The 258,060-nt window shown below is 42.7% G+C and overlaps 4 protein-coding genes and 1 non-coding gene across 15 annotated transcripts; 4 read left to right on the top strand and 1 right to left on the bottom strand.

The window, feature by feature from the left end:
* The first annotated feature begins 7,028 nt into the window (after nt 1-7,028).
* LOC141148283 (up-regulator of cell proliferation-like) lies at nt 7,029-27,119 on the top strand. Its single transcript, XM_073635572.1, has 3 exons — nt 7,029-7,230; nt 18,153-18,210; nt 22,116-27,119. Exons 2-3 carry the CDS (start codon nt 18,195-18,197, stop codon nt 26,807-26,809), a joined length of 4,710 nt encoding a protein of 1,569 aa, XP_073491673.1. The 5' UTR covers nt 7,029-7,230; nt 18,153-18,194; the 3' UTR covers nt 26,810-27,119.
* Nucleotides 27,120-53,050: 25,931 nt separating this feature from the next.
* LOC141148280 (interferon-induced very large GTPase 1-like) lies at nt 53,051-256,999 on the top strand. Of its 11 annotated transcripts, none has more exons than XM_073635562.1 (20): nt 53,051-53,272; nt 76,132-76,228; nt 87,949-88,083; nt 95,943-96,050; nt 97,139-97,258; nt 105,280-105,393; nt 106,546-106,674; nt 106,758-106,919; nt 113,949-114,029; nt 222,329-222,448; nt 222,634-222,714; nt 222,829-223,002; nt 223,924-224,085; nt 224,387-224,476; nt 228,445-228,573; nt 228,657-228,818; nt 231,192-231,353; nt 233,986-234,102; nt 246,094-246,189; nt 249,213-256,999. In XM_073635562.1, the coding sequence occupies exons 2-20, from the start codon at nt 76,153-76,155 to the stop codon at nt 253,703-253,705; spliced, it is 6,711 nt and encodes a 2,236-aa protein (XP_073491663.1). In that variant the 5' UTR covers nt 53,051-53,272; nt 76,132-76,152; the 3' UTR covers nt 253,706-256,999. The 11 variants fall into 11 exon arrangements, with proteins under 11 accessions (XP_073491663.1, XP_073491660.1, XP_073491659.1 ...); XM_073635559.1 differs by having other exon boundaries at nt 87,943-88,083; XM_073635558.1 differs by lacking the exon at nt 53,051-53,272 and adding an exon at nt 64,804-64,971.
* LOC141148282 (uncharacterized) lies at nt 144,234-146,762 on the bottom strand. Its single transcript, XM_073635571.1, has 2 exons — nt 146,205-146,762; nt 144,234-145,922 (listed from the first exon to the last, which is right to left on the bottom strand). The coding sequence occupies exons 1-2, from the start codon at nt 146,664-146,666 to the stop codon at nt 145,287-145,289; spliced, it is 1,098 nt and encodes a 365-aa protein (XP_073491672.1). The 5' UTR covers nt 146,667-146,762; the 3' UTR covers nt 144,234-145,286.
* LOC141148281 (interferon-induced very large GTPase 1-like) lies at nt 152,822-159,922 on the top strand. Its single transcript, XM_073635570.1, has 2 exons — nt 152,822-159,094; nt 159,128-159,922. Exon 1 carries the CDS (start codon nt 153,209-153,211, stop codon nt 154,469-154,471), a length of 1,263 nt encoding a protein of 420 aa, XP_073491671.1. The 5' UTR covers nt 152,822-153,208; the 3' UTR covers nt 154,472-159,094; nt 159,128-159,922.
* Nucleotides 226,032-226,195, top strand: LOC141101834 (U1 spliceosomal RNA). The gene has a single exon (XR_012235031.1). It is a non-coding gene; the product is annotated as a U1 spliceosomal RNA (small nuclear RNA).
* Nucleotides 257,000-258,060: the final 1,061 nt, after the last annotated feature.

Genomic DNA, 258,060 nt, shown 5'->3' with positions numbered 1-258,060 from the left:
AAATGTCCACCAAGAATTTCTTTGGGTTGTTTTTTATTTGAAAAAGGTGTCACATATTGTCTGGCATATTGATAGCCCCCCTACCCGCAAAGAACTCCAGGTATCGTAACCGGACATCACGGACATTCAGGGAGGGCAAGCCAGGACGGCCGCTTTCAAGTGCCGTCATTGTGGATGTATTTGGGATTCCGGCCTCAGGCCCAACTGAGCCAGCATAGTTGGCTGAATGTTTTTGTAGAAAATTATGGAGAACACAGCAGGAAAGTATTATATGGTTCAGTTTATACTCCGCCATATGGATGGGTGTCATAAATAATCGGAACCGGCTGGCCAGGATTCCAAATGTGTTCTCCACCACTCTTCGGGCTCTGGCCAGCCGGTAATTAAAAACCCTCTGTTCCGGGGTGAGGGTCCTCATCGGGAATGGCCGCATCAGGTGGTCCCCCAGCGCAAATGCTTCATCAGCAACTAACACAAATGGGAGACCTTCAACATTGTCCTCTGGAGGTGGCAAGTCCAAGCTGCCATTCTAGAGATGCCTGTAGAACTCCGTCTGGGCGATCACTCCACCATCGGACATCCGGCCATTCTTCCCCACGTCCACATACAAGAAGTCGTAATTAGCCGACACCACCGCCAACATCACTATACTATTGAACCCCTTATAGTTGAAATAGTATGACCCCGAGTTGGGTGGTGGGACGATGTGGACGTGTTTCCCATCAATTGCCCCTCCGCAGTTCGGAAAGTCCCACCGCTGGGCAAAGTGGGAGGCCACAGTCTGCCATTCCTGTGGCGTGGAAGGAAACTGTTGAGGAAAAAACAATAAACATTACTATTTTTTCACAGAAACCTGGCAAGCAGATTAGACACAAACATTATGGGGCAACCTCCAGATAGCATTTATTAAGGGGAATTTAACAACAACAAAGTATAAGGTACACCTATCATATTCCCCCTCCCCCCCTCATGGGCCATTTCTAACATTATGGGGGGGGGAACTCTTGGACAGGTAACCCTCTTCACTTCATTGAGAGATGAATGCCTAAATACAGGGTATTACTTGGAACAGCCCCTCCTTAGTTACACTATTGGCAGACCACTGGACAGGTAAGACGTGTCATAATACAAAGATATAAATACACATTGTACACATTTGAGGACATTTGGACATTCTGCTATTACCTATCAAGATAATAATAGGATACAAAAACTTTAAACAGTACCATTGGAAAGTATACAGGCAGGCCCTTGCACTACATGCTTTGGGGAATTCATCCATAAATCTGACCAGTAAAGAGATGGGTATAGTGTGTGTGGGTTTGTCAAAGTCAGCAGATAGATGATTGAGGATAGAGAATTGGGATCGGCTGACTTAGCAGTTGGGGGAGGGAGGGTTACTAAAAATTTGGGGACACCACAAAAAAAAGCCTCTGCCACTCTGCCTGAATTTAAATCAAAAATAACATTTCCAAACATTTTAGGGGGTGTTTGGGGTAAAGCACTACTATGGAGATGATAAAATACATTGTTAAGTGACTACATGAGGTGAATATAGGGCAGGAGACACCATGCTGGAGAGGTTATTGAAGGGCATATATGTATGAAGGACCTAAAATAATAATTACCGAAAAATCCAGCATGCATGAGAACAAAGGGGACATTCACAGCATAATACAATCATGGTAATTAGGGAATGAGGGAAGAAATACAATATATTATCAAACATTAAATACAATAAAATGTGATATAAAAGGATAAAAATCTTACCTTCATATACTCCTTCTGCAGGACCTGTATGATGGCAGAACAGGTCTCTGGGATGATGATACCCAGAGCCTGGGGGGAGATGCCTGTCGAGAACTTCAAGTCCTGCAGACTTCTCCCTGTGGCCAAATACCGCAAGGTAGCGACCAACCTCTGCTCCGGAGTGATGGCTTGCCTCATGCAGGTATCCTGCCTGCTGATATAGGGGGTCAGCGAAGCCAACAGACGGTGAAACACGGGGTCCGTCATCCTGAGAAAGTTCCTGAAATCATCAGGATTATTCTCACGGATCTCACGGAGCAAAGGCATATGACAGAACTGGTCACGCTGAAGCAACCAATTCTTGGTCCATGAACTCCTCCCCACCCTGTTCATGGACTGGACTTGTGTCAAGGTCAGGACCCCAACACCAAGCCCCCGCACAGCACGAACTCTACGAGGAGTACGCATACGAAACATGGCTAGAAAACGGTTGGCTGCTCAGAACGAAGTAACAGAACGCACTGAAGAACAGCAAGGCCTGTGAAGAGCGACCTGAAAAACAGTAACGAACGAACAAGAATACAATGACTACCTAAAGTCACGCGGAACTTGCTGCACGCACTGAAGAGCAGATACAAACCCACAAGCACAAACTGAACGTCAGAAAACGATCTGAAAGCCACGAGTCTGAAAAAGCGGGAATCGTCTCTCACCAAACTTTTACTAACATGAGATTAGCAAAAGGAGCCCAAAGGGTGCCGCGCTTGGTTCTGAACCGGCCTTTTCTAATCTCATCGTACGTGGTGTACGTCACCGCGTTGTTGGCGATCGGAAATTCCGACAACTTTGTGCGACCGTGTGTAGGCAAAACAAGTTTGAGCCAACATCCGTCGGAAAAAATCCTAGGATTTTGTTGTCGGAATGTCCGAACAAAGTCCGACCGTGTGTACGGGGCATTAGTCTGCCTGTAAAGTGGCACATCTGTAGCATGTATAGAACATGCTGTAGCAACAATGACATTTATAAAGAAAAATTAAAAAAAAAGAATCAAATTGCATTTAAAATGACTTGTGCTTGCAATTTCCAGCAACTGGCTATTGAAAAAAAATGTAAAAAAAAATGGCACAGGGTCCCCCTCAAGTCCATATCAGACCTAAAGGGACCCTTGTCGAGCAAGCACCCTCCTCATTTTTTTCCCACAAAGAGCTTTCTTTTGGTGGTATTTGATATCCTCTGTGGTTTTAATTTTTTGCGCTATGAACAAAAAAAGATCATCAATTCTGAAATAAAACAATATATTTTACTTTTTGCTAGATATTAAAAAAAAAATGTAAAAAACGAATTTCTTCCTCAGTTTAGGCCGATATGTATTCTTCTACATATTTTTGGTAAAAAAAATCGTAATTAGCGTATATAGATTGGTTTGCGCAAAAGTTATAGCATCTACAAAATAGGGAATCAATTTATCGCATTTTTATTATTATTATGTTTTTTACTAGTAATGGCGGTGATTTGCTTTTTTTTTCGGGACTGCGACATTGGGACTGACAGATTGGACACTTTTGACACTTTTTTGGGACCATTTACTTTTTTGAGGCCATTGACATTTATACAGCGATCAGTGCTATAAAAATGCACTGATTACTGTATAAATGACATTGGCAGGGAAGGGGTTAACACTAGGGGGCGATCAAGCGGTTAAATGTGTTCCCTGGGAAGTGTTTCTAACTGTGAGGGGAGGAGACTGACTGGAGGAGGAGAGAGATCACTGTTCCTGATCACTAGGAACTGACGATCTCTCTGTACTTCCCTGACAGACATCGCGGCCACCGGCCACGCGCATCGGCTTCGCCGCTGCTGCAGCTGTTAAAGAGACCACCGTACAGCTACGGCGATTTGTGGGAACTAGCCGACTTGCCACCGTATTATGACGGCGGCTGGTCGGCAAGTGGTTAAAGACTTTTTTACATGCCTTTCATTGTGTACTATTGTGATTGTGTACTCTTGTGTACTATTGTGTACTATTGTGATGAGCTTTGTGATTGGTCACAGTCATCACATAGTACAGGCAAGGCCAATCACAGTCCATCTTTACCATGTGATTAGCTGTGACCAGTCACAGATAATCACAATCGTAAACACTAAATAAGTAGTTTTCTTTCAGTAAAAATGGTCACTTATAACTGTAAAATGCACAGTTATAAGCAATCATAGTGTGAAAAAAAATAAAAAATAAAATCTGATCAGCTCCCCAGAGTAGTATAGTGTTACCATGGTAACACTGTATTGCTATTGTAACTGTAGGTACAAAAAAATGATTAAAAAAATGTAATAGAAAATATTTAAAATTCTTTTAAAAAATCATTATTATTATTTTTTTTTTTTTTTACATATTGTCACCAGTCAGTGATCACCGCTCTGTACTGCACTGGTAACCTGGTAACAGTATGTAAAAAATTCCAAAAAAGTTTTTTTTTAATTTCTTCATTGTCCAAAAAATTGTGGCAAAAAAATGACGTCAAAAAACTCGCCTTGCCTTTTACTGAATACCTTGGACTGTCTACTTTCCAAAAAGGGGTCATTTGGGGGGTATTTGTACTGCTCTGGCATTTTCAGGGCCTCAAGAAATGAGATTGGCTGTCAGTACATCAGAATTGATCAATTTGCAGATACATACAGTATATATCCCATAGTTTGTGGACTCTAACTTTCCTACAGACTAAATAATATACACTGGTTTTGGTTATTTTCACCAAAGAAATGTATCATAATACATTCTGGCCTAATTTTATGGAAAAAGATTATTTGCTAAATTTTATAACAGAAACAAAGAAAATTGCAGTTTTTTTGGAAAATTTATGTGTGTTCTAACTGTGGGGGGATAAGACTGACTGGGGGAGGTGACTGATCGTTGTTCCTATATACACTAGGAACACACAATCTGTCTCCTCTCCCCTGACAGAACATGGATTTGTGTGTTTACACACACAGATCCCTGTTCTTGCTCTGTCAGGAGCGATCGCAGGTGCCCGGCAGACATCGCAGCTGACAGGCACGCGCATTGACTCCTTAGTGATGCGGTGGGAGCGCGCACGGGAGTCACACTGTGCTGTGTGAATGGTCCCACAGCCTGCTGGGACCTGTGATGTCATGTGTCCCAAAAGGCTGTGGGCAGGGTGGGGGGGGCTGAACTTCTGATGGAATTGCCAAGGCAATCCCACCAGAAGTGGGAGCAGGTACCTATCAAACATATGCACCTGCTCCCCCCAAAAAAAGAAAAGTGCCATAAGAAAAATAGAAGGGGAGGAGGACATAAAGCAGAACTTATGCTTTAGGGTGAAGGTCTGCTTTAACCATATGTTGGAAGCACCCCCTTCACATTACAGGATATCCTCATTACAACAGAGGGTCCCCCCATCATCTCAAAGTCCTCCTTCACATCAGAGGTCTCCTCATCACAACATTGGACCCCCATCATGCCAGAGTCCTCCTTCACATCAGAATTCTCCTTATCACAACAGAGGTTCCCCCATCATGTCAGAGTCCCCACCTTCACATCAGAGGCCCCCCATAATGTCAGAGTCCCCACCTTCACATCAGAGGTCCCCTCATCATGTCAGCTATCCCCTTGATGTCAGAGGCCCCCATCACATCAGGACTGTGAAGTAAGGGAAATTCCAATGTAAGGGAGCTCTGATGGGAATACTTGATGTAAAGGGGGACTGTGATGTTAGAGGGACTTTAATGTAAGGGTGGACTTTGATGGGGACTCTGAAGTAAGAGAACTTTGATGGGGGCCCTGGTGTAAGGACAGATTCTGATGGAGACTCTAATGTAGGGGGGGGACTTTGATGTATGGATTGACTTTGATGGAGACTCCGATGGAGGCTCTCATGTAAAGGGGGACTCTTACGTAAGGGAGACTTATATGTAAGAGGGCGCTGATAGAGACCCTGATGTAAGGAGGGTCTCTAATGGGCTCCAGTTTATCTGGAATTTCTTAGCTTTGTTTTACTGCCTTTTTTCTTCTGTTGTTCTAAGTTGTATCATGCTGATTACAAAAATAAAAGAAAGAAACAAAATTCATTTAGATTTTTAGGTCTGTGAATATTTGTAAATATATGATGTGATCCTCATTTTGAAAAGTTTGGAGACCCCAGAGCTAGACCCCCAAACATAGGAACACTGCTTAAAGTGGTAGTAAGCTCTGCTTTGTCACTTTTACCTACAGGTAATCTAATGATATAGGCTGGAAAAACATGCAAGTATCTCCTAAATGGTGCACATTAGACATTTCGACAAATTCATTCATTTGGAAATATCCGAATTAATGAAAACATGTTTAGCGAACTTTTCGTAAAATCGAATATTCGAAAATTCCTAAATTCAAAAATATTCCCAAATACGAAAAAATTGGTAAATCCTTAAATTTGAAAAAAAATAGTAAATTCGTAAATTCGAAGTTCTAAACTTCGTAAATTCGGAAATTTTAAATTCGAAAATTTGGAAACCCGAAAATTAGAAAATCTGAAATATTAACGAATTAATAATAACTTAACTATTAAATTATAGGTATTGGAATTTCCTTTCAAATTTGGCTATCAGTGGCAGCTATCAGTGCCCATCAGGGCCGGCTATTAGTGCAGCCTCACCAGTGCCGCCTCATCAGTGGCGATCAGTGCAGCCTCATCAAACAGTGAAGGAGAAAAATTTAGATTTTTTATAACAAACTATGACATTTTTTTTTTTTTAATTTATGTGCTATTTTTTGTTTCTTTAGCAAAAAAATAAAAACCTCAGTGGTGATTAAATACCACCAAAAGAAAGCTCAATTTGTGTGAAAAAAAATGATAAAAATTTCATATGGGTACAGTGTTGTATGACCGCGCAATTGTCATTCAAAGTGTGACAGCGCTGAAAGCTATAAATTGGCCTGGGCAAGAAGAGGGTATAATGGTCCAGTAAGCAAGTGGTTAAATTACCTTGAACTATTGGACGTTTGTTTGGCGCTCTCATTGGATTGTATGTGTGTGGATTCTCTGGGTCCTTTCCCTTTTTCCAGAGTTGGGGGGTCCCAATTTTGTGCTGCCAAACCAGAGCCAGTGTGGCCAGTGACAATTTCAGTGACCCTTAGAAAATCCGAATCTAGGGTCCTGTTTGTTCTTGTGTTTAGAAATGAAATAAGGACAGCTTAGAAAGAAAACAAGTAAAATTCCCCACTGGGCTTACAGCCAAAACACGTCTGCAGCTAAACTGTGCTGATACCAGAAGTTATTGTTTCTTGACACACAGTTTTACTTTCACTTTGAGCACAGCACGCTCGCCAAAAGCTAAAACAACGACCCCTCGCTCAATCTCTTTCGCTCACTCCATAACTTTTGACTCTCCGTTGGAAGTACCAGCTGCACACCTTGATCTTCTTGAGGCAAAAGTCTTGAAATCAGCTCTAAGAGCCACCACAAAGGAACCCCCTTATACAAGGTTAGTGTAACACTTAAAACAAAGGCATCGGGGCCGTAGATACGTTTTTTTCCTGGAGGGGGAGGTTCAGGCTTGGATACCCAGTGAAGAGTAGTTGAGCAGTGCGCCTGCTGTGCTGTGCAAAAATTGTGGGTGTGGCAAAATTGCGCTAGCAGTGGGAGGAGCTAAAAAACTGAACCTACTCACTGTGTATACGGTAACATATTGCCGCAGTCCTTATACCCAGAAAATATGCTTTACCTGACCAAAGCTCCTGGAAGCTGGAAATCACTGGAATAGGCACTGCTACTCTCATGTTCTCCACTTGCTCCCGAGTCCTGTACTGAGCGGTTGGTCTGCTGCATTCTGAACACAGAGGTCGGCCGCTCAGCACGGGCACTATTCAGAAAATCAAAAGCATTCTCTGATTGGATGAGGTGGGGAGGCAAGACGTCAACGCAGCATTGGTGTCAGCGGCCCATACATAGTACCCCTACCCATTCACCAAAAAAGTGTAAAAGTGAATAAAGACAGTACAAAAGGTTTTGACAAGTCTTTTATTAAAAATAAAAAAACAATGTCCCCCATCGTCAATCATGACACTGCTGCCACCACCGGACCCAAGAAAAGGAAAAAGTTCAGCTCGTGAAAAATGCTCCTGCGTTTTGCTTGCTCTGCTGTTTGACATTTCCTAAATTGCTAAAGAGCAAGGCCACCCGGGGGCATCACCTGGTGGCACTGTCCCCTTGTGACGTCATCAACCGGGGCATGCTGGTCCACCGATGTCACAGGGGGCGGTGCCACCAGGTGACATCACCGGGTGGTCCCGCTCTTTTGCTATTTAAGAAATGTCACACAGGAAGACCGTGGGAGCATTCGTCACGAGCGGAGCCTTTGTTTTTCGGGTTCGGTGGTGCTGTGGGCATCGTGATTGATGATGGATCTACATTAGGGGGCATTGTATATCGAAGGGCCTGGAATGGATTGGGGGGGTACGCCGTTTTTTTGCAGATTTTTTTTTTTTATGGCCAGTTATGCTTGTTTTTACATTCAGCTGTTAGTGGGGAAGCCCGCTGACAGCTAATGACTCATCGGTTGTTAAGGAGGCAGCGGCTGGCTTCCTTGCCCACTCCTTAGCAACCAGCTATACACAGTGTGTTAAAGAGAAGAAAAAAAATGCAAAACATATCATGCAAAACGTATGTATAAACGCATAAAAATTGCAACACCTGCGTTTTTGGTGCGGGTCCATTGAAGGCTATTACACAGAAAATGCAATCTGCTGTGGGGAAAAAAAAGTCCCTGACCCTTTCCAAAAATGCACCGACTAAAAAATGCATAGTTGTGAATGTGTACCAAAGGAAACCAAGTTAAATGGACTAGTGAGTTTCTTCAAACTGCCGAACGCACTAAAAAATTCCTACATTAGGAGTCCTCCATGAGAAATCATGGAGCACTGTGCAGCTTACCTGACAGCCCTTCCCCCTTTGACACCCAGATAAGAGGAAAGAGGCGGTGCACGCAGTTTACCACAGCCAGCTATGGGTGACATATGTCAAAGTTGCAAAACTGGTTTCAGGCACTGAGATTTGTAATACCTTCCATCATAAAAGGGTTTATTGTCAGGAACCACGGCATGGAGGATTACTCCACTTGCACCTGAAAATGAATGATTAACTATAGCCATGGCCAAACGTTTTTAGAATAACAGAAATATTCATTTTCAAGTCTGCTGCTTCAGTGTTTTTAGATCTTTTTGTCAGATGTTACTATGATATACTGAAGTATAACTACAAGCATATCATAGGTGGCAAAGGCTTTTATTGAAAATTACATAAAGTTTATGCAAAGTCAATATCTGCAGTGTTGACCCTTCTTTTTCAAGACCTCTGCAATTCGCCCTAGCATGCTGTCAATAAACTTCTGGACCACATCCTAACTTATGGCAGACCATATTTGCATAATAAATGCTTGGAGTTTGTCAGAATTTGTGGGGGTTTTTTGTTCACCCGCCTCTTGAGGATTGACCCCAAGTTCCCAAGGTCTGCGGAGTTTCCTGGCCATGGACCCAAAATTTTGATGTTTTGTTCCCCAAGCTACTTAGTTATCACTTTTGCCCTATGACAAGGTGCTCCATCCTGCTGGAAAAGGCATTGTTCCTCACCAAACTGTTCTTGGATGGTTGGGAGAAGTTGCTCTTGGAGGATGATTTTGTACCATTCTTTATTCATGGCTGTGTTCTTAGGCAAAATTGTGAGTGAGCCCACACCCTTGGCTGAGAAGCACTCCTACATATGAATGGTCTCAGGATGCTTTACTGTTGGCATGACACAGGACTGATGGTAGCACTCGCCTTTTCTTCTCCGGATAAGGTTTTTTCCGGGTGCCCCAAACAATTGGAAAGGGGATTCATCAGAGAAAATGACTTTACCCCAGTTCTCAGCAGTCCAATCCCTGTACCTTTTGCAGAATATCAGTCTGCCCCTGATGTTTTCCCTGGAGAGAAGTGGCTTCTTTTCTGCTCTTCTTGACACCAGGCCATCCTCCAAAAGTCTCCTCCTCACTGTGCGAGCCGATGTCCTCACACCTGCCTGCTACCCTTCAAGAGCAAGCTCTGCACGGGTGGTGCCCCCCGATCCCGCAGCTGAATCAACTGTAGGAGACGGTTCCTAAGAACTAAAAGGAAGAGAGAATGGGACTTTATATGAAGCTTGTCACTGAATTAATACCTCATTTGTATAAATCATTTGATTATTTATTAATTACAATCAAGTTGACCATATCAATGACCTTTTGTAAAAACATGATACATTATAAATAACGGTCCACTCATATAGATACAATTATTATACAGAACTAAAATACAAAAATCACAACAGCATGATTAGCAATAAAAATACATGAATCACTCATCCGTATATTATAAATAAATATATACAAAATGCATTTTGTGAGCTGAACTTGTCTTGGCATCTTGTAATGTTAACTTTTCGCATTTCATGGCTCACAGCCATTTGTCGGGAGTATGATGCAAAAAAGACACTCTAGAAATGAATCAACAACATATCTATTAATAAAGGGTACCACTTAAAAAGAGAAACATCTCTCAAGGAGGATTAAAAACTTCCTAAACAGCTCAACAGCGACACCTGACCTGTATCCAGGGGAAGGCATGGGTCAGAGATGAATTGTCTCACCCAGGGTTGAGGCGAAGAACCCTAACCAGACCAAAGACGGCAGCCAGGAAAGGGCCAGGTGACCACATCTTGAACGTGTGGATGTTGTGTGGATCCAAAGCAAACCACACTAATCTGCAAAAATATGTGAATGAAATCGTGTAAGATGGATAGATGTGTGAACGGGGGAGTGAGTGAGCCTAAGACAGTCAAGTGAAAGAAATATAACAAAGATGTGTGGGAATAATAGTGAACTAAAGTGGACTTACTAAGGGGACTACTACCAATATTAAATTGGGTAGGTGCTAAAATAAACAACACAAATAAATAAATAAACCATACCCACCATGTACGGCCTATGTGAACACCAAAGTAAGGGTGTCAAGTGTAAATGCGGCCAATGAGGTGTTTAATGTAAGATGTGCTGATGGTGGCTTGCATGTGAATTTTGTGAACATAAGTGGAATTTTGAACTAAAGTGGAGAGTAAAAATAACCAGGAGTTGAAAACAGGAGTTAAGACAGGAGTCTTCTAACCTGGAAGTAACATCTTAAACTTCCTTTAAGTAATTGTATTGTAACTGGGAAATGAGTGCTAGCAGGGTTGAAGGTTTTGCTCAGTGCACAGTGTGCCACATGTATGCAAAATTGGTGCAACAGCTCCAGGATGAATACGCTGTGACAGATGTGAGCAGGTTGCCCTTCTGGAAGCTCGCATTAGAGATCTGGAGGAGCAAGTTGCAACACTGGGCAGAAACGACAACCTTGAAAGGGGTCCTCTGCTCGCTGAGCAGGTGGTAAGTAGGGTTAATATGGAGGATGGAGGGGCAAGTCAGGATTATCAGATAGGAAGATGGGTTAATGTAGTTAGAGGGAGTGGAAGGGACTCGCAGAAAAGGAAGGCCAGTCCTGTACTTGTGCATCAAAACAAATTTGCCATGTTGGGTGAAGATGTGGAGGTGGCAAACACAGAGGTGGCATCCCTAGATGTCACTGCTACCCCTAATAGCTGGGAGAGCAGCCCATCTAGTAGAGGTGGTGAGGGGAGTGCAGGTAGGACCTAGACAGTTGGTGGTAATAAGGGATTCTATAATCAGAAGGACTGATAGAATAATTTGTCGCCAGGATCGCCTCAAACGAATGGTTTGCTGTCTCCCTGGTGTTAGGGTTCGGCATGTGGTGGACCGGGTGGATAAATTACTGGGAGGGGCTGGGCATGACCCAGCTGTCTTGGTCCACGTTTGAACCAATGACAGAATACATGGAAGGTGGAGGCTCCTTAAGAATCAATTTAAAGAACTAGGCTGCAAGTTGAAGGAAAGGACCTCCAAGGTGATAGTCTCTGAAATATTGCCTGTGCACCCAGGAAAGGCAGGGGGTGATTAGAGAATTGAATGCATGGCTAAAGACCTGGTGTAGGGAGGAGGGATTTGGGTTTCTAGAGCACTGGGCCAACTTTTCATTGGGATGCAACCTATATGCTAAAGACAGTTTGCACTTGAATGGAAGGGGGTCTGCTGTGCTGGGGGAGAGGTTTATGGGAAGGCTGGAGGAGTATTTAAACTAGGATTGAGGGGGGGAAGGGTGAACTAGAATTACATCGGGCAGACAGGTCAGTTAGGGGTCAAACATTATTGGAGGGTGGAATGGGGATAGATGGGGGGAGGGTTATGACAGGTGACAAGAAAGTCCCCTAGTTGCAAACAGCCATTGGAAACTATAGTGCCATTTGTACTACAAAAAATGATATGAAAAACACCAGAGCAAAATGTAATAATGCATTAAAGTGTTTGTTCACCAGTTCCAGAAGTCTGCCAAGCAAAATAGGTGAGTTGGAAGCTCTGGCACATGAGGTGAACTATGATGTAATCGGTATTGCTGAAACTTGGCTTCAATCCTCACATGACTGGGCTATTAATATTCCTGGCTATGCACTCTTTCGGAGAGACAGGGTAAAAAGGAAAGGTGGTGGGGTCTGTCTCTATGTGAGAGGTGATTTTAAAGCAAGTGTGAAAGAGGACCTGGTTGATGGAGAGTGTGATGAGTCTGAAGCATTATGGGTGGAACTGCATATAGATGTGCGTAGTTCAAAGTTAATCATTGGAGTTTGTTATAGATCACCCAATGTTAAAGAGGAGGTGGAGACTCAGCTCCTTGCACAGATGGAAAGGGCTGCAAGGGCTGGGACAGTGATAATAATGGGGGATTTTAACTACCCAGAACTTGATTGGCGTAATGGCACTGCTGGGACAGTTAAAGGGCAAAAATTTATAAACCCAATACCAGACAATTTTATGGTCCAGTTTATTGAGGCCCCAACTAAGAATGAAGCTCTGTTGGACCTGGTAATCTCAAACCATGCAGAGCTTATTACTAATGTTCAGATAAAGGAACACCTGGGTAGCAGTGATCATAACATGATTTCATTTGATGTTAGCTGTAAACAAGAAATACATACGGGAAAGATAAAAACACTTAACTTCAAGAGAGCAAATTATCCATTGATGAGGGCTGTTCTCCAGGATTTGGACTGGGAGGGAATATTGTCATCGATAAACACAGAACAGAAATGGGAATTCTTCAAAAAGACTGTTTGGGACCTCACTGCAAAGTATATTCCCATGGGCAATAAGTTTAAAAGGCTAAAAATAAAACCTATGTGGCTCACGGTCAAAGTTAAAAAAGCTATAAACAATAAGATAAGAGCTTTTAAAAAATATAAAAATGAAGGAACACTAGTGTCGTTTAAATGTTACAAAGAATTTAACAGAATATGTAAAAAGGAAATCAAGGATGCAAAAATTCAAAATGACAGATTGCAAAAGAGGACAAACCCCCAAAAATTCTTCAAATATATTAATAGTAAAAAGGTCAGGTCTGAGCATGTAGGCCCTTTACAAAATAATCTAGAGTGGGTGACAGGGGACAAAGAGAAAGCTAATTTATTAAATACTTTCTTCAGCTCTGTGTATACAAAGGAGCATGGGGGAGCTCATAATGGGGGTGGTATTGACACAGCCCCGAATGATCCACAATGGCTCAAAAGGGATATGGTCCAGAAATATTTAGACAGAATAAAGGTGGATAAAGCACATGGACCTGATGGCATCCACCCACGGATCCTAAAAGAATTGAGCTCTGTAATTTCAAAGCCATTGTATCTCATTTTTAGGGACTCATTAATGACGGGAATAGTGCCACTGGATTGGCAGAGGACCAATGTGGTGCCTATTTTTAAAAAGGAATCAAAGTCTTTACCAAGTAACTATAGACCTGTTAGTTTAACTTCTATAGTCAGGAAGATACTGGAGCGTTTAATAAAAGACCACATAGACGAGTTCTTGCTGGAAAAAAAGTTATAAGCAACAGACAGCATGGATTCATGAAAGACAGAAATTGTCAGACAAACCTGATTTCTTTTTATGGAGAGGTTAGTAAAACCTTGGACAGAGGGGTGGCTGTGGACGTGGTATACTTGGATTTTGCAAAAGCATTTGATACAGTTCCCCATACACGGCTCATGTGTAAGGTAAAGTCTACAGGCTTGGAAATATCAGTTTGTAAATGGATAGAAAACTGGCTAAAAGACAGAAATCAGAGAGTAGTGGTTAATGATTCTTCCTCTGAATGGTCTAAGGTTATCAGTGGAGTACCCCAAGGTTCAGTGCTGGGACCCTTACTTTTTAATATCTTTATAAATGATATTGGGCCTGGGATCAAAAGTAACATTTCTGTCTTTGCAGATGACACTAAGCTATGCAGTGGAATAACGTCCTTACAGGATGTCTCCAATTTACAAGCCGACCTCAATGCACTGTATAATTGGGCGACTATGTGGCAAATGAGGTTTAATGTTGATAAATGTAAAGTTCTGCACTTAGGGTCTAAGACTATGCATGCATCATACATACTAGGGGGGTAGAACTGGGGGAATCCGTAGTGGAGAAGGATCTGGGGGTTTTGGTGGATCATAAGCTCAATAATAGCATGCAATGCCAAGCTGCGGTTTCCAAAGCGAGCAAAGTCCTTTCTTGTATTAAGAGAGGTATGGACTCCAGAGAGAGAGATATAATTTTACTCCTGTTCAAATCATTAGTAAGACCTCATCTGGAATATGCAGTTCAGTTTTGGGCACCAGTTCTCAAAAAGGATATCGGGGAACTGGAGAAAGTGCAGAGAAGGGCAACCAAACTGATAAGATGGAAGGAGGAGCTCAGCTATGAGGAAAGATTAGAGGAACTGAATTTATTCACTCTTGAGAAGAGGAGAATAAGGGGGATATGATCAACATGTTCAAATATATAAGGGGTCCATATAGTGAACTTGGTGTTGAGTTATTCTCTTTACGGTCAACACAGAGAACATGGGGGCACTCTTTACGTCTAGAGGAAAAGAGATTTCATCTCCAAATACGGAAAGGTTTCTTCACAGTAAATGCTGTGAAAATGTGGAATAGACTCCTGCCAGATGTGGTTCTGGCCAGCTCAGTAGATTGCTTTAAGAAAGGCCTGGATACTTTCCTAAATGTACATAATATAACTGGGTACTAACATTTATAGGTAAAGTTGATCCAGGGAACATCCAATTGCCTCTCGGGGGATCAGGAAGGAATTTTTCCCCCTGCTGTAGCAAATTGGAGCATGCTCTGCTGGGGTTTTTTGCCTTCCTCTGGATCAACTGTGGGTATAGAATTGGGTATATTGGATTGTACGATATTTTTTATTTTATTTATTTATTTTTTTTATGGTTGAACTGGATGGACTCTCTTTTTTCAACCTGACTAACTATGTAACTATGAATGAACCCTCTATTACCTTTATAGTTCTGTGAGCATTGACGTGCTCAGCTGGCCAGCCCAGGCCACTCTTATCTCCGATGCGGGGCGGGTCCCCACTAGGGATGAGCTTCGAGTTCGAGTCGAACTTATGTTCGACTCGAACATTGGCTGTTCGCAAGTTCGCCGAACAGCGAACAATTTGGGGTGTTCGCGGCAAATTCTAATGCCGCGGAACACCCTTTAAAAGTCTATGGGAGAAATCAAAAGTGCTAATTTTAAAGGCTAATATGCAAGTTATTGTCATAAAAAAGTGTTTGGGGACCCAGGTCCTGCCCCAGGGGACATGGATCAATGCAAAAAAAAGTTTTAAAAACGGACGTTTTTTCAGGAGCAGTGATTTTAATAATGCTTAAAGTCAAACAATAAAAGTGTAATATCCCTTTAAATTTCTTACCTGGGGGGTGTCTATAGTATGCCTGTAAAGGGGCGCATGTTTCCTGTGTTTAGAACAGTCTGACAGCAAAATGACATTTTGAAGGAAAAAACTCATTTAAAACTACCCGCGGCTATTGCATTGCCGACAATACACATAGAAGTTCATTGATAAAAATGGCATGGGAATTCCCCAAAGGGGAACCCCGAACCAAAATTTAAAAAAAAAATGACGTGGGGTTCCCCCTAAATTCCATACCAGACCTTTCAGGTCTGGTATGGATTTTAAGGGGAACCCCGCGCCAAAAAAAAAAAAAAAAAAATGGCGTGGGGTCCCCCCAAAAATCCATACCAGACCCTTATCCGAGCACGCAACCTGGCAGGCCGCAGGAAAAGAGGGGGGGACGAGAGTGCGGCCCCCCCCTCCTGAACCGTAGCAGGCCACATGCCCTCAACATTGGGAGGGTGCTTTGGGGTAGCCCCCCAAAACACCTTGTCCCCATGTTGATGAGGACAAGGGCCTCATCCCCACAACCCTGGCCGGTGGTTGTGGGGGTCTGCGGGCGGGGGGCTTATCGGAATCTGGAAGCCCCCTTTAACAAGGGGACCCCCAGATCCCGGCCCCCCCCTGTGTGAAATGGTAAGGGGGTACAAAAGTACCCCTACCATTTCACTAAAAAACTGTCAAAAATGTTAAAAATGACAAGAGACAGTTTTTGACAATTCCTTTATTTAAATACTTCTTCTTTCTTCTATCTTCCTTCATCTTCTGGTTCTTCTGGCTCTTCTGGTTCTTCCTCCGGCGTTCTCGGCCAGCATCTCCTCGGTGGCGTCTTCTATCTTCTTCTCCTCGGGCCGCTCCGCACCCATGGCATGGGGGGGAGGCTCCCGCTCTTCTCTTCATCTTCTTCATCTTCTTCTCTTCTTCTCTTCTTTTCTTCTCTTCTTCATTTTCTTCTCCGGGCTGCTCCGCAATCCATGCTGGCATGGTGGGAGGCTCCCACTGTGTGACGGCGCTCCTCGTCTGACAGTTCTTAAATAACGGGGGGCGGGGCCACCCGGTGACCCCGCTCCCCTCTGACCCTTGCCCGGTGGTTGTGGGGGTCTGCGGGCGGGAGGGTTATCAGAATCTGGAAGCCCCTTTAACAAGGTGACCCCCAGATCCCGGCCCCCCGTGTGAATTGGTAATGGGGTACAAATGTACCCCTACCATTTCACAAAAAAAGTGTCAAAAATTTTAAAAAAGACAGAATATCAGCTTCCATCAGAGGCTTCTATTACAGATAATTTGCTTCAACATAAAAATTGAACAGCCCTTAAGAAAAATCAGGTAAAGTTTTAAAGGGTAACTTTTATTACCTGACTTTACATGTACATACACATGACCCCTGCACTCTGTTAGTTAAACAAACCTGTGTCTCATACACTTATAAAAAAAGCATTTTTATTTATATTGTTTTTTTATATGTATACACAAATGTTTTGCCTTTCATTACCATTTTAAAATGGATGTTTTTTTTTTTTTTTTACAAGGTGATAGTTCCCATATACTTTAAGTAAAATATTATTTTATCATACACTATCACCATAGCACCCAACTGTTCCTGATTTCGAGGGACTGTCCCCGATTTGGAACAATGTCCCTCTGTCCCTCTTTCCTCCTCATTTGTCCCTCATTTTGCTCTGATCTTTATAATTATATTTAAAATGCATTTTTTATCATTTAAAAAGTGTTTCCCAGTGTTAAACATTTCATTCAGTTTGTAAATTGCTGCATTTGCAAGTTTCAAAAATCAGTATAAAAGAATTGTAGTAGAAAAAAAAAGCACTTGTAGGTTTAACTAATCATTTTTTTTAATATAATTCTCCTTTTAAGGGACTGTGAAAGGGGGTGTGTCCTATGCCTACATAATTTTTCTAATAAGTGTCCCTCATTCCCATCTCAAAAAGTTGGGAGGTATGTTTGGTATATCCATTGATTTTGGGTCAATTAAAGAAGGTGAGAGCAAAAGTATGGCGGTGATATGATTGGACAGCATATAGAAGTGTTCATTTCTTTGACGAAAATATCATCAGAGGCATGTTTCCAGTGCCGGAATCCAGAAGAAAATCATTTCCAATTTTTATCAACGCCTAAAAACAAATTTTTTCATAGTACGGTAAGGCCACCAATAGTGCACCAAGATTTTACTCATATAAAATGTATAAAAATAATGGTAATGAACTTACAAGCTTCAATGTGAAAATGAGTTCAAGGTGAAGCCGTCAGTATTGTTATTAGTCCCGACTAGAGCCATTGGGATCATGGAGAGGCAGTAGATGCCAGTGATAAGGTCCAGAGAAGTTGTCAGAGAGCCGGCGCTAGAACCTCAAAAGAACTGTCAAATGGAGCTTTCAAAAGACTGAATGCTAGTAGCCAACCAGGAACCGTTTCAGAGGCAAAACCTTGCCTCCTTCATCAGCTAATAAGAGGTTGATGAATTTTTGTGTGTATATAAAGAGAGATATAGAGATATATAAAGATATATAAAAAAAAATGTTTTGCTTTTATTCTTTTAGTCTGTGGATGTGGATCATAGAAGATAACCTCACACCTTCCAGATGGCTACAACAGGAGGTATGTTTTGTTCACAAATGGAGATGAGCTTCGTGTTTGGGACTACCATTGACTGTAGGCCAATCCAGCCTGTTCAAGGATCATGGTCCACGAAAACAAATGTAACAATCTGACCAAACAAATTCTTTGTAACATTATTGCCATAGGCGTGCGCACAGGCTGTGCCAGGTGTGCCTGGGCACACCCTAATTGCCTTGTGTGCCGCATATTCCCCCCTGTTTTGACCACTGATATTTCATCCCCCCCAAAAAATGTTACACAAGCCCAAAAATTTGGGGAAAAGAAAATTAACTAAATTACACTGTCCACTGCCCTACTGACACCATGAGTACATATACACATGCATATGTATTTAAGCTTTGGGGTGCACACCCTAATGCAAGAGGCTGCGCACACCTATGATTATTGCACTGCAATGGGTCAGCTAGCATGGAAGCACCAATAATGGGGGCTTTGTTTTGTGCCATCCCCTTCACTATAAAAGGGGACACAGGGCAGCCATAGTGTCAGTGAAGTGACAGCTGCTTCAAGGAAATCTGACAAACTGCTTACTGCATTAGAATTTTAATTCTGATTGCAAGCTCTTTAGGCAATCAACCTCTTTGCTGTCTTCACTTATTATTATTATCGGGGAGTTTTTGGCCTTGGTTTTATTTTGTGGTTAAGGACAGCAGTTACTTTTAGCTGCTGTCCTGTCCATATAAATCTTTTTTCTTTCTTTTGCTGCAAGGACCTATGTCACAGAACACACATGAGGAAAGGGAGGAAAGGGAGGAGGAGGGGAGGAGGATTCTGGCAGTTTTGGAGACATTTAAGCAGAGGAAAACATACATCAAACCTTAAGAGATGGTTTTCCATCCTGTGAACCCTTGGGAGTAGTATGTGGCTGGGAGGAGGCAGTTCCAGATACTATAATCCTCAGTGACCCCAAGGAGTCTGCTTCTCATGCTTCCGCAAACTTGCGGTGCATGGGCTTCTTCATGCATTAAAGCCTGCGAAAGGACACGAGAATACGTGGCATCAAGGAGAAGGATCACTATTGGTTGGCAACCCTCCTTGACCACCGTTGCAAGGGGAAAGTCTCAGAACTCATCCCGTCCCCACAGAGGGAGCAGAAGATTAAATCTCTTGAAGACACCTTAAAGAGGAGTTTATCTAACGCTTTTCCTGACTCTCGTCCGCATTAGGTTACAGTGTCATGGAAAACGTAGTTTTGAGGCTTCTGTTGGAGGAGCGGTGAAGAAGGCGTCCCGCCTAAGTGATGCATTCCACAATTTTTTTTAGTCCTCTGCACCCAGGGCTGTCAGCTTCCACATCCCATTGGCATCGTCTGCACCATATGCTGGACGATTATCCAGGGGCGAAAACAGATCTGGAGAGCTTCCAGTTGATGATTCACTGGGTTAATGGTTCATGAGAATAGACCTCTGGGCAGAACTTGCCCAGTATGCAAATGAGCTGCTGGGCTACCCTGCTTCCAGCGTGCTTACCGAATGGGCATTCATTGCTGCTGGAGGTTTTGCTACTGATAAGAGTGTGTCTGTCCACAGACTCCGTGGACCGGGTGACATTTATCAAAATGAATTTGCCCTGGATTACCAGCAGCTATTAATCCCCTGATGCCGATATTGCTGATTAAGTGTATTTGGGAAGTGGAATCGCTGCAAGACTTACAGTCTTCCTACCATTGTGGGTGTTGATTTCATCTGGAAGAAATATTTTTGGTGTTGGTTTAATGGGCACAATTAACACCCAAAGACCAATTTTTTCACACCTGTTTGACAGGTGCGTGTCATTTAAATTTTTGACAGCAAGGCAATTCTTACGTTCATCAAGAGTACAAACGTTGATATAATCAGCGCAAAAAATATATAACGAAAATTATAAAAGTAGCTGAACACTCCAGGTAAATTTACAACACCCCAGAAGAATAAAGTGAAAATAGTGAAGCGCTAATAATAAAAGTTCATAAATAATGAGCACACAAGATTCCAAATGAAGTGAAGATGTGCTTTTAGAAGAATGAACTCTGTGACATATGGGTAACATCCACTAAAGACACTCTTAGCAGCTCACCGCAAAGGCAGGACCCCTGAATTAACAGAGAGTCACATAGGCTTTCCCATAACGGGTATACGTCCACAGGCACAGTCTCAAAGGTCCTCCTGATGTTAATCACACAATAAAGCCAGACTGGTTCACACACAGATATCCCATACAGATGGTCACAAAAACAGGCACTTCCCCTAAGTGTCAGCATACGAGCCCTCGTAACATGAAATTCACAATGAGATGGCCACGGGTGACATCACGTAACTCCTTCCCGCACAAGTTATGTCCCAGGGGCCGGGACTTCATCAGCGGGTTCATCAAGAGTACCTCTATAGCAGTGGTTCTCAACTCCTGTCCTCATGACCCACTAACAGTCCAGGTTTGCAAGATAACTGAAATACATTGCAGGTGATATCATTTGCTGCTCAGTGATTACAGTATTCTATTTTTGACAGCAAGGCCAATTCTTCCTTTCATCAAGAATGCCGCTATAGGGTTACAGTATGAAGGCGCCACCGACACCCAAAGACCAATTTTTCCGCACCTGTTACTTCTTTTCAAAGTCTGTAGAAGAGACACCAGAATTTATCCAAAAAATCTCTAAATTATGTTCCGAGTGCACTACACTGTGGCCTCGTCATACAGACTGGCTCCCCAAGCTGTTGTTTACAAAATAGAGGAAGCTTGCAGGGAAAATTTCATTTTTTGAGCTTAATGAATGTCATTATTGCTGCAGCAGCTTCTATACACAGTACAGATGTGCCACTTTACTGGCAGACTAAGGTGACTCCCCAGGCACTATATTGAAAGGAATTTTTCCATGGTATATTTATGTTTAACAAGTAAAAAGGCGCAATGCTCAGGAATCTCACTAATACTCATGTATGGTCCATACTAGTCCAAAGGGTAGGTATCAAGGAAGAGAGATTAGGTGAGTCTGTCAGGGCTGCCACCTGAGGAGACCAGAAGAAAATTCCAATAGAGCTAGGAGAGAAACAAGGAGAGGGGCACCTCTGAGAATATATCAAAAACACTTTATTGTAAAGAACAATATCCATTCACATGGAAGTAAAAGACGTTGGGTGCATTACTGGGATGAGCAGGGGGAACTACAGGTAACAGAGAGTCCTTTTTTGCTGGCAGGAAGCAGCACATCAAATCCCAGGGACATAGAGGGCAGTGAGTAGTCAGATCCTTGCAAAGTAACACCGCTGTAACTTCAGACCTCTCGTCTGGTCACCGCAAAGATGGAGGACGGCCGTGCTACGTGCACTATAGTGCGATGCGTTTCCGAGCATGCATGCTATGAGTGGTACGGTAGACGTGCTCCTTTGTCGAGCCTGAAAAAAGGAACGCAACTACCATACCACTCGTAGCACACATGCACAGAAAAGCGGCACACTATAGTGACGTCATCATCCTGTGCCACGCCGCTTGCGATCCAAGCCTCATTTTGGCTCCTACACTGCACGGCCATCCTCCATCTTTGCGGTGACCAGACGAGAGGTCTGAAGTTGCAGCGGTGTTACTCTGCAAGGATCATCCCAGTGATGCACCCAACATCTTTTACTTCCATGTGAGTGGCTATTGTTTCTTACAATAAAGTGTTTTTGATATATTCTCAGAGGCACCCCTCTCATTGTTTCTATGATCAGTTGTGATTTTAAAATGCCATGGTGAATTTGGACAAAAAATTTGCCAGGACCTCTGAATTCCGAAACCTTGAATTCAAATCCATGGTTGGGTAAATTCAGACCTTATCCTTGTCCCTAACCTCAAAGATTTTAAAATGAATTTAAATTAATATAAAGATGACCTATTGATTAGTACTTGTTATGTATTTCTTTTTACAGAGTCAGAGGCTTTTACTAATCTCCTTGGACTGTTGAATATGGAGAAGTACATCTCTAATAAGCTGACTTTGGGGGATATTCTAGAAATTTCCACAAAAAACAATAAAGGCAATAAACCCCAGAAGATAGAAGATGTACCCTGGTGTACTATGAGGAAGATCATGGCTTTGGACGGTACTGCAAGGAACACTCTTTTTGACACAGATCAGCCTGACCTGTATACTGCAGTGGAGAAAGATCCATTTGAAGATATATTTGAAGATCATCAAATTGTTACTTCGGTCCACCCCCTTGATGTCCTCTGTGTTCTCCTGCATTGTTCAGATAGTATTCTGCAACAGGAGATTGTGAGTAAAATGGCCATGTGTCAGTTTTCTGTCCCTCTGCTGCTCCCTGCTGGAGACAGGTCACATTGTACCCTCATGCTGTGGGCATTGAGAGACATTGTGAAAAAGTGGAGACCTCAGTCTCTAGCTGACAGTAAAGGGTTCAGAGAGGAAAATGTGGTGAATATTTCTATGCCACTCACTTCCTTTGTAAGACTGGGGAAAACCAAGCTGTCCAAATCAAAAACCCTAAATCAAGTTCTTAATACAGCCCAACAGCTTCACAACTTCTTCATACATGATGATATGGAAGGAGGAAACCTTCAGAGGAAAATATCTGAAGGACTTGTGGAAATGTCCTGGTATTTTCCATCCAGTAAATCTGATGTTTTTCCAGAACCGTTTGCAGTGACCAACCTACGTGGAGACCTGGAGTCCAACTGGGACCAGTTTACATTTCTGAGTGAAATCTCATCAGCTGTGTTCATATTCATGGAGACAATCAATGAGCAAGAATTCCAGCTGTTATCAAAACTCAGTCAGAGTGACACCACATTTTACTTTGTTGTTACTCCTAGTCCAGGCAAAGCTATAGAGGAAGAAACAAAAAGTAATCTTCTGCGTCTATTACCAATATTAAGAAGTGATAAGGAACATGTTATCTTAAAAAGCAAATCAGAGAATGATGCAAGTTTAATGAAAAAAATCCAACCAAAACTTCAAAATATTTTAAAGAAATTCTCCAAAAATGTAGTACTAGAAGATCTCCCTAAATTCTTTGGTAAACATAATTTCGTGGTGGATGAAGATACAAATGAATGCCAGAAGGCAAGAGACTTTGCCCATAAAATCACTCGGGAAATCCAAGATATAGCACAGTATAAAAAGCAAACAATGAAATTACAAGGAGATCTCTGGAAACAGTTGTCCAAAATAGAAAAAGAACTTTGCAGAATGAAAAATCAAGGAAAGGAGAATGCAGCAAAATATCAGGCTGATCTGCTAAATAAATGCAATAACCTGTATTTAGAGCAATATAAACATAAAATTCCAAAAGGTATACATATGTTTACAGAGGCTCTTACTGATTTCTCTCAGAAACAAAGACAACATTTTCTAAAATGGATGAAATTTAAGCTTGATGCAATTGCAAGAAACAATCTAATGGAACTTCAAAGTGCATATAAGGAGAAATGTACCAACACTGCACAAAAAAAAGAACTTCAGGATTTAGATCAGAAACTTTCAGATAGCTCTTTAGGGATAGAACACTTTCTACGTGAGCTGGGTCAGTTCTATGAAGCTGAAAGTTCTATGACAAAACAAAAACAAATTAAGAGACGCCAATTTTTTTTTTCTAAACTTCCAGGAATAGCAGCCAATCTTTTGTTGGATGGGTTTCCATTGGAGCTTATTGATGGAGATGCCTCCAACATCCCTCTGCAATGGATAACCGATATCTTGACTGAGTTAGACATCAAGACAGAAAGAAAATGCAAAATTAGAGTGATAACTGTGCTGGGAGTGCAAAGTACGGGGAAATCCACTCTTCTCAACACCATGTTCGGTCTGCAGTTCCCAGTGGCCAGTGGACGATGCACACGAGGAGCCTTCATGACTCTTCTTAATGTGAAAAAGAACTTCCAGGAAAAGCTAGGCTGTCATTTCATCCTGGTGATTGACACTGAGGGGCTGAAAGCTCCAGAGTTGGCCTCTCTGGAGGACAGCTATGAACATGACAATGAACTGGCCACACTAGTGGTTGGGCTGAGTGATATCACCATAGTCAATATGGCCATGGAAAACACAACACAAATGAAGGATATTTTACAGATCGTGGTCCATGCTTTTCTTAGAATGACAGAAATTGGGAAGAAGCCCAACTGCCAGTTTGTACACCAAAATGTCAGTGATGTATCGGCTCCCGATAAGAACATGAGAGACAGGAAGAAACTTCTAGAACAGCTGGATGAAATGACAAAGGTGGCTGCCAAAATGGAGAAAAAAAATGATATTTCATCTTTCACTGATGTGATGAAGTATGACCTAAATAAAGACAATTGGTACATTCCTGGCCTTTGGCAGGGAGACCCACCAATGGCTCCAGTAAACCATGGCTACAGCTCAAATGTATTTGAGCTAAAAATGCATTTGTTTGAATTTATGGAACATGAGAAATTTATTAACAAACCATCCAGCATCCCTGACTTTATTACTTGGATAGAAAGCTTATGGCGATCGGTAAAACATGAGAAATTCATCTTCAGTTTTAGAAACAGTCTGGTGGCCAAAGCCTACAATAAATTGTCTGTACAATATTCCTTATGGGAATGGGATTTCTGTAAAGAAATTCACAAGTGGATGATCAGCACAGAAAATTACATTAGAAATCAATCTGGAGAAATATCTCCAGGCAACACGCTTGAGCTGCAGAATATTCTTCTGGAGGAAGAAAACAAGATGACTGCATCACTGGAAAAATATTTTGAAAACTCAGAAAATGCAAATCTCATAGAACAACACAGAGAGGAATTCAAATTAAGTATAAAGAGCCTGAGAAAAGAACTTGAAAGAAACACTCTTAGCAAATGCAATGAGGCTGTATCCATCCAGAAAGGGAAAATAAAAATTAAGGACATTCAGAAGAAATCCCAGACATTGATTGAAGATAGAATAACACATCTTCTGCAAAGATATAAGGGAAAAAATGATGACGTAAGTGAACGAGAAATTCTACAAGAATTTGAGTTAATGTGGAAGAAGACGTTATCAGATTTGCAATTGAAAGAACTTAAAAGATGTAATGTGGATAAATCTATTCTTCTCCTTCTTACACATGACATGAGCAGTAAAGGACCCCATATAAATGAAGCATTAATTAAGGTTAGCGATTTACATCAACTTGCAAGGCAAGGTACAAAGTTTTGTACAGAGGAAAAAAGGTACTTTGACCTTTCCTGTAAAGCAGTTTTAAGAAACCCAATATTTGTCCAGCAAGAACATAAAAAGAAGATTAGCGATCTTGCTTCTTCAATAATTCAGACTAGTGAGGAGTATTTGAAAGAGAAGATGTCTTCCAGAGATGATTACAATGAAATGTACTCAAAGGAACTGTTACACAAGATCAATAATATACTAAATCATAAAGATGTGAAAAAGCTTAGTTTTACTACACAGTTTGAGCTGGATATCAAACTTTTCATTTTTGGAAAAGCCTCTCAGGCCTTCCAGAAGTTACACGACAGGTTTATCCATGAGAATGACCCTAAACTTTGCCTGGAAAATATAAAGTCTCAATACTGGTCTACATTTCTCAGTATTTTCCAAGAAAAAGATGAAAGTCGAAGCAGAGCAATCCAGTTTTGTGAGCTGTGTCTGAAACCAGCAATAGTAGATTATATTTTTAAACATCTTGGTCAAAGAATAGTGGATGAAATTTTAACTGAAAATATCACATTTAGCAGCCGAAGTTTTTTCCAGTGTACCGTTTTAGAGGAGCTTCTAGAAGACATGTCATTCCAAAAGTATGTTGAATTCATCAGTTCATATGAGGGCTTTATAAAGCAATGGATTTTAACTTACATCGCAAACAAATATGGCAGAGGACCAGCTTTAGAAACCTTGCAGGGACATATTCTGTCATCCATCAATAAGAAAATAAAATCAGCTCTTAAAAATGAAAGATGCCTGAAGGAAAACTCTGTGTTAAGTTATTTGAAGCAGTTCTGTGGATTGTTAAAAACAGAATTGGTGATCCCAGAGAAAGAGATGAAAATCATCGCATTTCACAATTTAGGGAATGCTAAGGAGTTCTCATCAGAAATTGAACACTTCCTTGAAGAGACACAACAACAAATCCAATTAAAACTTGGATCTTTGGATATACAGTATATTCTTTCCAGGGTGACAGTGAAGCCCCAGAATGAATTGTTCAGGAAGGTGGTTGGATGTGGCAAGCAGTGTCCTTTCTGTAAAGTCCCCTGTGAGGCCGGAGGGGGTGATCATAAGAATCATGCAGCGTCCATACACAGACCAAAAGGATTGGGACAGTACCGTTTTGTAAAAAATGAGCAATTGGTTATTGATATCTGTTCTACTGCTGTTGTATCTAACTCAACCTTTAGAAATGCAGATACTGAATGGAAAGATCATCCCTATAAAGAGTATCGTACATATTATCCAGATTGGGCCATTCAGCCTGACTCCAGCATTGAGTGCTCAGATTATTGGAAGTTTATCTTTGTACAGTTTAATGATCAATTCGCCAAAGAGTATAGAGCATTACCAGCTGAGCTGCCAGATATTTGGAAAGAAATAACCAGAGAGCAAGCACTTTACAGCTTGAAAAATGTTTTTAATGTGAATTGACCACCCTATAGTGATCTATAGTAAAGAGATCATTACAGACTTGCTTTTCTGATGACTGACATTCTCTTTACATAATGCGTACTGCACAGTAGGTTAATTCAGCATGCAAAAAGCTGTATGTATCTCTCAATGTACAGTATAATTGGAATCAATCGGAAAAATGAAGGAATCCTGGGTAAACATTGTATGACAGTTTGGATGAAAACATTTACAATAAACTTTTTAAATGAAATAAACTAAACTGTATTTAATGCAACCTCCAAAAAAACATGTCCCCTAAATAAAAGAGTTGATTTTTTTCCTTAACAAATCTATCTAAGCAGTGACTGAAATTGTTAGTTTTCAGCAAATTTTCCCCATGAAGAAATCAGTAATAAGCATGAGCAAAAGGTGTTTTAAGGGAACTACTTAATTCTAGTGATTGACACTAAGGGGCTGAAAGTTCCATTGTCAGCTTCTCTGGAGGACAGCTATGAACATGACAATGAAGTTGCCAACTAGTAGTTGGACTGAGTGGTATCACCCTAGTCAATATGTTTCAAAGTCCAAGACCCCACACGAATAAGGGGGAGCTTGGCAATCCAACATAAAAGTCTTGAGTATATACTTTTCCAGAAGCTAACTGCAAGAAAGCTATCAAAGGAATATGTACTAAAGAACAAAACAAAAGCAGAGCATATCTAAGAGTATTGACAGTTGAATAGGCAGATTGAAATCAATCAACTCACCTTGGTGCATGAAATAGAAAAAATGTATAGCTGGATAGCCACACTCCAAATATTCACCTTTATTGAAAACATTTTTAAAATCAAGGCATCAAGGGTAAGTACAGACTAACTGCATGTTTAACACCAGACACGGTGCTTAGTCATAGCTAGAGTGCAGAATATACATACAGAGATATATACAAATCCAAGTAATTAGACAAATAGAAAAAGCATGTATGTCATAAATAACAATATGGAAAGCACCTGTGAGCATCCAGAGTCCAAAGTTTAACCATTAAGCAGAGGGAGAGAATACTCCCCACCTGCTGAAGGTTCACTTATTGAAAATGCATGTAGTAAAAAACATGAACAATCTTATATTCGGGAAATAGGAGACACCGGTGCAACCTAAAAAGAAAAAAAGACATAACACATAAAAAATTTCATATGTGATAAAAAAAACTTCCATGCACCAAAACATACACGAGAGAAGAGACAGAAACATCTCTCCCCCCTGTCTCAATGCTGGTGCATGTAGCTCAAAGATATCTGATCCGCTAAAGATAATAAGGTCCTTCCTCTATAATAATTCATATCCATATAATTGTACAGTGACAAAATTTAGGTTGCTAAAATCTTCCACTTTTACTTTTCACCGCTGTAAAGCGTCAACATTGCCCCAAAAAAATCGCTGACAAGATAATCGCTATAATGAAAGACATCCAGGGGACATACATACATACATACATACAAACATGGAGCATACACACATATATCCACATGGGTACATATCCACAGACAAAATAACTAAAAAGATAATAAATAAATAATTAATGTCCGTGGAATACGATAAGTGCACATATGGAACTGATCATAAATATACATGTATAAAAATGGATATAAATATATATAAATAATTATAAATATAAATATAATTGATAATTACTATAGCAAATATTTAGTGCTACATGTGTGCAGCTCCAGAAAGATCTCAATCAAGCGACAAACATAATGAAAAATAAGGAAATACAAGGAGAATAGTAAATAAGGAGAACAACAAAAGAAGGACATAGCGGAAAAGACAAAAATAGGCCAAGCAGAACTGAGATGGAATATAATAGCACTCAATGGACAGCCATAACCTCCCATCAGGAAGCATCATGAAAATAAAAAATAAAAATAAGCATAAATAGATGAGCAAACCAAGATGGGAATATTGCAGATAAACCTCAAACAAAAAATACTGTCAACATTAACATATCAAATATAAAGCAAATAGTGTATAAGATGTAAAGGTCACTCATAGAAGTGTGAGATATCCCACTCAAAGTTGAGGGCCGGTGGGCTTCCTCGTATGGAGATGGAATATCCAATAAACCTCCTGTTTGCACAGTAGCCTAAACTTATCCCCTACTCTTTTAGACAACATAACTTTTTCAACAACCTGTATAGGCTACTGACATCCTCATCGTGGCATAAATTCCAATGCCTCGCTATATTAGTGAAATGGTTTCTAGAGATATCATAAAGATGGTCATATAACCTATCCTTTAGTCTGTGGGTCGTGCATCTCACATATTGTATGGAGCATTGTTCACAGGTGACTACATATACAGTGGGGCAAAAAAGTATTTAGTCAGACACCAATTGTGCAAGTTCTCCCACTTAAAAAGATGAGAGAGGCGTGTAATTGTCATCATAGGTATACCTCAACTATGAGAGACAAAATGTGGAAACAAATCCAGACATTGCCTGATTTTTGAAAGAATTTATTTGCAAATTTTGGTGGAAAATAAGTATTTGGTCAATATCAAAAGTTCATCTCAATACTTTGTTATATATCCTTTGTTGGCAATGACAGAGGTCAAACGTTTTCTGTAAGTCTTCACAAGGTTGTCACACACTGTTGCTGGTATGTTGGCCCATTCCTCCATGCAGATCTCCTCTAGAGCCGTGATGTTTTGGGGCTGTCGCTGGGCAACACGGACTTTCAACTCCCTCCAAAGGTTTTCTATAGGGTTGAGATCTGGAGACTGGCTAGGCCACTCCAGGACCTTGAAATGCTTCTTACGAAGCCACTCCTTCGTTGCCCGGGCGGTGTGTTTGGGATCATTGTCATGCTGAAAGACCCAGCCACATTTCACCTTCAATACCCTTGCTGATGGGAGGAGGTTTGCACTCAAAATCTCACGATACATGGCCCCATTCATCCTTTGCAGAGAAACAGCCCCAAAGCATGATGTTGCCACCCCCATGCTTCCCAGTAGGTATGGTGTTTTTTGGTTGCAACTCAGCATTCACAATGGAGTTGTGTTTCTACCAAACAGTTCTACTTCGGTTTCATCTGACCATATGACATTCTCCCAATCCTCTTCTGGATCATCCAAATGCTCTCTAGCAAACCTCAGACTGGCCCAGACATGTGCTGGCTTAAGCAGGGGGACATGTCTGGCACTGCAGGATCTGAGTCCCTGGCGGTGTAGTGTGTTACTGATGGTAGCCTTTGTTACATTGGTCCCAGCTGTCTGCAGGTCATTCACTAGGTCCCCCCGTGTGGTTCTGGGATTTTTGCTCACCGTTCTTGTGATTATTTTGACCCCACGGGGTGAGATCTTGCATGGAGCCCCAGATCAAGGGAGATTATCAGTAGTTTTGTATGTCTTCCATTTTCTAATTATTGCTCCCACAGTTGAATTCTTCACACCAAGCTGCTTGCCTATTGCAGATTCAGTCTTCCCAGCCTGGTGCAGTTCTACAATTTTGTTTCTGGTGTCCTTTGACAGCTCTTTGGTCTTCACCATAGTGGAGTTTGGAGTGTGACTGTTTGAGGTTGTGGACAGGTGTCTTTTATACTGATAACAAGTTCAAACAGGTGCAATTAATACAGGTAATGAGTGGAGGACAGAGGAGCCATTAAAGAAGAAGATACAGGTCTGTGAGAGCCAGAAATCTTGCCTGTTTGTAGGTGACCAAATACTTATTTTCCACCATAATTTGCAAATAAATTCTTTCAAAAATCAGACAATGTGATTGTCTGGATTTGTTTCCACATTTTGTCTCTCATAGTTGAGGTATACCTATGATGACAATTACAGGCCTCTCTCATCTTTTTAAGTGGGAGAACTTGCACAATTGGTGGCTGACTAAATACTTTTTTGCCCCACTGTATAACAAATCTGGTGTTACAATTAGTAAAAGAGGTTGCCTTAAAATCTCTATTTAAAGCGGGGTTCCACTCAAATTTTTAACTTAATCTTACCCCCTTCAGTTAATTGCATAGATGTTCAAATGCCGCACAAAATTTTTTTTTATCGCTGTAATTACCTTTATATTGTACTTTATTGTGGCACTTCCTGTCTCTCCTCCCATGGGAGTAGGCGTGTTTATTGCCTTTCCATGGTGCCGCACTGTCTCCTGGGAGCTTAGTGTCAGGCTTCCCAAGATTCAGTGCGGGAACAATGATCATGCTTGTGAACAAGCTGTGAATGAACAGCATTCACCACATCCAGGAAATCAATGCTTGTGGGCTTCACATGCCCACAAGCAAGATGGAAACAGCCAGCATCACATTTTTAAAGTTATTCTTCAGTACGAAAACAGACAGAGGCGGAAATATTACACCCAAACTGTGAGTATTATTTTGGGATTAGCAAAGTGTCTCAATGACCTAAAAAAAAAAAAAAAAAGATTGGTCGCCGGACTCCCACTTTAAGGATCTAGAGTGAATCATATCGCCTCGTAAAATATGGGGGCAACATGGACAACTATTGCCCCCACATTGAAACGATCCTTTAACCTCCCTGACGGTATTCCCGAGTGTGGTTCGGGGTGGATTTTCAGCACCGAAAGCGGTAACCCCGAGCCACACTCGGGATCGCATCGCAGGATCCAGGTACAGCTTACTTACCTTGTCCCCAGGATTCTGCAATGTCTTCCTGCACTGTGTGCGAGCCGTCCTCCGTTCGATCTATCACGGAGCCGAGCTCCATTCCCTGCAAGCGTTGCGACACACGGGGACGGAGAACGGCGCCAAATTCAAAAAGTAAAACACACAATACATATACAGTACACTGTAATCTTACAGATTACATTACTCTATCAATTTTTTTCACATCCCTTTTTGTCCCTAGTGGTCTGTCCAGTGCCCTGCATGCAGTTTTATATTATAAATACTGTTCTTTCTGCCTGGAAACTGGAGATTGTCCATAGCAACCAAAACCGTCCCTTTACTTCAAAAGTGGATTTAGACCAGCTAGAAAACAGCGATAATAAATTAGAATCACTTGCAGAATTGAGCGATAGTGATTTGTGGGGAAATCCGTCATTTAACACTGAAAATAATGACAGCGACAATTCTGCAACTGAGCAAATGTCAGTGTTTTTGACTTGATTACATTATTGAATAATTTTTATTATTATTATATTATTATTTGTTATAATTATTTACAGTTATTTATTATAATATAATTTATGATTTCATTTTTCAAACTCTATCATACCCGGGATGTCTACTAGACTCTTGTTTGGACAGATTTAAGTATGTTATTCCTAAGAATTACAGGCCTACAATATAAAATGCCAAATTTCCATGCAAAATAATTGTACCGCTTTCAGCATCAAAAATCTGAAATAATCATACCGCCAGGGTGGTTAAACAGCAGCCAATTTGAATGTTGAGAGATGCTTGTAAGGAGGCTGAGGGACAACGTTCCACCAATGGTGGGAGCCCTGCGAGACACTGATTTGATACCCTTAGATAAAATTTGGGCGTATATGTGATCATTGTATAGGATGGGCAAATATTTTTCTATTGTACTTCTGATTTTGTTAAACTCTAAACTATAAGGGGTGGAGAAAACTGGAATATTAGTGGATTTATTGAATCTGTGTTTCCTCCCATTTCTATTGTTAATGTTGCCGCGGAGAAGGTGACTTCTTTCAGTTTTATGGGCTATGTTGAACGCCCTATCAAGAACAGGGGCTGTGTATCCCCTTTCCATGAAACGTATCTTCATGGCAGAGGCTTCTTTTAAAAAAGTTGACTCATCACTACATACACACTTCAACCTTAAAAATTGACCCACTGGGATATGTTTAACGGTGTGCTTAAGGTGGCCCGAGTCTGCCCTCAATAGGGAGTTGCCAGCAGATGGCTTCCTATAGAGCTTGGAGGAGATGCACTCCCCTTCACCTGTCAGAACAACGTCCAGAAATTCTATCTGTTTATGGTCCACAATACCTGTGAATTTAAGATTAGGGCTATTATCATTGAGGTACCGGAGCCATTCATCTATGTTGCCCACATCCTTGGTACATATAAGCGATGTGCCATTTCTCTTTGCTGCCAAGATAAAAAGGTCCTGAAGAAACCTAGAGATGTAAAACGTGTCAACCTCTTGGACTGTACAGCAAAGCTAAATATGTATTGATAGTTGATATGGCCTACATTGCATATTAGGGGTTATTTTCTATTGATTTTAACCATATTTTTAAACATCTGTAATAAAAATATATTTTCTTATGATACGTTCTTGTGGGTGTCCCTCTATGGTACCAGTAGAGTCCAAAAATGTGTTCTTTTAAAGTAAATAAATAATATGAATGTGGTACATCTATAACACTCCACAGAAACTGCTCTTTTAAAACTCACAAATGACTTACTAACAGCAATATGCAATGTACACTATTCTGTACTCCTACTTCTGGACCTTTCGGCTGCCTTTGATACGGTTGACCACCCCCTCCTCAAAAAAAACTTTACTTCTTTGGTCTCCATGACTGTGCTCTTCTCTGGTTCTCATCCTATCTATCCCACCACACACCTTCAGGGTTACTTGCAATTCTACTTCCTCATCTCCTCTTCCTTTCTCCGTCAGGGTCCCCCAAGGTTTTTGTTCTTGGACCTCTCCTATTTTCAATCTACACCTCCTCCCTGGGTCAGCTGATAGCCTCCCATGGCTTTCAATATTATTTCTGCACTGACGACACTCAAATCTATCTCTCCACCCCTCAGCTCGCTCTATCTGTCTCCTCACACAACACTAACTTACTAACAGACATATCAGTCTGGATGTCACATCACTTCCTTAAACGTAACTTGTCCAAAACTGAGCTCATAATATTTCCTTCCCCACATGCCTCTTCTCCTGACTTCTCTGTCAAGAGCAATGGCACAACCATCCACCCATCCCAACATGCCAGGGTGCAATTCTGGACTCTGAACTCTCCTTTCAGCCCCACATCTAATCACTTACCAAATCTTGCTGCCTCAACCTCCACAACATCTCTAAAATATGTCCCTTCCTAACCTATGAAGCCACAAAGCTCCTGATTCACTCCCTGGTCATCTCTCAACTCGACTACTGCAACTCCCTCCTCATCGGATTACCTTTAAACAGGTTATCCCCCCTTCAGTCCATCATAAATGCTGCTGCCAGACTCATCCACCTTACAAACCACAGTGTCTGCTAGCCCTCTCTGCCAATCCCTCCATTGGCTTCAACTCACCCAACAAATTAAATTCAAGATACTAACAATAACTTACAAAGCATTCCACAACTCTGTCCCCAGCTACATCACTAACCTAGTCTCAAAATATCAACCAAATCGTCCACTCCGTTCCTCCCATGACCTTCCTGCTCTCTAGCTCCCTCATCACCTCCTCCCATACTCGCCTCCAGGCATTCTCCCGAGCCTCTCCCATTCTTTGGAATTCCCTACCCCAATCTGTCAAACTGTCTCCAACTCTATCCACTTTTAGGTGATACCTGAAAATGTTTCTCTTCAGAGAAGCATATCCTGCCCCCACCTAACAACTGTATTTTCATGTTCTTCGTCAGCTAATCCCTTACAGTTATTACCTTTTGTATTACTTGACCCTCCCTCCTAGATTATAAGCTCTAACGAGCAGGGTCCTTTGATCCCCCCTGTGTTGAATTGTATTGTAACTGTACTGTCTGCCCTCATGTTGTAAAGCTCTGCACAAACTGTTGCTGCTATATAAATCCTATATAATAATAATTTTAATAATAATAGCCAAGATTGCTGACTATCAATGTAATTGCTGTAATTTATGGGGTCTGCTACAATAAGTTTATAATGACTGATATATGACACACGCCCCCTTTGATTTAAATTTAACTTTTTGATTTCATATAAATACCTAAAAATAAATCCTATACAAATGTTTTCATGTGTATTTATACTAATTGCCTACAATGAAAACCTGTTTATTCTTTTTTTCCAATATTTACACAACTTTCACATTTGTCCAACTGGATTTATTTGGGGAAATGTGTAAATCTTGGGTGAAAACATTTATAACCCCTAATATGCAATGTAGGCCATATCAACTATCAAGTGAGAAGTCATACACCCAATTATTGCTGGTGACAAGATTGCGGTGCACACAAGCGGCGTCACTTCCGGGTCAGGTCAGCGGGCGGTGCTTGTGTGCACCGCAATCCGAGTGCACCTCTGCCGAGCATCGCTCCAGCCTTCTGGACATCCTGTGCACCAACAGTGTGGCCAGAGGACAACAAGATCTAGCAGCAACATACACCTGAGCGATTTCACACCAGTGACCACCCGGAAGTCAGAGCGGAAGAACCTCACCATAGCCTATCCCATGCCTGAACATACTTCTCTCCTGTGAGTGTATTCATTACTGTTTATCATTAAAACCTCTTACACCCAGCAAGGCGCCACATCTGCACATTCAGGAATGCTGTCTCCTATGGCAATCGTCTTTAACAGTTCCTGACTCAAACGTAACAGTTCCTTCAGCTTCACTACAACTGCCTCTTGTAGTTCTTCAACACTGATCTCCTGGTCTCTCGCTAGACCCTCTGATTCACTGACTCTGAATCCCTTGAGCTCCTCCAATATCTGCGGTGATATCCAGTGGCGTAGCATGGGTTGTCAGTGCCCGGGGCAAGGCAAGAAATTTGTGCCCCCTAACCTGCGGACTTTTTGCACTCCCCAAGTCCCTTCCCTTCCTACAATAGTACTGACCTACCTGATTCCTACACTGACCACTAAACTGACCTACTTGATTCCTACACTGACCACTACACTGACCCACCTGATTTCTACACTGACCACTACACTGACCCACCTGATTCCTACACTAACCACTACACTGACCTACCTGATTCCTACGCAGACCTACCTGATTCCTACACTGACCTACCTGATTCCTACACTGACCTACCTGATTCCTACACTGACCTACCTGATTCCTACACTGACCACTACACTACACACTAAACTACACACTACACTACACACTAAACTGCCCACTACACTAAACTGCCTGATTCCCATACTGACCTACCTGATTCCTACACCACTATACTACACTACACCACTACACTACACTCTACACTACACACTGTCCACTACACTACACTGTCCACTACACACTAAACTTCCCATTTTTAGGTCTCTCCAGAGATGCTGAATTGGGTTTAAGTCAGGGCTCTGGCTGGGCCATTCAAGAACAGTCACGGAGTTGTTGTGAAGCCACTCGTTCGTTATTTTAGCTGTGTGCTTAGGGTCATTGTCTTGTTGGAAGGTAAACCTTCGGCCCAGTCTGAGGACCTGAGCACTCTGGAGAAGGTTTTCATCCAGGATATCCCTGTACTTGGCCGCATTCATCTTTCCTTTGATTGCAACCACTTGTCCTGTCCCTGCAGCTGAAAAACACCCCCACAGCATGATGCTGCCACCACCATGCTTCACTATTGGGACTGTATTGGACAGGTGATGAGCAGTGCCTAGTTTTCTCCATAGATACCGTTTAGAATTAAGGCCAAAAAGTTCTATCTTGGTCTCATCAGACCAGAGAATCTTATTTCTCACCATCTTGGAGTCCTTCAGGTGTTTTTTAGCAAACTCAATGCGGGCTTTCATGTGTCTTGCACTGAGGAGAGGCTTCCGTTGGGCCACTCTGCCATAAAGCCCCGACTGGTGGAGGCCTGCATTTCTGGAGCTCAGCCACAGTGATCTTTGGGTTCTTCTTTACTTCTCCCACCAAGGCTCTTCTCCCCCGATAGCTCAGTTTGGCCAGATGGCCAGCTCTAGGAAGGGTTCTGATCATCCCAAAAGTCTTCCATTTAAGGATTATGGAGGCCACTGTGCTCTTAGGAACCTTAAGTACAGCAGAATTTTTTTGTAACCTTGGCCAGATCTGTGCCTTGCCACAATTCTGTCTCTGAGCTCTTCAGGCAGTTCTTTTGACCTCATGATTCTCATTTGCTCTGACATGCACTGTGAGCTGTAAGGTCTTATATAGACAGGTGTGTGACTTTCCTAATCAAGTCCAATCAGTATAATCAAACACAGCTGGACTCAAATGAAGATGTAGAACCATCTCAAGGATCATCAGAAGAAATGGACAGCACCTGAGTTAAATATATGAGTGTCACAGCAAAGGGTCTGAATACTTAGGACCATGTGATATTTTAGTTTTTCTTTTTTAATAAATCTGCAAAAATGTCAACAATTCTGTGTTTTTCTGTCAATATGGGGTGTTGTGTGTACATTAATGAAGAAAAAAATGAACTTAAATGATTTTAGCAAATGGCTGCAATATAACAAAGAGTGAAAAATTTAAGGGGGTCTTATCCACTGCAGTGCATAAAATATATATACAGTCTCCAACATAAATATATATCCACTGCATTCTTGTCTAGCCAAGCCTTTACTTGACCGCAGGCCATAGCTGGTGTACGTTTTCAACAACACTTTCAGGCTGGCAGGTGATTCAGTGATCTGCAGTGCATAAAGATATATATACAGTCTCCTACATATATATCCACTGCATTCTAGTCTAGCCAAGCCTATACCTGACTGCAGGCCATTCCTGGTGTAATTTTTCTAGTAAACTTCAGGCGGTGTTTTGCTAATCCAATTTTACAGCATGTCTGGAAGGCCACCAAGGATAGGCAGACGCTCACAGGCCACTAAAAGACGGCAAGCAGGCTCTGTGTCTACAACCAACAGTGCTGGTCGTGAACACGGTGCATCCTCAGCACCTGGCCGTGGGGCACGCTTGTCCTTTTTTTTGACAGCTGGCCGTGTTGAGCCACAACATGCAGAAGAGTTGGTAGAGTGGATGACAAAGCCTTCCAAATCCTCCTCATCCTCTGTCACCCAGGCTAAGAGAAGTTTGGCTGCCAATGCAGCTGCCAAAGCGGCCTATTCCATCAGCTTAATGGCATCAGTGACTCCTTTCCTAGCCCCACCATCATGTCCTGAGGAGTCCCCTGAACTGTTCGACCACAGTATCGGGTACAGTGCATGTCAGAGCAAATGAGAATCAATGAGGTCAAAGGAACTGCCTGAAGAGCTCAGAGACAGAATTGTGGCAAGGCACAGATCTGGCCAAGGTTACAAAAAAATTTCTGCTGCACTTAAGGTTCCTAAGAGCACAGTGGCCTCCATAATCCTTAAATGGAAGACATTTGGGATGACCAGAACCCTTCCTAGAGCTGGCCGTCCGGCCAAACTGAGCTATCGGGGGAGAAGAGCCTTGGTGAGAGAGGTAAAAAAGAACCCAAAGATCACTGTGGCTGAGCTCCAGAGATGCAGTCGGGAGATGGGAGAAGGTTGTAGAAATTCAACCATCACTGCAGCCCTCCACCAGTCGGGGCTTTATGGCAGAGTGGCCCGACGGAAGCCTCTCCTCAGTGCAAAACACATGAAAGCCTGCATGGAGTTTGCTAAAAAACACCTGAAGGACTCCAAGATGGTGAGAAATAAGATTCTCTGGTCTGATGAGAACTTTTTGGCCTTAATTCTAAGTGGTATGTGTGGAGAAAACCAGGCACTACTCATCACCTGTCCAATACAGTCCCAACAGTGAAGCATGGTGGTGGCAGCATCATGCTGTGGGGGTGTTTTTCAGCTGCAGGGACAAGACGACTGGTTGCAATTGACGGAAAGATGAATGCGGCCAAGAACAGGGATATCCTGGATGAAAACCTTCTCCAGAGTGCTCAGGACCTCAGACTGGGCCGAAGGTTTACCTTCCAACAAGACAATGACCCTGAGCACACAGCTAAAATAACAAAGGAGTGGCTTCACAACAACTCCATGACTGTTCTTGAATGGCCCAGCCAGAGCCCTGAATAAAACCCAATTGAGCATGTCTGGAGAGATCTAAAAATGGCTGTCAACCAACGTTTACCATCCAACCTGACAGAACTGGAGAGGATCTGCAAGGAGGAATAGCAGAGGATCCTCAAATCCAGGTGTGAAAAACTTGTTGCATCTTTCCCAAAAAGACTCATGGCTGTATTAGATCAAAAAGGTGCTTCTACTACATACTGAGCAAAGGGTCTGAATACTTAGGACCATGTGATATTTCAGTTTTTTTTTTTTTTGATAAATCTGCGAAAATGTCAACAATTCTGAGTTTTTCTGTGACTATGGGGTGCTGTGTTTACATTAATGAGGAAAAAAATGAACTTAAATTATTTTAGCAAATGGCTGCAACATAACAAAGAGTGAAAAATTTAAGGGGGTCTGATCACTTTCCGTCCCCACTGTATGTCGAGCTCCCATGCAGTCCGTTGGCAACAGTACTTAAAAGACCCACACCAAAAAACAAGGCGGACATCTCTTTGCTCCTCATCAGCTGGGATCTCCAACCCCACTATACCTAGGTACCTCAGTGGCAGGTTCCCAAACGCCAATTTTTTTCTCATAAGGCAATTCCAACTCTCTACCGGCATGTGGAAGGCAATGTCTTGGCCTCGTTGGACAGGGCGGTCAGCGGTAAGGTGCAAATTACCGCTGACTCATGGTCCAGCAGGCATGGATAGGGACGTTACCTTTCTTTCATGGCGCACTGGGTAACCCTGCTGGCAGCTGGGAAGGATGCAGGACAGGGTGCAGTAATGTTGGAGCTTGTTCCGCCACCACGCCTCCAAAATGCTGGTAGTGGTGATTCTGCCACACCTCTCTCCTCCACCCCCTCCTCACTTGGCAGCCACACTGGGGCAGAGATTCTGGCAGCTCTGCAGGGGCAGGCTCAGAGGTGGTTGAGGCCACGCCAGCTTCAGGCATGAATGGTGGTTTGCAAGAATGGCACCAACCTCCTCTCCGCCCTCCGACAGGGACACTTGACCTATGTTCCCTGTTTGGCTCACGTCCTTAATTTGGAGGTGCAGCGGTTCTTGTGCAGGTACCCAGGCTTACAGGATCTCCTGAGGCAGGCCAGGAAAGTCTGGGCATTTCCGCCGGTCATATAATGCCAGTGCTCGACTGGCTGACCTTCAAAAGAAATGCAACCTGTCCAAGAACCGCCTCATCTGTGACATGCCCACCAGGTGGAACTCAATGTTGGCAATGCTGCAGCAGCTGCACATGCAGCAGAGGTCCATCAATGAGTACCTGTGCGAGTAGGGCACCAGGATAGGGTCAGGGGAGCTTGGCTTTTTTTCGCCACGCCAGTGGCTAATGATCAAGGATGCATGCACTGTCCTGTCACCATTTGAGGAGGCCATGAGGATGGTGAGCAGTGACAGAGCATGCATCAGTGATACTGTCCCTCTTGTCTTCTTGTTGGAGCACAAGCTGCGTGGAATAATGGATAGGGCACTTGAGGCAGAACAGAGGGAGGAAGAGGAGGACTTCCTTATTTTTCAAAGCCCCTTTATCCAGACAATATTCCTGCAGGCCCGCCTATCACACAGGAAGTAGAGTATGAGGATTGTGTCAGCATGGAGGTGGAGCCTAGCACTCAGCATCAGCAGCAGTCTTCAAGCAATCTGTCACGTACCTGGTAGGTTTTGAGCCTGAAGTGCAGAGAAAGACCTCCCTTACAGCTCCCACTCCTGTTCCCCTGGAATGGAGACAGCAGGCCCAGGAGTGAGGAGTGGTATGGGTGCCTGGCAGGATCAACAGTCACCAGAAGTTCAGGAGTGGTGGCACCCTCTGGAACCTGAACCTGAAGAGGAGACTGGAATGCAGAGAGGACCCGGAACCACAGCAGGTAAGTAAGCAGGTAAGTAAGCAGGACTGAAGAGCTGAGCTGGAACCAGGAACAAGGCAGCAGGTAGTAGACTGGAACGCTGGACAGGAACAAGCAGCAGATAATAGCCTGGAGTGCTGGACTGGAACCAGGAACAAGGCAGCAGGTAGTAGACTGGAACGCTGGACTGGAACCAGGAACAAGGCAGCAAGTAGTAGCCTGGAACGCTGGACTGGAACCAGGAACAACAGCAGGTAGTAGCCTGGAACGCTGGACTGGAACCAGGAACAAGGCAGCAGGTAGTAGACTGGAACGCTGGACTGGAACCAGGAACAAGGCAGCAGGTAGTAGACTGGAACACTGGACTGGAACCAGGAACAAGGCAGCAGGTAGTAGCCTGGAACTCTGGACTGGAACCAGGAACAAGGCAGCAGGTAGTAGTCTGGAACGCTGGACTGGAACCAGGAACAAGGCAGCAGGTAGTAGACTGGAACACTCGACTGGAACCAGGAACAAGGCAGCAGGTAGTAGCCTGGAACTCTGGACTGGAACCAGGAACAAGGCAGCAGGTAGTAGTCTGGAACGCTGGACTGGATACTGGTATCAGACAGAGAGATGGTCAAACAAGCCGGAGGTCGGTATCGGTCGAGCAGCAGAGATACCAGGGGTAACACAGAGGAATGGTCAGGCAAGCCAAGAGGGTCTGGTGCAGGCGGATAGCAGGATGGTCAAACAGGAAGCCGGGTCAGATAGCAGAGTACACAGGTCAGATCAGGTAAGGCACACGGAACGCTGTAGAGCAGACAGCGGGGATTGAGTGTGACAGGCCGGTTTAAATAGCCTGCCTAGCACTAGCGGGAGTGCACGCGCGCGTGCCCGTGCGTGACAGCACCCGTGAACGCGCGCGCATGCGCAGTGGAACCGGTGGCCGTGTCCCCGTGTGTCTGGATCGCCGATTACTGGCAGGATCTTCATGACACAATCGTTTTCAGTCCCCAGAAACCCATGGACTTGTACGTGGCTGGGAGGAGGTGGCTGCGGATCATGTCGTTCTTAGTGATCCAGAAGGCTCCGGACCAAATGCCTCAGCAAACCTACGCTGCATGGCCTCCCTGATCCTGCAAAGCCTGCGAAAGGACCCTCAGATTTGTGGTATCAAGGGAGGGATCAGTACTGGCTGGCAACCCTTCTTGATCCACGTTACAAGGGTAAGGTTGCGGAACTTATCCAACCTTTGCAGAGGGAGCAGAGGATGAAACATCTTTGGGAGGCCTTGCAGAAAGGTTTGTGCAATGCGTTTCCGGAGCCTGGGAGGTTATGGTTTCCTGGTCCTCCTGGACAACATGTTGCTGAGGCTTCGGTCAGTCACAGAAGGAGCGGTGGAGAAGGTGACCGTCTGACCAATGCTTTCAGACAATTCTTCAGTCCTCAGCGCTAAGGTCTGATCGTTTCCAGCAACCATTGCCAGCGTCTGCATTACATGGTGCAGGAATATCTAGGGGCAAGATCAGACTTGGAAACCTTTCCAACAGAGCATCCACTGGGTTACTGGGTCTTGAGGATGGATCACTGGCCAGAGCATGCTCAATATGCAATTGAGCTACTGGCCTGTCCTGCATCCAGCGTTCTATCTAAACGCACATTTAGCGCTGCTGGAGGCTTTGTAATTGATTACAGAGTGCACCTGTCCACACACTCTGTTGATCAGCTCACCTTCATAAAAATGAATCAGTCTTGGATCACCAGCTACCAAGCACCTGATACTGATGTACCGATTAATTTTTTCATGAATGTGAGATCCCTTGAAGACTGCCTATGCTGATGCTGAGTGACTATTCTGTTATGCTGAGTAACTATCCTATTCCTCCTCAATGTTCACGTTGATAGCTTTTAAGAACATTTTTGGTTCTGGGCACCAGCACCAGTGCCTAAAGCTCAATTTTCTGCCCCTGTTTAACAGGGGCATGTAATTACAATTTTTGCTGTAATATTTTGTAGCAGGGCTCGTTCCTGCGCTCAACTAGAGTATCTGTGAGGGTTTGCAGTGTTGTGACACCAGCACCAGTGCCTAAAGCCCAATTTTTCTGCCCCTGTTTAACAGGGGCGTGTAATTACAATTTTTGTTGTAATATTTAGCAGCAGGGCCCGTTCCTGTGCTCAACAAGAGAATCTGTGAGGCTTTACAGTGTTGTGTCACCACCACCACCGCCACCTTAGGCCCAATTTTTCTGCCCCTGTTTAACAGGGGCGCGTAATTACAATTTTTAAATCCAATATTTCACAGCAGGGCTCGTTCCTGCGCTCAACAACAGAATCTGTGAGGGGTTACAGTGTTGTGGCACCACCACCACTGCCTAAGACCCAGTTTTTCTGCCTCTGTTTAACAGGGGCGTGTAATTACAATTTTTGATCTAATATTTCACAGCAGGGCCCGTTCCTGCGCCCACCAAGAGTAACTGTGAGGGCTTACAGTGTTGTGGCAACACCACCACACCACTACCAAAGGCCCAATTTTTCTGACCTTGGTCAACAGGGGCATGTAATTACAATTCTTCATATAATATTTCACAGCAGGACCCATTCCAGCACCCACCAAGAGTAACTGTGAGGGTGTTTTAGTACCATCAACACCTAAGGCCCAAATTTCTGCAGAGTATATAGGGCAGGCCGTATAGTATATATAGGTGGTCCCCTACTTTCAAACAACCGGCTTATAACTGACCTCCTACTTACAAACGGAGGGAGACAACAGGAAGTGAGAGGAAATCTACCCCTAGGAAGTGAATCTCTCTCCTGTAAGAGTTAATATGGGAAAAAGGTGTCTCCACTGATGCTTTATCCTCAATTCTTGTTTCCCTAAAAAACCCAAATTATCAAAATCCAATTGTCATTGGGACAGAAAGTGAGGTGAAATCTGAACAGGGGCACAGACAGCAAAACAAATGTTACAGGGGTGATGATAACCCTTCCCTATGTTATCCAAAAAGCTTAAAAATAGATTTTTTTGCTGGAGCTACACTTTTTTTTTTCACTTTAAGCATCATTAAAATCACTGCTCCCGAAAAAATGGCCGTTTTTAAAACTTTCTTTTGCATTGATACATGTCCCCTGGGGCAGGACCCAGGTCCCCAAACCCTTTTTAGGACAATAACTTGTATATTAGCCTTTAAAATTTGCACTTTTGATTTCTCACGTTCGAGTCCCATATACTTTAACGGTGTTCGGATGTTCGCGCAAACTTTCGGTCCGTTCGCATGTTCTGCTGCGAACCGAACCTGGGGGTGTTCGGCTCATCCCTATTTGGAACAACCTACCTGGCGAGTTCCTTCAAAAACTGTTTGCAAGTCTACCTAGAAGAATAGTTGGTGGTTTGAGGGAAAAGGGTGGTCACACCAAATATTGATTTGATTTGGATTTCTTCTCTCTTCATTTACTTTCCATTGAATTAATTGATAGAAATAAAATATTAACACTTCTATTTATGAGAGCATTCTTCCTTTACAGCATTTTTCCACACCTGCCTAAAACTTACACACTAAGTGCTTGCATAGTACTGTATACACAAATATATATATATATAAATAGATATATATAGATATATATCTACATATCTATATATATCTATATATATATATATACAGGAATTAGTTGACTTGCCACAAGAGAGAAGCAGAATACCATTTCACTGTACATATACTACTACTGATCTCTCAGAAATAGGTTGCTTTGTACCTGAAAAATAAACGCGGATGAGAATAGCGATGGCTCTATGGCACACTGGGCTTGATTTACTTAAAGCAACACAATAGTCCAGAGAACACTTCAGCTCCAGCAACATACCAGTACCTTGCTGGAGTTTGAGTAGTTATAATAGGGTGATGCTTGCAGCTGCAGGCACCACCCTGATACTGTTTTATTGAAGCCATTGGTCGGCTCTCTTGAAAAAACAATCCTAGCGGCTAACTAGCCACTGGATTGCTTCTATAAGCAGTGGAAGGGGGCGTCCCTCCACACGCCGCCTTCCATAGCTGTATCGGGATTTCTCGCGCTTCCACCTGCTGATCATAGAGCCCAGGAAAAACCAGATTGTTTTTGTTGGGCTCTATGATATAGTAACCCTGGAAGCAATGACGTCACATCACTTCTGGGTTACCCGGATATAAACTGAGCCATTTTTAAAAATCAAAAGCATTTGATCACACTGATCTTGCTGTGATCAATTTCTTTGAAGTGCAGAGGAGGAATGTGAGGTCTTACAGACCCCAGACCTCTCCATAAAGAGTACTTGTCACATGCCTATTGACATACCTCCCAACTTTGTGAGATAGGAACGGGGGACACCAATTAGCAAAAGTACGTAGGTATAAGACACACCCCCTGCCACACTCCTTTAAAGGAGAATTGTACAAAAAAAAAAAAGATTAGCTAAACTCCTAAGTGCTTTTTTTTACCACTACTATTCCTTTATATTGGCTTTTGAGATTTACAAATGCAGCAATTTAGAAATCGGATGAAAAGTTTTGCACTGGGAAACACTTTTTGAAAGATAAATAGTGTATTTTATATACAACTATATAGATCAGACCAAGATGAGGGACAAATGAGGGGGAAAGAGGGACAGAGGGACATTGCTCCAAATCAGGGACAGTCCTATGAAATCAGGGACAGTTGGGAGGTAACAGAAAAGAAAAAAATAGGGATAATTGTAGACACACACCCACACTCGCTCAGGTTGAACTTGATGGACTGGTGTCTTTATTCAACCTTACTAACTATGTAACTATGTAACTATGTATGCTATTGCTGTCACAAGGGATGTTTACTTTCCTTTTAACAGCAATAAAAAAAGTGATACAAATTAAAGCAACAGTTTAACCACTTAAGGACCGAGCCTCTTTCTGAAATTTGGTGTTTACAAGTTAAAAACAATTTTTTTTTCTAGAAAATTACTTAGAATCCCCAAACATTATACATTTTTTTTCTAATACCCTAGAGAATAAAATGGCAGTCGTTACAATACTTTCTGTCAAGTATTTGTGCAGCGGTCTTACAAGCGCACTTTTTTTTCGAAAAAATACACTTTTTTTAATTAAAAAAATAAGACAACAGTAAATTTAGCCCAATTTTTTTTTTATATTGTGAAAGATAATGTTACGCCGAATAAATTGATACCCAACATGTCACGCTTCAAAATTGCACCCGCTCATGGAACGGCGACAAACTTTTACCCTTAAAAATCACATGAAAAAAATTCTACAGGTTGCATGTTTTGAGTTACAGAGGAGGTCTAGGGCTAGAATTATTGCTCTCGCTCTAGCGATTGCGGTGATACCCCAGGTGTGTGGTTTGAACAGCGTTTTCATATGCGGGCGCTGCTCACGTAAGCAATCGCTTCTGCATGCGAACTCGTCGGGACGGGACGCGTTTCATTTTTTTTTTTATTTCTTTAAAAAAAAAAAATGTTGTCACTTTTATTCCTATTACAAGAAATTTTTTTTGAAAAAAAATTAAAAATAAATGTCACTTTAAGAGCTATGGGCGGAAGTGACGTTTTGACGTCGCATTCGCCCTGTAGTGATATGGAGATGGGTGGGGTTCATCTTCCCTTCACCTGTCTCCATACCCAGCCACAGGAAGGACCCGATCACCTCCGCCGCTGCCGGCGGCTCCGGAAAGTGGTGGAGGGCACGGGCGAAACTGCCACAGAGACCATCATTATCGGAAACCGGACCGCTGGCTGAAGACGAGGATACCGGGGTTATGGTAGGTAGCTGCTGCCATAACAGAGATATCCCTCTTCAAAGTGCCGATATGTATATCGTCGTGTGGCGGTCCGGAAGTGGTTAAAAATAAAATAAATAAATACGTTTAAAAAAAAATTAAATAAAAGTGCCCCCATTCCCCCGCTCTTAAGCGTAAACCCGGACACAAGCACTGGACCCGCGTGCAAGTAGCGATTGTTTCACACATGTAAGGTATCTCTGCACTAACGCTGGACCTTCTGTGTAAATCTAAAGTGGTAACCTGTAAAGACTTTTAAAGCGTCACCTATGGATAGTAAAATTTACATTGTTTGACGCAGTTGCACGGGCGCGTGCAATTAAAGCGTGACATGTTTGGTATTTATTTACTTAACGTAACATCATCTTTTTAATTTTACAAAAAAAATGGGTTATGTATTGTATTTTTTGCATTAAAATTTTTTCATTTTTCGTTTTTTTAAAATTAATGTATTTTTTCCTAAATAATTGCGTTTCAAAAACTGCTGCACAAATACTTTTTGACGTTAAAAAATCCCAATACCCATCAATTTATTTTCTAGGGCCTCTGCTTTAAAAAATATATAATATTTGGGGGTTCTAAGATATTTTCTAGCAAAAAAAATACTGATTGTTACATGTAAGCAAAAAGTGCCAGAAAAGGCCTGGTCTTCAAATGGTTATATAAACAAGAATTAGTTGACTTGCCACAAGAGGGCAGCAGAGTACCACTTCACTCTACATATTCTAACTACTATTGTATACTACTAATCAGAAAGAGATTACTTTGTGGTATTTGCTGGTCTCTCTGCAGTGTTTTTACTGTTGACTTTATTTCTGTATGTGAACCATGCTCCATGTTGATTGTTGTTTTGTGGGAGCCGGTAGGCCCCGATATTTCCTGCAAAAGAAAGGTGCAGACAACATAAAAGGTTTAATCATAAATGAGAAGACAAGGGGCAACTCACATATAGTAGAATAAAAACAGGCTCATCATGTAAAAGAAGCCGGGATGTCAGCGGATTGGAGAAGGCCGGGTGGAAGTCTTCAGGGAGAAGCCGAGAAGCAGAGATGGCGCTGGAGCGCAGCGCTTGTGGAGTGACGTCACCGGGGAAGATAATTCCTGTATTATGTAAAATCCCAATATGGATAAAAAAAAATTTAAAATAAATTTAAAAAAAGTTGGATGAGAATAGTGACGGCTCTAAGACACACTTGGGTTGATTCACTTAAAGCAACACAATAGTCCAGAGAAAAGTTGCAGGGTCACTTTAAAGGCTCTTTTTCAGGTGGCGGTACCCGCTATAAAATGTAAAAAATGTAAATTATACTTAATGAGAGACCTGAGCCTGGGATAATGCACGGAACCACCTTGGTGAAATTTGCTTCATGTCAGAAGCCCTCCCACACATCAGAGGTCCCCTCATTATATCACAGTCCCCCTTCACATCAGAGGTCCCCTCATCATGTCACAGTCCCCTTCATATCAGAGGTCACCTCATCATGTCACAGCCCCCTTCATATCAGAGGTCCCCTCATCAAGTCACAGTCCCCCTTTATATCAGAGGTCCCCCTTCACATCAGAGGTCCCCTCATCATGTCAAAGACCCCCTTCATATCAGAGGTCCCCTCATCATGTCACAGTACCCCTTTATATCAGAGGTCCCCCCATCATGTCACAGTCCTCCTTCATATCAGAGGTCCCCTCATCAAGTCACAGTCCCCCTTTATATCAGAGGTCCCCTCATCATGTCACAGTCCCCCTTTCACATCAGAGGTCCCCTCATCAAGTCAAAGACCCCCTACATATCAGAGGTCCCCTCATCATGTCACAGTCCCCCTTTATATCAGAGGTCCCCTCATCATGTCACAGTCCCCCTTCACATCAGAGGTCCCCTCATCATGTCACAGTCCCCCTTCACATCAGAGGTCCCCTCATCATGTCACAGTCCCCCTTCACATCAGAGGTCCCCTCATCATATCACAGTCCCCTTTCACATCAGAGGTCCTCTCATCATGTCACAGTCCCCCTTCACATCAGAGGTCCCCTCATCATATCACAGTCCCCTTTCACATCAGAGGTCCTCTCATCATGTCACAGTCCCCCTTCACATCAGAGGTCCTCTCATCATGTCACAGTCCCCCTTCACTTTAGAGGTCCTCTCATCATGTCACAGTCCCCCTTCACATCAGAGGTCCCCTCGTCATGTCACAGTCCCCCTTCACTTTAGAGGTCCTCTCATCATTTTACAGTCCCCCTTCACATCAGAGGTCCCCTCATCATATCACAGTCCCCTTTCACATCAGAGGTCCCCTCATCATGTCACAGTCCCCCTTCATATCAGAGGTCCCCTCATCATGTCACAGTCCCCCTTCATATCAGAGACCTCCTCATCATGTCACAGTCCCCCTTCACATCAGAGGTCCCCTCATCATGTCACAGTCCTCCTTCATATCAGAGGTCCCCTCATCATGTCACAGTCCCCCTTTATATCAGAGGTCCCCCTTCACATCAGAGGTCCCCTCATCATGTCACAGTCCCCCTTCATATCAGAGGCCTCCTCATCATATCACAGTCCCCCTTCATATCAGAGGTCCCCTCATCATGTCACAGTCCCCCTTCATATCAGAGGTCCCCTCATCATGTCACAGTCCCCCTTCACATCAGAGGTCCTCTTATCATGTCACAGTCCCCCTTCATATCAGAGGCCTCCTCATCATATCACAGTCCACCTTCATATCAGAGGTCCCCTCATCATGTCACAGTCCCCCTTCATTTCAGAGGTCGGGTCCCCTCATCATGTCACAGTCCACCTTGATATTATTATTATTATTATTATTATACAGGATTTATATAGCGGCAACAGTTTACGTAGCGCTTTACAACTTGAGGGTAGACAGTACAAATACAATACACTTTGATACAGTAGGAATCAGAGGGCCCTGCTCCTTAGAGCTTACAATCTAAGAGGGAAGGTCAAAAGATACAAGAGGTAATAACTGTGGGGGATTTGCTGATGGAGAAGATAAATGTACAGATGTTAGGTGGGGGCCAGATAGGCTTCTCTGAAGAGATGAGTTTTAAGGGATCGTCTGAAAGTGGATAAAGTAGGAGAAAATTGGACGGATTGAGGTAGAGCATTCCAGAGGATGGGGGAGGCTCTGGAGAAGTCCTGAAGGCGAGCATGGGATGAGGTGACAAGGGAGTTTGAGAGCAGGAGGTCTTGGGAGGAGCGAAGAGAACGATTAGGTTGGTATTTTGTGACTAGGTTAGAGATGTAGCTGGGGGCCAGGTTGTGGATGGCTTTGTAAGTTATAGTTAGTATCTTGAATTTAATTCGGTGATTGAGTGGCAGCCAATGGAGGGATTGGTAGAGGGGTATAGCAGATGCTGAGCGGTTTGTGAGGTGGATGAGCCTGGCAGCAGCGTTCATGATGGACTGAAGTGGGGATAGCCTATTTAGAGGTGATATCAGAGGTCCCCTCATGTCACAGTCCACCTTGAGATCAGAGGCCTCCTCATCATGTCACAGTCCCCCTTCACATCAGAGGTCCCCTCATCATGTCACAGCCCCCCTTCATATCAGAGGTCCCCTCATAATGTCACAGTCCCCCTTCACATCAGAGGTCCCCTCATCATGTCACAGTCCCCCTTTATATCAGAGGTCCCCTCATCATGTCACAGTCCCCCTTTATATCAGAGGTCCCCTCATCATGTCACAGTCCCCCTTTATATCAGAGGTCCCCTCATCATGTCACAGTCCCCCTTCACATCAGAGGTCCCCTCATCATGTCACAGTCCCCCTTTATATCAGAGGTCCCCTCATCATGTCACAGTCCCCCTTCACATCAGAGGTCCCCTCATCATGTCACAGTCCCCCTTCATATCAGAGGTCCCCTCATAATGTCACAGTCCCCCTTCACATCAGAGGTCCCCTCATCATGTCACAGTCCCCCTTCACATCAGAGGTCCCCTCATCATGTCACAGCCCCCCTTCATATCAGAGGTCCCCTCATAATGTCACAGTCCCCCTTCACATCAGAGGTCCCCTCATCATGTCACAGTCCCCCTTTATATCAGAGGTCCCCTCATCATGTCACAGTCCCCCTTTATATCAGAGGTCCCCTCATCATGTCACAGTCCCCCCATCATATTACAGTCCCCCTTCATATCAGAGGTCCCCTCATCATATTACAGTCCCCCTTCATATCAGAGGTCCCCTCATCATGTCACAGTCCCCCTTTATATCAGAGGTCCCCTCATCATGTCACAGTCCCCCTTCATATCAGAGGTCCCCTCATCATCTTACAGTTCCCCCATCATATTACAGTCCCCCTTCATATCAGAGGTCCCCTCATCATATTACAGTCCCCCTTCATATCAGAGGTCCCCTCATCATATTACAGTCCCCCCATCATATTACAGTCCCCCTTCATATCAGAGGTCCCCTCATCATGTCACAGCCCCCCTTCTCATCAGAAGTCCCCTCATCATGTCACTTACCCCATGCAGGTCGCGTCTGCGGCGGTGGCTTCCTCCTCCGTCTCTTATGTGTCCCAGGTGTCACTTCTCCTCCTGGCCACTTGGGTCTTCAGACTCCCAGCCAATGGGGTTTCAGGACTCGCTTCCTGATTGGCCGGGAGGAGAAGCAGGAAGACATTAGCGAATATCAATATCAGACAACAGGGTGGGCTCGCATTCAGGATAGGAATGTTTTGACCGCCGGCCATGGGATGATTTTGACGCGTTTTGAATTTTCCTGTGGCCACGGTAAATTACAGCCAAGTGTACATGAAGCCTTAGAAGTGATGGCTGCGTTTGTTTTCTTTTTTAGACTTTTTTCCATAAAGTGATTGTAAAGTTTTTTTTTTTTCTTTTAATATCAAACATGTTATACTTACCTGCTCTGTGTAAGGGTTTTGCACAGAGCAGCCCCGATCCTCCTCTTCTGGGGTTCCCTGGTGAAGCTCCAGGTTTCTCCTCTTCATTGGGTGCCCCCACAGAGAGGCACTTTCCATGGGGGCACCCATACAGGCGCTCTCCTGAGTCCCCCTGCTGCGTCCATTGACACAGACAGTAGGACTCGGCCCCGCCCCCCTGCTCCCCTGTCACTGTATTTGATTGACAGTAGCAGGAGCAAATAGCTCCCGCTGCTATCAATCTATCCAATGCGGACAGAGACAGCAGCTGGAGCGGGTGGGCTCGTACATGACGCTGAAATGGATTGGCTCAGGTAAGAAAAAGGGGGGGCTCTGGGGGAGTAGCTGCAGCACAGAAGGTTTTTCACTTTAAAGCATAGAATGTATTAAGGTGAAAAACCTGGAGACTTTGCAACCACTTTAATATTCATCTGGTGATCCAGCCAGTAAGTCTGTTGTTTTTTAACCAAACAAGCTGCCCTGCAGAGGTAGAAGTTAGAGGGAGGACACTGACAGGGTGGGCTTACAATCATCAGCTTTCATTTAAAACCTTTATCCCAAAAAGGAAGAAAAAACTGTTACGGTAACTGCTTATAAAGTGTGATCTGGAGTTTGGCTTCAATGTGATTGTGTGTTTCTAGTTATTCTACAATAAAAATCTGCTAGTCCATCTAGCACTCCCCCCCCCCCCCAGACTGACAATGCTGCTGTCCAAATGTGCCTCCTGTGCTCCTTCATCCAGAGTGGGGAAGCTCTAATGCAGGTGGTGTGTTACTGGCCAGATCACCAGGTGAAAACATAAGGGAAAAAAAGCCTAAAAAAAGAAAACGAATGCGGCCACCACACCTAATGATTGGTAAACTGCAATATGCTGTAATAAATGTTAGCTTTTGGGCTTAATACAGCTTTTAGAATATTGTTTATAACAATTAATGATTGTATTCCTGTCTGTAGAGGGGATGGTAACAGGGAGCCCCATTCACACATTTGTGTTGTCAATAAGCACTGTTTGTTTTTTTGATACATTTAGTTATTATTACAAGAAAAAGATACAAAAAAGAAAACATGTATAGAATAATACTGGAGGTGATTGGCTGCTGATATACAACAGAAAATAAGAAAAGAAACATAAAGAAAAATAAGAGGATATCCAGAATTGCAAAACAAAATGAACTCTGCTAGAGAATAAGACTTTACTGTGCTGCACTCTGATTGGGTTGAGGGGATTTTTGGTTCCTTTAGTCCCTTCTCACCATCACCTCAATGTTATCCTGTCCTTATTATCCAGTCTATACGTGTTTATTGTACACACCTGGGATTTTATAGAATGGATTCAATGGGGCTGATTTACTAAAACTGGGGAGTGTAAAATCTGGTGCAGCTCTGCATAGAACCCAATCAGCTTCCAGTTTTTTAGCCCCGGATCACACCGGTGCGGTTTTAAAGTCGCACTACTTCAGCGCACAGAGCGATTTCATGTGCAGCTTGCTGATATCTGTGCCACTTCCTTCAACAGATGTCAATGCAAGTCGCACTGAAATCGCACAGAAATAGTGCAGGAACCTTTTTCCAAAGTCGCAGCAATGTGAACAGTTCCATTGCCACAAATGGGGTGCGACTTGTCAATGCGACTTTGAACTGTCAAGTCGCAGGACAAGTCACACTTGGTGTGAACTGATTGTCAAAGATTAATAGAACAAGCTGAAGTTAGAAGCTGATTGGCTCCCATGCACAGCTGCACCAGATTTTACACTCTCCAGTTTCAGTAAATCTCCTCCGATGAGAATATTATACAGATGACTTCCCTTCCTGCTGTGTGATGAGAATGGAGGAAGGGGGGGAGGGGGGGAGGACAAAGTAAAAGAGAAAGAGAAATGGGAGTCTGAAGATCGGTTGTTATTTCCTTGTAGTGACACGGCAAGGAGTGTCCCCCGTCCACCCGCTCGCCCCCCTGGGGACACAGATCACCGAGCAAAGCCTAGAGTCACTAATCACTGGATACAAATAATAGTCATCAGATGAGATAGAAGAGAGGTGACAGTCCGGAGACCGGTGACAGTGACAGACGCGTCATACTGGAGGGGACACCTGTGTTCAGGTAAGAGAATGTGACACCCATACACCATCACATCACCCGGGGGTCCCCAAACTACCACCCACCGGACAGATCCGGCCCGCTACAAGATTTTATTCAGCCCTCTGATATAAGAAGGGACTCTGATAGAGAGACTAATATAAGGGGGGAGCATTGATGTAAGGGGGGCTTCAACATAAGGGGCTTTGATGTAAGGGAAACATTAATGGAGTCACTGATATAAGGGGGCTCTGATGGGGACCCTGATGTAAATCGGGACACCAAAGTAAGGGGGGCTTTGATAGGGACTCTGATATAAGGGGGCTCTGATGGGGGACCCTGATGTAAGGGGGACACCAAAGTAAGGGGGGCTTTGATAGGGAGCTCTCTCCTTATATTGTTTTTGCCTCTATTGGTTCCATTTTTTCATTTTCTGACTGACGGACTGCAGGTATCATGGCTTTCTACTGGGTTATTCAAACATGGGAACAGTGTGAACTATTTTTGCATTAGCATTATCAAGCTGTCCCATCAGGAATTTCACGGTTCAGCCTGTATTCTCAGGTATGGGGGGATTACAGGTGCTATAGGGGAGTGCTGTATATTGGGGAAGGGAGGGCTCCCCCCATTGCAGGCTCTCTCATTTATCCATGTAGGTATATATACACTGTTTACAGGGAGGGTATAGATAGCTTGGTGAGGGTCCCATGGATGTGGGTACTCCTACCATATCTATCTTTTAGGGGTGGTTGTCTATACTTTTGTACTTTGCTTTCTATAGCCAATACATTTACTCTTATGCCCCGTACACATGGTCGGATTTTCTGACGGAAAATGTGTGATAGGACCTTGTTGTCGGAAATGGGCTCCATCACACATTTTCTATCGGAATTTCCGACACACAAAGTTTGAGAGCAGGCTATAAAATTTTCCGACAACAAAATCCGTTGTCGGAATTTCCGATCGTGTGTACACAAATCCGACGCACAAAGTGCCACGCATGCTGAGAATAAATTAAGAGACGAAAGCTATTGGCCACTGCCGCGTTTATAGTCCCGATGTACGTGTTTTACGTCACCTCGTTTAGAACGATCGGATTTTCAGACAACTTTGTGTGACCGTGTGTATGCAAGACAAGTCAGAGCCAACATCCGTCGGAAAAAATCCTAGGATTTTGTTGTCGGAATGTCCGATCAATGTCCGACCGTGTGAGCAGGGCATTACTCTTCAGGGTGTGTTTTTGGTCATTTAGTTTATTATTATTATTATTTTATTTATTATTTTATATTATTATTTTTCTTTTTTTTTTTTCAGTACAGTATTTTGATTACACCCGCCGACATACATGCGGTGAGTGCTACCTATTGTGTACTCAGACGGGAATCCCATTCTCTACTTTTTTTGATCGGCATTGCAATTTTTGTTTTTTTAACCATTTTTTTTGGTTGAGTCCTGTCTTTTTCTTTACCGGAATTCGCCTGGATTATAGAATTTACACTATATATATATATATATATATATATATATATACACACGATATACTATTAGAGTGTATTTTTTCAACTTTCCCCTTCCCTTCCATTATCCTTTTGGCTGTCATTTACTATAATTGGGACATGACAAGCATTCTTCCCTACATGATGGAACATAATTAATACTCTGAGTGAAGCCTGCAGTTTGGTGGGATCCTTTTGCCTCTTCCCTAATATGTGAAGAAGGCTTTATATGTATTCCCTTCCCCAATATAGATTCTTTGCATTTGGTGTGCCGCTCTGTACCAGTTGGATTGTGATTAGGTTTTATATATTTTTTGTTTGTGTGAGTAGAGACGTACTCTCCAATATGGCTTTCCGAATTGATACTGAAACGGAACAAGAAATTAGAGCAGTATTTAGTAAGGATGAACAAAATATTCCTAAACGCCAAAATTAACTTAGACATATATTCAGGAAACATAGTAATTTGACTATCAAACATTTAAAGAGAAAATAGAATATTACAGCACTGGAAGCATGCCTAGAAGCACAAATGATACCACGTGGATTAAGGGAACGTATCATGCCTGCTGAACATCTGCACAATGATCGATTCCTAAAAATATGGATTGATGAATCTGCCAAACACGGATTGCATATGATAGAATTGATTATTCAGGAAGAGAAAATACAGTTACAAGAACTTGAAACTCAGTTACAGGATAGTATCAAGCATTTGGATGAATACCAGGATATAGAAGAATTTGAGAAATTAAAAAAGGAATTTGAGGAATTTAAAAAAGAACAAAAAATAGGAAAACAGAAAAAAGAGACACTGTTGATTTTGAAACAGGAAATATATTAGACTTAGAAAGAAAGAGAGGAAGAAGCAGATCCCGCAACAAATCACGCAAACAAAATTGTAGGAACAATAGCCAAGAGGGGGGTAAAACGGTCACTTTTTTTAGAGAAAACTTTAAAAACAAAGGAAAGTATGCCCAGGGGGACAAACATAGAAGGAAAAGACGTAGGAGAAAAAGAAATAGAACCATCATCAATACACAGCCAGAAATCATCCAAAATGGGGAACACATATTGCCCAGGAGAGCAGAACAAGATTCCGGAGAAGTCAAATCTAAATGTCATCAACCTCACAGAACATGTGCTTGATGACGCATACACACGAGCGGACTTTATGGCAGACTTTGCCCAGCGGACTTCGACGGACTTTAGGACGGACTTTCGGAATGACCAGACTTGCCTACACACAATCCACCAAAGTCAGTTGAATTCGTACGTGATGACGTACGACCGGACTAAAACAAGGAAGTTCATAGCCAGTAGCCAATAGCTGCCCTAACGTGGCTTTTTGTCCATCGAACTAGCATACAGAGGAGCGGACTTTTCGACCGGACTCGATTTCGATGGATTGATTTAAAACATGTTTCAAATCTAAGTCCGTCCAACTTTTGAGAAAACAAAGTCCGCTGGAGCCCACACACGATCGAATTGTCTGACGAAATCCAGTCCGCCGGGCAAAGTCTGCCGTAAAGTCCGCTCGTGTGTACGCGGCATGATTCTGACCTTCTGTCTGTGTTGAGCAAAGGACTGGGTTTTTCCCCATGTAATAAAGGAAATTCGTTTGAAATATACAAAGATATATGCTTATTTCTCAGACGGGTCAACTTTAAGCTCATGTTCTTTGGAAAGGAAAAACAAACAACAAAAAAAGAAAATCAAGGAAAGACTATTCTGGAAATTGGGGAATCCCAACTAGTAGATTATTTTGAGGGGAATATGTGGATAGACTCTGAGATGCTGGACCCTCCGCCAACATCAGGCTTAGCCAACAAGTCACAGATGTTCCCTAGTTTTACTAATAACAAATACCTACAGATGTTCATGGAGGCAACTACAGATGATATACGAACCATCAAATGGGAGAAGATAGAACCAATTACTGACAATCTTTCACCTAATGAAAGGAAGGCTCTTCAAGAGTTAAAAACTTTACCTAACTGTATTATAAAACCTAGTGATAAGCGTGGAAATGTAGTCTTATGGCCTGAAAGTGACTATTTGGAGGAAGTCTATCCACTTAAGGACCAGCCCCGTTTTGGAATTTAGGTGTTTACATGTTTAAAACAGGTTTTTTTGCTAGAAAATTACTCATAACCCCAAAACATTATATATTGTTTTTTTTTTCTAACACCCTAGAGAAAACAATGACAGTCATTGCAATACTTTTTTTCACAGCGTATTTGCGCAGCGGTCTTACAAGCGTGCTTTTTTTGGAAAAAATTCACTTTTTTGAATAAAAAAATAAGACAACAGTAAAGTTAGCCCAATTTTTTTTATATTGTGAAAGATAATGTTACGCCGAGTAAATTGATACCCAACATGTCACGCTTCAAAATTGCGTCCGCTCGTAGAATGGCGTCGAACCTTTACCCTCAAAAATCTCCATAGGCGACGTTTAAAAAATTCTACAGTTTGCATTTTTTACGTTACAGAGGAGGTCTAGGTCTAGAATTATTGCTCTCGCTTTAACGATCGCGGTGATACCTCACATGTGTGGTTTGACCACCGTTTTCATATGTGGGCGCTACTCACGTATGCGTTCGCTTCTGTGCACGAGCTCGTCAGGACGGGGCGTTTTAAAAAAATTTTGTTTTTATTTTTCTTATTTATTTTACATGATTTTATTTATTTTTACACTGTTTTAAAAAAAAATGGTGTCACTTTTATTCCTATTACAAGGAATGTAAACATCCCTTGTAATAGAAAAAAGCATGACAGGTCCTTTTAGATATGAGATCTGGGGTCAAAAACACCTCAGATCTCGTATTTACACTAAAATGCAATAAAAAAAAGTCATTTGAAAAATGACATTGAAAAAATTGTGCCTTTAAGAGGTATGGGCGGAAGTGACGTTTTGACGTCGCTTCCGCCCTGCAGTGTCATGGAGACGGGTGGGCTCCATCTTCACCTCACTTGTCTCCATGCACAGCTAGGCAACAGACGCAATCGCCTCCGCCGCTACCGACGGCTCCGGTAAGAGGCGGAGGGCACCGGATCGCGGCGGGAGGGGGGGCCTCTCCTGCCACTGATAAAAGTGATCTCACAGCGAATCCACCGCAGGGACCACTTTTATCTTGTAGCTGACCACTGCACGAAAACGGGGATACTGGGGTTATGGCAGCTAGCTGCTGCCATAACAACGATATCCGCCGCCAAACTTAGGACGTACATCGGTGTGAGGCGGTCGGCAAGTGGCTATAGGCAGCTGAATGACACCAGCTGCTATGAGAGATGGCCACATAATCCCTTCCCCATATTGGTTGATGAAATCAATTTTCGTCTGACCAGTGCCCAGGGAGTTGGGTTACTTGATCAGAAGGAATTTTTATTCCTGAAAATTACCCATTATAACATACCAACTTTTTATGTTACACCAAAAGTTCACAAACATCTAAAAAAAAAAAAAACCCTGGGAGACCCATTGTGTCGGGGATGGGGGGACCCCTTGAAAAAGTAGGTAAATACATGGACCAAAGAATTAAACATTTAGTAAGGGAACTACCGTCTTTTGTACAGGACTCTGCATACATACTGCGAAAATGAAACAATATGGAGATTCCTGATGACTGCATACTGGCAGGTACAGATGTGGAGTCCCTGTACTCATCGATTCCCCACTCAGTGGGGATACATGCAGTATCCCAGTGGCTGGATACTAGACACCCATTGGCAGGTCCGCATAATGAATTCCTAATAGAACTATTGGAATTGGTTCTTAATAACAATTACTTTATCTTTGATGGTAAATTCTACCGACAAAAACGGGGAGTAGCAATGGGGGTATCCTGTGCTCCGTCTTATGCATGTTTACACTTAGGCTGGTGGGAGGAAGAAGAGGTTTATCAGCACCCAGCCTTCCTGAGGCATGTTGCCCTTTGGGTACGATTCATTGATGATGTCCTGGTGGTGTGGAGGGGTACTGTGTCACAGTTTGAATCATTTATCGAGGAACTCAATAATAATACCAGAAACATCTTTGTCACTTATAAGGTCGACAAAGATCAAATTGAGTTCCTAGATCTACTGATTCGTAAAAAGAACGGTAGAATTGTGACCAGTACCTTTAGAAAACCCACCGCTGGGAACACTCACCTCCACGCCACCAGCCATCATCCCTGGCCCCTCATTAGGGGGATCCCAGTGGGTCAGTTCCTGCTGAACTTCCTGAGCTTCCTGAGGAACTGCTCCAATTTCAGGGACTTTCAAATGGAAAGTAGGGATCTAACCACTAGATTTAGAAAAAGGGGCTACCCTAATTCTATCATCAAACAAGCTAAACTAAAAGCGCAAAAGAAGCGGAGGGAAGTTATTTTGGGACTAGAAAAGGATGAGGAAGGAACAAATACAACCCCTCAAGAGAGAATAGGATTGGTGACTACATATGGCACCCATTGGAACCACTTGAAAAACTTCTTACGCAAACATTGGCATTTGCTTATGCTTGATAATAAGCTCAAACACATTCTAGGGCCTCAACCTAATTTGATAGCTAAAAGAGCACCTACAATAGGTGATGGGTTGGTTCATAGTTAATACACTCAGAAAACAATCAAAAGTCAATCTAGTCTATTGTTTATCCCACAAATGGAAGGCATGCATGCATGTGGACATTGTTATGAAAACTAACACATTTAGGGATTCTACTGGAAAACAAGAATTTAAGATAAAACCATTTGTGAACTGTTCCACAACGTATGTTATCTATCAAATTATTTGCCCCTGCGGGAAGATATACGTAGGGAAAACAATAAGAGAGTTCAGAAAAAGGCTGGGTGAACATAATTCCAGCATATCCACTAAAGACGACAAATCTCCAGTAGCAATTCATTTTAGAGACCTTCATGGAGCCAAACCAACAGGCCTTAAATGTATGATCATTTATATACTTGAGCTATCAAACAGTAGACGAGATTGGGATAAAATCTTGTTGCAAAAGGAGGCTAAATGGATTTTTTTTATTGAATTCAATGACCCCTAGGGGGTTAAATATAGATATGTCCTTGCAATACTTTCTCTAGGAATTCACTAGCCACAATTATGTTTTTTTGCCACTTTTTGTATCTTTTGCTTTTTGCGCCATTTTTACTTCTGTGTTCTGTCCACACCAGTTCCATCCGTATTTCTTCTTTCAAGGGTTAGTTGTTTAGATTGATTATGACTATCTATCTGTCCCTATTACTCATAGAGCAATGATATAGATGTAAGATCATCTTGGGTACTACCCCTCATCACTATCTGCGAATGGATTGGCACCTGTTTACAATGGAGATTGGGGAAACACATGCTTTTTGTTCCCTCTCCAAACGGATGCACGACAAGGATAGCGGATAAGTGACTGCCTAAACATTGACATTCTCTAAACTATGCATACATTCTTAGGATGTCATGTGCATACAATCAAAATGTTACTGTGGAGGGGAAAAGAAGGGGGGAAAAAACAATTGACACCTATATTGGCAATATATTGACATTCAATTGTATATGTTGACCTGTAGGTGTATGAGGAAGGCCTGTGATTGGCTGATACGCGTCTAGAAGGGAGGAGCTGATAGTCACGTACAGCCAGGCACTGTGCATGTGGACATGGTGGTGCTACTCTGGAGGTTTTTATGTTATTTTAAAGTTTTTATTTTGTAAGTGCAACTTGTCTATTTGGGGGCTTTGAATACATTTGTATACGGAGAACACTATGGTCTCTATACTTATTATTTACATGTCCTGAACTCATGAAATCTTGAGCCAAGCTGGGAGATGATCCGCTTCTTTGGATATTAATGAGCTGAGTTACCATTAAGAAAAGAGCCATCTGGATTACCCACCATTGATTGGGAAGAGGAAGTGAGAGCAAAGAGCTCGTGGGGAGATCCGCATATGAGTTTTGACTCATCTGGGAGGTGAGCGCGCATTTTTACTGGTGGTGGTGCGCACTCCTTTTGAGGACGAACGATCACTGTGGTGGAATTGTGTGGATACACTGATCACAAGAAGAGTTTTTCATGTTTTATTTCTTAATTTTTTCATTTTATGGACTATTCATTTATATGTAGGATTTATTTATTTTAGAGATTGGCACTTTATATTTATAATTTTACACATAGTGCTACATTTATTTATTTACTATCCATTTTGAAATTAGTGTGGTGCACCACTTGGAATGTTTAGCAGCTGTGCGCGTTTATTATTAGGTTATCTTATTTAAACATCACAATATTTTTTACTTGTGGCGCTGATTGTTTCATCTTATAATCTACTCTGTATTAACATGCTCTTATCTGTGGCAGGATATTTATCTTGCTATTTTCAGGACTAGCAATTTAGCAATAAACCTAGATAAGGAGACAAAAAAAAATAGGTAGTACTACGTATTATCAGGGGGGGCGGACTTTTTAGGCTGAGAAACACTGGAGAGGAAGTAACAGTATAAAAAATATAAATTTATTGAAGGTTACAAATACATAAAAGTAAGAATGAAGATTATAACATAAATGCATCTAAAAAGTCCGCCCCCCTGGTAATACGTAGTACTACCTATTTTTTTTTTGTCTTCATATATTTATGGACGTGGCCTATTTTTGCACTTTCTTCTTTGTCTAGATAAGATACCCTGCTATATTACAACTCACAGCCTGTTATATCTAAGTATCGTAATGTAAAACCCTTTTCCCCTTCTTTGACAGAGTGTAAGGATCTAAATAGACTCCTGCCTGTTATCTTATCCTTCCATCCTATACTCTAATTAGAGGATGTAACCAAGGAGTAAACAATGAATGACACATGTATCATGTGTATCCCTTTCCCTTTGAAGAATTAAAATGTGCTCACTTACACATCTTAATAAGCAACTTGTATCGATCTGAATCATCGGATCGGTGTGCAATAGATGTGTGTGATGGATAATGTCTTGTATGTCTAGCGGTCCGCACCTTCAATGGATTGAAGTGGATATAAGACTGCGAGTGATACAGGCAGAATTTGTGCACCTTACACATTGAAAAAGGTGAATACTATTTAGATATGTATATGCGCAATTACCTATTTATCCACTTAAGGACCAGCCTCGTTTTGGATTTTAGATGTTTACATGTTTAAAACAGTTTTTTTTGCTAGAAAATTACTTAGAACCCCCAAACATTATATATTGTTTTTTTCCAACACCCTAGAGAATAAAATGGCGGTCATTGAAATACTTTTTTTTGCACCGTATTTGCGCAGGGGTCTTATAAGTGCACTTTTTTGGGAAAAAATTCAATTTTTTGAATAAAAAAATAAGACAACAGTAAAGTTAGCCCAATTATTTTTTTATATTGTGAAATATAATGTTACGCCAAGTAAATTGATACCCAACATGTCACGCTTCAAAATTGCGCCCGCTCGTGGAATGGCGTCAAACTTTTACCCTTAAAAATCTCCATAGGCGACGTTTAAAATATTCTACAGGTTGCATGTTTTGAGCTACAGAGGAGGTCTAGGGCTAGAATTATTGCTCTCGCTCTACCGGTCGCGGCGATACCTCACATGTGTGGTTTAACCACCGTTTTCATATGCGGGCGCTACTTGCGTATGCATTTGCTTCTGTGCGTGCGAGCTCGTCGGGACGGGGGGGGGGGGTTTAAAAAATTTTTTTTAATTTTTATTATTTATTTTACAATATTTTATTTATTTTTACACTGTTTTAAAAAAAAAATGGTGTCACTTTTATTCCTATTACAAGGAATGTAAACATCCCTTGTAATAGAAAAAAGCATGACAGGACCTCTTAAATATGAGATGTGGGGTCAAAAAGTCCTCAGATCTCATATTTGGACTAAAATGCAAAAAAAAAAAAAAAGTCGTTTGAAAAAATGACATAAAAGAAAAATGCCTTTAAGAAAAGTGGGCGGAGCTGACGTAATGACGTCGCTTCAGCCGTCCAATGGTATAGAGACGGGTGGCGGTCACCTTAGCCTCACTCATCTCCATACCCAGGCACAGAAAGGTCCTGATCGCCTCCGCCGCTACCAACGGCTCCGGTAAGCGGCGGAGGGCGCGGGAGAGAGGCGGGAGGGGGGTTGGCATCTCTCCCGCCACCGATAACGGTGATCTCGCAGCGAACGCGCCGCAGAGACCACCATTATCGTACACAGAACCGGCTCCTGTAAAGATGGATACCTCGGTTGTGGCAGCAGCTGCTGCCGTTACCGAGATATCCATCTTCAAAGTGCCGACGTATATGTACAGGAGGCGGTCGGTAAGTGGTTATATAATAGTTTCTTGAATAGTGTGGTGCACACGTCCATGCTTTCATGCGCAGCAGGCTCTCCACTTTAATCTAAACCAACCGATGTGCCGACCTTTGTCTTCAAGTGAGCAAGACTAGGCTTAGTCGGAGCAAGATCGGCACATGTATGAGGGACCAGATATGCCATATATGTTCGTTTGACTAATTACCTCCCTGGTCAATCGAAACTACAATTAAGGGTTTACGAATGGGAGTTATACACCTGGTGAGTGTCTAGAGATGAAATAACTGTGTGCAGGAGTCCTTGTAAATGACTGTGAATATATTTACATCTGCAATGACAACTAGACTTGATGAAATCACCGAGGTATAGACAGTAATATGTACCCTGTTCCCCCCGAAAATAAGACCTAGCGTGATTGTCGGTGATGGCTGCAATATAAGCCCTACGCCCCAAAAAAGCCCTAGTTAAAGTCCTTGTAGGTCTTCTTTTCAGGGTAGGGCTTATTTTTGGGAAAACAGGGTAGGGCTTATTTGGGGGGGTAGGGCTTATATTGCAGCCATCACCGACAATCACGCTAGGTCTTATTTTCGGGGAAACAGGGTAAAGTGATTAAGTGAGAACATAAAGTAGATGTGTACATAATATTCATGCTTTAGTTCTCTACACATCACAATGTATAGATCTATGCCCACAGTATGATGAGACATTTATCTCAGGCGGAGTCCTGCCTTTTGAATTAAATTATCATCTTAGTGAGTAAGATTACCACATCCATGTCTCTATTTGGACATTGTATCTTTTTGGTTTTTTTCAGGCATTATTTATGATTTCCATTTGCTTATTTATCATTTTTGTTACTATCAGGTTTTAATGGATACATAGACATGAGTTGTTACTATGTAACTTTGATGTATGAGCGGCACACTATTTCAGAGGAATCTTTTTAAAGTGGAGGGCCACCCTGAAAAAAAAAAAAAAATTCACCAGAAATCCTAAAAAAAATTAAAAAAAAACATTTGAAAAAAAAAATGTTTAAACTTACCTAAACCCTTGTTGCTAGGCAGTCTTCCTAATCTGCCTCTTCCTCTTCCGCGGCATGTTCCGCTCCTCGGTGAGAGGCCCCGTTGTCTTCTGGGAACTGTGTGTGCTCCCAGAACACCACGGGGCCATTCACAGAGCGCCGCGCCGCTCGCGCGTGCGCAGTAGGAAACTGGCGGTGAAGCTGCAAGGCTCCACTACCTGTTTCCCTTACCTAGGATGGCGGTGCAGGGACCCGAGAGCCGAGGGACGGGTCGGCCTCGGGCGGCCGACATCGCGGGCACCCAGGACAGGTAAGTACTTATTTAAAGTCAGCAGCTACAGTGTTAGTAGCTGCTGACTTTTACATTTTTTTTCTACAGGGACGGAATCCAGCTTTAAGGTCTTTTCACGTATATCACACAGTTATTTGTTTGATGGGTGGGTAGCACCCGTTTTTAATTACACATAATTAAGTGTGGTTTGTAGCTCCCTTATTTAAACAGATGATGACTGACCAATCCCCAAGCTCTGACGAAGTTCCATGAATTAAGGGAACAAAACATGTAAGCTTTCTTATGCTGGGAGAGCACCCACCATGCACCCCCCCCAGTCTACACTCACGTGTGGAACTTGGGGTACTGAACTGTTACCTGACCACTTTAATTTGGAAAGGGGGATCAAACCCATTTACTCTCAGATGAGCCGCCATGGAGAGAACCAGCAGCAGGTGCTATGGAATGGATAATAGCTCCATTGATCAGTCAAGCATTTCAGGTGAAGATGCACCAATGCCTTGCTTCTAACATGGATGTATTGGAATATCCTTTGGATACACATACCACACAGAGATGCACTAAGATCGCTCTTTGATCAACAATTTGAATATCGCTATGCGCTGGAGGGACATCTATATGATCAACGATCAGTGAGTAACCCTGGCTGTCATCTGTATGTTTGCCTGCTATTATCACAAGGAGGACATACAGCAATCAGTTGGATATTGAAATTGTATCCTCATATAGCATTCATTCAGCCTTGAGGACATACTTGCTTGTCGCAGACTCCTCGGCACAAGGTTACATGGCACACCAACTGGTTTAGATGTTCCCATTCTTGTGGTAGTACACCTTTATATCCAGTGGCGAATCAATTATATTGGACATCTCACATACCTTCATAATTTGGAACACGGGATGAGAACATGGGACTGATCCATACTTCAGGATAAATATAAATATATATATATATATATATATATATATATATATATATATATATATATATATATATATATATATATATATATATATATATATATATATATATATATATATATATATATATATATATATATATATATATATATGTTTTTGCCTCTATTGGTTCCATTTTTTCATTTTCTCACTGACTGAAGGGCTGCAGGTACAGTAGGTGACCACGATATTGTGTCAATCTCGCCGCGATTTGACACCTGCGAGCCCTGTCGCAGGAACACAGCGCCGAGATGGCTCACTCATCGGGAAAGGAAAACTTTGTTTTCCTTTCCTGATGAGCGACAGGCAGTGTTGACAGCTGTCTGGTATGAATCCTGAGGGGGAACGCCGCGCCAAATTTTAAATGAAAAAACGGCGTGGGTTCCCCTCCAGGAGCATACCAGGCCCTTAGGTCTGGTATGGATTGTAAGGGGAACCCCCTACGCTGAAAAATCGGCATGGGGGTCCCCCCAAAATCCATACCAGACCCTCATCTGAGCACGCAGCCCGGCCAGCCAGGAAAGGGGGTGGGGACGAGCGAGCGCCCCCCCCCCCCTCCCTGAGCCGTACCAAGTCGCATGCCCTCAACATGGGGGGGTGGGTGCCTTGGGGGAGTGGGGGCGCCCTGTGGGGCCCCCCCACCCCAAAGCACCTTGTCCCCATGTTGATGAGGACAAGGGCCTCTTCCCGACAACCCTGGCCGTTGGTTGTCGGAGTCTGCGGGCGGGGGGCTTATCGGAATCCGGGAGCCCCCTTTAATAAGGGGGCCCCCAGATCCCAGCCCCCCCACCCTGTGTGAATGAGTATGGGGTACATGGTACCCCTACCCATTCACCTAGGGAAAAGTGTCAATAAAAAAAAAAAAACACAGTACACAGGATTTAAGAGTAATTTATTAGTCAGCTCCGGGGTCTTCTTCCGACTTCGGGGGGTCTCCTTCTGACTTCTCCCGGTGTTCGGCCCCTTCTCCCGGTGTTCGGCCTCTTCTTCTGGGTCCTGCTGCTATCTTCTTCCAGCTCTTTTGCCAGCGAGGGGCCCGGTCTGCTGCCGCTGTCTTGCCGTCACTGTCTCGTCGCTTCTTCTCTTCTTCTGATGTTGACACGATGCTCTCTCTGGCTGGAATGCTTTGTGCGAGCTGCGGAGCCATTTATATAGGCGGTGACCCCGCCCCCTTGTGACGTCATGGTCCCAGCATGCGCGGTCAGGTACTGTATCATGGCTATCTACTGAGTTATTCGTTGATGGGAACAGCGTGAACTATTTTTACATTAGCATTATCACTCTGTCCCGTCAGGAATTTCACAGTTCAGCCTGTATTCTCAGGTATGGGGGGATTACAGGTGCTATAGGGGAGTGCTGTATATTGGGGAAGGGAGGGCTCCCCCCATTGCAGGCTCTCTTGTTTATCCATGTAGGTATATATACACTGTTTACAGGGAGGGTATAGATAGCTTGGTGGGGTCCCATGGATGTGGGTACTCTTACCATATCTATCTTTTAGTGTTGGTTGCCTATTCTTTTGTACTTTGCTTTCTATAGCCAATACATTTTTGTGTAGTTTACTCTTCAGGGTGTGTTTTTGGTCATTTAGTTTATTATTTTTCTTTTTTTTTATTTTTGTTTTTTTCCAGCTCTGATGGGGACCCTGATGTAAAAGGGGACTCCAAACTAATGGGGGCGCTTTGATAGGGACTCTTATATAAGGCAGCTCTGATGGGGACCCTGATGTAAAGGGGGACTCCAAAGTAAGGGGGGCGCTTTGATAGGGACTCTGATATAAGGGGGCTTGGATGGGGGACCCTGAAGTAAAGGGGGGAGCTTTGATAGGGACTCTGATATAAGGGTGCTCGGATGGGGGACCCTGATGTAAAGGGGGACTCTGGTGTAAAGGACTCCAAAGTAAAGAAGGCTTTAATGGGGCGTGGGAGGCTATAAGGGGGACTCTGATGTATTGTAAGAGGGACTCTGAAGTAGGAGGGACTTAAATGAGGACTCTGATATAAGGAAGCTCTGATAGGAACCCTGATGTAAGGGGGATTCAAAAGTAAGGATGACTTTGATGGGAACTCTGATATAAGGGGGCTCTAATGGGGACCCTAGTGTAAGGGAGGGGGGATTTTGATATACAAAGGGAACTCTCATGTATGAGCTTTTTTATTAGGGACTCTAATTTAAGGAGAGCTCTAATAAGGACCCTGATGTAAAGGGGGACCCTTATATAAGGGGATGGGAACTCTGATATAAGGGGGGTCTGAGGGGTACTATAAGGTAAGGGGGACTTTGATGGGACCTCCGATATAAAGGGGGACTCTGATGTAAGGGGAGCTCTAATAGGGACCCTGATGTAAAGGGGGACCCTTATATAAGCGGATGGGAACTCTGATATAAGGGGGGTCTGAGGGGTACTATAAGGTAAGGGGGACTCTGATGGAACCTCCGATATAAAGGGGGGCTCTGATTGGGACCCTAATGTGGGGGGGGGGGGGTTGATGGGTTCCAGTTTTTTTGGAATTTCTCTGCTTTGTATATTGAAGTTTTTGTAAAATATATGATGTGACCCTCATAATGAACAGTTTGGAGACGCCTGAATTAGACCCCAGATATAGGGACATTCTTAATATGAAAGTGTTACTAAACTCACAACAGTAAAATCTGTATATGCAGCAAAACATGCTTATTATGCTCACTGTGGAAACTAGGGGGTTAATCCTATGTATTGTGTAAAGAGGCGGTTTGGTCCTGTCTTCTCTAATCCTCCCCTTCTTCCACAGTCCCCAATCTATTTCCTGACAGTACAGAGCACTGGAGTCACTCTGCACATGCTCAGTTTGGTGTGTATTGCTAGAGAGTTTTTTTTTCTTGGGAGAGTCCATGTGATTAGCACAGGGGCCAATCAGAACTGTCCAGACAGAGGATCAGGGGTCATACAGCCTCTTAGGACAGTCAGGGGAGAATGAAAACTCCTCCTAGAAGCTTTAACCAGACACTGATAGAAGTCACAAGGTTGCTATATACTGCTGATGAGAAAAGGTATTTAGCAGTTTATATTTACTAAAATAATTGCATTTCCATGTTTTGTGTACTGTGGGAGACCAGATATAGTGAATGCAGGCTCCTGGGGAGACCAGATATAGTGAATGTAGGCTCCTGGGGAGACCAGATATAGTGAATGCAGGCTCCTGGGGTTACCAGATATAGTGAATGCAGGCTCCTGGGGGGGGGGGGGGGGGGGCAGATATAGTGACTGCAGGCTCCTGGGGAGACCAAATATAGTGAATGCAGGCTCCTGAGGAGACCAGATATAGTGAATGCAAGCTCCTGAGGAGACCAGATATAGTGAATGCAGGCTCCTGGGGAGACCAGATATAGTGACTGCAGGCTCCTGGGGGAGACCAGATATAGTGACTGCAGAGTCCTGGGAGGACCAGATATAGTGACTGCAGGATCCTGGGAGGACCAGATATAGTGAATGCAGGCTCCTGAGGAGACCAGATATAGTGAATGTAGGCTCCTGAGGAGACCAGATATAGTGAATGCAGAATCCTGGGAGGACCAGATATAGTGAATGCAGGCTCCTGAGGAGACCAGATATAGTGAATGCAGGCTCCTGGGAGGACCAGATATAGTGAATGCAGGCCCCTGGGAGGACCAGATATAGTGAATGCAGGATCCTGGGAGGACCAGATATAGTGAATGCAGGCCCCTGGGAGGACCAGATATAGTGAATTCAGGCCCCTGGGAGGACCAGATATAGTGAATGCAGGCTCCTGGGGTGACCAGATATAGTGAATGCAGGCTCCTGGGAGGACCAGATATAGTGAATCCAGGCTCCTGGGGGGACCAGATATAGTGAATGCAGGCTCCTGGGGAGACCAGATATAGTGAATGTAGGCTCCTGAGGAGACCAGATATAGTGAATGCAGGCTCCTGGAGGGACCAGATATAGTGAATGTAGGCTCCTGGGGAGACCAGATATAGTGAATGCAGGCTCCTGGTTAGGTTGATATGATGTCATCAGTCTGCAGCAGGCAGGAGGAAGCATTTCCTCAGTCTCCTCTCCTCCCAGTGATCAGACTGCAACATTGTAACCTTGTAGTACATCACAAGGTGAGAGGCTGCAGCAGAGGCTGATCTGCGTCAGACAATTGGGAACACAGCCAAGAAGTGCGCAGACACCGGGATTTTACATGACTGAGTCAGAACCTCAGTTCAAGAAGTTTATGGTGACCCTGGGCCTGGGTGATGCCTAAACAAAGATGGTGCCACCCTTTCCGGAGAGGACAGCAGATGACTGCATCCTCATGGGGGTAGGGGGGGATATTGTGATCTCTGTGAGAGGTAATAAACACCGGGAAGTGTTACACTTTACTGAGCATGTATATACATACCGTATCATCTTTAGGCTGATATACCAGAGCTGGCTCATCTTTCTGGGAGGGTTTTTGTGCTTGTGTCCTATCAGACATGTCACCCTATAAAGAAGCGACTCCTGTACTGCCTGAGCTCAGGGCTGATGGAGGAGGAGAAAACTGTCAATATAAAGAAAAAAAAACCTTCCTTATCTTTAGTTTTTAATATTATTTTATATTTCTACAATGTAATCCTGACAGCACCATTGTTGTATGACAGTTTGGCCACTAGATGGCGCTGACAATCATGGGTAATGACTGTAATAGGCAAAATATTTCCAGACTTTGTGACAGCTGAGCTGGGTGAATGTTTGTGAAATTTGTCAAGTGTTTTTTTATGAATACAATCCTAAACGATCAAAAGTTTAGCAGAAATCAGTTCCAATTTAATGTACTTATCACATTTTGGGGACAAATGGTGAGGCAGACACCTTGGGCGCACTCAGAAGAATTTCATAAACTACAACCAATTTTTAGACGAGACAATTACCTACCATTAGGGATGAGATTGGGTCTGGTCTGAACTTGAGTTTAGAATAAACCTGGAAGCTGTTACTCCTACAATCAACTCCAGCCAGGACATTCCCCACCCCACAGCTAAACATACACAAAGTGGTAGGGATGGTCATGACTTTAATATGGTAATTGACTTAATATGCAACATGTCCTTATTAGGTCTATGGAAACCTGGTTGTGACAGACTCACCCAGGACAAAGGCTTTTGGAGGGGACTGAATGCTAGCCTCTTGCCTACCGATTATGGGCCCTGGCATTTGTGGGAGCTACAAGCATTTAGGAAAATATCCTGTTATGAAATGCAAAAGGACGATATTAAGGAGGCCATGATGGTCTCTGCCAGCTTGGGATAGATGTATGTGAAAAGAAAGCTGGTTAATGAGATCTTGAAAGCCCTGGGTCTTCTGTTGTCTACTAGGCTCAATGGCACATGTCCATAGTAGGTCAATGGCACATGTCCATATTAGGTCAATGACCCATGACCATAGTTGACCATGACTAAGCTCCGAGGGGCGGAGCGAAACACGTTGGGGGTGTGGCCTGGCCAGAGTCCAGGCTGAGGTTGCCACTCTTACATTTTTTCCAGGGATAATACAGATGTGCAGCTGCAGGGATTCCCTTTTGACTTGAGCTATTGCAGGAGCTGGGATGAGCTCCATCCTGTGCCAGCACTCCCAGTGGAGGATGATTCAGGATTTACATGCAGTCTTAGAGAGCCTGAGCAGCACATTTTGATGTATTGGGTCGCAGACAGTGACACATGGCCAAAGTAGGTCAGTGACACATGGCTAAAGTACATCAATGACACATGGCCAAATTAGGTCAATGACACATGGCCAAATTAGGTCAATGACACATGGCTAAATTAGGTCAATGACACATGGCCAAATTAGGTCAAAGACACATGGCCATAGTAAGTCAAAGACACATGTCCAAATTAGGTCAATGACACATGTCCAAATTAGGTCAATGACTCACGGCCATAGCAGGTCAATCACACGGCCATAGCAGATCAATCACATGGGGATATCAGGTCAATGACACATGGCCATACAAGGCCAATGACACACAGCCATAGTAGATCAATGACACACGGCCAAAGTAGGTCAATGACACGTGTCTATAGTAGGTCAATGACCCATGACCATAGTTGAGCATGACTAAGCTCCGAGGGGCGGAGCGAAACACGTTGATGGTGTGGCCTAGCCAGAGTCCAGGCTGAGGTTGCCACTCTTACATTTTTTCCAGGGATAATACAGATGTGCGGCTGCAGGGATTCCCTTTTGACTTGAGCTATTGCAGGAACTGGGACAAGGTCACAAGCTACATCCTGTGCCAGCACTCCCAGTGGAGGATGATTCAGGATTTACATGCAGTCTTAGAAAGCCTGAGCAGCACATTTTGCTGTATTGGGTCGCAGACAGTGACACATGGCCAAAGTAGGTTAGTGACACATGGTCAAATTAGGTCAATGACACATGGCCATACAAGGTCAATGACACACAGCAATAGTAGATCAATGACACACGGCCAAAGTAGGTCAATGACACATGTCTATAGTAGGTCAATGATCCATGACCATAGTTGAGCATGACTAAGCTCTGAGGGGCGGAGCGAAACGCGTTGGAGGTATGGCCTGGCTATAGTTGACCATAACTAAGCTCCGAGAGGTGGAACGAAATACGTTGGGGGTGGGGCCTGGCCATAGTAGGTCAATGACACACGACCATAGTAGGTTAATGACACACGACCATAGTAAGTCAATGACACACGACCATAGTAGGTCAGTGACACATGGCCATTATAGGTCAGTGACACATGGCCATTATAGGTCAGTGACACATGGCCATTATAGGTCAGTGACACATGGCCATAGTAGATCAATGACTCATGGCCAAATTAGGTCAATGACTCATGGCCATAGTAGGTCAGTGACACACGGCCATAGTAGGTCAGTGACACATGGCCAAATCAGGTCAAGGACACATGTCTAAATTAAGTCAATGACACACGGCCATAGTAGGCCAATGACACACGGCCATAGTAGGTCAATGACACACGGCCATAGTAGGTCAATGACACACGGCCATAGTAGGTCAATGACACACAGCCAAAGTAGGTCAATGACACGTGTCTATAGTAGGTCAATGACCACAGTTAACCATAACTAAGCTCCGAAGGGCGGACCGAAACACGTTGGGGGTCTGGCAGGAGTCCAGACTGAGATTGCCACTCTTACATCTATTTCAGGCATAATACAGATGTGCGGCTGCAGGGATTCCTGTTTGACTTGAGCTATTGCAGGAGCTGGGACGAGCTCCATCCTGTTCCAGCACTCCCAGTGGAGGATGATTCAGGATTTACATCCATTCCTAGAAAGCCTGAGCAGCACATTTAGCTGTATTGGGTCGCAGATAGTGACACATGGCCAAAGTAGGTCAGTGACACATGGCCATAGTGAGTCTGTGACACCTGTCCAAATTAGGTCAATGACTCATAGTAGGTCACAGTTGGTCAATGACACACGGCAATAGTTGGTCAATGACACACGGTCATAGTTGGTCAATGACACACGGCCATAGTTGGTCAATGACACATGCCCGTATTAGGTCAGTGACACATGGCCATATTAGGTCAGCCACCCATGACCATAGTAGGTTAGTGACACATGGCCATAAAAGGTGAGTGACACATGGCCATAGTAGGTCAATGACACATGTCTAAATTAGGTCAATGACCCATGAACATAGTAGGTCAATGACACATGGCCATAGTAGGTCAATGACACATGTCCAAATTGAGTCAGTGACCCATGACCATAGTAGGTCAATGAGACATACATATTAGGTCAATGACTCATGGCCATAGTGGGTCATAGTAGGTTAATGATGTTACAGCTTCCTTCCGTATTGGGTCTGAATCCAAATTTGGACCAAACCCATACTTCTTCCCTACCTATCAGCATGTCTTTGCAGTGTGGGAAGGAACCATAGTATCTGGAGGAAACCCGTACAAGCACAGGAAGAACATCCAGCTCCATGCAGATGGTGTTCCAGTCAGGATTTAACCGAGGACCTCGGAGCTGCAAAGCAGAAGTGCTAACCACTAAGCCACCAATAGAAATCAGTGGCAAATGTAAAGACCCACCCGGTGCTGTCACAACTCTCCCTCATGCTTCAGTAATCACATTTTTCATCTGAATTCTAAGAGAGCTATGTGCAGAAATCATCTTCACTGGTACGGCACCACGGGTCATTACAGCAAAACAGGAAACAGAAGAATATTACTGTCAGTATCAGTTGTCAGACCTGTTCTGTCAATATATACAATGCTCTGCGCTTACACACACACACACACACGCACACACACACACCTCCGTGTTCTCTCTGCAGATCTTTCTCATGGTGGAAGCTGAATTGGGACTCCCGGTCTTGGTTTGTATGCTTTCCTTGGCCTGTGCCTAAAGTAAGTTCCAGTTTTTGTTGTGTTTTTTTTTTTAACACGTGTTGTGTTAAACCCACTGGTGCCAAACTTGTGGCCCTGAGGGGGCAACATGCAGCCATTTGGCACTTATTATGTGGTCCTCTGGTGATAGTGAAAGAAAAGTACATTATTATATATTATATTAGTATATTATTATTATATATTATACGTTTTCTGTGCTTTACATCCCCTTTTTGTTTTTGGATCGTACTGAGATAAATTGCAATTGTGGCACAAGTAGTTGCAGTCTCTGACCTTCCCATATATCATGTCTGCAGTCTTTGACCATCCCCCGTATCATGTCTGTAGTCTCTGACCATCCCCTGTATCATGTCTGCAGTCTCTGACCATCTCCTGTATCATGTCTGCAGTCTCTGACCATCTCCTGTATAATGTATGCAGTTTCTGGCCATCTCCCGTGTCATGTCTGCAGTCTCTATCTATCTCCTGTAGTATGTCTGCAATCTCTGATCATCTCCTGTAGTATGTCTGCCGTCTCCGACTATCTCCTTTGGAATATCTACAGTCTCTTTGTAGTTAGGAAGTAGATAATAGCAGGCAATAAACTGACACTTCCATACTTACCTACAGTATGGCCGCAGGACACTGTTATCCCTGCCCATTATCCTCATTTTATCCACCTACCTTCCAGGTGGGCTAACCCAAATCACACCCCCACTTTGATGGTTGGTGCTGCCCAGACCCCACCTCTAAATATATTGGTACCTCCCATTATGCCTATTACTTGAGTTGGTCCCATCCAGTCCTCACCTTCAAATATACATGGACCACCCACTCACAGCCCAGATCAATGCTATTAATAAGTTACTACACACATGCAAAAACTCAAATAAGGTTGATGCTTTGATCTCAGGACATGGCCCAGGACACAGCATCAATGGGATGGAGGAAAAGATACAGGACTGTCCCAGCAAACCAGGGACATTTTACATGTATACACTTCAGCAGTCAAAGTAGTTAGTACACATAACAAGGACGGACCCAAAGGATCTATAGAACATTTATTTATATTGTATTTTAAGCTATATAGCTGAAAGTTTGAGCACACCTGGCCAACACACTTATTAGCTACTTGGACATCCCATTCTAAAACCATAGTCATTAATTTGGAGTTGACCCCACCATTGCTATTAAAATAGAGTTGCCCCTCCATAGCCAGTAATTTGGAGTTGTCCCACCATAACCATTATTATGGAATTGTCCCACCATTGCCAATAATATGGAATTGCCCCACCATTGTCATTAAAATAAAGTTGACCTCACCATGGCCAATTCATATGGAGTTGACTCACTGTGGACAATTAATATGGAGTTGACCCTCACCATGGCCATTTATATGGAGTTGACCCCACCATGACCATTTATGTGGAGTTGACCCCACCATGGCCATTTATGTGGAGTTGACCCCACCATGGCCATTTATATGGAGTTGACCCCACCATGGCCATTTATGTGGAGTTGACCCCACCATGGCCATTTATATGGAGTTGACCCCACCATGGCCATTTATATGGAGTTGACCCCACCATGGCCATTTATATGGAGTTGACCCCACCATGGCCATTTATATGGAGTTGACCCCACCATGGCCATGAATATGGAGTTGACCCCACCATGGCCATGAATATGGAGTTGACCCCACCATGGCCCTTATTATGGAGTTGACCCCACCATGGCCCTTATTATGGAGTTGACCCCACCATGGCCCTTATTATGGAGTTAACCCCACCATGGCCCTTATTATGGAGTTGACCCCACCATGGCCCTTATTATGGAGTTGACCCCACCATGGCCCTTATTTTGGAGTTGACCCCACCATGGCCCTTATTATGGAGTTGACCCCACCATGGCCCTTATTATGGAGTTGACCCCACCATGGCCCTTATTATGGAGTTGACCCCACCATGGCCCTTATTATGGAGTTGACCCCACCATGGCCCTTATTTTGGAGTTGACCCCACCATGGCCCTTATTATGGAGTTGACCCCACCATGGCCCTTATTATGGAGTTGACCCCACCATGGCCCTTATTATGGAGTTGACCCCACCATGGCCCTTATTATGGCGTTGACCCCACCATGGCCCTTATTATGGCGTTGACCCACTTTCAATGTTCTTAGAAGGCTTTCCAAAAAAATTTGGAGGGTGTCTGCAGGAATTTGGGGCTATTTGTGAGTTCAGGTACTGATGTTGGATGAGAAGACCCGGCTCACAATCTGCATTCCAATTCATCCCAGCATTGTTCAAAGGGTTTGAGCTCAAGGCTCAACAAAGACTATTTGAGTTCTTCCCTGAATGTTCTTGTACAGTAATTTATGGACCAAGTTATTACAATAATAAGAATGCGCCAATTGCTATTAATAGGCATTCACTTCCAGCATTGTCTAATATTTGTGTTTCCAGTTCCGGGGTTCCCCCAAGATCATGGAGCGGGAACGCTGGCGGTTGGTGCTCAGTCCTGTGTTCGTCGTGGGTGTCATTCTGGCCATCGCAGGACTAGGTGAGGATGCCCAATACAGTACATTATTAGCACCCATTCACATAAACCTTGTCTGTTATTGGTGGATCTGAATGGGAGAGATCACTTATATTTAACATAGGAGGTCCCAATATTGTAGTCCCTGCATCTGTTTTCTTCTTATTATTATTGTTTATTACAGGTATTTTTTATAACACTGACAATTTTCACATTTCACATTTTAACATGACAAAATCCTTGCAGCTTCAGGTTTCTGATAAAATCATAATAAGAGCATACATAGTCAACACATAGCACCACATCCCATAATTTAAAGAGAAAACTAAGGGGGAAAAAAGGGTTGAAAACAACCCAGGGACTTTTAAGGTGCTGAAATTTCAAGGTAAATAGAGTAGGGAAACATGTACAACTATATCCATAAAAGATAATAATTTTATTATTAATTACAATAAAAACAAATTTAATTATGACATGACACCAATATTAATAAAAAGACAGTATGTGTATCTCAATATTCACAACCCATAATGGGCAGGCCGTAGAAAAAAAACACTTAGTTCAATACCACTGAACATGTTTCGCTCATTTGGAGCTTCCTCAGGAGTTTTGGCATAGATTGTGGTATACTCTAAATATTAATAGAGAAAAACATGATTGAGATATAGTATTACATAGTTGCAAGATAGAATTTGACAATCTACAGTAAACATAGATATGTGTAAAAATGTATATTGACAATGAATTGTACATGAACTGAGAAAACAGTTGAAAAAACAATAATAATACATAATAAACAGAAAAATGATAATACATCAATATTTATAATCTTACCAGGCTGCCACAAAGACAAATTGTATTGGATAAAAATTGCTTGCTAAGTAGCATCAGCAATGCAGCAACATCAACTAAGTCTCCCATACCACAGGTTCCCATCTTATATGGCCACAGAAGGTTATAGAATTTGTGTATCCTTAATAAAAAGGACAAAATAGTGTGAGGGATAAATGGGAATAAGTATTTAAAAGTTTAAATTTGAAATTAAATATCAGCCAGGGCGTCTAACACTGACCGTATTGTTCATGTGGAGAATTACCTTTAATGGAATCATTGATCTTTTGCTAGAGGTAGAAACCCCTCTCTGCAAGTATGGAGGGCAGTAATAGGTCAGTAAACTGTGGGGAGGCCATGGCCAAAGCTTTAGGAATCATAAATGGTATTCCATGAAATAGATAATCAGAAGGTGCTTCTATAGAGTAAAAAAGAAAAAGAAAAACTAATTGAGACAAAATCCTTGTATGCAGTTTCTGTCAAAACCAGACATAGCTGCACATGGGACACTTACTTGTAGAGGAATCAAAGAGGCACAGCGTTTGGGAGAGATGTAACCCCTCCCTCCGGTGGAGAGCCTGTGACAGAGAGTTGCCGTGTGTAACCGCATTCTTATAGACCTTCCATCCCGGCGGCGTCTGACGTCACCGCCGGGATCTCTTTTTCAGAGATGACATGCAAACTTGTTTTGAACAAATCCCTGTGTGGAGAAGGTTCGTTGATGACATTTTTTTCATTTGGTCGGGTACTAAGGACTCATTTCTTTTATTTTTGGACCATTTAAAGATCAACTACAACCTTAAATTTACATTCAAGCTCAGTCAACATAACCTTACCTTTTTGAATGTTCAAATTGTAGTTAATAAAGATGGGAGCATAGGAACGACGCTGTATCGTAAGCCTTCTGCAGGGAATTCCCTGCTTCACGTTACCAGCTCCCACTCTACCCCTCTCATTACAAGTGTGCCCTATGGACAGTATTTGAGAATTAAACGCAATTGCAGTGCAGACTCTGATTTCGAAAGGGAGGCCAAGTTGCTGCGGTCGCGGCTACAGCAACAAATGCCTCAAGAAAGCCTACCTCAAGGCCAAACACCAAAACAGAGCCTTATACATGACTCCAAACCAAAAAGGGCCAGTCCAGGTGTTCGGCTCATCACCAGGTTCTCAAGTCAGCACCGACAGGTGCGAGAGATTATGAAAAAATATTGGTACCTCCTGATGGGAGATGAAAAAGTTGCCAAACATTTGAAATCATACCCTGAAATCACCTTCAGGCGATCTCGATCCCTTAGGGACACCCTGGTACACAAACCAAGATCTCTAATGAATCCAAAAAGGGCAGTAGACCATGCCATCGATGTCATTTTTGCTGATTTATACATGCAGCACGGGTCATTCTGCTCCCGAATGGCCGTCTCTTTAGACCCAATTTTTCAGTAACATGCCAATCAATAGGCTTTGTATACATCATGCAATGTGAATGTCAAATGTTTTATATTGGTAAAACTAAACGACCTTTTTTTTGCAGAATAAGGGACCATGTCTCTCTGATACATAAAAAAAAAAAGAATGGAAACTCCTATTAGTCGACATATTGGTCTATACCATAATTTTGACAGTAGCTATATGCACTTTTTTGCCCTTGAACATATCCGCCCGGGAGACATAGGAGGTGACTATGATAAATTGCTTCTGCAAAAAGAGGCACGCTGGATACATGAGCTATCCGCTTTAAAATACCCGGGCCTCAATGATGCATTTAGTTTTAAACCTTTTGTGAACAGTACCTAAAGTATATATTTATTTATATATATATTTTTTTCCCCATTTATTGGATACTATGTCTTCACAGGCTGCCCTTCGAATCAGGATTTATCTATCTACAATGCAGGTAATATCAACCCAACATCACTTGTCCTCCTATTCATTCATGTCCCTTTAGGCCACACAGATGCCAGGGGCACCCAGTGTGATAGGCGAATAATCAATCGCTTTTCACTTGGGAGCCCTAGAGGTGTTAGTCCCGATCGATGGCTAGGATGGGGGCAGCATTGTGTGTGTGTGTATATATATATATATATCCAATTAATGCACCCTCTTGGGATGAATACTGATTTCGGCATCTACTTTAATTTTACTATTATTCCTGTTTTCCCTTTAAACTTATGTTGGTTTATTTTGTTTAGCGTATTTCATTTGTCCTGCTCATCATCCTATTTTCAAGATGGTCCTCCAGGCTTCTGCTACCCCATAGACGTATTGGGTGTATTTTGCCGTCTTGCGCATGCGCACTGCCAATCTAAGACGCAGCCAGCGTCAAGCGTACCTGCCGCTCTCCTCATCCACTCATCCTCCATTCTCACTACACGTCCGCATCCCATCGGTGACGTCAGACGCCGCCGGGATGGAAGGTCTATAAGAATGCGGTTACACACCACAACTCTCTGTCACAGGCTCTCCACCGGAGGGAGGGGTTACATCTCTCCCAAACGCTGTGCCTCTTTGATTCCTCTACAAGTAAGTGTCCCATGTGCAGCTATGTCTGGTTTTGACAGAAACTGCATACAAGGATTTTGTCTCAATTAGTTTTTTTTTTTTACTCTATAGAAGCACCTTCTGAGTATCTATTTCATGGAATACCATTTATGATTCCTAAAGCTTTGGCCACGGCTTCCCCACAGTTTACTGACCTATTACTGCCCTCCATACTTGCAGAGAGGGGTTTCTACCTCTAGCAAAAGATCATTGATTCCATTAAAGGTAATTCTCCACATGAACAATACGGTCAGTGTTGGACGCCCTGCCTGATATTTAATTTCAAACTTAAACTTTTAAATACTTATTCCCATTTATCCCTCACACTATTTTGTCCTTTTTTATTAAGGATACACAAATTCTATAACCTTCTGTGACCCTATAAGACGGGAACCTGTGGTATGGGAGACTTAGTTGATGTTGCTGCATTGCTGATGCTACTTAGCAAGCAATTTTTATCCAATACAATTTGTCTTCAATTTGTGGCAGCCTGGTAAGATTATAAATATTGATGTATTATCATTTTTCTGTTTATTATATATTATTATTGTTTTTTCAACTGTTTTCTCAGTTCATGTATAATTCATTGTCAATATACATTTTTACACATGTCTATGTTTACTTTAGATTGTCAAATTCTATCTTGCAACTATGTAATACTATATCTCAATCGTGTTTTTCTCTATTAATATTTAGAGTATACCACAATCTATGCCAAAACACCTGAGGAAGCTCCAAATTAGCGAAACATGTTTAGTGGTATTGAACTAAGGGTTTTTTTCTACTGCCTGCCCATTATGGGTTGTGAATATTGAGATACACATACTGTCTTTTTATTAATATTGGTGTCATGTCATAATAAAATTTGTTTTTATTGTAATTAATAATAAAATTATTATCTTTTATGGATATAGTTGTACCTCTCATTGTGTCTCAGGAACTGGATGCCGATTGCTCGGGAGAGCCCGGTAAAGTAATACGGCGGGGGGGGCTTCCAATGCCTGTAAAAGTAATACGGCGGCTCTTTAGCAGCTTCAGAATCGCCAGCTGAAAAAATTACATGTGCCTTACCGAAAAATTTGATTATTTTCGTTCAATTTGTTTTTGTTTTCGTTTTTCGGATCATTCGTTCTGATCGGCATTCACTACTTTGAATTATTTGGATGCATTCGTAATTCCTTCTGTTCCATTCGTTTAGATGCGCCATTCGTTACTTCAGATAATTTGTAATTTCGGATGCGTTCGTATTCGTTATATTCTGTTCGTTTAGATGCGCCATTCGTTACTTCAGGTAATTCATCATTTTGGATGCGTTTGTATTCGTTACGTTCACTAACAGTTAATTTAGCCAAAATTGAAAAGAAATTCCAATACCTATAATTTAAAAGTTTTTAATAAGTAGTAATAATAATAATTTTAATAAAAACTATAATAATAGTCAATAATTTAATTAAAATAGAAAATACAAAAAACGAAATTATCCGAATGTAATTGATTCGTTATATTCCTGGGTTGAATGTTTTTTTCGTTCCTACGGATTTTCGTTTTTTTTTTTTTTGGTTTTTGTTCTTTCGGATTTTCGTTCTTTCAGGTTTTCGTTTTCCGTATGTTTTCGTCAAAAGAGTCCTCTATTCATTTGGATGCTTTCGAATGAACAAATATGCAGAATCTGATCCAAAAACCAATTCGTAACAAAACGAATTGCACCCGTCTATCTCGGTGATATATCACCCTTCCAATCCAGTGATGTAGGGGGTAAGTCACTGGGCGGCAAGTGGTTAAAGGAGAACTCCGCTCTCCTCTCAGTTCCTGTCTTGGAGACCGCAGGGGCACCCGACATTGTGATTTGACCCTACAATAGCTCCCCTTTAAATTCTTTATTTATAGATGCTTTATATTTTATAGGAGGAAGAAGAACAATAGGTCCTAAAACAGAGTGTGATTGTGTGCCTTTGTGTCCTAAAAGTGTGGAAGGGGGGCAGGAAGCGGAGCCTAGCGGAGCAGACATGCATTGTTAGAGCTCCACACCGCTGAGGAGAGAAGAGAAGGACAAAGCGGAGCCTGCAGGCTCAAAAGGTATCCATTTGAACCTTTTTGCCCCAGGGAACAAACTGTGAAAGTTTGGGCAGGAAATATGGTACTGGGAGGAAACCGTGGCAGAAATAAAAATCACCTCACAAAGAGCTCACAGGCACTCACTGCAGCTGAAGCAGCTCCAGTCACCTCACAAGATACAGCATCAGGGCGCTCTCACAGACAGAAAATGTCACAGCAAGACTCTCCATTTGAGTCAGATACAGAACAAATCCTCTCACAAACTTCTCCACAAGCCTCCTCAGTATCCCCAGTAATATTATTACAATTTGAAAAGATGCTTCATAAGGCTTTAAAACAAACCTCAGACCAAATAACAAAAAGCCTAACCAAAGAAATAAGAGAGCTGGGAAACCGCACCGCAGCCTTAGAAATAAAAATGGATGGAATTGAAATTACAACCCAAGAAAATATAACAGAATTGGAACAATTAAAAAAAGAGAATTTAATACTTCAAACTAAGCTCGAAGATTACGAAAATAGAGCCAGGCGGTCAAACTTGCGCATAAGGGGAATACCTGAAACTGTGACAGACCTGGAATCTACTATTACTGCTCTATTACAAGAACTAAAGCCAGATATCCCTATTGAACGTTTAGAACTGGACAGAGTACACAGAGCCCTCACAGCCAAAAAGAAAGATGGACCCCCACGTGATATAATCACAAAATTTCATTATTACAGAACGAAAGAACAAATACTAATTGCTGCAAGAGAAAAAAAGGAACTTAATTTTCAAGGACACAATTATCAAATTTTTGCTGACCTATCCCAACTTACTATTACTAAAAGACGATCCATGAAACCCCAACTAATGGAACTGCAACGCCACAACATTATGTATCAATGGGGATTCCCCTTTTCAGTCAGATTTAACTACCAAGGTACAATTTACAGAAGCAGATCAGCAGATGAACTACAACAAACCCTTTTAAAATTAAATCTGACAGAAACCACAAGCAGCAACACTCCCACACGCAGAAGAATGGCATCATCTTCACCTTCAGGCAGCACCCAGAAAATTTCAGAACAAAATGGAAATCATCATTCTCACAAAAGAGGCCGTTATGCCACATCGTCCATGGACCAAGAAGATTCAATGGACTGACTTCCTAATTCCTGATATCTCTTCATTTATTATACTAAGAGATGGTTCTCTATAAAAAACCTATATTTATAACTGAATGTAACTGCATTCTGATAGTCACACACTGTGTGGGATCATGTTACATTCCAGTTATATTTCTTATTACTTCTGATTCATATAGCCTTAGAATATATAAGTGAAATAAGGAAATTCTTGTTCAGTTATATATTATCAGGTAATAACAATAGATTTATTACTTTTTAGGACAAATATGTTCAATAATCCAGACGTAATGGAAGCTTTTTCTTTCTTTTCTTAAAACAAATATATTATTACCTAACTAGTTCCTAGAACTATGTTTTTGTTTATTCTAATCTGAAGCAATACAACCTCAATTTTATGAGTTACATATTTTATTCATATGTAACTGTTTAGATATGTTAATTGTTTACTCTAAAAGGGTTAAAATCCCAAAATAATTCAAACTATCTTCATCAATACCAAAGTTATTAACAGTACTTTTCTAACTGAATTATTTAGCCTAGGGCAAGACTAACCATATACAACCACCCTGGAATAAATAATTTCAACAAAAACTATATTCTGCACTCCAATTAATGAAACATCATTTTGATGTCTTTTGACATAGCACTTCTCTCTTGTAAGTGGAAGATCCATGTACCCCCATTAGCCCTCCTCATTCTCCCAACCATATTATGTGGGAGTGTGACGAAGGCACTTATTTCCCTGAGAGAGATATTTATTCTCTTTCACGGGTAAATTGTGATTACTTGCAAAAAATAATTTACACAATGTATCATCTAATCTCATATGTTTTTTGTTTACTCTTTACTCCAGAATTCACTGGTTTCTTTTCTATCTATTCATCTCTTCAGTCCACACAGGTTGATCTGCGCAGTCAGCTCTGCATAACAAAAAGTAAGTCAAAACTATTTGATCTATTGCCATGGCACCACTGAATATACTTTCCCTGAATGTTCAGGGAATAAATGTCCCTCAAAAAAGGACCAAAGCCTTCCGTACTTTCCATAACAAGAAGGCTCACATAGTATGCCTCCAAGAAACACACTTCACCAAAGATTCTACTCCAAAATATATTTCTCCTTTTTATCAACAAATTTACACGGCTTCTGCCTGTACCAAGCAAAGGGGAACTCTAATTGCATTTCACCGATCCACACCATTCACCTTATCATCAGAAATTAAAGACCCAGAAGGTAGATACCTGATACTCATGGGTTATATAATGGATACAGCAATCACGGTGATTTCCTACTACGCTCCTAACAAACAACCTACACCATTCCTCTCACATATATTACAAGTGATTAATACACACAAAATAGGAACAGTGATAATGTGTGGGGATTCGAACCAGGTCCTCCTCCCATTTCTAGATAAATCACCTTTTACACCATCCAAAATAACCTCTAGATTACCTTTTTCTCAACTTCTTTCCAAATACAATCTGGTAGATTCGTGGAGAGAAAGTAACCCAATGAAAAAGAAATTCACTTATTTCTCGCACCCTCATCAAACCTTCACCAGAATAGATCATATTTTTCTAACAATAGGAATGATATCAGAAATTATTGCATCAGATATAATTCCGATTCCGTGGTCTAACCATAATGCAGTATACACTACTATAGCCTCAGCCATACCAAAAGCGCATGACCCAACGTGGTACTTACCGGACATAATGCTCAAACACCCACTACATCAGATGGCCATTGAACAAGCTTTAAAGGAATACATATCAATTAATAATACAACAGACATCTCCCCAATAACACTGTGGGAAGCTCATAAGCCTGTCTTGCGTGGTACAATACAAAGACAAATGGCACTATTTAAACGGGAACGCAAAAATCTAGCAAAAAAACTAGAACTCAATTTTAATGCAGCCTACATATCATTTCAAGATAATCCATCTCAGAGTACAAAATCTCATCTGGAAAAATCTATATTGGAATACGATCTATTTCTCACTGAGTCAGTTGATAAATCCCTCAAACGCTCCAAACACAATTTCTACATGAATACAAACAAACCAGGTACATATTTGGCTGGGGCATTAAATTCAACTAACAAATCTTTCAAACTAATACGTTTGAAATTATCAAAAAATGTTTACACTTGTAATCCAGTTAAAATAGTCCATAAATTTCACTCACATCTCGCAACTTTATACAAGACAAACAATGAATTTAATCCTACAGAGGCTGAATCCTTCTTCTCAAAAATAACCTTACCTGAGTTATCTCAGAATCAAAAAAGCAGTTTGGAGGAGCCTATAACTATAGATGAAGTTGCTAACGCCATAAAAGACCTAAAACTTAACAAAAGACCAGGCCCAGACGGCTACTCGGCTTTATACTATAAAACATTCTCAGAAATACTCTCTCCCATTCTCACTGAAACTTTTAACAAACTTCTAGATGGACATTCTTTTCGGCAAGAAACACTAATGGCAATTGTTTGTATGATCCCAAAACCCCTTTCTGATGATACTTCCTGTGTGAATTATCGGCCTATCTCTCTGTTAAACCTCGATATTAAATTATTAGCAAAAATAATAGCAAAACGCCTCAATAGCATTATAGGAAAATTAATACATAGAGATCAAGTAGGCTTCATGCCAAATAGACAGGCAGGCGATAATATACGCAGGGCAGTGTTATTGGCACATATTGCTAAAAAACGGAAAATCCCTTTATGTTTTCTATCTCTCGATATTAAGAGGGCATTTGACACAGTATCCTGGCAATATATGCAATATTCATTACAAAAATGGGGTTTTGGACCCCACTTTTTAACATGGATCAAAGCATTATATAATAAACCCAAAGCCTATATAAAATATGCTGGATACAAATCTGAAGCCTTTAATATCGAAAGAGGTACCCGACAGGGTTGCCCATTATCTCCCTTATTATTTGCCCTTATACTCGAACCCATGGCCCAATACATCAGAACAAACCAAACTATAACTGGCATTGAAGTAGGAGGTATTACACACAAACTATGTATATTTGCAGACGATATATTACTTTTTCTATCATCACCACAGGTCTCTGGTCCTAACTTAATACCAGCTCTTGATGGATTTGCAGCCCTATCCGGCCTTATGATTAATCCTAAGAAATGCCTAGTGCTTAATATTTCACTCACAAACATGGAATTGATCCAGGCTAGGGCTGCACTCCCATTCACATGGGCAGAAAAATCAATCCCATATCTTGGAATTCATTTAACAGCATCTCATTCTGACTTATTCTCAACCAATTATCCTCCTGTATTAAGACAGATCACAAATCTAATAAAACAATGGTCGCAACTTCCTTTATCCTGGATAGGGAAGATTAATGCAATCAAAATGACTATTCTACCCAAATTGCTTTATCTATTCAGAGTCCTCCCTATTCCAATTCCTTCCTATTTTTTGAGAATAGTACAAAAAAGAGCAACTTCGTTTATATGGGGCTCTTCTAAACCACGTATACCTATACACACACTACATCTTCCCAAAAATAAAGGAGGCCTGGGATACCCTAATTTTACTAACTACTACAGAGCAGCACATTTGGCCAGTCTGTCCAAATACCATGCAAAACAGGAAATCCCATTATGGGTATTTATAGAGGCTTCAGAAAATGACCCTCTATTAATATCAAATTTATTATAGCTTGATCCTAAAGACCGCTTTAAAATTCATAATCTCATAACTAAACACTTCTTATCTCTCTGGGATAAACTAAAAACCAAATATCAGTTACAATCTCCACACAATCCTCTCCTTTCTTTTATCAGAAATCCGGCCTTTTATCCGGCATGGATCTACCCAAATTCTTTTAAAGCTTGGACAACATCAGGCATTCAGACACTAAATGACTTCATAGCATCTAAATCATTCCTTTCATTCCCATCGCTTAGAGAAAAATATGATCTACCAAACTCTGAGATATTTAGATATCTCCAAATCAAAAATTTCTATACACCATTCCTAAAGGGGGATACACCATTATCCCAATTATCCATTTTTGAATCAATCTGCACAAAAGATCCATTTGCTAAAGGTACAATTTCATCACTTTATAATCAATTATATGGAGTAGCAAATCTTAATAGACCCTCTTACGTTCAGAGGTGGGAGGAGGACCTGGGACGAACTTTAGAAGACACGGACTGGTCTAACATATGGCTCACATCTAAGTCATCTTCACCCAACATCTTAGCACTGGAGACAAATTATAAAGTCCTAACTCGCTGGTACTTTGTACCCGCTAGAGTGGCAAAATATTCACCTAATACCTCAGCTCTTTGTTTTCGAGGATGCCCAGAAATAGGCACATATTTACACATATGGTGGACGTGCCCAGTAATCCAAACCTTCTGGAAGGAAGTCTTCGTGATTGCATCTAAAATATTTAAAAAAATAATACAACCAGATCCATATTTAACTTTACTTAATCTAAAACCGGAATGGTTAACACTCTCTCAATTCAAACTTATGATCCAACTAATAACGGCTGCAAAACAAATAGTGGTCAAGGCATGGAAATCTCCTACATTGGTACTAGCAGAAACAATTCACAGAATGAATAATACAATGTCCCATGCTAAGATGGTAGCCATCGATCAAAATCAAATTCCAAAATTTGAAAAACTTTGGCATCCTTGGATAAAACAACAGTTCCTGTCAAATTTCAATGACTCTGTCCTGTTGCCATGGTAACAGATTAAATGACTTACAGAGACACCCATTCTAAGGCTTCAAAGAGAACTAAAAAGAATAATAAACTGACGAGCGGGACAACCTTGTGGACCATACCTCTACCTTTCTACCCTTTTTCTTCTTTCTCTTTCCTTTTCTCCACCTCACGATTAAAGCTCATTATCAGAATTTATTTGACCTATATACACTCTACTTGTAAACAATATGTATAGTAGGTATAAATCATTTAAATACCTACAAAAGTAACTAAGGAAATGATATATATCTTTAATTTAGGTTTACGTGAACCCAATGTTTAATATTTGAAATTTCATGATATTTACCTATATAAACCCTACTGTAAAACAATGAGCTTACTTTATAGATCCTTGTAAACTTACTTTATGTATCTTTATAACATTGTATACTCAATAAACTTCTTTTGACAAGGAAAAGTGTGGAAAAGACTCTGCAAACGACGAAAACCCAAGGATGAAGAATCAGCTGACATTATATTGGATGGCACGGAGTTGGCAATGATCAAAAATGTTCCCCTCAATCAACACTGGAAAGAAGGGAAAAGCCAAACAGGTGCGAGCAACAAAAATACAACACACTGTCTGCTCTACACTTGCCAATTGTTGCTAAGGGGCATATCTAAAAACAAATTTACATAACTATTCATCCTGTGAAATTGCATTTACTGTACATTCGTTCCGTGCAAATGTGGGCAAAAACAAATGTCATTGGGCTGTTTTTCTCTTTAGGTTGAATGTTTTCATTGACGCAAAATAAAGTGACCTACCGTATATACTCGAGTATAAGCCGAGGTGTCTCCTGCTGTGTTATGCAGTTTGTTCGGCCGCCGTCCATTGTAACAAAGCCCCACCTCCTCCCCGTCCGTGATGGATGGCCGCCGAACAGACTGCATAACACAGCGGGAGACACCTGCTGTTTTAGTAATCACAGGTACAGCTGCAGATGGGCACAATGAGGCTGCAGATGGGCACTATGAAGCTGCAGATGGGCACAGTGAGGCTGCAGATGGGCACTATGAAGCTGCAGATGGGCACAGTGAGGCTGCAGGTGGGCACTGATGATACAGGTGGGCACAGTGAGGCTGCAAATGGGCACAGTGAGGCTACAAATGGGCACAGTGAGGCTGCAGATGGGACACAATGAAGCTGCAGATGGGCACAGTGAGGCTGCAGATGGGCATTGATGATACAGGTGGGCACAGTGAGGCTGCAAATGGGCACAGTGAGGCTGCAGGTGGGCATTGTTTACCCAGTAGCTGCTGCATTTCCCACCCTAGGCTTATACTCGAGTCCCAGTTTTTTGTGGTAAAATTAGGCGCCTTGGCTTATATTAGGGTCGGCCTATACTTGAGTATATACAGTAATTTGTGGTTTAGACATGCTCACTATTAGGGAAACACAATAAAATCAAATAGAATCGATGTGGTGCCTATCAGTGGCCGCCCTCCCCCTCTACCCACGGCCACCACCCTATATAAAGAGATAGATTAATTCGTAGCATGAGCTCTGTCCACGGTCGCCGTGGCCACCCCCTATTCATGCGTCAGGCCCTTTTCAGGATGCCCGGTGCATGAATTACAGCGGTGGGGGTGTTTTTCTTTTTTGAAGCACCTGATTAGAGGCAGAGGCTCTGATAGGCTTCACAACAGGGTGGGCATTGCGCCAGAAGCCCACCCAGGTGTTACAACAGCAAATGAATATTCACTATTGAGACACTGATCCTCAATCTGGCCAATTAGAAGCAGGTCTGAGACCCGTTTTTCGATTGGCCAAAAAAGAGAAGAGTCCCAATTGGCCACAAGGGAGGAGGAAGGAGGAAATGGCCGTGGAGAGCAGGGGAAGGAAAAGCCGCCACCCAGGGGAAGCCGCTGATCGACCTGACCGATCAACCTACCAACTGGGGGGTACTGTTGCCACCCCCCCAAAAAAATTACCACCTGCCGCCACTGGAACCTATGTGCCAAATTTAAGTGCTGGTGCAGAGTTAACCATACATAAACTACTATATCCACGAAAACGATTCTTCAATAACATGTATCTGTGCTGTGGATAAGGTTAGTGACAAAATCCAGTCATTTTTGTGTTTTTATTAAAAGTCAGAATCTACAAAAAGTATATCTGCTGACTTCTAATTAACAGACACTCACCTGTCCCAGGATCCAGCGATGCGGCCGTCTGAATCCTCAATTCTCTCCCTCTCATCTCCCCGATGCCGGCATTACAAGCGTGGGCACCTGAGTTTGACAGCTTGCGGCTTCGCAGCTGGGTGCGCAATGCGCATGCACGAGTCGTGATGCTCCTCCTCAGTGGTTGGGCAATCTTCTGGGACCTGTGACGTGTCCCAGAAGACGGCAGGGAGGGAGGGGGAGAGGAGAACTTCCGCTCAGATCACCTAGGCTGCCCAAGCAGAAGTGGGAGCGGGTACCTGTCAAAACTAGGTGCCCACTCCCCTCCCAAAAAAATGACATGCCAAATGTCAGAAGGGGGAAGGAATGCTTAAAGCAGTTGCCGACCTCCCCATGTACATATACTGCAGGTACAGGCACGTGATCTCACGCTTCTAGGTCTGCAACACGCACGCGCGCCCCTGGCAACCCGCTCCCACTGTGATTGGACACAGCAGGAGCCAATCAGCGGGTCCGGTGGACCCACTGTCTACGAGGACCCGCTGATCGTTCCCGACAGACTTGTAAACAAGGCAGATCGCTGTTCTGTGACATGGGAAGACAAAGATCTTGTGTTTCTGCTAAGCAGAAAACAGTTCTCTGTCTTCTCACAGTACAAGCCCCTCCCCCACACAGTTAGAAAGCACTTCCTAGGCATACATTCAACCCTTTGATCGCCCCTGATGTTAGCCCATTCCCTGCCAGTGTCATTAGTACAGTGACAGTACATATTTTTTAGCACTGATCACTGTACTGGCGTCACTGGTCCCCAAAAAAGTGTCAAAAGTGTCACTTAGGCTACTTTCACACTGAGGAGCTTTACTGGCGCTATAGCGCTAAAAGTAGAGCCTACAAAGCGTCTGTAAAGCGCCTCTGCTCTCACTCCAGTGTGAAAGCCTGAGGGCTTTCACACTGGAGCGGTGCGCTTGCAGGACGCTAAAAAAAGTCCTACAAGCAGCATCTTTGAGGCGCTTCAGGAGAGGTGTATACACCGCTCCAAAGCGCCCCTGCCCATTGAAATCAATGGGCAGCGCCGACAAAGCGGGGCTGCAGCGGTGCTTTGCGGGCGCTTTTAACCCTTTTTCGGCCATTAGCAGGGGTTAAAAGCAGCCGAAAAGCGCTGCAAAAACGGCGGTAAAGCACCGCTAAAAATAGCGGCGCTTTACCGCCAACGCCCGCACCAGTGTGAAAGTGCCCTAAGTGTCTGATTTGTTCGCCGCAATGTCACAGTCCCGCTATAAGTCGCTGATCGCCACCATTACTATTTAAAAAAAAAAAAAATTCCATAAAAATATCCCATAGTTTGTAGACGCGATAACATTTGCGCAAATCAATATACACTTATTGGGATTTTTTTACCAAAAATATGTAGCAGAATACATATTGGTCTAAACTGATGAAGAAATTAGATTTTTTCACATTTTTTTTTTTTATTATTGGATATGTGTTTTATAGCAGAAAGTAAAAAATTATTGTTTTTGTTTTTTCAAAATTGTCGGTCTTTTTTGTTTTTAGCGCAAAAAATAATAACCGCAAATACCAGCAACCGCAAATACCACCAAAAGAAAGCTCTGTTTGTGGGAAAACGACCATGCACGACCACACAATTGTTAGTTAAAGTATGGCAGTGCCGTATCGCAAAAAATGGCCAGGTCATGAAGGGGGGGTAAACCTTCCGGAGCTGAAATAGTTAAAGTAAATACTATTATACAAATCTTGCAATCAAAATAAATCAAGCAGTTCTATAGGGAATTGTTCGCAGAAAGGCCAAAAGCATTCACTAAATGTAGGGACAGTCGGATGCCATTAATTCCCAATTTCCAGGGGGATGATTGGGATGATATGTGGGACTACCCATTTAGGACTCTTGTGTAGGCTATGGACTGCTACATCCAGTTTAAACTGCTCCATAGAGCTTATTATACTCCAGCAAAAATAGCCAGTATTTATGGCACTGGCTTGGTGGAGTGCTGGCGCTGTACCACCTCCCCTGCCGATTTTGATCTTCTGGCACTGTCAGCCGATATGGGAGTTTTGAATGAGGGTCACTCGTACCCTCCAAGATTTACTTTCCCTTCCAGCCCCTTTACCTATCCCGGTTTGTCTGCTAGGCCTAGTGGAGAAGGTAGCACCATACAGGGCTCAAAGGACTTTTCTCCCACTTTCACTTTTTTTATGCCCGTAATGCCGTGTGCACACGACCGGACTTTTCGACCGAACTGGTCCGACGGAACGAATCCGTCGGACAATTCGACCGTGCGTGGGCTTCATCGGACCTGCAGCGGACCTTTTCTGTCGAAAATGTGACGGGCTTTAGATTTAGAACACGTTTCAAATCTTTCCGACGGACTCGAGTCCGGTCAAAAAATCAGTTCGTCTGTATGCTAGTCCGACGGAAGAAAGCCAACGCTAGGGCAGCTATTGGCTACTGGCTATGAACTTCCTTATTCTAGTCGGGTCGTACGTCATTACGGTCGAATCTATCGGACTTTGTTGTGATCGTGTGTAGACAAGTCCGATTCGACGGAACTCCGTTGAAAGTCCGTCGGAAAGACCGTCGGACCTTTGATGCCGAAAAGTCCGGTCGTGTGTACACGGCATAACGCCATCTTGTTGTGCTGGAAGAAACCAGAGGCCCCTTCATTATCTTACTGGAAGGGCATTGTCAACAAGGTTCTGCCTCTATATAAAGCCATGTACAGGAGGAGCTTCCCCCAAAAGTTCGAAAAAAAATAAGGCAGTGTTGGCTTCAGCCACTGACACACTTGATTGAGTTTTTCCTTTGATGCCATCATAACAGCCCTGATATCTTTTTCTCTTATGTGGACTGGGGTTTCTAGTCTTGGCCAAGGGGGCCTTACTGCTTTCATGGGGTTAATGTTCTGTAGGGGGCCACTTGTCCTTTTTATCTTATTCACTTTATAGAAATGTTGCACAAATGGAAAGAGGGGAAAGGGGAGGGGTTCTCTTACCTAGCCAGTTGTGTCTGTTAGATAGGCTCACCGACCTGGTGAGATTTATCACTGGCTTGTACATTACGAAAAGCCTAATAAAAACTCTTTTGCAAAATAATTTAATCAGTAAAGTCCATAATGATGAACAAGAAACCCTCTTGTTAAAAGTGCCAGTGCTCAAAACTCATACCGAAGTGACAATTTTCTTCATAGTATAAAGTGCCTATCACCGCCAACACTACTCCGTGCAGTTTAATGTGCCCCAACTCCAATGGGTTTAAAATCGCCAAATGAAGGTGAACCCCATTAGCTTATACCAAAGGAGGTCTAATCAAGCTTTCCCACAGCTCTGCTGTGCGTGGCTGCTAGTCCTCTATTCGCACTTTTTTCTTGCTGGAACTTAGATCAAGTGGAAATTTGACTAACTGGCGAGTTAAAAAAATGGAGTTTAAAACTGGAAATTATAACAGAAGTCTTCAAACCTGTAAGTAACATCTGGTATTTCCTGTTAGTAATATTATCCCTTTCATGACTAATGCCGCATACACACGACCGGACTTTTCGGCAACAATTCGATATATATATATATATATATATATATATATATATATATATATATATATATTTTTTGTTTTTAGTAGAGAATCTAGAGAATAAAAAGGCGATTGTTGCAATATTTTATATCACACGGTATTTGTGCAGCAGTCTTTTAAACGCAAGACACTTTCATGAATTTTAAAAAAAACTAAACCGTAAATTTAGCCCAATTTTTTTGTATAATGTGAAAGATGATGTTACGCCAAGTAAATAGATACCAAACATGTCACACATGTCAACACTCGTGGAATGGCGCCAAACTACGGTACCTAAAAATCTCCATAGGCGACGCTTTAAAAAATTTTTATGGTTACCAGGTTAGAGTTACAGAAGAGATCTGGTGCTGGAATTATTGCTCTCACTCTGACGATTGCGGTGATACCTCACATGTGTGATTTGAACACCGTTTACATATGCGGGCGCGGCTTCCGTATGCGTTTTCTTTGCTGCGCGGGCTCACGGGGACGGGGGGGCGCTTTATATATATAATTTTTTTTTTTTTTTTTCTTTATTTCTTTTTTTTTTACATTGTGTTTAAAAAAAAAAATTTGGATCACTTTTATTGCTGTCACATGGGATATAAACATATATGGTACTCTTTATGGAGGGATCGGGGGTCTAAAAGACCCCAAAACCCTCCTTTGCACTTCAAGACATTTAGATTGCTGAAAACCGAGATTCTGAATACTGTAAAAACCGGCGCCATTGGCAGCCGAGTAAACCGGAAGTGACGTCGCTTCCGTATTTACATACAGGAGACAGGAACAAAGCCGTTTCTGGCTTCGTGCCAGTCTGTGTCTAGACACCTTAATTGTCGGGTCTCCCGGTGGCACAGGAGGCCCGGTAAGAGCGGCAGAAGGTGGCAGGAGGGGGATGTCCCCTCCCACTCCTCCGGGATAACAACCGAGCGGCTTTTAGCCGCATCGGTTGTTATCCCTGGAAAGCCGACCACCCGCTCTAGAAAACGGTATCGGGATGATGCCTGCAGCTGCATAACATCCCGGCATAACCCCCTAAAGCTGAGGCCGCATATATGTGTACACTCTGCGCGAAGGGGTTATTATTGTAACTGGTATAATGAGTGTTAGCAAGATTAAATGTTTTGTGTAGTGCACAATGTGTCGCATGTATACAACAATGGAGCAACAGCTCCAGCATGGATACAGATGTGAGCAGGTTGCCCTTCTGGAAGCTCACATTAGAGATCTGGAGGAGAAAATTGCAACATTGGGCAGAACTGACAACCTTGAAAGGAGTTTTCTGCTCACTGAGCAGGTGGCTATTAGGGTTGATGGGGAGGGTGGAGGGGTAAGTAAGGATTATCAGGTAAGAAGATTGGTTACTGTAGATAGAGTTGTAGGGGCTCACAGAAAAGAAAGGCCAGCCCTGGGTTTGAGTGCCCTAACAGATTTGCCAAGTTGGGTGAAGATGTGAGGGTGCCAAGCTCAGAGGTGGCAGCCCTAGATGTTACTGCTTCCCCTACCACCCAGGAGAGCAGCCCATTTAGTAGTGGTGATAAGGGTAAAGCAGGTAGGCCTAGACAGTTGGTGGTAACAGGGGATTCTATAATCAGAAGGACTGATAGAATAATTTGTCGCCAGGATCGCCTCAACCGAATGCTTTGCTGTCTCCCTGGTGCCAGGGTTTGGCATGTGGTGGACCAAAATGATAATTTACTGGGAGGCGCTGGGCATGACCCAGATGTCTTGGTCCACATTGGAACCAATGACAGAATACATGGAAGGTGGAGGCTCCTCAACAACCAATTTAAAGAACTAGGCTAGGAAGGACCTCCAAGGTGATATTCTCTGAAATATTGCCTGTGCCATGCACAACACAGGAAAGACAGGGGGACATTAAAGAACTGAATGCATGGCTAAAGTGGGTATAGGATTGTGTAGATGGAATTGTATGATATTTTTTTTTTTTTTTGGTTGAACTAGATGGATTTCTTTCTTTTTTAACCTGACTAACTGTAACTTATGCACAGCACAGATACATTTTATTAAAGGATCATTTTGTGGATATAGTAGTTTATGTATGGTTAACTATGCACCAGCACTTTAATTTGGCACATAGGTTCATTTATTTATGTTTATTAAGGCACCATATTGATTCTTTAGGATTTTGTTGGGTTTACTTAATGGTGAGCGCATCTAAACCAAAAATGTGTTAATTATTCAATGTGTACATTGAATCGAGAGGACGCAGCTACCAATAAGCAAGATTTATAGATTGTTGCACAGGTAATACCAGTTTACTACAGAATAAAGTGAATTGGGAAACTACCACATTATGGCAGGAAGATGGAGCTGATGATCTTAGTACAGAAGTATGTATACCATATGATCATCAACTCCATCTACTGACCATAATTCTGCATTCTCCTGATTCATGTTTCCTTATTCTTAAGAATGAAGAACTTCCGACCTGGAGAGAAAATGTCCCAACAACTTTTGTTTTTGCCTTCATTCATACAGGAAAAATGTACATATACAGTTTCAAAGGATAATAGTGTTCAGCCCAACCAACAGAGATAAAGTAATTCATATACTGTATATGGGTGGGTGCTGCAGAGGGTTTGGTTAGCACAGGACATCTAAAATATCATAAAGTGCAAGCCATACTTTCCATACTGGTTTATTTTTAAACTGAACAATTAAATTACTTCACTTAAATGCATCCTCATCCTGCAGAAGAAGTCTCAGAACTTGATGAAAAAAAAATCCCACTACTAAAGCAGAAGAACAACGAGAATGAAAGGAGGTCATCACCGGGGACTACTGGGGTTTATCCAAACTCAGGTATGATGGGACACAGCTTCCTGTATGGGTTGTAGAGCCAATTTAAAGTGACTTTTTAGTCATAACCTTTTTTTTTTTACTTTTTGATGAAGGGAGGAAGTGCTTAAAACAGTGGTTCTCAACTCCAGTCCTCAGGACCCACCAACAGGCCAGGTTTGCAAGATAGCTGAAATACATCACAGGTGATATCACTTGCTGCTCAGTGATTGCAGTATTCTAGTCTGCAACTCCCCAAGGTAATACTTAAAATCTGGCCTGTTGGTGGGTCCCGAGGACTGGAGTTGAGAACCACTGGCTTAAAACCTCTCATGTTTTAATTGCTGTCTGTCATGGTGGTATTTGCCTTTGTTATAGTGATGGGATATCCGAAACTCTACAGATGTCAATAGAGAAAAGAGTGAAAAACCCTTTCAATTGGGACACCTGTTGTGGGAACAGTTATCTATGGGAAATTCTTCTATCATTATGGCGAGATTTCCTCTCACTTCTTGTTATGTCTACAAAAACTGGAGGTGAAGGACCATCTCCCCAATGGGACAGCAAAATTAAAACCTGACAGTTTTAGCTATTCCCTTCTCTATGCTAGAGATATATTTAAAGTATAACTAGAGGCAAAACTTTTTTGGGGGTTTGGGATAGAGTGGAGATGGATTAGAACCCCTGTCAGTTATTATTGCTGCCTGTGTCCCCATTAAGGAGATTCATCCTCCATATTTGTTCTCTTTACCATTATCATCAAAAGTGAAAGAAAACCCCAAATATTGGGTTGTCCCCAGAAAAGTAATAGATGGGAAACATTCCAATGAGGACACTAGTTCTGGTGACCTGGGGGTCCCCAAGGAATTTCCTTAATTTGCAGGGATTTCCTCTCACTTCTTGTTTTGGCTATGGGACAGGAAGTGAAGGGAAATCTCCACAATGGGACACAGAAGGTGAAAATAAATCAGACAGGAGTTATAACCTTCCCTTGCTCTATCCAAAATGGAGGAAAAAAAGTTTTATAGTCCTATAGTTCTACTAAGTTGAACTTTCTGCACTTCCGATAACATTATGAAATCGCTCCATAATTCTTGCATCTCTTACCCCAGCGGCAACCTCTCACACTACGAGTAATAAAAAGTCATCTGTACGGAGCGATTCGGTAAATTCAGGACTGAGCGAGTGGCAGAAAAGTCTACTATCTAAACCAGTGACTCAGGAGAAGGCCAGTAAGTCCAATTTCACAAAAAATGCATAAGTGCATTTCATTAAAAGAGGCAGTCTGCATTCTGATTTTTTTTTTTCTTTTTTTTTTTCTTTTTTTTTTTTTTGTGGAAAATTGTTTTTATTAAACCTTTTTTAAATATGAGAAAAAAAAAAACAGTACAATCAATGACAGCAATATACAACCCCATGATAACTCTCACCAAGTCAATGAGCCTATTTAACATAATCAACTGACTATGTAAAAGAACAACCCAGCCACTCCCCCCTTCCCATATGTGCAACATTTCTATAAAGTGTATAAGAAAAAAAGGACAATTGGCCCACTCCTTTAGGTACATCTCAAGTACAGAGCATTGACTACATAAGACAAGAAGGCATCCTTGGCTAAGACTAATGCCCCGTACACACGGTCGGATTCTCCGACGGAAAATGTTTGATGGGAGCTTGTTGTCGGAAATTTCAACCCTGTGTAGGCTCCATCGGATATTTTCCATCGGAATTTCCGTCACACAAAATTTGAGATCTGGATCTCAAATTTTCCAAAAACAAAATCCGTTGTTGTAAATTCCGATCGTGTGTACACAATTTCCGACGCACAAAGTTCCACGCATGCTCGGAATCAAGCAGAAGAGCTGCACTGGCTATTGAACTTCATTCTTTTCGGCTCGTCGTATGTCACCGCGTTCTTGACGTTTGGAATTTCTGACAACATTTGTGTGACTGTGTGTATGCAAGACAAGTTTGAGCCGACATCCATCATAAAAAATCTGTGGTTTTTGTTGTCGGAATGTCCGATCGTGTGTACGGGGCATAAGACTCTGAGTCCACGCAAGGGGGAAACATTAGGACTATCACTGTAGTATCAAAGAAAAAACTCAATCTAGCGTGTCTGTGGATGAAAGCCAACACTGCCATTCCTTTGCAAACATTTTGGGGCAGCCCCTGCTCAAATATGTTGCTTTATATAGTGGCAAAACCTTGTTGACAATGCCCTTCCAATAAGATAATGATGATTCTGGTTTAATTCCAATTATCCTCATATATGCTGAGTTATTTAAAGTGTGGGCACCTGGCCACCACACCAATATACCGTATATATGAGCTTTTGAACAACTGATTCCAAACCTTGGGCATTAACAGCCTGTACTCTTCTGGGAAGGTTTTCGAGATTTTGGAGTGTGTTTGTGGTAATTTGTGCCTATCCGGCCCAAAGAACATTTGCCAAGTATTAATGCTGGATGAGAAGACCTGGCTTGAAATCAGAATTCTAGTTCATCCCAAAGGTGTTCAGAAGGGTGGAGGTCAGGGCTCTGTGCAGGACACTCCAGTTCCTCCACACAAGACTCGTCAGGCATGTCTTTATGGAGCTGTCTTTGTACACAGGGGTACGCTTGTGTTTGAACAGAAAACAGCCTTCCCCAGGGTAGGGCATCCCTATAACTGGCCATACATGGTTAGATTTTCATTTGAATGTTCATAGAAAAGCCATTTATCAGAGTATTCTTTCTTGCCATTGTTGAATCAACAGATTTTGTTGTAAACCCCTTAATTTTGCTGGTTTGTTCATCATCATTTTGCCAATCACCCCACTTCCGATCTCCCATACATGCACATGACACCAAACAGTCAATGTTTAAGTTTTATACCTCTTTATTCATGGAGTTAGTCTGGGGTTGTTCAATAGGTAGATATGAGATGCTCCACCAGACCCCACTTTATGAGAGTGTAATCCATAGCCGTAGCTTTTGTTACTGGACTTCCCTAGAAAGATCCTTTCCTTCTATTGCTTCCTCTTGTGCAGCACTCCCAAGTTGAACAGAAGGTCATTACTCTGAATAATTCCCTCTGCTTGACTGATAGAATTCCTTTGGAGTATTAATGCTGAGTAGGGATGAGCCGAACACCCCCCGGTTCGGTTCGCACCAGAACTTGCAAACAGACCAAAACTTCGCACGAACGTTAGAACCCCATTGAAGTCTATGGGACTCGAATATTCGAAATCAAAAGTGCTAATTTTAAAGGGTAATTTGCATAGCATTGTCCTAAAAAGGGTTTGGGGACCGGGGTCCTGACCCAGGGCACATGTATCAATGCAAAAAAAAGTTTTAAAACGTCCGTTTTTTTCGGGAGCAGTGATTTTAATAATGCTTAAAGTTAAACAATAAAAGTGTAATATTCCTTTAAATTTCATACCTGGGGGGTGTCTATAGTATGCCTGTAAAGGGGCACATGTTTCCCGTGTTTAGAACAGTTTGACAGCAAAATGACATTTCAAAAGAAAAAAAGTCATTTAAAACTACTCGCGGCTATTAATGAATTGCCGGTCCGACAATACACATAAAAGTTCATTGATAAAAACGGCATGGGAATTCCCCACAGGGGAACCCTGAACCAAAATTTAAAAAAAAACTGGCGTGGGGATCCCCCTAAATTCCATACCAGGCCCTTCAGGTCTGGTATGCATATTAAGGGGAACCCTGCACCAAAATTAAAAAAAAAAATTGGCGTGGGGTCCCCCTAAAAATCCATACCAGACCCTTATCCGAGCAAGCAACCTGGCAGGCCGCAGGAAAAGAGGGGGGGGACGAGAGAGCCCGGCACATCCCCGCGTGGGAATGCCCGGCTCTTTCCCCAGTGTTACTTGGTGGCTTTGCTGTACTCCAGTCGCCCGCCCTGGACCTCCTGGAACACTCCTCGACCTCCTTTGTTCTCTCCCGGGCCCTCGGCCCTCCTTACTCTCTCCCTGGCCCTCGGACCTCCTCCCTTGGAAGCATGTGACCCCCCCTTATATGAGAAAGAAATGGGAATTTGGGACTTTAAATGAGGTCCACGGACAACAGGGGGTAAATTAAAATGATGTTTATTGATCATGGAACCTGTATCAAACCATATTACAAACATAGACCTCATGTAAAAGAAGAACATTGTAATAAATGTCATTCAATACACCTACGCACATTTGTGTGAGCGCATGCACTAAGGCATCAAGAGTACATTAATATGTCAACTAGAGGCCACATGATAGTCACAAGCAATTGATGGATACATACAATGATAAATACATATATATACACATAGAAGCAGCATTAAGCGATGGAAGTAAAAATGTGTGAAACCATAATTGATTGAAGAAAAATGTTCTGAGTTGATAATGAAAATGTGAGCATGTATCTGCGTAACAAAATGCCCGACGCGTTTCGTGTGAACCACTCATCAGGGGCACAGTGCTCAAACATATCTATAAAATATAATAGGATGAACAAATTAATCTATATACAACCAATTGTAACCAGGTGAAGTAATTATACGACCCCTGAGTACTTACATAAAAATCAGTGCAGGGGAGATGTGGTGATGGTGGAGCCAGGGCCACATTTGCAGTCCTTACCGGGAGCTGAGGTGCCAGAAACATGCACTGGCGGGGCGCATGCACAGAGCCCCCCCACATGCACAGAACCCGGAACACTGAATCTGAATGATGAGACAATGACCTGCCGGTGCTGACTACCAAACGGGGTCTGAGAAAAAGAAACATGCATAGTCGGTATGTCATATTGTACTGGTAAGGTGAATAAAAAATATATATGTATCAGGAGGTGAGAAACTAAAATTAAAAAGGTCAAGACAGAAAAATCCAGCTCGGGATAAAAAAAGAAAAATGAAAAAATGGATCACATACAATGTCCCTAGAGTGTGACATAACCAAAAAAGGTGACAAAAACAGACCTGATTGGTCAATAAAAACAAAGAAACAAAGAGGGGAGGGGGAAGAAAAATGGTAACAGGTTGAAATGATATATGGATGGGGTGGCCTGGTAGGAGCTTACATGTTTCCCAGAGAAGTGTATACGAGTGCTGTGGTGCGGTCTGCCATCATCTGTTTGCAGCGCCCAGATTGTGTCGGGAGCGGCCATATATGTACATCCGCCCCAACCACGTGCACGCTGACTGACGCCAGCGTCACGCAGGCACGGCATGTGCAGGGAGGGGCTCTGACGTGGGCGAAGAACACCGCCCACAGAAAATGCCCACATGACCACCGCTGACCGGCCTGGATGGGAAAACCTGATGCCTGTACGTCGTGATGTCAGAATTGACATCACCCGTGCGGCAGGATGCGTGGCGCCGATGCGCTGTGTGCACCCGCCCGCCCCCCGCACACACCCACCCCCCCAGTCCTGCGATGCGCTCTGCGTGTCCCCCTTCCCCCCTCCCCCTCTCGTTCCCTCCTGTCCTATCAGGACTGGGGGGGTGGGTGTGTGCGGGGGGCGGGCGGGTGCACACAGCGCATCGGCGCCACGCATCCTGCCGCACGGGTGATGTCAATTCTGACATCACGACGTACAGGCATCAGGTTTTCCCATCCAGGCCGGTCAGCGGTGGTCATGTGGGCATTTTCTGTGGGCGGTGTTCTTCGCCCACGTCAGAGCCCCTCCCTGCACATGCCGTGCCTGCGTGACGCTGGCGTCAGTCAGCGTGCACATGGTTGGGGCGGATGTACATATATGGCCGCTCCCGACACAATCTGGGCGCTGCAAACAGATGATGGCAGACCGCACCACAGCACTCGTATACACTTCTCTGGGAAACATGTAAGCTCCTACCAGGCCACCCCATCCATATATCATTTCAACCTGTTACCATTTTTCTTCCCCCTCCCCTCTTTGTTTCTTTGTTTTTATTGACCAATCAGGTCTGCTTTTGTCACCTTTTTTGGTTATGTCACACTCTAGGGACATTGTATGTGATCCATTTTTTCATTTTTCTTTTTTTATCCCGAGCTGGATTTTTCTGTCTTGACCTTTTTAATTTTAGTTTCTCACCTCCTGATACATATATATTTTTTATTCACCTTACCAGTACAATATGACATACCGACTATGCATGTTTCTTTTTCTCAGACCCCGTTTGGTAGTCAGCACCGGCAGGTCATTGTCTCATCATTCAGATTCAGTGTTCCGGGTTCTGTGCATGTGGGGGGGCTCTGTGCATGCGCCCCGCCAGTGCATGTTTCTGGCACCTCAGCTCCCGGTAAGGACTGCAAATGTGGCCCTGGCTCCACCATCACCACATCTCCCCTGCACTGATTTTTATGTAAGTACTCAGGGGTCGTATAATTACTTCACCTGGTTACAATTGGTTGTATATAGATTAATTTGTTCATCCTATTATATTTTATAGATATGTTTGAGCACTGTGCCCCTGATGAGTGGTTCACACGAAACGCGTCGGGCATTTTGTTACGCAGATACATGCTCACATTTTCATTATCAACTCAGAACATTTTTCTTCAATCAATTATGGTTTCACACATTTTTACTTCCATCGCTTAATGCTGCTTCTATGTGTATATATATGTATTTATCATTGTATGTATCCATCAATTGCTTGTGACTATCATGTGGCCTCTAGTTGACATATTAATGTACTCTTGATGCCTTAGTGCATGCGCTCACACAAATGTGCGTAGGTGTATTGAATGACATTTATTACAATGTTCTTCTTTTACATGAGGTCTATGTTTGTAATATGGTTTGATACAGGTTCCATGATCAATAAACATCATTTTAATTTACCCCCTGTTGTCCGTGGACCTCATTTAAAGTCCCAAATTCCCATTTCTTTCTTTGAACTAGGGATGGAGGCACCTTCCCCATGTGCCTCATTCAAAGTCCCGACAATTCCAATATTCCCCCTTATATGAGAGACCTCCTCTCGACCAAACAAATTAATGATTGGTCAGGACTCTCACATGAGCTTCCTGCCACTCAAGTCTCAGTCCATCCTCACCTTCTGGAACAATTCACCATCAGGCAGAGGAGGAATCTCTGAGCCCAAGTGTAGGTGGCCACACCCCCCACTATTCAGACACTCCCATCCCTGAATCAAAACAACCAGGCCTGGTAAAAGATCACAGGCCTGGCTAAATTTACCTGTACTAAACCCTATGCTACCAAATTCTACACTATCACACCTACCCTAAGGTAATGGGCGCTACACCTACTGCTTGAAAGGAATCCCATATGTATTAAACAGGGTTCATTACAATATGTACGATTGTAAATCACATTCAGCCCAGGTTCAGCTGAACTCGCAGGATTTCACTCCCACTGGCAGTCCCGATTTCGGCCGTGATTACAGAGACATCTGTGCACAGATGTCAACGTAAATCGCGGGCCGAAATCGCAAAAAGTAGTACAGAAACTACTTTTTGAAAACGGTGCAGCGCCGCAGATGTGCCGTCACGCTGATTAGGACCGTGTCAGTGCCGGCAATTGCTGGCAAATGCTGCCGATTTGACCTGCGGTTTGACATTGCTGCATGTCAACACTCAGCAATGTGAACCAGGGCTCATGTTAGAATTTCATTCATTCTAGAAACATTTTCCATCCCTTTCCTTTGTACTTTCTTCTCACTACGGTCAAAAACAAACCTTGATTTGACCCCAATAATTACCAGAAAATCAAATATATGTTCTGAAAAGGAACATTTTCAAACAAAGTTCTACTGGTGCGTAGCCAGCTTTAGGTGGGGATGCAGCATTCCAAGTAGAATAGGACAAACAGATTATAATGTCTGTATTTGGGAACCATTATACCCAGAGATTTACTGTTCTTCTTAGTTGGTATTTTACTATCTCTAGGGTTTTTACTCTTTTTTTTTTTTCCTTTCTTGTGAGTTATGGCTTCCCAGTTACAAAAAGGGAGGGTTCCTATATAGATATACAGTGTTGCTTATGTAGATTTATCAGTGCCTTAATGCTATGTTACTCTGTAATAGATAATTCGTTACTTCACTGTATTTACCTCTTTTGGCCGTGTTGGTTAACGAGGAGTCTTTTTATGCCTGACTCATTGTAACTACTGCTTTGCAAAACATTTCAACAAAAATATTGAACGAGAATAGGAAAAACAGGTGTGTAGGCGCTACAACCTTCCCACATAACCGCCCAGCCTATGCATTTTGGACGTTAGTCCTTAGTTACGGCACTATTTTTTTTGGATGTCATCCTGAGTGTCGACCATCCCTTTCCTTATAACAAGTAGAATGCCTGTAACATGACATTAGGACTCCATGCACACTGGGCGCTTAGACCCAGTGCATGGGGCTCCGATGATTGCCACGGGCGGTAGGTACAGATTCTCCATGAGAGTCTGACAGCTGTTGCAGGTGGACAGGGTTGGACGGTGCACCCAGCTGTATGATCGCTTCGGACAGTGTGCACACGAGGACAAATATCCAGAATGCAAGAAGCCTCAACTCCAGTTATTCGCCTCCAAGCCCATACTGCCCTTAGCAGAAGTACCACAGACTGCAGTGGACCAGGCCCATCCAGATGCCACAGCTGTCAGACTCTCATAAATTTCGACAGTTGGTAGCTGGGCTGGATTATGCATCTGTGCTCAGTGGGCATGGGGTTTAACCTAAGTGTGGCATCCTAGGCGAGATAATAAACCAACTACAAGAGCAGGGGGATTTTGGGAAATCCTCACTACAAACTGAATGTTGTTACCATGGTTTCTGGAAGAAAAGACTGATTTTATTTTTGATTTTTTTTTCAGTTAATAACATTTTGTGTGGCTACAAGTAGACATTGACCATCCAAGTAAGCTTTATCCTCTGTCCAACTATGGCTTGACCAATCTTCAGCTTGTGGTCAAGATTCCAGAATCCTCACCTCTCTGTTCTTGTAAATGACTTGGTTTCTCTACCAATAGTTTAAACAAAACTTGAGGTCAACCATTATAGAATGATTTACAAAATTACAGCCCCCCCTGTGACCTTTTATAAGTATATTCAATGCAATGGCTATTGTAACTATGATTTAATCCCGGAATAAAGCTTTTGGCCAATTCTGGAGATCCTTGGTGTGCTGGTGACACACTTCTTGTGTTGATTATATTCGGTTTCCAGCCTCTGGCCATCGCAGCACCCATTTACAGCCAGTTTAACGTGTGCGTTGGGAATGTTGTGCTTTAACTTTTATTAAGTATATGTCTCAGACAAGCTCTTCATCCAACAGGCAACGCTGATGGAGCTTCTGGGCAAAGAAACCGAACGCGGAGTGACAGACATTCAGAAGGATCCTCAAGCAGATCCCGATCCTCATGGAACTGCAGACACAAGGCACACTCAGGTACCTGTCCCTGTATGTAGTATTTAGAACGGCCTTCTGCAGGAACATATGTAAAACACAATTTTTCATTTTGGATACAGCAGGGAATAGTTATTACACCTGTCAGTATTTTGGTTTTATTTTTTTTGCCATTCGTTTCCCATTCAGGAATTTTCTTTCACTTTCTGTCCTGTAGACACAACAAGAAGTGAAAGGAAATTCCTCTAAAATAGGACAAAAAAAACTATTTTAGGAGACGTCGGTGGAGCAAGCACCCCCATTGGAGGATTTCCCTTCTATTCCTATTACAGCTAAAAAATTTAGATTTTCCTTCAGAGTGATCACCAGGACAGGGAGAGTCAATCTGCCCAGCAGAGATACATATAGGAATAAAAAAACCTCACCACACAATCCCAAACTATAGCAACATTTACATTTTATTTAGATACATTAATTTTAGAAATGAGAAATTGTCCTCAAATTTTAGTAATAATTCTCAGGCTTTTATTGTTGCCTGTGTCCATTCTGAAGGGTTGTCTCCCACTATCATTTCTATGACAGGAAGTAAGGGCAGGGCTGTCCTAATAACATTACAGTACGGGCCCCCCTGGGCAAGGTAATGCACTTGCACCTCTACCAGGCTGCCCCAAATGTATGCACCTACTCTCAACAATTAAAGTATAAAAGAGAGAGAGAGAGAGAGAGAGAGAGAGAGATATTTAATTTTTTCTCGACTGGAACTTCTCTTTAAATATCTTCATATTTTTCGACTCTTTATGAAAACCTTCAATAAAAAGGTTGAAACAGAAAGAAAGTACAATCTGCAAAATTCATCTGTTTCTTACTTTTGTGTCCCAAAACCATTCTGCTAAAGATCTATTGTTTATTTTTCATGAAAATGAACAGTTGTTCCTTTTTTCTAAGCTTGTCTAAGCCATATCTGCATCTTCGCGTTCATTAAAAGAAAAGAAATGATTGAATTCATTAATTAACAAATAATGCAACAAATCAATAAATACATAGACCAACAACTGGGGATGGGGTTAATCTTAACCTATTGGGGAAAAAAACCCAACCCCCCCAACTCCCCCTCCCTTTCCACACTCTATTCTAAAACCCTCTGATACTTTTACCTTTACAGTTTTTCTATTTTTTAATTTTACCATGAATTAGATTATGAAAGGCTAATTCCAGGAAAGAAGCCCAGAGCCAGTGAACACGAATGGGATTCCATAAGCTATTCCAATGAACTGGATACCAGTATGACCTCATTACAATCGGGAGTCAACATCTCAAGTGATGGTGAGACAAATATTCCTCCAGGCTCATATTCCCATCTCTGGACTATTTTGTTACATCCAGATATAAATCTCTCTTTGTTGCAGGTAAAAGGAGATTTGAAATGCAGAATCAGACTGCGATAGCAATGCAAGTGTCTAAGGGTTTCTCAGTGGACATGCCTGAATATCCCCAACAAATCAACGCGACAAAAGATTTTGAAAAAAGACAATATTCTAGGGAGGACCCAAACAAGAGCTCACAAAGAGGTAAGGATTGATTGATGCTTAGTTAGTACGACCTGCAAATTTCATCTGTTTTTTTTTTGATTCTGCAGCCTCAACCTCCGCAACATCTCCAAGATACGCCCCTTCCTAACCAATGTCACCACAAAGCTTCTAATCCACTCCCTGGTCATCTCTCGCCTCGACTACTGCAACTTCCTCCTCATTGGCTTACCTCTAAATAAGCTACCCCCACTTCAGTCCATCATGAATGCTGCTGCCAGGCTCATCCACCTCACAAACCGCTCATCGTCTGCTACACCCCTCTGCCAATCCCTCCATTGGCTGCCACTCAGCCACCAATTTAAATTCAAGATACTAACTATTAGGGATGGGCTGTCGGTTTGAGAAGAACGTGAGTTTGACACGAACATCGGCTTGTTCACTGAATTTCGAACATTATGGGCCGTTCGCGCCAAATTTGAGTGGCGCTTCACGGCCCATAATGCACTGCGTCATCGCAGTGCATTGCTGGCTGATGATTGGCCAAGCATGCACTATGACCCGCATGCTTTGGCCAGTCACAGCGCCATCACTGAAGAGAGCCAATTATGGCTCAGGGTGTTAAGTACACGCCCCACACTATATAAGGCCGCCTGCACATCGGCCGTGTGTGTGTGTATATATATATATATATATATATATATATATATATATATATATATATATATATATATACACTGTATACAGTTTAGCTAGATCTCACTGCAGACTGTTCCTGGTGTACTGTTGCTAATATACTTCAAGCAGACAGGCGAGACAGTTAGATAGCTGCAGTGTAGTGTGTGTGTGTGTATATGTATATATATATATATATATATATATATATATATATATATATATATATATACACCTTCAGCCAGGCAGGTGACTCACTGAGTTGCAGTTCATAAAATATACATCCACTGCATTGTAGTCCAGCCAAGCCTATACCTGACTGTAGGCCATTCCTGGAGTACTGTTTTTAGTAAACTTCAGGCGTTGTTTTGCTAATCTAATTGTACAGTATGTCTGGATGGCCACCAAGGAGAGGCAGATGCTCACAGGCCACTAAAAGAGGGCAAGCAGGCTCTGTGTCTACAGCAAACAGTGCTGGTCGTGGACACAGTGCATCCTCAGCACATGGCCGTGGGGCACTCTTGTCCTTTTCGGCAGCTGGCTGTGTTGAGCCACAACATGCAGAAGAGTTGGTAGAGTGGATGACCAAGTTGTCCTCATCCTCCTCATCCTCTCTCACCCAGGCTCAGGGTATTTTGTCTGCTAATGCAGCTGCCAAAGCGACCTCTTCCATCAGCTCATTGTCATCAGTCACTCCTTCCCTAGCCCCACCATCACAGTGCAGGGTACATACTGCAGGAGGATGCGCAGCGTTTTGAAGGCTCTGATGATGGTACCCAGGTTGAGGATGAAGGCAGTAACGTGAGCCCAGAGAGAAGAGGGGCTGCCCAAGAAGGGCAAGAAACTGGCATGTTCCCCCAGCTGCAGCATACTGCCAGGTTTGCTCCAGTGGCGAGGAGGGAGGGGATGATGAGGTCACTGATTCTACGTGGGTGCCTGATAGAAGAGAAGAGGAGGAGGCACATCACCAATGAAGCAGGATGCCCTCCAGGGGCCAGCTAAAGGGCAGCCAACTGACTGCATCACATTGCAGAGCTCCGCATGTGCAGGGCGCTGCTGACTCTGAACGTTTTTCCAAAAGATCTTTGGTGTGGGGCTTTTTTGAGACGTGTGCAGCAGATCGCACTGTTGCTGTTTGCAACATATGTCTGAAGCTTATCAAGCGTGACCAAAACAGCAGCTGGTTGGGCACCACATGCTTGACCAGACATATGTCGAGCTCCCATGCAGTCTGTTGGCAAGAGTATTCAAAAGACCCACACCAAAGAACAAGGCGGACCTCTCCTTGCTCCTCATCAGCTGGGATCTCCAACCCCACTATACCTTCAGTCCTCTCAGAAACCAGCACTGACAGGAATGAAGGTGTAGAATTAGGTGTACCAAGTACTTGCAGGCAATCTGCTATCGCTACACCATCGTCCAATTGTAGCAGGCAAATTTCCCTACCCCAGTTGCAAAACCGGCGAAGGAAATTCTGTCCCAGCCATCCACATGCTCAGCGCCTGAATGCCAGTTTGGCTAAATTGCTAGCACTCCAACTGCTGCCTTTTCAGCTGGTAGACTCTGCCCCTTTTTGAGAATTTGTGGAATGTGCGGTACCTCAGTGGCAGGTTCCCAAACGCCAATTTTTTTCTCGTAAGGCAATTCCGGCTCCCTACCGACATGTGGAAGGCAATGTCTTGGCCTCGTTGGACAGGGCGGTCAGTGGTAAGGTGCATATTACCGCTGACTCATGGTCCAGAAGGCATGGACAGGGACATTACCTTTCTTTCATGGTGCACTGGGTAACCCTGCTGGCAGCTGGGAAGGATGCAGGACAGGGTGCAGTATTGTTGGAGCTTGTTCCAGCACCACGCCTCCAAAATGCTGGTAGTGGTGATTCTGCCGCACCTCTCTCCTCCACCCCCTCCTCTTCTTCTTCCTCTATGGTCTCTTCCTGTGCAGATTTGTCCTCAGAACCAGCGGTGCTCAGTAGGCGTTCTAGAGGCTACGTAAGCACTCAGGCAAAAAGATGCCATGCGGTACTTAAGTTGGTCTGCTTAGGGGACAGGAGCCATACTGGGGCAGAGATTCTGTCAGCTCTGCAGGGGCAGGCTCAGAGGTGGTTGACGCCATGCCAACTTCAGCCAGGGATGGTGGTTTGGGACAATGGCACCAACCTTCTCTCCGCCCTCCGACAGGGACACTTCACCCATGTTCCCTGTTTGGCTCACATCCTTAATTTGGTGGTGCAGTGGTTCTTGTGCAGGTACCCGGGCTTACAGGATATCTTGGGGCAGGCCAGGAAAGTCTGTGGGCATTTCCGCCAGTCATATAATGCCAGTGCTCGGCTGGCTGACCTTCAAAAGGAATGCAACCTGCCCAAGAACCACCTCATCTGTGACATGCCCACCAGGTGGAACTCAACGTTGGCCATGCTGCAGCGGCTGCACATGCAGCAGAGAGCCATCAACGAGTACCTGTGCGAGTATGGAACCAGGACAGGGTCAGGGGAGTTTGACTTTTTTTGCCACACCAGTGGCTCATGATCAAGGATGCATGCACTGTCCTGCCACCATTTGAGGAGGCCATGAGGATGGTGAGCAGTGACAGTGCATGCATCAGTGATACTGTCCCTATTGTCTACCTGTTGGAGCATACGCTGCATGGAATAATGGACAGGGCACTTGAGGCAGAACAGAGGGAGGAAGAGGAGGACTTCCTTACCTCGTACGTGGCTGGGAGGAGGTGTCTGCGGATCAGGTTGTCCTTAGTGACCCAGAGGACTCCGGATCGAATGCCTCAGCAAACCTACGCTGCATGGGGGTGCACAGTGGGTGTGCCAGGTGTGCCTGGGCACACCCTAATCACTATGTCCGGTGCCAATTCCCCCTACTGCCCTGTTTTTCCCCCTCTTGATTGGCCCGCAGTGCTGCTGGCTTCCCTTCTCTCCTCTCCCCCTGGCTGCTGCAGAGGATGTTTCAGGATGGATAGAAGGGGGAGGGGCTAATAAATATGTAATTTACCCGCCTCTTCCTTTTCTAAATGAACACAGTGAACACACTTGCTCACTGTGTCCATTCATAACTGAAGTATAGTAAACTGTGTTTACAATGCTTCAGTTTTTAAATTAACATGAATCCACTAAGCACAGAGCACTTCCAATTCATTCATTGCCCTGTGCAGCTGAGGCTGCAGAGAAAGACACGTGTGTTTGAGCTTTGGGGTGCACACCCTAATGCAATAGGCTGCGCACACCTATGCTACGCTGCATGGCCTCCATGATCCTGCAAGCCTGCGAAAGGACCTTCGGATTCGTGTGATCAAGGAGAGGGATCACTACTGGCTGGCAACCCTTCATGATCCACGTTACAATGGTAAGGTTGTGGAACTTATCCAGCCATCACAGAGGGAGCAGAGGATAAAACATCTTCGGGAGGCCTTGCAGAAAGGTTTGTGCAAAGCATTTCCAGAGCCTGGGAGAGTACAAATTCCTGGTCCTGGACGACGTGTTGCTGAGGCTTCGGTCAGTCACAGAAGGTGCGGTGGAGAAGGTGGCAGTCTGAGCGATGCGTTCAGACAATTGTTTAGTCCGCAGCCTCAAGGTATACATTCTGCAGGAATTGTACATGGTGTAGGAATACCTAGGGGAAAGATCAGACTTGGAGACCTTTCCAATTGAAAATCCACTTGGTTAATGGGTCTTGAGGATGGATCACTGGCCACAGTTTGCAATTGAGCTACTGGCCTGTCCTGCATCCAGCGTTCTTTCGGCATGCACATTCAGTGCCGCTGGAGGCTTTGTAACCGATCACAGAGTGCGCCTCTCCACCGACTCGGTTGATCAGCTCACCTTCATAAAAACGAATAACTCTTGGATCACCAGCTACCAAGCACCTGATGCTGATGTAACCAACTAATTTTTTTTATGAATGTGAGATCCCTTGAAGACTGCCTATGCTGATGCTAAGTAACTACCCTGGTATGCCGAGTGACTATCCTATTCCTCCTCAATGTTTATGTTGATAACTACTAAGAACATTTTTGGTTCTGGGCACCAGCACCAGTGCCTAAAGCCCAATTTTCTGCCCCTGTTGAACAGGGGCGCGTAATAACAATTTTTGCTGTAATATTTTGCAGCAGGGCTCGTTCCTGCGCTCAACTAGAGTATCTGTGAGGGGTTGCAGTGTTGTGGCACCAGCACCAGTGCCTAAAGCCCAATTTTCCTGCCCCTGTTTAACAGGGGCGCGTAATTACAATTTTTAAATCTAATATTTCACACCAGGGCTCGTTCCTGCGCTCAACAACAAAATCTGTGAGGGGTTGCAGTGTTGTGGAACCAGCACCAGTGCCTAAAGGCCAATTTTTCTGCTCCTGTTTAACAGGGGCATGTAGTTACAATTCTTGATATAATATTTCACAGCAGGGCCTGTTCCAGCACCCACCAAGAGTAACTGTGAGGACTTACAGTGTTGTGGCAACACCACCAACACCAAAGGCCCAATTTTTCTGACCCTGTTCAACAGGGGCATGTAATTACAATTCTTGATATATTTCACAGCAGTTCCAGCGCCCAGCAAGAGTAACTGTGAGGGCTTACAGTGTTCTGGTACCACCAACACCTAAGGCCCAATTTTCTGCAGTGTATATATGGCAGGCCCCTACTTTCAACCATCTGACTTACAAATGACTCCTACTTACAAACGGAGGGAGACAACAGGAAGTGAGATGAAATCTACCCCTAGGAAGGGAAATTCTATCCTGTAAGAGTTAATATGGGAAAAAGGTGTCTCCTCCACTGATTTATCACCAATCCTTGTTTCCCTTAAAAACCCCAAATTTTCCAAATTCAATTGTCATTGGGACAGAAAGTGAGGTGAAATCTTCTGAACAAGGGCACAGATAGCAAAACAAATGTCACAGGGGTGATAACCCTTCCCTATGTTTTCCAAAAAGCTTAAAATAGATTTTTTGGCTGGAGCTACACTTACAAAATGTACCTGTTCCAAATTACAAACAGATTCTACATAAAAACAAACCTACAGCCCCTGTCTTGTTTGCACCGCCTGTATACTGCTGTTCAGAGTATATAGGGCCTGGTGGCCCCACGCCTTTCCTTTTTTTAATTTGGGTGCGGGGTTCCCCTTAATATCCATACAAGACCCAAAGAGCCTGGTAATGGACTGGGGGGGATACCCATGTCGTTTGTCTCACTGATTTTCATCCATATTGCCGGGACCCGACATTACATTAAAGCCGCAAGCAGTTTTAAATGACTTTTATTCTTTTAAAAATGACATTTTGTGCAGGGACTGTTCTAAGCACAGGAAACACGCGCCACTTTACAGGCATACTAAAGACACCCCCCAGGTACGATATTTAAAGGAATATTTCACTTTTATTTTTTTCACTTTAAGCATTATTAAAATCACTGCTCCCGGAAAAACAGACGTTTTTTAAAACTTTCTTTTGCATTGATCCATGTTCCCTGGGGCAGGACCCGGGTTCCCAAACCCTTTTTAGGACAATAACTTGCAAATTAGCCTTTAAAATTCGCACTTTTGATTTCTCACGTTCGAGTCCCATAGACTTTAACGGTGTTCGAATGTTCGCGCAAATTTTCGGTCTGTTCGCATGTTCTGCGAACCAAACCAGGGGGTGTTCGGCCCATCCCTACTAACTATAACTTACAAAGCCATCCATAACCTGGCCCCCAGCTACATCACCAACCTAGTCTCAAAATACCAACCTAATCGTTCTCTTCGCTCCTCCCAAGACCTCCTGCTCTCAAACTCCCTTGTCACTTCATCTCATGCTCACCTTCAGGACTTCTTCAGAGCCTTTCCCATCCTATGGAATGCTCTACCCCAATCTCTCTGATTTTCTCCTACTTTATTCACTTTCAGGCGATCCCTGAAAACTCATCTCTTCAGAGAAGCCTATCTGGCCCCCACCTAACAACTGTACATTTATCTTCTCCATCAGCAAATCCCCCACAGTCTTGTATCTCTTGTCCTTCCCTCTTAGATTGTAATTGTGAGTAGGGCCCTCTGATTCCTACTGTAATAAAGTGTATTATATTTGTACTGTCTACCCTCAAGTTGTAAAGTGCTATGTAAACTGTTGGCGCTATATAAATCCTGTATAATAATAGTAAAAATAATATTATTCATCTGTCCCAAAAACCCTTTTTAATGATCTTCATTCTGCTCAAGATCTATTGTTTTCTCATCAGAAGGAACCGTTGTTCCCTTACCTAAGCTTGTCTAAGCCATATCTGCATCTTCATGTTCAATACAAAACAAATATAAATAAATAACCAAACAAATGAATAAATGCCTTCATTAATGACTAAATAATGGAACGAACAAATATATAGACCAATAACATTTTTTTTTTACATCTATGGTGCTGCAGTGGAATACAACATAAGAAAACAATCTGACCTGAGCTCCAGTAGGGCGCAATACTCTGCAGAACATCGTACCACACCTGAAGGTAAGACTGCGAATCCCCTCCAACAAACCAATGAAAAGAATTCACAATCTGTTACCTAGTCACCTGTATTTTTTCAGAGAGATAAAATAATTTAAGCATTAACATAATAATAATGCTCAAAGGTCACACGTGCTAAATTAAATCACAGTTGCTTGTTTGCAATAAGATTAATTAAAAGTTGTTCCTTTTGATACACAGAAACTGATACATTCTTGTACTAAGACTCCAAGGAACAGTCTGCTTTTATATCTGTGTTCCATAATATTAAAAGACTTTCTCCTGCTAAAAAGATCACTTAAATTTACAAAATGTTTTAATGACTCCAGTTTCAGTGGGCACCACACTAAAATAAGATACAGTAGACGTCTTTAATGATATATGTATTTATATGTATTTATATAGTGGCAACAATTTATGCAGCACTTTACATACTGTACATTCACATTAGTCCTTGCCCTCAGAGAACTTACAATCTAAGGTCCCTAACTCACACATGTATATGTACGAGGGCTAATGTACCAATCAGGAGTGTGGGAGGAAGCCCAAACACAGGCAGATCAGGTAAACTCTATGTAGGTAGCATCCTGGTCGGGGATCACCTACCAGGAATGTGGGAGGAAACCCGACCCAGTGTCCTGCTTAAGGATACAAATTATAGTGTTCACAAGACAGGAGTACTAAACACCAGCCACCAGAATGCAATCAAGTGACAATAAATTTGACATCTATTACTTTGTTTTTAATTAACAAAATAGGATTAACAATCTATAAAAGAAGCAATCACTATTGCACAGAGGTAATACACACTAAGTCTTTGATGTTTCCTTAAAATTAATTGCCCCTGTGAAAAATTCTTCTACTAACATTCCACCAAATGAGGAGTAGCATGTCTTCTGTTCCTGTTGAAGGATCTCCTTTACAATAAAAGTGTTTATTTAGATGTGCCAAATCAATTACTCAGTAATAAGTCGTTTAAAATTGAGACATCAAATGCAAGATGGAATACGAACATGCATAAGGGGAAGATAAACAGCTTATAGCTTTTTTGAACAATTTTTTTCTTTTGATGAAATGCAAACCCATAACCATAAAGATGCATTCATTTTTTCTCCTTTTAATATACATAAATTCACATGTACGTGTGTGTGTATATGTGTATATGTGTGTATATATATATATATATATATATATATATATATATATATATACAGTCAGGTCCATAAATATTGGGACATTGACACAATTCTAATCTTTTTGGCTCTATACACCACCACAATGGATTTGAAATGAAACAAACAAGATGTGCTTTAACTGCAGACTTTCAGCTTGAAGTTGAGAGTATTTACATTCAAATCAGGTGAACGGTGTAGGAATTACAACAGTTTGTATATGTGCCTCCTACTTTTTAAGGGACCAAAAGTAATGGGACAGATTAACAATCATCCATCAAACTTTCACTTTTTAATACTTGGTTGCAAATCCTTTGCAGTCAATTACAGCCTGAAGTCTGGAATGCATAGACATCACTAGACACTGGGTTTTATCCCTGGTGATGCTCTGCCAGGCCTCTACTGCAACTGTCTTCAGTTCCTGCTTGTTCTTGGTGCATTTTCCCTTCAGTTTTGTCTTCAGCAAGTGAAATGCATGCTCAATCGGATTCAGGTCAGGTGATTGACTTGGCCATTGCATAACATTCCACTGCTTTCCCTTAAAAACTCTTTGGTTGCTTTTGCAGTATGCTTCGGGTCATTGTCCATCTGCACTGTGAAGCGCCGTCCAATGAGTTCTGAAGCATTTTGCTGAATATGAGCAGATAATATTGCCCGAAAAACTTCAGAATTCATCCTGCTGCTTTTGTCAGCAGTCACATCATCAATAAATACAAGAGAACCAGTTCCATTGGCAGCCATACATGCCCACGCCATGACACTACCACCACCATGCTTCACTGATGAGGTGGTATGCTTTGGATCATGAGCAGTTCCTTTCCTTCTCCATACTCTTCTCTTCCCATCACTCTGGTACAAGTTGATCTTGGTCTCATCTGTCCATAGGATGTTGTTCCAGAACTGTGAAGGCTTTTTTAGATGTTGTTTGGCAAACTCTAATCTGGCCTTCCTGTTGTTGGGGCTCACCAATGGTCTACATCTTGTGGTGAACCCTCTGTATTCACTCCGGTGAAGTCTTCTCTTGATTGTTGACTTTGACACACATACACCTACCTCCTGGAGAGTATTCTTGATCTGGCCACCTGTTGTGAAGGGTGTTTTCTTCACCAGGGAAAGAATTCTTCGGTCATCCACCACAGTTGTTTTCCGTGGTCTTCCAGGTCTTTTGTTGTTGCTGAGCTCACCGGTGCATTCTTTCTTTTTAAGGATGTTCCAAACAGTTGATTTGGCCACACCTAATGTTTTTGCTATCTCTCTGATGGGTTTGTTTTGTTTTTTTCAGCCTAATGATGGCTTGCTTAACTGATAGTTACAGCTCTTTGGATCTAATATTGACAGCAACAGATTCTAAATGCAAATAGCACACTTGAAATGAACTCGGGACCTTTAATCTGCTCCTTGTAAATGGGATAATGAGGGAATAACACACACCTGGCCATGGAGCAGCTGAGCAACCAATTGTCCCATTACTTTTGGTCCCTTAAAAAGTGGGAGTCACATATATACAAACTGTTGTAATTCCTACACCGTTCACCTGATTTGGATGTAAATACCATCAAATTAAAGCTGAAAGTCTGCAGTTAAAGCACATCTTGTTCATTTCATTTCAAATCCATTGTGGTGATGTATAGAGCCAAAAAGATTAGAATTGTGTCGATGCCCCAATATTTATGGACCTGACTGTATATATTGTGAAAGCAGGCAGGTAAAATCACCTGGTTGCATCCAGGATGGAAAATATGTATGCCCTAGATTCAGGCTTTATGCTGACGTATACCACTAGGGGGAGTGCTGGGAGTCCTGCAGGGGAAGAGTTAATGAGCCCAGCTGAAGTAAGTGGGCTCATTAAGACCTCTATAAAAAAAAAAACAGCATGGTTAGGGAGATGCTCCACCCTGGAACCAGTTCTGTGTTTGTGTAGACTGGGGAGTGTGGTATCTGTCCTGTGTAGGCGAGTCAAACTTCTAAAACAGTCTGTGTGGCAAACTTCTAAAACAGTGAGCTAGGGACTGGGGCAGCACAAGGCTGCACCTAGTTGTTAGATAGGGAATCTATGTGTGTGATAGGTGGTCAAGCTGACCAGGATTTCTTTTCATGTTTCTTTTTGTTTTGCTGTTATATTTTTCACTGCATATAGCATAAATAAACTGCACCTTTGTTTTTTTCACCTACAACGCTGTCTGCTGTGCCTGATTTTGTGTGGTAAACCCATCCAGGGGTTCACACACACCCGCTGCCGAGCTAACCCCCTCACAGTTGGTGGAGACACCGGGGCAGTTTTTTTTTTTTTAAGGCCAGCATGGAGGAGATACTGAGACAGCTGGCTCTAGCACAGTGGTTCTCAACTCCTGTCCTCAGGACCCACCAACAGGCCAGGTTTGCAAGATAGCTGAAATACATCACAGGTGATATCACTTGATGCTCAGTGATTGCAGTATTCTAGTCTGCAACTCCCCAAGGTAATACTTAAAATCTGGCCTGTTGGTGGGTCCCGAGGACTGGAGTTGAGAACCACTGCTAGCAAATGCAAATCAGCAACAGACAAATGTGGGTTTGCAAAAGAGCCTTGCAGCTCAACAACAAGCTTACCAGCAGAGTCTGGAAACTCAGCAGAAAGCTCACCAGCAGAGTCTGGAAGCTCAGCGACAAGCCCAGCAGCAATTTGAGGCCGCTTCATAGACCTGTTACAGAAGCAAGAGCAGAGTCTCCAACAACAAATGGAGACATTAATGCAGCAACGTCCGCAGACCAGTGAGGCAAGTGGTTCTACTAATACCGCATCCTTTGGTGTCAGCCGTTTACTGACAAAAATGACTGGAGAGGATGAACCGGAGGTATTTTTGACCACATTTGAAAGGACCACTGAAAGGGAAAAGTGACCTAAGGAGCAGTGGGCTGGACTGGTGGCCCCTCTGTTAACTGGGGAATCACAGAAAGCTTATTACGACCTAGAGCCTGACCAAGCAAAAGACTATGGGGGTTATTTACGAAAGGCAAATTCACTTTGCACTACAAGTGCAAACTACAAGTGTAAAGTGCACTTGAAATTGCACTGAAAGTGCACTTGGAAGTGCAGTCGCTGTAAATCTGAGGGGTAGATCTGAAATGAGGGGAAGCTCTGCTGATTTTATTATCCAATCATGTGCAAGCTAAAATGCTTAAAATTTTCCTTGCATGTCCCCCTCGGATGTAATGCCGCGTACACACGGTCGGACTTTTCGTCTACAAAAGTCCGACAGCCTGTCCGACAGACTTCCGGCGGACTTTCGGCGGACTTGCAGCAGACTTTCTAACGAACGGACTTGCCTACACACGACCACACAAAAGTCCGACGGATTCGTACGTGATGACGTACACCGGACTAAAATAAGGAAGTTCATAGCCAGTAGCCAATAGCTGCCCTAGCATGGGTTTTTGTCCGTCGGACTAGCACACAGACGAGCGGATTTCGGGGTCCGTCGTAGTTACGACGTAAAGATTTGAAGCATGTTTCAAATCTAAAGTCCGTCGGATTTGAGGCTGAAAAAGTCTGCTGAAAGTCCGGAGAAGCCCACACACGATCGGATTACCAGCCAGCTTTAGTCCGTCGGCGTCCGTTGGACTTTTGTAGACGAAAAGTCCGACCGTGTGTACGCGGCATTACAGTTGCTGTTTGCGACAGTTGCATGCACTGCCATTCGGGGACCTGAGAAACATTTATGTAAAATGTAATAATGGTAGAAATGTTTGGATTCAGGTAGCCTGGTGACATTGATAAAAGATGAATTAGTTACTACAGAGGTCTCTGGGAATAATAAGGTGGCTGTTATTTGTGTGCATGGGGACACTCAAGAGTATCCTGTGACTACAGTGGTTTTTGAGACCCCCAAAGGTAACCTCTCTCATCAGGTGGGGTTAGTGTCTCACTTACCACATGATGCCATTGTGGGAAGGGATTTTCCAAAGTTCTGGGAACTCTGGGATTGTCCTGAGCCCCCCCCTGGTGCCCCTATAGACCAGGAAGGTGATGACCAGAATTCCTCAGAGTGGTGAGGACTCTCCAGAATTTCCCTTTTCAGTATTGGCGGGGGAAACTCGAGAAATAGGGGAGGAGCCAACATCCTCAGATGAAAACATGCCGTCTGTGGAGTTTTCAGATCTGGAGGTTCACAGGGAAAATTTTGCCACAGAACAGTGAAAAGACCCCACCTTAATAAAGGCACGGGAAAATGTGGTGAAAATAGATGGTGAGTTAGTGAACCCAGATAAGACTTGCACTTACCCGTACTTCACTGTGGAAAGGGACCTGCTGTATCGAGTGGCTCAAAGGGCAAAAGAAACCATTGAGCAACTTGTGGTGCCCAAACCTTACAGGAAGTTGGTGTTAGAATTGGCCCATGGGCACAATCTTGGAGGTCATCTGGGGACAAAGAAAACCAGAGAGAGTATTGCAGAGATTCTATTGGCCTGGGGTCATGAAGGAAACAGAAAATTATTGTTCCTCCTGCCCTGTGTGTCAGAAGTCGGCACCTATGCCACATTTCCATAAGCCGCTGGTACCTCTTCCTATCATTGAGGTCCCCTTTGAGGATCGTAATGGATTTGGTAGGCCCGATAATGAAGTCCGCTGGGGGCACCAGTACATTTTGGTCATATTGGACTATGCCACCCGTTATCCAGAAGCGATTCCTCTTCTAAATACCTCGACCAAAACCATAGCCAAAGAGCTATCTCTTGTTTTTAGCCGCATGGGTATTTGTAAGGAACTGCTTACAGACCAAGGTACACCCTTTATGTCCCGGGTTATGAAAGAACTATGCCAGTTGTTCAACGTGACCCAATTGCGTATGTCTATTTATCACCCCCAAACAGATGGGTTGGTTGAAAGATTCAACAAACCCTAAAACAAATGTTAAAGAAGGTGGTGGATAGAGATGGAAAGAATTGGGACTGTCTAATACCCAGGGCTGGACTGGGACACACATGTGGCCCTGGAATTCAACCAGACTGGCCCACTTTAATTTTGAGTGTCCCTATCAGCACCCCCTTACATCAAAGTGTCCCCATCAGCACCCCCTTACATCAAAGTGTCCCCATCAGCACCCCCTTACATCAAAGTGTCCCCATCAGCACCCCCTTCACATCAGAGTATCCTCAAGAGCACCCCCTTACATCAGAGTGTCCCCATCAGCACCCACTTACATCAGAGTGTCAGCCCCCTCTCATCCCCCTCCCATGTGTACTCACAGTTCTGAAGGCAGCCTCTCGTTCCTCTCTCCAGTCATGTGATAAGTGACAAGTGATAAGGGGAGAGAGGAAGGGAAATCTGCCGGCTGTCTATCTCCCCCTGCAGGCTGGAGGGAGCAGAAAGCCTAATCATCTCTCCAGCAAGTGTAGGCAGCTGCTCCTTGGTGACAGGAGTGAAATCACGATCACTCACTGTCAGTGAGGAGCGGCTCCAGGACTGTGCCTGACTGGCCCACTGAGCCATCGGCCCACCGGGAAACTCCCTGTAGTCCCAATGGCCAGTACATGCCTGCTAATACCCTATTTGGTGTTTGCCATTAGGGAGGTACCCCAATCCTCTACGGGTTTCTCACCCTTCGAGTTACTCTATGGGAGACACCCAAGAGGGCTGCTAGATATCGCCAAGGAAACTTTGGAAAATTAGAGTTCTCCCCATAGGAGTGTGATTGAGCATGTCGCCCTGATGCAAGATAAAATTGCACAGGTAATGCCAATCGTAAAGGATCATTTGGCTCAAGCACAGTTAGCACAGCAGAGAGTGTACAACCGTGGGGCCAAGACTCGTACTTTTTCCCCGGGTTTAGTACGGGTCTTTATTCATTATATTCATAATTGATTTACAAAGAGCTTGGTATTATGAGTTATTAACTATGATAGTTTTAAGGTGATCATTTCTATATATGTAAAAATGTATGTTTCTGAGCTCACAGATGGTCACTCACAGATGGTCACATTGTTTCGGGACCATTATGGCTAGTCTTTTGTTAGTACCAGATTAAACCAGCTTTTTTGCACCTTCCATCAAGCCTTTAAAAGGTTAGACAATAGAGAATTGCAGTGGACTTCTTCTAGGACATGAATGTGCCTAGACTTTGAACAGGCTGTCGGCTTCCAGAGCTATCTGACGATTTCAGAAGTTGAGGGGTTCCCTGGATTGAATGCTGAATTTATCCTGTATTGTATCATCTGTAATACATCTTTAATCGAAGTAAATCTCCTTTTTATTACATTCTTTGTGTGTTGTGTGTTTTAATCCTTGCATTTACTGACCACATATCTGAAAGGGTAAATATATGAATGAACCTATGAATAAATGTAACACAGGATTTAACCCCTTACTACACCGGGGGATAGGGTATTGGTGCTAGTCCCTACAGTTGAAAGGAATTTCCTGGCCAAATGGCAAGGTCCATATGAAATAATTGAAAAAGTGAGTGAGGTGAACTACAGGGTCAGACAGCCAAGAAGGCGAAAGCCGGAACAGGTATATCACATCAATCTCCTGAAAGCCTGGAGGGATAGGGAATCCCTAGTCGCAAAGACTTTGTCACCGACCCAGTCTGATTGCTTAGTTCCTGAGATTGGAATCGCAGTCACCTTATCGAAATCCCAACAACAGGAGGTTAAAGATTTTGTACATTGCAACAAAGATTTTTTTCTGAGCTGCCGGGACAAACATCTGGCGTAGAGCATGACATTATCGCCCCGCCAGGAGAAAGGGTAAAAATAAAACCTTATAGAATTCCAGAGGCCCGACGGGAGGCAATACTTGGGGAGGTTCAAAGGATGCTGGAATTGGGTGTGATAGAGGAGTCCCAGAGTGACCGGTCCAGTCCTATCGTACTAGTGCCCAAACCAGATGAGAGTAGGCGGTTTTGTAACAATTTTCGACAATTGAGTTACAAAATTTGACACCTACCCCATGCCGCGTATAGATGAGTTGATCGACCGGCTGGGAACAGCCAGATACATGACAACTCTCGATCCCACCAAAGGGTATTAGCAAATTCCCCTGGCTGAGTCGGCCAAGGAGAAAACTGCGTTTGTAACCCCAGATATATATTCCAATATAAGAGAATGCCGTTTGGGTTACAGAATGCACCGGCAACATTTCAGCGGAAAATGGACAAGATTCTGAGGCCCCACCAGAAGTATGCTGCAGATTACCTGGAAGATGTGATGACCCATAGCCAGGGCTGGACTGGGACAAAAATGTGGCCCTGGACTTCATCCTGACCGGCCCACTTTAATTTTGCAAACACGCACAAAAACAAGCGAACAAGTGAAGTGGGAGGGCTAACATAATGCAGAAATATTGCTACATCCTCATTGGCTAGAATTTTAGAAACCGGCATTGCTGCACAGCCATTGGCTGCCTTTCAGTAATGCAGCGGTGCTGAGACTGAGCCAGGTTGCGCACTATGAAGTGAGGTGATGGGCAATGCAGATGACAGGTGTGTCTCATGCCGGCTGGACATGGCCAAACCCGATGGCCACCCAAGCCCCCCTTAACTGTCTGTTAGCCGTTCTACTTTATTTCTATTATAGGCAGTACACAGTGGTGACTCTAGGAACAATATATATGAAGGGCACATAAGATACCACAGTCAAAACTAGGGGGGGGGGGGGGGGGCAATAATCATTTTTCATGGTATAACTACTTGAAGTCCAGTGACCTACCTGAAAATATAGTGTATATAGTGCAGGAATGTAGAAAAGATAAAAATTGGATAAAAATGTGGCCACACACAAGGACAAAATGGGGCTAAACTGTAACTATAACAAGCTATTCTAGATCTAAGTTAAATGAATAAGGCCTTCACCATTACAAATTGGCAGCATTGTCAAACTGCACTCCCTATAATGTGTGGACCTCATTCAGCTGCTATAAATCTCAATGTCTATACCTAAAATAATGATACATTAAATATCATGAATAAAAGTCTCCCTGAAAAGCTCCACAGAAATATCATTCTGCATCCACCAAGAATCAGTTTAGCAGCAATCCATCAATATAATGTACATATCACCCAGCACTGGGCATATACGGAGGTGCTCTCATGTCAGTGTACATGGTCTGAGGAAAAGAAAATTAGTGCATCCTAATACTTCTCTTATTAGACTTGTCAGCAGAAAGCAGATACTTTATTCCTGTTCTTATATCAATTTACTGCAACCTAACATGACAGCATAAGGGCCGGTTCACACTGCTGCAATGCCAGAGATCGGATGTGATTCACACCGCGTTGCAGTGAAAATCACATGCAATCTCTGTGCGATGCGATTTCAGCCAAAAAGATTGTATGGCTGAATTTGCATCGAACTCGCACAGGACCCTTTTTTGTCCACAGCAGAATCGGATCGCATGGGGGTGTTCACACCCCCATGCGATCCGATTCCTGTCTGAGTTTGCAGATCGCACTGCGCTTTGCAAACTAATTTGGGGGTGTCATTAACTTTAATTGACACTCCCAGCAGTTGGCATAGGGCAGTGTGCACTGCCACAAGGAAACATGCGATGCGGGAACCCGCAATGGATTCGCAGGGTTCCCGCATCGCAGCAGTGTGAACCGGCCCTAATAGATCATTGGAAAAATAAATGGTTTAAACATATAGCACGTCCATAGATACCCATGCAATGCTGTTTGTGACTTGACTAGAGTCCATTTCATATCAATGGCATAAGATACTGTGGCTCTACTATAGTGATAAAATAATGTTATCTCTCCACATTTCAAACACATCCTGAATACTGATCCTCAGGTAATGATTCTGGACACTCAGGTCAGCCACACCAGAGCAGGAAGTTGAAGCAGCAATACAGCAAAACTTGCAAACTAAGATAAAGGGAGAGAGAAGCTTCCACTGACTCTTATCTTAAATCAGAGGTACAACCCCTTCAGTCACTTTGGAGGGTAACTGCACTGTTACTAAGTTATCCCCTAAAGGTTCACAGCTTTCATTCAGAACTAGTTTTGTTTAATGTTACAGAGCTTACTACTAAAACCGATCCTCACACTTTTCACTGATCCATTACCTTGTACATTGATGTCATCTGGTGTTGCTGATGTCCCCTCCTGTCATATTTCCTGCTGCTTTCTGCTTGTTTCCCTATTGGTCAAAACTGCTGTAGACTGTAGTTCGGGAGCTAGAATGGGCATGCCTGATGTCACCTCACTGACACAGTGACAGCTGCCTGCAGATCCCGAACAGCAACAGATAGCAGGGAAAGGAGCAGTGGGGACACAGCGGGCAAAGGAAGGTCTGTTCTCCCTCTCGGGTCCCTCAGACAACACTCAGGCAGTGCAGAAAAGTCGGGCACGGGCAGCAGAAGAAGAGGATCACACCTCTCTGAGAACATGTCACCGGAGCAGAAGAGCAGGTGGGTGGAGCTAAGCACTGGGCGCGGAGGAGGAGAAAGTTAAATCCTGCTCCGCTGTGAATGCTGGGGCCGTCTCAGCCTTCTTCTGTGTCTGTGTGCCTGACGTCACTGGTTGCTACACGCTAGGCGGCAGGCGGCTAGCAACCAGTTTGGAAATCGCTTGAGAGACCCAATTTGTGCCTGTGTCAACTATGTGGTGGCCGGAGGAAGATGCGGGGCCACAGGCACCCGCTACACAAAAAAAAAGAAGGCATTTCTGTCACTGAAACTGGCCCACTGAGCCATCGGCCCACCGGGAAACTCCCGGTAGTCCCGATGGCCAGTACATACCTGCCCATAGCACAGATTGGGTCTCACATCTGCCTAAAGTGCAAGCAGTCTTAGACTATCCAGGAAGCTGGGTTTACGGGCCAATACAAAGAAGTGTACCATTGGACAGGAGGAGGCCAAATATCTGGGTACACTGAGAGGGGAGTGATAAAGTCAATAAAGTCGAGGCCATACAGAGTTGGCCACATCCCAACAGCAAGAAGCAGGTACAAGCCTTTCTGGGAATCGCTGGCTATTATCGGCAATTCATTCCCCATTATGCTTCCCAGGCTGTGCCCCTTACCAACCTGACAAAAGGGAAAGAGTCTGTCATGGTTAAATGGTCCCCAGAGGCTGAAGCAGCATTCCAGTCCTTAAAAACAGCCTTATATAGCCAGCCAGTGTTGTACTCACCAGACTTCTCTAAGGACTTTGTTGTACAAACTGATGCATCAGACTTTGGGTTAGGAGCAGTCTTGTCCCAGGTATGGAACGGGGAAGAGCACCCAGTCATTTACCTCAGCAGGAAATTGAAGTCCCATGAGGTAAATTACGCCACGATTGAGAAGCAGTGTTTAGCGGTTAAGTGGGCTCTAGATTCCCTTCGGTACTATCTGCTACGTAGGCACTTTGACCTGGTAACTGATGACGCTCCATTAAAGTGGATGGCTCAAAACAAGAAGACCAATAGAAGGCTAAATAGGTGGTTCCTGGCCCTACAGGAATTCAACTTTACAGTTAAGCATGTCCCCATTTTATCGCCCTGGCGTTAAAATGGGGAATGGGGATGCTTTGTCTCGGATACATGCGTGCCTGACTGCTTGTGTTACAACCCCAAGGTTCAAACAAGAGGGGGGGGTATGTGACAGCAGGCAGGTAAAATCACCTGGTCGCATCCAGGATGGAAAATATGTATGCCCTAGGTTCAGGCTTTATGCTGACTTATATCACTAGGGGGGAGTGCTGGGAGTCCTGCAGAGGAAGAGCTAATGAGCCCAGCTGAAGTAAGTGAGCTCATTAAGACCTCTATAAAAAAAAAACCAGCATGCTTAGGGAGATGCTCCACCCTGGAACCAGTTCTGTGTTTGTGTAGACTGGGGAGTGTGGTATCTGTCCTGTGCGGTGAGTGAACGCCTGTGTGGCAAACTTCTAAAACAGAGAGATAGGGACTGCGGCAGCACAAGGCTCCACCTAGTTGTTAGATAGGGAATCTACGTGTGTAGTAAGCGGTCAAGCTGACCAGGATTTCTTTTCATGTTTCTTTTTGTTTTGCTGTTATATTTTTCACTGCATATAGCATAAATAAACCGCACCTTTGTTTTTTTTCACCTACAACGCTGTCTGCTGTGCCTGATTTTGTGTGGTGAACCCATCCAGGGGGTCACACACACCCGCTGCCGAGCTTACCCCCTCACACTATATGTATATATGTATGTAGCGGGCACTTACTTTTGGTAGGTGACCTTTTTCCTGGTAGTTTCTATGTCAGGTAAATTTAGACAGGCTTGTGCTATTACAGCAGGCCTGTCTGTTGTTATTTTCCTTTGAGTGGCAGGTAGTTTGTATGCTAATCTCGGCCAATCATTAATTTGCATGGTAACACCCGGGACTCTCATATAAAAAGGCGTCACGTGGTTCCGGGGTTGGAGTTTGGAGTTTTCGAGTAGAGTCCTACCCTGAGGAGCGGGAGAAGCTGGCCTGGTTCCCAGAGGGGGCAGTGGAGGTTTTCCCCTCCGGGGAACCAACGGAGCTTCACCCTTGCAATAAGGGTGAAGAAGGGGTCCTCATGGAGCAACAGACGACATCTCACAGCATGTAGTTGCTGGTGTCGTTGGCCGCCCCTGCGGGGAGGGGAGCGGGCCATAAAGGGGAAAGGGAACTAAGAATCATTGCGGAAGAAGTAGCAACAAAGTAGAAGGAAACTGGGCGATTGATCGTTTATGAGTGGCACATGGACTATTGATCACGTGAGTGAAAGCCCAAGGGAAGAGTACTACCAGAGGCTGAGGGTTGTTGGTACGCAAGTCAGTGAAATGGGCAGTGAAGGCCTATGACTTTGGGTTTAGCAATGCCCCGGGATTCCAATCAGTCAAGTGGGAGGAGTTATTCAGAGTGACTTTTCTTTGGCTCAACTTGGAAGTACCATGCAGATGGGAAGTAGTGGTAAAAAGGTGGCGGTAAAGCTGCAAGCACACATATAGAGATACAGACTGTTCTTTAAAAGTCATGCAGATGAAGAAGTTATTCAGAGTGACTCTTTATCAATTATTTTCTATCAAATCTACTTCCATCTTCCCTGATTGAAGAAATCACACAAAGTGATTTCCCAACTATCCGCAATTGATTATAGTTTTCCCGTAAGAGCCATTGAAAGATGATAATGTAACAAAGAGCATCTCAAAGGAAGTCCTTCTCCCATCCCAGTTTATGTTGATGAATAAAGCAAGAGAAAAAGTATTAAGGATTGTGAGTTTTGAATCTATGGGCTGCGAGGGTTGGGTGGTAAACCTGAATTACGGATATAATATTTAATCAGCCGCTCTATCGGGGGTAAGCGATTCATTCATACATACATACATACATACATATATATATCTATATCTATATATAGATATAGATATAGATATAGATATATATATATATATATTCCTACTATATTTTTTTATTTTTTTAATACTATAATTGTATCAGGCATTTGCAGTATCTATAAGCTGCAGTGAACTTTGTAAGCAAAGAAAACCTTTATTCCTATTTCCTGGGTGAAAGCTTAAGCTTGCATGTGATCACTTTATGATGACTGATATGGTAATCACATGATCAGGGACCATTCTGATTGTTTCCCAGTCCTTAATGGGATTTGGAGCTGTCACTAACAGCTGGATTTGCAAGACAGCAGCTGTACACTGAATAAAGTGATCTCGCGCAGACTAGCAAATATTCAAATACAAAAAGTGCAGTATGCATCCAAGAAGGGGTGAGAACTTCATATATAGGTTGATGAAACTGTGCAAAAATTTGATTGCACCAAGGGACATAAAAATATTGACAAATGAAAACAAATATCCACTAAATGAGCAAAAAAGTGGAAAAAATCGCATGTGCAAAATATAATAACAAGTGAAAATGAATTGCCACTAAATAAGCAAAAAAATGGAGAAAGAGTCAATCAATGTGCAAGAAAATATATATATAAAAAACATCCGGGGGGAAAAAAAAAAAACGCCTTTCCCCACTCTATGCTAAGACCCTCTGGTACTTTTACCTTTACAGTTGTTCTATTTTTTACTTTTACGATGAATTAGGTTATGATGGTCAACCTGCAGAAAAGAAGGTCAGAATCAAAGTACATGGATTGGATTCCATAAGACATTCCAATGAACTGGATACCAGTATGTCCTCATTACAATCGGGACTCAAAAGCTCAAGTGATGGTGAGACAAATTATTCATTCATTTTTATAACATCAGCATTATAATAACAAAACGGTTAATAATTATATTTAGCAATCCAATATAAGCTTACTTGAAAAATCTCCCTTCATGTGGTGAATTCAGCCTGTCTGCTGGTCATCTCTTTCCACGACTTTATGGATTCCCTGCATGCTTTGCAGCTTCTCCCTAATTTGTAAGGACTACATATCCCATGGTACTTTGCTGCATGAAAGCAGTGACTCCTGTACTAACTCCACCTCCTGAATCTCCTCCCCTCAGCACCTATATAGTTCAGGAGGGCAGGCTCTTTAAAATGTGTGACACAGTAGGCATAGGTTATACTGTCAGAGAATTCAAGAAAGTCAATGAGGGGGAATTCTTCAAAAAGTATGTTTTCCCTTATCGTCTTTCAGGACAGCACATGAGAGAGAGGCTCCACCCACTAGGAAACAGGAAACACAAACTCCACCACATTTTAAAAGGAGGCTCCTCTCCACAGCTCGTCAGTTTTTGTGTTTCCTCCGGCAAGGGAACACCTAGTAGGGGCCAGGGTCTCTTATGGTGCTGTCCTGAGAGGCCAGGCTGCCTACCCCACCATACCTAATTTTTTCCTCCAAGAGAGCCCGATCCTCCCACACCGCGCCACAGGGTTGCTGGTAAGTGGGCTCCTTTTTTCTCTTTCTTTGCTCATGATGAGCTGAACCGTTCCTGGAGCCGCTCCTTAGGCGGCGGCAGCCGTTCGCGGGCCTTTTTTTTTAAACCGCATGTCGGCGTGACTGGCCGCCGCCATATTGGAAGAGTACAGACTCGACCGGTCGGAAGTGAGGTATCCGACGAGGGGAAGGCACTAGGAACGGGCGCATCATTTCCGATCGGAAGTGGCGCAGAGGAAGAAGGGAGGAGCGGTCCTGGTGCCTATATTCCGGTTCCGGTCGGGCGCAACGGCGTTTTTTGACTCCGGAACCGACGTTCGTAAGAGCCACCGATCGGTGCAGCACCACTATGGATTCTGTGGCAGCTGCATGTGGGACAGGCACAGGCACCAGCAAGGCCCAGGTAAGAGGCTATAGTGAATATCCTGATTACTTTGGTGCCCCTCTCACAAATGTTTTTTCCCCCTTGGTGGCTGGGGCCTGTCTGGGCACATGGGGTTAACTGTTGTTCCTCCTGTGCACCTGTGGTGAGTCCGTTAGGAGGAAGCTTTGGCTTAATGAATGCTGGTGTTTTTTTTTCTCTTTTGTCATTTTTTTCTGGCAGGCTAAGAGCTCTGAACCAGCCATTAAAAAGAGATGCCCCTCATGTAAAGCAAAGTTACTGGAGGGTTGGAAGAAGACTTTATGCCAAATTTGCATTGACTCCTTAGTCAAGGAAGAGGCTTCTTCTGCGTGCAGCGACATAATCGCATCAGTTAAGAAAGAGCTAGATGCTACTATACAGGCTTTTCGCTCTTCTCTTGTAACACCAGCATTAAGTCAGGCAACTACCTCAGACCCCTCTCAGGACTCACACTTAACCCCAACGGTAGAGGCTGAGGCTGGCCCGACTACCCAAAAGGGGCATTCCCCCTCATACGCTGGGGAAGAGGAGGAGGAGGAAGAGGAAGAGGCAGATGCACCTTCTAGATACAAACTGTCCTTGGAACAAGTAGACAGTCTGTTGAAAGCAATTTATGCAACATTGGGAATGGAGGAAGAAAAAAGAGAATTATCGCTGCACGATAGAATGTATGTAGGGCTTGGTGAAGCAACAGGTCGCACTTTCCCTGTACATTCGGTAATCTCGGAGACCATTAAGAAAGAATGGGCTGACCCAGAGAGAAAACCCTTTTTCCCAAAAGCTCACAAGAGGCGTTTCCCATTTAATGATAATCCTGAGTCACTTTGGAATAAAATCCCGAAGTTGGATGCAGCTTTTTCCCAAGTATCTAGATCAACGGATCTGGCATTCGAGGACATGGGTACTTTGAAGGATCCTATGGATAAGAAGGCGGACCAACAGCTTAAGAAAGCCTGGCAGTCCATTGTAGGGAATCTCAAGCCTGCTATGGCTATGACCTGTGTCTCCAGAAATATGGAGTTCTGGCTGAATCAGCTAAAAGCACATATTATAGCTGATTCACCCAAACAGGAGATTCTAGATTCCTTCCCAACCCTTATAGCAGCTGTAGCATATATCTCTGATGCCTCTGCAGATTCTATAAGAATGTCAGCTAGGTCAGGGGCCCTGACCATTGCAGCCAGGAGAGCGTTATGGTTGAAGACATGGCCTGGGGACGCAGCTTCCAAAAATAAGTTATGCGGAGTGCCATTTTTGGGAGATCAGCTTTTTGGTCCCGATCTAGAATCTATTTTGGATAGAACAGCTGATAAGAAGAAATCCTTTCCTGTTAAAAAGAAAAAGCAGCCAGTTAGGCGGTTTTTTCGACCTCAAAAAAATCAGGAAAAGAGTAACAGGCCCCAAGAAAAAAGAAGGAATTGGGCGGCGCAGAGAGGAAAAGGCAAAGGGAATGTCCTTTTCAATCCTCCTACGCAGGCCAATAAAACACAATGACTTGGTGGTGCCTGTGGGAGGAAGGCTTCAAAAATTCCTTCCTCTCTGGGCAAACATAACAAAAAACCCTTTTGTTTTGGATTTAATAGCCCAGGGTTACAGGATAGAGCTGTTGAACCTTCCTCCAGAGAGGTACTGCATAACAAATCTGCCAAAGGACACAACAAAAGCCCTAGCCATGAAGAACCTGTTAGGGGATCTGATAAAACAGGGTGTTGTGGTTCCGGTGCCTCCGGAGGAAGATTGCCAAGGGTTCTACTCCCATATCTTTCTGATAAAGAAACCATCAGGAAGCTTTCGGCTCATCCTCAATTTAAAACCGTTAAACAGGTCAGTCCAATACAAGCGATTCCGCATGGACTCCATCTTTTCGGTAAGAAATCTCTTAGTCAGAGGATGCTTTATGGCATCAATCGACTTAAGGGATGCGTACCTGCATGTACCTATAGCTGTTCAGTCCCAGAGATATCTGAGGCTGGCAGTGAATATGGGGAGGGAGGTTCTGCACCTTCAATTCAGGGCCCTCCCGTTTGGTCTATCTTCCGCCCCTCGGATATTTACCAAAATTATGGCGGAAGCCCTAGCTCCCCTCCGGCTACAAGGGATTGCGGTTATCCCTTACCTGGACGACCTCCTTTTCTTTGCCCCTTCCAGGGAAAGATTACAGGAGGATCTGATCAAGGCTCGCAGTCATCTGGAGACCTTAGGTTGGATTATAAACATCCAAAAATCAAATTTCAATCCAGCACAAAGAGTCCAATTTCTGGGGTATCTGATAGACTCAGTGGATCAAAAGATCTTTCTTCCAGAAGAGAAGAAAGTGAAGGTATTGCAGGCAGTATCCAGCCTTCAGACGAACCTGGAGGTATCAGTCAGAAGGATTATGTCAGTACTGGGAACCTTGACCTCAACCATGCCGGCCATTCAATGGGCCAGACTCCATTTCAGACCCCTTCAGAGTTTTCTCTTAAAGATCTGGGATCACAGTCCAGAAGCTTTAGACTCAAAGGTAAAGCTTCCCACCAGGGTAAAAAAGACCCTTTGGTGGTGGAGAAATCAGGCAGTGCTGTCAAGGGGTTTACTCTGGTCCTTCCCAACAGAGAGAAGGATGACCACAGACGCCAGCAGTTGGGGATGGGGAGCACACTTGGGTCAAGACATAGCTCAGGGAGTTTGGTCCCCAGTGGAAGCAGGAAGGTCATCAAATTGGAGGGAGTTAAAGGCAGTCGCCTTAGCCTTGGTTGCCTTCTCTCCAAGCCTTCAGGGGTCCCATGTGCAGATATTGTCAGACAACGCCACCACAGTGGCATACCTGAACAAACAAGGGGGCACAAGGAGCGGGACTCTTCTATTGCTATCTTCAGAGATCCTAGGATGGGCAGAGAGTCATCTACTTTCCCTGTCAGCAGTACATCTCAAGGGCACGCTGAATGGAGTAGCAGACTTCTTGAGCAGACAAAGGATTCAGGAGGCAGAGTGGAGTTTGAATCCAGAAATATTCACTCTAATAACCCAGAAGTGGGGATGCCCGCAGGTGGATCTATTCGCATCAAGAGAAAATGCTCAGCTCCCTCAGTTCTTCTCCCTGCACCGAGACAACGGATCGATAGGGATAGATGCCCTGGCACATCCTTGGAATTTCCAGCTGGGTTATGCCTTCCCCCCTTTTCAGATGATTCCTTTAGTATTGAGGAAGATACAGAAGGAGAAGGTGTCGGTAATCTTGATCACCCCGTACTGGCCAAAAAGGGCCTGGTTTTCCTCCATTCTACTAATGTCAGTCAAACCATTCTGGCAGCTTCCCCTCAGACAGGACTTATTACTTCAAGGTCCAGTGTATCATCCGGATATAGCAAGACTAAGTCTCACAGCTTGGTATCTGAGGAACAGCTGTTAAAAAACAAGGGTTTGTCAGAGCCTCTAGTTTCTACTTTACTGGCTAGTAGGAAGAAAGTGACTAGAGATATCTACGCGAAGGTTTGGAAAGTCTACAACTCCTGGTGTCGCTCGGCAAACCAAAATTCAGAAGACATTGTGTCGGTTCTGGAATTTCTGCAGACGGGGGTGGACAAAGGGCTGGCAATTAGCACTCTTAAAGTGCAAGTGGCTGCCCTAGGAGTATACCTGGATCAACCTATTTCCTCAGTTCCGTTGGTCAAGAGGTTCTTTAGGTCACTTACTAGATCCAGACCAGTTCCCAATAGACACTTTCCAAAATGGGACTTGACAGTGGTCTTACAAGTTCTCACAAAAGATCCTTTTGAACCATTACAGTCAATCTCGTTAAAGAATTTAACTCTAAAGACGATATTCTTAGTGGCAGTTACGACTGCGAGAAGAATTGGAGAACTTCATGCTCTTTCAGTTAAAGAGCCCTTTATGTCAATTTACCCAGACAGGATTGTGCTCAGAACAGATCCTGCGTTTTTACCAAAAGTGGCATCAGTCCATAATAGGTCGCAGGAAATCATCCTGCCAACTTTTTGTTCAGATCCTTCAGGAAGTAAGGAAGAATTATTTCATAAGTTAGATGTAAGAAGAACTTTATTACATTACTTAGAGAAAACAAGGGACTTCAGGTCTTCGGACTCTTTATTTGTTTTGTTTTCTGGCAACAGAAAAGGAAGGCAAGCTTCAAAGGGATCAATTGCCAGATGGTTAAGAATGGCCATTTCAGAAGCTTATGTCCAGTCGGGGTTGTCTCCTCCTCAGGGAGTACGAGCACATTCTACCAGAGCTCTAGCCACTACATGGGCAGAAAAAGCTGGTGCCACCCCATACCAAATTTGTAAGGCGGCTACGTGGTCAAGTTATCTTACGTTTGTCCGTCACTACAGATTGGATCTTCTGTCAGCTGATGATCAGGCATTTGGCAGAAAGGTCCTGCAGGCTGTTGTCCCTCCCTAGTTGGTAAGTCTCGATTATCCTCTCATGTGCTGTCCTGAAAGACGATAAGGGAAAATTCAAGTTAGACTTACCGGTAACTTGTTTTCCAAGAGTCTTTCAGGACAGCAAACTACCCGCCCTTCAGGTTTATATATACATATTTATACGTATATGGAAGTGTGTGTGTGTATATATATATATGCTGTGAATTAACCGTATTATGCTTATGTGTTCCAGCTTGGGCCGGAGGTACTCTACTACAACTGACGAGCTGTGGAGAGGAGCCTCCTTTTAAAATGTGGTGGAGTTTGTGTTTCCTGTTTCCTAGTGGGTGGAGCCTCTCTCTCATGTGCTGTCCTGAAAGACTCTTGGAAAACAAGTTACCGGTAAGTCTAACTTGAATTTTTTGTCACGTTCACTTACCTTCCGTGCTGCAGTGCTGGTGCCTCCTCTGATTCTTGTGACCATGGACCCTTCTGGCTTTTGCCATGACCTGGAGGTCTATTTGAACTCAAGAGTGGAATGTTGTCCCCACTCGAGTATTGAGTCTATTGAAAGTGTACCCAAGCTCCCAAAGTGCTTCCCCCACAGTCTACCCGCCGTAGTGTACCCATCACAGTCTATCTGCTACAGTCGCTACCAACTAGTTTGCTACACTTTGCTACCAGTCAGCTCTGTTGTAGTCATCTGCTCTATGGCACCTGTCTGTCAGTACCTGTTGGGTGACCTGGGGTTAGCCTGTAGCTAAGCTCAAACTCCCATGAGGGGGGTCCTTGGCAGACCAAAGTAAGGAAAGGGATGATCGGCACTCAGTATGACATCCAAAATAGTATTTCTTTATTGAGTAAATATGTACAAAGCTGTAAAACAACCTACACATTTCAGCCATTAATTCTTAGTCATGACTAAGGAAGGTTCTGGAAGGTTGACACGGATGGTAGGACCGCCACTTATATCAGTGGCCAGTAGGAAGAATGCCTCCTTACAGTGGTGGTCAGAATGCTATCCTTACAGACAGCTAAAAAGACCACTGATGTTCTGCAGCTGGCTCTACAAGTGCTGTTGGCCCCCAGAACTATGAAGGCCCCATCAGATAGGGGTTTAATATCCACCAATGAAGTGTCTAGACTTTTGGTTCTGTGAGCAGCACCGGAATAAAACTCCAGGAAATGCATTTGGAGATTTCTGTCAACCTTAATATACTCATTACAGCAAGGCTAATGACATTTTAAAATTAGCAAATCAAAAGAAAGCTGTTCTTATTAACTAATGAATATGAAGTTCATTACTTTGAAAATCATCAATAGGCAAAATTGTACCGAAGACCCAAAAGTTCTGGAAGAGGTAATACCCATCAGATCCATTTATCTACACTTATGGAATCAAAGCAGCTTTCTTACTGATTGACATAAATAAGATGAAACACTGGTGCTTTCCATCAGTTAAGGTTTATATATCTATTTAAATGGAAGCTATAGTGGTTTATGCCCAATTTTACTTTAACCTTTAATACCTTCACTTCCCAGCCCCAGTGTCCCTTTAACAGGGTCTTTATACCTGGGGCAAACAGAAAGGTCTTCCTGATCATGTAACCGCTGTGATTGGGTGTTAGTGATCACATGATCGGGGGCCAGTTCCACCAGCTTACTAGAGACCAGGAGATGTCTATGACTGCTTGGTCACTGTACTGGGGGTGCGCACGCTTTCAGTACAGAAATTTAAGTCGTCCATGGACACATACAGTATGTGTGGCATGTGGGCATTAAAGCCCACCCTCTTTACCACTGTACATATGATTTATGTGGGCAGCACCCACCGGGTTAATTTGAGACACTCATATCAATATTTTTATAAAATTCTTATTTTATAAATATTCAATATTACTTTCTTCTATGCTTCTGTCTGTGCAGTCCAAGCTGGGCAGTAAATGGCTAATAATAAAGTGATAAAACTGGCAAAGGGGGTATAGCAGCAATGTGCAGAGGTTTTAATGAGAATCCCAACTGTAATGAGAAAGCCCAGCACTAGCTCTGCACTTTCTGACTACTTCTCCAGAGTAAATATCTAGAAGTTCCCATCTCTACTAGAAGAATAAAAGAAGGTGCCTTCCTCATTTAGGTCATTCAGTTGATTCATTCATCGGTACATGTAATTTATGATCCTACTATTCAAGTCGCAGAGGTTTTATTGAGAATCCAAACTGTAATGAGAGAGCCTGGCACTAGCTCTGCACTTTCTGACTACTTCTCCAGACTAAAGATCTAGAGATTCTTATCTCAACTAGAAGAGGAGAAGAATGTACCTTCCTCATCTGGGGCATCCAGTTGATTAATTCACCTATACGTGTAAATTAAGATCCTACTATTTAAGTTGCAAAGGTTTTATTGAGAATCCCAACTGTCTAATAAGAAAGCCCGGCACTAGCTCTGCACTCTCTGACTACTTCTCCAGACTAAAGATCTAGAGGTTCCCATCTCTACTAGAAGAGGAGAAGAAGGTCATTCCTCATTTGGGTCATTCAGTTAAATCATTCATCTGAGCATGTAATTTAAGATCCTACTATTTAAGTCTATATAGTCATGTGAAATTCCTAAATAGCAGTCACCCATTTACCACCCGCAGCCTAAAAAAGGGTTCAACTTTTCATATCCACCAGGCTAAGAAGTAACTTAGGAATTCAATCTTTTTTTTTTTTTTTTGCTCCTAAACATAAAGCATAAATATAAAAACAATAAGAAAACACACTGTATTTTCTTTAACCTCTGGGCGCCGGCAGCATGCACAATATGGCCCTACTCGTTATCAGCAGATAAAGAAAGCCTCCTGATTGCTGCTTACGATCATGAGGTTTCTGATCATGTGACAGCCAATCCAGGCGGTTACGTGATCATAAACCCAGCCACACCTCCCGGCATCCTAAACCCCTTTAAGGCCTGGTAGGCACCGGCTCCAATGGGTTAAAGACGTTCCACCCCCATCCCTACCACCAAGTACTTTTTCCCTCTAACCTCTTTCACTGGTGTTATGCGCAATTCACATACTCGCCTGGCCATCAAATCCAGCATTGTTCTGCTGTGATACAACACGCCGCTGCCACACACTGGGCCCCGTGACGCCATCTTTATTGCTGACATCATTGAGAACCAACTGCCTCTTTCTGGTCCAGGCAGCTGGGCCGATGATACCGAAGGAAGGTTGACCGCACTCCAAGCATGCAGAAAAAAATTAGCTTTATTGATTAAAATCCACAAAAAAAGGACATCACTGGGATATGTGACCTGCATATCCCAGGAGGTTTTAGAGCACAGATGAGAATGGCTGCCGGGTGGCAGGGTGAACTTAAAAAAAGTAATACTTTTTTTTTTTTTTACATTCTACCACCATTGCAGTGGTGGGGGTGGGGGTGGTGGGGGAGGGAGTGTTTAGAAAGCAATGATGCCTAATGCATCTAATGTATGAAGATCCACTTTAACTTACAAATCACAAAGAGGCTGTGTCATACCATCACACTTTATCCATGATATCTTTTTAAATGTTATGCCCCGTACACACGGTCGGATTTTCTGATTGGAAAATGTCAGATCGGAGCGTGTTGTCGGAAATTCCGACCGTGTGTAGGCTCCATCACACATTTTCCATTGGATTTTTCGACACACAAAGTTTGAGAGCAGGCTATAAAATTTTCCGACAACAAAATCCGTTGTCGGAAATTCCGATCGTGTGTACACAAATCCGACGGACAAAGTGCCACGCATGCTCAGAATAAATTAAGAGACGAAAGCTATTGGCCACTGCCCCGTTTATAGTCCTGACATACGTGTTTTACGTCACCGCGTTCAGAATGATCGGATTTTCCGACAACTTTGTGTGACCGTGTGTATGCAAGACAAGTTTGAGCCAACATCCGTCGGAAAAAATCCTAGGATTTTGTTGTTAGAATGTCCGAACAAAGTCCGACCGTGTGTACGGGGCATAAGTGTTACCATTGTGCTGTGATGTAAAGGAATGAAAATTTAAACTGTAAGATAACAACATAAAAATGAACCGGTATTCTGATTTCTCTTGTAAGGTGACTATGAAGATTTAAGAAACTGCGCTACAGAAGCAGAAAATGGCCATACTACATGCCAATCAGATGAAAGAATGGCCATCGACCCATGTACAGATATATAAATATAGCACATAACAATAATAATAACAAAGATATTATTGTAATAATAATATTGGCCACTCTAAGTAAAAAAAAAAAAAAAAACTCTGGACTTTTATGTTCCATTTTATTGATATTAAAGGGTCTATTTATAAAAATTTTACTGTACGAATGTCTCAGGCATTTGCACATCCGTCACAAATAATCCCTGTAATATGTCTAATATGTTTACATCCTATGGTCGTCAGCTCCCTCTAGTGACCATAATTTCCCTGAAATACTCCAATCAGCAAAATACCATATTATGGCCACTAGATTGAGCTTACAATCATAGAAAATATCACACAAACTATGTTTGATTATGTGTGATTATTCGTGACAGCTGAGTGATTTTTTTTTTTTTTTTTTATAAATAGACCCCTAATGCCGCATACACAAGAGCGGATTTTTCGTCAGAAAAATCTTGGATGGTTTTTCCGATGGAATTCCGCTCAAGCTTGCCTTGCATACACACGGGTCACACAAAAGTTTGCTGAACTTTCGACCGTCAAGAACGCGGTGACGTACAACACTACGACGAGCTGAGAAAATGAAATTCAATGCTTCCGAGCATGCGTCAAATTGTTTCCGAGCATGCGTAGGAATTTTGCGCGTCGGAATTGCTACAGACGATCGGAATTTCCGATCGAAAAATTGAGAACATGCTCTCAATCTTTTGCTGGCTGGAATTCGGCCAGCAAAAGTCCGATGGAGCATACACACGGTCGCATTTTCCGACCAAAAGCTCTCATCGGTCTTTTGCTGGCCGAATTTACGATCGTGTGTACGCGGCATTAGTCTAGAAAAATCTATGATGAAAACCTCATGCAGTGTGCACCTAAAAACTAGAGCATTCTCTCATACAATCCCTGTAAAGTCTATCATCACACCAGAGACGGCCGCTCATGCAGGGGCGCTGCCCGCCCCTAATCTACATGCAGGGTGCCGGACACATGGTTTTCAATGTGGGTTTTTTTTTTGTTTTGTTTTTTTAAGCACATGATTAGAGCCTTAGGCTCTAATTGGCTTTAAAAAGGGTGGGCTCCGAGTCTACCCACTTGTGTGACATTAGCAAATTAATATTCGCTAATGTATCCCCGCTTCTCTTCCCAGCCAATCAGGAACGGATCCTGAGACCCGATTGGCCAGTGAATCTCAGAACCCGCTTTCCTGTTCGGCCAGGAGGAGAAGCAATGGCCTTGGCTCTTCCCTCCGCAAGCTGCCGGCCATGTGCAGCGAGACGAGGAGCAGCAGGTGGAGGCTCAGCAACAGCCTCTTCCAGGAGCCCTACTCTGGATCCAGAAGTGAATGAGGGGGCCAGGTTTGTTTGACGCCCCCCCCCAAAAAAAACAACAAATTGAGCACCAGCCACCACTGCATTACACAGGAGCATCAAAACAGTATATTTCTGTATCATCATCAATTGATACAAAGCTTCACATATACTATACATTCACATCATTCCCTATTCTCAAGGAGCTTACAGACTAAGGTCTCTAACTCACACCGATACTAGGGCCAATTTAGACAGGAGACGATTAATTAATTAACCATCATGTCTTTGCAGTGTCGGAGGAAACTGGAGTACCAGAAGGAAAGCCACGCAAGCACACGCACACTCCAGGTAGGTAGTGTTTTGGTTTGACCCAATGACCCTAGTGCTTCCAAGCTGAAGTGCTAGCCACTACGCCATTGAGCTACCTGCTTTTTATACATTATACATAACGGGTAATATTACATTAAAGAAGTGTTTTTAAAAAACTGTTGGGATAGCGGGATGTGGGCAATTGGTCACATGACTAATGGTAATATACTGGTCACATGATCCCCCCCAGAATATCTTCAGAGACAGACATTCAAACTGGACTAGCCAGTCAGCAGCCAGTGGTGCAGTTCCACTTCAAGGGTGTACTTTGAGTTTTCCAGATGTTAAGCTTTAAAGCAGAACTAAAGAATCTTTACTTATTCATGCACATACTCTAGATCAGTGGTTCTCAGCCTGCCTAGTATCTCTCTTCTCCTGGTCCTTCAGTCATCTGTAGATAACCTAACCTCCTACAGTGCCTTCCAGCTCCCATAGTGCCACCCAACCTTCCATAATGACCCACAATGCCCCAGGGCTCCCTGAGAGCCCTTAGCCTAGACAGTGCCCCCAACCTCCCAGGGCTCCCAGCTCCCTCCAGGAACTGCATCACTGCTGGGCCACCAAGTGTTCTGCTGAGTCTACCAAACCACTCTATAACCCCCATCCCTTACCACATTGGCACCCAGCAACACCCAGAGTCTTCCAGCATTTAAATACATGTTTTGCATTCCCATACTTTTATCGCGTGAGTATAGTCCTTTATTTTTTACTGTTGGGGTATGGAAGGTTTTGGAAGAAATTACTGAGCCCTGGTCTCAATAATGTTGAGAACCACTGCTTTAGAAGAGTTAAAAACAGTGCAGGCATGCAAATCTGTGTTTTTCTGCTTTACCCATATTTTATATTATCCACATGCTGTCTATTCCATTACCTCTCCTCAGTATTAGTGGACGGTGATGAAGGTGGTGCTACCATCTAAATGAAGGGCTCTGCGAGAATTAATTTCACCCTTATGCAAATGTAGGAGAGGTATAGCAATCCTATAACCTCTGAGCTATGCAACCAGTAGAGGTTCAACCAAGAGATCAAAAAGATCCCTTGGTAAAGCCTGCAGAGCAGCTGGCAAAGCTATTAGGAAAGCCACAAGAAATATGATTTTATGTGCGCAGCAGCCCCCCTCAGCCCCCCTAACACTTACCTGAGACCTGTCTCTATCCAGCGATGTTGCAGGAATGTCTCAGCTGCCCAAGACCCTTCCTCCTCATTGGCTGAGATGGCAGCGTGGGGCCATTGGCTCCCGCTGCTGTCAATCAAATTCAGTGAGCCAATGAGGAGAGAGAGGGGGTGGGGCCGGGTCATGGCTCTGTGTCTGAATGGACACAGGGCACTGTGACTCAGCTCAGGTGCCCCATAGCAAGCTGCTTGTTGTGGGGGCACTCAACAGGAGGGAGGGGTCAGGAGCACCGAAGAGGGACCTGAGAAGAGGAGGATCTGGGCTGCTCTGTGCAAAACCAACTGCACAGAGGAGGTAAGTATAACATGTTTGTTATTTTTAACTAAAAAAACACGAGACTTTACAATCACTTTAACTATCTTTATTTACATCAGATTTGTATTCTTTCGTTTCAAGACTCGATAAAGAAGATGTTTCTCAAGAAGCTCATGGCTTTAGATGTCACTGCAAGAAACATTTGTTCTCCACACAGAGACATGGACACATGCTTTGATTTTAACCAAGAGGACTCTGATGATTCCATGGATTCTGATACCTACAACTCTCTGGATGTCTTGTGTGATGTTCTTCATGACTCAGATACCTTCTTACGACAAGAGATTGTCTCCAGAATGTCCATGTGCCAGTTTGCCCTCCCTCTGCTGCTCCCTGATGATGTCGGATCATCATATACCTTCATGTTGTGGGCAATGAGAGACATTGTAAAGAAGTGGAAACCACAGTCATTAGTGGACAGTACAGGGTTTGAAGAAGGCAACTTAGTTAACATTTCAATGCCCATTTTTTCTTTCTTCAGGCTAGGAACGTGCAGCTTATCAAAGTCAAAGATTCTAAATCAAGTGTTAAGTCCTCCTCAGTTCATTCAAAATTATTTCGTCCATAGGGACATGCCTGGTGGAAATGCCCAACGCCTATGCTCAGATGGGCTTGTGGAAATGTCTTGCTATTTTCCAGCAGGACGTGGACGCTCAGATATTTTTCCAGAACCTGTAGGCTTCATTAACCTGAGAGGGGATCTTGAGAGTCACTTGAAACAGTTTGATTTATTATCAGGGGTATCATCAGCTGTGTTTGTGTTTATTGAGAGTATAAATGATAAGCAATATGATCTGTTATCAAACCTGGTAAGCCGAAACCCACAGTTCTTCTTTATTGTAAATTTAGAAGCTGAAAACAGTGATATTATTAAATTACTTCAAAGTTTCTCAACAATGCATAACATTAAGAAAGATAAATTTATTGTTAAAAGCAGAAAGTTCCACGACACACAAGTAGTCAAGACTTTACAGTCAAAGATGAAAGCACTGATAGAAAATTCCATGAAAAACCCTACTCTAGAGCAAATTGCTTATAGAGCTTCTGAATCAAACTTCTATATTGATGAGAATTTTATCGGATGTAAGAAAGCAAGGGAAGCCGCAATGACAATCACCAGTCAGATAAAGAATGTCCTGGATTATAAAAAGAATATAATGAAACTACAAGGTGATCTTTGGAAACAGCTGACTAAGATTGAGAAGGAATTGTGTAGAATGAGAAAACTGGAGGACAAAGATGTGGAAGAATATCAGTCACAGCTCCGGGAAGACCATTTCCAGCTCCGTAAGCAGCAAAGAAACCAAAAGTTGGCGTCTGGTGTGAAGCAATTTCTGGATGCCCTGAAAAGTTTTACTCCAGCAGAGCGAAAAGTATTCCTGAAGTGGCTGGAAATACAACTAGACAAACTTGGAAGACCTCAGCTTGCAAAATTAAATGCTGAATACCGAGAGCTGTTGACAGATGTAGCATCAAATGCCCATGCCTTTATGGAAATTGATCAGAAATTAGCTGATGGTTCGCTAGGTGTTGAACATTTTATACGTGAGTTGGGGCAGTTTTATGAAGTAGAACATTCTATAGGGGGAAAAAAAATGGTGAGTCTCTCAAAAATAGCTGCTAATCTATTGTTGGATGGGTTCCCACTGGAGTTGATAGATGGAGATGCCTCCAACATACCCATGCAGTGGATAACCGATGTCCTGAGGGAGCTAGAAATCATAACACAGAGAAACTGCACAGTTAGAGTAGTTACTGTCCTGGGAGTGCAAAGTACAGGGAAGTCCACCCTTCTGAACACCATGTTTGGCTTGCATTTACCTACATCTAGTGGTCGATGCACACGAGGAGCCTTCATGACACTCCTTGATGCAAAAGAGAACTTTCAAGAGAATCTGGGCTGTGACTATGTTATGGTTATTGACACTGAAGGATTAAAATCGATGGAACTAGCCACTCTTGAGGGCAGTTATGAACATGACAATGAATTGGCGACAGTAGCAGTTGGGTTGAGCGACATCACCATAGTTAACATGGCCATGGAAAATACAGAAGAGATGAAAGACATACTTCAGATCATAATCCATGCCTTTCTTTGGATGAAGGAAGTAGGGAAAAAGTCCAGCTGCCATTTTGTGCATCAGAACGTGAGCGACGTGTCCGCTTATGTGAAAAAACGCCAAGCCAGAGAAAAATTTCTCGAACAGCTGAATGAAATGACCAAAGTATCTGCAAGAATGGAGAACAAAAGTGGAGTCAACACCTTCTCTGACATCATACACTGTGACATCGAGAGTAACTCCTGGTATATTCCCGGATTGTGGCATGGCATTCCACCTATGGCTTCCGTTAACTATGGCTACAGTGAAAATGTTCAGGAGCTAAAAAAGTCTATAGAAATGTATCTAAAGTCTATGCCAGGAAAACCACAAGATATCAGACAGTTCACAGGGTGGATGAGAAGTTTGTGGGAAGCAGTGAAACATGAAAAATTTGTCTTCAGTTTCAGAAACTGCTTGGTCACTGAGGCCTACAACCAACTTTGTATCCAGTACTCAGACTGGGAATGGAGATTTCAGAAAAATAGCCATGACTGGATGATTAAGACAGAAACTCTGATCTTTAACCTATCATCTGATCAGTTAGGATCTAAAATGTGGGACAGGATAAAAAGCGAGATGAACTGTTTATTGGATGAAGAAGAACATGTCATGGCTAGATCTCTAGAAAAGTACTTTAGGGATGATTGTGACAATGCCCATCTTTTGGAGATGTTTAAAAGTGATTTTTTCCAAAGCATTAAGTATCTCAGGAAAAACCTTGAAATTGGTCTTCTTGACAAATGTGATCTGACAATCAACATCCAAAAAGAGGAATGCCAGATCCAAGCTGTACAAGAGAGATATATTGGTATCATAGAAGAAAGTGTGTCAGACATCATGGACAAAATAAGAAAGAATGAGTACTCAGTAAATGCAGAACAGTTAAAGAGAGAATTTGAGATCATATGGAGAAAAGCAACATCCACTTTACCACCGCCAACGTTAAAAAAACAGAACATCGGCCTGGCAATCATTCAACAGCTGAAACGAGACATGCAGTGTGATGACAGTAGTGTTATTCAAAAACTAACTGAACTTAAAAGTCTTATGCCGCGTACACACGGTCGGACTTTTCGTCTACAAAAGTCCAACGGACGCTGACGGACTAAAGGTGGCTGGTAATCCGATCGTGTGTGGGCTTCTCCGGACTTTCAACGGACTTTTTTAGCCTCAAATCCGACGGACTTTAGATTTGAAGCATGCTTCAAATCTTTACGTCGTAAGTACGACGGACCCCGAAGTCCGCTCGTCTGTATGCTAGTCCGACGGACAAAAAAACGACGCATGCTCATAAGCAAAAACTAAACGGAAGCACTCGGTCTAGTAAAACTAGTGTTCGTATTGTAGGTAGCACATTCATCACGCTGCAAAATCTGTGATCGTTCAATGCAGCGCATTTTATTTCTTCTTTACGAAGGCTCTAAAGAACGAAGGTGTTTTGCTGTTCATAATCAGAGTTCTCCCAAACTGATTTCTGGATTCTTTTTCTCTTTGATCTCATGAATGATATAGTATGCCTTTTTAAAACAATGTTTCCATACTAATAATACTTTTTCCCCTTTTTATTTTTTATTTTTTATTTTTTTTATTTTTTTTAGGTTTGTAAAGTTAACACAAAGAACCCATTATTATTTTTTTTTTTTTTTATAGTGTTTATTTTTTAGTTTTTAGATAAAGTTAACCCAAAGCACCGTTTTTGGTTACGTAATTTTTTGGATTTTCAAGACTTACCACTTGAACATTATTAACATTAGTAATGTATTTTTGGTGTGTTTTTTTTCAAACTCAATGAGATTGTTGTCCCTTGTTAATTTAACATTGTGTGTAAAATCAATGATTTCAAAGAAAACACATAAAGTCTTTTGCTAAACTCAAAAAATATCCATTTATTCATGGTCAAAATAAAATAAAGAGGAAGTCAACGCTGGAAAAAGTCGGTGTACCAGAAAATTGGGATCTTGAGGAGTCCATATAAGAGGGAGCACAATCTGGTCCAAGAATCCCAGAGATCAACAGCACCAGCAGATGATCTAGATGTCCCCAGACTGTGGTCCTACAACAGCCTGCGTCTTCTGTCAGACCAGACTGAACCCAGGTCATCATTTTCTTCTCTTCCCTGCAGCCTTTCCTCCACGCTGCCCTGCAGCCTTCCCTGTAGCCTTCTTTTGAGGCTGTGGCTCTGGTGTTTCAGTTGTGGCAGGAGGAGGAGGAGGAGGAGGAGGAGGAGGAGGAGGAGGAGGAGGAGGAGGAGGAGGGGGGGCTGCCTCATGTAGTTGGGTGTTTTGTGTTAGCGTGCCCTGCAGCCCCTTATGGATTGTTTCCCCAAATAGGCGCTCACAAATGAGGCGCTGCTCCCAATCCATCTGAAGAAGCCTGCTGGCTAAGTAGCAGCCATAGGATTCTTCCGCTTCGGGGGGGCTTTTTAAAAAACGGGTGGCCTCTTGCATGAGGCGCAGGGATGCGTCCTGTGTGACCATCCCCTTCCTGGCCCTTTTTTTGGGAAGGTGGAGGGGAGGCACTTGGGATTCGGTCAGGCTTCTACTGGGCCCAGCCACCTCGCTTGGCCCAGCCACCTCACTGGGAGCAGCCACCTCACTGGGAGCAGCCACCTCCTGCCTGACACTGGGCCCAGCCTCCTCCAGGATGATGGTGAATCCGGCCTCCTCCAGGCTGTCCATGGGCCTGGTCTCCTCCTGCCTTCCACTTTCCCCACATTCCTCCTGGATGGACTCATCCTGTGTATAAAAAAAGGACAATAGTTTGAGTATATTTTTTTGGCTTCATCAATGACACACAGTTTGCTTCTCATGAATAGCAAATTCAATGTGAATACTTCTCTTTAATAAAAGAGTCTAATCAGACACCATAATTATTTCAAGCAGGTGCCAAACATATTTAGCCACTACTGTCAATTGATATGTATACCCAATTTTGAGTGCCAAATTATTTTAGACAATTATAACATCCAGTTAACATCATTAATATTAGTACAGTAAATATTTGTTTAAATCATTTACCTGACTCCAGATGGTCATATCTGGTTCATCCAGGATGGAAGACCCAGCTTGCTCCTCATCAGCCTCTGCTGGGGTGGAGGGAAGGGTGGAGGGAAGGGTGGAGGGAAGGGTTGAAAGTGATGGCCTGGCTTCATTCTGGTCATCCAGAAAACGGAGTTGATTGTAGTACCACAGCCTGGGTACATAAACATCATCTGCTGATGCTCCTGATCTCCTTGATTCCTGGATCTTCTTATGCTCCCTCTTATACATGTTCCTCAAGCCCCCAATTTTCTTGAGCAATGTCTCCATTGTTGCTTCCGGGATGGTCGCCTGGACAAAGGCCAGAAGTCTCTCCAGCGTTGACTTCCTCACATGCTTAGCATAATACTGAGGGTGTTTCACCTCCCACAAATTCCTCATCTCTCGATATTTGGAAATAAAAGATGTAAGGAACTCTGGATCCTTAAATAGGGGATTCATTATATCTGGAAAAGATGAAGTCACAAGACAAAAAACACTTTTATTATAGGTTTCGGCTAACCCCTCATCATCTTCTCCCTATGTAGGCCTCATCAATCTATCAAGCCATATAGGCCGCTTGCTACAAAGTCATGACCATAAAAACCAAAAAAAAAAAATAAATAAAAAAAGAATATATCTAAAATTACCTTCGTTTTGTAACGTCCAGGTCCACTATCACCTACCACAGAACGTACGTACGACACGTGCGCAAGGCTCTTTATACACTACGCATGTGTGAAACTCCGCCTGCGTCGCCCGCCCCTGACGTTCGAAATTAACTCATGTTCTCCGCCCCCTAATTCGACGCACAGAACGTACGTACGACACGTGCGCAAGGCTCTTTATACACTACGCATGTGTGAAACTCCGCCTGCGTCGCCCGCCCCTGACGTTCGAAATTAACTCATGTTCTCCGCCCATTTTTTGTTACGGCGCGTAGTGGAGTTAAAGAATGGCGGAGACACCTGAAATGTTGACGACCTCAGGTAGTGGAGACAGCCCGGAGGCTGGAACGTCAACCAAATCTGTGAGGCCTAGATTTAAGGCCTCTAATATGAGTTTTAAAGAGATGGTGGAGATGGTGGCCATTCTTCACAAAGACGACTATGATGGGAAGTATGGGCCGTACGCACGGCCAAATTTGCGCAAGGCCAAAATAATGGCGAAGGTGGTAGAAACTTTGCAGGCATCTTTTGGGGTCCAGCGCTCCAAAGACCAACTGCGAAAAAGATGGTCTGACCTGAAACTCAGGGAGCCGGATCAATACCGACGTATCCGGAAAGTTCTTAAAAAAAGTAAGTACTTGTCGTGTTTTTATCTTGTGTTTATTACCTTGTATATTGCTCCATGTGCTTTTCCTTCCTATCTGATTTTTGTTTTCATCGTTTTAAACGATCTTTTAAGAAACCTCGTTAGTTACATATCTATAGATATATACATATACACATATACATATATATATATATATATATATATATATATATATATATATATATATACATACACACACACATATATATATATATATACATATATATATATATATACACATACATATATATATATATATATATATATATATATATATATATATACACATACATATATACATATATATATATATATATATATACACATACATATATACATATATATATATATATACACACATACATATATATATAACTATATATAAATATATATATATATATATATATATCTAACTATATATATATATAAATATATATATATATCTAACTATATATATATATATATATATATATCTAACTATATATATATATATATATATATATATATATCTAACTATATATATATATATATATATATATATATATATATATATATATATATATATATATATATATATATATATATATAAAAACGAGAGAGAGAGAGAGAGAGAGAAATATATATATATATATAGAGAGAGAGAAATATAGAGATAGGTAGATAGATAGATATAGAAATTTAAAACATTCTTTTGGAAGATTTGAAGTTATCTTAATTTTTTGGCTTTACATTTAGTTAGATAGTTTGAGATTTTGGTCCAGATATAGAGAGAGATCAAAAGATTATTAACTATATTTTGAGATATTGATATCTATCTATCCGATATGTCTTTCAAATTTTAAATATTGAGGTAAAATAGGAACTCTACACAAACCACTTCATTACAAATGTTGGAAAATTACTATGTACTAAAATATCTGTGTGCTAATTAGATTAAAATAATTTTTTGTTTCACATAGGGGAAAAATCACTCAGCCAACCCAAAGCAAAACATGATTGGGCAATCAGCCCAAGTCCCATTGAGGATGTGGAGGAAGGAGAGGTGGGCGACATGGGCACCCCACCAGGTCAGTGTCTGACACACCAGCTTACGGTAATCTATGCATGGCTGCCTTTTATTTTATGTAATTTTTCTACTCTATTTTAGGTGATCTGGTTGTGCTGGAGTCAAGCAACAGCGCCACCCCCGAGGATGTTAATGAACTTTGCGACATGGGCACCCCACCAGGTCAGTGTCTGAGACACCAGCTTTATGGTAAGGTAAACTTATGTGTGCATATTTCTAAACATATTTTTTTTTTTCATTCCACTTTAGGTCCAACTGACTATTTTACCCCAGACAGTGCCCAACGGCTAATTGCTCAAATCATGGCCTGGAATGGGGAGATCGATCAAATGCGGAATCGGCTGGATCGTATGCAGCAGGAAATGAAGGACATGATTGATGTTTTGGGTCGAATCTAAATGCCCTTTTTTAAACCCCAAAACATCAATCATGTCCTTCATTTCCTGTTTTGCTGACCCCATTCTGGGCCTTCTCTTTTTTGTTTTGGCCAGAACATAAATGGCTGTTTAAGCTAATGTAAAAAAGGAGGGCTGTTTCTTGTAAATACCTCACAAATCCACAAAAAAATAAAAATTGATTTTCAAAAAAACACAAAAAATCAAAAAAATAAAAAACTTGATTTTAAAAAACCCAAAAAAATAAAAAACTTGATTTTAAAAAAACCAAAAAAAAAAAAAACTTGATTTTAAAAAAACCAAAAAAAAAAAAACTTGATTTTAAAAAAACCAAAAAAAAAAAAAAATTGATTTTAAAAAAACCAAAAAAAAAAAAAAAAATTGATTTAAAAAAAAAAAAAAAAAATAGATTTTAAAAAACCAAAAAAAAAAACAAAATTGATTTTAAAAAACCAAAAAAAAATAAAAAACATGATTAAAAAAAAAAAATAAATAAAAAACACTTGATTTTAAAAAACCAAAAAAACAAAAATATACAAACTTTATTCAAAAAAAATAAAAACAAAAATAACTTGCTAAAAAAATAAAAACATAAACACAAAAATTGCTTTAAAAACCCAAAAAAAAAAATAAAACACAAAACAAAACTTGATTTTCCCAAAACCAAAAAAAAAGCCTGTTTGTGAAAATCAAAAAGCCAAAAATATTTTTTTGTGGATTTAGGTATAAATATTTAGATATAATTATATTTTGCTACATTATTAAGATATCATTCTATTTTTGTCAATGAACATTTTATACTAAATGCAGAACTGAATGCATAACAACCATTAATAAAAACATCTCCTTATAGGAATTAAATAAATGTGTGGTTTGTTATTTCAAGGCTCAGTATCATTTTAGTTATAATTGTAAAAAAGTTGTTTACAGTGGCAATGGAGCTTATTTAGACATTTAAAATTACAATACAGTTGGCACTACAACTGCTCGACCATAACCTAGGAGACAGCCCAAAAGAAAGGCAAGCAATAAATATAATGCAAGATTTCATCAATAATTTTTTTATTGTCAAAAATTAGATATCCTGGCCCATTGCAATGGCCCCCCTACCCATAAAATAATTAACATATTGCTGTCTAACTTGACGGGCACTTTGGGGGGCCAAGCCAGTACGGACAGTATCCAGGCCTGGAAGGTTGGCTTCTATTTGTCCGGCCTCAGGCCCAACTGTGCCTATATAATTTGGAGCATGCTTATTTAAAAAGTTGTGCAGAATGCAGCACGATAAAACAATAAAATTAAGTTTGTATTCCGCCAAATTAATGGCTGTTTGAAACAGGCGGAACCGGCTGGCCAGAATTCCAAACGCATTCTCAACCACTCTTCTAGCTCTGGCCAGCCGGTAATTAAAAACCCTCCTCTCCGGGGTGAGTGTTCTTTGGGGGAATGGCCTCATGAGGTGCTTGCTGAGAGCGAAGGCTTCATCGGCAATGAAGACAAAGGGGAGTCCTTCCACGTTATCCTCATCAGGTGGCAATCCCAGGCCACCACTCTGGAGACGCTGGCAGAACTCCGTCTGGGCAAATACTCCTCCATCCGACATCCGGCCATTCTTCCCCACGTCCACATATAAAAAATCATAGTGTGCCGACACCACCGCCATTAAAACAATACTGTGGAACCCCTTATAATTAAAATAATATGACCCCGAATGGGGTGGTGGCACAATGTGGACATGTTTCCCATCTATAGCCCCTCCACAATTGGGAAAGTCCCAACGGCTGGCAAAATGGGATGCCACAGTCTGCCATTCCTGTGGCGTTGAAGGAAACTGGGAAATCAAAAAAGAAAACCAAAATCAATTAATTTGTAAGCTAACATTGCAAGAAAATTAGACAATTAAAAACATTATTCCCCAGCATCAGTATAACATTCAATAATTTAATTCTTCTGGAATAACTAATATGGAAAGGCACACTTATCAGATTGCTCACCCCCTCTGATGGAACATTGATTACATTTTAGGGGGTTGTGAAATCCCTAAAAAAAATTACTTTGAGGACACGCAGGAATTTAGGGACTAAAAAGGCTACAAGACTGCAGTTGTCGCACTCTGCAGGTGCAGTTGCTAACCAGCTTACAGTAAATGAGGTAATGTAAAAAGGCATTCATGTTGCAAGGAGTACACAATCACATGCAAGGGCAATTAATGAAAACACTTTGAGGCTTGCATATGATTTGATGATGGAAATCAGCAGAGCTTCTGCTCATTTACTAAAGCACTGGAACAAATGCACTTGTAGAGTGCACATGCATTTTGCAAAGTGCCACATATATTTGCTTTAGACAAATCAACACCACAGAACATTCCAGCAAATTTTAACGAGGGTGGGGGTGGGGGGGTTGTGAAATCTAGATAATTGCTCATTAGCAGCCAACTATTTGGAGTGAGTTTAGGTGGGGGTGGGGGGGTTGTGAAATCTAGATAATTGCTCATTAGCAGCAAACTATTTGGAGTGAGTTTAGGTGGGGGGGGGGGGGTTGTGAAATCTAGATAATTGCTCATTAGCAGCAAACTATTTGGAGTGAGTTTAGGTGGGGGTGGGGGGGTTGTGAAATCTAGATAATTGCTCATTAGCAGCCAACTATTTGGAGTGAGTTTAGGTGGGGGTGGGGGGGTTGTGAAATCTAGATAATTGCTCATTAGCAGCAAACTATTTGGAGTGAGTTTAGGTGGGGGGGGGGTTGTGAAATCTAGATAATTGCTCATTAGCAGCCAACTATTTGGAGTGAGTTTAGGTGGGGGTGGGGGGGTTGTGAAATCTAGATAATTGCTCATTAGCAGCAAACTAAATACACTCAAACAAAATACATTCCAAATGAGTAGACTAGGTGGATATGTTCCCATCACTTCATGCTGGGAAGGTTATTGAAGGAAAATATACATGCATGACAAAAAATAACAGGAAAAAAATCCAGCATGTGTGAGGATAAAAAGGGGACATTCACACTATATTGCAATGATGGTAAGTAGTGTTTGAAGCAAGAAATACATTATATTATCAAAGATTACATAAAAGAACATGTGATGCTAATAAAAGAAAAATATCTTACCTTAATATAGTCCTTCTGCAGGACCTGTATGATGGCAGAACAGGTCTCTGGGATAATGATCCCCAGAGCCTGGGGGGAGATGCCTGTCGAGAACTTAAGGTCCTGCAGGCTTCTCCCTGTGGCCAAATACCGCAAGGTAGCGACCAGCCTCTGCTCCGGAGTGATGGCTTGCCTCATGCAGGTATCCTGCCTGCTGATATAGGGGGTCAGCAAAGCCAACAAACGGTCAAAAACGGGGTCCGTCATCCGGAGAAAGTTCCTGAAATCCTCAGGATTATTCTCACGGATCTCACGGAGCAAAGGCATGTGACAGAACTGGTCACGCTGAAGCAACCAATTCTTGGTCCATGAACTCCTCCTCGCCCTGTTCATGGACTGGTCTTGGGCTGAAGAATAAACTACAGCACCAAGCACATACAATGCACGAGCTCTACGACGAGTACGTACAGGTAACATGGCTTCAAAACGGTCGGCTGGTCAGAACGCACTAAACAGAACGCACTGAAGAACAGCAAGGCCTGTGAAGAACGACCTGAAAATCAGGAACGAGCGGCCAATAAAACAAAGATTTCTCAATGCCAACTGACCAAACGCACTGAAAAGCAGATACAAACCTCACAAGCACAGACTGAACAACAGTTAAAACGAACTGAAAAATACGAGTCTCACAAGCGCGAATCGTCTCTCACCAAACTTCTACTAACACGAGATAAACACGAGATTAGCAGAAGGAGCCCAAAGGGTGTCGTACGGGCTATTGAACTTCCGTTTTATAGTCTCGTCGGACTTGGTGTACGTCACCGCGTACTAGGCTGTCGTACTTTTGTGTGGTCGTGTGTGCGCAAGTCCGTTCGTAACAAAGTCTGCCGCAAGTCCGCCGAAGGTACGTCGGAAGTCTGTCGGACAGGCTGTCGGACTTTTGTAGACGAAAAGTCCGACCGTGTGTACGCGGCATTAATCAATATAAAGGAGAGGACTTTTCTATTAATAGAAACTATCTCCAAGTTGATTCGAGAGGAGAAAGGGATTGTGCAAAAGATCTTGCCTTGTCTGTACAGAGAAAATGTAAAGAAAAAGTAACAGAAATTGCAAATTCCAAGACTGACTTTAATGAAATGTATTCTCAGGAACTGCTGAAAATGATAAATAATAACCTGAAGCAGCATAAATTTGAAAATCTCCGGACAACCAAATTGTTTGAGCTGGACCTTAAGCTTTGGGTTTTAGGAAATGCGGTCGTGATGTTTCAGAGAATGCATGAAGAGTTTGTCCGGCGTAATGATCCACAAAGCTACCTAGAGGAGATGAAACCTCAATACTTCTACACGTTCATCAACATGTTTGAAACAAGGAATGAATGTCAAAGAAGGGCTAAACAATTCTGTATGGTGTTAACACCAGCCATCCTGGACCACATCAACAGGTGCCTTGGCAAAGAGATCGTGGATGACATTCTCCAGAAAACTGGCCCTCAGAAATTCAAGAGTCGGAAAATCTTACAACAAGAGGTGCTCAATAAATTGCTTATTGATGGCTCTTCTGAAAAATATGCAGAATACATCAACAGCTATGAAGATTTCATGAAAAGATGGATCTCACAAGACCTTACTGAGCATTATAAATGCCAAAATACTATTCATGTATTGCAAACAAGTATTTTGCAGAGTCTTTTGAGAAAAATAAAACAAGCTCTTCAGGATGAAAAAACTCTTCAAGCCAAGACTATATATGACTTCTTAGCCGAGTTTTGTAACGTTTTGAAGAAAGAACTTGTCATTTCACAGAACAGTACAAAAGTCGTCCTTTTTGAAAACAATTTGAGTACTATTCAGCAGTTTGCACATGAGATTGAATGGCACCTATCTGACTTAGAAAAACTGGTCGAGCAAGACATAAAGTCACGAAACATAGAAACGATATTTTTACATTCAACACTGAAACCTCAGGATGAATTGTTCAGGAAGGTGATTGGATGTGACAAACAGTGTCCTTTCTGTAAAGCCCCCTGTGAAGCTGGAGGATGGAATCATAAAGAACATTTCGCAACTGTCCATAGACCGAGAGGGCTATCCCAACATGTCAATGAAAATACAAAAGCTCTCGACCATTCCATATGCTCTTCCAACATCATTTCTAATAAGGCTTTTAGGAATGCAGAAGGGAAACCCCACCCTTACAAAGATTACCAAAAATATTACCCAGACTGGGCTATCCACCCTGACACAACTGCCGATAGCTCGGATTACTGGAAGTTTGTTTTTATCCAGTTCAATCATTTATTTGCCAAACTGTACAATGCCAACCCAGCCAATCTTCCAGAAGACTGGCACAAACTGACAAGGGAAAAAGCTCTCAAGAGCCTGAATAAAACCCAGTGAGCCAAGAATAGATCATTAAACGTTGTAATACAGATTAATTGCTAATTCTCCAGCCTTAGAATGTACAGGTTCTCATCCTTGCTCTGGAACAAGTAGGGGGAGTGTTTAGATTTTTTGGAAAAGCTGCTAGTTCCAGGCCAGTAGATTTCTAGGTAACAAAGTTAGGATCAAAATGAGATAAGCCTGGAACCTGCACCTGAAAAAACTAGCCAGGATATGCAGATTATTTCTGTTCTCACAAGTTCCTTTAAAGGTCTGCTACCTTCATCAAACAACGATAGTTGAATTATTAAAATTTTTTAGTACATTTGTCTCTCTTTATCTATATAAAGTAAAAAAAAAACCCAGATATGTAGGTGGTTAATATTAATAGCACAAACGCATAAAATGTTTACAGCAGGGTCAGGAGGACAAGGTTCGTTAGCACCCAAGGTGAAATGCCAAACTTTCATATTGTTCAGTCCCATTTTATATACTTCCCTTGAGCCTACCTACGTGCCACCATTATATATATATATACACACACACTCACACACACACACACACACACACACACACCGATCAGCCATAACATAATGACCACCCACCTAATATTGAGTATGGCCCCCTTTTGCTAAAACAGCCCTGACCCATTGAGGCATGGACACCAAAATAACATCCACATGAATGGCAGGACGGAAGGTTTCCCAGCAGAACATTGCCCAAAGCACCACACTGCCTCTGCCGACTTGTCTTTCTTCTTATATCGCATCCTGGTGCCATCTCTTCCCCAGGTAAGTGATGCACCCGGCCATCCACATGATGTAAAAGAACACGTGATTCGTCAGACCAGGCCACCTTCTTCCATTGCTCCGTAGTCAGTTCTGATGTTCATGTGACCATTGTAGAAGCTTTTGGCTGTGGAAACAGGTCACCATGGGCTTCACAGCCCTATACACAACAAACTGTGATGTCAGCTTTTTTTCTGCTTTCACCACATCAGAGTTACATAGTTACATAGTAGGTGAGGTTGAAAAAAGACCATCAAGTCCAACCTTTGTGTTTGCTTTTTATGTCAGTATTACATGTATATCCCTGTATGTTGTGGTCCACATCAACCTCATGGACAACATGTTCACTTGCTGCCTAATATATCCCACCAATTTTCAGGTGCCATTGTAACGAGATATTCCCTTTACTTGTCAGTGATCATAATGCTATGGCTGATCTGTGTATATTGCATTCATAAAGTATTCAGACCCCCTTTCACTTTTTTCAATTTTGATATGTTGCAGCCTGACACTACAGTTGTTTAAATTAGTTTTTTTTTCTCATAAATCCTCACCCAGTACTCCATAATAACGAAGTGAAAAAAGAATTCTAGAAATGTCTGTGAATTTATTAAAATGAAAAAACTGAAATATCACATGTACTTAAGTATTCAGATCCTTTAGTAGTTTGTTGAAGCACCTTTGGTGGCAATTACAGCCTCGGGTATTTTTGGGTATGACGTGACAAGCTTTGCACACCTGGATTGGAGTATTTTTTGCTATTCTTCTTTGCAAATCCTCCCAAGCTCAGTCCGGTTGGATGGGGGCTGTTAGTTGACATCGATTTTCAGATCTCTCCTGAGATGTTCAATAGGGTTAAAGTCTGGGCTCTGGCTGGACAACTCTAGGACATTCACAGAGTTGTCCCTAAGCCACTCTTGTGTTGTCATGGCTGTGTGCCTAGGATCGTTGTCATGTTGGAAGGTAATCGTTCTGCCCAGTCTGAGGTCCTGAGCACTGTGGAACAGGTTTTCATTGAGGATATCTTTGTACTTTGCTCCATTCAGCTTTCCCTCAACCCTGACCAGTCTCCCAGTCCCTGCTGCTAAAAAACACTGCCACAGCATGATGCTGCCAACACCATGCTTCACTGTTGGGATGGTATTGGGCAGGCTATGAGCAATGCCTTGCTTCCTCCAAACATAAGGTGTTTTTTTTTTTAGTCAGAAAAATATTTTTATTTTGTTGTTCATTGTGCCAAATACATAGCATACAGGATATTGCAGAATAAGATATAGAACAATCGTTATCACAAGCTGCTTTGTCAAACATTGTATTGTACAGTCCATATGTGATTCAGATATTCCAAATGATATACAATGATACATGAGAAAGGCACAGTAGATGGAACTAATTAAGAAGAAACCAATTCAAAACAACAGAAAACAACATCATAAAGAAAAATAAGACAATTAAATATTCTTAACAGGCTCTGCATGCCCCCAGGGCCCTGGGGACATGTCACTCCCAAACATTCTACATGACCCACCAAAGTCATCATTACTACTGAAATCAAGTGTTATGCATCTTCTCTCATCAGCTATTTAAGTTAGCGTCTTTTAATTTTTATCTCTGTAAAAGTCTGTCTTTAACCAATTGATGCGGTGCCAACCCCCGGACATCCAACCAAGCCTGCCACATTGCATAGAATTTGCGTGGTGCATCTCTGTGTTAATATGTTAACTTTTCTCTTATTAGCAGGCTATTAACCTGTTTAACACATTGCCATCTAGTGGGAACCCTGGGATTTATCCAAAATTGTGCAATTAGTTTACGGACAACATATAGCAGACGAAGGATCACCGTGTGCATTGATGGGGATAATATCTCCTCATCCAGGGCACCCAGTAGGCATACCGTAGGGTTTCGTGGTATGGTGATAGTATAAACCTGAGATATTATGTCAAGGACTTCCTTCCAATAGCGGAAGAGTTTGAGACACTTCCACAGCATGTGCATGAGGTCACCATTGTCTCTCAGACATTTTGGGAAGAGGGGTGTGTCATGTACTCCCCATTTGTGAAGTTGTGCCGGATTCCTGTATGCCCGATGTAGCAGATAAAGATGAGATAATTTCTGAGAGGTGAATACTGATGTCAGAACATTTGGGGTTAAAAGAATTTATATTCATACATTTCATATATATATGCCTTTATATTGTAGATTTTTCAAATGAACATGAGAGGAGCCATTTTGGCTCTAAAGTTGAATCAGAGTTCATAGCCCATGAATAGGCATTGTTGCAAAAGTTGCTTTATGTCTTGAGACTGTGTAAAAATACCAGTATCCCAGGTTATATATCTTTTGTCTTTGACACTTATAGATAAGGGGAGTTGGTACAAACTTACACAGTCTGCAAAACTAAATAGTATTTTCAGAATAAACCACGTAACAAAAAGGGCTTATCCACAAATGATATATTTTAAATAATAATGTTTCTTTTATACATCTTTACAATGTATCTTTATTAGGTAACATTATATAAACCTGTTTACTACATATATATTATTATAAGGTTGCAAATATGGTATCTTATTTAGGAAATCATTCATGAATAACTGTAATGCCGCGTACACACGAGCGGACTTTACGGCAGACTTTGCCCGGCGGACGGGATTTGGTCGGACAATTCGATCGTGTGTGGGCTCCAGCTGACTTTGTTTTCTCAAAAGTTGGACGGACTTAGATTTAAAACATGTTTTAAATTAATCCGTCGAAATCGAGTCCGGTCGAAAAGTCAGCTCGTCTGTATGCTAGTTCGACGGACAAAAAGCCACGCTAGGGCAGCTATTGGCTACTGGCTATTAACTTCCTTGTTTTAGTCCGGTCGTACGTCATCACGTACGAATTCGACAGACTTTGGTGGATTGTGTGTAGGCAAGTCCGTTCATTCAGAAAGTCCGTCGTAAAGTCCGTCAAAGTCCGCCGAGCAAAGTCTGCCGTAAAGTCCGCTCGTGTGTACGCGGCATTAGGCTTATCGTAAGAATCCTTCACTTTCATGGCATTTACAACCCCAGTTAATTGTGTGGGGTATATTTTCTCATACACAGATATTTTAAGAAGCGCCAGGACGGTTGGGGATATTGACACTTGATTGTCAACCATTAGACAATTAATGGTGTTTTGCTAAGCCAAGGTCAGAAGGTCATGTCAATCACATTAAAAGTAATTTCTGATCTAACACTGCCCCTAAGAGGTTGAAATTGGTAATTTATTCAAAATGGCGTTGGTCTTGGTTGTCAAGGTAACATATAAACTCCATTGTCATATGACATCATCAATTGCATAATCATGAGACACACACACACTTTTTGGGTGAGATAAAAAGGAGAGACAGATAGCAGGAAAAGAGAGCTATGGGAGGGGAGCTATGGGAAGATCTGGAGGAGCTCTGAGGATGGCTGGAAGGGTCTATCTCTAAAGTGGAAAGAAGTCTCTTTTGGGACTTTGCTTCTCAAACTGACAGAATTCTTAAATACCTGGTAAAGTATTATTCTTTCCAATGTATACCTTTTTAGGTAATTGAATTGTTTGGTTGAGCATATGTTTGACTAATCCAATCCATTGTTAGTTCTGCTTTGGAGTGAAGTGAATTCTAACTGCGGTATGAATTTGTTTTGCTTCTAAACGAAGTGAGATACATATATATTGTTATATCTCATAATACTGACTTCAAAGTTTTAGAATCGGATTGGTTATAGTATATGTTAAACCATTGATTCATTCTAAATCTAAAATATAAGCTTTGATCAAATTATCAAGCTGTGCACAATATAACAATTTTTGTTTGTGCATATAAGAGTGTAATAAGAAGGTCTGTTGGTTTTGATAAGAGTGTAATAAAAAGGTCTGTTGGTTTTGAGAAGAGATCACATCATAGTATTAAGCAGTGGCGTCGCTAGGGGGTGGCTTTTGGGGCTATAGCCCTGAATCTGGGGCCCATAGCCCCAAGTCTCTGCAGGGGTCCACAAGGGGAGGGGAGGCTCTCTGGGGACCCTGATGTAAGTGGGGGGCTCTCTGGGGACCCTGATGCAAGGGGGAGGCTTTCTAGTGACCCTGATTTAAGGGGGAGGCTCTCTGGGGACTCTAATGTAAGGGGGCTCTCTGGGAACCCTGATGTAAGTGGGGGCTCTCTGGGGATCCTGATGTAAGTGGGGGGCTCTCTGGAGATCCTGATGCAAGGGGGAGGCTCTCTGGGGACTCTGATGTAGGGGGGGCTCTCTGGGGATATATACACACACACACACACACACGCACATGTATATTACTGTATATACATGTGTATGCCCGCCCAAGCGTATGACTTTCTTTACTACGCTGCTATGGGCTCTAGAACCAGATCTTTTGTACACCTAGCAACGCCTCTGGTATTAAGGTAAACAATATTTTTTTCCACAAGTCCGTGAAGTCACAGAAGGCTATTCACAAGTTGCCAGGTTTAAAATGTACAAGTATCATTTAAGTATTGAAATGTGGTATTTTGTTATAAGAAATTTGAATGAGAGAACTGTGAATATTATCTGAACCATCATTTATCTTTGATATGTAGAACTATATCCATTTATTTGTTTTATCACGAAATATACCTGATATTTAATTTGCACTGTTTTTTTTAAATAAATAAATATATATTTTTAAGCAATATCATTTGTATCACTTGTCTTCAAAATAGCACGGATAAACGAACTTGAATTTCTTGTTGGTATTAGTAGAAAATTGTAAATCTCCCAAATCAAAGATTTGCATATTTTCATGATTACAATACTATTTTATTATTTCAGTATAAACATTCTGACACTGAGACCAGGGGGGGCGGAGGCGAGGCAAAGATTCCACGTCTCCCCATCCATGGCTCCTCCCATTTACGCCTACAAGGTAGGCTAGCGGGATCTTGGATTGCATTGAGAAGCATGTTGTAACATCTGGAGATCATACCTTTCTTTTCACCTTCCATTAGGATCCCCTGTATCAGTGAGTGGTCTGTCAATTTTTAAACAATGTTGAAAACTGGAGATAACCAGGTGCAAATTACGCCGCCCCTGACCTGTATTACCACCTCCGCGCTATGTTATTAAATGTCAAAACCCTACCAAAGCTGCCACTTAACAATAAAATGTATATAAACCGAAGTCACCAAAGGAAAATTATAGATGAAATAGTGGCGCTAATCCCCAGGTGGGGAGATGTCAGACACTCTTATCCAGCCAGTGAGCTGAATACAGAAGTGACTAGAGAAAAAGTGAAAAAACATATATTGCTAAATATCCCAAAAAGTAAAAATTAATATTAAATAAAATAAATTATTCAATAAATTCAATATGAGCTAATATAAATTATAACACTCAGTGAAAGTGATATACAAATATATAAATCCAAGAAAAAATATATCATGAAAATTGAACACAGTAAATATCTATAAAGTCCAGAAACCAATCAATCGTGAAAAATAATCGTGAAAATATTTTAAGAAAGTCCAAAAAAAGAGTGAGGGTGACTCCAAAACTGCTCAGCTGTGTTTTCAAACATCCACCACACCTCTGTGATGTGAATCCACTCCCTGCTGGGATTCAAACTCACCAGCTGTTAAGGCCTCTCACTCTCGTGTTTGGCCTGACAGAGCCTCTAACCCACCAATAGTGTAATCTCGTTTAAAAGATTTAATCACATATAAAACAACTTGTAATGAACTCACCTTTAAAATAAAGTAACAGGCAAGTCACTTCACGGCAAATGGAGAACTCCCACAGCACAGCAAGCAATAGCAACTGAAATAACAACCGGCAGGCCCCGGCGGACCCAGGAGGTGTGTGTGCTCACGTTCGTCTCACCCGTCCGCAGCACTCGTCCCTTCACTGGAGCTCCGCTCTGTCCCCCTTCACTCCCTCCTCTAGCACTCGTGTGAGATCGCCGTGTAGCTACGCCCCGACATGTTTCATCATAAAGATTTAATCATGGGGTTGGCTAACCGGCGAATCAATCAAACTATTTAACCACACCAGAATTAAAGGGGGCGGGTGCAATTCACTCAGTGTTCACACACTTCCTGTGTCTCTGTGTGTGCAATCTATAGCCCTTCCCTTCATTCTGGTTCACAGTTCTATATTGAATATATTTCAATCAATGTTTAAAAGGTATTTTACAGGTACATGCGTGGCGATCAACTTAACAATATCCCTTCCCTCTACATTAGAACGCTAACCATCATACCAAGGGGTTATTACTTCCCAGATATTTCTCACAAAGGTTGAATTGTCTTAAAATGAATCATTTCTACCCCACATTAGGAGTCAGTACAATATATCCACATTGATAATGAATATACATAGTGAAAAATATTCTTGTGAAAAATATTAAAAATAGAATAAAGAATAGGATAAAAATAAAAAATGAAAAGTGAAAATAAAAATTAAAATTACAATTAAATTAAAAAATAAATTTATTTATTATTTATTTATTTTTATTTTTTATTTATTTATTTATGTATTTATTTATTTATTTTTTATTTATTTATTATTTATGTATTATTTTTTTTATTTTTTTTGTATTTTTTATTTATTATTATTTATTTTTTATCTTATTTATTTATTTATTTATTTTATTTTTATTTTATTTATTTTTTTATTTTTTAATTGCACACACGGAGACACAGGAAGTGTGTGAACGCTGAGTGAATTGCACCCGCCCCCTCTAATTCTGGTGTGGTTAAATAGTTTGATTGATTCGCCGGTTAGCCAACCCCATGATTAAATCTTTATGATGAAATATGTCGGGGCGTAGCTACACGGCGATCTCACACGAGTGCTAGAGGAGGGAGTGAAGGGGGACAGAGCGGAGCTCCAGTGAAGGGACGGGTGAGACGAACGTGAGCACACACACCTCCTGGGTCCGCCCTGGCCTGCCTGTTGTTATTTCAGTTGCTATTGCTTGCTGTGCTGTGGGAGTTCTCTATTTGCCGTGAAGTGACTTGCCTGTTATTTTATTTTAAATGTGAGTTCATTACAAGTTGTTTTATATGTGATTAAATCTTTTAAACGAGATTACACTATTGGAGCTTCTTTTATTTTTATGTCATACTACCAACCTGAGAAAAGCGGTGTTCCTATGGAGCAGTGGAGGTGTATGCTCGCATGTTAACCCCCATGTAAGTGGGTTAGAGGCTCTGTCAGGCCAAACACGAGAGTGAGAGGCCTTAACAGCTGGTGAGTTTGAATTTCAGCAGGGAGTGGATTCACGTCACAGAGGTGTGGTGGATGTTTGAAAACACAGCTGAGCAGTTTTGGAGTCACCCTCACTCTTTTTTTGGACTTTCCTCAAATATTTTCACGATTATTTTTCACGATTGATTGGTTTCTGGACTTTATAGACATTCACTGTGTTCAATTCAAAATAAATATAAATAAATAAAAAATAAAAAATAAATGTATTACAAAAAATGTGCATGGAACCTACCATCAATAATGGGGGAAGAAAAACTAAACAAAAAAAACACACTGACCTACCTGATTCCTACACTGACCACTACACTGACCTACCTGATTCCTATACAGACCACTACACTGACCTACCTGATTCCTATACAGACCACTACACTGACCTACCTGATTCCTACACTGACCACTACACTGACCTACCTGATTCCTACACTGACCTACACTAAAATACACTACACACTACACTGCCCACTATGCTACACTGCCCACTACGCTACACTGCCCACTACGCTACACACTAAAATGCCCACTACACTACACACTAAACACTAAACTGCCCACTACACACTGTACACTACACTACACACTAAACTGCCCTCTACACTACACTGCCCACTACACTACACACTAAACACTAAACTGCCGACTACACTACACATTAATCTGCCCACTACACTACACACTAAACACTTTTTAGAACTAAATGTGTACCTCAAAATGGGATTTTAAGGGCAATGCAGAAATTGGCAGTGTTGAATTATAGTTAAAAAGAAGTTTATTGATACAAAAACGAATAGGATATACATGAACATACACATTGATCTATAGTTAAGAATAATTATAAAAACATCAGATATATGGAAACATATGATGCATCCTACTGCTAGTTACAAGTACCACCCCCGATAGGTGTGATGGCATCCTGATAGCAGATTTCCAACGCGTTTCTACTTATTGTAAGGATAAAGTCTTCCTCAGGGAGGGACTGCATCACATTCTAAAATTTTAAGTAACAGCATGAATATTGGTATATACTTAAATATTTGTTTGTTACCTATATCTACAGAAATCGCATTACAACAGAAAAGTATAATATGCAACTTACATTTGCATTTAACTGTGAAAAATCGGTTTCCCAGTGCTGGCAGGGGTCCTAACACGTGATTGTCAATGCTGCTCAAATACCCTCTACGGGATGGCCTGGTATATTGTGAAGAAACCAGTATTTGGCAGTCGTGATAATTAAACAACTGAAAAACATGAAGGTATAAGGGAAATGCTAAGAAATTGAACATCAAAAAGGTCAAAGAATGGAAATAATGGTGATTCGTAGGGGAAATAAGGTTCCCCAGGGCCATCATAGAGTAAAAGAGATCAAATACCTTAAATTGATTGTGTCAGGTGTATTGTTCCAAGTGGCAGGGAGCTCCGGTCCTGGAGTACCTCTCTGTAACAAAGCCAGTTGTGGAATGCTGCCTGTGGCCATCCCTGGCGTCCTAATATATGGGGTGTGGGCGTGGCTAAGTGATGGGCGTAGCCCTATTCTAGGTAGAGTCTCACATTCATTGATGGTGCAGTGGAGGGGGTGCGACTTCAATTGGCTGCTGTCACTGTTTAGAGGAAGCACCTTTGTACAATGTATTGAGGGGGAGCGTCCACAAGCTTCCCTGTTGTCTAGGTAGCAGACGCTTGGACCTCCTCCTTCCTTTTCTCCTCCCCGTGACGTGAAGCCTATTGCTTACACGTAGCCCATGTAGTATGGGCACGGGGTGAGGCGGGGAGAGAGGTGCGTCTGGTTGCCGGGGCAATGTGCATATGACGTTGGGGTCACATGGCCCCGACGTCAGTTCCTAAAAGAGGGAGGGGCGCCGTGTGACTCCACAGCGCTATTGAGCAGTCTTATCCATGTTAACCTGCTAAGACTCTACACCCTACCCAGTCAGAAACTATATAGGAGAGTTTTTCTAATTAAGCTTATTTACTGTAATTACTGTAATCTCTTTTGTGTAACTATTTTGTATACAGTATTATGTTAATTGCTGTTATTTCTGCAGATGCATTTTTTTCATGCGACTGTGCCATATGAATCCGCCTCTCAGTGCTGAAACAAAGGGCCAATGATACCGTTGCCATTCTGCCCACTATCCCTACCCGGCACAGGGGGGGGCCATGACGCAACATCATGGCCCGAATACCCCGAAGGCGTCAGATCTTATTTTGATGCCCCGGGATTTCCTACTGTGTCAGTGGTTATAAGCCCTAATTTTGATGTTCTGCCATTCGCTCAATGACAGTACAATCATCATAAAGAGGTTTGGGCATATTTAAGAATAAAAATCTCCCTTCACATTCTCTTATTATATATATTTCATATTTCATCAGTACTATCCCCATTTCAATCAATTCTTTGCAATTCTTTTATACAATTTTTCTTCCTTCCTTTTTCCATCTCTAATGAGGGAGTATAGACCTGCTACTTTTTGTCCTACTTGTCACTGTATATCTTGGTGACATCTATGACATCAGCATAGAACAGTACCCCATACACCGCTGTGCATAGTCTGATACTTTTTTGTCAGACAGCGGGGCTACTATGCCCCGATGCCCGGTTTAACATGGATAAGACTGCTCAATAGCGCTGTGGAGTCACACGGCGCCCCTCCCTCTTTTAGGAACTGACGTCGGGGCCATGTGACCCCAACGTCATATGCACATTGCCCCGGCAACCAGACGCACCTCTCTCCCCGCCTCACCCCGTGCCCATACTACATGGGCTACGTGTAAGCAATAGGCTTCACGTCACGGGGAGGAGAAAAGGAAGGAGGAGGTCCAAGCGTCTGCTACCTAGACAACAGGGAAGCTTGTGGACGCTCCCCCTCAATACATTGTACAAAGGTGCTTCCTCTAAACAGTGACAGCAGCCAATTGAAGTCGCACCCCCTCCACTGCACCATCAATGAATGTGAGACTCTACCTAGAATAGGGCTACGCCCATCACTTAGCCACGCCCACACCCCATATATTAGGACGCCAGGGATGGCCACAGGCAGCATTCCACAACTGGCTTTGTTACAGAGAGGTACTCCAGGACCGGAGCTCCCTGCCACTTGGAACAATACACCTGACACAATCAATTTAAGGTATTTGATCTCTTTTACTCTATGATGGCCCTGGGGAACCTTATTTCCCCTACGAATCACCATTATTTCCATTCTTTGACCTTTTTGATGTTCAATTTCTTAGCATTTCCCTTATACCTTCATGTTTTTCAGTTGTTTAATTATCACGACTGCCAAATACTGGTTTCTTCACAATATACCAGGCCATCCCGTAGAGGGTATTTGAGCAGCATTGACAATCACGTGTTAGGACCCCTGCCAGCACTGGGAAACCGATTTTTCACAGTTAAATGCAAATGTAAGTTGCATATTATACTTTTCTGTTGTAATGCGATTTCTGTAGATATAGGTAACAAACAAATATTTAAGTATATACCAATATTCATGCTGTTACTTAAAATTTTAGAATGTGATGCAGTCCCTCCCTGAGGAAGACTTTATCCTTACAATAAGTTGAAACGCGTTGGAAATCTGCTATCAGGACGCCATCACACCTATCCGGGGTGGTACTTGTAACTAGCAGTAGGATGCATCATATGTTTCCATATATCTGATGTTTTTATAATTATTCTTAACTATAGATCAATGTGTATGTTCATGTATATCCTATTAGTTTTTGTATCAATAAACTTCTTTTTAACTATAATTCAACACTGCCAATTTCTGCATTGCCCTTAAAATCCCATTTTGAGGTACACATTTAGTTCTAAAAATTACAAGGGATGCTTGCAATGACACGGCCAACCCTCTGAGTCATACATTTATGTAAACACACTAAACACTTAACTGCCCACTACACTACACACTAAACTGCCCACTACACTACACACTAAACACTAAACTGCCGACTACACTACACATTAATCTGCCCACTACACTACACACTAAACACTTAACTGCCCACTACACTACACACTAAACTACACACTAAACACTACACACTAAACACTACACTGCACCCTACACACTACACTACACCCTAAACTACACTCTAAACACTACCCACTACACACTACACTGCACACTAAACTGATTTACTGGCTGCTCCCTCTCCCCAGACCATGTCCACTGCCCTCAGCAGCCCAGCAATGCGACTCACAAGGGAGTCTCTCACTCACCTGCTTTTCTTCCATGATCTGCTCTGCCTCTACAGTCTGTCACACTGCCAGACTGCCTGCCACAATGGGGAAACGATCTGGGATCCGATCCAGACTCCGGAGGAGAGGAGGAGGGGGGAAGACAGTGGCGGCTCACAGCTAAGTAGAGGTCGGCCCCACTCACCAGCAATCGAGGACAGGCCAGCCCTGCTGCTGCACATGACCTTATTCGACCAATCATAGGGTGCCAAGGTCCATCCTGTGGTGGAATATGGTGGCCGAAGCACGGAGGCACTGGTAATCAAAATTAGGAGGATGGAGCCAGGTCACACACACTGGTGTGGGATTTCGCCCCCCCCAAATGTTGTACCTGGGGCAACGGCACCCCTTGCACCCCCATGCTACACCACTGGTGGTAGCTCCCTCAAGAGTCACCCACGATTCCCTGCTGGGTTTCTAGCTTGGCACTCCAGATACTTCTCAAGCTTCACCCCTGCTGACCGGCTCAGTCCCTGGCTTGACTCACAAGGCTGCTCTACAAGTGTCCCCTCCACTGGTTGGGTCCCTGACTTGATCACCGCCTGAAGTTTCCCAATTGTCCACCGTGGCCATTCGGGGAGAATATGGTTCTGGTTCTTGCTTCAGTTACTCCCTGTGGTCCCTGGTAAAGGTGGTTGGTCCCTTTGTGGCGACAGCTTCCCTTCTACCTCCGACCACTGACAAGTTCTCCAGCTAATAGAACCATCACTTCTAGTTGGACTGCAAGCCGCAATCCCAACCCCACCGCTGCTCTCTTACTTCTGGATAGGACCTCAGACAGCCTAGCAGCCAGATGCCCCCGGGATAGGCCCAATCTCCGGCCTATCAGCCTGGGGCACACGACACACGTCCACCCAGACAGCCATCCGGGTAGCACAGAACACAGATCACCTTACTCAAACTGAATATATAGGCTCTCCCAGCAGGCCAAGGGATTTAAGAAAACCCCTGCTCATAGGCTGAGATACCCCATATACCCATAACCTGACCTTGAGTTGTCCTTCTCATATCTAGTACCACCAACTGCCCGGCCACCTAGTGGTAGAAGAGAAAAGTACAACCAGGTCAAACTTAGGGAGAAATTAATGGATCTCTAACAAATGACCAGGGTAACTACTCCTGGCAAGTAAGTTATACTTTCTTGCTCTGTGCAATCGTTTTGCACAGAGCAGCTGTGATCCTCCTCTTCTTGGATCCCTTGCTGGCACCCTGGGGTGTAGAAAAATGGCAGCAGGTGCTCTGGCCTGATAAGTCAGAATGTGAAATATTTGGATGTAGCAGGAGGCAGTTTGTTGGGGTAAGGGCTGGAGAGCAGTACAATAATGAGTGTCTGCAGGTAACTGTGAAGCATTGTGGAGATTCCTTGCAAGTTTGGGGCTGCATTTCTGCAAATAAAGTTGGAGATTTGGTCAAAGGTGTCCTCTATGCTGAGAAATACAGGCAGATACTTCTCCATCATGCCAAACCATTGATTATTCTGCAGCAGGACAGCCACCCCAAACATACAGCCAATGTCATTAAGAACTATCTTCAGTATAAAGAAGAACAAGGAGTCCTGGAAGTGATGGCTTGGCCCCCTCAGAGCCCTGATCTCAGCATCATGTAGTCTGTCTGGAATTAGAAGAAAAGACAGAAGGATTTGAGGCAGCCGACATCCACAGAAGATCTGTAGTTAGTTCTTCAAGATGTTTGGAACAACCTACCTGCCGAGTTCCTTCAATAACTGTTTGCAAGTCTACCTAGAAGAATAGTTGGTGGTTTGAGGGCAAAGGGTGGTCACACCAAATATTGATTTGATTTGGATTTCTTCTCTCTTCATTTACTTTCCATTGAATTAATTGATAGAAATAAAATATTAACACTTCTATTTAAGAGAGCATTCTTCGTTTACAGCATTTTTCCACACCTGCCTAAAACTTACACAGTAAGTGCTTTGCATAGTACTGTATATACAAATATATATATATATTATATTATATATATTATATATATATATATATATACACTACTATTCCTTTATATTGGCTTTTGAGATTTACAAATGCAGAAATATAGAAATTGGATGAAAGGTTTAGCGCTGGGAAACACTTTTTGATAGATAAAAAGTGTATTTTATATACAACATTATAGATCAGACCAAAATGAGGGACAAATGAGGGGGAAAGAGGGACAGAGGGACATTGCTCCAAATCAGGGACAGTCCCTCAAAATTAGGGACAGTTTGGAGGTATGCTATTGCTGTCACAAGGGATGTCCTTTCCTTTTAACAGCAATAAAAAAAGTGATAAAAATTAAAGCAACAGTTTAACCATTTATAGACTAGAGCCTCTTTCTGAGATTTGGTGTTTACAAGTTAAAAACAATTTTTTTCCTAGAAAATTACTTAGAACCCCCAAACATTATATATTTTTTTTCTAACACCTTAGAGAATAAAATGGCGGTCATTGCAATACTTTATGTCACACCGTATTTGCGCAGCGGTCTTACAAGCGCACTTTTTTGGAAAAAATACACTTTTTTGAATTAAAAAATAAGACAACAGTAAAGTTAGCCCAATTTTGTTTTATATTGTGAAAGATAATGTTCCGCCGAGTAAATTGATACCCAACATGTCGCGCTTCAAAATTGCACCCGCTCGTGGAATGGCGACAAACTTTTACCCTTAAAAATCTTCATTGACGATTTAAAAAATTCTACAGGTTACATGTTTTGAGTTACAGAGGAGGTCTAGGGCTAGAATCATTGCTCTCGCTCAAGCGATTGCGGTGATACCTCACGTGTGTGGTTTGAACACTGTTTTCATATGCGGGCGCTGCTCACGTAAGCGATCGTTTCTGCACGTGAGCTTGTTATTTTTTTTTATTTTACCTTTTATTTTTCACACTGTTCTTTAAAAAAAAATGTTGTCCCTTTTATTCCTATTACAAGGAATGTAAACATCCCTTGTAATAGAAAAAAGCATGACAGGTCCTCTTAAATATGAGATCTGGGGGTCAAAAAGACTTCAAATCTCATATTTACACTAAAATGCAATAAAGAAATAAAAAAAATAAAAATTTTGTCATTTGAAAAAAAAATAAAAAATACATGGCCCTTTAAGAGCTATGGGCGGAAGCGATGTCAAAACCCCGCAGTGGTATGGAGACGGGTGGGGGTCATCTTCCCTTCACTTGTCTCCATACCCAGCCACAGGAAGGACCCGATCGCCTCCGCCGCTGCCGACGGCTCCGGTAAGTGGCGGATGGCACGGGAGAGCTGCGGGAGGGGGGCCCTCTCCCGCCGCCGATAACGACCATCTCGCGGCGAATCTGCCGCAGAGACCACCATTATCGGAAACCGGACCGCTGGCTGAAGACGAGGATACCGGGGTTATGGTAGCTAGCTGCTGCCATAACAGAGATATCCTTCTTCAAATTGCCGACGTATATCGTTGTGCGGCGGTCAGGAAGTGGTTAAAAAGAGACTAAATAAATCAGTTTAAAAATATAAAATAAAAGTGCCCCCATTCCCCCGCTCTTAAGCGTAAACCCGGACACAAGCGCTGGACCCGCGTGCAAGTAGCGATTGTTCCTCACATGTAAGGTATCTCTGCAGTAATTCTAACACCAGACCAATAAATAAACGCTTATTGCGATTTTTTTTTACCAAAAATATGAAGAAGAATACATATCAGTCTAAACTGAGGAAAAAAAATGTTTTTTATATATTTTTTGGGGATATTTACTATAGCAAAAAGTAAAAAATAATGCGTTTTTTTCAAAATTGTCGCTGTATCGCAATAAGCGTTTATTTATTGTGTAAATCTAAAGTGATAACCTGTAAAGACTTTTAAAGCGTCACCTATGGATAGTAAAATTTACATTGTTTGACGCAGTTGCACGGGCGTGTGCAATTAAAGCGTGACATGTTTGGTATTAATTTACTTAACGTAACATCAACTTTTTAATTTTACAAAAAAAATTGGGTTATGTGTTGTATTTTTTTGCATAAAATTTTTTTTTTTTTAAAGTGTATCTTTTCCTAAATAATTGCGTTTGAAAAAACTGCTGCACAAATACTTTTTGACATTAAAAAAATCCCAATACCCATCAATTTATTCTCTAGGGCCTCTGCTTTAACCAGGATTTGCCCCCTTCCTGACCAGAGCACTTTTTGCGATTCAGCACTGTGTCGCTTTAACTGACAATTGCGCGGTCGTGCGACATTGTACCCAAACAAAATTGACGTCCTTTTTTTCCCACAAATAGAGCTTTCTTTTGGTGGTATTTGATCACCTCTGTGGTTTTTATTTAAAACAAACAAAAAAATAGCGACAATTTTGAAAAAAAACGCATTATTTTTTACTTTTTGCTATAATAAATATCCCCAAAAATATATAAAAAAACATTTTTTTTTCCCTCAGTTTAGACCGATATGTATTCTTCTTCATATTTCTGGTAAAAAAAAAATCGCAATAAGCGTTTAATGATTGGTTTAAGCAAAAGTTATAGCGTCTAAAAAATAGGGGATAATTTTATGGTATTTTTATTATTATTATTTTTTTTTTACTAGTAATGGTGGCGATCAGCGATTTTTATCGTGACTGCGACAGTATGGCGCCTCCTATCCGGACCTCGCGAGATCACATACACTTACGTGATTTTGTGCAGCGACGCCAACCTGCCGCAGTTAAACTGCGGTGGCTGGTCCGCAAGCGGTTAAAAGATATATAATATTTGGGGGTTCTAAGATATTTTCTAGTAAAAAAATACTGATTGTTACATGTAGTAAGCAAAAAGTGCCAGAAAAGGCCTGGTCTTCGAATGGTTATATAAACAAAAATTAGTTGACTTGCCACAAGAGGGCAGCAGAGTACCATTATCACTCTACATATTCTAACTATTACTGTATACTACTAATCAGAGAGAGATTGTTTTCTGGAACTTGTATTTTCTGGTCGCTCTGCAGTGTTTTTACTGTTGACTTTTTCTGTATGTGAACCATGCTCCATGTTGATTGTTGTTTTGTGGGAGCCTGTTGGCCCCGATATTTCCTGCAAAAGAGAGAAGAAAAGTGCAGACAACATATAAGGTTTAATCATAAATGAAAAGACAAGGGGCAACTCACATATAGTAGAATAAAAAAAGGTTCATCATGTAAAAGAAGCCGGGATGTCAGCGGAGTGGAGAAGGCCGGGTGGAAGTCTTCAGGGAGGAGCCGAGAAGCAGAGATGGCGCTGGAGCGCAGCGCTTGTGGAGTGACGTCACCGGGGGAAGATAATTCCTGTATTATGTTAAATCCCAATATGGATAAAAAAATAAATTAAAAATAAAGTTGGATGAGAATAGTGATGGCTCTAAGACACACTGGGGTTGATTCACTTAAAGCAACACAATAGTCCAGAGAAAAGTTGCAGGGTCACTTTTCAGGTCGCGGTACCCGGTATAAAATGTAAAAAATGTAAATTATACTTAATGAGAGACCTGAGCCTGGGATAATGCACAGAAACACCTTGGAGAAATTTGCTTCATGTCAGAAGCAGGGGTGGCTGGTGAAGGTTTACGATGGGGGGGCACCAGACCACGCCCTTCCTTTTTTGACCCCTCCCACTTGGTGAAAATGAATGTGGTTTCAGCGGAATAGTGGGTGTGGCTCTAAGTTGGTGTGGTTAGCGTCTGAGATGAATGAGGGATGGAAGGAGAGAGGGATGGAGGGACAGCAGGCCCAGATCCTACACAACAATAGAAAAATGTGTATTCTAGAAAGTTTAACAATCAGCAGATAAAGATACTCCAAATGCCTGGTGTTAGCACTTCAATCATTCCGGCACCATGGTTGTTATGGTGTCAGGATGATTGTTTTTTGTTTTTTTTTCTTTCTTTTTTTTTTTCCACATCAGTGTCCACCTTTGAGAGACTTATTTCAACCTGACGTTCAAAACATGTCCATTCTCAAGTTCACATCATTGTGGTAACATTTAAACAAATAAAGAAAAAAATAATAGAACAGATCACAGCGAAAAGATAAAAAACAGAAGGGAAGTCCCTCAATTTTATTTATGCAAACTGTTTTAAAAGAATCTCGGTCTATGCCACCTTCCCCCAACTTCCCTCCCTCTCTAACTTCCCCCTAACCCCCCACCCCCTCCCCACCTGCCTCACCACTACATTTTTCTTCCTTTCTTTCCCTGGTGTTTTTTTTCTTCTTATGATTTTATACTTTCTACCAACTTCTGCTTATAGCTGTCCGATGTTTTGTATTTTACCCAATTGTTCCAGACACTAGCATATTTATCTACCGTATATACTCGAGTATAAGTCGAGTTTTTCAGCACATTTTTTTGTGCTGAAAGTGCCCCCCTGACTTATACTCGAGTCAAGCACTTTTCTGCAGCAAAAAAATTTATTTTCCGAACCGAATTTGGGGCCCCGTATCTCAGGGCCACTTAGTGCTAGGTACCCCACATTTGGTGTACAAACCCAGTAGAACTGGTAACACAACATATCCAAAGCTGGAGTTCCTAGCACCAAGTGGCCCCGAGATACGGGGCCCCAAATTCGGTTTGGAAAATGTCATTCTCTTCTGCAGAAAAGTGCTTGACATTTTCTGAACCGAATTTGGGGCCCCATATCGCAGGGCCATTTGGTGCTAGGAACCCCAAATTTGGTGTGCAAACCCAGTAGCACTGGTATCACAACATATTCAAAGCTGGAGTTCCTAGCACCAAGTGGCCCCGAGATACTGGGCCCCAAAATAGGTTCGGAAAATGTCATTCTCTTCTGCAGAAAAGTGCTTGACATTTTCTGAACCGAATTTGGGGCCCTGTATCTCAAGGGCCACTTGGTGCTAGAAACTCCAGCTTTGGATATTTTATAGTGCTAGTTCCACTGGGTTTGCACACCAAATTTGGGGTCCTAGCTTTAAGTGGCCCTGAGATATGGGGCCCCAAAGTCGGTTAACTGTGTCCATCTGCAGCAATGTCATTTCGGGACCCTTTGGGTTCAGAGACCCCAAATTTTGGCTGCAGCTTGGGGGCATCTAGGAACCCTTAACTACCAACTTTGAAGTTTGGGGGACCTATGGCTGCAAATGGGCACAGTGAGGCTGCAAATGGGCACAGTGAGGCTGCAAATGGGCATTGTTGACCCTCTTTTCCATTTACAGTAGCTGTGCATTTCTCACCCTCGTCTTATACTCGGGTCAATACGTTTTTCCCATTTTTTTGTGGTAAATTAGGGCCTCGACTTATACTCAGGATGACTTATACTCGAGTATATACGGTAATTGTCCTTGCTCTTTATACCAGAAAAAATCAATTTTGTGATAGTACTCCACTTGGTTAAACCATTCTCTTATGTCTGGGCTTTCAGTCTTTAACCATTTTTTTGGGACCAATCCCTTTGCAGCGTTAAATAATTTTGACGTTACCTTTTTCATGTATTGGTTTTTAAGGGAGTCGGTATCATGAAACAGACAAACCAGTCTATTATTTTCTAGCTTCTCTCCTGTTATCATCTTTACACATGTAATTACTTCTTGCCAAAATATATTGATTTTTGGACAGTCCCACCATATGTGTATCATTGTGGCTTTTTTTCCACAATTTCTCCAGCATAATGGTGATCTTTCCTGGGTAATTCTATGGAGCCTCTCCGGAGTCATGTACCACCTGACTAGGAACTTATAATTCATCTCGATGGTGTTGACGTCCCAAGCTTGATTATATCCTCCTGCAATCATTTTCTCCATTTGTTGCTCTTCCAAATTTATTTCTAATTCTTTTTCCCATTTTTCTATGACGGAGGGTCTTTTTTGGCCCTCCAGATCTGATAGGAACTCGTATACTTTTGAGATGTCTCCCTTGAATGGCATTGGTGTCGCACAGAGTTTTTCCAAACAACTCAATTCTTCTCCATCTCTAAACTTATACGGTGATGTAGTGACTAAGTGCTTTAATTGAGTGTATTCCCATTCACGTAATTTTCCACCGAATTTAATCTCTAATTCTTGTGCAAATTTCATTTTCCCTTTCCTAATGATATCTTTAATTTGTGGATTCTTTATTTTAAGTCTTCAGGATTTATCTTCACCCGGTGAAAAAAACTTTGTACCAGTGAGGGCGATTAGTGGTGAGTTATGTACCCACTTTTGTTTCCGGTGTAATGTGTCCCAGATTCTGAAAGCATTTTTTGTCAGTTCATGTGTGTTTAAATCTAATGTTCTATATTTATTTGATATCCAGATGTTCTTGTGCAACGTGGTTTTACTTAAGGTGTTTTCTATCTCTATCCATTTTTTTCTCTATCTTCCAGTGTCAGGATGATTGAAGCGCATTATTTCTATTATTACATTGTAATATAAAGCGAAATCATTCAACTCACCATAATGCAGAATCAGTGGGAGCCCTGAGTGTGTCACTAGCCACGTCACCTGCCACCAGATGCCATCAGGTGCCCCCAGCGGAGTCCGTCCTTACATCAGGTGCCCCCAGTGGAGTCCCTCCTTACATGCAGCATGTGTCCCATCAAATGCAGCCTGTGTCCCACCAAATGCAGCCTGCGTCACATCAAATGCAGCCTGTGTCCCATCAAATGCAGCCTGTGTCCCATCAAATGCAGCATGTGTCCCATCAAATGCGGCCTGTGTCCCACCAAATGCAGCATGTGTCCCATCAAATGCAGCCTGTGTCCCATCAAATGCAGCCTGTGTCCCACCAAATGCAGCATGTGTCCCACCAAATGCAGCATGTGTCCCACCAAATGCAGCCTGTGTCCCATCAAATGCAGCCTGTGTCCCATCAAATGCAGCCTGTGTCCCACCAAATGCAGCCTGCGTCACATCAAATGCAGCCTGTGTCCCATCAAATGCAGCCTGTGTCCCATCAAATGCAGCATGTGTCCCATCAAATGCAGCCTGTGTCCCACCAAATGCAGCATGTGTCCCATCAAATGCAGCCTGTGTCCCATCAAATGCAGCCTGAGTCCCACCAAATGCAGCCTGCGTCACATCAAATGCAGCCTGTGTCCCATCAAATGCAGCCTGTGTCCCATCAAATGCAGCATGTGTCCCATCAAATGCAGCCTGTGTCCCACCAAATGCAGCATGTGTCCCATCAAATGCAGCCTGTGTCCCATCAAATGCAGCCTGTGTCCCACCAAATGCAGCCTGTGTCCCACCAAATGCAGCATGTGTCCCATCAAATGCAGCCTGTGTCCCATCAAATGCAGCCTGTGTCCCATCAAATGCAGCCTGTGTCCCATCAAATGCAGCCTGTGTCCCACCAAATGCAGCATGTGTCCCATCAAATGCAGCCTGTGTCCCATCAAATGCAGCCTGTGTCCCACCAAATGCAGCATGTGTCCCACCAAATGCAGCATGTGTCCCACCAAATGCAGCATGTGTCCCATCAAATGCAGCCTGTGTCCCATCAAATGCAGCATGTGTCCCATCAAATGCAGCATGTGTCCCATCAAATGCAGCCTGTGTCCCACCAAATGCAGCATGTGTCCCACCAAATGCAGCATGTGTCCCATCAAATGCAGCCTGTGTCCCACCAAATGCAGCCTGTATCCCATCAAATGCAGCATGTGTCCCATCAAATGCAGCATGTGTCCCATCAAATGCAGCCTGTGTCCCACCAAATGCAGCCTGTGTCCCACCAAATGCAGCCTGTGTCCCACCAAATGCAGCATGTGTCCCACCAAATGCAGCATGTGTCCCACCAAATGCAGCCTGTGTCCCATCAAATGCAGCCTGTGTCCCACCAAATGCAGCATGTGTCCCACCAAATGCAGCATGTGTCCCATCAAATGCAGCCTGTGTCCAATCAAATGCAGCATGTGTCCCACCAAATGCAGCCTGTGTCCCACCAAATGCAGCCTGTGTCACATTAAACCCCCCCTTCTCGTACTTACCTTGCTGTGTTGTCCTCTCCACTGGTGTCTCCTTCCACAGGCAGCAGCGGCGATGGAGGAGTCCGCTCCTCATACTTACGGTTTTCTCTCTCTTGGGCGCAATGGCAGAGAGAAAACAGGAAGTGACATCAAACTCAGATGTCAATCAAACCGCCTGGCCGTAGTAATAGATACTACAAGCACCGGGCGGAAGCTACTTCAGAAAGCGTCCGCATCTGCAATCTCGTGATTGCATAGACGTGGCACTTCCCATAGTGCACTGCATCCGGTGTCCGAACATAGTGCACTTAAGGACCTTTTTTTGTATTTTTTTTTTAAAGGGCCAGTTTTACATTTTTTGTTTTAATGCATTTATTTTTTTGTGACTACCTGGAGGGGGGGGGGGTGGCACCAGTGTGCCCCCTATGGACGGGCCGCCACTGGTCAGAAGCCTTCCCTCACATCAGAGGTCCTCTCATCATCTCACAGTTCCCCTTCATATCAGAGGTCCCCTCATCATGTCACAGTCCCCCTTCATATCAGAAGTCCCCTCATTATGTCACAGTCCCCCTTCTCACCTGAAGTCCCCTCATCATGTCACAGTCCCCCTTCATATGAGAAGTCCCCTCATCATATCACAGTCCCCCTTCATATCAGAAGTCCCCTCATCATGTCACAGCCCCCCTTTTAAATTAGAAGTCCCCTCATCATGTCACAGCCCTCCTTCATATCAGAAGTCTGGAGTTTGGCTTCAATGTGATTGTGTGTTTCTGGTTATTCTACAATAAAAATCTGCTAGTCCATCTAGCAATCCCCCCCCCCAGACTGACAATGCTGCTGTCCAAATGTGCCTCCTGTGCTCCTTCATCCAGAGTGGGGAAGCTCTATTGCAGGATGTGTGTTACTGGCCAGATCACCAGGTGAAAACATAAAAGCCTAAAAAAGAAAACGAATGCGGCCACCACACCTAATGATTGGTAAGCTGCAATATGCTGTAATAATATTTAGCTTTTTGGTGTAATACCGCTTTTAGAATATTGTTTATAACAATTAATGATTGTATTCCTGTCTGTAGAGGGGATGGTAACAGGGAGCCCCATTCACACATTTGTGTTGTCAATAAGCACTGTTTGTTTTTTGATACATTTAGATACATTTGATACATTATTACAAGAAAAAGAAACAAAAAAGAAAACATGTACAGAATAATACTGGAGGTGATTGGCTGCTGATATACAACAAAATAAAAAAAAGAAACATAAAGAAAAATAAGAGGATATCCAGAATTGCAAAACAAAATGAACTCTACCAGTGCTGGGACAAGGCTATCTAGAGCCCAGGGCGGACATGGCAAATTACCCCTCCAAGAGGTATGAGCATTATGTGTCAGGAAAAATCCCCTCCCCCAAAAATGTGAGCGCTAATCTGCATGCTTAGCTCAAACCCTCTCATTTCACATATATAATCACATTCCCCCCCCACAAAAAAAAATAATCCAGTTTCTTAGCACAAATCCTCTACCCCTCAAATTTCCCCTCTGAGCACAAATCCCCCCCCCCCACACCCCTAATCCCCCCTCCCAGCACAAATCCCCCCCCACACTCCTAATCCCCCCGCAAAGCAGGAATCCCCCCCCCACACTCCTAATCCCCCCTCCCAGCACAAATCCCCCCCACACTCCTAATCCCCCCTCCCAGCACAAATTCCCTTCTTCCAATCCCCCATCCTAGCACAAATCTCCCCCACCAAATGTCTCCTCCTAGCACAAATGCCCCCCAATCACCCCTACTAGCACAAATCCCTCTCCCAAAAATTTTTCCCCATCCTAGCACAAATCCCCTCCAATCATCTCTCCTCCCTACACAAATCTCCTCAAATCACCACTCCTAGCACACCTCCCCAAATTTCCCTTCCTAGAACAATTCTTACCTCCCCCCCCCCAAAAAAAAAATCCCCTCCCAACACAAATCCCCTCCCCCCAATCTCCTTGTGGTGCCCCTGAACCTCACATGATACCACAGTGCCCGCGGCAGCCGCCCCTCTTGCCCACCCCTCGTCCCAGGCTTGAACTCTACTAGAGAATAAGACTTTACTGTGCTGCACTCTGATTGGGTTGAGGGGATTTTTGGTTCCTTTAGTCCCTTCTCACCATCACCTCAATGTTATCCTGTCTGTATTATCCAGTCTATACGTGTTTATTGTACACACCTGGGATTTTATAGAATGGATTCTTGTACAAAGGGTTTTATTGAAAATGTATATCAACAGAATAGTACAAAACAGTGATGGATACATCATGAATTAACAGGTATAAGGCTGCCGGTATCCAGCAGGTAGAAGTAATGTTCAAGGATTTAAGCCAGATCTCAGGTGGTTCAAAGCTGAGGCCAGGCGACATACTAAGGCCCCTTTCACACGGACGGATAGAATGGTGCTTTTAGCTCCGGATTTTCACATTTTCTACCGCAGCTAAAAGCACACAATGCTTTCCTATGGCCCCATTCACACACTGCGTTTAGCTGCGAATTAGATCCATGCGGTTCTGTGCGGATAGAAAAAATAGAATTGCCTGCATCCAGGAGCGATTTAGCGCAGCTATCCGCACATAACCGCAGGTATTCGCAGTGTCAGCTGCGGATAACAGCGCCGAGCTGCTCATCGGGAAAGGAAAAATGATTTTTCCTTTCCCGATGAGCGACAAGCACGGGGATCCGACTCGGATCCCCGCCCATGCCCGGCACTGTTTGGTATGAATCTTGAGGGGGAACTCCACGCCAATTTTAAATAAAAAAACGGCGTGGGTTCCCCCCAGGGTCATACCAGGGCCTTAGGTCTTGTACGGATTTTAAGAGGAACCCCTATGCTGAAAAAACAGCGTGGGGCCCCCCCAAAATCCATACCAGACCCTTATACGAGCACGCAGCCTGGTAGGTCAGGAAAGGGGGGTGGGGACGGGCGAGCAGTCCTCCCCCTCCTGAACTGTACCAGGCCTTTCCTGACCGACCGGGCTGCGTGCTCGGATAAGGGTCTGGTATGGATTTGGGGGGGACCCCACGCCATTTTTTTCGGCGTAGGGGTTCCTCTTAAAATCAATATCCAGACCGAAGGGCATGGTATGCCCCTGAGGGGGAACCCACGCAATTTTTTATTTAAAATTCGGCGTGGAGTTCCCCCTCAAGATTCATATTAAACAGAGCGAGTCGGCACCCTGTCGGGTTGCCATGGAAATGGCAAACCGCAGCTAAACGCGACCGCAGCTAATCGCACTGTGCAAATGCAGCTGATCGCAGTGCCTGGAGTCTTGAACTCCACAGGAAAAAAAAAACATGCTTTTAACTGCGGCAAAATAGCCGTCCGTGTGAAAGGTGCCTAAAGCGTGTCTTCATCTCACTTCTACTGGCCTAGCGGTATAATGTAAGCACAGAATATTATGTTTGCAAACACACATGAATAATTAAAGGATGCATAGCGAGATGTTGTTGCAATACGTAACGTTGCATGAAAAAAAAGGAACAAAAAGAACCAGAAATAAAATCAGAATAAATTGAATAACTTCAAAGAGGATAACATACCTTTGTATGTAATAATTTGTACATTATATTAAATATCCAATCTCTGTAGAATTAAGCCCGAGGGCCTGAATGAGAAGAAGGAAAGAGAAATTGAAAGTGGGAGAAGAGAGGGGGTGGGAAAGGAGGGGAGGACCCTGGGGTGGGGGGGAACGGAGGCTCGTTATAGGGAAAGGAGCGTTAGATTAAATCTTGATGGACGGTTATGGGTCACCCAGGGTTGCCATATCCTGAGGAACTTATCATGTGTGTCCAGCAATATGGCCGTAAGTTTCTCATTTACCACGATATCATTCACACTGTTTTTAACCGCTTCAAAGCTAAGGTTCGGAGTTTTCCAGGCCCTTGCTATGGTCAGTTTAGTTGCAGTGAAAATATGTGCTGCTAATTGGCGTTCAGGACGAAGCAGTTCTGCAATTGGTTTCCATAAAAGGGCCTCAAAAGGGTCCCGCTTTATAGTGGTATTAAAAAGATTGCATAGTAGTCACTCTCTGACCCATAATCTGCAAACCCTGGGACAGGTCCACCAGATATGCGCCATCATGCCCTCCTGTGAGCACCCACGAAAACAGAGGGGGGAATAAGATGGGATGAAGCTCGCTAATCTAGCCGGGGTATAATACCATCCATAGAAGACTTTGTAAGCGTTCTCCAAAAAGAGAACATTCTTAGAGCATTTGGATAGCGTAATAGTCATACTTTGCCAGTCCTCCGGGTCTAATTGTTTCCCGAGCTCGGCCTCCCATTGGAGATGGTAGGGTCTCAGTGGTGGTGTCTTGGAATTAATTATAGCGATATATATGAGGGAAATCAGACCCGAGGATTGGGGGGTGCGATCTACACAGGCTTTCAAATGGGGTCATGGTAAAGGGGGCAGAGTGGGATTAGAATGGATTCAATGGGGCTGATTTACTAAAACTGGGGAGTGTAAAATCTGGTGCAGCTCTGCATAGAACCCAATCAGCTTCCAGTTTTTTAGCCCCGGATCACACCGGTGCGGTTTTGAAGTCGCACTACTCTAGCGCACAGAGCGATTTCATGTGCAGCTTGCTGATATCTGTGCCACTTCCTTCAACAGATGTCAATGCAAGTCGCACTGAAATCGCACAGAAATACTGCAGGAACCTTTTTCCAAAGTCGCAGCAATGTGAACAGTTCCATTGCCACAAATGGGGTGCGACTTGTCAATGCGTCTTTGAACTGTCAAGTTGCAGGACAAGTCACACTTGGTGTGAACTGATTGTCAAAGATTAATAGAACAAGCTGAAGTTAGAAGCTGATTGGCTCCCATGCACAGCTGCACCAGATTTTACACTCATATTATGAGTGCAAAACATATTATACAGATGACTTCCCTTCCTGCTGTGTGATGAGAATGGAGGAAGGGGGAGGGGAGGGGGCGAGGACAAAGTAAAAGCGAAAGAGAAATGGGAGTCTGAAGAACGGTTGTTATTTCCTTGTTGTGACGGGGCAAGGAGTGTCCCCCGTCCACCCACTCACTCCCCGGGGCCACAGATCACCGAGCACAGCCTAGAGTCACTAATCACTGAGTGCTGGATACAAATAATAGTCATCAGATGAGATAGAAGAGAGGTGACAGTCCGGAGACCGGTGACAGACGCTTCATACTGGAGGGGACACCTGTGTGCAGGTAAGAGAATGTGACCGGGGGTCCGACACTCATACACCATCACATCACCCAGGGGGTCCCCAAACTACCACCCACCACACAGATCCGGCCCGCTACAAGATTTTATCCAGCCCTCTGATGTAAGAAGGGACTCTGATAGAGAGACTAATATAAAGGGGGGGGGGCGTTGATGTAAGGGGGGGGCTTCAACGTAAGGGGCTTTGACATAAGGGAAACATTAATGGGGTCACTGATATAAGGGGGCTCTGATGGGGAACCTGATGTAAAGGGGGACACCAAAGTAAGGGGGGCGCTTTGAAAGGGACTCTGATATAAGGGGGCTCTGATGGGGGACCCTGATGTAAGGGGGACATCAAAGTAAGGGGGGCTTTGATAGGGAGCTCTGATGAGGACCCTGATGTAAAAGGGGACTCCAAACTAAGGGGGGGGCGCTTTGATAGGGATTCTGATATAAGGGGTTGGGATGCACCAATACCATTTTTTTTTACAATGGGTACGCATACCAATACTTTTTTTTTTTTTTTAGTACTCGCCGATACCAATTACCGATATCTACCGCAACTGTTTTGTTTTCACTTCAGCTGTCAGCAATGGTACAAAGCATTGAAAAGTTATTTACAAACGAAATTAATTGATTTCTTTTTAATTCAGTGCTTTTTTAACGTGAAATGTGTAAATATATGTTTACATATATGTGTAAAAATATTCACTAACAAAGCAAACAAAAAAAAAGTTTTAATTGTTTATCGTTTATAAAATAGACGTGAGCAAAAGGAAAAAAAGCAGGAAAATAATAATTAAATGGAGGAGAATGGGGAGTTAACCACTTGACAACTGGGCACTTAAACCCCCTTCCTAACCAGACCAATTTTCAGCTTTTGGTGCTCTCACATTTTGAATGACAATTACTCAGTCATGCAACACTGCACCTATATAAAATTTTTGTCCTTTTTTTCACACAAATAGAGCTTTCTTTTGGTGGTATTTAACCACTTGACGACCGCTCACTGTATATGTACGTCATTTTTTTGAAGATGGATATCTCGGTAACGGCAGCAGCTGCTGCCGCAACCGAGGTATCCATCTTTACAGCGAGCGGTTCTGTACACGATAACGGTGGTCTCTGCGGCGAGTTCGCCGCGAGATCACCGTTATCGGCGGCGGGAGAGGTGCCACCCCCCCTCCCGCCGCTCTCCCGCGCCCTCCGCCGGTACCTGGGAGGCGGAGTGCGCAGAAGAGCGGCGGGAGGGGGGGTGGCACCTCTCCCGCCGCCGATAACGGTGATCTCGCGGCGAACCCGCCGCAGAGACCACCGTTATCGAGATCGGGACCTGTCACTGCTGAGGTACTGAGACGAGTGAGGCCAAGATGACCCCCACCCGTCTCTATACCATGTGACGGCCGGAGCGACGTCATTATGACGGCTCCGCCCACTTCTCTTAAAGGCACAATTTTTTTTGTGTCATTTTTTTAAACGACTTTTTTTTTTTTTTTTTTTTTTTTTTGCATTTTAGTGTAAATATGAGATCTGAGGACTTTTTGACCCCAGATCTCATATTTAAGAGGACCTGTCATGTTTTTTTTCTATTACAAGGGATGTTTACATTCCTTGTAATAGGAATAAAAGTGATCCAATTTTTTTTTTTTTAAAACAGTGAAAAAATAAATAAAATAAAGTAAAATAAATAATAAAAAAAAAAAAATTTTTTTTTAAAGCGCCCTGTCCCGACGTGCTCGCGTGCAGAAGCGAACGCATACGTGAGTAGCGCCCGCATATGAAAACAGTGGTCAAACCACACATGTGAGGTATCGCCGCGACCGGTAGAGCGAGAGCAATAATTCTAGCCCTAGACCTCCTCTGTAATGCAAAACATGCAACCTGTAGAATTTTTTAAACGTCGCCTATGGAAATTTTTAAGGGTAAAAGTTTGACGCTATTCCACGAGCGGGCGCAATTTTGAAGCGTGACATGTTGGGTATCAATTTACTTGGCGTAACATTATATTTCACAATATAAAAAAAAAAATGGGCTAACTTTACTGTTGTCTTATTTTTTTATTCAAAAAAAGTGAATTTTTTCCAAAAAAAGTGCGCTTATAAGACCGCTGCGCAAATACGGTGCAAAAAAAAGTATTGCAATGACCGCCATTTTATTCTCTAGGGTGTTAGAAAAAAAACCATATATAATGTTTGGGGGTTCTAAGTAATTTTCTAGCAAAAAAAACTGTTTTAAACATGTAAACACCTAAAATCCAAAACGAGGCTGGTCCTTAAGTGGTTAATCACCGTTGGGTTTTTTTATTTTTTGCGCTATAAAAGAAAAAAGACTGAAAATTCAGTAAAAAAATGAAATTTTCTTTGTTTCTGTTATAAAATTTAGCAAATTAGTAATTTTTCTTCGTAAATTTTGGCCACAATTTATACTGCTACATATCTTTGGTTAAAATAAGTACAACTTGGTGTATATTATTTGGTCTTTGTGAAAGTTATAGAGTCCAAAAGCTATGGTGCCAATATCTGAAAATTGATCACACCTGAAGTACTGACGGGCTATCTATATTCTTGAGACCCTAACATGCCAGAAAAGTACAAATACCCCCCAAATGACCCCTATTTGGAAAGAAGATATTCCAAGTTATTTAGAAAGATGCATGGTGAGTTTTTTGAAGTTGTCATTTTTTCCCACAAGTCTTTGCAAAAATCAAGATTTTCTTTTTTTTTCACAAAATTGTCATATTAGCAGGTTATTTCTCACACACAGCATATGCATATCACAAATTACACCCCAAAACACATTCTGCTATTACTCCCGAGTATGGTGATACCACATGTGTGAGTCTTTTACACCGCGTGGCCACATACAGAGGCCCAACATGCACGGAGCACCTTCAGGCGTTCTGGAGTGCCCAGGCCAATTCTGACATTTCTCTCCTACATGTAAAAATCATAATTTATTAGCTAGAAAATTACATAGAACCCCAAAACATTATATGTGACCATAGAGAATACAATGGCGGTCGTTGCAACTTTTTATCTCACACGGTATTTGCGCAACAATTTTTTTGAACGCTTTTTTTTGGGGGAAAAAAAACAGCTTTGTGCTTTAAAAAAAAAAAAAAAAATAGTAAAGGTAGCCCAATGTTTTTGCATAATGTGAAAGATGAAGTTACGCCGAGTAAATAGATACCCAACATGTCACCTTTCAAAATTGCACACGCTCGTGGAATGGCACCAAACTTCGCTACTTAAAAATCACCATAGGCGACGCTTTAAAATTTTTTACTGGTTACATGTTTTGAGTTACAGAGGAGGTCTAGGGCTAAAATTATTGCGCTCGCTCTAACGTTCGCACCGATACCTCACATGTGTGGTTTGAACACTGTTTTCATATGTGGGCGGGACTTACGTGTGCATTCACTTCTGCATGTGAGCCCACGGACAGGGGCGCTTTAAAAAAACATTTTTTTCTTTTTATTGTTCATTTTACTTTACTTATTTTAGTTTGACACTTTTTTCCAAAAAAAAAATGTTTTGATCACTTTTATTCCTATTACAAGGAATGTAAACATCCCTTGTAATAGGAATATGGCATGACAGGTCCTCTTTACACTGAGATATGGGGTCAATAAGAACCCACATCTCACCTCTAGGCTGGGAAGCCTAGAATAAAAAAAAACAAAAAAACAAGCCTGGCTTCGATCGTAGCGGTGAGTCGGTAGAAGCACCGGAGGGTGGCGGGAAGGGGAGCTGTCCCCTCTCGCCTCCCATAAGAATGATCAAGCATCGGAACAGCTGCTATGATCGTTCTTATGGTGTAGGGAATCGCTGGCTGAAAAAGCTGATATCTGAATGATGCCTGTAGCTGCACCCATCATTCAGATATCCCCGCACAAAGTCAAGGACGTCGTATGACGGCGGGCGGGAAGTGGTTAAAACACATTTTTTTTTTTTAACACAAAGTTGTCCATTTATACAATATTTCTAACACATAACATGTACATACCAAAAATGACTCAAAAATAGATTCTCCTACTCCTCCTGAGTACGGCGATATCACATGTGTGAGACTTCCACAGCCTGGCCACATACAGAGGCTGAGTACAGCTGAGCATGGCTTAGCATGGCTTAGCATGGCTGGGTATTGCAGAGTATGACTGGATATGGCTGGGTCTGGCAGTGTATTGCGGAGTAGTGCAGGGTATTGCAGAGTATTGCATGGTATTGCAGAGTATTGTGGGGTATTGCAGAGTATTGTAGAGTATTACATGATATTGCAGAGTATTGTGGGGTATTGTGGGGTATTGCAGAGTATTGCAGAGTATTGCATGATATTGCAGAGTATTGTGGGGTATTGCAGAGTATTGCAGAGTATTACATGATATTGCAGAGTATTGTGGGGTATTGTGGGGTATTGCAGAGTATTGCAGAGTATTACATGATATTGTAGAGTATTGTGGGGTATTGTGGGGTATTGCAGAGTATTGCAGGGTATTGAAGAGTATTGCAGGGTATTGAAGAGTATTGTGGGGTATTGTGGGGTATTGCGGGGTATTGCAGAGTATTGCAGGGTATTGCAGAGTATTTCAGGGTATTGCAGGGTATTGCGGGGTATTGCAGAGTATTGCGGGGTATTGCAAAGTATTGTGGGGTATTGCGGGGTATTGTGGGGTATTGCGGGTTATTGTGGGGTATTGCAGAGTATTGCAGGGTATTGCGGGGTATTGCAGAGTATTGTGGGGTATTGCAGGGTATTGCAGAGTATTGTGGGGTATTGCAGGGTATTGCAGAGTATTGTGGGGTATTGCAGAGTATTGTAGAGTATTGTGGGGTATTGCAGAGTATTGCAGAGTATTGCAGGGTATTTCAGAGTATTGCAGGGTATTGCAGGGTATTGCAGAGTATTGTGGGGTATTGTGGGGTATTGCAGAGTATTGCAGGGTATTGCAGAGTATTGCGGAGTAGTGCAGGGTATTGCAGAGTATTGCATGGTATTGCATGGTATTGCATGGTATTGCAGAGTATTGTGGGGTATTGCAGGGTATTGCAGAGTATTGCAGGGTATTGCAGAATATTGCAGGGTATTGCGGGGTATTGCAGGGTATTGCAGAGTATTGCAGGGTATTGCAGAGTATTGCAGGGTATTGCAAAGTATTGCAGAGTATTGCAGGGTATTGCAGAGTATTGCAGAGTATTGCGGGGTATTGTGGGGTATTGCAGGGTATTGGGGGGTATTGCGGGGTATTGCAGGCTATTGCAGGCTATTGCAGAGTATTGCAGGGTATTGCAGGGTATTGCAGAGTATTGCAGGGTATTGCGGGGTATTGCGGGGTATTGCAGGGTATTGCAGTGTATTGCGGGGTATTGCGGGGTATTGCGAGGTATTGCAGAGTATTGCAGAGTATTGCAGAGTATTGCAGGGTATTGCAGGGTATTGCGGGGTATTGCAGTGTATTGCAGTGCATTGCGGGGTATTGTGAGGTATTGCAGAGTATTGCATGGTATTGCAGAGTATTGCGGGGTATTGTGGGGTATTGCAGGGTATTGCGGGGTATTGTGGGGTATTGCAGGGTATTGCAGGGTATTGCAGAGTATTGCAGGGTATTGCAGAGTATTGCAGGGTATTGCGGGGTATTGCGGGGTATTGCAGGGTATTGCAGAGTATTGCAGAGTATTGCAGTGTATTGCGGGGTATTGCGTGGTATTGCGAGGTATTGCAGAGTATTGCAGAGTATTGCAGGTTATTGCAGAGTATTGCAGGGTATTGCAGAGTATTGCGGGGTATTGCGGGGTATTGCAGGGTATTGCAGGGTATTGCAGTGTATTGCGGGGTATTGCGGGGTATTGTGAGGTATTGCAGAGTATTGCAGGGTATTGCAGAGTATTGCATGGTATTGCAGAGTATTGCGGGGTATTGCGGGGTATTGCAGAGTATTGCGGGGTATTGCGGGGTATTGCAGAGTATTGCGGGGTATTACGGGGTATTGCGGGGTATTGCAGAGTATTGCAGGGTATTGCAGGGTATTGCAGGGTATTGCGGGGTATTGCGGGGTAATGCAGGCTCCTGAGGAGACCAGATATAGTAAATGCAGGCTCCTGAGGAGACCAGATATAGTGAATGCAGGGTCCTGAGGAGACCAGATATAGTGAATGCAGGCTCCTGGGGGACCAGATATAGTGAATGCAGGCTCCTGGGGAGAGCAGATATAGTGACTGCAGGCTCCTGGGGGACCAGATATAGTGAATGCAGGCTCCTGGGGGGACCAGATATAGTGAATGCAGGCTCCTGAGGAGACCAGATATAGTGAATGCAGGGTCCTGAGGAGACCAGATATAGTGAATGCAGGCTCCTGGGGGACCAGATATAGTGAATGCAGGCTCCTGGGGAGAGCAGATATAGTGACTGCAGGCTCCTGGGGGACCAGATATAGTGAATGCAGGCTCCTGGTTGGGCTGAGATGATGTCAGACTGCAGCAGGCAGGAGGAAGCATTTCCTCAGTCAAACCCCCCCCCCCCCAGACAATTGGGAACACAGCCAAGAAGTGCGCAGACACCGTGATTTTACATGACTGAGTCAGAACCTCAGTTCAAGAAGTTTATGGTGACCCTGGGTGATGCCTAAACAAAGATGGTGCCGTCCTTTCAGAGAGGACAGCAGATGACAACATCGTCATGGGGGTGGGGGGGGGGATATTGTGATCTCTGTGAGAGGTGATAAACACCGAGAAGTGTTACACTTTACTGAGCATGTATATACATACCGTATCATCTTTAGGCTGATATACCAGAGCTGGCTTATCTTTCTGGGAGGGTTTTTGTGATTGTGTCCTATCAGACATGTCACCCTATAAAGAAGCGACTCCTGTACTGCCTGAGCTCAGGGCTGATGGAGGAGGAGAAAACTGTCAATTAAAAAAAAACCTTCGTTATCTTTAGTTTTTAATATAATTGTATATTTCTACAATGTAATCCTGACAGCACCATTGTTGTATGACAGTTTGGCCACTAGATGGAGCTGTCAATCATGGGAAATGACTGTAATAGGCAAAATATTTCAAGACTTTGTGACAGCTGAGCTGGGTGAACGTTTGTGAATTTCGTCCAGTGAGTTTTTTTATGAATACAATCCTAAATGATCAAACGTTTGGCAGAAATCAATTCCAATTCAATGTACTTATCACATTTTGGGGACAAATGGTGAGGCAGACACCTTGGGCGCACTCAGTAGAATATCATACTACAGCCAATTTTTAGACAAGAGACAATTACCTACCATTAGGGATGAGATTGGGTCTGGTCCGAACTTGAGTTTAGAACAAACCTGGAAGCTGTTACTCCTACAATCAACTCCAGCCAGGACATTCCACACCCCACAGCCGGACATACACAAAGTGGTAGGGATGGTCGTGACTTTAATATGGTCATTGACTTAATATGCAACATGTCCTTATTAGGTCTATGGAAACCTGGTTGTGACAGACTCACCCAGGACAGAGGCTTTTGGAGGGGACTGAATGCTAGCCTCTTGCCTACCAATTATGGGCCCTGGCATTTGTGGGAGCTACAAGCATTTAGGAAAATATCCTGTTATGAAATGCAAAAGGACATTATTAAGGAGGCCATGATGGACTCTGCCAGCTTGGGATAGATGTATGTGAAAAGAAAGCTGGTTAATGAGATCTGGAAAGCCCTGGGTCTTCTGTTGTCTACTAGGCTCAATGGCACATGTCCATAGTAGGTCAATGGCACATGTCCATATTAGGTCAATGACCCATGACCATAGTTGACCATGACTAAGCTCTGAGGGGAGGAGCGAAACACATTGGGGGTGTGGCCTGGCCAGAGTCCAGGCTGAGGTTGCCACTCTTACATTATTTCCAGGGATAATACAGATGTGCGGCTGCAGGGATTCCCTTTTGACTTGAGCTTTTGCAGGAGATGGGACAAGCTCCATCCTGTGCCAGCACTCCCAGTGGAGGACGATTTAGGATTTACATCCAGTCTTAGAGAGCCTGAGCAGCACATTTAGCTGTATTGGGTCGCAGACAGTGACACATGGTCAAAGTAGGTCAGTGACACATGGCCAAATTAGGTCAATGACACATGGCCATAGTAGGTCAATGACACATGTCCAAATTAGGTCAATGACTCATGATCATAGTAGGTCAATGGCACACGGCCATAGTAGGTCAATCACACGGCCATAGTAGGTCAATCACACGGACATAGTAGGTCAATGACACATGGCCATACAAGGTCAATGACACACTGCCATAGTAGATCAGTGAAACACGGCCAAAGTAGGTCAATGACACGTGTCTATAGTAGGTCAATGACCCATGACCATAGCTGACCATAACTAAGCTCCGAAGGGTGGACTAAAGCACGTTGGGGGTGTGGCCTGGCCGGATCCAGACTGAGATTGCCACTCTTACATCTATTCCAGGGATAACACGGATGTGTGACTGCAGGGATTCCCTTTTGACTTGAGCTATTGTAGGAGCTTGGTTGAGCTCCATCCTGTGGGGGACGCTTCAGGATTTACATCCAGTCTTAGAGAGCCTGAGCAGCGGACTTAGCTGTATTGGGTCACAGATACATGACCATAGTTCATCAATGACACACGGCCATAGTAGATCAATGACCCAAGGCCATAGTAGGTCAGTGACTCATGGCCATAGTAGGTCAGTGACACACGGCCATAGTAGGTCAATGACACATGACCATAGTAGGTCAATGACCCATGGCCATAGTAGGTCAGTGACACATGGCCATAGTAGGTCAGTGACACATGGCCATAGTAGGTCAGTGACACACGGCCATAGTAGGTCAATGACACACGACCATAGTAGGTCAATGACCCATGGCCATAGTAGGTCAGTGACACATGGCCATAGTAGGTCAGTGACACACGGCCATAGTAGGTCAATGACACATGTCCAAATTAGGTCAATGACACATGTCCAAATTAGGTCAATGACACATGTCCAAATTAGGTCAATGACACATGGCCATAGTAGGTCAATGACACATGGCCATAGTAGGTCAATGACACATGGCCATAGTAGGTCAATGACACATGGCCAAATCAGGTCAATGACACACAGCCATAGTAGGTCAATGACACACGGCCATAGTAGATCAATGACACACGGTCATAGTAGGTCAATGACACACGGCCAAAGTAGGTCAATGACACGTGTCTATAGTAGGTCAATGACCTATGACCACAGTTGACCATAACTAAGCTCCGAAGGGCAGACCGCAACATGTTGGGGCTGTGGCCTGGCCGGAGTCCAGACTAAGATTTCCACTTTTACATCTATTCAAGGGATAATACAGATGTGTGGCTGCAGGGATTTCCTTTTGACTTGAGCTATTGCAGGAGCTGGGACGAGCTCCATCCTGTGCCAGCACTCCCAGTGGAGGACGATTCAGGATTTACATCCATTCTTAGAGAGCCTGAGCAGCACATTTAGCTGTATTGGGTCGCAGATAGTGACACATGGCCATAGTAGGTCAGTAACATGTGGCCATAGTAGGTCAGTGACACATGGCCATAGTAAGTCAGTGACACATGGCCACGTTAGGTCAATGACTCATGACCATAGTAGGTCAATGACACATGGCCATAGTAGGTCAATCACACAGCCATAGTAGGTCAATGACACATGGCCAAATTAGGTCAATGACACATGGCCAAATTAGGTCAATGACACATGTCCAAATTAGGTCAATGACACATGTCCAAATTAGGTCATTGACATGTGTCTATAGTAGGTTAATGACCCATGACCATATTTGAGCACGACTAAGCTCTGAGGGGCGGAGGGAAACATGTTGGGGGTAGGGCCTGGCTATAGTTGACCATAACTAAGCTCCGAGGGGCGGAGCAAAACTCGTTGGGGGTGGGGCCAGGCCATAGTAGGTCAATGACACACGGCCATAGTAGGTCAATGACACACGGCCATAGTGGGTCAATGACACACGGCCATAGTGGGTCAATGACACACGGCTATAGTAGGTCAATGACACACAGCAATAGTAGGTCAATGACCCATGGCCATAGTAGGTCAATGACCCATGGCCAAAGTAGGTCAGTGACCCATGGCAATAATAGGTCAGTGACACATGGCCATAGTAGGTCAATGACACATGTCCAAATTAGGTCAGTGACCCATGGCCATAGTAGGTCAGTGACCCATGGCCATAGTAGGTCAGTGACACATGGCCATAGTAGGTCAGTGACACATGGCCAAATTAGGTCAATGACTCATGACCATAGTAGGTCAATGACACACGGCTATAATAGGTCAATCACACGGCCATAGCAGGTCAATGACACATGGCCATAGTAGGTCAAAGTAGGTCAATGACACACAGCCATAGTAGATCAATGATACACGCCAAAGTAGGTTAATGACACGTTTCTAAAGTAGGCCAATGACCCATGACTATAGTTGAGCACGACTAAGCTCTGAGGGGCGGAGGGAAACACGTTTGGGGTAGGGCCTGGCTATAGTTGACCATAACTAAGCTTTGAGGGGCGGAGCGAATCATGTTGGGGGTGGGGCCAGGCCATAGTAGGTCAATGACACATGGCCATAGTAGGTCAATGACACACTGCCATACTAGGTCAAGGACACATGACCATAGTAGGTCAATGACACACGGCCTTAGTAGGTCAATGACCCATGGCCAAAGTAGGTCAGTGACACATGGCCATAGTAGGTCAATGACACATGGCCAAATTAGATCAATGACTCATGGCCATAGTAGGTCAATGACACACGGCCATAGTAGGTCAGTGACCCATTGCCATAGTAGATCAATGACACATGGCCAAATCAGGTCAATGACACATGTCTAAATTAGGTCAATGACTCATGGCCATAGTAGGTCAATAACACACAGCCATAGTATGTCAATGACACACGGCCAAAGTAGGTCAATGACACATGTCTATAGTAGGTCAATGACCCATGACCATAGCTGACCATAACTAAGCTCTGAAGGGTGGACTAAAACATGTTGGGGGTGTGGCCTGGCCAGAGTCCAGACTGAGATTGCAACTCTTACATCTATTCCAGGGATAACACGGATGTACGACTGCAGGGATTCCCTTTTGACTTGAGCTATTGCAGGAGCTTGGTTGAGCTCCATCCTGTGGGGGATGCTTCAGGATTTACATCCGGTCTTGGAGAGCCTGAGCAGCGGACTTAGCTGTATTGGGTCACAGATACATGACCATAGTTCATCAATGACACACGGCCATAGTAGATCAATGACACACGACCATAGTAGGTCAGTGACACATGGCCATATTAGGTCAGCCACCCATGACCATAGTAGGTTAGTGACACATGGCCATAGTGGGTGAGTGACACTTGGCCATAGTAGGTCAATGACACATGTCCAAATTAGATCAATGACCCATGACCATAGTAGATCAATGAGACGAACATATTAGGTCAATGACTCGTGGCCATAGTGGGTCATAGTAGGTCAATGATGTCTTGGGCATCCCCGGCAGGAAACGCACTGGCCACGGTTGATTCTGCAGCAGTGGAAAGGAGTTACAACTTCCTTCCATATTGGGTCTGAATCCAAATTTGGACCAAACCCATAGTTCTTCCCTACCTATCAGCATGTCTTTGCAGTGTGGGAAGGAACCATAGTATCTGGAGGAAACCCGTACAAGCACAGGAAGAACATCCAGCTCCATGCAGATAGTGTTCCAGTCAGGATTTAACCGGGGACCTTGGAGCTGCAAAGCAGAAGTGCTAACCACTAAGCCACCAATAGAGATCAGTGGCAAATGTAAAGACCCACCCGGTGCTGTCACAACTCTCCCTCATGCTTCAGTAATCACATTTTTCATCTGAATTCTAGGAGAGGTATGTGCAGGAAACATCTTCACTGGTACGGCACCACGGGTCATTACAGCAAAACAGGAAACAGAAGAATATTACTGTCTTCAGTATCAGTTGTCAGTCCTGTTCTGTCAATATATACAATGCTCTGCACTTACACACACCTCCGTGTTCTCTCCGCAGATCTTTCCCATGGTGGAAGCTGAATTGGGACTCCCGGTCTTGGTTTGTAAGCTTTCCTTGGCTTGTGCCTAAAGTAAGTTCCAGTTTTTGTTCTTTTTTTTTAACACCTGTTTCTGTTAAACCCCCTGATGCCAAACCTGTGGTCCTGGGGGGCCACATACGACCGTTTGGCACTTATTATGTGGCCCTCTGGTGATAGTGAAAGAAAAGTATTATTTGGAATGGTTTGGTTTGTTTCTTTCACATTATTATATATTATATTATTATTATATATTATACTTTTTCTGTGCTTTACATCCCCTTTCTGTTTTTGGATCGTACTGAGATAAATTACAAATGTGGCACAAGTAATTGCAGTCTCTGCCCATCCCCTATATCATGTCTGCAGTCTTTGACCATCCCCCGTATCATGTCTGTAGTCTCTGACCATCCCCTATATCATGTCTGCAGTCTCTGACTATCTCCCTTATAATGTCTGCAGTCTCTGATCATTTGCTATATCAAGTCTGCAGACTCTGGCCATCTACCGTATCATGTCTGCAGTCTCTGACCATCTCCTGTATCATGTCTGTAGTCTCTGACCATCTCCTGTGTTATGTTCAGTCTCTGGCCACCTCCTGTATCATGTCTGCAGTCCCTGGCCACCTCCTGTATCATGTCTGCAGTCTCTGACCATCTACTGTATCATGTCTGCAGTTTCTGGCCATCTCCCGTGTCATGTCTGCAGTCTCTATCTACTGTATATCCTGTAGTATGTCTGCAATCTCTGATCATTTCCTGTAGTATGTCTGCCGTCTCCGACTATCTCCTTTGGAATATCTATAGTCTCTTTGTAGTTAAGCAGTAGATTTATAGCACGCAATAAACTGACACTTCCATACTTACCTACAGTATGGCCACAGGACACTGTTATCCCTGCCCATTATCCACATTTTATCCACCTACTTTCCAGGTGGGCTAACCCAAATCACACCCCCACTTTGACGATTGGTGCTGCCCAGACCCCACCTATAAATATATTAGTACCGCCCATTATGCCTACTACTTGAGTTGGTCCCATCCAGTCCTCACTTTCAAATATACACGGATCACCCACTCACAGTCCAGATCAATGTAATTAATAAGTTACTACACACACGCAAAAACTCAAATAAGGTCGATGCTTTGATCTCAGGACATGGCCCAGGACACAGCATCAATGGGACGGGGAAAAGATGCAGGACTGTCCCAGCAAACCAGGGACATTTTACATGTATACACTTCAGCAGTCAAAGTAGTTAGTACACATAACAAGGACGGACCCAAAGGACCTATAGAACATTTATTTATATTATATTTTAAGCTATATAGCTGAAAGTTTGAGCACACCTGGCCAGCACACTTATGAGCTACTTGGACATCCCATTCTAAAACCATAGCCATTAATTTTGAGTTCACCCCACCATTGCTATTAAAATGGAGTTGCCCCTCCATGGCCAGTAATTTGGAGTTGTCCCACCTTGGCCATTGTTATGGAATTGTCCCACCATTGCCTTGCAAATAATATGGAATTGCCCCACCATTGTTATTAAAATAGAGTTGACCTCACCGTGGCCAATTCATATGGAGTTGACCCCACCATGGCCATGAATATGGAGTTGACCCCACCATGGCCATGAATATGGAGTTGACCCCACCATGGCCATGAATATGGAGTTGACCCCACCATGGCCATGAATATGGAGTTGACCCCACCATGGCCATGAATATGGAGTTGACCCCACCATGGCCATGAATATGGAGTTGACCCCACCATGGCCATGAATATGGAGTTGACCCCACCATGGCCATGAATATGGAGTTGACCCCACCATGGCCGTAAATATGGAGTTGACCCCACCATGACCATTAATATGGAGTTGACCCCACCATGACCATTAATATGGAGTTGACCCCACCATGACCATTAATATGGAGTTGACCCCACCATGACCATTAATATGGAGTTGACCCCACCATGACCATTAATTTGGAGTTGACCCCACCATGACCATTAATATGGAGTTGACCCCACCATGACCATTAATTTGGAGTTTTCTCACCATGGCCATAATATGGAGTTGACCCCACCATGACCATTAATTTGGAGTTTTCTCACCATGGCCATTAATATGGATTAATCTGGAATTGTCCCACCATGGCCATTAATATGAAGCTGACCCCACCATAGCCATTATTATGGAGCTGACACCACCATAGCCATCAATATGGAGCTGACCCCACCATGGCCATTATTATGGAGTTTCCCCACCATGCATATTCATTTGGAGTTGACCTCACCATGGCCCTTATAATGGAGTTGACTCCACCATGGTCATTAATTTGGAGCTGACCCCATCATGACCATTATTATAGAGTTGACCCACTTTCAATGTTTTTGGAAGGCTTTCCACAAAATTTTGGAGGGTGCCTGCGGGAATTTGGGCCTGTTTGTGAGGTCAGGTACTGATGTTGGATGAGGAGACCTGGCTCACAATCTGGATTCCAGTGAAATAAAAAGGGGGGGGGGTTGGGACCAAGACAGTCCCAGGACTGACATGTATTGCACATTGTAGAAAAAAGATTAATAATAAACAATGTTGTCACATTAACCACTTCCCGACCGCCGCACGACGATGTACGTCCTAAGTTTGAACGGGGATATCGTTGTTATGGCAGCAGCTAGCTGCCATAACCCCGGTATCCCCGTTTTCATGCGGCGGCCGGCTTTCAGATAAAAGTGGTCCCTGCGGCGGATTCGCCGCGAGATCACTTTTATCGGTGGCGGGAGAGGGCCCCCCCCCTCCCGCCGCGATCCGGTGCCCTCCGCCGCTTACCGGAGCCGTCGGTAGCAGCGGAGGCGATCGCGTCCTCCTCTGTGGTGTGTCTGGAGACGAGTGAGGCCAAGATGGCGCTCACTCGTCTCCATGACACTGCTGGGCGGAAGCGACGTCAAAACGTCACTTCCGTCCACGCCTCTTAAAGGCATATTTTTTTCAAATGTCATTTTTCTAAATGACTTTTTTTTTTTTTTTTTTTATTCCATTTTAGTGTAAATATGAGATCTGAGGTCTTTTTGACCAACAGATCTCATATTTAAGAGGCCCTGTCATGCTTTTTTCTATTACAAGGGATGTTTACATTCCTTGTAATAGGAATAAAAGTGACACAATTTTTTTTTTTTTTAAACAGTGTAAAAATAAATAAAATATTGTAAAATAAATAATAAAAATAAAAAAAAAAATTTTTAAAACCCCCCTGTCCCGACGAGCTCGCGCGCAGAAGCGAACGCATACGCGAGTAGCGCCCGCATATGAAAACGGTGGTCAAACCACACATGTGAGGTATCACAGCGACCGGTAGAGCGAGAGCAATAATTGTAGCCCTAGACCTCCTCTGTAGCGCAAAATATGCAACCTGTAAAATTTTTTAAACGTGGCCTATGGAGATTTTTGAGGGTAAAAGTTTGACGCCATTCCACGAGCGGGCGCAATTTTCAAGCATGACATGTTGGGTATCAATTTACTTGGCGTAACATTATCTTTCACAATATAAAAAAAAAAATTGGGATAACTTTACTGTTTTATTTTTTTATTCAAAAAAGTGAATTTTTTCCAAAAAAAGTGCGCTTATAAGACCGCTGCGCAAATACGGTGCAAAAAAAAGTATTGCAATGACCGCCATTTTATTCTCTAGGGTGTTAGAAAAGAAAAACCATGTATAATGTTTGGGGGTTCTAAGTAATTTTCTAGCAGAAAAACCTGTTTTAACCCTTTCATGACTAAGCCTATTTTTGAAATTTGGTGTTTACAAGTTAAAATCCGTATTTTTTGCTAGAAATTTACTTAGAACCCCCAAACATTATATATATTTTTTTAGAAGAGAATCTAGAGAATAAAATGGCAATTGTTGCAATATTTTTTAGCACACAGTATTTGTGCAGCGGTGTTTTAAACGCAAATTTTTGGAAAAGTGACACTTTCATGAATTTCAAAAAATCCAAACAGTAAAGTTACCCCAATTTTTTTGTATAATGTGAACGATGATGTTATGCCGAGTAAATAGATACCAAACATGTCACCCTTTATAATTGCACGCACTCGTGGAATGGCGACGAACTACGGTACCTATGAATTTCCATAGGCGACGCTTTAAAAATTTTTTACGGTTACCAGGTTTGAGCTACAGAGGAGGTCTAGGGCTAGAATTATTGCTCTCGCTCTGACGATCGCGGCGATACCTCACATGTGTGGTTTGAACACCGTTTACATATGCAGGTTGCGACTTCCGTATGCGTTTTCTTCGCTGCGCGAGCTCGCGGGGACAGGGGCACTTTAAAAATTTTTTTTTTTTTTTTATTTATTTTATTTATTTTTGTACTTTTATAAATTGTGTTTTAAATTTTTTTTTTTTTTTTTACTTTTATTGCTGTCACAAGCAATGTAAACATCCCTTGTGACAGTAATAGGTGGTGACAGGTACTCTTTATGGAGGGATGGGGGGTCTAAAAGACCCCCCATCCCTCCTTTACACTTCAAAGTATTCAGATCGCTGAAAACGGCGATTCTGAATACTGTGTACTTTTTTAAATTCGGCGCCATTGGCAGCCGAGTAAACGGGAAGTGACGTCATGACGTCGCTTCCGCGTTTTCAACAAGAAGGCTGGAACGAAGCCGCTCGCAGCTTCGTTCCAGTCCGCCCCCAGCCGCCGAAGGCAGCCGAACGGACACCAGGACTCCCGATTGCACGGGAGGCCCGGTAACAGCAGCGGGAGGCGGCGGGAGGGGGGGATGTCCCCTCCCGCTCCTACGGTATAACAACCGAGCGGCTTTTAGCCGCATCGGTTGTTATATATGGGTAGCCGATCGCCCGCTGAAAACAACGGTACCGGGATGATGCCTGCAGCTGCGGGCATCATCCCGGTATAACCCCGGAAAGCCGAGTACGCATATGTGCGTACGTTCGGCGGGAAGGGGTTAAACATGTAAACACCTAAAATCCAAAACGAGGCTGGTCCTTAAGTGGTTAAAAACAAGCATGCTGGTACACTTACCCCCATATATGCAGATCAACTCTGAGCGGTGGTCTCCCTGAAATGATAAGATAAAGACTCTGAGCCTGTGAGGATAAGAGTCCCTTATTTTTCAAAGTGGTGTCAACAGGCCCCCTGAACTGACATCATATAGCCTTGTACACAGATGCTCTGGCCCGGGCTTGATGAATGAAAGGTCAAAAAAGTCAGTAGGAGTGCACAGTAGGCAGTGAAACCTTGAATGGGATGTAGTATTAACAAGCATGTGGGGTTCTTACCCTTCCCTCGTCTGTGATCACTGAAACCTTCCTGGAGGTGTTCCTCACTAAGGATGAGCTCCGGCGTGTTTGCATGCTGCACGTGCCGAGCCCACCAGGAACTCGGCACTGCACAACACTAATCACAAGCAGTGAGACATTTCCAGATGTGCGACTGCAGAGATCGGGAAATGTCTCACTGCCTGTGATTAGCGCAGCGTATTGCCGACTTCCTGGCGGGCTCTGCACGTGCAGCTTGTGAACACGCCGGAGCTCATCCTTATTTCACACGCTGAGGTTCCGGCTGGTCAGGCAAAGGGAAGCTGCTGACATGCAGACTTGGAAACTTCCATGTGTCTAATGGTGTGGCCAGTCATTTGCATAGAAAGCAATGGATCAGTTTGTATCCGGTTCACTGCACAGATGGTGTTGGCCACTGGAGGGAGCTGTTAGGTAATTCCATAGTATCGCTCATTCCTTCAATATAAAAATAACAGGGATCATCCCGCTGCTGTCAGGGATTAAGTGGGGTGCGGGGGGGGGGGCTGCCTGTGTCTAAAGCAACGCTACATCGACGTGTTTTGTGCTTTAAACAAGCACTTCATCTGGACGTTTGTGCTTATGAAATGATCATTCTAAAGGCCCGTACACACGATCGGACTTGTTGACAACAAACATGCAAATTAGCTGTTTTAGAGCAACATCCGACCGGGTGTACGATCCATCGGACAAACTTTTTCTGTTTCCATCGGACTTTTGTTGGCTGTGCGAACGGACAAACTTTCCGGCAACAAAAGTCCGATGGAGCAAAGTCCAATCGTGTGTACACAAAAGCATCGGACTTTTGTACAAACCACACGACACGGCCGCGAGAATGTTTCCAGCGCGAACCCATCGCGCTGGTTCTCGGCGACAGGTTACTGTACATCTTATGCTGGCTGCAATAGGAAAAACAAATTTTCCTATTGCCGCGAGCTCGAGAGGGAATTCCCCTCTGGGGGCATACCAGGCCCTTCAGTCTGGTATGGATTTTAAGGGGTACCCCCTACGCCGAAAAAACGCCCCCCCCCCACCCCAAAGCACCTTGTCCCCATGTTGATGAGGACAAGGGCCTCTTCCTGACAACCCTGGCCGATGGTTGTCGGGGTCTGCGGGCGGGTGGGCTTATTGGAATCCGGGAGCCCCCTTTAATAAGGGGGCCCCCCACCCTTTGTGAATGAGTATGGGGTACATGGTACCCCTACCCATTCACCTAGGGAAAAAAAGTGTCAATAAAAAAAAACACACTACGCAGGTTTTAAAAGTAATTTATTAGGCAGCTCCAGGGGTCTTCTTCCGATTTCGGGGGTCTCTCAGTCCTCTTCTCCCTCTCTCCGGTGTCGTCTCCACGCTCTCTGGTTCTTCTCCGGTGCCTTCTTCCTTCTGCCGGGCTCCTCCGCTATCTTCTGCTCTTTTGCCGCTCTTTTGCTAGCAGAGGAGCCTGGACATCTGGATCGTCTTCTTCCCTCTTCTCTTCCAGAGATGTTGACATGACGCTCTCTCCAGCTGTAGGATAACATAGGATTATGTGACCACGCCCCCTTATGACCTCACAGTCCCAGCATGCCCCGGGACAGTGATGTCATGGGGGGCGGGGTCACCGCCTATATAAGTCATAGCAGAGCGCACAGACAGCATTACAGCCGGAGAGAGTTAAAGGGGGCTTCCAGATTCCGATAAGCCCCCCGCCCACAGACCCCCACAACCACCGGGCAAGGGTTGTGGGGATGAGGCCCTTGTCCCCATCAACATGGGGACATTGTGCTTTGGGGGGACCCCAAAGCACCCTCCCAATGTTGAGGGCATGTGGCCTGGTATGGTTCAGGGGGGGGGTGCTCTCTCGTCCCCTCCTCTTTTCCTGCCAGGGTCTGGTATGGATTTTTGGGGGGACCCCACGCCATTTTTTTTCTTTAATTTTGGCGCGGTGTTTCCCTTAAAATCCATACCAGACCTGAAGGGTATGGAATTTAGGGGGACCCCCACGCCATTTTTTTTTTTTTTTAATTTGGGTTCGGGGTTCCCCTGAGGGGAATTCCCATGCTGTTTTTATCAATGAACTTTTATGTGTATTGTCAGACTGGCAATTCATTAATAGCCGCGATTAGTTTTGAATGACTTTTTTTCCTTTGAAATGTCATTTTGCTGTCAGACTGTTCTAAACACAGGAAACATGCGCCCCTTTACAGGCATACTATAGACACCCCCCAGGTATGAAATTTAAAGGAATATTACACTTTTATTGTTTGACTTTAAGCATTATTAAAATCACTGCTCCCCAAAAAACGTCCGTTTTTTAAACTTTTTTTTGCCCTGATCCATGTCCCCTGGGGCAGGACCCGGGTCCCCAAACAATTTTTATGACAATAACTTGCATATAAGCCTTTAAAATTAGCACTTTTGATTATTCATGTTCGTGTCCCATAGACTTTAATGGTGTTCGCGTGTTTGAACAAATTTTTTGTCTGTTCGCATGTTCTGGTGCGAACCTAACAGGGGGGTGTTCGGCTCATCCCTAGTGTGGACCAATGGTAGATTCACGGCCACGTTGATGGGGGTCATTGTGCATCCATACAATGAAAGAAACACTCGGCTTTATGTGTCCTTACACACTGAAACTTGCGGTCACAGCTTGTTGCTATTAGACTGGGTTGCAGTGGCATGGTGTTTGAACTACTCTGGCAGGTGTTTACAGCCTGTTGCATTAGCTAAATGGACTATGTACATTCATGTGTGCCTTTATTTTTCTTTGGAATTCTGGAGATCTACTGATTGATTCCTGCATGGATACATTGTTATTTGACCAAATCTTACACTGGCCGGCAGGGCCAGATTAAGAGCATCATGGGCCTGGGGCTGAGGATTTCGGTGGGCCTTTTTATGGAAATTTTCAGCTTTCAGCGCGGTCACACTTTGAATGACAATTGCATGGTCATACAACACTGTACCCATATGACATTTTTGTCATTTTTAATGTCAATTAAGAGCACTAAGTGTCATTTCTGCTCACTGCTTTATCATGAATCAACATGAATCACTTCTGACAAGTTTTCCTGACACCAAGTAAAAAATGGTGACAGAAGTGATTCATGTTGACAGCAGAGGAATAAAGCAGTGGGCAGAAATGACACTTAGTACTCTTAAGTGACATATGTACACACTATAGAGGGATATGCTTTGTTCATATCTCATATCTGAGGTTTACAACCGCTTTAAGATCCCGTTAATACCTGAGCTATTTGAAGCTCCACCAAAAGTGTTTTAACACTTAACACTAGTATTGTCATTATACTGAATGGTGCCCATTCACATCTGAGTGTAGTGCCGCTTGAAGACAGCAGCTCAAAAATTAGATGAGCTTCTTCTAGATCAGAGTCAACTGTTTTTTCCCCCAGTAGACTTCAATGGGAGGGTCTGAAAGGCATGTGTTTTTATCTGGTAACTTTCAATTGCCTAAAAAGAATTTAAAAAAAAAAGCTAGAAACTAGAAACTCATGCAAAAAAGTCCAAAAACCTACCCAAAACTGGCCAAAGATGTTCACCTGAAAAATGACCACAGACCAGAGATACAATGTATCAAGAATAAAAAGACACCAACAAGGGACCACCTGCAGCAATGGCGGAACTACCAGGGACATAAGGGTTGCTCTTGTGACTAGGCCCTGGCAGTTCGCCCACTGTGGAGGGACCCCAAGATGGCAGAGTTCAGTTCACACTGCTGCAACCCAAAGTCATGTGACTTTCTTGCAACTTTTATGATTGAAAATTGCAGTCTACGGCACTCAAATCGCACCAAGATCCCATAAAATTACTGGAATTACTGTCCCCGCGCCTTGAGTCACATTGATTAAGACTGCACCCACTGAAATGAATGTGTTTTGATTTTTGTAATTTTTTTTTTTTTTTTTTTTTTTTTACACAAATAGACCTTTTTTTTGGTGGTATTTAAACGCCACTGGGGTTTTTATTTTTTGCTAAGCATGAAAAAAAGATAGACATTTAAAAAAATAATGTTCTTCTTAGTTTGTTATAATATTTTGCCATAAGTAATTTTTCTTCTTCACTGATGTCCACTGATTATGCTACACTGATAGGCGGCACTGATGAGGCAGCACTGATAGGCACTGATGGGCACCAATTAGGCAGCACTGATGGACATTGATAAGGTGGCGCTGATGAGGCTGCACTGATATGCAGAACTGATGGGCTATGATGAGCTGCACTGATAGGCAGCACTGATGGGCAATCATAGCTGGCACTGATGAGCTGCACTAATGGGCACTGATGAGCAGCACTGATGGGCTGTGATAGGCGGCACTGACAGGCAGCACTTATGGGCACTGGTAAGGTGGCACTATTATGCGGCACTGATGGGCAGTTATAGGCAGCACTGATGGGTGGCACTAACACTGATAGGTGGCACTGATGGTCAATGATAGGTGGCACTGATAGGCAGCACTGATGGTCCATGATAGGTGGCACTGATGAACTGCACTAATGGGCACTGATGGGCAGCACTGATGGGCTCTAATAGGCGGCACTGACAGGCAGCACTTATGGGCACTGATAAGTTGGCACTGATGAGGCAGCACTATTATGCGGCACTGATGGGCAGTTATAGGCAGCACTGATGGGTGGCACTAACACTGATAGGTGGCACTGATGGTCAATGATAGGTGGCACTGATGAGCTGCACTGATAGGCAGCACTGATGGTCAATGATAGGTGGCACTGATGAACTGCACTAATGGGCACTGATGGGCTCTGATAGGCGGCACTGACAGGCAGCACTTATGGGCACTGACAAGGTGGCACTGATAGGCGGTGCTGATTAGCTGCACTGTCAGGCAGCACTGATAGGTGGCACTGGCACTGATGAGCTGCACTAATGGGCACTGATAGGTGGCACTGATGAGCTGCACTGATAGGCAGCACTGATAGGAGGCTCTGATGAGCTGCACTAATAGGCAATGATAGGTGGCACTGATGAGCTGCACTGATATTGGTTGGATGGCACTGATAGGTGGCACGGGCACTGATAGGTGGCACTGACGAGATGCACTAAATGGGCACTGATGGGCTGCCTGCACAGTCATTAATGTGATGAGTTGCACTTATATAGCCGCCCCCCCCCCCCAAAAAAAACAGTAAGTTAACCACTTCACTTCAGCCAGTACACACATTACTAGTATACACCTGCACACTGCTGCACAATTTCACAAATAGAACTTATCTGCCTGAGTCTGCCATTGACTTCCCCAGCGGGCCGCCCAGCGCCCATGGCTTACTTGAACTTAGTTGTGCTGTGCAGAATGCTGAATGCAGATCCTCCTTCTCCTGGCTCGCAGTACTGCCCGCACACAGCACTCCAGTCCTTTCCCAATCAAGCCTGCGGGGACGCCGGGGAAGGCCTCTGGATGACGTCACGCCGGCCGGGACGTCAAGCTCCGCCTACAGTGTGCGGGCACGCTCAGCCTCGGCGGCGAACTGGTACCGCCCGCACTGCAACGGTGCTCTCTGCATCGCCGCAATTACATTTGAGCTGACTGACATATATGTGGGCCTATAAATAATGCAGCTGCCTGGCAATGTTAAGGTATATAGTTGCCGGGGGCCGACGGCTGGGCCATGGTGAATGTATTATCTAGAGTGTTTGGGCCTATATTATGATGGGGGCCTGGAGCTGCAGCTCCAAAAGCCCCTATGTTAATCCGGCCCTGCTGGCCGGACTTTCATTGTTAGCCACATGCTTGTTAATACTACATCCCATTCACGGATTCACTGCCTACTGTGCACTCCTACTGACTTTTTTACCTTTCATTCATCAAGCCCGGGCCAGGGCATCTGTGTACAAGGCTATATGAAGTCAGTTCAGGGGGCCTGTTTGCTAAGGTGACCAGATTTTTAAAATGAAATCTGGGGACATATTTTTTCTTTACCAGTAATGGTAGCAATCAGTGACTCCGCCGCTGCCGCTGCCCGCCTCACAGCCTGTTAGGTATTACTCTCAGGGCCCCGGCTACTACTGGGTGGGGAGCGGAGGAACATCACTCCACCAGGGAAGGCAAGGAGATAAGCAGGCAGGCGGCTGGCCGGGACTTGAGCCAAGGCAGAAGAACATGTGAGCGGGGCTAAATGGGCATGCACCCAAAACTGAAGAAATATTCCCTCCGCTCCGACCAGCACATGATCATCAGAAAGGGGCACAGATAATGGAAAAAATAAACCCCCTAAGCTAGTAAGATATTATTTTTTTTAATTCTGCACTGACTGGCTTTGAAATTGCCCCAGCCCCTGTTCAAATCCAATCCGGGGACAAAACTGGGGACAGACTTGGTCCGGGGACAGTGTCCTCAATCCAGGGACTGTCCCCAGAAACCGGGGATGTCTGGTCACCCTACTGTTGGCACCACTTTGGAAAACAAGGGACTTTTATCCTCACAGGCTCAGAGTCTTTATCTTATCATTTCAGGGAGACCACCGCTCAGAGCCGATCTGAATATATGGGGCAGGATGTACCAGCATGCTTGTTTTTAATGTAACAATGTTGTTTATTATTAATCTTTTTTTCTACAGTGTGCAATACAAGTCAGTGGTGGTGTTTTTTGTGAAGGAACTCATCTCACCCATATGGCCCTGGTGCCACATCAGTGAGATTCATACATTTTTTTAATAATCTCGTGCAATTATCAATAAAGCTGTATTTTTCATTGATCAATTCCGTTGTGACTCTCTAATTGATTGCAGTCCTGGGACTTGGTCCCAACCCCCCCTTTTTTCTTTCACTAGATTATTATTCTGCTACAAGGGAGATACCCCATCATACCGACGTATCGGCTGATCAATCACAATTATCATAATTTTTGACACTTTAATATAGGTGGATTCCAGTGGTTTTTATCTTTTTGTAATCACAATCTGCTTTCCAATTCAACCCAACATTGTTCAAAGGGTTTGAGCTCAAGGCTCGACAAAGACTTCTTGAGTTCTTCCCTGAATGTTCTTGTACAGTAATTTATGGACCAAGGTATTACAATAATAAGAATGCACCAATTGCTATTAATAGGCATTTACTAAAGTATTCCAGCATTGTCTAATATTTGTGTTTTTCCAGTTCTGGGGATCCCCCAAGATCATGGAGCGGGAACGCTGGTGGTTGGTGCTCAGTCCTTTCTTTGTCCTGAGTCTCATTCTGGCCATCGCAGGACTAGGTGAGGATGCCCAATACAGTACATTATTAGCACCCATTTACTGCACGACTGGCTGGTGGGTTAAAGGTTGACTTCACATAAACCTTGTCTGTTATTGGTGGACTTGAATGGGAGAAATCACTTATATTTAATATAGGAGGTCCCAATATTTTAGTCCCTGCATCTGTTTTCTTATTATTACTATTGTTTATTACAGGTATTTTTTATAGCACTGACAATTTTCACATTTTAACAAAATGAGAAAATCCTTACCGCTTCAGGTTTCTGATGTCACATAGTGGGAGGAGCAACATCCGTTCCTCTCATTGTGTCTCAGGAACTGGATGCCGATTGCTCGGAAGAGCCCGGTAAAAGTGACGGCGGTGGCGAGGGGGGGGCTTCCAAAACCTGTAACAGTAATACGGCGGCTCTTTAGCAGCTTCAGAATCGCCAGCTGAAAAAATTACATGTGCACTACCGAAAAATGTGTTTATTTTCATTTTCGCTCAGTTTGTATTTTTTTTTTTCGTTTTTCGGATCATTCCTTCTGATCGGCATTCATTACTTTGAATTATTCGTAACTTCTGATGCATTCGTACTTCATTCCGTTCCATTCGTTTAGATGCGCCATTCGTTACTTCGGATAATTTGAAATTTTGGATGCATCCGTATTCGTTCCATTCTGTTCGTTTAGTTGCGCAATTCATTACTTCGGATAATTCATCATTTTGGATGAATTTGTATTCATTACATTCCGTTTGTTTAGATGTGCCATTCGTTACTTTGGATAATTCGTCATTTCGGATGCATCCGTATTTGTTACATTCCATTCATTTTAGATGCGCCATTCGTTACTTCGGATAATTCATCATTTTGGATGCATTCGTATTCGTTATGTTCACTAACAGTTAATTTAGCCAAATTTGAAAAGGAATTCCAATACCTATGATTTAATAGTTTATAATAATAATAATAATAGTAATAATAATTTTAATTAAAACTATAATAATAGTTATTAATTTAATAAAAAAATAACAAAAAACTAAATTATCTGAATGTAATTGATTCATTATATTCCTGGGTTGAATCGTTTTTTCGTTCTTACGGATTTTTGTTTTTTTGGATTTTCGTTTTTTTGGATTTTCGTTCTTTCGGATTTTTCGTTCTTTTGGACTTTCGTTCTTTTGGATTTTCATTCTTTCGGGTTTTCGTTCTTTCTGAAAATTTGTTTTCGTATGCTTTCATCAAAAGAGTCTTCTGTTCATACGGATGCTTCCGAATGAACAAATATGCTGAATTTCATCCGAAAACGAATTCGTAATGAAACTAATTGCACATGTCTATCTCGGCGATGCATCACCCTTCCAATCCAGCGATGTAGGGGTAAGTCGCTGGGCGGTAAGTGGTTAAAGGAGAACTCCGCTCTCCTCTCAGTTCCTGTCTTGGAGACCGCAGGGGCACCCGACATTGTGATTTTACCCTACAATAGCTCCCCTTTAAATTCTTTATTTATAGATGATTTATATTTTATTGGATGAAAAAGAACAATAGGTCCTAAAACAGAGTGTATTTGTGTGCCTTTGTGTCTTAAAAGGGTGGAAAAGACTCCGCAAACCACGAAAACCCAAGGATGAAGAAGCAGCTGACATTATATTGGATGACACGGATTTGGCAATGACCAAAAATGTTCCCCCCAAACAACACTGGAAAGAAGGGAAAAGCCAAACAGGTGCGAGCAACAAAAATACAACACACTGTCTGCTCTACACTTGCCAGTTGTTGCTAAGGGGCATGTCTAAAAACAAATTTACATTACTATTTATCCTGTGAAATTGCATTTACTGTACATTCGTTTCGTGCAAATGTGGGCAAAAATAAATGTCATTGGGCTGTTTTTCTCTTTAGGTCGAATGTTTTCATTGACACAAAATAAAGTGAACTACCATATATACTCGAGTATAAGCCGAGTTTTTCAGCACATTTTTTAGGCTGAACCCCCCCCCCCTTGGCTTTTACTCCAGTGAGGGTGCCCATCTGCAGCTGTACCTGTGATTACTAAAACATCGTCATTTTTGTGTTTTTATTAAAAGTCAGAATCTACAAAAACTGTATCTGCTGACTTTTAATAAACAGACATTCACCTGTCCCAGGATCCAGCGGGTGCCCACTCCCCTCCCAAAAAAATAACATGCCAAATATGGCAAAGGAAGGGGGGAGGAATGCTTAAAGCGGTTGCCGACTGCCCCATGTACATATACTGCAGGTACAGGCACGTGATCCCATGCTTCTAGGTCTGCAACACACACGCGCCCCCCTGGCAACCCGCTACCACTGTGATTGGACACAGCAGGAGCCAATCGGCGGACCCGTTGTCTTACGGGGACCCGACGAACATTCCCGACAGAGGCAGAACAGCGGTCTGCCTATGTAAACAAGGCAGATAGCCGTTCTGTGACATGGGAAGACAGAGATCTTGTGTTTCTGCTAAAAAGGAACACAGTTCTGTCTTCTCACAATACAAGCACCTCCCCTACACAGTTAGAAAGCACTCCCTAGGCATACATTCAACCCTTTGATTGCCCCTGATGTTAGCCCCTTCCCTGCCAGTGTCATTAATACAGTGACACTGGAGCCCACACACGATCGAATTGTCCGTCGAAATATGGTACGCCGGACCAAGTATGCTGTAAAGTCCGATCGTGTGTACGCGGCATTAGGCTACTTTCACACTGAGGTGCTTTACAGGCGCTATAGCGCTAAAAATAGCTCCTGTAAAGCGCCTCTTCTCTCACTCCAGTGTGAAAGCCCGAGGGCTTTCACACTGGATCGGTGCGCTTGCAGGACGCTAAAAAAAGTCCTGCAAGCAGCATCTTTGAGGCGCTTTAGGAGCGGTGTATGCACCGCTCCTAAAGCACCCCTGCCCATTGAAATTAATGGGCAGCGCCAACAAAGCGGCGCTGCAGCGCTGCTTTGCGGGCGCTTTTAACCCTTTTTCGGCCATTAGCGGGGGTTAAAGGCAGCCGAAAAGCAATGCAGAAACGACGGTAAAGCGCCGCTAAAAATAGGGGCGCTTTACCATCAATGCCTGCCCCAGTGTGAAAGTGCCTGATTTGTTCGCCACAATGTCACAATCCCGCTATAAGTCGCTCATCGCCACTATTACTAGTAAAAAAAAAAAAACAGTCCATAAAAATATCCCATAGTTTGTAAATGCAATAACATTTGTGCAAACCAATCAATATACGCTTATTGGGATTTTTTTACCAAAAATATGTAACAGAATACATATTTGTCTAAATTGATGAAGAAATTAGATTTTTTTACATTTTTTTTATTGGATGTGTGTTTTATAGCAGAAAGCAAAAATCATAATTCTTTTTGTTTTTAGCACGGGGGGCGCTTTAAAAAAAAATGTTTTTTCTTATTTATTTACAAATTTATTTATTTTTTATTGCTTTTTTTTTATCCCTTGTGACAGTAATAGGTGGTGACAGGTACTCTTAATGGAGGGATCGGGGGTCTATAAGACCCCAAATCCCTCCTTTGCACTTCAAGGTATTTAGATTGCTGAAAACGGCGATTCTGAATATTGTATATTTTTTAAAAACTGGCGCCATTGGCAGCTGAGTAAACGGGAGTGACGTTGTGACGTCGCTTCCGTGTTTACATACAGGAGACTGGAACAAAGCCGTTTCTGGCTTCGTGCCAGTCTGTGTCTAGACGCCGGAAGAGGCGGATCAGGTCTCCCGGTGGCACAGGAGGCCCGGGAAGAGTGGCTAAAGGTGGCGGGAGGGTGGATGTCCCCTCCCGCTCCTCCGGGATAACAACCGAGCTGCTTTTAGCCGTATCAGTTGTTATCCCTGGAAAGCCAACCACCCGCTCTAGGAAACGGTATCGGGATGATGCCTACAGCTGCATATCATCCCGGCATAACCCCCTTAAGCCAAGGCTGCATATATGTGTACGCTCGGCGTGATGGGGTTATCATTGTAACTGGTATAATGAGTGCTAGCAAAATTAAAGGTTTTGTGTAGTGCACAATGTGTCGCATGTATACAACAATGGAGCAACAGCTCCAGGATGGATACAGATATGAGCAGCTTGCCCTTCAGGAAGCTCACATTAGAGATCTGGAGGAGAAAATTGCAACATTGGGCAGAACTGACAACCTTGAAAGGAGTCTTCTGCTCACTGAGCAGGTGGCTATTAGGGTTGATGGAGAGGGTGGAGGGGTAAGTCAGGATTATCAGGTAAGAAGATGGGTTACTGTAGTTAGAGGGAGTGGTAGGGGCCCACAGAAAAGAAAAGCCAGCCCTGGGTTTGAGTGCCCTAACAGGTTTGCCAAGTTGGGTGAAGATGTGGGGGTGGCAAGCTCAGAGGTGGCAGCCCTAGATGTTACTGCTGCCCCTACCATCCAGGAGAGCAGCCCATTTAGTAGTGGTGGTAAGGGTAGTGCAGGTAGGCCTAGACAGTTGGTGGTAACAGCGGATTCTATAATAAGGACTGATAGAATATTTTGTCATCAGGATCGCCTCAACCGAATGGTTTGCTGTCTCCCTGGTGCCAGGGTTCGGCATGTGGTGGACCAAAATGATAATTTACTGGTAGGGGCTGGGCATGACCCAGCTTTCTTGGTCCACATTGGAACCAATGACAGAATACATGGAAGGTGGAGGCTCCTCAAGAACCAATTTAAAGAACTAGGCTGCAAATTGAAGGGAAGGACCTCCAAGGTGATATTCTCTGAAATATTGCCTGTGCCATGCGCAACACAGGAAAGACAGGGGGAAATTAAAAAACTGAATGCATGGCTAAAGTGGGTATAGGATTGTGTATATGGGGTTGTATGATCCCATATGATCGTCAACTCCATCTACTGACCATAATGCTGCATTCTCCTGATTCATGCTTGCTTATTCTTAAGAATGAAGAACTTCCGACCTGGAGAGAAAATGTCCCAACAACTTTTGTTTTTGCCTTCATTCATACAGAAAAAATGTACATAAAGTTTCACAGGACAACAGTGTTCAGCCCAACCAACAGAGATACAGAAATGAATGTACTGTATATGAGTGGGTGGTGCAGAGGGTGATTTACCACCAAGCTTATTATATCTTCTGGAGATTTGAAGAGTTCCCCACTCCCGAGATCAAAGGTCCACCCATTGGCCCAACCATATGATGCCACACTTCATGTTAGATTTAATTTTAGAGTTTTTTTAGTTATAGGGTACACTGTGGGTAGATTGAGAGTCGGTGGTGGGGAACAGACCTGGTAACTCCGTTTACCTGATCTCACCATTAAAATCCAAGAATCAGCACCCTGTTGAGTCTTGGACAAATCCAAGGCTTGAAGCATTCCTGGTCATCTGTTTATATGTAGCCGATCATACAGGTCTTCTTAGATGGTATGTAGAATCATCATCAGTACCAACAACACAGAGAGTGATATCTTTCCTCATTCCTCTAAATTGCATTTTAATCTTATTCTTCTTGTAAGTGCTAACTTACTCTATGATGGTATATCCATCTTATGGGATGTTGATCCTTTCTTCTCCATCTCTTGTCCTTTAGGTTAATTTTGCTTCTGTCCAATCAGCACCATTAAATTATTGCTAAAATGTGTCACGTGTTGATCTGGACCATCTTAAAGCCTGTATCCATGAGAGTGAAAGGGGAGAAGGGGGAACCGGGTTGTATTCTTCATACCCACTGATTACCTAGAGCTAAAATATAACAATGCCTGCACCATCTGACCAACACCGACACTGTAGACCACCAAGATCGGGAGATTATACCAAGAGATTAATGGCAGTTTGGTTAGCACAGGACATCTAAAATATCATAAAGTGCAAGCCATACTTTCCATACTGGTTTATTTTTAAACTGAACAATTAAATTACTTCACTTAAATGCATCCTCATCCTGCAGAAGAAGTCTCAGAACTTGATGAAAAAAAAATCCCACTAATAAGCCAGAAGAACAACGAGAGTGAAAGGAGGTCATCACCGGGGACTGGGGTTTATCCAAACTCAGGTATGATGGGACACAGCTTCCTGTATGGGTTGTAGAGCCAATTTAATGTGACTTTTTAGTCATAACCTTTTTCTTTTTTTTTTTGATGAAGTGAGGAAGTGCTTAAAACCTCTCTCATGTTTTAATTGCTGTCTGTCATGGTGGTATTTGCCTTTGTTATAGTGATGGGATATCCGAAACTCTACAGATGTCAATAGAGAAAAGAGTGAAAAAACATTTCAATTGGGACACCTGTTGTGGGAACAGCTATCTATGGGAAATTCTTCTATCATTATGGCGAGATTTCCTCTCACTTCTTGTTATGTCTACAAAACTGGAGGTGAAGGACCATCTCCCCAATGGGACAACAAAATTAAAACCTTACAGAGTTTTAGCTATTCCCTTCTCTATGCTAGAGATATATTTAAAGTATAACTAGAGGCAAAACTTTTTTGGGGGTTTGGGATAGAGTGGAGATGGATTAACACCCTTGTCAGTTTTTATTGCTGCCTGTGTCCCCATTAGGGAGATTCATCCTCCATATTTGTTCTCTTTACCATTATCATCGAAAGTGAAAGAAAACCCCAAATATTGGGTTGTCACCAGAAAAGTAATAGATGGGAAATATTCCAATGAGGACACTAGTTCTGGTGACCTGGGGGTCCCCAAGGAATTTCCTTAATTTGCAGGGATTTCCTATCACTTCCTGTTTTGGCTATGGGACAGGAAGTGAAGGGAAATCTCCACAATGGGACACAGAAGGTGAAAATAAATCAGACAGGAGTTATAACCCTCCCTTGCTCTATCCAAAATGGGGGAAAAAAAAGTTTTATAGTCCTATAGTTCTACTAAGTTGAACTTTCTGCACTTCCGATAACATTGTGAAATCGCTCCATAATTCTTGCATCTCTTACCCCAGCGGCAACCTCTCACACTACGAGTAATAAAAAGTCATCTGTACAGAGCGATTCTGAAAATTCAGGACCGAGTGAGTGGCAGAAAAGACCACCATCTAAACCAGTGACTCAGGAGAAGGCCAGTAAGTCCAATTTTACAAAAAACACATAAAAGTTAATTCCATTAAAAGAGGCAGTCTGCATTCTGATTTTTCTTTTGGACCTTTTTTTTTTTCTTTTGTGGAAAATTGTTTTTATTAAACCTTTTTTAAAAATGAGAAAAAAAAACAAAACAAAACAAAAAAAACAGTACAATCAATGGCAGCAGTATACAACCCCATGATAAATCCCACCAAGTCAATGAGCCTATCTAACATAATCAACTAACTATGGAAAAGAACAACCCAGCCACTCCGCCCTTCCCATATGTGCAACATTTCTATAAAGTGCATAAGAAAAAAAAGACAATTGGCCCACTCCTTTAGGTACATCTCAAGTACAGAGCATTGACTACATAAGACAAGAAGGCATCCTTGCCTAAGACTAATGCCCCGTACACACGGTCGGATTTTCCGACGGAAAATGTTTGATGGGAGCTTGTTGTCGGAAATTCCGACCGTGTGTAGGCTCCATCACACATTTTCCATCGGAATTTCCGTCACACAAAATTTGAGATCTGGATCTCAAATTTTCCGACAATAAAATCCGTTGTCGTAAATTCCGATCGTGTGTACACAATTCCGATGCACAAAGTTCCACGCATGCTTGGAATCAAGCAGAAGAGCCGCACTGGCTATTGAACTTCATTTTTCTCGGCTTGTCGTACGTGTCGTACGTCACCGTGTTCTTGATGTTTGGAATTTCCGACAACATTTGTGTGTATGCAAGACAAATTTGAGCCAACATCCGTCGGAAAAAATCCATGGATTTTGTTGTCGGAATGTCTGATCGTGTGTACGAGGGATAAGACTCTGAGTCCACGCAAGGGGGAAACATTAGGACTATCACTGTAGTATCAAAGAAAAAACTCAATCTAGCATGTCTGTGGATGAAAAGCCAACACTGCCATTCCTTTGCAAACATTTTGGGGCAGCCCCTGCTCAAATATGTTGCTTTATATAGTGGCAAAACCTTGTTGACAACGCCCTTCCAATAAGATAATGATGATTCTGGTTTAATTCTAATTATCCTCATATGCTGAGTTATTTAAAGTGTGGGCACCTGGCCACCACACCAATATACCGTATACATGAGCTTTTGAACAACTGATTCCAAACCTTGAGCATTAACAGCCTGTACTCTTCTGGGAAGGTTTTCGAGATTTTGGAGTGTGTTTGTGGGAATTTGCCCACAAAGGCCCAAAGAACATTTGCCAAGTATTAATGCTGGATGAGAAGACCTGGCTTGAAATCAAAATTCTAGTTCATCCCAAAGGTGTTTAGAAGGGTAGAGGTCAGGGCTCTGTGCAGGACACTCCAGTTCCTCCACACAAGACTGGTCAAACATGTCTTCATGGTTTCAGGAAGAAAAGAGTAATTATTTTATTTTTTTACAGTTAATAACATTTTGTGTGGCTACAGGTAGACGTTGTCAATGCGATGAAGCTTTATTCTCTGTCCCACTATGGCTTGGCCAATCTTCAGCTTGTGGTCAAGATTCTAGAATCCCCATCTCTCTGTTCTTGTAAATGACTTGGTTCCTCTACCAATAGTTTAAACAAAACTTGAGGTCAACCATTATAGAATGATTTAAAAAATTACAGCCCCCCCGTGACCTTTTATAAGTACATTCAATACAATGGCAATGGCTATTGTAACTATGATTTATTCCCTGAATAAAGCTTTTGACCAATTCTGGAGATCCTCGGTGTGCTGGTGACACACTTCTTGCGTTGATTATATTCAGTTTCCAGCCTCTGGCCATCGCAGCACCCATTTACAGCCAGTTTAACGTGTGCGTTGGGAATGTTGTGCATTAACTTTTGTAAGTATATGTCTCAGACAAGCCCTTCATCCAACAGGCAACACTGATGGAGATTCTGGGCACAGAAGCCGAACACGGAGTGACAGAAATTCAGAGGGATCCTCAAGCAGATCCCGATCCTCATCAGGAAACCGCAGACACATGGAACAGTCAGGTACCTGTCCCTGTATGTAGCATTTAGAACGGCACCCCCATTGGAGGATTTCCCTTCTATTCCTGTTACATCTCCAAATTTTAGATTTTCCTTCAGAGTGATCACCAGGACAGGGAGAGCCGATCTGCCCAGCAGAGATACATATAGTAATAAAAAAACCTCACCACACAATACCAAACTATATCAACATTTACATTTTATTTAGATACATAAATTTTAGAAAATAGAAATTGTCAGTAAATGTTAGTAATAATTCTCAGGCTTTTATTGTTGCCTGTGTCCATTCTGATGGGTTGTCTCCCACTATCATTTCTATGACAGGAAGTAAGGGCAGGGCTGTCTTAATAACATTACAGTACGGGCCCCCTGGGCAAGGTAATGCACTTGGGCCCCTACCAGGCTGCCCCAAATGTATGCACCTACTCTCAACAATTAAAGTTTAAATAGTTGATCGAATTAAACATATATTTATTAGTACTTTCAATAAAATTGATTTTAAGCAACAAGAAAACATGCCATAAATCGAAGAATAAATCAATACAAAGGGCACAGTACGGGGGGGGGGGGCAGAAGGGGAAACCTATAGGGGGGATCAGAAGGGAAAGATGCTGGGGATCAGGAGGGCAAAGTACAGGTTCCGGAACACTGGCCATCCTTGGAAAGCTTAGTAAAAAGTGTAACTATACCAGCAGATCTGGGAAAGTTGGCAAGTATGATGTAATGCAAGATTATCATGGGGCCCCCATGCAGTGGTGTATTTAGGTTTTGTGCTGCCCTAGGCCTGACTAAACTCATGCACCCCCTAATTTAAATACGACCCACCCTTCCTGTCAAGGCCACACCCTTCCTATTTAAGACACGCCCTATCAGGCCTCCAATCATAGCAGAGGACGGGAAGAGAAGACATCGAGGAGATGTCCCACCGAGACAGGTTAGTGCGGGTGGGGGCACAGTGGCAGCGTTTGATATGGCACAGTGGCTGCGTTTGATGGGCACAGTGGCTGTGTTTGGCACAGTGGCTGCGTTTGATGGGCACAGTGGCTGTGTTTGGCACAGTGGCGGCGTTTGATGGGCACAGTGGCTGCGTTTGGGCACAGTGGCGGCGTTTGATGGGCACAGTGGCGGCGTTTGATGGGCACAGTAGCGGCGATTGATGGGCACAGTGGCAGCGATTTAGGGGCACAGTGGCTGCGTTTGATGGGCACAGTGGCGGCGTTTGATGGGCACAGTGGCGACATTTGATGAGCACAGTGGCAGCGATTGATGGGCACAGTGGCAGCGATTGATGGGCACAGTGGCGGCGATTGAGGGGCACAGTGGCGGCGATTGAGGGGCACAGTGGCGGCGATTGAGGGGCACAGTGGCGGCAATTGAGGGGCTCAGTGGCAGCGTTACAAAAGCTGCCTGGGTAACTGTATATACAAGTTTTTAAATCGGTCCTGACTCCTGGCTCACTGTTTCAATCCATTTACATATATCCATAATGGATATATGTAAATGGATTCACTTGCTCTCAACAATTACCTGAGTGTTTCTGCCGTCGTCCTCCTCTCTTTCGCTGCTCCTCCTCCTCCTCCTCTGGTTACAGAGAGACCCGTCCGACTCCCCGAGCTGGAGAGCATTGCAATGATGCTGTGCAGAGGTGGGTAGGCGGAGCATTAGGCTCCGGCTCCGCCTCCACCAGTATGTGCATTGTATACCAGGTATGGCCAGTGACACTGACAGTCACTCATGGTCTGTTTTATGGGGGTGGCGGTCACGCCCCCCGCTGCCGCCACCGCCAAGTACACGCTCCTTCCTGCCAGTGCTGAGTGCGGTGCACATTATATATAGCAAGGCAAGCCACGGGAGGCTGTATCTGTGCGGGACGTGGGGAGGATGGATGGGGGGGATTTTCGTGCGGGGGGGCGGCGAAAAGCCGCCGCCCCCCCCGCAAAGTGCCGCCCTAGGCCTAGGCCTTGTCGGCCTAGGCCAAGACACAGCACTGCCCCCATGCACCTGGGGCCCCTGGGCAGTGCCCAAGGTTGCTAATACATTAAGACAGCCCTGAGTAAGGGGGAATCTTCCTAACAGCAACCCCTCACCACTTCATCCAAAAGTTATACTATAGAAGCTGTGGGATTGATTTACTAAAGCTGGAGAGTGCAAAATCTGACATATTAACCAATCAGCTTTCAGGTTTTATTGTCAAAGCTTAATTGAACAAGCTGAGGTTAGAAGCCGATTGGCTATCATGCACAGCTGCACTATATATATATATATTTGTGACGGTATGCGAGGTGATATAGTGGATAGTCGCTACATTTCACCTCGCATTCGTTCTGTTGTAAACGATTGAATCGGAATCCGGCCCAGGTTTTTCCAGCCTCTGTGGCAGGTTAGGTTCCAGTCCGGATGTTCTGGTCCACTTGAGCCCACACTCAGCTGGACTTAAAATGACCAGGAAGAGAGCACAACAGGGCTCTCTGGTTTTGAGACTCAGGAAGGAACCTGAGAGGAGCCCTGGGTGTTGGACTAAAAAGGTCTGCTTTTCCGCATGTTTTGTGGGTGACGGGGACCGGCCCCGCACTGTATAGAGAGGAGACTATTTGTTTAGTTAGCGCCGGATGGCAAGGATTTAATTTACTGTTTGTTTGTGTTTATTTTGCAAACCTCCTGCCAGATTTTGAAGAAAGTGTCCGTTTGCTGACTGTCATTCAGAAAAAGGTGATCCCCACGCGCTAATTCCCCACACGTGGTGGATTCAGCGGGCAATTTCTGAAGATGGAGGAAATAATAAAGGCCCTGCCAAAGGCCAGTGCAGCCCAGCGGGAAACCAACCGCCAAGTGGCAGAGGTCGCTGCAGCACAACAGGCGACCCAGCAGTAGAGACCATACACAAGAGAAGGGGGATTTTAGGAAATCCTCACTACAAACTGAATGTTGTTACCATGGTTTCTGGAAGAAAAGACTGATTTGATTTTTGATATTTTTTTTTTTTTTTCAGTTAATAACATTTTGTGTGGCTACAAGTAGACATTGACCATCCAAGGAAGCTTTATCCTCTGTCCAACTATGGCTTGGCCAATCTTCAGCTTGTGGTTAAGATTCCAGAATCCTCACCTCTCTGTTCTTGTAAATGACTTGGTTCCTCTACCAATAGTTTAAACAAAACTTGAGGTCAACCATTATAGAATGATTTACAAAATTACAGCCCCCCTGGGACCTTTTATAAGTACTGTATTTATTGGCGTATAACACCCACTTTTTCACCATGAAAATCGGGTGCAAATAATGTGTGCGTGTTATACGCCAATACTTTAATTTTAGATGCCTCTGAGGGGACAGGGAGGGGGGCGGGACGAGCGCCATCAGATTATATACAGTGAGAATCTCCTGTTTACTTGGCGGCCTCTGTAATGGGAAGTCCCGTCTCCTGGGCCGCCATTGGACCACTGTTCTGTCTATCATAGGAGATTCTCACTGTATGTAATCTGTTGGTGCTCGCCCCCCCCCCCCCCCCGTCCCCTCTAGGCTGCAGATGGGCATCAATCAGGCTGCATTGATGGCAATGGTGAGGCTGCTGCACACATTGATGGCAATGTTGAGGCTGCTGCATACATTGATGGCAATGTTGAGGCCGCTGCATTGATGGCAATGGTGAGGCTGCTGCGTTGATGGCGATGATGAGGCTGCTGTGTTGATGGCAATGGTGAGGCTGCATTGATGGCAATGATGAGGCTGCAGATGGGCACTGACCCTTATTTTGCTTCAGAATTCTTTATTTAAAATGTAAGTTTTTTTTCCCCTGAAACTTCCCTCTTAAAATGAATGTGCGTGTTAAACGCCGATTAAATACGGTACATTCAATACAATGGCAATGGCTATTGTAACTATGATATATTCCCTGAATAAAGCTTTTGACCAATTCTGGAGATCCTCGGTGTGCTGGTGACACACTTCTTGCATTGATTATATTCAGTTTCCAGCCTGTGGCCATCGCAGCACCCATTTACAGCCAGTTTAACGTGTTTGTTGGGAATGTTGTGCTTTAACTTTTGTTAAAGTGGTGTTCCGGCCAAAATTATACTTTTTTTAATTAAAATACCCCTATAATACACACGCTTAATGTATTCTAGTAAAGTTAGTCTGTAACCTAAGGTCTGTTTTGTTAGTTTATAGCAGGAGTTTGTTATTTTTTAAACTTACAGCAGGCCGTGGCCATCTTAAGTGTGGGCATCTGAAGCCAGACTGTATTTCTTCCTGGATCTCATCCTTGCAGATCTCGCACATGCTCAGTGCAGCACAAGCAGTGTAATAGGTTTCAGGTTAGGTTTCCATAGCAACGGCAGTGTCAGAGGAAGTTGCCGCCCCTTCCCAGAAGGCATTGCAAACAGGAAATGATGTGATGGGCCACGGACAGGGAGGAGGAAGTGAAAAATAAATACAGCAGATATACAGTAGGTGCTGAGAAAAAAAATTTAAAAATATCCAATTCGTTTACAGTGCACAGTTTAATGAGGGATGCTGAAGAGTTGTAAAAGTGGGTGGAACTCCACTTTAAGTATATGTCTCAGACAAGCTCTTCATCCAACAGGCAACACTGATGGAGCTTCTGGGCACAGAACCCGAACACGGAGTGACAGAAATTCAGAGGGATCCTCAGGCAGATCCCGATCCTCATCAGGAAACCGCAGACACCAGGCACACTCAGGTACCTGTCCCTGTATGTAGTATTTAGAACGGCCTTCTGCAGGAACGTATGCAAAACACAATTTTTTCATTTTGGATACAGCAGGGAATAGTTATTACACCTGTCAGTATTTTGTTTTTTTTTTGTTTTTTGCCATCTGTTTCCCATTGAGGAATTTTCTTTCACTTTCTGTCCTGTAGACCAGTGGTCATCACCCCTGTCCTCAGGGCCCACTAACAGGCCAGGTTTGCAAGATAACTGAAATACATCCCAGGTGATATCATGTGCTGCTCAGTGATTGCAGTATTCTAGTCTGCATCTCCCCCAAGGTAATACATAAAACCTGGACTGTTAGTGGGCCCTGAGGACCGGGTTGATGACCACTGCTGTAAACACAAGACGTGAAAGGAAATTCCTCTAAAGTGGGACAAATAAAATAATTTTAGGAGACGTCGGTGGAGCAAGCACCCCCATTGGAGGATTTCCCTTCTATTCCTATTACATCTCCAAATTTTAGATTTTCCTTCAGAGTGATCACCAGGACAGGGAGAGCCGATCTGCCCAGCAGAGATACATATAGTAATAAAAAAACCTCACCACACAATACCAAACTATATCAACATTTACATTTTATTTAGATACAATAATTTTAGAAATGAGAAATTGTCAGTAAATTTTAGTAATAATTCTCAGGCTTTTATTGTTGCCTGTGTCCATTCTGAAGAGTTGTCTCCCACTATCATTTATATGACAGGAAGTAAGGGCAGGGCTGTCTTAATAACATTACAGTACGGGCCCCCCTGGGTAGGGTAATGCACTTGGGCCCCTACCAGGCTGCCCCAAATATATGCACCTACTCTCAAGAATTCATGTATAAATAGTTGATCAAATTAAACATATATTTATTAGTGCTTTCAATAAAATTGATTTTAAGCAATAAGAAAACATGCCATAAATCGAAGACTAAATCAATACAAAGGGCACAGTATGGGGGGGGGCAGAAGGGGAAACGTATAGGGGGGGGGGTCAGAAGGGAAAGATACTGGGATCAGGAGGGCAAACTACAGGTTCCGGAACACTGGCCATCCTGAGAAAGCTTAGTAAAAAGTGTAACTATCCCAGCAGATCTAGGACAGTTGGCAAGTATGATGTAATGCAAGATTATCATGGGGGCCCCATGCACCTGGGGCCCCTGGGCAGTGTCCAAGGTTGCTCATGCATTAAGACAGCCCTGAGTAAGGGTGAATCTTCCTAACAGTAACCCCTCACCACTTCATCCAAAAGTTATACTATAGAAGCTGTGGGGTTGATTTACTAAAGCTGGAGAGTGCAAAATCTGGCATAGTAACCAATCAGCTTTCAGGTTTTATTGTCAAAGCTTAATTGAACAGGCTGAAGTTAGAAGCTGATTGGCTATCATGCACAGCTGTGTAATAAATAAATAAATATATATATATATATATATATATATATATTTATATTGTGACGGTATGCGAGGTGATATAGTGGATAATCACTACATTTCACCTCCCATTCGTTCTGTTGTAAGGTATTGAATCGGAATCCGGTCCGGGTTTCTTCCAGCCTCTGTGGCAGGCTAGGTTCCGGTCCAGATGTTCTGCTCCACTTGAGCCCACACTCAGCTGGACTTTAAATGACCAGGAACAGAGCACAATAGGGCTCTCTGGTTTTGAGACTCAGGAAGGAACCTGAGAGGATCCCTGGATGTTGGACTAAAAAGGTTTGCTTTTCCGCATGTTTTGTGGGTGACCGGGGCCAGCCCCGCACTGTATAGAGAGGAGACTATTTGTTCAGTTAGCGCCGGACGGCAAGGATTTATATATATATATATATATATAACCTAGCCTGTCACATATATATATATATAATTTATTATGAATGTATTATTATTTTTTTAATACTGAGTATATTAGACAATTGCAGTATTCCACTACAGGATGCAGCAAACTCCTCATTTGCCAGACAGCAGGCATGCATTATCAATGACATCAATAAACATATCCTCAGCACAGGGCATCATGCTGAAGAATGTTATTACAATGACTGAGGTTGGGAAAGGATTAAAATTAACCTACTGAGGAAAAAAAAAAAAAAACTTGCCCTTTGTTTTTATTTTCATTGATTTTTTTCTGTTTTATTTATACCATAAATTTGCTTATGAAGATCAACCTCCAGAAAGGAATTCCGGAGACGATGTCTATGAACCGGATTCCGTAAGACGTTCTGATGAAGAGAAAACCACTTTGCTGTCATGTACATCGGAAGTCAAAAGCTCGACTGGCGGTGAGACAAAATATTCCTCCAGGCTCATATTCCCATCTCTGGACTATTTTTGTTCCCTTATCTAAGCTTGTCTAAGCCATATCTGCATCTTCATGTTCATTACAAAAAACAAATACAGTAATTAACAGTTAAATAATGGAACAAATAAATACATAGACCAATAACAATTTTCTTTTACATCTAAGGTGCTGCAGTGGCATATAACAGAACAAGACAATCTGACCTGAGCTCTGGTAAGACACTGCACTCTGCAGAACACATTTATGGTAAGAAGCCAAAAGCTCAAGTGGTGGTGATAAAATAAAAGGATTGCTCCAGGCTCATATTACCACCTGTGGACTATTTTGTTACATCCAGATATAAATCTCTCTTTTTTGCAGGTAAAAAGGGATTGGAAAAGCAGAATCAGGACGTGATACCAACATATGTGCCTGTGGGTTCCTCAGTGGGTTCCTCAGTGGACATGCCTGAATATGATCAACAAATCAACACTACAACAGTGTTTGAAAAAAGACAAGATTCCAGAAGAGACCCAGACAGAAGCTCACAAATAGGTAACTCTTGATTGAACTGTCTCTGATGCTTAGTTAAAAAAAAGTCAAAAAGTACCATGGAGGAGGCACCTTCTCTTCCAAATATGAAGGGCGAATCCCGAGCTCCATTGACCCACATTGCTTGCTATGCAAATATCATGCCATAATGAGTTGAGGGTGTACTCGTAGTCTCTCTGTAAGATATTGTTGTTTGATCGATAATGTTTGTGTATAAATTCATATGTCCTCGGATATGCCTGGGATGGGCGCTTTCAAGGGAATCCTCTCTAGTTGGGGCTACACGCCTTCTGTTTTTTCCTTTGACTGATGATGCAAACCCTTTCTTTGGTTGATATACAAGCATTTCAGATTGTGTAAACTGTGCATTACTCAAATATCTTCATATTTTTCAACTCTTTGTGAAAACCTTCAATAAAAAGGTTGAAACAGAAAAAAAGGAAAAAAAAATAATCTGTTTCTTATTCATGTGTCCCAAAACCATTCTGCTCAAGATCTATTGTTGTTTTTAATGAAAATGAACAGTTGTTCCCTTTTGTAAGCTTGTCTAAGCCATATCTGCATCTTCCCGTTCCCATTACAAAAAAAGAAAAAAATAATTGAGTTCATTAATTAACAAATAATGCAAAAAGTCAATAGATGCATAGACCAACAACATGGGATGGGGGTGGGGTTAATCTTAACCTATTGGGAAAAAAAAAACAACCCCCCCTCCCTTTCTGCACTCTATTCTAAAACCCTCTGATACTTTTACCTTTACAGTTTTTCTATTTTTTAATTTTACCAAGAATTAGATTATGAAAGGCAAACTCCAGGAAAGAAGCCCAGAACCAATGAACACCAGAGGGATTCCATAAGCTCATATTCCAATCTCTGGACTACAGTATTTTGTTACATCCAGATATAAATCTCTCTTTGTTGCAGGTGAAAGGAGATTTGAAATGCAGAATCAGACTGTGATAGCAAAGTATGTGTTGGAAGCTTCCTCAGTGGACATGCCTGAAAATCCCCAACAAGTCAACGCGACAAACGATTTTGAAATGAGAGAAGATTCTAGGGAAGACCCAAACAAGAGCTCACAAAGAGGTAAGGATTGATTGACGCTTAGTCAGTACGACCTGCAAATTTCATCTGTTTTTCTATTCATCTGTCCCAAAAAACCCCTTTTAATGATCTTCAGTCTGCTCAGGATCTATTGTTTTCTCATCGGAAGGAACAGTTGTTCCCTTACCTAAGCTTGTCTAAGCCATATCTGCATCTTCATGTTCTATACAAAACAAACATAAATAAATAACCAAACAAATGAATAAATGCATTAATTAATGATTAAATAATGGAACAAACAAATAAATATATAGACCAATAACAATTTTCTTTTACATCTAAGGTGTTGCAGTGGAATACAACATAACAGAACAATCTGACCGGAGGTCCAGTAGGGTGCAATACTCTGCAGAACATCGTACCACACCTGAAGGTAAGACTGCGAATCCCCTCCAACAAACCAATGAAAAGAATTCACAATCTGTTACCTAGTCACCTGTATTTTTTCAGATAGATAAAATAATTTAAAGCGGAGTTCCAGTCATAATTTTTTTTTTACAGTATTCAGCTACAACCTTTGGAAAAATTTTTTTTTTTTTACTCACCTTTTCAGGTCTGTTGCTTGGGGGTCCCTCGTAATCTGCCTCTTCCTCTCCAAGGCGCCTGACGTCATTTCCCTCGGCGCCGGTGCTCGCTAGTGCTCCTGGGAGATGTCTGTCATCGTTTCCCAGGAGTCACTGGGCAGCACCGAGGGATTTGTTGCCATCACAACGGGGGGCGGGCACTTCCGACGACGACTCCCGTTGTGATGGCAACGTCAGAGGTGTACGGCGCTGCGCTGTACATACTGCGCATGCGCGAGAACGGGCGGTGCATGCTGGTCGCTCAGCTGCACCAGAGCCCGGAAGATGGTGCTTGTGGGCTTCACATGCCCACAAGCATTATGGAAACTGCCACGAAAGAGGAATATAAGATATAGTCCTCTATGAAATCGGCAATCGAACGCCGATTAATCACACAAACGTAAGTGCTCTAAATATGCCTTAGAGAAAAAAAAAATATGCATTCTAAAAAAAAAAAAATGTTAACAGTGGGAACTTCACTTTAAGCATTAACATAATAATGCAAAAGTAACACATGCTAAATTAAATCACAGTTGCTTGTTTGCAATAGGATTAATTAAAATAAATTATTAAAAGTTGTTCCTTTGATACACAGAAACTGATACATTCTTGTACTAAGACTTCAAGGAACTGTCTGCTTTTCTATCTGTGTTCCACAATATTAAAATAATTTCTCCTGCTAAAAAGATCACTTAAATTTACAAAATAATTTAACGACTCCAGTTTCAGTGGGCACCACACTAAAATAAGATACAGTAGATGTCTTTAATATTATATGTATTTATATAATGACAACAATTTATGCTGCGCTTTACATACTGTACATTCACATCAGTCCTTGCCCTCAAAGAACTTACAATCTAAGGTCCCTAACTCACACATGTATATGTACGAGGGCCAATGTACCAACCAGGAGTGTGGGAGGAAGCCCAAACACAGGCAGATGTGGTAAACTCTATGTAGGTAGTGTCCTGGTCGGGGATCACCTACCAGGAATGTGGGGAGGAAACACAAAAACAAGGAGAACATGTAAACTCTATCAAGGTAGTGACCTGGTTGGGGATCACCTACCAGGAATGTGGGAGGAAACCCCAAAAACCATAAGAACACGTAAACTCTATGGAGGTAGTGTTCTGGTTTTGGATTCACCTACCAGGAGTGTGGGAGGAAACCCCAAAACAAGCAGAACATGCAAACTCTATGAAGGTAGTTTCCTGGTTTAGGATCACCTACCAGGAATGTTGGAGGAACCCCAAACACAAGTAGAACATGCAATTTCTATGAAAGTAGTGTCCTGATTGGGGCTCACCTACCAGGAATGTGGGAAGCCCAAACATAAGGAGATCATGTAAACTTTATGAAGGTATACTTACCTGGCAGGGGAGATACCATGATCACGAAGGTGGTTCTCCCAGGGCGAGGCTCGGCCATTGCACTCCGGCTGTGCTGACCCCTGCGATTTCCTCAAATGCAGGAAACTCGACTGCATAATTTGTGGTAGTGGGGGACTGCGTTCGCGCTTTCCCCTGAAAAAAAAAAAAAAAAACTTTATGAAGGTAGTGTTCTGGTTGGGGATCCCCTACCAGGAATGTGGGAGGAAGCCCAAACATAAGGAGATCATGTAAACTTTATGAAAGTAGTGTCCTGGTTGGGGATCACCTATGTGGGAATGTGGGAGGAAACCCAAACACAGGCAGATCAGGTAAACTCTATGTGGGTAGCATCCTGGTCGGGGATCACCTACCAGGAATGTGGGAGGAAGCCCAAAAACAAGGAGAACATGTAAACTTTATGAAGGTAGTGTCCTGGTTGGGGATCACCTACCAGGAATGTGGGAGAAAATCCAACCCAGTGTCCTGTTTAAGGATTCAAATTACAGTGAAACCTTGGATTACGAGCATAATCCGTTCCAGGAGAATGCTTGCAATCCAAAGCATCCGCATATCAAAGCAAGTTTCCCCATAGAAGTCAGTGGAAACTAAGATAATTTGTTCCGCATTGACTTCTATTGCATGCAAGGCCAGAGGTGGGGGGGCGCCAGAGAGCCTCAAAAACACTCGGAGACAGCTCGGCTGAACTCGGAAACCCTCGGGAACGGAGGGTTTCCGAGTATTTACGAGTATTTACGAACGGCTCCAAACCGGTTTAAGTGCCCCGCACCTCTGTCCAAATGAGGTACTGCACACCCCATTGGCTTGAATCCTGCTCGTTTTGCAAGACAACACTCGCAAATCGTGTCATGATTTTTTTTAAAAGTTGCTTGTCTTTCAAAACGCTCCTTAACCGCGTTACTCGTAAACCAAGGTTCCACTGTATAGTGTTCACACGACAGGAGTACTTACCACTAAGCCACCAGTATGCAATCAAGTGACAATAAATTTGACATCTGTTACTTTGTTTTTAATTAACAAAGTAGGATTAACAATCTAGAAAAGAAGCAATTACTATTGCACAGAGGTAATACACACTAAGTTTTTAAAGTTTCCTTAAAATGAATTGCCCCTGTGAAAAATTCTTATGCCCCGTACACACGATCGGACTTTCCGACAACAAAACCGTGGATTTTTTTTCCGAAGGATGTTGGCTCAAACTTGTCTTGCATACACACGGTCACACAAATGTTGTCGGAAATTCCGTACGTCAAGAACGCGGTGACGTACAACACGTACGACGAGCCGAGAAAAATGAATCTCAATAGCCAGTGCGGCTCTTCTGCTTGATTTCGAGCATGTGTGGACTTTTGTGCGTCAGACTTGTGTACACACGATCGGAATTTCCGACAACAAGTTTTGTTGTCGGAAAACTTGAGAACCTGCTCCCAAACATTTGTTGGTGGAAATTCCCACAGCAAATGTTCTGTGGAGCCTACACACGGCCGGACTTTCCGACAACAAGCTCACATCCAACATTTGTTGTGGTCGGAAAGTCCGACCGGGTGTACGCGGCATTATACTAACATTCAACCAGATGAGTAGCATGTCTGCTGTTCCTGTTTGAAGGATCTCCTCTACATGAAAAGTGTAACATTTATTTAGATGTGCCGAATCAATTACTCAGTAATAAATCGTTTAAAATTGAGATGTCAAATGCAAGATAGAAGAGAAACATGCATAAGGGGAAGATAAACAGCTTATAGCTTTTTTGAACAGTTTTTTTTTTGTTTTGATGAAATGCAAACCCATAACCATAAAGATGCATCCATTTTTTCTCCTTTTAATATACACATGTACAGGTTTGTGTGTGTGTGTAAATATATATATATATATATATATATATATATATATATATATATACTAATTACATTTATTCCTATTTTTTTTTTTAATACTATAATTGTATCAGACAATTTCAGCATTTACAGTATCTACAGGCTGCAGTGAGCTTTGTAAGCAAAGAACATTTGTTCCTATTTCCTGGGTGAAAGCTTAAGCTTGTATGTGATCACTTTATGATCACTCACATAGTAATCACATGATCAGGGACCATTCTGATTGTTTCCAAGTCCTTAATGGGATTTGGAGCTGTCACTCACAGCTGGATTTTGCAAGACAGCAGCTGTACACTATCGGCTGTGAGCAAAGTCATGAAGTAACAAAATATATCCTTGTCAATGAAAATCATGCTTGGGGGTGCTAATAGACAGACTGAGGGGTGGGATGGGGTTCAACTTAAAGTATTGGGGAAAAAAAAAACAACCCCCTTTTCCCATTCTATGCTAAGACACTTTGGTAATTTTACCTTTACGTTTTTTTTATTTTTTACTTTTACCATAAATTAGGTTATGAAGGTCAACCTCCAGAAAAGGAGGTCAGAACCAAAGTATATCAATTGGATTCCATAAGACATTCCAATGAACTGGATACCAGTATGTCCCCATTACAATCGGGATTCAAAAGCTCAAGTGATGGTGAGACAAATATTCCTACAGGCTCATATTCCCATCTCTGGACTATTTTGTTACATCCAGATATAAATCTCTCTTTGTTGCAGGTAAAAGGTTATTTGAAATGCAGAATCAGACTGTGATAGCAACTTATGTGTCGGAGAGGTCCTCAGTGGACATGCCTGAATATCCCCAACAAATCAACGCGACAAACGATTTTGAAATGAGACAAGATTCTAGGGAAGACCCAAACAAGAGCTCACAAAGAAGTAAGGATTGATTGACGCTTAGTTAGTACGACCTGCAAATTTCATCAGTTTTTTTATTCATCTGTCCCAAAACCCCTTTTAATGATCTTCAGTCTGCTCAAGATCTATTGTTTTCTCATCGGAAGGAACAGTTGTTTCCTCACCTAAGCTTGTCTAAGCCATATCTGCATCTTCATGTTCAATACAAAACAAACATAAATAAATAACCAAACAAATGAATAAATGCATTAATTAATGATTAAATAATGGAACAAACAAATTCCTTTATAGACCAATAACAATTTTCTTTTACATCTATGGTGTTGCAGTGGAATACAACATAAGAAAACAATCTGACCTAAGCTCCAGTAGGGAACAATGTCCCCTACTGGAGAACATCCACTGCAGAACGTCCTAACACACCTGAAGGTAAGACTGCGAATCCCCTCCATCAAACCAGTGAAAATAATTCACAATCTGTTACCTAGTCACCTGTATTTTTTCAGAGAGATAAAATAAATTGAAGCATTAACATAATAATGCACAAAGGTCACACTTGCTAAATTAAATCACAGTTGCTTGTTTGCAATAAGATTAATTAAAAGTTGTTCCTTTGATACACAGAAACTGATACATTCTACTAAGACTCCAAGGAACGGTCTGCTTTTCTATCTGTGTTCCATAATATTAAAAGACTTTCTCCTGCTAAAAAGATCACTTAAATTTACAAAATAATTTAATGACTCCAGTTTCAGTGGGCACCCCACTAAAATAAGATACAGTAGATGTCTTTAATGATATATGTATTTATATAGTGGCAACAATTTATGCAGCACTTTACATACTGTACATTCACGTCAGTCCTTGCCCTCAAAGAACTTACAATCTAAGGTCCCTAACTCACACGTGTATATGTACTAAGGCCAATGTACCAACCAGGAGTGTGGGAGGAAGCCCAAACACAGGCAGATGTGGTAAACTCTATGTAGGTAGTGTCCTGGTCGGGGATCACCTACCAAGAATGTGGAGAGGAAACACAAACACAAGGAGAACATGTAAACTCTATCAAGGTAGTGACCTGGTTGGGGATCACCTACCAGGAATGTGGGAGGAAACCCAAAAACCATAAGAACATGTAAACTCTATGAAGGTAGTGTCCTGGTTTTGGATTCACCTACCAGGAGTGTGGGAGGAAACCCCAAAACAAGCAGAACATGCAAACTCTATGAAGGTAGTGTCCTGGTTTAGGATCACCTACCAGGAATGTTGGAGGAACCCCAAACACAAGTAGAACATGCAAACTCTATGAAAGTGATGTCCTGGTTGGAGCTCACCTACCAGGAATGTGGGAAGCCCAAACATAAGGAGATCATGTAAACTTTATGAAGGTAGTGTCCTGGTTGGGGATCACCTACCAGGAATGTGGGAGGAAGCCCAAACATAAGGAGATCATGTAAACTTTATGAAGGTAGTGTCCTGGTTGGGGATCACCTACCAGGAATGTGGGAGGAAACCCAAACACAGGCAGATCAGGTAAACTCTATGTAGGTAGCATCCTGGTCGGGGATCACCTACCAGGAATGTGGGAGGAAACTCAAAAACAAGGAGAACATGTAAACTTTATGAAGGTAGTGTCCTGGTTGGGGATCACCTACCAGGAATGTGGGAGAAAATCCAACCCAGTGTCCTGCTTAAGGATTCAAATTACAGTGAAACCTTGGATTACGAGCATAATCCGTTCCAGGAGAATGCTTTTAATCCAAAGCACTCGCAAATCAAAGCGCGTTACCCCATAGATAATTCGTTCCGCATTGACTTCTATTGCATGCAATACCGCATGTGGCCAGAGGTGGGGGGGGGGGCGCCGGAGAGCCTCGGAAATACTCGGAGACAGCTCGGCTGGACTCGGAAAACCTCGGGAACAAAGTATTTCTGAGTGTTTCCGAGTATTTCCGAACGGCTCCGAACCATTTTGAGTGTCACCGGCACCCCCACACCTCTGGCCAAATGCGGTACTGCTCACCCCATTGGCTTGAAGCCTCGCAAACTGAGTCAGGATTTTTTTTTAAAGTTGCTTGTCTTTCAAAACACTCGTTAACCGCATTACTCGTAAACCAAGGTTCCACTGTATAGTGTTCACATGACAGGGGTACTAACCACTAAGCCACCAGTATGCAATCAAATGATGAAGGTCAACCTCCAGAAAAGGAGGTCAGAACCAAAGTATATCAATTGGATTCCATAAGCTATTCCAATGAACTGGATACCAGTATGTCCTCATTACAATCGGGATTCAAAAGCTCAAGTGATGGTGAGACAAATATTCCTCCAGGTTCATATTCCCATCTCTGGACTATTTTGTTACATCAATATATAAATCTCTCTTTGTTGCAGGTAAAAGGACATTTGAAATGCAGAATCAGGCTGCGACAGCAACGTATGTGTCGGAGAGTTCCTCAGTGGACATGCCTGAAAATCCCCAACAAGCCAACACGACAAAAGATTTTGAAATGAGACAAGATTCTAGGGAAGATCCAAACAAGAGCTCACAAAGAGGTAAGGATTGATTGATGCTTAGTTAGTACGACCTGCAAATTTCATCAGTTTTTTTATTCATCTGTCCCAAAAAACCCTTTTTAATGATCTTCAGTCTGCTCAAGATCTATTGTTTTCTCATCAGAAGGAACAATTGTTCCCTCACCTAAACTTGTCTAAGCCATATCTGCATCTTTATGTTCAATACAAAACAAACATAAATAAATAACCAACCAAATGAATAAATGCATTGATTAATGATTAAATAATGGAACAAACAAATTCATTTATAGACCAATAACAATTTTCTTTTACATCTATGGTGTTGCAGTGGAATACAACATAAGAGAACAATCTGACCGGAGCTCCAGTAGGGAACAACGTCCCCTACTGGAGAACGTCCACTGCAGAACGTCAATACTCTGCAGAACGACCTAATACACCTGAAAGTAAAACTGCGAATCCCCTCCAACAAACCAATGAAAAGAATCCACAATCTGTTACCTAGTCACCTGTATTTTTTCAGAGAGATAAAATAAATTTAAGCATTAACATAATAATAATGCACAAAGGTCACACGTGCTAAATTAAATCAAAGTTGCTAGTTTGCAATAAGATTAATTAAAAGTTGTTCCTTTTGATACACAGAAACTGATACATTCTTGTACTAAGACTCCAAGGAACAGTCTGCTTTTATATCTGTGTTCCATAATATTAAAAGACTTTCTCCTGCTAAAAAGATCACTTAAATTTACAAAATAATGTAATGACTCCAGTTTCAGTGGGCACCACACTAAAATAAGATACAGTAGATGTCTTTAATATTATATGTACTTATATAGTGGCAACAATTTATGCAGCACTTTACATACTGTACATTCACATCAGTCCTTGCCCTCAAAGAACTTACAATCTAAGGTCCCTAACTCACACATGTATTTGTACTAAGGCCAATGTACCAACCAGGAGTGTGGGAGGAATCCCAAACACAGGCAGATGAGGTAAACTCTATGTAGATAGTGACCTGGTTGGGGATTACCTACCAGAAATGTGGGAGAAAACACAAAAACAAGGAGAACATGGAAACTCTATGAAGGCAGTGTCCTGGTTTTGGATTCACCTACCAGGAGTGTGGGAGGAAACCCAAACACAGGCAGATCAGGTAAACTCTATGTAGTTAGCATCCTGGCCGGGGATAACCTACCAGGAATGTGGGAGGAAACCCAAAAACAAGGAGAACATGTAAACTTTATGAAGTTAGTGTCCTGGTTGGGGCTCACCTACCAGGAATTTGGGAGGAAACCCAAACACCAGGATAGCATGTAAACTTTATGAAAGTAGTGTTCTGCTTGGGGATCACCTACCAGGAGTGTGGGAGGAAACCCCAAAACAAGCAGAACATGCAAACTCTATGAAGGTAGTGTCCTGGTTTAGGATCACCTACCAGGAATATTGGAGGAACCCCAAACACAAGTAGAACATGCAAACTCTATGAAAGTAGTGTCCTGGTTGAGGATCACCTACCAGGAATGTGGGAGGAAACCCAAACATGAGAAGATAATGTAAACTTTATAAAGGTAGTGTCCTGGATGGAGCTCGCCTACCAGGAATGTGGGAGGAAACCCAAACACAGGCAGACCATGTACATTCTATATAGGTAACATCCTGGTTGGGGATCACCTACCAGGAATGTGGGAGGAAACCCAAAAACAAGAAGAACATGTAAACTTTATGAGGGTTGTGTCCTGGTTGGGGATCACCTACCAGGAATGTGAGAGGAAACGCAACCCAGTGTCCTGCTTAAGGATTCAAATTATAGTTTATAGCTGTTCCTGTTGAAGGATCTCCTCTACATTAAAATTGTAACATTTATTTAGATGTGCCAAATCAATTGCTCGGTAATAAGTCGTTTAAAATTGAGACATAAAATGCAAGATAGAATAGAAACATGCATAAGGGGAAGAAATAAACAGCTTATAGCGTTTTTTAAACATTTTTTTTTCTTTTGACGAAATGCAAACCCATGACCATAAAGATGCATTTGTTTTTTTTCCCTTTAAAATACATAAATTCACATGTACGTGTGTGTATATGTATATGTGTATGTGTGTGTGTGTGTGTGTATATATATATATATATATATATATATATATATATATATATATATATATATACACTGTATAAATTAATTACATTTATTCCTATTTTTTTAATACTATAATTGTATCAGACAATTTCAGCATTTACAGTATCTACAAGCTGCAGTGAGCTTTGTAAGCAAAGAACATTATTTCCTGGGTGAAAGCTTAAGCTTGTATGTGATCACTTTATGATCACTGATATAGTAATCACATGATCAGGGACCATTCTGATTGTTTCCAAGTCCTTGATGGGATTTGGAGCTGTCACTCACAGCTGGATTTGCAAGACAGCAGCTGTACACTATCGGCTGTCAAATTAATGAAGTAACAAAATATAACCTTGGCAATGAAAATCATGCTTAGGGGTGCTAATAGACAGACTGAGGGCGGGAAGGGGTTCAACTTAACCTATTGGGAAAAAAACACAGCCCCCTTTTCCCCACTCTATGCTAAGACACTCTGGTACTTTTACCTTTACAGTTTTTCTATTTTTTACTTTTATCATAAATTAGGTTATGACGGTGAACCTCCAGAAAAGAAGGTATGTGAATTGGATTCCACAAGACATTCCAGTGAACTGGATACCAGTATCTCCTCATTACAATCGGAATTCAAAAGCTCAAGTGATGGTGAGACAAATTATTCCTCCGGGCTCATATATCCATCTCAGAATGAGGTTGCATTAGCAAGTTTCCATCAACATCGTAATGAAGTTCTATAGTCACAGAATACAGTTTCATTTTAAAACATCAGCATTATAATAACAAAACGGTCAATAATCATATTTGACAGTCCACTATAGGCTTACATGAAAAAATCTCCCTTCATGTGGTGAGTTCAGGCTGTCTGCTGGTCATCTCTTTGCACGACTTTATGGATTCCCTGCATGCTTTGCAGCTTCTCCCTAATTTCTAAGGTCTACATATCCCATGGTACTTTGCTGCCTGAAAGCACTCCTGTACTAACCCCACCTCCTGAATCTCCTCCCCTCGGCACCTGTATAGTTCAGGAGGGTAGGCTCTTTAAAATGTGTGAAACAGGCGGCATAGGGAATACTATCAGAGAATTCAAGAAAGTTAATGAGGTTGCAGTCTTCAAAAAGTATGTTTTTTGTCACGTTCACTTACCTTCCGTGCTGCAGTGCTGGTGCCTCCTCTGATTCTTGTGGCCACGGACCCTTCTGGCTTTTGCCATGACCTGTCCGTCAGTACCTGTTGGTTGACCTGGGGTAAGTCTGTAGCTAAGCTCTAACTCCCATGAGGGGGGTCCTTGGTGGACCAGAGCAAGGAAAGGGATGATCAGCACTCAGTATGACATCCAAAATAGTATTACTTTATTAAGTAAATATGTACAAAGCTGTAAAACAACCTATGCATTTTAGCCATTAGTCCTTAGTGATGACTAAGGAAGATTCTGGAAGGTTGGCCGCTACTTATATCAGTGGCCAGTAGAAATAATGCCTCCTTACAGTGGTGGTCAGAATGCTATCCTTACAGACAGCTAAAAAGACCACTGATGTTCTGCAGCTGGCTCTACAAGTGCTGTTGGCCCCCAGAACTATGAAGGCCCCATCAGATAGGGGTTTAATATCCACCAATGAAGTGTCTAGACTTTTGGTTCTGTGAGCAGCACTGGAATATAACTCCAGGAAATGCATTTGGAGATTTCTGCTAACCTTTATATACTCATCACAGCAAGGCTATTGACATTTTAAAATTAGCAAATTAAAAGAAATCTGTGCTTATGAACTAATGAATATGAAGTTCATTACTTTGAAAATCATCAATAGGCAAAATTGTACCGAAGACCCAAAAGTTCTGGAAGAGGCAATACCCATCAGATCCATTTATCGACACTTATGGAATCAAAGCAGCTTTCTTACTGATTGACATAAATAAGATGAAAAACTGGTGCTTTCAATCAAAGAAGGTTTATATATCTATTTAAATGGAAGCTATAATGGTTTATGCCCAATTTTACTTTAACCTTCACTTCCCAGCCCCAGTGTCCCTTTAACAGGGTCTTTATACCTGGGGGAACAGAAAGGTCTGCCTGATCATGTAACCACTGTGATTGGGTGTCACAGTGATTACATGATCAGGGGCCAGTTCCACCAGCTTACTAGAGACCAGGAGATGTCTATGACTGCTTGGTCACTGTGCTGGGGGTGCGCACACTTTCAGTACAGAAACCTAAGTTGTCCATGGACACATACAGTATGTGTGGCATGTGGGCATTAAAGCCCACCCTCTTTACATATGATTACATATGATTTATGTGGGCAGCACCAGGTTCATTTGAGACACTCATATCAATATTTTTATAAAATTTATTTTATATTTTATTTATTAACAAATATTCAATATTAAATGCTTCTATGATTCTGTCTGTGCAGTCCAAGCTGGGCAGTAAATGGCTAATAATAAAGTAATAAAAAAGGAGGTATAACAGCAATGTGCAGAGGTTTTATTGAGAATCCCAACTGTAATGAGAAAGCCCAGCACTAGCTCTGCACTTTTTGACTACTTCTCCAGAGTAATGATCTAGAAGTTCCCATCTCTACTAGAAGAATAAAAGAAGGTGCCATCCTCATTTAGGTCATTCAGTTGATTCATTCATCGGTACATGTAATTTATGATCCTACTATTCAAGTCGCAGAGGTTTTGTTAAGAATCCAAACTGTCTAATGAGAAAGGCTAGCACTAGCTCTGCACTTTCTGACTACGTGTCCAGACTAAAGATCTAGAGACTCTTATCTCAACTAGAAGAGGATAAGAATGTACCTTCCTCATCTGGGGCATTCAGTTGATCCATTCATCCACACGTGTAATTTATGATCCTACTATTCAAGTCGCAGAGGTTTTATTGAGAATCCCAACTGTCTAATGAGGAAGCCCAGCACTAGCTCTGCACTTTCTGACTACTTCTCCAGACTAAAGGTCTAGAGGTTCACATCTCTACTAGAAGAGGAAAAGAACGTGCCTTCCTCATTTGGGTGATTCATTTCATTCATTCACCTGTACATATAATTTATGATCCTACTATCAAGTCGCAGAGGTTTTATTGAGAATCCCAACTGTCTAATGGGAGAGCCCGTCACTAGCTCTGCACTTTCTGACTACTTCTCCAGGCTAAAGATCTAGAGATTCCCATTTCTCCTAGAGGAGGAGAAGAAGGTGCCTTCCTCATCTAGGTCATTCAGTTGGTTCATTCATCCGCACGTTATTTATGATCCTACTATTCAAGTCGCAGAGGTTGTATTGAGAATCCCAACTGTCTAATGAGAAAGCCCAGCACTAGCTCTGCACTTTCTGACTTCTTCTCCAGACTAAAGATCTAGAGATTCCCATCTCTACAAGAAAAGGAGAAGAATGTGCCTTCCTCATCTGGGTCATTCAGTTAAATCATTCATCTGAGCATGCGCGGAGCTGAGCTGAGCGGTAATGCTGGCTTAGAGCTCGGTATCCCACGGGATGAACGAGCCAGATAATGGCAGAGGTAATACACCTACCGGCACCCAAATAACAAAATACACAGTGCCCACAACATCCTACCTTATAACAGAGTCATTTTGGGGGATTTTCGGACACGAATGAAGCCGAAAACAGGCAAACAAGCGCCGCCTCACAAAGATAACAGTATGGCGCTGAAGCCGTCCTCCTCTGAGGTGATATGTAGGGAGGACAATATGCAGCCGGCCCCTTCTGTTACATCACTTAGTGAAGAATTCTCATTAAAGGCACACAGTCTATCTAATTCCCTCTGAAAAATGCGGTAGAAATGGAGAACTTCACATAAGGATTTGTCACCTCATGTAACACTGAAACAAATTGAGAAACTGTTTCACAAATCATTAAAATCTACCGCAGACCATATCACTACAAGTCTCACTAAGGAGATTAGGGAATTGGGCCAGCATACGTCTGTACTTGAAATTAGAGTCGACGATATGGAAAATTATACATCAAACTTCTCCTCAGAAATTGATAGCCTTAAAGAGGAAAATGTCACCCTACAATCCAAATTGGAAGACTTTGAAAATCGGGCAAGACGTTCTAATGTACACATTAAAGGAATTCCCGAATCCGTGACTGACTTACAAGTTGCTATGATAGCTCTTTTTCAAGAATTACAGCCAGCTATACCGGTAGAACGCCTCGAGATGGACAGGGTTCATAGAGCCCTAATACCATAAAAACAGATCGTCCGCCCCGCGATATTATCGCGAAATTTAATTTCTACTGTACTAAGGAACAATTGCTAAATACAGAAAGAAATAAAGATTCCTTCAATTTACAAGGGCACAACTATCAATTATTTGCAGATCTCTCACAACTAACAAATAAAAAAAGAAGAGCATTGAAACAACTTCTTCAAATATTACAACGCAATGCTATAATATACCAATGGGGCTTTCTTTTCTCTGTGCATTTCACTTATCAAAGCCGCAACTACACGTGCCGCACCGCTAAAGACCTGCAATCTACCTTACAGAATATAGAATTGATAAATACAAACAGAGACTTTGCCAACACACGTCAAAAGTCATCCTCATCCGCTGGTAATTCCTCTTCTGCTTCCAGGAATAATGAAAACCACAGGCCGCATAAAAGAAGTCGCATACAAGTCGTTCCAGATCTGGCTGATTCTATGGATTGAAGAGCATCTTATGCCGCTTACACACAAGCGTAATTTCCGTCAGAAAAAGTCCGATGGGAGCTTTTCATCGTATATTCCGACCATGTGTATGCCCCATCTGACTTTTTCCGTCAAAAATTCAGATGGACTTAGATAGAGAACATGTTCTATATTTTTCCGACGGAACTAATTACTATCAGAAAAAACGCTTGTCTGTATGCTGTTCCGACATACCAAAAACGCCACATGCTCTGAAGCAAGTACTAGACGGATTTGATCACCTCTGCGGTTTTTATTTTTTGCGCTATAAACAAAAAAATAGTGACAATTTTGAAAAAAACGCATTATTTTTTACTTTTTGCTAAAAAATATCCCCAAAAAATATATAAAAAAAACATTTTTTTCCTTCAGTTTAGGCCGATACGTATTTTTCTTGTACACATTTTTGGTAAAAAAACCCGCAATAAGCATTTATTGATTGGTTTGCGCAAAAGTTATAGCGTCTAAAAAATAGGGGATAGTTTTATGGTATTTTTATTAATAATTTTTTTTTTTTTTTTACTAGTAATGGCGGCGAGACTGTGACATTATGGCGGACACATCGGACAACTTTGACACGTATTTGGGACCATTATCATTAATATAGCAATCAGTGCGATTAAAAATGCATTGATTACTGTGTAAATGTGACTGGCAGTGAAGGGGTTAACACTAGGTGGCGCTGTAGGGGTTAAGTGTGTCCTAGGGAGTGATTCTAACTGTGGGGGGGAGGGGCTACATGTGACACATCACTGATCACCGCTCCCAATTACAGGGGGCTGTGATCAGTGACAGTGTCACTAGGCAGAACGGGGAAATGCTTTTTTACGATAGCATCTCCCCGTTCTTCCTCACTGTGAGACGATCGCGGGTATCCCCGCGATCCTACTCGCGGTGCTCGCGGCAGGTGCGCGCGTGCGCACGAGGGCGCGGTGGCAAATTCAAGGGGATGTACAAGTACGCCCATTTGCGCAGCCGTGCCGTTCTGTCGACGTACATATACAGGCGGTGATCGGGAACCGGTTAAAGATCCATTAATACCATGGCTCCATTGAATATTCTATCCCTGAATATTCAGGGATTTAACATTCTGCACAAACGCACTAAAGCCTTTCGTACCTTTACATCCAAAAAAGCACATATAGTATGTCTTCAAGAGATCCATTTTACTACACAATCCACTCCCAAATTCTTTAGTAAAACTTACCCACAAGTATTTACGGCCTCGGCTTCCACGAAACAACGAGGTGTGCTTATAGCATTCCACCGTAATACCCCATTTTCACTAATAAAAGAAATTAAAGATCCAGAAGGCCGATGTTTGATTCTTAAAGGGCATTTACTAGATAGCGCTATCACCATTGTGTCATATTATGCCCCCAACAAGCAACCTAATTCTTTTCTCTCCCATTTATTACAAACAATAGACTACAATAAAATAGGTACTGTAATTTTATGCGGAGATTCTAATCAGACTATTTTTCCATTTCTGGATAAATCACCAATTCCACAGACCCAAAGATCAGACAAACATTCTTTCTCAAAACAAATCGCAAAACATAATTTAGTAGATTCCTGGCGTGAATTGAACCCTACCAAGAGACAATATACACATTCCTCATACCCTCATCGTTCATTCTGTAGGATAGACCATATATTTTTGTCCACGGGTATGGTGCCGGAAATCTTAACTTCAAAAATTGTCCCTATTCCTTGGTCTGACCATAGTGCAATCTACAATGCTATAGCCTCCATAGTCCCAAAAGCGCGAGATCCAACGTGGCTATTAAGAGATTTTCTGCTCAAAAATCCAGTACACAAAAATAATATTGAAAGATTGCCTAAAACATAATTCTACACCTGACATCTCCCAAACCACTTTATGGGAAGCACACAAACCTGTTCTCCGAGGCATATGTTTACAAAAACAAGCTAATATATTCAGTAGAGAACGAAAAGCCCTTTGCCACACTTTAGAAACAAATTTCAATACATGTTATATGGCATTTCAACATAACCCTTCTCCTTCATCCAAAATAAAACTAGATAAAGCCAAATTGGAATTCGATTTATTCCTTACTGAATCTGCTGACAAAACCATCAAAAGATCACAACATAACTTTTATATGCGCTGTTTTGTTTTTTTTTCTTTTTTTTTCTGTTTTTTTTTCCACTTCAGCGAAAGTTTTCTGAGAGACGTTGTTTCAACTTCGGAGATCAATTTTGTCCCCTCTCATTTTTCACATCATCGTGGTTTTATTCAAGATTATCTTTATTAATTCCTCAAAAAATATTTAATTTATTTTAATTGCAAAAAAAAGCTTAAAATATATAAAAATACTCCTATTACTCTATCCATTCCTTGTCTCTCTATCGGTCGTCCCCATCTAACCCACCCTCCCCCCCCCCCCACTTCTATCTGGTTTGCTTCCCCTCAAGTCCCTTATCATTCTAACTCAATACCTTCTCTTTCCCTCATCTTGTCTAAATATATGTCCAAGGTTTTTCCAACCCTCTCAGAGGCTGGTACACCTATTATAATGTCCTCTCTCCCTACTTCTCAACAAATCCATTTTACAATAATAATCTATTTTTTCATACCACTCTCTTATATCTGGTTTTTCACTTTTTACCATTTTTTGGGGATCAGACCCTTTGCGGCATTCAGGAGTTTTGGGACCATTCATCTCATATATTGTTTCTTTGAAATGTTATGGTCATGGAACAAGCAGGTCCATATGTTTTGTTCTATTCTCTCGCCAGTTATCTCCCTTATATTCTTTACTACTTCTTGCCAGTAGTCCTTTATTATTGGACACTCTCACCATATGTGTCATCTTTGCTCTTTGATTGCAGTTTCACCAACACTAAGATGTTTTCTCTTGTTGATATCTGTGGGTTCTCACTGGTGTCAAGTACCACCTTGCTATGAATTTATAGTTCATTTCAATGTTATTCATATCCCAGGCAATATTATATCCCGATTCTATCATCTTTTCCACTTTCTGATCCTTAAATTTTAAATTCATTTCTCTTTCCCATTGTTCGATGCAATCGGGTCTTTCTTGTCCATCTAAGTCTGCCAATATTCCATAGATTTTTGATATTCCATTTTTCAGTGGCGTTTAGGCAAAACAGAGTTTTTCCAAGGGGCTTAATTTCTCTACTTCTCTGAGTGGATGTGGTAATGTATTTACTAAATGTCTTAGTTGACAAAAATTCCATTCGCTTATCTTCCACCTGTTGATTTCTTCTAATTCTAATCGTGTTTTTATCCTACCTTTTATGATAATATCTTTCAATTGTGGTTTTCTTATTTCTTGTCCGGCGAATATTTCCTGGTGTAAAGAAATTTGTTCCCGTGAGTGCTAGTAACATAACTTTTATATGAACGCTAATAAGCCAAATACACTTTTAGCCAGGGCACTAAAATCTTGCCATAATCCAACCAAACCTATTCATCTTAAAATATTCAGAGAGGCACAAACAACCCATTGAAAGTCTTACAAAAATTTTAAATTTAAAAATGTATACTCATCTGACAATGAGTTGGATCCATCTAAAGCAAATCTTTTTCTCTCGTATATCTCTACCTGCATTATCAAAAACACAACTGGAAATGATGGAGGAATCTGTGTTTGTTGAGGAGGTATCTGAAGTTATTAAGATTTTGAAACTAAATAAAAGGCCTGGTCCTGATGGATCTTCTGCTCTTTATTATAAAACATTTGCAGATATCTTATCACCGGTTTCGACAAATACTTTCAATTCCCTCTTGGAAGGTCATTCTTTTAGGAGGGAAACCTTGACTGCAATTATTTGCATGCTCCCCAGACCACATACAGATGATTCAATTTGGTCAAATTACCACCCTATTTCTTTATTACATTTGTATGTAAAAATTTTGGCCCAAATTATATTAATTATAGGTAACCTTATACACCGTGACCAAGTAGGTTTCATCCCTATTCGACAAGCTGGCGATAATGTTAGAAGTGCAAAACTTTTGTCACATGCCGCTAAAATACGTCGTATTCCCACCTGTTTTTCTTTCTCTAGACATTAAGAAAAGCATTTGACACGATATCATGGTCTTATGTGAACTTCACCCTCAATAAATGGGGCTTTGGCCCACATTTTTTGCAATGGATTACTGCATTATGTCATGAGCCCAAAGCTTACATTAAATATGCAGGGTACAAATCAGATGAGTTTAATATACAGAGAGAGAGACGCGTCAAGGAAGCCCACTCTCTCCATTATTATTTGCACTACTCATTGAACCTCTAGCACAAAGAATTAGGACGGAACCTACAATCACGGGTATTGATTTAGGTGGATGTCATCACAAAATATGCTTATTTGCAGACAACATTCTCCTTTTTTCTGTCCTCACCACAAGTTTCTGCCCCAAACCTTATGGTTGTACTACATGAATTTTCACTCATCTCAGGCCTTAAAGTTAATGCACCAAAAATCTTTAGCGCTAAATACCTCACTTGACGAAATGGAAAAACAATCTATACAAAATTCATTACCCGTTAAATGGGTAGATCGTAGCCTTCCATATTTGGGTATCCAACTTACTTCTAATCCCTCAGATTTGTTTGCAGCTAATTACCCAGCTTTACTGAAAAATATTTCAAATTATCAAGTTATCTCATCATTACCGATTTTGTGGTTCGGAAAAATTAACATTATAAAAATGACTATACTTCCCAAATTTTTATATTTATTTAGAACACTCCCAATCCATATTCCCGCTTATTTTCTTAGATTGATTCAACAAAAAGTAATACTATTCACTTGGGGGGAAATAAAACCCCGGCTACATAAGAAAACCCTAGTTCTCCCTAAATCCCTAAAATAAAACCCCGGCTACATAAGAAAACCCTAATTCTCCCTAAATCTTTGGGTGGTCTGGGATTTCCAGATTTTACAACATACTATAAAGCAGCTCAAATAGCACAATTAACGAAATATCATTCGACTACAGAGATTCCCATGTGGGTATTCATTGAAGCTTTAGACTGCGATCCTCTTCCTATAAACAATTTATTATGGTTACGACCTACAGATCGTAAAGCTTTAAAAAATCCAATTTCTAGGCATTCTCTATCTATTTGGGATAGACATAAAATCTCACATGGTTTACAATCCTCACATAACCCGCTACTATCTTTTCACAAAAATTCGGCCTTTTAACCAGCTTGGACATTTCCCAGAACATTTTAAAGCTTGGTCTAAGGCTGGTATTACTTGTCTATATAATTTAACTTCAACAACCTCAATATGACCTTTCCCAGAATTATGCGAGACCTTTGGGCTCCCACAATCCGAAATATTCAGATATCTTCAAATCAAAAATGTTTATACTCCTTTCCTCATTTCCAGTGGAAACTTACACACCATTTCTCAATTTGAAAGGATTTGTCTCAAAGAACCACATGTTAAAGGTCGCATTTCATTAATCTATTCCCAATTGATCACTAAATCAAATACAATTTTACCTACATATGTTGCTAAGTGGGAAAAAGACCTTGATTGATCCCAAGATTTGGTCTCATATCTGGTCTAATACCAAATCTTCTTCTACAAATATATTGGCGGTTGAGACATCATATACAGTCAGGTCCATACAAACTGTTGTAATTCCTACACTGTTCACCTGATTTGGATGTAAATACCCTCAAATTAAAGCTGAAAGTCTGCAGTTAAAGCACATCTTGTTTGTTTCATTTCAAATCCATTGTGGTGGTGTATAGAGCCAAAAAGATTAGAATTGTGTCGATGTCCCAATATTTATGGACCTCACTGTAAAGTTCTTACACAATAGTAATTGGTTCCTACCAGAGTAGCCAAATTTACACTAGACAATTCTGGCCTCTGGTACAGAATTATACAGAATGTCCAATCGTGCACACATTTTGGAAAAAAGGTCTTTTCGATAATCTCAAAATTATTTGATTGTTCAGTTTCACCAGACCCAATGTTAGCTCTTCTCAATTTAAAACCAGTCTGTCTCACTCAGAAACAATTTAAGCTGTTCCTCACGTTCCTGATAGCCGCAAAACGGACTATAGCTAATGCGTGGAAAACATCTGTTGTGGATATTGCAGAAACCAAACTTAGAATGAATCAATCTTTTATACTAAAATGGATGCTTTAGATAAAAATCACTTGACGAAGTATGACAGCACATGGAAACCGTGGATTAAATACTACATGCCAGACAATTTTGGCAATCGAGTACTCTCGTCAGGGTGATTGATACTCTTTCAAGGATTATAATAGAATGTATATGCAAAATCTGCCTTCGGCGTTCTGTTGTCTTCCCCTCCCCTTATTTCCTTTTATCATTTTCTTTTTCCTTGTTCCTTCGAGGACTATTATCTTTCTCAAAATCAGTCTTTTCTTACAATACAGTATTTGTTATAAACATATATTTGAAGTTATGGTCAAGGTTTTGTTAAATTAAAATCTCTAAATGGATATATTCATGCCTACTCTGGTTTACAGAGTTTTTTTTTAACTCTCTTCAGTTTTAAACAATTTTTACACTCAAGATTATCTAACATCTTCACATTACACTGAGTATCTATCATTTTTCTTTTATTAACACTATGAAAACTTAAGTCTATTATACATTTTTTCTTGCGTCATCTGTACTTCAATATTATACTTTAATAATTTTGTCTAATATTCTGTATTTGTTGATATTCAATGTTTCTTAAAGAAAAACTTTTGAATGAGAAAAATCATTCATCTGAGCATGCCATTTAAGATCCTACTATTTAAGTCTATAAAGTCATGTGAAATTCCTAAATAGCAGTCACCCATTCACCACCCGCAGCCTGAAAAAAGGGTGCAACTTTACATATCCACCAGGCTAAGTAACTTAGGAATTCAAACTTTTTTTTTTTGCTCCTAAACATAAAGCATAAATATAAAAACAATAAGAAAACACACTGTATTCTCTTTAACCTCTTGGCGCCGGCAGCATGCACAATATGGCCCTACGCGTTACCAGCAGCTAATGGAAACCTCCTGATTGCTGCTTATAGTCGGGAGGTTTCTGATCATGTGACAGCCAATCAGGGCGGTTGCGTGATCATAAACCCAGCCCCGCCTCCCACCATCCTAAACCCCTTTAAGGGCTGGAAGGCACCGGCTCCAAGGGGTTAAAGACGTTCCACCCCCATCCCTACCACCAAGTCTTTTTTCCCCTCTAACCTCTTTCACTGGTGTTATGCGCAATTCACATACTCGTCTGGCCATCAAATCCAGCATTGTTCTGCTGTGATACAACACGCCGCTGCCACACACTGGGCCCCGTGCCGCCATCTTTGTTGCTGACACCATTGAGAACCAACTGCCTCTTCCTGGTCCAGACAGCTGGGCCGAAGATATCGAAGGAAGGTTGACCGCACTCCAAGCTTTCAGAAAAAAATTTGCTTTATTGATTTAAAATCCACAAAAAAAAGGACACCACAGACCCGGGATACAAGGAGACAGCAGCATGGTTAACGCGTTTCATGAAAAAAAAATTTGCTTAGTCATAACTGTATGGAACTTGAAGAATTCTGGGATATGTGACCTGCATACCACAGAAGGTTTTAGAGCACAGATGAGAATGGCTGCCGGGTGGCAGGGTGAACTTAAAAAAAAATGTAATACTTTTTTTTTTACCACCATTGCAGTGGTGGTGGGGGTGGTGGTGGGGGAGGGGGGTGTTTAGAAAGCAATGATGCCTAGTGCATCTAATGTGTGAAGGTCCACTTTAACTTACAAATCACAAAGAGGCTGTGTCATACCATCACACTTTATCCATGATATCTTTTTAAATGTTAGGGTTACCATTGTGCTGTGATGTAAAGGAATGAAAATTTAAACTTTAAGATAACAACATAAAAACAAACTGGTATTCTGATTTCTCTTGTAAGGTGACTATGAAGATTTAAGAAACCGCGCTACAGAAGCAGAAAATGGCCATACTACATGCCAATCAGATCAAATAATGGCCATCGACCTATATCCAGGTAAAAATATAAATATAGCACATAACAATAATAATAACAATGATAATATTGTAATAATAATATTGGCCACTCTAATTAAAAAAAAAAATCTGGACTTTTGTGCTCCATTTTATTGATATTAAAGGGTCTATTTATAAAAATGTTACCGTACGAATGTCTCAGGCATTTGCACATCCGTCACAAATAATCCCGTAATATGTCTAATATGTTTACTTCCTATGGTCAGCAGCTCCATCTACTGACCATAATTTCCCTGAAATACTCCAATCAGCAAAATACCATATTATGGCCACTAGATTGAGCTGACAATCATAGAAAATAATATCACACATTATGGTGATTATTCGTGACAGCTGAGTGATTTTTTTTATTTTTATTTTTTATAAATAGACCCCTTAGTCTAGAAAAATCTATGATGAAAATATCATGCATTGTGCACCTAAAAACTAGAGCATTCTCTCACTCTCACATACAATCCCTGTAAAGTCTATCATCACACCAGAGACAGCCGCTCATGCAGGGCGTAGGGGCGATACCCCCCCCCCCCCAATCTACATGCAGGGTGTCGGACACATGGATCTCAATGTGGGTTTTTTTTTTTTTTTTTTTTTTGAAGCACAGGATTGGAGCCTAATGCCTGATGTACACGGGCGGACTTTCCTACCAAACTTATCCGACGGAACGAATCCGTCGGACAATCCGACCATGTGTGGGCTTCATCGGACCTTCAGCAGACTTTTTCTGTCGAAAATCAGACAGACTTTAGATTTGGAACATGTTTCAAATATTTCCGACGGACTCAAGTCCAGTCGAAAAATCCTTTCGTCTGTATGCTAGTCCGACAGACAAAAGGACGCTAGGGCAGCTATTGGCTACTAGCTATGAACTTCCTTATTCTAGTCCCTTCGTATGTAATAACGTTCAAAGGAATGGACTTTCGAATGGACTTTAGTCCGTTCGTGTGTGGGCAAGTCCGGTCGTTTGAAAGTACGTCGAAAGTCCGTCGGAAAGACCGTCGGACGTTTGATGCTGAAAAGTCCACCCGTGTGCACACGGCATTAGGCTCTAATTGGCTTTAAAAAGGGTGGGCCCTGAGTCTACCCACTTGTGTGACATTAGAGAATTAATATTCGCTAATGTATCCCCGCTTCTCTTCCCAGCCAATCAGGAAGCGGGTCCTGAGACCCGATTGGCCAGGGAGTCTCAGGACCCGCTTTCCTGTTCTGAAGGAAAGCGCACGCACACTCCAGGTAGGTAGTGTTTTGGTTTGACCCAATGACCCTAGTGCTTCCAAGCTGAAGTGCTAGCCACTACGCCATTGGGCTACCTGCTTTTTATACATTATACATAACAGGTAACATTACATTAAAGAAGTGTTTTAAAAAAAACTGTTGTGATAGCGGGATGTGGGTAATTGGTCACATGACTAATGGTAATATACTGGTCACATGATCCTCCCCAGAATATCTTCAGAGACAGACATTCAAACTGGACTAGCCAGTCAGCAGCCAGTGGTGCAGCTCCACTTCAAGGGTGTACTTTGAGTTTTCCAGATGTTAAGCTTTAAAGCAAAACTAAAGAATCTTTGCTTATTCATGCACATACTCTAGATCAGTGGTTCTCAGCCTGCCTAGTACCTCTCTTCTCCTGGTCCTCCAGTCAGCTGTAGATAACCTAACCTCCTACAGTGCCTTCCAGCTCCCATAGTGCCACCCAACCTTCCATAATGACCCACGGTGCCCCAGGGCTCCCTGAGAGCCCTTAGCCTAGACAGTGCCCCCAACCTCCCAGGGCTCCCAGCTCCCTCCAGGAACTGCATCACTGCTGGGCCACCAAGTGTGCTGCTAAGTCTACCAAACCACTCTATATCCCCCATCTCCCACCACATTGGCACCCAGCAACACCCAGAGTCTTCCAGCATTTAAATACATGTTTTGCATTCCCATACTTTTATCGCGTGAGTATAGTCTTAATTTTTTACTGTTGGGGTATGGAAGGTTTTGGAAGAAATTACTGAGCCCTGGTCTCAATAATGTTGAGAACCACTGCTTTAGAAGAGTTAAAAACAGTGCAGGCATGCAAATCTGTGTTTTTCTGCTTTACCCATATTTTATATTATCCACATGCTGTCTATTCCATTACCTCTCCTCAGTATTAGTGGACGGTGATGAAGGTGATGCTACCATCTAAATGAAGGGCTCTGTGAGAATTAATTTCTTTACCTGGGTGGACCCCATTCTGCCCACTTTACTTCTCTTTTATCAGCCCCTTATTATTTTATTGAGTGCAGCTGTCAATGAAATGTGAAAGGGAAGCACAGAACTGGGCTCTTGTGCTCTATCACCCTTATGCAAATGTAGGAGAGGTATAGCAATCCTATAACCTCTGAGCTGTGCAACCAGTAGAGGTTCAGCCAAGAGATCAAAAAGATCCCTTGGTAAAGCCTGCAGAGCAGCTGGCAAAGCTATTAGGAAAGCCACAAGACACATGGTTTTGCAAGTATGCATGCATGCTCTATAATTTAAAGTGATTGTAAGGTCAGAAGGTTTTTTATCTTGATGCATTTTATGCATTAAGATAAAAAGTCGTATATATGTGTGCAGCAGCCCCCCTCAGCCCCCCTAACACTTACCTGAGACCTGCCTCTATCCAGTGATGTTGCAGGAGTGTCTCAGCTGCCCGAGACTCTCCCTCCTCATTGGCTGAGACGGCATCAGTGAGCCAATGAAGAGAGAGAGGGGGTGGGGCCGGGTCGTGGCTCCATGTCTGAATGGACACAGGGCACTGTGACTCAGCTCAGGTGCCCCATAGCAAGCTGCTTGCTGTGGGGGCACTCAACAGGAGGGAGGGGGCAGGAGCACCGAAGAGGGACCTGAGAAGAGGAGGATCCGGGCTGCTCTGTGCAAAACCAACTGCACAGAGGAGGTAAGTATAACATGCTTGTTATTTTTAAAAAAACACGAGACTTTACAATCACTTTAACTATCTTTATTTACATCAAATTTGTATTCTTTTGTTTCAAGACTCAATGAAGAAGATGTTTCTCAAGAAGCTCATGGCTTTAGATGTCACTGCAAGAAACATTTGTTCTCCGGACAGAGACATGGACACATGCTTTGATTTTAACCAAGAGGACTCTGATGATTCCATGGATTCTAAAACCTACAACCCTCTGGATGTCTTGTGCGATGTTCTTCATGACTCAGATACCTTCTTACAACAAGAGATTGTCTCCAAAATGTCCATGTGCCAGTTTGCCCTCCCTCTGCTGCTCCCCAATGATGACAGATCATCATATACCTTCATGTTGTGGGCAATGAGAGACATTGTAAAGAAGTGGAAACCACAGTCATTAGTGGACAGTACAGGGTTTGAAGAAGGCCACTTAGTTAACATTTCAATGCCCATTTTTTCTTTCTTCAGACTGGGAACGTGCAGCTTATCAAAGTCAAAGATTCTAAATCAAGTGTTAAGTCCTCCTCAGTTCATTCAAAATTATTTCGTCCATAGGGACATGCCTGGTGGAAATGCCCAACGCCTATGCTCAGATGGGCTTGTGGAAATGTCTTGCTATTTTCCAGCAGGACGTGGACACTCAGATATTTTTCCAGAACCTGTAGGCTTCATTAACCTGAGAGGGGATCTTGAGAGTCACTTGAAACAGTTTGATTTATTATCAGGGGTATCATCAGCTGTGTTTGTGTTAATTGAGAGTATAAATGATAAGCAATATGATCTGTTATCAAACCTGGTAAGACAAAACCCACAATTCTTCTTTATTGTAAATTTAGAAGCTGAAAACAGTGATATTATTAAAGTACTTCAAATTTTCTCAACAACGCATAACATTAAGAAAGATAAATTTATTGTTAAAAGCAGAAAGGTAAACGACACACAAATTGTCAAGACTCTACAGTCAAAGATGAAAGCACTGATAGAAAATTCCATGAAAAACCCTACTCTAGAGCAAATTGCTCAAAGAGCTTCTGAATCAAACTTTGATATTGATGAGAATTTTAGGGGATGTAAGAAAGCAAGGGAAGCCGCAACAACAATCACCAGTCAGATAAAGAATGTCCTGGATTATAAAAAGAATGTAATGAAACTACAAGGTGATCTTTGGAAACAGCTGACTAAGATTGAGAAGGAATTGTGTAGAATGAGAAAACTGGAGGACAAAGATGTGGAAGAATATCAGTCACAGCTCCGGGAAGACCATTTCCAGCTCCGTAAGCAGCAAAGAAACCAAAAGATGGCGTCTGGTGTGAAGCAATTTCTGGATGCCCTGAAAAGTTTTTCTCCAGTAGAGCAAAAAGTATTCCTGAAGTGGCTGAAAATACAACTAGACAAACTTGGAAGACATCAGCTTGCAAAATTAAATGATGAATACCGAGAGCTGTTGACAGATGTAGCATCAAATGCCCAGGCCTTTATGGAAATTGATCAGAAATTAGCTGATGGTTCGCTAGGTGTTGAACATTTTATACGCGAGTTGGGGCAGTTTTATGAAGTAGAACATTCTATAGGGAAAAAAAAAGTGGTGAGTCTCTCAAAAATAGCTGCTAATCTGTTATTGAATGGGTTCCCACTGGAGTTAATAGATGGAGATGCCTCCAACATACCCATGACGTGGATAACCGATGTCCTGAGTGAGCTAGAAATCATAACACAGAGAAACTGCACAGTTAGAGTAGTTACTGTCCTGGGAGTGCAAAGTACAGGGAAGTCCACCCTTCTGAACACCATGTTTGGCTTGCATTTACCTACATCTAGTGGTCGATGCACACGAGGAGCCTTCATGACTCTCCTTGATGCAAAAGAGAACTTTCATGAGAATCTGGGCTGTGACTATGTTATGGTTATTGACACTGAAGGGTTAAAATCGATGGAACTAGCCTCTCTTGAGGGCAGTTATGAGCATGACAATGAATTGGCGACAGTAGCAGTTGGGTTGAGCGACATCACCATAATTAACATGGCCATGGAAAATACAGAAGAGATGAAAGACATACTTCAGATCGTAATCCATGCCTTTCTTCGGATGAAGGAAGTAGGGAAAAAGTCCAGCTGCCATTTTGTGCATCAGAACGTGAGCGACGTGTCCGCTCATGTTAAAAACCGCCAAGCCAGAGAAAAATTTCTCGAACAGCTGAATGAAATGACCAAAGTATCTGCAAGAATGGAGAACAGAAGTAAAGTCAACACCTTCTCTGACATCATACACTGTGACATTGAGAGTAACTCCTGGTATATTCCCGGATTGTGGCATGGCATTCCACCTATGGCTTCCGTTAACTATGGCTACAGTGAAAATGTTCAGGAGCTAAAAAAGTCTATAGAAATGTATCTAAAGTCTATGTCAGAAAAACCACAAGATATCAGACAGTTCACAGAGTGGATGAGAAGTTTGTGGGAAGCAGTGAAACATGAAAAATTTGTCTTCAGTTTCAGAAACCGCTTGGTCACTGAGGCCTACAACCAACTTTGCATCCAGTACTCAGACTGGGAATGGAGATTTCAGAAAAATAGCCATGACTGGATGATAAGGACAGAAACTCTAATCTTTAACCTATCATCTGAACAGTTAGGATCTAAAACCTGGGACAGGATAAAAAGCGAGATGAACTGTTTATTGGACGAAGAAGAGCGGGTCATGGCTAGATCTCTAGAAAAGTACTTTATGGATGATTGTGACAATGCCCATCTTTTGGAGATGTTTAAAAGTGATTTTTTCCAAAGCATTAAGTATCTCAGGAAAAACCTTGAAATTGGTCTTCTTGACAAATGTGATCTGACAATCAACATTCAAAAAGAGAAATGCCAGATCCAAGCTGTACAAGAGAGATATATTGGAATCATAGAAGAAAGTGTGTCAGACATCATGGACAAAATAAGAAAGAATGAGTACTCAGTAAATGAAGAACAGTTAAACAGAGAATTTGAGATGATATGGAGAAAAGCAACAGACACTTTACCACCGCCAACGTTAAAAAAACGGAACATCGGCCTGGCAATCATTCAACAGCTGAAACGAGACATGCAGTGTGATGACAATAGTGTTATTCTAAAACTAAATGAACTTAAAAGTCTTAATCAATATAAAGGAGAGGACTTTTCTATTAATAGAAACTATCTCCAAGTTGATTCCAAAGGAGAAATGGATTGTGCAAAAGATCTTGCCTTGTCTGTACAGAGAAAATGTGAAGAAAAAGTAACAGAAATTGCAAATTCAAAGACTGACTTTAATGAAGTGTATTCTCAGGAACTGCTGAAAATGATAAATAATAACCTGAACCAGCATAAATTTGAAAATCTTCGGACAACCAAATTGTTTGAGCTGGACCTTAAGCTTTGGGTTTTAGGAAATGCGGTCGTGATGTTTCAGAGAATGCATGAAGAGTTTGTCCGGCGTAATGATCCACAAAGCTACCTAGAGGAGATGAAACCTCAATACTTCGACACGTTCATCAACATGTTTGAAACAAGGAATGAATGTCAAAGAAGGGCTAAACAATTCTGTATGGTGTCTTTAACACCAGCCATCCTGGACCACATCAACAGGTGCCTTGGCAAAGAGATCGTAGATGACATTCTCCAGAAAAACGGCCCTCGGGAATTCAAGAGTCGGAAAATCTTACAACGAGAGGTGCTCAATACATTGCTTAATGATGGCTCTCCTGAAAAATATGCAGAATACATCAACAGCTATGAATATTTCATGAAAAGATGGATCTCACAATACCTTACTGAGCATTATAAATGCCAAAATACTATTTGTGTATTGCAAACAAAAATTTTGGAGAGTCTTTTGGTAAAAATAAAACAAGCTCTTCAGGATAAAAAAACTCTTCAAGCCAAGACTATATATGACTTCTTAGCTGAGTTTTGTAACGTTTTGAAGAAAGAACTTGTCATTTCACAGAACAGTACGAAAGTCGTCCTTTTTGAAAACAATTTGAGTACTATTCAGCAGTTTGCACATGAGATTGAATTGCACCTATCTGACTTAGAAAAACTGGTCAAGCAAGACATAAACTCACGAAACATAGAAACAATATTTTTACATTCCACACTGAAACCTCAGGATGAATTGTTAAGAAAGGTGATTGGATGCGGCAAGCAGTGTCCTTTCTGTAAAGTCCCCTGTGAAGCTGGAGGAGGGAATCATAAAGAACATTTCGCATCTGTCCATAGACCAAGAGGGCTAGCCCAACATGTCAATGAAGATACAAAAGCTCTCGACCATTCCATTTGCTCTTCCAACGTCATTTCTAATAAGACTTTTATGAATGCAGAAGGGAAACCCCACCAGTACAAAGATTACCAAAAATATTACCCAGACTGGACTATCCAGTCTAACACAACTGCCGATAGCTCAGATTACTGGAAGTTTGTTCTTATCCAGTTCAATAAATCTTTTGCCAAACTGTACAATGCCAACCCAGCCAATCTTCCAGAAGACTGGCAAAAACTGACAAGGGAAGAAGCTCTCAAGAGCCTGAATAAAACCCAGTGAGCCAAGAATAGATCATTATACGTTGTAATACAGATTAATCGCTAATTCTCCAGCCTTAGAGTGTACAGGTGGGGATAGGGATATAAGAACAGCCATTTCTGGTACAGGTTCCACACCTCTTATTCTTATCCTTGCTCTGGAACAAGTAGGGTGAGTGTTTAGATTTTTTTGGAAAACCTGCTAGTTCCAGGCCAGTAGATTTCTAGGTTTTTAGGATCAAAACGAGATAAGCCTGGAACCTGCACCTGAAAAAACTAGCCAGGATATGCAAATTATTTCTGTTCTCACAAGTTCCTTTTAAAGGTCTGCTACCTTCATCAAACAATGATTGTTGAATTATTAAAAAATGTTAGTACATTTGTCTTTCTTAATCTATATAAAGTAAAAAAAAAAAAAAACCTGATATCGGCTCTCCTTTCCTCACACAGAAGTTGTTGGAGAGGAGAGCGGATCGCTGCAGCCGGCTGGTGATCAGTGAGTATGAGCTGTTTTTTACAGCTTTTTACTCACTGATCACCAGTCTAGTGTCCCCACAGTGTAAACACACAAAGTTAACACACATGTCCCCAAAACACAAGTCCCCAAAACACATGCCCCCATAGTAAAAATACCTGTCCCCCACATATGTAACAGTAAAATCACATGTCCCAATGATTATCTGCACACATATGTCCGTGATCACCTGTGCACATCTGTACATGATCATTTGCGTACATCAGTCCGTGATCACACGTACCAACTATTATACACTTAACAGGATTTTTTTACCAAAAACATGCAGCAGAATACATTTTGGCTTAAATGTATGACAAAATTCGATTTTATTGGATTTCTTTTAAAATAGAAAGAAGAAAATATTGGGTTTTTTTTTCAAAATTTTCGCTATTTTTTCGCTTATATCGCAAAAAATAAAACACGGAGTTGTGAATAAATACCACCAAAGGAAAGCTCTATTTGTGTGAACAAAATGATAAAAATTTAATTTGGGTACAGCGTAGCATGACTGCGCAATTGTCATTGAAAGTGCGAGAGCGCTGAAAGCTGAAAATTAATCTGGGAAGGAAGGGGGTGAAAGTGCCCAGTATTGAGGTGGTTAATAAATAAATTCATGTCTTCAGCTGCCATTGAGCGAATCTGGGCTTTCAGTGTCTCTTTGAAGAGGATGGGGCCACTTCCAAAGGCATGCCTGGTCCCAATGTATGTCCCAAGTTGGGAGCTCTGTTGAACTAAAGATAGGGATCACAATTTTTTAGAGGTGTCTGTTTTGGTGCCCCCTGGCGGGTGACGTGGGTTCAGCAGAGGCATGGAGTCTAAGTGACCTTTGGTCTTCACCAGAGCTCTTGATGGTGAGAATGGCCAGGAAGCCATTGGTCTCAGTTTTCTTTGCTGTAACTGGCACCAGGTCACAGTCGTCAGGATTGACCCACCAGGGTGGTGGCTGGAATGGAAAAGCTACTGTGCGGAGACTGTTCACAGGGCTGTAAACAAGAAACTGTTCAGATCAGGCAGAAGCCTTGGGGGGCAACAGGCAAGAGAGTAGCCAGGTCCAGGCAGGGGTCACGGCAGGTGGCAGGTAAAGGAGAAGTTAGGTCCAAGCAGGGGTTAAGGCAGGCAGGAGACAAGAGAGTAGTCAGGTCCAAGCAAGGGTCAAGGAAGGCAGGAGGCAAAAGAGTAGTAAGGTCCAAGTAGAGGTCAAGGCAGGCAGGATGCAAGAGAGGAGTCAAGTTCAAGCAGGGGTCAAGCCAGGCAGGAGGCAAGAGATTAGTCAGTTTCAAGCAAAAATTGAGGCAGGCAGGAGGCAAGATAGTAATCTGGTCCAAGCAGGGGTTAAGGTAGGCTGCAGGCAAGAGAGTAGTCAGGTCCAGGCAGGTTCAAGGCAGGTTGCAGGAAAGAGAGTAGTCAGGTCCAGGCAGGTTCAAGGCAGGTTGCAGACAAGAGAGTACTCAGGACCAAACAGGAGTCAAAGCAGGTGGCAGGTGAGAAAGTGGTCAGATATAAGTCCGGTTGGATGGGGGCTGTTGGTTGACATCGATTTTTCAGATCTCTCCTGAGATGTTCAATAGGGTTAAAGTCTGGGCTCTGGCTGGACAACTCTAGGACATTCACAGAGTTGTACCCAAGCCACTCTTGTGTTGTCATGGCTGTGTGCCTAGGATCGCTGTTATGTTGGAAGGTAATCGTTCTGCCCAGTCTGAGGTCCTGGGCACTGTGGCACAGGTTTTCATTGAGGATATCTTTGTACTTTGCTCCATTCAGCTTACCCTCAACCCTGACCAGTCTCCCAGTCCCTGCTGCTAAAAAAAACACTGCCACAGCATGATGCTGCCACCACCATGCTTCACTGTTGGGATGGTATTGGGCAGGCGATGAGCAGTGCCTTGTTTCCTCCAAACGTAAGGTTTACAATTGAGGCCAAACAGTTCAATCTTGGTTTCCACAGACCAGAGAATCTTATTTTTCACAGTCTTTCAGGTGTTTTTTTTGCAAACTCCAAGCGAGCTTTTAATGCGTTTTGCACCAAGGAGAGGCTTCCATCTAGCCACAAATCCCAAATCAGTGGAGGGCTGTAGTGATGGTTGTCCTTCTGTATCTTTGTCCTATCTCCACATAGGATGTCTGGAGCTAACCATTGGGTTCTTGGGGGGGGAAAAAATGAATTTAAACAATTATAGTATTAGGCTGCAACATAAAATAATTGAAAAAGTGAAGGGGGTCTGAATACTTTATGAACTGTATATATACAGTATACCGTGTAGTTGTCTAAATAGCTCCAAGGTTTGCAACAGAGTTTTACTAGCAGAGACCACCAGATTGCCCAACTGAACTGGCAACTACTGATGTTTAGAGATGTCAGTTAGAGTAATCCAGAGATGCACAGGGCTTTAGGAGAAGATCTTGTGCACTTAGGTTGGCAATAGAAAAAGTTTACCTCTAATCAAAACTGGTGCCATATGAGTTCTATGCCTATACAATCAATGGCATTAAATAGGTTCTTTGTCTTGCTATACCTAATGCAAATGCACTATAGAATAATGCATTCATATATAAGTTGTTGTATATTTGATCCAAAAAATGCTTATGATTAAACGTAATGTATATCATGATGTATCGTTTTTGGCCTGTACGCTGATTCATATGCAATCTTTGAAAAAATTACAAAGAATGGATTTTCATAGACACAATTATTTTTTATGCAGCAGGGGATGCTAAAATAGTGAATATTCCAACAAATCAAGAATTTTTGGTCACCCACATGTATAATGATTGGAATAAAAAAATTATTTTTCTTTTGGACTCCTGGTGTTTTCCTCTATAAGTTCAAATCCAAAATTGGTGGTGGACCCAGTGTTCAGGTTTAAGCTATTCCCATACAAATCTGCAGTATTCAATGTGAATTGCTGAAACAGCTTAGACTTTGCTTGTGTGCTGACTAGCTGGTAAATATTCCATGGAAATATTTTATGCGATATTGTTCTGTGAACTTTTTTTTTTCTTTTTTTTTTTTTTTTTTTTTTGTGCAGATAGACACTTGGGGTTGATTTAATAAAACTGGAGCACTCAGAATCTGGTGTAGCTGTGCATGGTAGCCAATCAGCTTCTAACTTCATCTCGTTCAATTAAGCTTTGGCAATAAAACCTGGAAGCTGATTGGTTTCTATGCAGAGCTGCACTCCCCAGTCTTAACTACTTCCCTCCCGGCCACTGTACATGAACAGCCGGGTGGGTGCTCTCCCCTTCTGAGTGGACATTCAGGAACATCCCTCAGAAGGAGGAGGGTCGCGCACGTGCATGCCCGCACAGCGGCGCGATCCCGATGCGCTCATGTCACCCAGGCACATCGCATCTCCGATCGGCAGGAGGGCTCTGTGATTGGCCCTCCTGATCCCATGACGGCTGTGTCCGTCATTGCTAGGCAATCGGCTCTCCTTTCCTCACACAGAAGTTGTTGGTGAGGAGAGGAGAGGGGATTGCTGCAGCCGGCTGGTGATCAGTGAGTATGAGCTGTTTTTTACAGCTTTTTACTCACTGATCACCAGTCTAGTGTCCCCACAGTGTAAACACACAAAGTTAACACACATGTCCCCAAAACACAAGTCCCCAAAACACATGCCCCCATAGTAAAAATACCTGTCCCCCACATATGTAATAGTAAAATCACATGTCCCAATGATTATCTGCACACATATGTCCGTGATCACCTGTGCACATCTGTACATGATCATTTGCGTACATCAGTCCGTGATCACACGTACCAACTATTATACAATTAACAGGATTTTTTTTATCAAAAACATGCAGCAGAATACATTTTGGCTTAAATGTATGACAAAATTCAATTTTATTGGATTTCTTTT

Source organism: Aquarana catesbeiana, linkage group LG06, assembly GCF_042186555.1.
Source record: "Aquarana catesbeiana isolate 2022-GZ linkage group LG06, ASM4218655v1, whole genome shotgun sequence".
NCBI lineage: Eukaryota > Metazoa > Chordata > Amphibia > Anura > Ranidae > Aquarana > Aquarana catesbeiana.
The sequence above is the reverse complement of the archived record's forward strand: the minus strand, read 5'-3'. Positions and strand labels throughout refer to the sequence as shown.

Bases quoted from the DNA above. Each gene is read 5' to 3' on its own strand.
- LOC141148281 (XM_073635570.1), top strand. From the start codon at position 153,209: ATGTATTCTCAGGAACTGCTGAAAATGATAAATAATAACCTGAAGCAG.
- LOC141148282 (XM_073635571.1), bottom strand. From the start codon at position 146,666: ATGAATCCCCTATTTAAGGATCCAGAGTTCCTTACATCTTTTATTTCC. The intron at 145,923-146,204 runs GTAAATGATTTA...TTTTATACACAG, and splicing joins ATATGACCATCTGGAGTCAG to GATGAGTCCATCCAGGAGGA.
- LOC141148280 (XM_073635558.1), top strand. From the start codon at position 64,855: ATGTATTGGAATATCCTTTGGATACACATACCACACAGAGATGCACTA. The intron at 64,972-76,131 runs GTGAGTAACCCT...TTGTGTTTCCAG, and splicing joins ATCTATATGATCAACGATCA to TTCCGGGGTTCCCCCAAGAT. The intron at 228,574-228,656 runs GTGAGACAAATA...TCTTTGTTGCAG, and splicing joins ATTCAAAAGCTCAAGTGATG to GTAAAAGGTTATTTGAAATG.